General features: G+C 53.7%; 7 protein-coding genes, 2 non-coding genes and 10 pseudogenes across 19 annotated transcripts; 6 read left to right on the top strand and 13 right to left on the bottom strand.

Annotated features, from left to right (window-relative positions):
* Positions 1–9,140: 9,140 nt before the first annotated feature.
* LOC144274164 (acetylcholinesterase pseudogene) lies at positions 9,141–9,915 on the bottom strand (annotated as a pseudogene).
* A 12,837-nt stretch (positions 9,916–22,752) lies between these two features.
* Positions 22,753–24,253, bottom strand: LOC144274163 (acetylcholinesterase pseudogene; annotated as a pseudogene).
* A 3,057-nt stretch (positions 24,254–27,310) lies between these two features.
* On the bottom strand, positions 27,311–31,383 carry LOC144274162 (acetylcholinesterase pseudogene; annotated as a pseudogene).
* Positions 31,384–37,694: 6,311 nt separating this feature from the next.
* LOC144274161 (acetylcholinesterase pseudogene) lies at positions 37,695–41,767 on the bottom strand (annotated as a pseudogene).
* A 6,317-nt stretch (positions 41,768–48,084) lies between these two features.
* On the bottom strand, positions 48,085–52,157 carry LOC144274160 (acetylcholinesterase pseudogene; annotated as a pseudogene).
* A 6,308-nt stretch (positions 52,158–58,465) lies between these two features.
* Positions 58,466–62,538, bottom strand: LOC144274159 (acetylcholinesterase pseudogene; annotated as a pseudogene).
* Positions 62,539–68,855: 6,317 nt separating this feature from the next.
* On the bottom strand, positions 68,856–74,176 carry LOC144274158 (acetylcholinesterase pseudogene; annotated as a pseudogene).
* A 1,714-nt stretch (positions 74,177–75,890) lies between these two features.
* On the top strand, positions 75,891–81,683 carry LOC144274157 (acetylcholinesterase pseudogene; annotated as a pseudogene).
* A 5,149-nt stretch (positions 81,684–86,832) lies between these two features.
* LOC144274622 (uncharacterized) lies at positions 86,833–95,098 on the bottom strand. The gene is made up of 2 exons (XM_077833606.1): positions 95,018–95,098; positions 86,833–87,241 (listed from the first exon to the last, which is right to left on the bottom strand). Exon 2 carries the CDS (start codon positions 87,212–87,214, stop codon positions 86,849–86,851), a length of 366 nt encoding a protein of 121 aa, XP_077689732.1. The 5' UTR covers positions 87,215–87,241; positions 95,018–95,098; the 3' UTR covers positions 86,833–86,848.
* Positions 95,099–103,448: 8,350 nt separating this feature from the next.
* On the bottom strand, positions 103,449–112,242 carry LOC144274581 (uncharacterized). Its single transcript, XM_077833480.1, has 4 exons — positions 112,143–112,242; positions 111,089–111,207; positions 108,169–108,285; positions 103,449–107,508 (listed from the first exon to the last, which is right to left on the bottom strand). The coding sequence occupies exons 2-4, from the start codon at positions 111,183–111,185 to the stop codon at positions 105,434–105,436; spliced, it is 2,289 nt and encodes a 762-aa protein (XP_077689606.1). The 5' UTR covers positions 111,186–111,207; positions 112,143–112,242; the 3' UTR covers positions 103,449–105,433.
* Positions 112,243–119,408: 7,166 nt separating this feature from the next.
* On the top strand, positions 119,409–254,705 carry LOC144274155 (uncharacterized). Its single transcript, XM_077832799.1, has 6 exons — positions 119,409–119,442; positions 119,885–120,925; positions 121,022–121,542; positions 121,627–122,399; positions 136,730–137,700; positions 253,861–254,705. The coding sequence occupies exons 1-6, from the start codon at positions 119,409–119,411 to the stop codon at positions 254,703–254,705; spliced, it is 4,185 nt and encodes a 1,394-aa protein (XP_077688925.1).
* LOC144274892 (uncharacterized) lies at positions 148,374–152,286 on the bottom strand. The gene is made up of 3 exons (XM_077833982.1): positions 152,220–152,286; positions 150,936–151,052; positions 148,374–150,664 (listed from the first exon to the last, which is right to left on the bottom strand). Exons 1-3 carry the CDS (start codon positions 152,281–152,283, stop codon positions 148,374–148,376), a joined length of 2,472 nt encoding a protein of 823 aa, XP_077690108.1. The 5' UTR covers positions 152,284–152,286.
* On the bottom strand, positions 165,815–165,902 carry TRNAY-GUA (transfer RNA tyrosine (anticodon GUA)). The gene is given in 2 exon segments: positions 165,815–165,850; positions 165,866–165,902. It is a non-coding gene; the product is annotated as a tRNA-Tyr (tRNA).
* On the top strand, positions 167,195–167,282 carry TRNAY-GUA (transfer RNA tyrosine (anticodon GUA)). Its single transcript is given in 2 exon segments — positions 167,195–167,231; positions 167,247–167,282. It is a non-coding gene; the product is annotated as a tRNA-Tyr (tRNA).
* PPP1R11 (protein phosphatase 1 regulatory inhibitor subunit 11) lies at positions 180,563–185,497 on the bottom strand. The gene is made up of 3 exons (XM_077833602.1): positions 185,122–185,497; positions 182,692–182,800; positions 180,563–181,671 (listed from the first exon to the last, which is right to left on the bottom strand). The coding sequence occupies exons 1-3, from the start codon at positions 185,212–185,214 to the stop codon at positions 181,457–181,459; spliced, it is 417 nt and encodes a 138-aa protein (XP_077689728.1). The 5' UTR covers positions 185,215–185,497; the 3' UTR covers positions 180,563–181,456.
* POLR1H (RNA polymerase I subunit H) lies at positions 187,615–191,030 on the bottom strand. Of its 2 annotated transcripts, none has more exons than XM_077833603.1 (5): positions 190,934–191,030; positions 190,380–190,515; positions 190,003–190,103; positions 189,693–189,802; positions 187,615–188,199 (listed from the first exon to the last, which is right to left on the bottom strand). In XM_077833603.1, exons 2-5 carry the CDS (start codon positions 190,507–190,509, stop codon positions 188,175–188,177), a joined length of 366 nt encoding a protein of 121 aa, XP_077689729.1. In that variant the 5' UTR covers positions 190,510–190,515; positions 190,934–191,030; the 3' UTR covers positions 187,615–188,174. The 2 variants fall into 2 exon arrangements, with proteins under 2 accessions (XP_077689729.1, XP_077689731.1); XM_077833605.1 differs by having other exon boundaries at positions 190,380–190,511; positions 190,934–190,985.
* LOC144274891 (putative olfactory receptor 2B3) lies at positions 210,659–212,332 on the top strand (annotated as a pseudogene).
* On the top strand, positions 216,098–239,561 carry MGAT1 (alpha-1,3-mannosyl-glycoprotein 2-beta-N-acetylglucosaminyltransferase). 9 transcript variants are annotated; one of them, XM_077833536.1, is made up of 4 exons: positions 216,098–216,142; positions 218,546–219,182; positions 227,987–228,229; positions 235,421–239,561. In XM_077833536.1, the coding sequence occupies exon 4, from the start codon at positions 235,495–235,497 to the stop codon at positions 236,854–236,856; it is 1,362 nt and encodes a 453-aa protein (XP_077689662.1). In that variant the 5' UTR covers positions 216,098–216,142; positions 218,546–219,182; positions 227,987–228,229; positions 235,421–235,494; the 3' UTR covers positions 236,857–239,561. The 9 variants fall into 9 exon arrangements, with proteins under 9 accessions (XP_077689662.1, XP_077689660.1, XP_077689659.1 ...); XM_077833534.1 differs by lacking the exon at positions 216,098–216,142 and adding an exon at positions 216,986–217,048 and having other exon boundaries at positions 227,987–228,099; XM_077833533.1 differs by lacking the exon at positions 216,098–216,142 and adding an exon at positions 216,986–217,048.
* A 10,767-nt stretch (positions 254,706–265,472) lies between the features above and the next one.
* On the top strand, positions 265,473–277,277 carry LOC144274628 (uncharacterized; annotated as a pseudogene). The gene is made up of 3 exons (XR_013347903.1): positions 265,473–265,868; positions 267,487–268,925; positions 275,677–277,277. The product of XR_013347903.1 is annotated as an uncharacterized LOC144274628 (transcript).
* The last annotated feature ends 3,184 nt before the right edge of the window (positions 277,278–280,461 follow it).

Here is a 280,461-nt window from a genome sequence, read left to right as displayed (position 1 = left end):
ATTATGCCAAAAAATGTAGCCTAGATATCTGTTGTGGCAGCAGAGGAAGGGAATTGCTGACGCGTGGGATTGAGGGGCATCGACAGTGTTGTGGGAGTGGGGGAACCCAGGGCTGGGATAGCAGGGGGCTGGGGTTCAGGACTGAAGGGCATTGGATGAGCTGCAGGGTGTGGGGGGAGCTGAGAGATGGGTTAGCAGGAGGCTGTGGGTTGTGACTGAGGGCCATCGGCAGAGCTGTGGGGGGCACGGGATCCCAGAGCTGGGATACCAGGGGGCTATGGATCAGCTTTGAGAGGTATCAGCAGAGCTGTGGGTGGATGCCTAGGGGTGGGATACAGAGGGCTGGGGGTTGGGATTGAGGAGCAGTAGCATGGCTGTGGGGAGTGGGGGTGGGGGTTACGAATGAGTTGGTGTCAGCAAAGTTTTTTCCTGGGGCTAATTTAATGTATCCCCCATCCTGTTTGTTCTCCTGTTGATCCAAAAAGGCACTGTCCCTTTCCCTGAGTGATCCCCCGCTGGGAAATTCCTGCCTGGACGTTTCCCAGGCCTCAGAACCAGATCTGCTGCCTCCGGGGCAGCGGGGAACCTGTCGTCTCTCTGTGCTGGGGAATCATCTTTCCATGGCCCAGCATCTGCCAGTAACCTGGAGAAGCCCAGCATGGCCCGGACTCTGCTCCTCACAGCTGCTGCTCTGCTGTGCCTCATGCTGGGGGGGCGGGGGGGGGTAGGTCTGGGGGAGGATGGCACAGCTCATTTGGTGCAGAGACTCAGGGACAGCTTTGGCTGGCTTGGCCCCTAGGGACAGCAGTAAGGATGAGCTGGTGCCGCAAGTACCCCACAGAGTGAGCTGGCTACAGGGGGCTGTGCTCAGATGGACACCCCCCTCTCTCCCGTCCCACATCTCTCTATCTCCCCCCACCCCGTCCGTTTCTCGGACTCCCTCTTGGTGTCCGTTTGCACCCAGCAGTGATAGAGCTCAGCATGGCGATGCTGCAGCCACAAGGTTTTCTGCAACATCCCCTGATGCCTCAGCAGATGCCTCAACACTGACACGGTAACGCTATATGGACGTAGACCTAACTCTCATACTGACACCATGACCCTATGCCCATAGTGCTAACCCTGACATCTTAACCCTATCCCCATAACCCTAACCCCCTCTATTCGACATTGGTGAGGCCTCATCTGGAGTACTGTGTCCAGTTTTGGGCCCCACACGGCAAGAAGGATGTGGAAAAATTGGAAAACGTCCAGCGGAGGGCAACAAAAATGATTAGGGGACTGGAACACATGAGTTATGAGGAGAGGCTGAGGGAACTGGGATTGTTTAGTCTACGGAAGAGAAGAATGAGGGGGGATTTGATAGCTGCTTTCAACTACCTGAAAAGTGGTTCCAAAGGGGATGGATCTAGACTATTCTCAGTGGTAGCGGATGACAGGACAAGGAGTAATGGTCTCAAGTTGCAGTGGGGGAGGTTTAGGTTGGATATTAGGAAAAACTTTTTCACTAGGAGGGTGGTGAAACACTGGAATGCGTTACCTAGGGAGGTGGTGGAATCTCCTTCCTTAGAAGTTTTGAAGGTCAGGCTTGACAAAGCCCTGGCTGGGATGATTTAATTGGGGATCGGTCCTGCTTTGAGCAGGGGGTTGGGCTAGATGACCTCCTGAGGTCCCTTCCAACCCTGATATTCTATGATTCTATGATTCTACCTTAACCCTATGCCTATAGCCCTAACCCTAACACTGACATTTTAATCCTATGCCCATAACCCTAATATCTTAACCCTATTCCCAGCACCCTAACCTGCACAGTGACACCCCAACCCTAACACTCATTTCTTAACCCCACACCATAGCCAAATCCCTCACACTGTTACCTTAACTGTGTGCCCATAGCCCTAACCCTAACCCTGACACCTCAAACCTAACCCACACCATTGCTAATGCCCAAATGCTATCCCTTAATCCTGTCTCCCAACCCTTATTCTACCCCCTAATTCAAACCCTATTATGCTCCTTGTATCCCATAGCCCTATAATCCTGTCACCTCGCCCAGCCCCCCCAGCCCTCTCGCTCTCTCCCCTTTACACTCTACCCCATCCCCACTAATGCTAACCAAGAACCCCACCATTTACCCCCACACCCAGCCCTACCCTATAAGCCTGTTGCATCTTCTACAATCCTAACAGTCACCCCGTAACTCTGAACTGAACAGTTCCAACTATGCCCCATGATCCTGCCACTTAACCCTAACCCTCAGCTGGAACCGGAACCCATAAATCCCAGTTCCCAGCCCTAACACCCTACTTATAATTCTGCTCCCCAAATCTGACCCTAACTCATAAACCTTTAACATTAAGACTAACCTTAGCCACCCTGCCCCTCAGCTCTCCTCAAGCCCTTCCCAGCTTTCGCCAGCTTCAAACTCCCAAAATTTAGGTTTGAACCAGCCCCAATCCCAACTCCGCTGCCTTCCTTGCCTAACCAGGATGTAAACCCATCATGACAAGGCCCATCAGCTGAGTCCCACTTGCCCTGTCTGAGCTGGAGAAATAATAATAAAAGTAGCAGAAAATGATGAGAGAAATAGTGGTTTGATGCTTCTTCAGCTGACATCTGACAGAACTGAGCTGTGGGGCATGCTGGAAGTCAGGATCTGGGCGGCTTGCCCTTCTAAGAGAGTCTGAGCCTCTTTCCATGCCCTCTGTGCCTGATCCTGTATATGAGGTATCAAGGTTCCCTCCCCACTCTGAACTCTAGGGTACAGGTGTGAGGACCCGCATGAAAGACCCCCTCAGCTTATTTCTACCAGTTTAGGGTAAAACTTCCCCAAGGCACAAACTCTTTGTGCTTGGAGGGTACACGGCCACCACCAAGTGATTTAACAAAGAATTAGGGAAAGGACCACTTGAAGTTCCTATTCCCCCAAAATATCCCCCCAAACCTTACACCCCCTTTCCCGGGGAGGCTTGAGAATAAACAAGATGAGCAAAGACCAGCCTTGGGTTTTTAGAACCCTAAAAACCCAATCAGATTCTTAAAAAACAGAACTTTATTAGAAGAACAAAACAAAGATAAAAGAACAACTCTGTAAGATTAGAATGGAAGATAATCTCACAGGCAGTCAGATTCAAAACATAGAGAAACCCTCTAGGCAGAACCTTAAATTACAGAAAGAAGAAAACAAACAAACCAACAAACAAACCCCCCAGGAATACACAATCCCTCCAGCACAGCGAATTTCACAAGCCAAAAACAAAAGAAAATTGAATGCATTTTCTAGCCAGATTACTTACTAACTCTATAGGAGTTGGATTGCTTGCTTTCTTGATCTGTCCCTGGCAAAGGCATCACACAGATAGACAAAGCCTTCTTCCCCCCCCCCCACCCACTTAGCCTTCTCCTCCGCACTCTGCCAGCTCACTGGGAAAGTACCTGTGTCTGTGGCTTGTATCATATAATGGCCCACAAGTGTCATCAATAAACTACCCATTTACTGAGACTCCCTGGTGTGTACGGTTCTTTCTCACTGTCCACTGAGCACCAGCAAGGGGAGGGTTTGGTTCTAGTGGGTGAGAGCATGGAGGATGGGAGTCAGAACTCCTCGGTTCTCTCCCAAGAACTGGGAGGGGAGTGGGATCTAGTGGTTAGAGCAGAGGAGGGCTGGGAGTTAGGACTCCTGGGTGTTATCTCCAGCTTGGAGATGAGAGTAGGGTTTAGTGGAGTAGACAAATGTGAGCTGGAAGCCAAGATGCCTGGGTTCTATCCCAGTTCCATGAGGCAATTGGGGTCTAGTTGGTTAGACCAGGGGAGGCTGGAAGTCAGAACTCCTGGGTTCCATATCTGGCTCTGGGTGCACAGTGTGATCTCTGGGCTTTGTCATTTGCCTCTTCAAACCCTTATGTAATCTGTGTCCCTCATTATCTCACCACTTAACTCCCAACCCCACCCACAACTCTCTCTCTCTCTCTCTCTCTCTCTCTCTCTCTCACACACACACACACACACACTGTCCCCCCTGCTCAGGAGCTTCTAATCAACCCACACACCAGGGCTCTGTCTCCAGACTGAATATACTTTAATGCACTGGGGTGGAGGAGATACAGAGGGAGGGTCAGTTAATGGATTCCCAGCAGGTTTATGAGCAGGATTCTCGTTAATGAATCGGCAGGCGCTAATAGGAACTGGATGCTCTTGTCTGCATGGAGGGTTCCTCCCATCAGGGGATTGTAAGTGCTCAGCTCTTCATCCCCAGCCGCCCAGGCTGGGCACAACTTGGGTCTGCTCCTGCAGGACACAGAGCGAGTGGGGTTAACAGCAGTGGGGATGAGCTCAGACTATGCAGGGTTAGGTCTACTTGCAAATGGGAGGGGAGACCTGCAGGGGAAACCAGGCGCTGCGTGGGCTCGGTATCGGACACTCGCCCCCTACAGTCAGTGCTATTCCCCATGCACTAGGGGGCGCTTTGCTGCAGATAGTGGCATGGGGGGTTCAGCAGGGGGCAGTCCCTGCACGGTCAGGGCTGTCTCCTAGTGCTACATTGTTGCAGTAGGGGATGCTCTGCTGCTGGAGTTCCCATGTTTCCCAGCATCTGTGAACCCCGGGGTCCAGTGTGCAAGGTTCTGTTCTGCCTCACCTAAGAGGGACCCTGGCATTCAGGATTCCCAGCAGCCACTGGATTCTCATTCAGTCCCTGTTGTACACAATTACACTATGGCTGTGCCCCTCCCGAGACTCAGCTGCATGTCATTCTTTCACTGCCTCCTTTCTCTTCTGTACCATTACCGGCCACCTGCCCCCATCGCCCAGTGTCCTTGGATCCATCCCCATCCACCCTGCTAGGAATCCATGTGTCTGAGCTCATTCCTGCTTCATTGGAATGGAGGGTATATGGGGGAACCTTGGAGAGGAAACGTGGTTGTCACCTTCCTACCCAGCCAAGCAATAGAAGAAGGGGTAGAACCTGTGTCTTCCCTACAGTAGATGAGTTCTGGAGTTCCCAGGGGATGCGATTTCTACCCCAGGCAGGAGAATGGGGCCTCTTTAGGAGGCCAGAAGATCCCATGGAAATAAGAATGTGAGCTGGGATCTTTCTCTTCTAGAGGGGAGCCATCTCCAATCCAGTCCCACGTTTGGGGAACTGGGGGACTCAGAGGGGTGGGGAGACATGGGACCTTTCCCCTCTAGGGCTGCCATCCTCCCATCCTACTGATGCTCATCTGGGACTCTTGGTTTCTCTGACAGCTGTGATGCCAAGAATTCACAGTGCAAGGTGGGAGATGCCTTCTCAACTTGGGGTGGCTTAAAGCTGATGCGCTCAAAGTTCTGCTTTGTGAGGTCATAGTGGGGCCACTGCTTCGCACTACCTTTCCCCACCATGGGTTTCCTTTGTGGAAAATGAACATGCTCCACTGAGGTTAGTATCAGGGATTGGCAGGGACAGGAACAGGGAGGATACCAGCTGGCATCCCAGATGCAGGGGTGATGATGAGCCAACTTGAAACGTTTGGCCCCTTTCCAAAATGGCTGCCATCTTGTGTTGTTTCAAATTAGAGTAAAGCCATAGGATGTTCTCAGTTAAGATGGCTGCTGCCACCCGGTCTTTACATATGGGGTGATGCTACAGGTTTCCCTGTATAAACATGGCCACTGTCTTCCAATTATCTCTATGAGATTGAAGCCACAGGCAGCCCTGAGTTATAATGGCTGCCATTGGCCTAGAGCCCCTTGTAAAGTGAGACTTTCCCTAGGGAAGATGGCCACTGTTTTCCATTGTTTGCAATGGTACTGAAGCCAGGCAGATGGGCATCCTTTGTGCTCACAGACACAGGAAAGGGCAGCGTGGGGGACAGAGCAACATGCAGCGGGTGGGGGGGGTGGATGGGGAAGGACAGGGAATGACACTGGGATGTCAGGGAACATAGGAAGATCTGAATTGGGAAGGGAGTCTGAAGCCACCATTTGCCCTCATTTAAGATGGCCTCTCTCACTTGTCCTTTCAACTAGGATGATGTGACATGCTGCCCTAATAAAAACGGTCACCTTCTTCCACTGACCCAATATGGCAATTCTTATGTTCTTATGTACTTCCCCTCTCGGAAGTCTGGAATCTGAGTGTAGGAAAGAAACTTTTCATGACAGGAGGGAAGTAACCCATCATTAATTTGGGAAAACGCCCCAAAAAGAGTTCATAAACATTAGGCATGAGCAAAAGACCCACTCCCGAGTAAGTTGGGCAGTTCCTTTTCCCTCAGGTTCTTAAGTCCAGCAACCAAATGTCCCTTTGACATGCCCGTCCCATTCTCTGCACCCCACTCACAGTTGTTGTCCTTGGTTAGTGCAGGCCCAGAGTTCAGAGGTGCATCTGCAGAGTTCACTTCTCCCCCGGGTGGAGTGGCGGGGAAGAAGGTACCTTGCTCGCTCCACTGTCTGGGCACTTGTTCACTGCTCCTCTCTGCTGGCCACCCTGCCAGCCCACTTGCCATGACGTTTTCAGGTCCCACCACTTAACACAGGTCTCAGTGATTTTAGCTGTCAGTGCACGAGCTTACTAATACATACTGGGCAGTCTCTTGCATCAGAGACACTGTCCCAAAGCAGATCTAATACTTAGAGCTGGTTATCAGTGATTTTAGCTTTGTGGTGTGTAATAAGACTCTCAATCAACTTGGTTATCACACACTAAAGAGAAAAAGGATTAAAGAATGTCCAGGGTACTTAAGCAAAGCCCACACCACCAGGCACAAGTGCTTATCCCCACCTTTTCATAACTCACGGAGCTTTGGCACCCATGTCCCCTGCCTAGCGAGTGCCGTTTAGTTGAGGGTGAGTCCCTCAATCAGGGTACAAGCAGTTCTGCTGCCCTTGATTCACACAACAAAGATAACAACCCTTTATTATCCCTGTCCCAATAACAAAGAGTCTGGGGATCCAACACCAGCCAAAAGTGATCATTTGGGCAAAGAAATGCCATCATGCTGAGCCCCTAGGCAGGGGGCTTGTGCCCATGCAAACGAGATCAGCACCTGAAATCCTCTTCTCCAGCTCATCACTCGATGTCAGGGAAGAGCTCATCCAGACCTTGCTTACACTTGTTTATTTTTTCTGCAAGGGAGCATGCCAGTCTACGTATGCCCGGATGAACGCTTAAAAGTTAAGTTGCCACAGTTATCTCAGTCAGAGATGTGAAAAAACCATACCCAGACTGCCAAAGCTGTGCTGACTTAGCCCCTGGAGCAGCTGTAGTTATGTTGTTGGAAAGCTGCTTTTGTCGATGTGGCTCCTGGTTTTTGGGCAGGTGATTTCCTCCACCGCTGGAGCAACCCCTTTGGCTGCTGCAGGCTGTATTGACATGATGGGTGCTATAGTGATGCCTGTATAGTATTTGTCGCATGGACAAATGCACTTGCATGAGAGGAAAGTGATCAGGAACAGCCAGCATGGATTCACCAAGGGAAGGTCATGCCTGACTAATCTAATCGCCTTTTATGATGAGATTACTGGTTCTGTGGATGAAGGGAAAGCAGTGGATGTATTGTTTCTTGACTTTAGCAAAGCTTTTGACACGGTCTCCCACAGTATTCTTGTCAGCAAGTTAAGGAAGTATGGGCTGGATGACTATAAGGTGGGTAGAAAGCTGGCTAGATTGTCGGGCTCAACGGGTAGTGATCAATGGCTCCATGTCTAGTTGGCAGCCAGTATCAAGTGGAGTGCCCCAAGGGTCGGTCCTGGGGCCGGTTTTGTTCAATATCTTCATAAATGATCTGGAGGATGGTGTGGATTGCACTCTCAGCAAATTTGCGGATGATACTAAACTGGGAGGAGTGGTAGATACGCTGGAGGGGAGGGATAGGATACAGAAGGACCTAGACAAATTGGAGGATTGGGCCAAAAGAAATCTGATGAGGTTCAACAAGGATAAGTGCAGGGTCCTGCACTTAGGATGGAAGAATCCAATGCACCGCTACAGACTAGGGACCGAATGGCTAGGCAGCAGTTCTGCGGAAAAGGACCTAGGGGTGACAGTGGACGAGAAGCTGGATATGAGTCAGCAGTGTGCCCTTGTTGCCAAGAAGGCCAATGGCATTTTGGGATGTATAAGTAGGGGCATAGCGAGCAGATCGAGGGATGTGATCGTTCCCCTCTATTCGACATTGGTGAGGCCTCATCTGGAGTACTGTGTCCAGTTTTGGGCCCCACACTACAAGAAGGATGTGGATAAATTGGAGAGAGTCCAGCGAAGGGCAACAAAAATGATTAGGGGTCTAGAACACATGACTTATGAGGAGAGGCTGAGGGAGCTGGGATTGTTTAGCCTGCAGAAGAGAAGAATGAGGGGGGATTTGATAGCTGCTTTCAACTACCTGAAAGGGGGTTCCAAAGAGGATGGCTCTAGACTGTTCTCAATGGTAGCAGATGACAGAACGAGGAGTAATGGTCTCAAGTTGCAGTGGGGGAGGTTTAGGTTGGATATTAGGAAAAACTTTTTCACTAAGAGGGTGGTGAAACACTGGAATGCGTTACGTAGGGAGGTGGTAGAATCTCCTTCCTTAGAGGTTTTTAAGGTCAGGCTTGACAAAGCCCTGGCTGGGATGATTTAACTGGGAATTGGTCCTGCTTCGAGCAGGGGGTTGGACTAGATGACCTTCTGGGGTCCCTTCCAACCCTGATATTCTATGATTCTATGATTCTATGACAGCCCCGGAGTTTGTGTGGCAGGGCTGGGAAAGGGCAGGCAGAGCTTTGAGATCACTGGCTACTGGCTAAAAGCCTTGTTTCCTTGAATGAGGATGGGTGTGTTCGTGGGATCACCGACATCCTGATGCGGGAAGAAGGGAATTATCCCTAACTTGTAACTAGGGGGCTCAGATTTTACCTTCTTCAAGTAAGATGAGCTCTAGGTCAGGGGCTTCACCCAAATAGATTACGTATTTTTCAGAGGGATCCCTTCTTCAACATGGCATTGACCCGGGTCTTCCTGGAAGATGTGGACACCTGGCCATAAAGATACAGCTGCGCTCAGGGTCTGGCTCATGGGGGCAAGGGGATTCTGGGGGATTCCCTCACCTGCTTCTGGTGAACGCCGCAACATAATGCAGCACCTTCTCTTCTGGTGCCTCTGGCACTATCAGCCTCACCACCTACAGCAGCTCCTCCCAGCCGATGGAGCTGGCATTCTCCAGGTTGAAGCTGGGGGTAGCAAAAATTAGTATGTAGGAGCCTTCGTCTGAGGAGGAACCAAATCCGATTGTCATAGGCTGGTCGTGCCTGGCCTGCAGGAGTCTTGGTGGTGCATCAGGGAGAAAATCCCCATCTGGTGGTGGCATAAAGGGCAGCCCCAGCTACTTCCTGTGGTTCAAAATGGAGAACTCGTGTTTGGGGAACTCTCCGGGTTCCTTTCCCCTGCAGGCAGCCCACCAGGGCCGTGTTGTTACCATCGGAGCAGCCCAGCAGCTGGCCCAGCCTCTGGCCTCTCGCCTTGGCCTCCTCAAGCAAAATCCAAGCCCATGGTGCATTCGGGGCTCCGCTCTGCAGTGCGGCCCTGGTGAAGAGGGGCCGGCTCCCTGGGGAAAGAAGGTGGAAGCTGACTGACGCAGCCCCAGCATCCTGGCCAAAGAGTATGAAATGGGCCGGGTCCCCACCGAAGGCAGCCGCGTTGTCCCGCAGCCAGCGCATTGCCAGTCGCTGGTCCCACAAGCCGGCGTTCCCCGGGGCGGCTGGGGGCAGAGACAGGAAGCCCAGCGCCCCCAGCCGGTAGTTCATGGAGGCAACAATCACTTTCCCAGTGGCAGCTAAGAAGCGCCCATCATAGATGTCGAGTGAGGCATGAACATTATTAACGGCTCTGGGCCTGTTTGTTCCTCCTGGGGGTGGGTGGGTCTGAAATTGCCCTGAGGTCCCTGGGTTGCTTCTCATAGTCACTCGCCAATAGGGGTTTTGTTTTTTCTAGTTGCCATCATCGGTCACAAGTTGGTCACAACTGAGCTAAGTTGGGTAAGTCAGAGCGGGACTCTGAGTGCATATTAGGCGAAAAGGTTTAGCCCAGATTTGTGGTGTGGCAGCTGGAGAGGGGGAGCTGTGCTGCGTGAGACTGAGGGACACTAACAGCTGCAGGAATGGGGGAGCCCAGGGCTGGGACAGCAGGGTCTGCGGGTTGGGGTTGAGGGGCACCGATAGAGCTGTGTGGGGAGCCCAGAACCGGGATAGCAGAGGGCTGGAGGGCAGGACTCAGGACTGACAGGCATTGGATGAGCCATGAGGTCTGGGGGAGCTGAGGGAGGGGTTAGCAGGAGTCTGTGGGTTGGGATTGAGGGTCATTGGCAGAGCTTTGGGGGGTGGGTTCTCAGAGCTGGGATACCAGGGGGCTGTGGATCTGCATTGAGGGGTATCAGCAGAGCTGTGGGGGATGCCTAGGGGGTGGGATAGCAGAGGGCTGGGGGTTGGGATTGAGGAGCATCAGCGGAGCTGTGGGAAGCCAAGGGCTGTGAGGGGATAGCTGGGGGCTATGAATCAGGAGTAAATAGGTGTCAGCAAAGAGTTTTCCTGGGGCTAATTTAATGTATCCTGCATCCTGTTTATTCTCCTTTTGATCCAAAAAGGGACAGTTCCTTTTCCTGTATAGTTCCCCCTCTGGGAAATTCCTGCACTGGCGGTTCCCATGCCTTAGAACCAGATCTGCTCTCTCTCAGGAATCAGGAATACTGTCGGGGTATCATCTCTCCCCGGCCCCAGCGTCTGCCAGTGACCTGGAGTAGCCCAGCATGGCCTGGGCTTTGCTCCTCACAGCCACTGCCCTGCTGTTCCTTGTGCTGGGGGGTAAGTCTGGGGGAGGGGTGGCTTGGCTCGGCCTGTGCAGAGACTCGGGGACAGCTTTGGCTGGCTTGGCTCCTAGGGCCAGCTGGGGGATTCTTCTGCAGCGTGTACCCCCAGGGATAAGCTCACTGCAGATAGGGCTCTGTGTGCAGATAGGCAAGCACCTCTCTCCATTCTCCATCTCTCTATTTTCTCCCATTCTGTCCATCTCTCTGACGCTCTCTCTGTGCCCATTTGTACCCCCACTACGGGGGGCCTGCAGTGCCGGGAGTGCACCATTGCGATCCCCCAGGTTGGTTGCATGCTGAATGGGGACACCTGCACCCCTGAGCCAGGCCAGTTCTGCAGTGTCATCACAGTCATCCAGCGTGAGTCTGAGACACCCCATCCTATCACCCAATGGGCCTTCATTTACACACGACCCCCCATGGTCATCAGCCGGGAGAGAATCCAGGACCTTCAGTGCTGCAGCAGAGAGCTGTCACATGGACTGAAGAGAGAGCTCTGTTCGCTGGCAGCAATAGTAGGGCTGTTGTCTGATGGGGGACAGTCTCTTGGGGGGATGTGTGTGTGAGTGTGCAATGCACATTCCAGCCACTAGAGGATATATGGGTGTATGTGTGTGTGCAATGCCCATTCCAGTCTCTAGCCGGGGAATTACACTGAACTCATGCATCAATTCCCCCCTCCACCCCTGCAGTATCACAGTGTTTAGCTTGGAGGGTGGGGGGTTGCCTCTATCCCTGGGTCTCAGAATGGCAAGTGCCCTAAATAGCTCACCCAGAGCACTTTGGACCACTTTGTAGATGGAGGTTGAGGGATAGGTTAGGACTAGGGTGATACGCTGGTGAGCTGGTGATACGGGAAGTGGCCGGTTCCGGGCTGGGCCAGCTAGGAAATGCCCTTAATGCCTAGGACCGAGTTTGTCCTTGCCACTTCCCCTGCCAGCTGCATGCCCTACAGCATGTTTCAGGGAGTGATGGAGCGCAACATGGCGATGCAGAGCCACGGCTCCGACACCATCTACAGCCACACCTGCTGCAGCCAGAAGGATTTCCGCAGAAACATGCCTTCTCCGTACAGGAGCCCCGATGCCTTGGCAGATATCCCAACACTGACACCGTAACCATATGCCCATCGCCCTAACTCGAATGTCTTACCCTTATGCACATAATCCTAACCCTAACAGTGACACTTTAATCCTATACCCAGAGCCCTAACCCTAACCCCTTCCACCTATGCCCATAGCCCTAACTTTAACAGTAAAGGAGGACTTGTGGCACCTTAGAGACTAACCAATTTATTTGAGCATGAGCTTTCGTGAGCTACAGCTCACTTCATCGGATGCATACTGTGGAAAGTACAGAAGATCTTTTTATATACACAAAGAATGAAAAAATGGGTGTTTACCACTACAAAAGGTTTTCTCTCCCCCCACCCCACTTTCCTGCTATTACCAGCAGGAGAGTGGGGTGGGGGAAGAGAAAACCTTTCGAAGTGGTAAACACCCATTTTTTCGTGGTTTGTCTGTATAAAAAGATCTTCTGTACTTTCCACAGTATGCATCCGATGGAGCGAGCTGTAGCTTACGAAAGCTCATGCTCAAATAAATTGGTTAGTCTCTAAGGTGCCACAAGTCCTCCTTTTCTTTTTGCGAATACAGACTAACACGGCTGCTACTCTGAAACCTTAACAGTGAAACCCAAACCCTAACGCTCATTTCTTAACCGCATACCAATAGCCCTAATGCTAACACTCTTGCCTTAACCCCATATCCATAGCCCTAACCCTAACACTGACACCCCAAACCTAACCCGCCCAATTGCTAGTGCCCAAAGCCAATCCCTTAATCCTGCCGACCAACCCTTATTCTGCACCAGGGGTCTCAAACACGCGGCCCGCGGGGTTATTTTCTGCGGCCCGCCAACTCCCCTGGCGTTTACCTACAGAGGCTCCGGCCTGGCCCAGCCCGCACTGGGGGCAGGGCAGGCTCCCTGCCTGCCTGCCCTGCCCCCTTGCCGCTCTGGAAAGCGGCCGGGACCTGGGGGGGGAGGAGGAGGATGGGAGGGGGACAGGACATAGGGGTCTGTGTGTTGCCCTGGATGCGCCTCCAGGTACCTCCCCCGAAGCTCCCATTGGCTGCGGTTCCCCCTTCCCAGCCAATGGGAGCTGCGGGGGGTGGTGCCTGGAGGCGCGGCCAGGGCAACACACAGACCCCTATGTCCCCCCGGCCCTCCCACCAGGTTCTGGCTGCTTCCCAGAGCGGCGCAGGGGCAGGGCAGGCAGGTGGGGAGCCTGCCCTGCTCCCGGTGCATGGGCTGGAGCCTGCCCCCAGAACCCCTCCTGCAGCCGAACCCCCTGCCACACCCCACACCCGTCCTGCACCCCGACCACCTGCCCTGAGTCCCCTGCTGCACCCCGCACTCGGACCCCCTGCCCTGAGCCCCTTGCCGTACCCCACACCCCTCCTGCACCCCAACTCCCTGCCCTGAGCCCCCTGCTGCACCCTGCACTCCTCCTGCACACCCTGGGGGCAGGGAGGGGGTGAAGTTGGGATGGGGATTTCAGGAAAGGGGTTGGAATGGGGGCAGGGAAGGGGTGGGAAGAGGTGGGGCAGGGGCAGGGCCTCATGGAAGGGGTGGAGTGGGGTCAGGGCCGGGTCAGCGGGGCAGGGTGGGGTCAGTGATGCGGCCCTTGGGCCAATGAACTAGTCCTCATGTGGCCCTCGTGGTCCTTTGAGTTTGAGACCCCTGTTCTACACCCTAATTGTAACCCTATTATGCTTCTCTTATCCCACAACCCTACCACCCTGCCACCTAACCCAGCCTCCCAGCCCTCTCATCCTGTCCCCACCTCTGCAGTCTACCCCATCCCCACTAATGCTAACCAAGAACCCCACCATTCAACCCCACGCCCTGTCCTACTTTACAAGCCTGTTGCCTCTCCTGTAACCTTATCTGCATCACCCTAACCCTGAACGTAACAGTTCCAGCCACCCCACCACTTAACCCTAACATCCAACTGGAATCGGATCCGCCAAGCTCCAAAAACCGACCCTAACACCCTAATTATAACTCTGGTCCCAACATTTGACCACCTGACTCTAACTCTTAAACTTTTAACCCTTAAATCTACCCCGAGACACCCCGCCTGCCAGTTCTTCTCAACCCCCTCTCAACTAAAGCTGGCTTTAGACCCCAAATTTTAGGTCGGAGCCAGCTCCAATCCCACCCTACTTCCTTCCTTGCCTATCCACACTGTAAACCCATCCCAGCACAGCCCATCTGATTCACCCCACTTGCCCTTTCAAAGCCAGAGAAATAATAATAAAGGCAGCAGTGAATGATGAGAGAAATGGTGGTTTGATGCTGCTTCAACTGAGATCCGAGGAGATCTGAGAGAACTGAGCCATAGGGCATTCTAGAAGTGGGGATCTGGAGGGCTTGCCCTTCTAAGGTGGTCTGAGCCTCTTTCCCTGCTCTCTTTGCCTCTGACAGTCTGTCCCCTATCCCACTAGGGGGTGTCTGAGCCCCTCTCCCTGCCCCCCAAAGGGGAACCATCTGCCTCAGGAGGATGGGGAAAGGGACATGGGGTCTTTGCCCGCGGGGGAGTGGGGACTCTGGTTCCGGAGTTGATCATTCCCACAATGAGTTGTGGAGGCTCAGCCCTCAGGTGGGCAGGTGCCCCTGTGCCAAACCCCACAAGCCCCTGAGCAGGGAGGCTAAGGGCTGAGCAAGAACCTGTCTCTGTGGCTTGTATTATATAATGGCCCACAAGTGTTATAAATAAACCACTGATTTGCTGAGAGTTGCTGGTGTGTATGGCTCTTCCTCACTATCCACTGATTACCAGCAAGGAGGGGAAGGGGTTCAGTGGGTTAGATCATGAAGGCTGGGAGAGAGGACTTCTGGGTTCTATCCAAAGAAATGGGAGGGGAGTGGTTAGAGCAGAGGGGGTGCTGGGAGTTAGGACTCCGGGGTATTATCTACTCCTGGAGGAATTCTGTGTTACTGCACATGCGCAGAATTCATGTGCCACGCAGAATCCACCCCCATCCCCGCAACAGAAAATGCCTTCTGCTGCAGTTGTGCATTTTGCCCACTAGGATCCGCTGTGGTGCCAGAACAGAAAGCATCCACTCATTGGCCAGCCCCAGGTGGGGAGAGGGAAGAGAAGAGGCTTCCTTCCTCACAATGCCCTGCCAGTGGGGCCAGGTCAGGAGGCATGGTATATGTGGGGACAGACAGCGAGGGGCACATGGAACTTCTTGGGGGGGGGCACAGACAGGGGTTCATAACAGCTGGAAGGGGGGACAAACTGGAGCGGGGGCTGAATTGGAGTAGGGGTGCAAGGCCACAAGGGGATGCGGGGAGGGTGTTGAAGGATACATTGGGATGGGGAGGGTGTGCAGGGCCACATGGAGGAAGGAGGTGGCTGAGAGGGGGCACAGGGCCTCATGGGGACAGGGGGGAGGGTGTACAGGGAAACATGGGGGAGGGGATGGCTGAATGGGGGCACAGGGCCAAATGGGAACAGGGGGAGAGGGTGTAGGAACACATGGGTGGAGGACAGTGGCTGAATGGAGATAGAAGGACACGTGGGGATGGGGGGATGGGGTGCAGGGACATATGGGGACAGGGGCAGATGTGCCTGACTACATGAGAGAGCCAAGGGGTCAGCCAGGCTCTGCATGGGGGAGGCTCCCCAACTCCCTAACAATCCCTCCCTGCCCCCCAAAACACTTGTCCAATATTTCTCCCACCCACTCCCAACAATCCTTTACAAGTCCTTTACAGGCTCCTTTCCAGCAATTACTTCACTCTCCCTTAGCTCTTCTGTTACCCCTGACTCCCCCAAGCCTTTCAACTGCTTCTGGGGGTGGGCGGGAAATTTGTTTCTGCGTTGTAGTTTAAATGAATTATTACTCAAAGTTCTGCATTAATATGCTTAGTAAGGAAATGATTTGTCAAAAAACATTTCCTGAATCTTTTTTGTTGTCGGTATTGTTACAGACATACTTGCTGACAGGTATTTTGAGATAAATTACCAAAATAATTGAAACACGTCTGATTATATTGTGTTACTTTGACAAATAAAATATGCAGAATTTTGCAGAATTTTAAAATAATGTGCACAGAATTTTTAATTTTTTGGCACAGAACTCCCCAAAGAGTAATTATCTTCAGCTTGGGGACGAGAGTGGGATTTGGTGGATTAGACAAGTGTGAGCTGGAAGCCAAGATGCCTGGGTTCTATTTCAGCTCTGGGAGGGGATCGGGGTCTAGTTGGTTAGACCAGCGGAGGCTGGGAGTCAGGACTCTTGGGATTCATTTCTAGCTCTGAATGCACAGTGTGATCTCTGGGCTTTGTCATTTGCCTTGTGAAAACCTAGAGTATCATTTAACCTCCTCACCCTCTCCACCAATGTAATCTGTGGAGCTCATTATTTCAACATTTAACCCCAAAACACACACACACAAACACACACATACACAAACACACTCACTCTCTCTCCCCTGCTCAGGATTAGCTAATCAACATCACACACCAGGGTTTTGTCTCTAGACTGAATATCTTTAATGCACTGTATATGGAAGAGTTGCAGAAGGAGGGTCAATCCATGGATTCCAAGGGAGTTTATTAGCAGGAGCCTCGTTAATGAATCAACAGATACTAACAGGCACTGGATGCTCTTGTCTGCAGGGAGGGTTCCGCCTGTCAGGGGATTGTAAGTGCTCAGCTCTTCATTCACAGCCCCCTGAACCGGACATGTCTTCTTGGGTCTGCTCCTGCAGGACACAGAGCGAGTGGGGTTAACAGCAGTGGGGATGAGCTCAGACTATGCAGGGTTTGGTCTAGTTGCAGATGGGAGGGGAGACCTGTAGGGGAAACCAGGTGCTGCACGGGCTCAGTATGGGATACTCACCCCTTGCAGTCGGTGCAAATCCCTGTGCACTAGCGGGCGCTTTGCTGCAAAGAGCAGCATGGGGGGATCATCAGAGGGCTGTCCCCGCACAGACAGTGCTCCCCCACTGCTATATTTTAGCAGTAGGGGATGCTGTGCTGGTGGAGGTCCTGTGTTTCCCAGCATCTGTGATCCCCACTGTCCAATGTGCAACATTCTGCTCTACCTCCCATAAGGGCCCCTCCACCTCTGGCATAAAAGATTCCTAGCCTCTTTTGCATTCTCCTTCACTTCCTGTGCTGCACAGTTACACAATGGCCATGCCCCTCCCCAGAGCCAGCTGGGTGTTATTTTTTCACTGCCTCTTTTCTCTTCAGTGCCATTATGGGCCACCTGCCCCTAGCCCCCTCTGTCCTTGGATCCATTCCTCCATCCTCACCCACCCCTGTTAGGCATCACCCTGTCTTAGCTCATGCCTCCTCCACTGGAAAGGGGTGTGTATGGAGTTTGGCTGGTACAGGAAACACGGGTGTTATTGTCCTGCTCAGAGGGGTTGAGCAAGTGAAGATGGGGCCGAACCTGGGGCTGCCCCACAGTAGATGGATTCTGGAGTTCCCAGGGGACAAGAGATCTACCCCAGGCAGGAAAAAGGGGCATCTCTAGCAGGCCAGAAGATCCCATGGAAATGTGAATATGATTCAGAGTCTTTCTCCTCTAGGACTGGCTGGGTCAGAGGGGTGGGGAGACATGAGGACTTTCCCCTCTAGGGCCGCTGTCCTTTCAGCCCTCTGATACTCACCCGTAGGGCTCGGCTTCTATGTGAGCAGTGTTGCCAAGAACGTGCAGCGGTGCGCAGGGGCTGTCTCCTTGACTTGGGGCGGCTCCAGTCCGATGCGAAAGAAGTTCTGCTTTGTGGGGTTGTAGGGGTGCCATTGCCTCCCACTGACCCCTATCTCTTTGAGGATCCTGCGGGGAAATTCAACACACTCTGCAGAGATTAGTACTAGGCCTGGGCAGGGATGGGAACATGCTCTGACTTGAGTCTGACATCCCAGTTGCAGGGGTCATTAGGAGCCAATTTGGCCACTTTCCAAAATGGCTGCCATCCCTTATTCCCAATAAGAGTGAAGCCAGAGGCTGCCCTGAGTTAAGATGGCTGCTGCCTTGTACTTTCTTTATATGGGGTGACTCTACAGGTTGCCCATTATAAAGCTGAGTAATGTCCCCATTGATCTTGATGACATGGAAGTCACAGGCTGCCCTGATTTATGATGGCTGCCATTGGGCTACGGCTCTTTGTAAAGTGAGACTGACCCTAGGAAAGATGACCACTGTTCCCCATTGTTTCTAATGGGACTGAAGCCAGGCTTCCCCCAGGGAAGATGGGCATCCTTTGTGCTCATAGACATAGGAAGGGACAGTGTGGGGAGCAGAGTAACATGCGTATGTGTGTGTGTGGGGGGGGAGACAGGGAATTACACTGGGATGTCAGGGAACATAGGGGCATAGATAGGAGAATCTGAACTGGAAGGAAATCTGAAGCCACCATTTGTCCTCACTTAAGATGGCGCCTCTCAGTTGTCCGTCCAACTAGGATGAGGTCACATGCTACCCTAACCAAAAATGGCCACCATCTCCCAATGTGGTCAATGAGATTGAAGCCACAAGCTGTCCTGAGTCAGCTGCCTTTTGCCTACAGCCCTTTCACGTGGCAGCCAGGGTGTCCCTAGGAAAGATGGCCACCACCTGCCATTGTTCTTAAAGGAGCCAATAGCCACAGGCTGCCCTAAGTTTAGAAGGTTTCCCTCTGCTTGAAGGCCTGCAAGTAGCAGGGACGTGGCCTGGAGGAAAGATGGTGGAGGTGGCCTGTGGGAATAGCAGCTCTCTGGCTCCCTCTGGAGGCAAAGTAGGGGAACAGAGGCCAGCTTCCAGGACTAATCTGCATATGCAGCTCCCCCGCTCCCCCTGTGGGGTAGATGGGGAAGTAGAAGGGGCACCATTCTGCTAGTAGGTGTAATTTGCAGATGTCCCAGGCACTCCATGCAGTGCCCAATGCTGCACAGTTGGGGATTTTCCCATGTGTAGACCTCACAATATGTGTCACATTGGCTGTGTTACTGCAGGGATGGGAACAGGGTGGCAGGTGTGAGAACACATGGATAAAGGGTAGACAATGGCCCTTCCTAGATTCATAGATTCCAAGCCCAGAAGGGACCATAGTGATCATCTCATCTGACCTCCTCTATAACACAGGCTGGGAGTTTCCCCAAACAATTCCTAGAGCAAATCTTTTAGAAAAAGATGCAATCTTAATTTAAAAATAATCAGTGATGGAGAATCTACCATGACCCTTAGAAAATTGTTCCAATCATTAATTCCTCTGTATATCTTATTTGAAGTCTGAATTTATCTTGCTTTGACTTCCCACCTTTAGATCATGTCAGACCTTACTCTGCTAGACTGAAAAGCCCATTACTAAATATTTGGTTCCTAGGTAGGTATTTATAGACCCCTTCACCTTCTCTCAGTAAAGCTACATAGATTGAGATCCTGGATTCTGTCACTATAAAACAGGTTTTCTAATCCTTTTGTCATTCTTATGGCTCTTCTCTGGACCCTCTCCAATCTATCAACACCCTATAATTGCCCAGGTGATCTCATTTACCTCTTTTATAAATTGGAATGACATTATCTTTCTTCCCATCTTCTGGAACTTCCCCTGTGCTCCAAAATATTTTGAAAATCAACATTAATGAGCCAGAGAGCTCCTTAGTCAGCTCTTTTAAAACTCTTGGATTCAAATTATCTGGACCTGCTGATTTAAAAATGTCTAATTTTGGTAGCTTCTGTTTAACATCCTCCAGAGATACTAGTGTAATGGAAAGAGTGTTGTCATCCCCATATGATGAGACTATATCATCTGTTTTTTCCCCCAAATACAGAACAGAATTATTTATTGTAGACTTCCACCGTTTCTGCATTACTATTGATAATTCTGCCATTTCCACCTAGTAATGGACTAATCCCATTATCAGGATTCTTTTTGTTCTTACTATCATTTTAAAAAATCCTTATTGTCCTTAACTCCACTGGTCATAGATTTCTCCTTGTGACTCTTTGATTCCCTCCTCAATTTTCTACAATTCATAGATTCATAGATTCATAGATATTTAGGTCAGAAGGGACCATTATGATCATCTAGTCTGACCTCCTGCACAACGCAGGCCACAGAATTTCACCCACCACTCCTACAAAAAAAACCTCACACCTATATCTGTGCTATTGAAGTCCTCAAATTGTAGTTTAAAGACCTCAAGGAGCAGAGAATCCTCCAGCAAGTGACCCGTGCCCCATGCTACAGAGGAAGGCGAAAAACCTCCAGGGCCTCTTCCAATCTGCCCTGGAGGAAAATTCCTTCCCGACCCCAAATATGGCGATCAGCTAAACCCTGAGCATATGGGCAAGATTCATCAGCCAGATACTACAGAAAATTCTTTCCCAGAAAATTCTTTCCCAGGTAACTTGGATCTTACCCCATCTAAAACCCATCACAGGCCATTGGGCCTATTTACCATGATTATTTAATTACCAAAACCATGTTATCCCATCATACCATCTCCTCCATAAACTTATCGAGTTTAATCTTAAAGCAAGATAGATCTTTTGCCCCCACTACTTCCCTCGGAAGGCTATTCCAAAACTTCACTCCTCTGATGGTTAGAAACCTTCGTCTAATTTCTAATCTAAATTTCCTAGTGGCCAGTTTATATCCATTTGTTCTTGTGTCCACATTGGTACTGAGTTTAAATAATTCCTCTCCCTCTCTGGTATTTATCCCTCTGATATATTTATAGAGAGCAATCATATCTCCCCTCAGCCTTCTTTTAGTTAGGCTAAACAAGCCAAGCTCCCTGAGTCTCCTTTCATAAGACAAGTTTTCCATTCCTCGGATCATCCTAGTAGCCCTTCTCTGTACCTGTTCCAGTTTGAATTCATCCTTCTTAAACATGGGAGACCAGAACTGCACACAGTACTCCAGGTGAGGTCTCACCAGTGCCTTATATAACGGTACTAAAACCTCCTTATCCCTACTGGAAATACCTCTCCTGATGCATCCCAAGACGACATTAGCTTTTTTCACAGCCATATCACATTGGCAGCTCATAGTCATCCTATGATCAACCAATACTCCAAGGTCCTTTTCCTCCTCTGTTACTTCTAGTTGATGCGTCCCTAGCTTATAACTAAAATTCTTGTTATTAATCCCTAAATGCATGACCTTACACTTCTCACTATTAAATTTCATCCTATTCCTATTACTCCAGTTTACAAGGTCATCCAGATCCTCCTGTAGGGTATCCCTGTCCTTCTCTAAATTAGCAATACCTCCCAGCTTTGTATCATCTGCAAACTTTAGTAGCACACTCCCACTTTTTGTGCCCAGGTCAGTAATAAAAAGATTAAATAAGATTGGTCCCAAAACCGATCCCTGAGGAACTCCACTGGTAACCTCCCTCCAACTTGACAGTTCACCTTTCAGTAGGACCCGTTGTAGTCTCCCCTTTAACCAATTCCCTATCCACCTTTCAATATTCCTATTGATGCCCATCTTATCCAATTTAACTAATAATTCCCCATGTGGCACCGTATCAAACGCCTTACTAAAATCTAAGTAAATTAGATCCACTGCGTTTCCTTTATCTAAAAAATCTGTTACTTTCTCAAAGAAGGAGATCAGGTTGGTTTGGCACGATCTACCTTTTGTAAAACCATGTTGTATTTTGTCCCATTTACCATTGACTTCAATGTCCTTAACTACCTTCTCCTTCAAAATTTTTTCCAAGACCTTGCATACTACAGATGTCAAACTAACAGGCCTATAATTACTTGGATCACTTTTTTTCCCTTTCTTAAAAATAGGAACTACGTTAGCAATCCTCCAATCATACGGTACAACCCCTGAGTTTACAGATTCATTAAAAATTCTTGCTAATGGGCTTGCAATTTCTTGTGCCAATTCTTTTAATATTCTTGGATGAAGATTATCTGGGCCCCCCGATTTAGTCCCATTAAGCTGTTTGAGTTTCGCTTCTACCTCAGATATGGTGATGTCTACTTCCATATCCTCATTCCCATTTATCATGCTACCATTATCCCTAAGATCCTCTTTAGTCTTATTAAAGACTGAGGCAAAGTATTTGTTTAGATATTGGGCCATGCCTAGATTATCCTTGACCTCCACTCCATCCTCCATCCTCAGTTTTTAGTTGCTAAATTGCTAATGTCTGATTTATATTCATTGCTATCAAATTTTCATTTCTTCCATGTGTGGTATATTGTTATTATTGTTATTTTTTTGTATAGCTGCCTTCCCTTCCCTAATCTAGGAAACAACGGACCCAAGATGCGTGGATAGGACTAGAATGGGGAATGTTGAAGAGATTTTTTTTTTGGAGTTTTGCTTGCTTATTTTCGACATAAGGGAGTGTATCTTTGTATCTATGCCCTGGTGTACGCTTAAAAGTTAAGTTGCCACTCTTAACTCAGTCAGAGATGTGAGAAAACCCACAAATATGACTGCTGCTCCACTGCTGGAAAAACCCTTTTGGCTGGTGCAGGCTGCATCTATTTGATAGTTGGTGTAGCCATGCCCGTATAGTCTCCGTAGCAGAGACATCCCCTGAGTTTGTGTGGCAGGGCTGGGAAAGAGCAGGCAGAGCTTTGAGAGTACTAGCTCCTAGCTAAAAACCTTGTTTCCTTGAACGAGGATGGTTGTGTTCATGGGATCACGGACATCCTGGTGAGGGAAGAAGGGAATTAGCCCTACCCTGGAATCAGGGGGTCAGATTTTACCTCCCTGAAGTAAGTTCAGCTCTCGATCAAGGGCTTCAACCAAACAGATTAGCTATGTTTCAAAGGGACCCCTTCTTTGCCATGGCTCTGAGTCGGGTCTTCCTGTATGTTGCGGACACTTGGCCAAAGAGTTACAGGCTAGCTGTTTTCCCGGGCTGCCTCAGGGGCACAAGAAGATTCCCTTACTTGCTCCCGGCAAACTTCCCGCAGTACTGCATCATCGTTTGGCTCATCGTTGCCTCGGCCTCCGTGTGTGTGTGGTTGGCTTCTCCCACGGACGCCAGGGTCCCGAACAGGTAGGGCAGCTCAGAGCCGTATGGCACCCCCGTCCACTCAGGTGTAGATAAGCCGCTCGTGCGGTGGGTGAAGTAGTAGGCATACACAGGACTTCGGGCCTCTGCCTCTCGCCTAGCCATCTCGGCTACCGGGCACACAAAAGGGTAGTCGCCAGCAATTTGATCCATGGCCCATCGGTATCGTGCCTCGCCCTGCCCCTCCCCTTCCTTGCAGTACCGCTCTGCCACGGCTCGGATGGCCAATTCTGGGGCTTCTGGCACCATCAGCCTCACCACTTGCAGCAGCTCCTCCCAGCCAACATTGCTGGCGTTCTCCAGGTTGAGGTTGGGAGCACCATAGATAAGCATGTAGGAGCCTTCATTGGTGGTGAAACCGGCCACGATGGGCATAGGCTGGTTGTGCCTGGCCTGCAGGAGTCTTGGTGGTGTATCAGGGAGGAAATCCCAGTCTGGTGTCGGCACAAAGGGGAACGCCAGCAGGTCCTTGTGGAGCAACACAGAGAACTGGTGTTTGGGGAACTCCCTTGCTTCCTTCCCCTGCAGGCAGCCCACCAGGGGCCGTGTCTCAGCGCAGCCCAGCAGATGGCCCAGCCTCTGGCCTCTCTCTTGGGCCTCTTTGAGTGAAATCCAAGCCCATGGTGCATTTGGGGCTCTGCTCTGCAGCGCTGCGTGGGTGAAGAGGGGCCGGCTTCCTGGGGAGAGGTGGTGGAAGCTAAGTGACGCAGCCCCAGCGCCCAGGCCGAAAAGGAGGAAGCTGGCTGGGTCTCCACTGAAGGCAGCTGCGTTCTTACACAGCCAGCACATCGCCAGTCGCTGGTCCCACAGGCCGGTGTTCCCCGGGACGGCCGGGGGCAGGGACAGGAAGCCCAGTGCCCCCCAGCTGGTAGTTCATGGAGGCCACGATCATGTTCCCGGTGGCGGCTAACAAGCGCCCGTCATAGACGTCGAGGGAGGCTGCACCTGAGAAGAACCCCCCGCCATGGATCCAGACAATCATGGGGAACATATCATTGGGCCGGGGATGGGGCACCCAGATGTTTAGGAAGAGGCAGTCCTCGGACTGTGGCATTTTGGGTGTCCATGTTTCTGCCTCAGGGTAACCAGTAAGTGGAGACTGCAGGCAGTCATTGCCGAAGCTGGTGGCCTCCAGGATCTGGCCCCAGGGCTGGTGGGGTATTGGCTTCTGAAAGCGCAAGGCTCCCATGGGGGGCTCGGCGTAGGGGATGCCCAGGAAGGCCGTCACTGTGCTGGAGCCGACCTGGAGGAGCTTGCTCCGGATGGGGCCACTGGTGGTGAGCACCACGGTGCCATCGTCATCGGAGCCAGAGCTGGGGCCCAAGAGGGAGAGGAGCAGCAGGTAGGGGAAAGCGAGGAGGAGTCCCAGCATCGCGGCAGCTAGAAGGGAAACCCCCTCCCAGAGGGAGTTATAGGGAATGAGATACGTGGCCTCTCCCCTCTACAGGGTGCTGGGTCCCCTCCAGTCCCAGCCACCTAAATCCAGATAGCAGGAGGATGCTCCCTACATCAGCATGGATCCGCTTTAGCAAATAGAACCCCCTGGTCCTTTCCACCCATGCTCTGGCTCCCTGCTGTATTCCCTGCTCTGCATCAATCCTGATTCCCATTCTGGGAGAGGACTGGGATCTAGTGGTTCAAGTTGGGAGGGAGGCTGGGATTGAGGACTCCTGGGATTTATCCTCAGCTTTGGGAAGGGAGTGGGGTCTAGTGGGCTAGAGTGTTGGGCTCTGGGAGCCAGGGCTCCTGGGTTCTATCCCCAGGTCTGGGAAAGTTGAACTTCAATACATTTTCAAGCGGGATTTTCCTTATTTTGAGTATCTGTACATTTCATTGATTATCAATGGAAATATTTTTCCATCAGATTGTGTGTGCGCAGTGAAAGCGATGTATTATGACGTGTACCGATGTATTGTAATCTTTCCAAGCCTAATATCGCTAAGGAGATTTAGCATAGATATCTGGGGCAGCAAGAGAGCAGGGGAGTTTCTGCTGGGTGGGATTGCGGAGAACTGGCAGAGCTGTGGAGGGGGGAAGCCCACAGCTGGGAAATCAAGGGGCTGTGGCTCAGGACCTGTGGGGAGTGGGGAGAAGTGAGGGCTTGGATGGGGCAGGGGCTGCAGGAGGAGACTGATGGTGATCGGCAGAGCTGGGGGAGAGGGATGGAGCCCAGAGCCGTGATAGCAGGGGGATCAGATTGGGATTGAGGAGCGTCGGTGGAGCTGTGGGGAGAGGGGAAGCCCAGGGCAGTGAGGGAATAGCCAGGGGCTTGTGTGTCAGGAGTGAATAGAGATTAGGTGAATTTTTTCCCTGGGGCTAATTAATGCATCCTCGTCCTGTTCGTTCTTCTGTTGATCCAAACAAGTCACACGTTGGGTAATCAGTTGACTTGTGTGTGCGTGTTCTTTCCGTGCCCCGTGCAGCTCTGTGCAGATCGCCGGTTCAGCAGGCCTCGATAGCCCTACCCAGCATGGCTAAGTGCCGTAGGTGGGATCGTCATTAGTAACCCTGTTGAGGCCACTCGGTGCTTCTGTCCCGGGAGCTGCAATGTCCTTCGAAGATACTGCAGCATGTTCGTTCAGCAGAGCTCGATGTTACTTGGAAACGAAGACCACAGGCTCAGTCCGGTGGCGAAGGCGCTCAGCCAGGTTTATTGTCCACGAAGCCCGGTCCTGGCTCCCTGGGTCAATGTCTACACTGCCACTCACACATGTATTAATACCTACCCCTAACAGCCAACGGGACCTGCAACCCCTGAGCTCCATTGCCCAACCCTAACACCCTAATTATAACCTGGCTCCCCAAATCTGACTACCTGACTCTAACTCTTAAGCCTGTAACCCTTAAACCTACTCCTCGTCATCCCGCCCCTTCGCTCTCCTCACAGCCATAGCTGGCTTCAGACCCCAGATTTTAGGTCTGAGCCAGCCCCAAGCCCAACTCCACTTCCTTCCTTGCCTATCCAGATTGAAAACCCAGCACGGCCCAGTCCAGCCCGCGTGCAAAGTGCCACTCACCCTGTCAGAGCAGGAGAAATAATAATAGATACAGCAGTTAACGATGGGAGAAATGATGGTTCAATGGTTCTTCAACTGAGGTCTGAGTTGAACTAAGAGAACTGAGCCATAGGGCATGCTGGAAGTCAGGATCTGGCGGGCTTGCCCTTCCAGGGGATGGGCGTTTTGCAAGAGTTGTGCCAAGCCCATGTGCTCTAGGGGTTTGTGCCACCAGCCCCGGTTACTGGGACAATGATTAGGTGGTTGAACAGGGGCCTTTCCCCTCCAGGGGAGGCTGGATCTGATGTGGGGAGGGGCAGGGAAGGGGGAACCATCTGGTTCAGGGGATGGGGAAAGGGACATGCGGCCTTTACTCTCTCTCTCGAGGGCTCTGGTTCCAGATTTTGTCATTCCCATCTGTGTGCACTGAGTTGTGGAGGCTCAGCCCAACCCCCAGGTGGGCCAGGGCCCCTGTCCCAAACTCCACCAGCTCCTGAGCAGGGAGGCTGAGGAATGACTGGACCACAGAGTCCCTGCCCCTCAGAGGAGATCTGTGCAGGAAATGGGGTCATGGGGAGTGGGTGCTGTGTGCATTTGGGGCACTCTCCTTGTCCCTATACCCACTTCGCCAACTCCCCATACCCTGCCAGCTGGCTGAGAAAACATCTGTCTCTGTGGCTTGTATTGTATAGTGGCCCACAAATGTCATCAATAAAGCACCAATTTCCTTCGACTCCTTGGTGTGTACAGTTCTTCCTCACAGTCCAGTGAGCACCATCCAGGAGGGGATTGGGGCTAGTGGGTTAGAGCAGAGAGGCCGGGGGTCAGGATTCCTGGGTTCTCTCCCAAGGACTGGGAGGAGAGTGGGATCTAGCGTTTAGAGCAGAGGGGGCTGGGAGTTAGGACTCCTGGGTGTTATCCCTTGTCTGAGGACGAGAGGGGATCTAAGGGTTAGAGAAGTGTGAGCTGGAAGTCAAGACGCCTGGGTTCTATCGCAGACCTTGGAGGGCATTGGGGTCTAGTTGGTTAGACCGAAGAGGCTGGGAGTCAGGACTCCTGCGTTCCATATCTCTGGGTGCAGAGTGTGATCTCTGCACTTTGTCATTTGCCTCTTCAAACACCAGAGCAGCATTTACCCCCGATGTAATCTTTGTTCCCCATTATCTCAACACAACTCCCATCACACCAACACTCTCTCTCTCTCCTACTCAGGAGGAGCTAATCAACCTCACACACCAGGGCTCTGTCTCCAGACTGAATATGCTTTAATGCACTGGGGGTGGAGGAATTGCAGAGGGAGGGTCAATCCATGGATTCCCAGCTGGTTCATTAGCAGGATCCTCGTTAATGAACTGGCAGGCACTAACAGGAACTGGATCCTCCGGTCTGCATGGAGGGTTCCCCCCATAAGGGGATTGTAATTGCTCAGCTCTTCATTCACGGCCCCCCAGGCTGGGCAGGTCTGCTCCTGTGGAACACACAATGAGTGGGGTTAACAGCAGTGGGGAGGAGCTCAGGCTCTGCGGGGGTTTGTCTACTTGTAAACAGGAGAGGAGATCTGCAGAGGAAACCAGGTGCTGCACAGGCTCAGCATGGGATGCTCATCTCTTACGGTCAGTGCTAATCTCCATGCACTAGGGGGTGCTTTTCTGCAAAGAGCGGCTTGTGGGGGAGTCAGGAGGGAGCTGTCCCCCCACATTTAGTGCCCCCCAGTAATATATTCTAGCAGTGGGGAACGCTGTTCTGCTAGAGATCCCGTGTTTCGCAGCATCTGTGACCCCAGGGTCCAACGTGGAAGCTTCTGTTCTGCCTCCCATAAGCGGCCCCCTGGCACAGAGGATTCCCAGTGACTATTGGATTCTCCTTGAATCCCTGTCTTACACAGTTACACAGTGGCTGCATCCCTCCCGAGAGCCAGCTGTATGTCATTCTTTCTTTGCCACCGTTCTCTTCTGTGTCATTACAGGCCACTTACCCTCAGCCCGCAGTGTCCTCAGATCCATCGCTTCATCCCCAGCCACCCTACCGGGAATCCCTCTGTCTGAGCTCATGCCTCCTCCCCTGAAATGGGGGCTACGTGGGGAGCCGATGGAGAGGAAACAAGGTTGTCATCTTCCTACCCAGAGGGGCTGAGGAAGAGAAGATGGGGTAGAACCTGGGGCTGCCCCACAGCAGATGGGATCTGGAGTTCCCAGGATATGCAAGTTCTCCCCCAGACAGGAGAATGGAGCATCTCTAGGAGACCAGAAGATCCCATGGAAAAGGGAATGTGAGCTGGGATCTTTTGCTGCTGGAGGGGAGCCATCTCCAATCCAGCCCAAGGGTTGGGGGCCTGGATGGCTGAGAGGGGTGGGGAGAGATGGGGCCTTTCCCCTCTAGGGCTGCCATCCTCTCATCCTGCTGATGCTCACCTGGGACCTTTGGTTTCTCTGACAGCATTGATGCCAAGAATTCACAGCGTGAGGCGGGTAATGCCCTCTCAGGTTTGGGCGGATTCAGGCTGATGCGCTCAAAGTTCTGCTTTGCGGGGTCATAGGTGGGCCACTGCTTCCCGCTATCCTCTCCCACAATGGGTTGCCTGCATGGAAAATGAACATGCCCCACTTAGGTTAGTATTGTGGCTTGGTGGGGACAGGAACGTGCCCCAGCTGGTGTCTAACATCCCAGATGCAGGGGTGATTAGGAGCCAACTTGAAAAGTTTGGCCTCTTTCCAAAATGGCTGCCATCCCATGTTGTTGCAAATGAGAGTGGAGCCAGAGGCTGCCCTCAGTTAAGATGGGTGCTGCCTCCCAGTCTTTTCATATGGGGTGATGCTACAGGTTGCCCTTTATAAACTTGGCCACTTTATTCCGTTGTTCTCCATGAAATTGAAGCCACAGGCGGCCCTGAGTAATAATGGCTGCCATTGTAAAATGAGACTTCCTCTAGGGAAGATGGCCACTGTTTTCCATTGTTTGCAATGGGTCCGAAGCCAGGCTTCCCTCAGCAAAGATGGACATCCTTTGTGCTCACAGACAGGCAGAGTAGTGTGGGGAGCAGAGCAACATACGGGGTGTGGGGGGACATGGCCAGGGAATGTGGGGGCATAGATAGGAGGATCTGAACTGGAAGGGAGTGTCTAGTTTTGCTCTTACTTAAAATGGCGTCTCTCACTTGTCCTTTCAACGAGGATGCTGCCCTATCAGGGTAAGCTGCCACCACCAAGTTATTTAACAAAGAATTAGGGAAAGGACCACTTGGAGTTCCTATTCCTCCAAAATATCCCCCCAAGCCTTACACCCCCTTTCCTGGGGAGGCTTGAGAATAATATCCTAACCAATTGGTTACAAAGTGATCACAGACCCAAAGCCCTGGGTCTTAGGACAATAGAGAAATCAGTCAGGTTCTTAAAAGAAGGATTTTATTTAAAAAAAAAGAAGGTAAAAATCACCTCTGTAAAATCAGGATGGAAAATAATTTTACAGGGTAACAAAAGATTCAAAAACACAGAGGATTTCCTTCTGGGCCAAACTTTTAGGTTACAAAAAGAAAACCAGGAATACACTTTCCTCTCAGAACAGAGAAAATCACAAGCCAAAACAAAAATAAGCTAATGCATTCCCTTGCTTGTACTTACTGATTCTAATGGAGTTGGATTGCTTGCTTCCAGCCAGGTTACCTGAGCTTCTTAACCCTTTGCAGGGAAAAGGATATTGTGCCTCTGGCCAGGAGGGATTTTATAGTACTGCATACAGGAAGGTTGTTACCCTTCCCTTTATATTTATGACCGGCCCCTTAACCTTCTCTTAGTTAAACTACATAGATTGAGATCCTTGAGTCTATCGCTATAAGGCAAGGTTTCTAATCCCTTAGACATTCTCGTGGCTCTTCTCTGGACCTTTTCCAATTTATCAAGGCCCTATAATTACCCAGGTGATCCCATTTAACCTTCTTCTAAATTGGCATGGCATTAGCTTTCTCCCAGTCTTCTGGATCAGGGGGACAAGAGGATTGTGGGGGATTGCCTTACCCGCTCCAGGCGTACACCGCAAGGTACTGCATCACGCTGCGGCTCAGCGCTACCTCAGCCTCTGTGTGGTTGGATCCTACCACGGATGCCAGGGTCCCGAACACGTAGGGGATCTCAGAGCCGTGTGGCACTCCCATCCATTCAGGTACAGACAAGCCACTGCTGCGGTGGGCGAAGTGGTAGGTGTACACAGGATTTCCAGCCTCTGCCTGTTGCCTTGCCATCTCCAGTACCGGGCACACAACTACATAGTCACCAGCGATTTGTTCCATGGCCCATCGGTACTGTGCCTCTCCCTGCTTCTCCCCTTCCTGGATGTACCACCATGCCATGGCTTGGATGGCCTTGTCTGGCACCCCTGGCACTATTAGCCTCACCACCTGCAGCAGCTCCTCCCAGCCGATGGAGCTGGCGTTCTCCAGGTTAAAGCCGGGGGCAGCAAAGTATAATATGTAGGATCCTTCGTTGGTGACGAAACCAAGCCCGACGGGTATTGGCTGGCCGTGCCTGCCCTGCAGGAGTCTTGGTGGTGTATCAGGGAGGAAATCTCCATCTGGTGTCGGCACAAAGGGGAGCCCCAGCTGCTTCTTGTGGTTCAAGACGGAGAACTGGTGTTTGGGGAACTCCCCGGGTTCCTTCCCCTGCAGGCAGCCCACCAGGGCCGTGTTGTTACCATCGGAGCAGCCCAGCAGCTGGCCCAGCCTCTGGCCTCTCGCCTTGGCCTCTTCAAGTGAAATCCAAGCCCATGGTGCATTCGGGACTCCGCTCTGCAGTGCGGCCCTGGTGAAGAGGGGCCGGCTCCCCGGGGAGAGGAGGTGGAAGCCGACTGATCGAGCCCCAGCATCCTGGCCGAAGAGTAAGAAATGGGCCGGGTCCCCACCGAAGGCGGCCGCGTTGTCCCGCAGCCAGCGCATCGCCAGTCGCTGGTCCCATAGGCCAGCGTTCCCCGGGGCGGCCGGGGGCAGGGACAGGAAGCCCAGCGCCCCCAGCCGGTAGTTCATGGAAGCCACGACCAGGTTCTCAGTGGCAGCTAAGAAGCGCCCATCATAGATGTCGAGTGAGGCTGCCCCTGTGAAGAACCCACCACCGTGGATCCAGGTGACGATGGCGGCTGGCGGAGAGGGACGGGGATGGGGCACCCAGACATTGAGGAAGAGGCAGTCCTCGGACTGTGGCACTTTGAATGTCTGTGTTTCAGTCTGAGGGTAACCAGTAAACAGAGGCTGGTGGCACATATTGCCAAAGCTAGAGGCTTCCAGGATGTGGCTCCAGGGCTGGTGGGGAATTGGCTTCTGGAAACGCAAGGCCCCCACGGGGGGCTTGGCGTAGGGGATGCCCAGGAATGCTGTCACTGTGCTGGAGCCGACCTGGAGGCGCTTGCCCCGGATGGGGCCGCTGGTGGTGAGCACCACGGTGCCATCGTCATCGGAACCAGAGCTGGAGCCAAGCAGGGAGAGGAGGAGCAGGCAGGGGAAAGTGGGGAGGAGTCCCAGCATCGCGGCAGCTGGAAGGGAAACCCCCGCAGAGGGAGTTATAGGGAACTGGATACATGGTCTCTCCCCTCTACGGGGTGCTGGGTCCCATCCAATCCCAGCCACCTAAATCCAGACAGCAGGAGGATGCTCCCTATGTCAGCATGGATCCCCTTTAGCAAATAGAACCCCCTTGTCGGTTCCACCCATGCTCTGGCTCCCTGCTGTGTTCCCTGCTCTGCATCAATCCTGACTCTCATTCTGGGAGGGGAGTGGGATCTAGTGGTTAGAGATGGGAGGGAGGCTGGGATTGCGGACTCCTGGGTTTTATCCTCAGCTTTGGGAAGGGAGTGGGGTCTAGTGGGCTAGAGTGTCGGGCTCTGGGAGCCAGGGCTCCTGGGTTCTATCCCCAGGTCTGGGAAAGGAATGGGGTATGGTGGGTTATACCACTGTGGGACTGGAGTCAAGAGTTCTGGTACAGGCAAACTGGTTGAAACTATAATCAACAACAATATTGTCAGACATATAGATGAACATAATTTGTTGAGGAAGAGTCAGCAAGGTTTTAGTAAAGGGAAATCATGCCTCACTAATCTACTAGAATTCTTTGAGGTGGTCAACAAGCGTGTGGCCCAAGGGGATCCAGCGGATATAGTGTACTTAGATTTTCAGAAAGTCTTTGACAAGGTCCCTCACCAAAGGGTCTTATGCAAAGAAAGCTGCTATGGGATAAGAGCGAACGTGCTGTCATGGATTAGTAACTGGTTAAAAGACAGGAGAGAAAGGATAGGAATAAATGGTCAGTTTTCAGAATGGAGAGAGGTAAATAGTGGTGTCCCCCAGTGGCCTGTTCTGGGACCAGTTCTATTCCACAAATTCATAAATGATCTGGAAAAAGGGGTAAACAGTGAGGTGGCAAAATTTGCAGGTGATACAAAATTACTAAAGATGGCTAAGACCCAGGCAGACTGCGAAGAGCTACAAAAGGATCTCTCAAAATTGGGTGACTGGGCAACAAAATGGCAGATGAAATTTAATGTTGATAAATGCAAAGAGGCGCATATTGGAAAGCATAATCCCAACTATACATATAAAATGATGGGGTCTAAATGGGCTGTTCCCATTCAAGAAAGAGATCTTGGAGTCATTGTGGATAGGTCTCTGAAAACATCCACTCCATGTGCAGCGGCAGTCCAAAAAGAAAGCAGAATGCTGGGAATAATTAAGAAAGGGATAGATAATAGGACAGAAAATATCATGTTGCCTTCATATAAATCCATGGTATGCCCACATCTTGAACACTGTGTGCAGATGCGGTCGTCCCATCTCAAAAAAGAGATACTGGAATTGGAAAAGGTTCAGAGAAGGGCAAGAAAAATGATTTGGGGTATGGAACGGCTTCCGTATGAGGAGAGATGAATAAGACTGGGACTTTTCAGCTTGGAAAAAAGATGGCTAAGGGGAGTTATGATTGAGTCTACATGACTGGTGTAGAGAAAGTAGATAAGGAAGTGTTGTTTACTGCTTCTCATAACACAAGAACTAGGGGTCCCCAAATTAAATTAATAGGCAGCAGGTTTAAAATGAATAAAAGGAAGTATTTCTTCACACAGCGCACAGTCACCCTGTGGAACTCCTTGCCGGAGGATGTTGTGAAGGGCAAGACCATAACAAGGTTCAGAAAAGAACTAGATAAATTCATGGAGGATTGGTCCATCAGTGGCTGTTAGCCAGGATGATCAGGGATGGTGTCCCTAGCCTCTGTTTGCCAGAAGCTGGGAATGGGTGACAGGGGATGGATCACTTGATGATTCCCTGTTCTGTTCCTTCCCTGTGGGGTACCTGGCATTGGCCACTGTGCGAAGACAGGATCCTGGGCTAGATGGACCTTTGGTCTGACTCAGTAGGGCCATTCTTATGTTCTTATGCTCTGGGAAGGCAGTGGGGACCAGTGAGTGAGAGCAGGGGGTGCTGGGAGCCAGGACTCTTTGGGTTCTCTCCCCAGTTCTGAGAATGGGGTCTGTAGAAAGGGTATTAGGTGGGTAACTGCCTAGACTGATCCCAATTCCTGCTGTTCTTCCACTTCATTCACTCCCTGGACCCCTCTGTCCCTATCTCTGAGCCAGTGGGTCCCCGGGTAGCACAGACTCACCTGCCCTTCTCCTTGGCACACTCACAGTCGTGTCTTGTGTCTCAGCAGGAATGGGAGCTGGGTGGATGCCTCAGATGGCAAGATTAAGAGTCAGGGAGCAGCCACGGGGACTTATTTATCCTCAAATCCATGTTCTCATTGGGCTGTGCACACACGGGGGAAGGAGGATTGGGGCCAACTGGGTGGAGCTGCAGGGGAGGAGTCAAGGGCTTTGGGAACAGAGATCCAGTTGGGTTCACTGAGTGAGAGGTCTAGGGCCTGAAGGGCCGTGATCCCTGAATTGCAGCCACCTCTGCGGAGGGGCAGCTGGGTAACAGGAAATGAACTGGGGATCCTGTGTCCAAAGAAAGCACAGTGTTGATTTTTGGGTAGGGGGCAAAATGGAAGAAGTAAAGGAGGTGTTTAGCCAGGGGACCCAGGCGCATTCCCCACCCTGGAAGGATAGTGCCTGGGGATGTTGAGTGACAAGCGGGGCTTATGGCTAATGAGCAGGTGAGCACTTGCTGTAGCCCAGCACCAGTCTGGGGCATTTGAGTCTGCACCGACTCCAAGGGGAGGGTGCCCCCTAGTGAGTCCCCACACCCCTCCCTGCTGCATTGATCCCCCTAATGCCACGCTGGGGTATGGAGGTCAGCACAGACTGTGAGGGGAGAGGACCCCTAGTGAGTGAATGCGTCCCTGTGGTAGGGCACATCCAAATGCCACACGCCTTCTTGTCAACTTGATTGAATTGGCCTCGTTAGTACTGACCCCGCGCTTGCTAAGGCAACTCCCATCTTTTCAGGTGCTGTATATTTATACCTGCCTACTGTATTTTCACTCCATGCATTGATAAAGAGGGTTATAGCCCACGAAAGCTTGTGCCCAAATACATTGGTTAGACTCTAAGATGCCACTAGGACTCCTTGTTGTTTTTGCTGATACACATCTGAAAGCTACCCCTCTGAAACCTGTCTGGGGACAGCACCGCTGCCCAGCTCCCTGTAGCATCTGCAGATTTTCCAAGGTCTCCTTTTCAAATCCTGCCCTTGCTGCAGCCCTCTTAGCTTGGGAGAGCCGCTCCAGGCGAGATCCTGGTTCTGACATCATGTGATTGAGTCAGGATCATTAATGACAGCTCTGGGCATCTTTGTTCCTCCTGGGAGGGTGGGAGTGGGTCTGAAATTGCCCGAAGGTCCTGGGCTGCTTCTTAACCTCATTTGGCAATAGGGGTTTTGTTTCTTCTAGTTGCCACCACTAGTCACAAGTTGGTCACTGTTGACCCAAGTTGGGTGAGTCATGGCAGAATGCTGACTGCATATTACTTTGGCGTGGCAGAAGTCAACGTTTATTTCTTTATAATTTTGATGGATAATATCAAAGTTCGTTTTAAAGGATTTTTTTCAATTTTTATTAATTTCAGCTTTTGGGAAATTCTGGGGGCAGGTCAGACAATTATTTAATGGCAGGTGAGAGCCAATAAGTTAAAGTTTCATGCACTGTAAAACATCAATTGTCAACCCCCCCTCTCAAAAGATATAAAGTAAGTTGAACTTCAATACATTTTCAAGCGGGATTTTCCTTATTTTGGGTATCTGTACATTTCATTGATTATCAATGGAAATATTTTTCCATCAGATTGTGTGTGCGCAGTGAAATCGATGTATTATGACGTGTACCGATGTATTGTAATCTTTCCAAGCCTAATATCGCTAAGGAGATTTAGCATAGATATCTGGGGCAGCAAGAGAGCAGGGGAGTTTCTGCTGGGTGGGATTGCGGAGAACTGGCAGAGCTGTGGAGGGGGGAAGCCCACAGCTGGGAAATCAAGGGGCTGTGGCTCAGGACCTGTGGGGAGTGGGGAGAAGTGAGGGCTTGGATGGGGCAGGGGCTGCAGGAGGAGACTGATGGTGATCGGCAGAGCTGGGGGAGAGGGATGGAGCCCAGAGCCGTGATAGCAGGGGGATCAGATTGGGATTGAGGAGCGTCGGTGGAGCTGTGGGGAGAGGGGAAGCCCAGGGCAGTGAGGGAATAGCCAGGGGCTTGTGTGTCAGGAGTGAATAGAGATTAGGTGAATTTTTTCCCTGGGGCTAATTAATGCATCCTCGTCCTGTTCGTTCTTCTGTTGATCCAAACAAGTCACACGTTGGGTAATCAGTTGACTTGTGTGTGCGTGTTCTTTCCGTGCCCCGTGCAGCTCTGCGCAGATCGCCGGTTCAGCAGGCCTCGATAGCCCTACCCAGCATGGCTAAGTGCCGTAGGTGGGATCGTCATTAGTAACCCTGTTGAGGCCACTCGGTGCTTCTGTCCCGGGAGCTGCAATGTCCTTCGAAGATACTGCAGCATGTTCGTTCAGCAGAGCTCGATGTTACTCGGAAACGAAGACCACAGGCTCAGTCCGGTGGCGAAGGCGCTCAGCCAGGTTTATTGTCCACGAAGCCCGGTCCTGGCTCCCTGGGTCAATGTCTACACTGCCACTCACACATGTATTAATACCTACCCCTAACAGCCAACGGGACCTGCAACCCCTGAGCTCCATTGCCCAACCCTAACACCCTAATTATAACCTGGCTCCCCAAATCTGACTACCTGACTCTAACTCTTAAGCCTGTAACCCTTAAACCTACTCCTCGTCATCCCGCCCCTTCGCTCTCCTCACAGCCATAGCTGGCTTCAGACCCCAGATTTTAGGTCTGAGCCAGCCCCAAGCCCAACCCCACTTCCTTCCTTGCCTATCCAGATTGTAAACCCAGCACGGCCCAGTCCAGCCCGCGTGCAAAGTGCCACTCACCCTGTCAGAGCAGGAGAAATAATAATAGATACAGCAGTTAACGATGGGAGAAATGATGGTTCAATGCTTCTGCAACTGAGGTCTGAGTTGAACTGAGAGAACTGAGCCATAGGGCATGCTGGAAGTCAGGATCTGGCGGGCTTGCCCTTCCAGGGAATGGGCGTTTTGCAAGAGTTGTGCCAAGCCCATGTGCTCTAGGGGTTTGTGCCACCAGCCCCGGTTACTGGGACAATGATTAGGTGGTTGAACAGGGGCCTTTCCCCTCCAGGGGAGGTCGGATCTGATGTGGGGTGGGGCAGGGAAGGGGGAACCATCTGCTTCAGGGGATGGGGAAAGGGACATGCGACCTTTACTCTCTCTCTCGAGGGCTCTGGTTCCAGATTTTGTCATTCCCATCTGTGTGCACTGAGTTGTGGAGGCTCAGCCCAACCCCCAGGTGGGCCAGGGCCCCTGTCCCAAACTCCACCAGCTCCTGAGCAGGGAGGCTGAGGAATGACTGGACCACAGAGTCCCTGCCCCTCAGAGGAGATCTGTGCAGGGAATGGGGTCATGGGGAGTGGGTGCTGTGTGCATTTGGGGCACTCTCCTTGTCCCTATACCCACTTCGCCAACTCCCCATACCCTGCCAGCTGGCTGAGAAAACATCTGTCTCTGTGGCTTGTATTGTATAGTGGCCCACAAATGTCATCAATAAAGCACCAATTTCCTTCGACTCCTTGGTGTGTACAGTTCTTCCTCACAGTCCAGTGAGCACCATCCAGGAGGGGATTGGGGCTAGTGGGTTAGAGAAGAGAGGCCGGGGGTCAGGATTCCTGGGTTCTCTCCCAAGGACTGGGAGGAGAGTGGGATCTAGCGGTTAGAGCAGAGGGGGGCTGGGAGTTAGGACTCCTAGGTGTTATCCCTTGTCTGAGGACGAGAGGGGGTCTAAGGGTTAGAGACATGTGAGCTGGAAGTCAAGACGCCTGGGTTCTATCGCAGACCTTGGAGGGCATTGGGGTCTAGTTGGTTAGACCGGAGAGGCTGGGAGTCAGGACTCCTGCGTTCCATATCTCTGGGTGCAGAGTGTGATCTCTGCACTTTGTCATTTGCCTCTTCAAACACCAGAGCAGCATTTACCCCCGATGTAATCTTTGTTCCCCATTATCTCAACACAACTCCCATCGCACCAACACTCTCTCTCTCTCCTACTCAGGAGGAGCTAATCAACCTCACACACCAGGGCTCTGTCTCCAGACTGAATATGCTTTAATGCACTGGGGGTGGAGGAATTGCAGAGGGAGGGTCAATCCATAAATTCCCAGCTGGTTCATTAGCAGGATCCTCGTTAATGAACTGGCAGGCACTAACAGGAACTGGATCCTCCGGTCTGCATGGAGGGTTCCCCCCATAAGGGGATTGTAATTGCTCAGCTCTTCATTCACGGCCCCCCAGGCTGGGCAGGTCTGCTCCTGTGGAACACACAATGAGTGGGGTTAACAGCAGTGGGGAGGAGCTCAGGCTCTGCGGGGGTTTGTCTACTTGTAAACAGGAGAGGAGATCTGCAGAGGAAACCAGGTGCTGCACAGGCTCAGCATGGGATGCTCATCTCTTATGGTCAATGCTAATCTCCATGCACTAGGGGGTGCTTTTCTGCAAAGAGCGGCTTGTGGGGGAGTCAGGAGGGAGCTGTCCCCCCACATTTAGTGCCCCCCAGTAATATATTCTAGCAGTGGGGAACGCTGTTCTGCTAGAGATCCCGTGTTTCGCAGCATCTGTGACCCCAGGGTCCAACGTGGAAGCTTCTGTTCTGCCTCCCATAAGCGGCCCCCTGGCACAGAGGATTCCCAGTGACTATTGGATTCTCCTTGAATCCCTGTCTTACACAGTTACACAGTGGCTGCATCCCTCCCGAGAGCCAGCTGTATGTCATTCTTTCTTTGCCACCGTTCTCTTCTGTGTCATTACAGGCCACTTACCCTCAGCCCGCAGTGTCCTCAGATCCATCGCTTCATCCCCAGCCACCCTACCGGGAATCCCTCTGTCTGAGCTCATGCCTCCTCCCCTGAAATGGGGGCTACGTGGGGAGCCGATGGAGAGGAAACAAGGTTGTCATCTTCCTACCCAGAGGGGCTGAGGAAGAGAAGATGGGGTAGAACCTGGGGCTGCCCCACAGCAGATGGGATCTGGAGTTCCCAGGATATGCAAGTTCTCCCCCAGACAGGAGAATGGAGCATCTCTAGGAGACCAGAAGATCCCATGGAAAAGGGAATGTGAGCTGGGATCTTTTGCTGCTGGAGGGGAGCCATCTCCAATCCAGCCCAAGGGTTGGGGGCCTGGATGGCTGAGAGGGGTGGGGAGAGATGGGGCCTTTCCCCTCTAGGGCTGCCATCCTCTCATCCTGCTGATGCTCACCTGGGACCTTTGGTTTCTCTGACAGCATTGATGCCAAGAATTCACAGCGTGAGGCGGGTAATGCCCTCTCAGGTTTGGGCGGATTCAGGCTGATGCGCTCAAAGTTCTGCTTTGCGGGGTCATAGGTGGGCCACTGCTTCCCGCTATCCTCTCCCACAATGGGTTGCCTGCATGGAAAATGAACATGCCCCACTTAGGTTAGTATTGTGGCTTGGTGGGGACAGGAACGTGCCCCAGCTGGTGTCTAACATCCCAGATGCAGGGGTGATTAGGAGCCAACTTGAAAAGTTTGGCCTCTTTCCAAAATGGCTGCCATCCCATGTTGTTGCAAATGAGAGTGGAGCCAGAGGCTGCCCTCAGTTAAGATGGGTGCTGCCTCCCAGTCTTTTCATATGGGGTGATGCTACAGGTTGCCCTTTATAAACTTGGCCACTTTATTCCGTTGTTCTCCATGAAATTGAAGCCACAGGCGGCCCTGAGTAATAATGGCTGCCATTGTAAAATGAGACTTCCTCTAGGGAAGATGGCCACTGTTTTCCATTGTTTGCAATGGGTCCGAAGCCAGGCTTCCCTCAGCAAAGATGGACATCCTTTGTGCTCACAGACAGGCAGAGTAGTGTGGGGAGCAGAGCAACATACGGGGTGTGGGGGGACATGGCCAGGGAATGTGGGGGCATAGATAGGAGGATCTGAACTGGAAGGGAGTGTCTAGTTTTGCTCTTACTTAAAATGGCGTCTCTCACTTGTCCTTTCAACGAGGATGCTCCCCTATCAGGGTAAGCTGCCACCACCAAGTTATTTAACAAAGAATTAGGGAAAGGACCACTTGGAGTTCCTATTCCTCCAAAATATCCCCCCAAGCCTTACACCCCCTTTCCTGGGGAGGCTTGAGAATAATATCCTAACCAATTGGTTACAAAGTGATCACAGACCCAAAGCCCTGGGTCTTAGGACAATAGAGAAATCAGTCAGGTTCTTAAAAGAAGGATTTTATTTAAAAAAAAAGAAGGTAAAAATCACCTCTGTAAAATCAGGATGGAAAATAATTTTACAGGGTAACAAAAGATTCAAAAACACAGAGGATTTCCTTCTGGGCCAAACTTTTAGGTTACAAAAAGAAAACCAGGAATACACTTTCCTCTCAGAACAGAGAAAATCACAAGCCAAAACAAAAATAAGCTAATGCATTCCCTTGCTTGTACTTACTGATTCTAATGGAGTTGGATTGCTTGCTTCCAGCCAGGTTACCTGAGCTTCTTAACCCTTTGCAGGGAAAAGGATATTGTGCCTCTGGCCAGGAGGGATTTTATAGTACTGCATACAGGAAGGTTGTTACCCTTCCCTTTATATTTATGACAGGCCCCTTAACCTTCTCTTAGTTAAACTACATAGATTGAGATCCTTGAGTCTATCGCTATAAGGCAAGGTTTCTAATCCCTTAGACATTCTCGTGGCTCTTCTCTGGACCTTTTCCAATTTATCAAGACCCTATAATTACCCAGGTGATCCCATTTAACCTTCTTCTAAATTGGCATGGCATTAGCTTTCTCCCAGTCTTCTGGATCAGGGGGACAAGAGGATTGTGGGGGATTGCCTTACCCGCTCCAGGCGTACACCGCAAGGTACTGCATCACGCTGCGGCTCAGCGCTACCTCAGCCTCTGTGTGGTTGGATCCCACCACGGATGCCAGGGTCCCGAACACGTAGGGGATCTCAGAGCCGTGTGGCACTCCCATCCATTCAGGTACAGACAAGCCACTGCTGCGGTGGGCGAAGTGGTAGGTGTACACAGGATTTCCAGCCTCTGCCTGTTGCCTTGCCATCTCCAGTACCGGGCACACAACTACATAGTCACCAGCGATTTGTTCCATGGCCCATCGGTACTGTGCCTCTCCCTGCTTCTCCCCTTCCTGGATGTACCACCATGCCATGGCTTGGATGGCCTTGTCTGGCACCCCTGGCACTATTAGCCTCACCACCTGCAGCAGCTCCTCCCAGCCGATGGAGCTGGCGTTCTCCAGGTTAAAGCCGGGGGCAGCAAAGTATAATATGTAGGATCCTTCGTTGGTGACGAAACCAAGCCCAACGGGTATTGGCTGGCCGTGCCTGCCCTGCAGGAGTCTTGGTGGTGTATCAGGGAGGAAATCTCCATCTGGTGTCGGCACAAAGGGGAGCCCCAGCTGCTTCTTGTGGTTCAAGACGGAGAACTGGTGTTTGGGGAACTCCCCGGGTTCCTTCCCCTGCAGGCAGCCCACCAGGGCCGTGTTGTTACCATCGGAGCAGCCCAGCAGCTGGCCCAGCCTCTGGCCTCTCGCCTTGGCCTCTTCAAGTGAAATCCAAGCCCATGGTGCGTTCGGGACTCCGCTCTGCAGTGCGGCCCTGGTGAAGAGGGGCCGGCTCCCCGGGGAGAGGAGGTGGAAGCCGACTGATCGAGCCCCAGCATCCTGGCCGAAGAGTAAGAAATGGGCCGGGTCCCCACCGAACGCGGCCGCGTTGTCCCGCAGCCAGCGCATCGCCAGTCGCTGGTCCCATAGGCCGGCGTTCCCCGGGGCGGCCGGGGGCAGGGACAGGAAGCCCAGCGCCCCCAGCCGGTAGTTCATGGAAGCCACGACCAGGTTCTCAGTGGCAGCTAAGAAGCGCCCATCATAGATGTCGAGTGAGGCTGCCCCTGTGAAGAACCCACCACCGTGGATCCAGGTGACGATGGCGGCTGGCGGAGAGGGACGGGGATGGGGCACCCAGACATTGAGGAAGAGGCAGTCCTCGGACTGTGGCACTTTGAATGTCTGTGTTTCAGTCTGAGGGTAACCAGTAAACAGAGGCTGGTGGCACATATTGCCAAAGCTAGAGGCTTCCAGGATGTGGCTCCAGGGCTGGTGGGGAATTGGCTTCTGGAAACGCAAGGCCCCCACGGGGGGCTTGGCGTAGGGGATGCCCAGGAAGGCTGTCACTGTGCTGGAGCCGACCTGGAGGCGCTTGCCCCGGATGGGGCCGCTGGTGGTGAGCACCACGGTGCCATCGTCATCGGAACCAGAGCTGGAGCCAAGCAGGGAGAGGAGGAGCAGGCAGGGGAAAGTGGGGAGGAGTCCCAGCATCGCGGCAGCTGGAAGGGAAACCCCCGCAGAGGGAGTTATAGGGAACTGGATACAAGGTCTCTCCCCTCTACGGGGTGCTGGGTCCCATCCAATCCCAGCCACCTAAATCCAGACAGCAGGAGGATGCTCCCTATGTCAGCATGGATCCCCTTTAGCAAATAGAACCCCCTTGTCGGTTCCACCCATGCTCTGGCTCCCTGCTGTGTTCCCTGCTCTGCATCAATCCTGACTCTCATTCTGGGAGGGGAGTGGGATCTAGTGGTTAGAGATGGGAGGGAGGCTGGGATTGCGGACTCCTGGGTTTTATCCTCAGCTTTGGGAAGGGAGTGGGGTCTAGTGGGCTAGAGTGTCGGGCTCTGGGAGCCAGGGCTCCTGGGTTCTATCCCCAGGTCTGGGAAAGGAATGGGGTATGGTGGGTTATACCACTGTGGGACTGGAGTCAAGAGTTCTGGTACAGGCAAACTGGTTGAAACTATAATCAACAACAATATTGTCAGACATATAGATGAACATAATTTGTTGAGGAAGAGTCAGCAAGGTTTTAGTAAAGGGAAATCATGCCTCACTAATCTACTAGAATTCTTTGAGGTGGTCAACAAGCGTGTGGCCCAAGGGGATCCAGCGGATATAGTGTACTTAGATTTTCAGAAAGTCTTTGACAAGGTCCCTCACCAAAGGGTCTTATGCAAAGAAAGCTGCTATGGGATAAGAGCGAACGTGCTGTCATGGATTAGTAACTGGTTAAAAGACAGGAGAGAAAGGATAGGAATAAATGGTCAGTTTTCAGAATGGAGAGAGGTAAATAGTGGTGTCCCCCAGTGGCCTGTTCTGGGACCAGTTCTATTCCACAAATTCATAAATGATCTGGAAAAAGGGGTAAACAGTGAGGTGGCAAAATTTGCAGGTGATACAAAATTACTAAAGATGGCTAAGACCCAGGCAGACTGCGAAGAGCTACAAAAGGATCTCTCAAAATTGGGTGACTGGGCAACAAAATGGCAGATGAAATTTAATGTTGATAAATGCAAAGAGGCGCATATTGGAAAGCATAATCCCAACTATACATATAAAATGATGGGGTCTAAATGGGCTGTTCCCATTCAAGAAAGAGATCTTGGAGTCATTGTGGATAGGTCTCTGAAAACATCCACTCCATGTGCAGCGGCAGTCCAAAAAGAAAGCAGAATGCTGGGAATAATTAAGAAAGGGATAGATAATAGGACAGAAAATATCATGTTGCCTTCATATAAATCCATGGTATGCCCACATCTTGAACACTGTGTGCAGATGCAGTCGTCCCATCTCAAAAAAGAGATACTGGAATTGGAAAAGGTTCAGAGAAGGGCAAGAAAAATGATTTGGGGTATGGAACGGCTTCCGTATGAGGAGAGATGAATAAGACTGGGACTTTTCAGCTTGGAAAAAAGATGGCTAAGGGGAGATATGATTGAGGTCTATAAAATCATGACTGGTGTAGAGAAAGTAGATAAGGAAGTGTTGTTTACTGCTTCTCATAACACAAGAACTAGGGGTCCCCAAATTAAATTAATAGGCAGCAGGTTTAAAATGAATAAAAGGAAGTATTTCTTCACACAGCGCACAGTCACCCTGTGGAACTCCTTGCCGGAGGATGTTGTGAAGGGCAAGACCATAACAAGGTTCAGAAAAGAACTAGATAAATTCATGGAGGATTGGTCCATCAGTGGCTGTTAGCCAGGATGATCAGGGATGGTGTCCCTAGCCTCTGTTTGCCAGAAGCTGGGAATGGGTGACAGGGGATGGATCACTTGATGATTCCCTGTTCTGTTCCTTCCCTGTGGGGTACCTGGCATTGGCCACTGTGCGAAGACAGGATCCTGGGCTAGATGGACCTTTGGTCTGACTCAGTAGGGCCATTCTTATGTTCTTATGCTCTGGGAAGGCAGTGGGGACCAGTGAGTGAGAGCAGGGGGTGCTGGGAGCCAGGACTCTTTGGGTTCTCTCCCCAGTTCTGAGAATGGGGTCTGTAGAAAGGGTATTAGGTGGGTAACTGCCTAGACTGATCCCAATTCCTGCTGTTCTTCCACTTCATTCACTCCCTGGACCCCTCTGTCCCTATCTCTGAGCCAGTGGGTCCCCGGGTAGCACAGACTCACCTGCCCTTCTCCTTGGCACACTCACAGTCGTGTCTTGTGTCTCAGCAGGAATGGGAGCTGGGTGGATGCCTCAGATGGCAAGATTAAGAGTCAGGGAGCAGCCACGGGGACTTATTTATCCTCAAATCCATGTTCTCATTGGGCTGTGCACACACGGGGGAAGGAGGATTGGGGCCAACTGGGTGGAGCTGCAGGGGAGGAGTCAAGGGCTTTGGGAACAGAGATCCAGTTGGGTTCACTGAGTGAGAGGTCTAGGGCCTGAAGGGCCGTGATCCCTGAATTGCAGCCACCTCTGTGGAGGGGCAGCTGGGTAACAGGAAATGAACTGGGGATCCTGTGTCCAAAGAAAGCACAGTGTTGATTTTTGGGTAGGGGGCAAAATGGAAGAAGTAAAGGAGGTGTTTAGCCAGGGGACCCAGGCGCATTCCCCACCCTGGAAGGATAGTGCCTGGGGATGTTGAGTGACAAGCGGGGCTTATGGCTAATGAGCAGGTGAGCACTTGCTGTAGCCCAGCACCAGTCTGGGGCATTTGAGTCTGCACCGACTCCAAGGGGAGGGTGCCCCCTAGTGAGTCCCCACACCCCTCCCTGCTGCATTGATCCCCCTAATGCCACGCTGGGGTATGGAGGTCAGCACAGACTGTGAGGGGAGAGGACAATAAGTGAGTGAATGCGTCCCTGTGGTAGGGCACATCCAAATGCCACACGCCTTCTTGTCAACTTGATTGAATTGGCCTCGTTAGTACTGACCCCGCGCTTGCTAAGGCAACTCCCATCTTTTCAGGTGCTGTATATTTATACCTGCCTACTGTATTTTCACTCCATGCATTGATAAAGAGGGTTATAGCCCACGAAAGCTTATGCCCAAATACATTGGTTAGACTCTAAGATGCCACTAGGACTCCTTGTTGTTTTTGCTGATACACATCTGAAAGCTACCCCTCTGAAACCTGTCTGGGGACAGCACCGCTGCCCAGCTCCCTGTAGCATCTGCAGATTTTCCAAGGTCTCCTTTTCAAATCCTGCCCTTGCTTCAGCCCTCTTAGCTTGGGAGAGCCGCTCCAGGCGAGATCCTGGTTCTGACATCATGTGATTGAGTCAGGATCATTAATGACAGCTCTGGGCATCTTTGTTCCTCCTGGGAGGGTGGGAGTGGGTCTGAAATTGCCCGAAGGTCCTGGGCTGCTTCTTAACCTCATTTGGCAATAGGGGTTTTGTTTCTTCTAGTTGCCACCACTAGTCACAAGTTGGTCACTGTTGACCCAAGTTGGGTGAGTCATGGCAGAATGCTGACTGCATATTACTTTGGCGTGGCAGAAGTCAACGTTTATTTCTTTATAATTTTCATGGATAATATCAAAGTTCGTTTTAAAGGATTTTTTTCAATTTTTATTAATTTCAGCTTTTGGGAAATTCTGGGGGCAGGTCAGACAATTATTTAATGGCAGGTGAGAGCCAATAAGTTAACGTTTCATGCACTGTAAAACATCAATTGTCAACCCCCCCTCTCAAAAGATATAAAGTAAGTTGAACTTCAATACATTTTCAAGCGGGATTTTCCTTATTTTGGGTATCTGTACATTTCATTGATTATCAATGGAAATATTTTTCCATCAGATTGTGTGTGCGCAGTGAAATCGATGTATTATGACGTGTACCGATGTATTGTAATCTTTCCAAGCCTAATATCGCTAAGGAGATTTAGCATAGATATCTGGGGCAGCAAGAGAGCAGGGGAGTTTCTGCTGGGTGGGATTGCGGAGAACTGGCAGAGCTGTGGAGGGGGGAAGCCCACAGCTGGGAAATCAAGGGGCTGTGGCTCAGGACCTGTGGGGAGTGGGGAGAAGTGAGGGCTTGGATGGGGCAGGGGCTGCAGGAGGAGACTGATGGTGATCGGCAGAGCTGGGGGAGAGGGATGGAGCCCAGAGCCGTGATAGCAGGGGGATCAGATTGGGATTGAGGAGCGTTGGTGGAGCTGTGGGGAGAGGGGAAGCCCAGGGCAGTGAGGGAATAGCCAGGGGCTTGTGTGTCAGGAGTGAATAGAGATTAGGTGAATTTTTTCCCTGGGGCTAATTAATGCATCCTCGTCCTGTTCGTTCTTCTGTTGATCCAAACAAGTCACACGTTGGGTAATCAGTTGACTTGTGTGTGCGTGTTCTTTCCGTGCCCCGTGCAGCTCTGTGCAGATCGCCGGTTCAGCAGGCCTCGATAGCCCTACCCAGCATGGCTAAGTGCCGTAGGAGGGATCGTCATTAGTAACCCTGTTGAGGCCACTCGGTGCTTCTGTCCCGGGAGCTGCAATGTCCTTCGAAGATACTGCAGCATGTTCGTTCAGCAGAGCTCGATGTTACTTGGAAACGAAGACCACAGGCTCAGTCCGGTGGCGAAGGCGCTCAGCCAGGTTTATTGTCCACGAAGCCCGGTCCTGGCTCCCTGGGTCAATGTCTACACTGCCACTCACACATGTATTAATACCTACCCCTAACAGCCAACGGGACCTGCAACCCCTGAGCTCCATTGCCCAACCCTAACACCCTAATTATAACCTGGCTCCCCAAATCTGACTACCTGACTCTAACTCTTAAGCCTGTAACCCTTAAACCTACTCCTCGTCATCCCGCCCCTTCGCTCTCCTCACAGCCATAGCTGGCTTCAGACCCCAGATTTTAGGTCTGAGCCAGCCCCAAGCCCAACCCCACTTCCTTCCTTGCCTATCCAGATTGTAAACCCAGCACGGCCCAGTCCAGCCCGCGTGCAAAGTGCCACTCACCCTGTCAGAGCAGGAGAAATAATAATAGATACAGCAGTTAACGATGGGAGAAATGATGGTTCAATGCTTCTGCAACTGAGGTCTGAGTTGAACTGAGAGAACTGAGCCATAGGGCATGCTGGAAGTCAGGATCTGGCGGGCTTGCCCTTCCAGGGGATGGGCGTTTTGCAAGAGTTGTGCCAAGCCCATATGCTCTAGGGGTTTGTGCCACCAGCCCCGGTTACTGGGACAATGATTAGGTGGTTGAACAGGGGCCTTTCCCCTCCAGGGGAGGCTGGATCTGATGTGGGGAGGGGCAGGGAAGGGGGAACCATCTGGTTCAGGGGATGGGGAAAGGGACATGCGGCCTTTACTCTCTCTCTCGAGGGCTCTGGTTCCAGATTTTGTCATTCCCATCTGTGTGCACTGAGTTGTGGAGGCTCAGCCCAACCCCCAGGTGGGCCAAGGCCCCTGTCCCAAACTCCACCAGCTCCTGAGCAGGGAGGCTGAGGAATGACTGGACCACAGAGTCCCTGTCCCTCAGAGGAGATCTGTGCAGGAAATGGGGTCATGGGGAGTGGGTGCTGTGTGCATTTGGGGCACTCTCCTTGTCCCTATACCCACTTCGCCAACTCCCCATACCCTGCCAGCTGGCTGAGAAAACATCTGTCTCTGTGGCTTGTATTGTATAGTGGCCCACAAATGTCATCAATAAAGCACCAATTTCCTTCGACTCCTTGGTGTGTACAGTTCTTCCTCACAGTCCAGTGAGCACCATCCAGGAGGGGATTGGGGCTAGTGGGTTAGAGCAGAGAGGCCGGGGGTCAGGATTCCTGGGTTCTCTCCCAAGGACTGGGAGGAGAGTGGGATCTAGCGTTTAGAGCAGAGGGGGCTGGGAGTTAGGACTCCTGGGTGTTATCCCTTGTCTGAGGACGAGAGGGGATCTAAGGGTTAGAGAAGTGTGAGCTGGAAGTCAAGACGCCTGGGTTCTATCGCAGACCTTGGAGGGCATTGGGGTCTAGTTGGTTAGACCGGAGAGGCTGGGAGTCAGGACTCCTGCGTTCCATATCTCTGGGTGCAGAGTGTGATCTCTGCACTTTGTCATTTGCCTCTTCAAACACCAGAGCAGCATTTACCCCCGATGTAATCTTTGTTCCCCATTATCTCAACACAACTCCCATCGCACCAACACTCTCTCTCTCTCCTACTCAGGAGGAGCTAATCAACCTCACACACCAGGGCTCTGTCTCCAGACTGAATATGCTTTAATGCACTGGGGGTGGAGGAATTGCAGAGGGAGGGTCAATCCATAAATTCCCAGCTGGTTCATTAGCAGGATCCTCGTTAATGAACTGGCAGGCACTAACAGGAACTGGATCCTCCGGTCTGCATGGAGGGTTCCCCCCATAAGGGGATTGTAATTGCTCAGCTCTTCATTCACGGCCCCCCAGGCTGGGCAGGTCTGCTCCTGTGGAACACACAATGAGTGGGGTTAACAGCAGTGGGGAGGAGCTCAGGCTCTGCGGGGGTTTGTCTACTTGTAAACAGGAGAGGAGATCTGCAGAGGAAACCAGGTGCTGCACAGGCTCAGCATGGGATGCTCATCTCTTATGGTCAATGCTAATCTCCATGCACTAGGGGGTGCTTTTCTGCAAAGAGCGGCTTGTGGGGGAGTCAGGAGGGAGCTGTCCCCCCACATTTAGTGCCCCCCAGTAATATATTCTAGCAGTGGGGAACGCTGTTCTGCTAGAGATCCCGTGTTTCGCAGCATCTGTGACCCCAGGGTCCAACGTGGAAGCTTCTGTTCTGCCTCCCATAAGCGGCCCCCTGGCACAGAGGATTCCCAGTGACTATTGGATTCTCCTTGAATCCCTGTCTTACACAGTTACACAGTGGCTGCATCCCTCCCGAGAGCCAGCTGTATGTCATTCTTTCTTTGCCACCGTTCTCTTCTGTGTCATTACAGGCCACTTACCCTCAGCCCGCAGTGTCCTCAGATCCATCGCTTCATCCCCAGCCACCCTACCGGAAATCCCTCTGTCTGAGCTCATGCCTCCTCCCCTGAAATGGGGGCTACGTGGGGAGCCGATGGAGAGGAAACAAGGTTGTCATCTTCCTACCCAGAGGGGCTGAGGAAGAGAAGATGGGGTAGAACCTGGGGCTGCCCCACAGCAGATGGGATCTGGAGTTCCCAGGATATGCAAGTTCTCCCCCAGACAGGAGAATGGAGCATCTCTAGGAGACCAGAAGATCCCATGGAAAAGGGAATGTGAGCTGGGATCTTTTGCTGCTGGAGGGGAGCCATCTCCAATCCAGCCCAAGGGTTGGGGGCCTGGATGGCTGAGAGGGGTGGGGAGAGATGGGGCCTTTCCCCTCTAGGGCTGCCATCCTCTCATCCTGCTGATGCTCACCTGGGACCTTTGGTTTCTCTGACAGCATTGATGCCAAGAATTCACAGCGTGAGGCGGGTAATGCCCTCTCAGGTTTGGGCGGATTCAGGCTGATGCGCTCAAAGTTCTGCTTTGCGGGGTCATAGGTGGGCCACTGCTTCCCGCTATCCTCTCCCACAATGGGTTGCCTGCATGGAAAATGAACATGCCCCACTTAGGTTAGTATTGTGGCTTGGTGGGGACAGGAACGTGCCCCAGCTGGTGTCTAACATCCCAGATGCAGGGGTGATTAGGAGCCAACTTGAAAAGTTTGGCCTCTTTCCAAAATGGCTGCCATCCCATGTTGTTGCAAATGAGAGTGGAGCCAGAGGCTGCCCTCAGTTAAGATGGGTGCTGCCTCCCAGTCTTTTCATATGGGGTGATGCTACAGGTTGCCCTTTATAAACTTGGCCACTTTATTCCGTTGTTCTCCATGAAATTGAAGCCACAGGCGGCCCTGAGTAATAATGGCTGCCATTGTAAAATGAGACTTCCTCTAGGGAAGATGGCCACTGTTTTCCATTGTTTGTAATGGGTCCGAAGCCAGGCTTCCCTCAGCAAAGATGGACATCCTTTGTGCTCACAGACAGGCAGAGTAGTGTGGGGAGCAGAGCAACATACGGGGTGTGGGGGGACATGGCCAGGGAATGTGGGGGCATAGATAGGAGGATCTGAACTGGAAGGGAGTGTCTAGTTTTGCTCTTACTTAAAATGGCGTCTCTCACTTGTCCTTTCAACGAGGATGCTGCCCTATCAGGGTAAGCTGCCACCACCAAGTTATTTAACAAAGAATTAGGGAAAGGACCACTTGGAGTTCCTATTCCTCCAAAATATCCCCCCAAGCCTTACACCCCCTTTCCTGGGGAGGCTTGAGAATAATATCCTAACCAATTGGTTACAAAGTGATCACAGACCCAAAGCCCTGGGTCTTAGGACAATAGAGAAATCAGTCAGGTTCTTAAAAGAAGGATTTTATTTAAAAAAAAAGAAGGTAAAAATCACCTCTGTAAAATCAGGATGGAAAATAATTTTACAGGGTAACAAAAGATTCAAAAACACAGAGGATTTCCTTCTGGGCCAAACTTTTAGGTTACAAAAAGAAAACCAGGAATACACTTTCCTCTCAGAACAGAGAAAATCACAAGCCAAAACAAAAATAAGCTAATGCATTCCCTTGCTTGTACTTACTGATTCTAATGGAGTTGGATTGCTTGCTTCCAGCCAGGTTACCTGAACTTCTTAACCCTTTGCAGGGAAAAGGATATTGTGCCTCTGGCCAGGAGGGATTTTATAGTACTGCATACAGGAAGGTTGTTACCCTTCCCTTTATATTTATGACAGGCCCCTTAACCTTCTCTTAGTTAAACTACATAGATTGAGATCCTTGAGTCTATCGCTATAAGGCAAGGTTTCTAATCCCTTAGACATTCTCGTGGCTCTTCTCTGGACCTTTTCCAATTTATCAAGACCCTATAATTACCCAGGTGATCCCATTTAACCTTCTTCTAAATTGGCATGGCATTAGCTTTCTCCCAGTCTTCTGGATCAGGGGGACAAGAGGATTGTGGGGGATTGCCTTACCCGCTCCAGGCGTACACCGCAAGGTACTGCATCACGCTGCGGCTCAGCGCTACCTCAGCCTCTGTGTGGTTGGATCCCACCACGGATGCCAGGGTCCCGAACACGTAGGGGATCTCAGAGCCGTGTGGCACTCCCATCCATTCAGGTACAGACAAGCCACTGCTGCGGTGGGCGAAGTGGTAGGTGTACACAGGATTTCCAGCCTCTGCCTGTTGCCTTGCCATCTCCAGTACCGGGCACACAACTACATAGTCACCAGCGATTTGTTCCATGGCCCATCGGTACTGTGCCTCTCCCTGCTTCTCCCCTTCCTGGATGTACCACCATGCCATGGCTTGGATGGCCTTGTCTGGCACCCCTGGCACTATTAGCCTCACCACCTGCAGCAGCTCCTCCCAGCCGATGGAGCTGGCGTTCTCCAGGTTAAAGCCGGGGGCAGCAAAGTATAATATGTAGGATCCTTCGTTGGTGACGAAACCAAGCCCGACGGGTATTGGCTGGCCGTGCCTGCCCTGCAGGAGTCTTGGTGGTGTATCAGGGAGGAAATCTCCATCTGGTGTCGGCACAAAGGGGAGCCCCAGCTGCTTCTTGTGGTTCAAGACGGAGAACTGGTGTTTGGGGAACTCCCCGGGTTCCTTCCCCTGCAGGCAGCCCACCAGGGCCGTGTTGTTACCATCGGAGCAGCCCAGCAGCTGGCCCAGCCTCTGGCCTCTCGCCTTGGCCTCTTCAAGTGAAATCCAAGCCCATGGTGCGTTCGGGACTCCGCTCTGCAGTGCGGCCCTGGTGAAGAGGGGCCGGCTCCCCGGGGAGAGGAGGTGGAAGCCGACTGATCGAGCCCCAGCATCCTGGCCGAAGAGTAAGAAATGGGCCGGGTCCCCACCGAAGGCGGCCGCGTTGTCCCGCAGCCAGCGCATCGCCAGTCGCTGGTCCCATAGGCCGGCGTTCCCCGGGGCGGCCGGGGGCAGGGACAGGAAGCCCAGCGCCCCCAGCCGGTAGTTCATGGAAGCCACGACCAGGTTCTCAGTGGCAGCTAAGAAGCGCCCATCATAGATGTCGAGTGAGGCTGCCCCTGTGAAGAACCCACCACCGTGGATCCAGGTGACGATGGCGGCTGGCGGAGAGGGACGGGGATGGGGCACCCAGACATTGAGGAAGAGGCAGTCCTCGGACTGTGGCACTTTGAATGTCTGTGTTTCAGTCTGAGGGTAACCAGTAAACAGAGGCTGGTGGCACATATTGCCAAAGCTAGAGGCTTCCAGGATGTGGCTCCAGGGCTGGTGGGGAATTGGCTTCTGGAAACGCAAGGCCCCCACGGGGGGCTTGGCGTAGGGGATGCCCAGGAAGGCTGTCACTGTGCTGGAGCCGACCTGGAGGCGCTTGCCCCGGATGGGGCCGCTGGTGGTGAGCACCACGGTGCCATCGTCATCGGAACCAGAGCTGGAGCCCAGCAGGGAGAGGAGGAGCAGGCAGGGGAAAGTGGGGAGGAGTCCCAGCATCGCGGCAGCTGGAAGGGAAACCCCCGCAGAGGGAGTTATAGGGAACTGGATACATGGTCTCTCCCCTCTACGGGGTGCTGGGTCCCATCCAATCCCAGCCACCTAAATCCAGACAGCAGGAGGATGCTCCCTATGTCAGCATGGATCCCCTTTAGCAAATAGAACCCCCTTGTCGGTTCCACCCATGCTCTGGCTCCCTGCTGTGTTCCCTGCTCTGCATCAATCCTGACTCTCATTCTGGGAGGGGAGTGGGATCTAGTGGTTAGAGATGGGAGGGAGGCTGGGATTGCGGACTCCTGGGTTTTATCCTCAGCTTTGGGAAGGGAGTGGGGTCTAGTGGGCTAGAGTGTCGGGCTCTGGGAGCCAGGGCTCCTGGGTTCTATCCCCAGGTCTGGGAAAGGAATGGGGTATGGTGGGTTATACCACTGTGGGACTGGAGTCAAGAGTTCTGGTACAGGCAAACTGGTTGAAACTATAATCAACAACAATATTGTCAGACATATAGATGAACATAATTTGTTGAGGAAGAGTCAGCAAGGTTTTAGTAAAGGGAAATCATGCCTCACTAATCTACTAGAATTCTTTGAGGTGGTCAACAAGCGTGTGGCCCAAGGGGATCCAGCGGATATAGTGTACTTAGATTTTCAGAAAGTCTTTGACAAGGTCCCTCACCAAAGGGTCTTATGCAAAGAAAGCTGCTATGGGATAAGAGCGAACGTGCTGTCATGGATTAGTAACTGGTTAAAAGACAGGAGAGAAAGGATAGGAATAAATGGTCAGTTTTCAGAATGGAGAGAGGTAAATAGTGGTGTCCCCCAGTGGCCTGTTCTGGGACCAGTTCTATTCCACAAATTCATAAATGATCTGGAAAAAGGGGTAAACAGTGAGGTGGCAAAATTTGCAGGTGATACAAAATTACTAAAGATGGCTAAGACCCAGGCAGACTGCGAAGAGCTACAAAAGGATCTCTCAAAATTGGGTGACTGGGCAACAAAATGGCAGATGAAATTTAATGTTGATAAATGCAAAGAGGCGCATGTTGGAAAGCATAATCCCAACTATACATATAAAATGATGGGGTCTAAATGGGCTGTTCCCATTCAAGAAAGAGATCTTGGAGTCATTGTGGATAGGTCTCTGAAAACATCCACTCCATGTGCAGCGGCAGTCCAAAAAGAAAGCAGAATGCTGGGAATAATTAAGAAAGGGATAGATAATAGGACAGAAAATATCATGTTGCCTTCATATAAATCCATGGTATGCCCACATCTTGAACACTGTGTGCAGATGCGGTCGTCCCATCTCAAAAAAGAGATACTGGAATTGGAAAAGGTTCAGAGAAGGGCAAGAAAAATGATTTGGGGTATGGAACGGCTTCCGTATGAGGAGAGATGAATAAGACTGGGACTTTTCAGCTTGGAAAAAAGATGGCTAAGGGGAGATATGATTGAGTCTACATGACTGGTGTAGAGAAAGTAGATAAGGAAGTGTTGTTTACTGCTTCTCATAACACAAGAACTAGGGGTCCCCAAATTAAATTAATAGGCAGCAGGTTTAAAATGAATAAAAGGAAGTATTTCTTCACACAGCGCACAGTCACCCTGTGGAACTCCTTGCCGGAGGATGTTGTGAAGGGCAAGACCGTAACAAGGTTCAGAAAAGAACTAGATAAATTCATGGAGGATTGGTCCATCAGTGGCTGTTAGCCAGGATGATCAGGGATGGTGTCCCTAGCCTCTGTTTGCCAGAAGCTGGGAATGGGTGACAGGGGATGGATCACTTGATGATTCCCTGTTCTGTTCCTTCCCTGTGGGGTACCTGGCATTGGCCACTGTGCGAAGACAGGATCCTGGGCTAGATGGACCTTTGGTCTGACTCAGTAGGGCCATTCTTATGTTCTTATGCTCTGGGAAGGCAGTGGGGACCAGTGAGTGAGAGCAGGGGGTGCTGGGAGCCAGGACTCTTTGGGTTCTCTCCCCAGTTCTGAGAATGGGGTCTGTAGAAAGGGTATTAGGTGGGTAACTGCCTAGACTGATCCCAATTCCTGCTGTTCTTCCACTTCATTCACTCCCTGGACCCCTCTGTCCCTATCTCTGAGCCAGTGGGTCCCCGGGTAGCACAGACTCACCTGCCCTTCTCCTTGGCACACTCACAGTCGTGTCTTGTGTCTCAGCAGGAATGGGAGCTGGGTGGATGCCTCAGATGGCAAGATTAAGAGTCAGGGAGCAGCCACGGGGACTTATTTATCCTCAAATCCATGTTCTCATTGGGCTGTGCACACACGGGGGAAGGAGGATTGGGGCCAACTGGGTGGAGCTGCAGGGGAGGAGTCAAGGGCTTTGGGAACAGAGATCCAGTTGGGTTCACTGAGTGAGAGGTCTAGGGCCTGAAGGGCCGTGATCCCTGAATTGCAGCCACCTCTGCGGAGGGGCAGCTGGGTAACAGGAAATGAACTGGGGATCCTGTGTCGAAAGAAAGCACAGTGTTGATTTTTGGGTAGGGGGCAAAATGGAAGAAGTAAAGGAGGTGTTTAGCCAGGGGACCCAGGCGCATTCCCCACCCTGGAAGGATAGTGCCTGGGGATGTTGAGTGACAAGCGGGGCTTATGGCTAATGAGCAGGTGAGCACTTGCTGTAGCCCAGCACCAGTCTGGGGCATTTGAGTCTGCACCGACTCCAAGGGGAGGGTGCCCCCTAGTGAGTCCCCACACCCCTCCCTGCTGCATTGATCCCCCTAATGCCACGCTGGGGTATGGAGGTCAGCACAGACTGTGAGGGGAGAGGACCCCTAGTGAGTGAATGCGTCCCTGTGGTAGGGCACATCCAAATGCCACACGCCTTCTTGTCAACTTGATTGAATTGGCCTCGTTAGTACTGACCCCGCGCTTGCTAAGGCAACTCCCATCTTTTCAGGTGCTGTATATTTATACCTGCCTACTGTATTTTCACTCCATGCATTGATAAAGAGGGTTATAGCCCACGAAAGCTTGTGCCCAAATACATTGGTTAGACTCTAAGATGCCACTAGGACTCCTTGTTGTTTTTGCTGATACACATCTGAAAGCTACCCCTCTGAAACCTGTCTGGGGACAGCACCGCTGCCCAGCTCCCTGTAGCATCTGCAGATTTTCCAAGGTCTCCTTTTCAAATCCTGCCCTTGCTGCAGCCCTCTTAGCTTGGGAGAGCCGCTCCAGGCGAGATCCTGGTTCTGACATCATGTGATTGAGTCAGGATCATTAATGACAGCTCTGGGCATCTTTGTTCCTCCTGGGAGGGTGGGAGTGGGTCTGAAATTGCCCGAAGGTCCTGGGCTGCTTCTTAACCTCATTTGGCAATAGGGGTTTTGTTTCTTCTAGTTGCCACCACTAGTCACAAGTTGGTCACTGTTGACCCAAGTTGGGTGAGTCATGGCAGAATGCTGACTGCATATTACTTTGGCGTGGCAGAAGTCAACGTTTATTTCTTTATAATTTTGATGGATAATATCAAAGTTCGTTTTAAAGGATTTTTTTCAATTTTTATTAATTTCAGCTTTTGGGAAATTCTGGGGGCAGGTCAGACAATTATTTAATGGCAGGTGAGAGCCAATAAGTTAAAGTTTCATGCACTGTAAAACATCAATTGTCAACCCCCCCTCTCAAAAGATATAAAGTAAGTTGAACTTCAATACATTTTCAAGCGGGATTTTCCTTATTTTGGGTATCTGTACATTTCATTGATTATCAATGGAAATATTTTTCCATCAGATTGTGTGTGCGCAGTGAAATCGATGTATTATGACGTGTACCGATGTATTGTAATCTTTCCAAGCCTAATATCGCTAAGGAGATTTAGCATAGATATCTGGGGCAGCAAGAAAGCAGGGGAGTTTCTGCTGGGTGGGATTGCGGAGAACTGGCAGAGCTGTGGAGGGGGGAAGCCCACAGCTGGGAAATCAAGGGGCTGTGGCTCAGGACCTGTGGGGAGTGGGGAGAAGTGAGGGCTTGGATGGGGCAGGGGCTGCAGGAGGAGACTGATGGTGATCGGCAGAGCTGGGGGAGAGGGATGGAGCCCAGAGCCGTGATAGCAGGGGGATCAGATTGGGATTGAGGAGCGTCGGTGGAGCTGTGGGGAGAGGGGAAGCCCAGGGCAGTGAGGGAATAGCCAGGGGCTTGTGTGTCAGGAGTGAATAGAGATTAGGTGAATTTTTTCCCTGGGGCTAATTAATGCATCCTCGTCCTGTTCGTTCTTCTGTTGATCCAAACAAGTCACACGTTGGGTAATCAGTTGACTTGTGTGTGCGTGTTCTTTCCGTGCCCCGTGCAGCTCTGTGCAGATCGCCGGTTCAGCAGGCCTCGATAGCCCTACCCAGCATGGCTAAGTGCCGTAGGAGGGATCGTCATTAGTAACCCTGTTGAGGCCACTCGGTGCTTCTGTCCCGGGAGCTGCAATGTCCTTCGAAGATACTGCAGCATGTTCGTTCAGCAGAGCTCGATGTTACTCGGAAACGAAGACCACAGGCTCAGTCCGGTGGCGAAGGTGCTCAGCCAGGTTTATTGTCCACGAAGCCCGGTCCTGGCTCCCTGGGTCAATGTCTACACTGCCACTCACACATGTATTAATACCTACCCCTAACAGCCAACGGGACCTGCAACCCCTGAGCTCCATTGCCCAACCCTAACACCCTAATTATAACCTGGCTCCCCAAATCTGACTACCTGACTCTAACTCTTAAGCCTGTAACCCTTAAACCTACTCCTCGTCATCCCGCCCCTTCGCTCTCCTCACAGCCATAGCTGGCTTCAGACCCCAGATTTTAGGTCTGAGCCAGCCCCAAGCCCAACCCCACTTCCTTCCTTGCCTATCCAGATTGTAAACCCAGCACGGCCCAGTCCAGCCCGCGTGCAAAGTGCCACTCACCCTGTCAGAGCAGGAGAAATAATAGATACAGCAGTTAACGATGGGAGAAATGATGGTTCAATGCTTCTGCAACTGAGGTCTGAGTTGAACTGAGAGAACTGAGCCATAGGGCATGCTGGAAGTCAGGATCTGGCGGGCTTGCCCTTCCAGGGGATGGGCGTTTTGCAAGAGTTGTGCCAAGCCCATGTGCTCTAGGGGTTTGTGCCACCAGCCCCGGTTACTGGGACAATGATTAGGTGGTTGAACAGGGGCCTTTCCCCTCTAGGGGAGGTTGGATCTGATGTGGGGAGGGGCAGGGAAGGGGGAACCAGCTGGTTCAGGGGATGGGGAAAGTGACATGGGGCCTTTACTCTCTCTCTCGAGGGCTCTGGTTCCAGATTTTGTCATTCCCATCTGTGTGCACTGAGTTGTGGAGGCTCAGCCCAACCCCCAGGTGGGCCAGGGCCCCTGTCCCAAACTCCACCAGCTCCTGAGCAGGGAGGCTGAGGAATGACTGGACCACAGAGTCCCTGCCCCTCAGAGGAGATCTGGGCAGGGAATGGGGTCATGGGGAGTGGGTGCTGTGTGCATTTGGGGCACTCTCCTTGTCCCTATACCCACTTCGCCAACTCCCCATACCCTGCCAGCTGGCTGAGAAAACATCTGTCTCTGTGGCTTGTATTGTATAGTGGCCCACAAATGTCATCAATAAAGCACCAATTTCCTTCGACTCCTTGGTGTGTACAGTTCTTCCTCACAGTCCAGTGAGCACCATCCAGGAGGGGATTGGGGCTAGTGGGTTAGAGCAGAGAGGCCGGGGGTCAGGATTCCTGGGTTCTCTCCCAAGGACTGGGAGGAGAGTGGGATCTAGCGGTTAGAGCAGAGGGGGGCTGGGAGTTAGGACTCCTAGGTGTTATCCCTTGTCTGAGGACGAGAGGGGGTCTAAGGGTTAGAGACATGTGAGCTGGAAGTCAAGACGCCTGGGTTCTATCGCAGACCTTGGAGGGCATTGGGGTCTAGTTGGTTAGACCGGAGAGGCTGGGAGTCAGGACTCCTGCGTTCCATATCTCTGGGTGCAGAGTGTGATCTCTGCACTTTGTCATTTGCCTCTTCAAACACCAGAGCAGCATTTACCCCCGATGTAATCTTTGTTCCCCATTATCTCAACACAACTCCCATCACACCAACACTCTCTCTCTCTCCTACTCAGGAGGAGCTAATCAACCTCACACACCAGGGCTCTGTCTCCAGACTGAATATGCTTTAATGCACTGGGGGTGGAGGAATTGCAGAGGGAGGGTCAATCCATAAATTCCCAGCTGGTTCATTAGCAGGATCCTCGTTAATGAACTGGCAGGCACTAACAGGAACTGGATCCTCCGGTCTGCATGGAGGGTTCCCCCCATAAGGGGATTGTAATTGCTCAGCTCTTCATTCACGGCCCCCCAGGCTGGGCAGGTCTGCTCCTGTGGAACACACAATGAGTGGGGTTAACAGCAGTGGGGAGGAGCTCAGGCTCTGCGGGGGTTTGTCTACTTGTAAACAGGAGAGGAGATCTGCAGAGGAAACCAGGTGCTGCACAGGCTCAGCATGGGATGCTCATCTCTTACGGTCAATGCTAATCTCCATGCACTAGGGGGTGCTTTTCTGCAAAGAGCGGCTTGTGGGGGAGTCAGGAGGGAGCTGTCCCCCCACATTTAGTGCCCCCCAGTAATATATTCTAGCAGTGGGGAACGCTGTTCTGCTAGAGATCCCGTGTTTCGCAGCATCTGTGACCCCAGGGTCCAACGTGGAAGCTTCTGTTCTGCCTCCCATAAGCGGCCCCCTGGCACAGAGGATTCCCAGTGACTATTGGATTCTCCTTGAATCCCTGTCTTACACAGTTACACAGTGGCTGCATCCCTCCCGAGAGCCAGCTGTATGTCATTCTTTCTTTGCCACCGTTCTCTTCTGTGTCATTACAGGCCACTTACCCTCAGCCCGCAGTGTCCTCAGATCCATCGCTTCATCCCCAGCCACCCTACCGGGAATCCCTCTGTCTGAGCTCATGCCTCCTCCCCTGAAATGGGGGCTACGTGGGGAGCCGATGGAGAGGAAACAAGGTTGTCATCTTCCTACCCAGAGGGGCTGAGGAAGAGAAGATGGGGTAGAACCTGGGGCTGCCCCACAGCAGATGGGATCTGGACTTCCCAGGATATGCAAGTTCTCCCCCAGACAGGAGAATGGAGCATCTCTAGGAGACCAGAAGATCCCATGGAAAAGGGAATGTGAGCTGGGATCTTTTGCTGCTGGAGGGGAGCCATCTCCAATCCAGCCCAAGGGTTGGGGGCCTGGATGGCTGAGAGGGGTGGGGAGAGATGGGGCCTTTCCCCTCTAGGGCTGCCATCCTCTCATCCTGCTGATGCTCACCTGGGACCTTTGGTTTCTCTGACAGCATTGATGCCAAGAATTCACAGCGTGAGGCGGGTAATGCCCTCTCAGGTTTGGGCGGATTCAGGCTGATGCGCTCAAAGTTCTGCTTTGCGGGGTCATAGGTGGGCCACTGCTTCCCGCTATCCTCTCCCACAATGGGTTGCCTGCATGGAAAATGAACATGCCCCACTTAGGTTAGTATTGTGGCTTGGTGGGGACAGGAACGTGCCCCAGCTGGTGTCTAACATCCCAGATGCAGGGGTGATTAGGAGCCAACTTGAAAAGTTTGGCCTCTTTCCAAAATGGCTGCCATCCCATGTTGTTGCAAATGAGAGTGGAGCCAGAGGCTGCCCTCAGTTAAGATGGGTGCTGCCTCCCAGTCTTTTCATATGGGGTGATGCTACAGGTTGCCCTTTATAAACTTGGCCACTTTATTCCGTTGTTCTCCATGAAATTGAAGCCACAGGCGGCCCTGAGTAATAATGGCTGCCATTGTAAAATGAGACTTCCTCTAGGGAAGATGGCCACTGTTTTCCATTGTTTGCAATGGGTCCGAAGCCAGGCTTCCCTCAGCAAAGATGGACATCCTTTGTGCTCACAGACAGGCAGAGTAGTGTGGGGAGCAGAGCAACATACGGGGTGTGGGGGGACATGGCCAGGGAATGTGGGGGCATAGATAGGAGGATCTGAACTGGAAGGGAGTGTCTAGTTTTGCTCTTACTTAAAATGGCGTCTCTCACTTGTCCTTTCAACGAGGATGCTGCCCTATCAGGGTAAGCTGCCACCACCAAGTTATTTAACAAAGAATTAGGGAAAGGACCACTTGGAGTTCCTATTCCTCCAAAATATCCCCCCAAGCCTTACACCCCCTTTCCTGGGGAGGCTTGAGAATAATATCCTAACCAATTGGTTACAAAGTGATCACAGACCCAAAGCCCTGGGTCTTAGGACAATAGAGAAATCAGTCAGGTTCTTAAAAGAAGGATTTTATTTAAAAAAAAAGAAGGTAAAAATCACCTCTGTAAAATCAGGATGGAAAATAATTTTACAGGGTAACAAAAGATTCAAAAACACAGAGGATTTCCTTCTGGGCCAAACTTTTAGGTTACAAAAAGAAAACCAGGAATACACTTTCCTCTCAGAACAGAGAAAATCACAAGCCAAAACAAAAATAAGCTAATGCATTCCCTTGCTTGTACTTACTGATTCTAATGGAGTTGGATTGCTTGCTTCCAGCCAGGTTACCTGAGCTTCTTAACCCTTTGCAGGGAAAAGGATATTGTGCCTCTGGCCAGGAGGGATTTTATAGTACTGCATACAGGAAGGTTGTTACCCTTCCCTTTATATTTATGACAGGCCCCTTAACCTTCTCTTAGTTAAACTACATAGATTGAGATCCTTGAGTCTATCGCTATAAGGCAAGGTTTCTAATCCCTTAGACATTCTCGTGGCTCTTCTCTGGACCTTTTCCAATTTATCAAGGCCCTATAATTACCCAGGTGATCCCATTTAACCTTCTTCTAAATTGGCATGGCATTAGCTTTCTCCCAGTCTTCTGGATCAGGGGGACAAGAGGATTGTGGGGGATTGCCTTACCCGCTCCAGGCGTACACCGCAAGGTACTGCATCACGCTGCGGCTCAGCGCTACCTCAGCCTCTGTGTGGTTGGATCCTACCACGGATGCCAGGGTCCCGAACACGTAGGGGATCTCAGAGCCGTGTGGCACTCCCATCCATTCAGGTACAGACAAGCCACTGCTGCGGTGGGCGAAGTGGTAGGTGTACACAGGATTTCCAGCCTCTGCCTGTTGCCTTGCCATCTCCAGTACCGGGCACACAACTACATAGTCACCAGCGATTTGTTCCATGGCCCATCGGTACTGTGCCTCTCCCTGCTTCTCCCCTTCCTGGATGTACCACCGTGCCATGGCTTGGATGGCCTTGTCTGGCACCCCTGGCACTATTAGCCTCACCACCTGCAGCAGCTCCTCCCAGCCGATGGAGCTGGTGTTCTCCAGGTTAAAGCCGGGGGCAGCAAAGTATAATATGTAGGATCCTTCGTTGGTGACGAAACCAAGCCCGACGGGTATTGGCTGGCCGTGCCTGCCCTGCAGGAGTCTTGGTGGTGTATCAGGGAGGAAATCTCCATCTGGTGTCGGCACAAAGGGGAGCCCCAGCTGCTTCTTGTGGTTCAAGACGGAGAACTGGTGTTTGGGGAACTCCCCGGGTTCCTTCCCCTGCAGGCAGCCCACCAGGGCCGTGTTGTTACCATCGGAGCAGCCCAGCAGCTGGCCCAGCCTCTGGCCTCTCGCCTTGGCCTCTTCAAGTGAAATCCAAGCCCATGGTGCGTTCGGGACTCCGCTCTGCAGTGCGGCCCTGGTGAAGAGGGGCCGGCTCCCCGGGGAGAGGAGGTGGAAGCCGACTGATCGAGCCCCAGCATCCTGGCCGAAGAGTAAGAAATGGGCCGGGTCCCCACCCAAGGCGGCCGCGTTGTCCCGCAGCCAGCGCATCGCCAGTCGCTGGTCCCATAGGCCGGCGTTCCCCGGGGCGGCCGGGGGCAGGGACAGGAAGCCCAGCGCCCCCAGCCGGTAGTTCATGGAAGCCACGACCAGGTTCTCAGTGGCAGCTAAGAAGCGCCCATCATAGATGTCGAGTGAGGCTGCCCCTGTGAAGAACCCACCACCGTGGATCCAGGTGACGATGGCGGCTGGCGGAGAGGGACGGGGATGGGGCACCCAGACATTGAGGAAGAGGCAGTCCTCGGACTGTGGCACTTTGAATGTCTGTGTTTCAGTCTGAGGGTAACCAGTAAACAGAGGCTGGTGGCACATATTGCCAAAGCTAGAGGCTTCCAGGATGTGGCTCCAGGGCTGGTGGGGAATTGGCTTCTGGAAACGCAAGGCCCCCACGGGGGGCTTGGCGTAGGGGATGCCCAGGAAGGCCGTCACTGTGCTGGAGCCGACCTGGAGGCGCTTGCCCCGGATGGGGCCGCTGGTGGTGAGCACCACGGTGCCATCGTCATCGGAACCAGAGCTGGAGCCAAGCAGGGAGAGGAGGAGCAGGCAGGGGAAAGTGGGGAGGAGTCCCAGCATCGCGGCAGCTGGAAGGGAAACCCCCGCAGAGGGAGTTATAGGGAACTGGATACAAGGTCTCTCCCCTCTACGGGGTGCTGGGTCCCATCCAATCCCAGCCACCTAAATCCAGACAGCAGGAGGATGCTCCCTATGTCAGCATGGATCCCCTTTAGCAAATAGAACCCCCTTGTCGGTTCCACCCATGCTCTGGCTCCCTGCTGTGTTCCCTGCTCTGCATCAATCCTGACTCTCATTCTGGGAGGGGAGTGGGATCTAGTGGTTAGAGATGGGAGGGAGGCTGGGATTGCGGACTCCTGGGTTTTATCCTCAGCTTTGGGAAGGGAGTGGGGTCTAGTGGGCTAGAGTGTCGGGCTCTGGGAGCCAGGGCTCCTGGGTTCTATCCCCAGGTCTGGGAAAGGAATGGGGTATGGTGGGTTATACCACTGTGGGACTGGAGTCAAGAGTTCTGGTACAGGCAAACTGGTTGAAACTATAATCAACAACAATATTGTCAGACATATAGATGAACATAATTTGTTGAGGAAGAGTCAGCAAGGTTTTAGTAAAGGGAAATCATGCCTCACTAATCTACTAGAATTCTTTGAGGTGGTCAACAAGCGTGTGGCCCAAGGGGATCCAGCGGATATAGTGTACTTAGATTTTCAGAAAGTCTTTGACAAGGTCCCTCACCAAAGGGTCTTATGCAAAGAAAGCTGCTATGGGATAAGAGCGAACGTGCTGTCATGGATTAGTAACTGGTTAAAAGACAGGAGAGAAAGGATAGGAATAAATGGTCAGTTTTCAGAATGGAGAGAGGTAAATAGTGGTGTCCCCCAGTGGCCTGTTCTGGGACCAGTTCTATTCCACAAATTCATAAATGATCTGGAAAAAGGGGTAAACAGTGAGGTGGCAAAATTTGCAGGTGATACAAAATTACTAAAGATGGCTAAGACCCAGGCAGACTGCGAAGAGCTACAAAAGGATCTCTCAAAATTGGGTGACTGGGCAACAAAATGGCAGATGAAATTTAATGTTGATAAATGCAAAGAGGCGCATATTGGAAAGCATAATCCCAACTATACATATAAAATGATGGGGTCTAAATGGGCTGTTCCCATTCAAGAAAGAGATCTTGGAGTCATTGTGGATAGGTCTCTGAAAACATCCACTCCATGTGCAGCGGCAGTCCAAAAAGAAAGCAGAATGCTGGGAATAATTAAGAAAGGGATAGATAATAGGACAGAAAATATCATGTTGCCTTCATATAAATCCATGGTATGCCCACATCTTGAACACTGTGTGCAGATGCAGTCGTCCCATCTCAAAAAAGAGATACTGGAATTGGAAAAGGTTCAGAGAAGGGCAAGAAAAATGATTTGGGGTATGGAACGGCTTCCGTATGAGGAGAGATGAATAAGACTGGGACTTTTCAGCTTGGAAAAAAGATGGCTAAGGGGAGATATGATTGAGGTCTATAAAATCATGACTGGTGTAGAGAAAGTAGATAAGGAAGTGTTGTTTACTGCTTCTCATAACACAAGAACTAGGGGTCCCCAAATTAAATTAATAGGCAGCAGGTTTAAAATGAATAAAAGGAAGTATTTCTTCACACAGCGCACAGTCACCCTGTGGAACTCCTTGCCGGAGGATGTTGTGAAGGGCAAGACCATAACAAGGTTCAGAAAAGAACTAGATAAATTCATGGAGGATTGGTCCATCAGTGGCTGTTAGCCAGGATGATCAGGGATGGTGTCCCTAGCCTCTGTTTGCCAGAAGCTGGGAATGGGTGACAGGGGATGGATCACTTGATGATTCCCTGTTCTGTTCCTTCCCTGTGGGGTACCTGGCATTGGCCACTGTGCGAAGACAGGATCCTGGGCTAGATGGACCTTTGGTCTGACTCAGTAGGGCCATTCTTATGTTCTTATGCTCTGGGAAGGCAGTGGGGACCAGTGAGTGAGAGCAGGGGGTGCTGGGAGCCAGGACTCTTTGGGTTCTCTCCCCAGTTCTGAGAATGGGGTCTGTAGAAAGGGTATTAGGTGGGTAACTGCCTAGACTGATCCCAATTCCTGCTGTTCTTCCACTTCATTCACTCCCTGGACCCCTCTGTCCCTATCTCTGAGCCAGTGGGTCCCCGGGTAGCACAGACTCACCTGCCCTTCTCCTTGGCACACTCACAGTCGTGTCTTGTGTCTCAGCAGGAATGGGAGCTGGGTGGATGCCTCAGATGGCAAGATTAAGAGTCAGGGAGCAGCCACGGGGACTTATTTATCCTCAAATCCATGTTCTCATTGGGCTGTGCACACACGGGGGAAGGAGGATTGGGGCCAACTGGGTGGAGCTGCAGGGGAGGAGTCAAGGGCTTTGGGAACAGAGATCCAGTTGGGTTCACTGAGTGAGAGGTCTAGGGCCTGAAGGGCCGTGATCCCTGAATTGCAGCCACCTCTGCGGAGGGGCAGCTGGGTAACAGGAAATGAACTGGGGATCCTGTGTCCAAAGAAAGCACAGTGTTGATTTTTGGGTAGGGGGCAAAATGGAAGAAGTAAAGGAGGTGTTTAGCCAGGGGACCCAGGCGCATTCCCCACCCTGGAAGGATAGTGCCTGGGGATGTTGAGTGACAAGCGGGGCTTATGGCTAATGAGCAGGTGAGCACTTGCTGTAGCCCAGCACCAGTCTGGGGCATTTGAGTCTGCACCGACTCCAAGGGGAGGGTGCCCCCTAGTGAGTCCCCACACCCCTCCCTGCTGCATTGATCCCCCTAATGCCACGCTGGGGTATGGAGGTCAGCACAGACTGTGAGGGGAGAGGACCCCTAGTGAGTGAATGCGTCCCTGTGGTAGGGCACATCCAAATGCCACACGCCTTCTTGTCAACTTGATTGAATTGGCCTCGTTAGTACTGACCCCGCGCTTGCTAAGGCAACTCCCATCTTTTCAGGTGCTGTATATTTATACCTGCCTACTGTATTTTCACTCCATGCATTGATAAAGAGGGTTATAGCCCACGAAAGCTTGTGCCCAAATACATTGGTTAGACTCTAAGATGCCACTAGGACTCCTTGTTGTTTTTGCTGATACACATCTGAAAGCTACCCCTCTGAAACCTGTCTGGGGACAGCACCGCTGCCCAGCTCCCTGTAGCATCTGCAGATTTTCCAAGGTCTCCTTTTCAAATCCTGCCCTTGCTTCAGCCCTCTTAGCTTGGGAGAGCCGCTCCAGGCGAGATCCTGGTTCTGACATCATGTGATTGAGTCAGGATCATTAATGACAGCTCTGGGCATCTTTGTTCCTCCTGGGAGGGTGGGAGTGGGTCTGAAATTGCCCGAAGGTCCTGGGCTGCTTCTTAACCTCATTTGGCAATAGGGGTTTTGTTTCTTCTAGTTGCCACCACTAGTCACAAGTTGGTCACTGTTGACCCAAGTTGGGTGAGTCATGGCAGAATGCTGACTGCATATTACTTTGGCGTGGCAGAAGTCAACGTTTATTTCTTTATAATTTTGATGGATAATATCAAAGTTCGTTTTAAAGGATTTTTTTCAATTTTTATTAATTTCAGCTTTTGGGAAATTCTGGGGGCAGGTCAGACAATTATTTAATGGCAGGTGAGAGCCAATAAGTTAAAGTTTCATGCACTGTAAAACATCAATTGTCAACCCCCCCTCTCAAAAGATATAAAGTAAGTTGAACTTCAATACATTTTCAAGCGGGATTTTCCTTATTTTGGGTATCTGTACATTTCATTGATTATCAATGGAAATATTTTTCCATCAGATTGTGTGTGCGCAGTGAAATCGATGTATTATGACGTGTACCGATGTATTGTAATCTTTCCAAGCCTAATATCGCTAAGGAGATTTAGCATAGATATCTGGGGCAGCAAGAAAGCAGGGGAGTTTCTGCTGGGTGGGATTGCGGAGAACTGGCAGAGCTGTGGAGGGGGGAAGCCCACAGCTGGGAAATCAAGGGGCTGTGGCTCAGGACCTGTGGGGAGTGGGGAGAAGTGAGGGCTTGGATGGGGCAGGGGCTGCAGGAGGAGACTGATGGTGATCGGCAGAGCTGGGGGAGAGGGATGGAGCCCAGAGCCGTGATAGCAGGGGGATCAGATTGGGATTGAGGAGCGTCGGTGGAGCTGTGGGGAGAGGGGAAGCCCAGGGCAGTGAGGGAAGAGCCAGGGGCTTGTGTGTCAGGAGTGAATAGAGATTAGGTGAATTTTTTCCCTGGGGCTAATTAATGCATCCTCGTCCTGTTCGTTCTTCTGTTGATCCAAACAAGTCACACGTTGGGTAATCAGTTGACTTGTGTGTGCGTGTTCTTTCCGTGCCCCGTGCAGCTCTGCGCAGATCACCGGTTCAGCAGGCCTCGATAGCCCTACCCAGCATGGCTAAGTGCCGTAGGAGGGATCGTCATTAGTAACCCTGTTGAGGCCACTCGGTGCTTCTGTCCCGGGAGCTGCAATGTCCTTCGAAGATACTGCAGCATGTTCGTTCAGCAGAGCTCGATGTTACTCGGAAACGAAGACCACAGGCTCAGTCCGGTGGCGAAGGCGCTCAGCCAGGTTTATTGTCCACGAAGCCCGGTCCTGGCTCCCTGGGTCAATGTCTACACTGCCACTCACACATGTATTAATACCTACCCCTAACAGCCAACGGGACCTGCAACCCCTGAGCTCCATTGCCCAACCCTAACACCCTAATTATAACCTGGCTCCCCAAATCTGACTACCTGACTCTAACTCTTAAGCCTGTAACCCTTAAACCTACTCCTCGTCATCCCGCCCCTTCGCTCTCCTCACAGCCATAGCTGGCTTCAGACCCCAGATTTTAGGTCTGAGCCAGCCCCATGCCCAACCCCACTTCCTTCCTTGCCTATCCAGATTGTAAACCCAGCACGGCCCAGTCCAGCCCGCGTGCAAAGTGCCACTCACCCTGTCAGAGCAGGAGAAATAATAATAGATACAGCAGTTAACGATGGGAGAAATGATGGTTCAATGCTTCTGCAACTGAGGTCTGAGTTGAACTGAGAGAACTGAGCCATAGGGCATGCTGGAAGTCAGGATCTGGCGGGCTTGCCCTTCCAGGGGATGGGCGTTTTGCAAGAGTTGTGCCAAGCCCATGTGCTCTAGGGGTTTGTGCCACCAGCCCCGGTTACTGGGACAATGATTAGGTGGTTGAACAGGGGCCTTTCTCCTCTAGGGGAGGCTGGATCTGATGTGGGGAGGGGCAGGGAAGGGAGAACCAGCTGGTTCAGGGGATGGGGAAAGGGACATGCGGCCTTTACTCTCTCTCTCGAGGGCTCTGGTTCCAGATTTTGTCATTCCCATCTGTGTGCACTGAGTTGTGGAGGCTCAGCCCAACCCCCAGGTGGGCCAGGGCCCCTGTCCCAAACTCCACCAGCTCCTGAGCAGGGAGGCTGAGGAATGACTGGACCACAGAGTCCCTGCCCCTCAGAGGAGATCTGTGCAGGGAATGGGGTCATGGGGAGTGGGTGCTGTGTGCATTTGGGGCACTCTCCTTGTCCCTATACCCACTTCGCCAACTCCCCATACCCTGCCAGCTGGCTGAGAAAACATCTGTCTCTGTGGCTTGTATTGTATAGTGGCCCACAAACGTCATCAATAAACCACCAATTTCCTTCGACTCCCTGGTGTGTACAGTTCTTCCTCACAGTCCAGTGAGCACCATCCAGGAGGGGATTGGGGCTAGTGGGTTAGAGCAGAGAGGCCGGGGGTCAGGATTCCTGGGTTCTCTCCCAAGGACTGGGAGGAGAGTGGGATCTAGCGGTTAGAGCAGAGGGGCCTGGGAGTTAGGACTCCTGGGTGTTATCCCTTGTCTGAGGACTAGAGGGGATCTAAGGGTTAGAGAAGTGTGAGCTGGAAGTCAAGACGCCTGGGTTCTATCGCAGACCTTGGAGGGCATTGGGGTCTAGTTGGTTAGACCGGAGAGGCTGGGAGTCAGGACTCCTGCGTTCCATATCTCTGGGTGCAGAGTGTGATCTCTGCACTTTGTCATTTGCCTCTTCAAACACCAGAGCAGCATTTACCCCCGATGTAATCTTTGTTCCCCATTATCTCAACACAACTCCCATCACACCAACACTCTCTCTCTCTCCTACTCAGGAGGAGCTAATCAACCTCACACACCAGGGCTCTGTCTCCAGACTGAATATGCTTTAATGCACTGGGGGTGGAGGAATTGCAGAGGGAGGGTCAATCCATGGATTCCCAGCTGGTTCATTAGCAGGATCCTCGTTAATGAATTGGCAGGCACTAACAGGAACTGGATCCTCTGGTCTGCATGGAGGGTTCCCCCCATAAGGGGATTGTAATTGCTCAGCTCTTCATTCACGGCCCCCCAGGCTGGGCAGGTCTGCTCCTGTGGAACACACAATGAGTGGGGTTAACAGCAGTGGGGAGGAGCTCAGGCTCTGCGGGGGTTTGTCTACTTGTAAACAGGAGAGAAGATCTGCAGAGGAAACCAGGTGCTGCACAGGCTCAGCATGGGATGCTCATCTCTTACGGTCAGTGCTAATCTCTGTGCACTAGGGGGTGCTTTTCTGCAAAGAGTGTCTTGGGGGGGAGTCAGGAGGGAGCTGTCCCCCCACATTTAGTGCCCCCCAGTAATATATTCTAGCAGTAGGGGACGCTGTTCTGCTAGAGATCCCGTGTTTCGCAGCATCTGTGACCCCAGGGTCCAACGTGGAAGCTTCTGTTCTGCCTCCCATAAGCGGCCCCCTGGCACACGGGATTCCCAGTGGCTATTGGATTCTCCTTGAATCCCTGTCTTACACTGTCATAAATATAAAGGGAAGGGTAAACCCCTTTAAAATCCCTCCTGGCCAGAGGAAAACTCCTCTCACCTGTAAAGGGTTAAGAAGCTAAACTTAACCTCGCTGGCACCTGACCAAAATGACCAATGAGGAGACAAGATATTTTCAAAAGCTGAGAGGAGGGAGAGAAACAAAGGGTCTGTGGCTGTCTGTATGCTGCCTTTGCCAGGGATAGTCCAGGAATGGAGTCTTAGAACTTTTAGTAAGTAATTTAGCTAGGTACGTGTTAGATTATGATTTCTTTAAATGGCTGAGAAAAGAATTGTGCTGAATAGAATAACTATTTCTGTCTGTGTATCTTTTTTGTAACTTAAGTTTTTGCCTAGAGGGATTCTCTATGTTTTGAATCTAATTACCCTGTAAGGTATCTACTATCCTGATTTTACAGAGGGGATTTCTTTACTTTTATTTACTCCTATTTCTATTAAAAGTCTTCTTGTAAGAAAATTGAATGCTTTTTCATTGTTCTCAGATCCAAGGGTTTGGGTCTGTGGTCACCTATGCAAATTGGTGAGGCTTTTTACCAAACCTTTTCCAGGAAGTGGGGTGCAAGGTTTTGGGAAGTATTTGGGGGGAAAGACGTTTCCAAACAGCTGCTGCCCCAGTAACCAGTATTTGTTTGGTGGTGGTAGCGGCCAATCAAAGAACAAAGGGTGGAATATTTTGTACCTTGGGGAACTTTTTGACCTAAGCTGGTAAAGATAAGCTTAGGAGGTTTTCATGCAGGTCCCCACATCTATACCTAGCGTTCAGAGTGGGGGGGGGAACCTTGACATACACAGTGGCTGCATCCCTCCCGAGAGCCGGCTGTATGTCATTCTTTCTTTGCCACCGTTCTCTTCTGTGTCATTACAGACCACTTACCCTCAGTGTTCTCGGATCCGTCTCTTCATCCCCGGCCACCCTACCGGGAATCCCTCTGTCGGAGCTCATGCCTCCTCCCCTGAAATGGGGGCTACGTGGGGAGCCGATGGAGAGGAAACAAGGTTGTCATCTTCCTACCCAGAGGAGCTGAGCAAGAGAAGATGGGGTAGAACCTGGGGCTGCCCCACAGCAGATGGGATCTGGAGTTCCCAGGATATGCAAGTTCTCCCCCAGACAGGAGAATGGAGCATCTCTAGGAGACCAGAAGATCCCATGGAAAAGGGAATGTGAGCTGGGATCTTTTGCTTCTGGAGGGGAACCATCTCCAATCCAGCCCAAGTGTTGGGGGCCTTGATGGCTGAGAGGGGTGGGGAGAGACGGGGCCTTTCCCCTCTAGGGCTGCCATCCTCTCATCCCACTGATGCTCACCTGGGACCTTTGGTTTCTCTGACAGCATTGATGCCAAGAATTCACAGCGTGAGGCGGGTAATGCCTTCTCAGCTTTGGGCGGCTTCAGGCTGATGCGCTCAAAGTTCTCCTTTGCGGGGTCGTAGGTGGGCCACTGCTTCCCGCTGCCCTCTCCCACCATGGGTTTCCTGCATGGAAAATGAACATGCCTCACTGAGGTTAGCACTGTGGCTTGGTGGGGAAAGGAACGTGCCCCAGCTGGTGTCTAACATCCCAGATGCAGGGGTGATTAGGAGCCAACTTGAAAAGTTTGGCCTCTTTCCAAAATGGCTGCCATCCCATATTGTTGCAAATGAGAGGGATGCCAGAGGCTGCCCTCAGTTAAGATGGGTGCTGCCTCCCAGTCTTTTCATATGGGGTGATGCTACAGGTTGCCCTTTATAAACATGGGCACTTTATTCCGTTGTTCTCCATGAAATTGAAGCAACAGGCGGCCCTGAGTAATAATGGCTACCATTGGCCTACGACCCTTTGTAAAATGAGACTTCCTCTAGGGAAGATGGCCACTGTTTTCCATTGTTTGCAATGGGTCCGAAGCCAGGCTCCCTCAGCCAAGATGGGCATCCTTTGTGCTCACAGACCGATCAGGGCAGTGTGGGGAGCAGAGCAACATGCGGGGTGTGGCGGGGGGGAGCATGGCCAGGGAATGTGGGGGCATAGATAGGAGGATCTGAACTGGAAGGGAGCGTCTAGTGTTGCTCTTACTTAAGATGGCGTCTCTCACTTGTCCTTTCAACTAGGATGCTGCCCTTACAAATCTCACTGTGATCAGGGAGATTGAAGCCACAAGCTGTCCTGAGTCAGCTGCCATTTGCCTACAGCCCTTGCACATGGCAGCCAGGTTGTCCCTAGGAAAGGTGGCCTCCAGAGATACTAGTGGAATGGAGGGTGTTGTCATCCCCATACAATGAGACTCTATCATCTGGTTTCCCCGCAAATACAGAACAGAATTATTTATTGAACGCTTTTGCCTTTTCTGCATTTCTATCAATAATTCTGCCATGTCCACCTTCTAAAGGACCAATCCTATTGTAAGGATTCTTTTTATTCCTAATATATTCAGAGAACTCCTTATTGTCCTAAATTCTGCTGGACATAGATTTCTCTGTGTGTCTCTTTGCTTCCTTTATCAATTTTCTATAATTCCTAATGTCTGATTTATATTCATTACTGTCAATTTGTGCTTTCTTCCATGTGTGATATATTATGTTTTTGTTTTTTACAGCTGCCTTCCCTTCCCTAATCTGGGAAGAAATTGGCCCAAGCTGGGTGGCTATAACCAGAACGGGGAATGTTGAAGAGGTTTCTTTTGGGGTTTTGCTTGTTTATTTTTCATGCAAGGGAGCATGTCTTTTTTTTTTTTATCTATGCTCTAATGTGTGCTTAACAGTTACATCACCACAGTTTCCTCAGGCAGAGATGTGAAAAAAACGCATCCCTGACTGACACAGCTGTGCTGACCTCACCCCTAGGGGAGCTGTAGTTTTGATGATGGAAAGATGCCTTTGTCAATGTAGCTGCTGTTTTCTGGGAGGGTGATTCTTCCCAACTACTGGAGCAACTGCGTTTGCTGCCGCAGGTTGCATCGACAGGATGAGCTGACGTAGCCATGCCCGTAAAGTGTTCGTAGCATTAACATCCCCTGCATTTGTGCGGCAGGGCTGGGAAAGGGCAGGCAGAGCTTTGAGGTCATTCGCTACTCGCTGAAAACCTTGTTTCCTTGAATGAGGATGGGTGTGTTCGTAGGACCAGAGACATCCTGATGCGGGAAGAAGAGAATTATCCCTAACCTATAACTAGAGGGCTCAGATTTTACCTCCCTGAAGTAATTTCAGCTCTAGATCAGGGCTTCACCCAAATAGGTTAACTGTTTTTCAAAGAGACCCTTTCTTTGCCATGGCATTGAGCTGGGTCTTTCCAGATGTTGCGGACACCTGGCCAAAGAGTTACAGCGGCTCTCATGGTCTGGCTCAGGGGGACAAGAGGAATGTGAGGGATTTCCTTACCCGGCGCTGTCAAACACCTCAGCATACTGCATCACCTTGTGGCTCAGCGCTACCTCAGCCTCCGTGTGGTTGGCTCCTACCACGGACGCCGGGGTTCTGAACAGGTAGGGCAGCTCAGAGCCGGGTGGCACCCCCGTCCACTCAGATATAGTCAAGCCGCTAGTGCGGTGGGCGAAGTGGTAGGTGTAGACAGGACTGCCGGCCTCTGCCTCTCGCCTAGCCACCTCTGCTACTGGGCACACAAAGAGGTAGTCACCAAAGATTTGATCCATGGCCCATCGGTACTGCCCTTCCCCCTGCTCCTCACCCTCCTGGCTGTATCTCTGTGCCATGGCCTGGACGGCCTCTTCTGGTGCCCCGGGCGCTATTAGCCTCACAACATACAGCAGTTCCTCCCAGCCGATGTTGCTGGAATTCTCCAAGCTGAATCTCGGGGCAGCAAATAGCAGTATGTCGGAGCCTTCACTGGTGGTGAAACCGGCCACGATGGGCATCAGCTGGCTGTGCTCAGCCTGCAAGAGTCTTGGTGGTGTATCAGGGAGGAAATCCCGGTCTGGTGTTGGCACAAAGGGCAATCCCAGCTGCTTCTTGCGGCTCAAGACGGAGAACTCGTGTTTGGGGAATTCCCCTGCTTTCTTCCCCTGCAGGCAGCCCACCAGGGCCATGCTGTTACTGTTGGAGCAGCCCAGTTGCCGGCCCAGCCTCTGGCCTCTCTCCTTGGCCTCCTCAAGTGAAATCTAAGCCCATGGTGTGTTTGGGGTGCCACTCATCAGCACGGTGCTGGTGAAAAGGGGCCAGCTCCCTGGGTAGAGGAGGTGGAAGCTGACCGACGCAGCCCCAGCATCCTGTTCAGCGAATATGAAATGGGCTGGGTCCCTGCCAAAGGCGTCTGCATTGTCCCTCAGCCAGTGCGTTGCCAAGTGCTGGTCCCACAGGCCGGCATTCTCCGTGGTGTCCGGGGGCAGGGACAGGAAGCCCAGAGCCCCCAGCTGGTAGTTCATGGAGGTCACAATCACTTTTGTGTGGCAGCTAAGAAGCTCCCATTATCGAGGTCTAGTGAGGCTGTACCTGAGAAGAACCCCCCGCCATGGATCCAAACAATGACAGGGACCGGTGTGTGGGGCCGGGGATGGGATACCCAGATGTTGAGGAAGAGGCAGTCTTCGGACTGCAGTGTTTTGGGTGTGAACGTTTCAGCCTCAGGGTAACCAGTAAGTGGAGGCTGGAGGCAGGCATTGCCGAAGCTGGTGGCCTCCAGGACGTGGCTCCAGGGTAGGTGGGGAAGCAGCTTCTGGAAGCGCAAGGCGCCCACAGGGGGCTCAGCGTAGGGGATGCCCAGGAAGACTGTCACTCTTCTGGAGCTGACCGGGAGGTGCTTGCCCCGGATAGGGCCGGTGGTGGTGAGCACCACGGTGCCATAGTCATCGGAGCCAGAGCTGGGGCCCGGTAGGGAAAGGAGGAGCAGCAGAGGATCATAGGAAGGAGTCCAAGCATCACAGCAGTTGGAAGGAAACACTGCCCCGTCTCTGCGAGGGAGTTATTGGGAAAGGTATGGGGCCTTTCCCCCTAGGGGGTGCTGGTTCCCATCCAGAGCCAGCTACATAAATATAGACTTGAACAGAGGGGTAAAGGGAGTGGAGGAAGTGGAATAGCAGCTAGAATTGGGATCACTCTTGGTAATTACTCACTTGATACCCTCTCTACAGATCCCATTCTCAGAGCTGGGCGTAGAACCCAGGAGTCCCGGTCCCCATCCCCACCACTCTAACCCACTAGACCCCCACTCCCCTTCCAGAGTTGGGGATTGAACCGAAGAGTCCTGGTCCCTGGCCCACCCTGCTGTAACCCACTAGATCCCACTCCTCTTCCAGAGCTGGGAATAGAACCCAAGAGTCCTTGTCCCCAGCCCCCCTGCTCTAACCCACTAGATCCCTCTCCTGTCCCAGAGCCAGGGACAGCAAGGGAAGGGAGCATCTGATCTGCCTTCTCTGCCTTTGGTTGTTTCCTCCTGGCTGTGCAGTGAATTCTCACTACTGAGCCCATTGCCTGCCTGCCTCCTCCTGGCACCCAACAGGCCCGAACCAGCAAGGATCCCCGAGAGAGCATCTGCCCAAGGAGAGCTCGGGGTCACAGCTGCTGGGCTCAGGGATACAATTCTGGCAGGCGCTGTGAAAGGCAACTTCAGGCAGGACACCTGGGTTCTATTCCCAGCTCTGGGAGGGGAGTGGGGTCAATTGGTGAGAGCAGTGGGGGCTGGGAGACAGGATTTCCGGGTTCTATCCCCAGCTCCGGGAGGGGAGTGGGGTCTAGTCAAGTAGAGCAGGGGTGGGAGCTGGGTTCTATCCCCAATTGTGGGAGCGGACGTTGTGGTCACCCCACAACCTCTTCCACTCCGTTCCCCAAGAACTCAGTTCCACTCCAGTCTGGTCGCTCTGGTCCCTGTATTTGGCACACAGCAAAGCTACGCTCAGTTGATCAGACTCAAGCGTAGGGGGCGGGCGTAGGGCCTACCCCACACCCAAAGCTACGCAGCAAACCTCTTCCTTTGTAGACATTTACACATTACTCGGCATTGGCGACACATTGCATCCCGTATTTTGGGACTGGCTCCGTCACTTTGCAGGAACAAATCCCTCTGTAGCATGCACTGTCCATGCACTGTCATTGGACGACTTACTGTTTCCCTCATCTTACGTTCCAGGCTTCTCTTGTCCATTTTTATCATGCCCATCGTAAATGGCTCCCTGGGGGTTCCCCCTTATTTCAGCTCAGACAGACTTTCTGCTTCCAGCCTGCTGATTTATTTACCTCCCTAATCCTGTCTCCCAAGAGATGAGGCCTCACCCATGTCCAATTATTGATGTCAAGCCAGGTCTACAGGAGAATGGGGTCTAGTGGTTAGAGCAAGGGGCTGGGAGGCAGGACTCTTGGGTTTTATCCCCAACTCTGGGTGGGGAGTGAGGCCTAATGGGTTAGAGCAGGAGGCCTGGGAGTCAGGGATGACACAGATCTGGGACTGGGAGAACGGGGTGACTGTCCAGATGCTGTATTTTCGAAAGGGGATCAAGGCTGATATGGGGAGCTCCCACAGCTGTCTGGATTTGGGTGGCTGGGACTGGATGGGAGCCAGCGCCCCCTAGAGGGGAAAGACCCCAGATCTCATTCCCTATAACTTCCTCTGGGGGGGGTTTCCCTTCCAGCTGCCGCGATGCTGGGACTCCTCCCTGCGCGCCCCTGCCTGCTCCTCCTCTCCCTGGCGGGCCCCAGCTCTTGGCTCCGATGACAACGGCACTGTGGTGCTCACCACCAGTGGCCCCATCCGGGGCAAGCGCCTCCCGGCCGGCTCCAGCACAGTGATGGCCTTACTGGGCATCCCCTAGGCCGAGCCCCCCATGAGGGCCTTGTGCTTCCAGAAGCCAAAACCCCACCAGCCCTGGAGCCACGTCTTGGAGGCCACCAGCTTTGGCGACGCCTGCCTCCAGCCTCCACTTACTGGTTACCCTGGTGCCTATATTTGCAAATCCAAGATACCGCAGTCCGAGGACTGCCTCTTCCTCAACATTTGGGTGCCCCATCCCCAGCCCTGTGAGCCAGCCCCCGTCCTCGTCTGGATCCATGGCATGGCTTTTGTCTCTGGTGTAGCCTCCCTCGACGTCTGCGATGGGCGCTTCTTAGCCGCCACCAAGAACGTGATCGTGGCCTCCATGAACTACCGGCTGGGGGCGCTGGGCTTCCTGTCTCTGCCCCCAGCCACCCCAGGGAACGCCGGCCTGTGGGATGAGCGCCTGGCGCTGCGGTGGCTGCGGGACAACGCGGCCGCCTTCGGCGGGGACCCAGCTCGTTTGATGCTCGTTGGCCAGTGCGCTGGCAGTTCCTCAGTGGGCTTCCACCTACTCTCCCCGAGGAGCCAGCCCCTCTTCATCCGCGCTGTGCCACAGAGCGGAGCCCCGTCAGCACCATGGATTTGGAGTTCCCTGGAGGAGGCCAAGGAGAGAGGCCAGAGGCTGGGCCAGCTGCTGGGCTGCACCGATAGAGATGAGACCGGCCTGGTAGGCTGCCTGCAGGGGAAGGCAGCAGGGGAGTTCCCCAAACACGAGTTCGCCATCTTGCGCCGCAGGAAGCAGCTGGGGTTTCCCTTTGTGCCGACAGGAGGTGGGGATTTTCTTCCTGATACACCATCAAGACTCCTGCAGGCTAAGCAGAGCCAGCCTATGCCCATCCTGACCGGCATCAATGCCAGCGAAGGCTCCTGCATAGTAATCTATGCTGGCTCCAGATTCAATGTGGAGAACGCCAGCTCCATCAGCTGGGACGAGCTGCTGCAGGTGGTGAGGATGATAGTTCCAGAGGCACCAGAAGAGGCCGTCCGGGCCGTGGCACTGCGGTACAGCCAGGAGGAAAAGGGGTAGGGTGAAGCACGGTACCGATGGGCCATGGATCAAATCCTTGGTGACTACTTCATTGTGTGTCCAGTAGCCGAGATGGCTGGGCGAGAGGTGGAGACCGGCAGTCCCGTGTATGCCTACTACTTCACCAACCACAGCAGTGGTTTGTTCACACCTGGGTGGATGGGGGTACCGCAAGGCTCTGAATTGCCCTACCTGTTCAGGACCCTGGCATCTGTGGGAGGAGCCAGCCACACGCCCATGGAGGCCGAGGTGGGGCTGAGCTGCAGGGTGATGCAGTACTTCGCGGTGTACCCCTGGAGTGGGTAAGGGAATCCCCCAGAATCCTCTTGTGCCCCTGATCCAGACCGTGAGAGCAGCTCTAACTCTTTGGCCAGGTGTCCACAATATGCAGGAATATTCTCAATGCCATGGCAAAGAAGGGGTCCCTTTGAAAAATAGATAATCTCTTTGGTTGAAGCCCCTGACCTAGAGCTGAACTTACTTCAGGGAGGTAATATCTGAGCCCCTTGATTCCAGGTTAGCGATAATTCCCTTCTTCCCACATCAGGATGTCGCTGGTCCTATGAATACGCCCATCCTCATTCAAGGAAACAAGGTTTTCAGCGAGTAGTGAATGACCTCAAAGCTCTGCCTGCCCTTTCCCAGCCCTGCTGCACAAACGCAGGGGATGTTTATGCTACAAACACTATACGGGCATGGCTACGTCAGCTCATCATGTTGATACAACCTGCAGCAGCAAACGGGGTTGCTCCAGCTGGGGAGGAACATCAGCTGCCCAACAAATTGGGACCGACATTGACAAAAGCATCTTTCCATCAACATAACTACAGCTCCCCTAGGGGCTAGGTCAGCACAGCTGTGGCAGTCAGGTGTGTGGGTTTTTTCACATCTCTGACTGAGACAATAGTGGCAACATAACTGTAAGCAGTGTCAGGATGAGCTCCACCCTGACATCTGGTGGTGAGGTGTGGCAAGTTGTGGAAAAGAACTTCAGGGGCCAATCTCATTTGCATAGGCACACCCACCCCATCTAGAATGAGGCCATAGCTGCCCAAATGGTCACTTTGGCTGCTGTGGGATCCCCAGTGTCTCTGTTATTGGGGCAGGAAGAATAAATTGTTATTACCCTGATTATGGGAACTGTGCTTGGAACTGTACGTGGCCTTTTGTTATGATGGAGGGATTCACCATCAACTAAGTAGCACTCGCTAGGCAAGGGTCATGGGTTCCAAAACTGTGTGAATGGAGAGAGGCTGGGGACAAGTATTAATACTTGGTGGTATGGGCTCCTTGGCGAGGGACTTACATGGTAATTGCACTTCCTCCTCTCTCCACTGTGGAATATCAGAGCTAATTTTGATTTCATTAGAAGTCTAGTTATAGGCTGCTGAGCTCACTTTGGGCTGACAGTGCACCAGCACTGGGGCTCCCCTACTACAAGCTGAATTCACCTAAGAGCTGAAATCACTGAGTGTTGTGTTAAGTAGTGGGGGCACCTGAAGATATATTGTGGAGCAGTTTGCGGGACGGCTGGAGTGCCTTGAGGACTGGCTGGTGAAGCAGGTGAAGCAGTTTGACGCGGAGCAGTTGTGGATGGCAGGAGCCGCTTGTGAGCCGTGGAGCTGAGCGAAGGAGTTTGTGGGGCAGCTGGTGGAGCGGAGCACCGCTATGGAGTTATGGGGTGGTCAGCTTCAGATCATGTAAGGTGTGTCTTACCCCCGTCTCATTTCCACCCAGGTTGGGAGGTAAAGCTCCGCAGATAAACTTTCGAACTCTGGGGCTGCCCTGACCAGGGACAGAGACTTTTGGGGCATTGGACTTTTGGGACTTTGGGTGATTTGGGGTTGCTGGACTCAAGAACCAAAGGGAAAGGGCATGCCCCAATTTGCTTAGGGTGGGTTTTTTTTTGCTCATGGGTTGTGTTATGAATCCTGTTGGTGGTGTTTCCCCAACATAATGCCACATTGTTTCTCTCTGTTATTAAAAGGCTTTTGCTACACTCAGACTATGTGCTTGCGAGAGGGGAAGTATTGCCTCTTGGAGGCGCCCAGCGGGGGTGGTATATATTTGTCCCAGGTCACTGGGTGGGGGCTTGAGCCGGTTTGCATTGTGTTATTGGAATGGATCCCCTAGATACTGAACCTGGCCCTTGTTGCTGCCAACTCTGATGGGCAGAAGGGTTACATAACTTTTAAGCATACACCGGGGGATAGATAAGAAGACATACTCCCTTGCACTAAAAATAAGCAAGCAAAACCTCAACAAAATGTCTTCAACGTCCCCCATTCTAGTCCTAACCATCCAGCTTGGGACCATTGATTCTCAGATTAGGGAAGTGAAAGCAGTTGGGAAAATTAAAAAAATAATATCCAATACATAGAAAAAAGGGACGGTTGATAGTAATGAATATAAATCAGACATTAGGAATTGTAGACATCTGATAAAGGAAGCAAAGAGACACATGGAGAAATTTATGGTCAGCAGAGTTGGGGACAATAAGGAGTTGTTTGAATATATTAGGAATAAAAAGAATCCTGATAATGGGATTGGTCCATTTATTATTAGGTGGAAACGGCAGAATTATCAATAGTAATGCAGAAAAGGTAGACGTGTTCAATAAATAATTCTGTTCTGTATTTGGGGAAAAAAACAGATGATATAGTCTCATTGCATGGGGATGATAACACTCTTTCTATTCCACTAAAGTCTTGGGAGGATGTTAAACAGAGGCTATTAAACTTAGACATTTCTAAATCAGCAGGGCCAGATAATTTACACCCAAGTGTTTTAAAAGAGCTGGCTGAGGAGCTTGCTGGCCTGTCTATGTTGATTTTTAGTACATCTTGGAGCAGCGGGAAAGTTCCACAAGACTGGACGATAGTAAATGTTGTACCAATTTATAAAAAGGGTAAATGGAATGAACTGGGTAAGCATAGGGCTGTAGTAAAATGGCAGCCAACTCAGGGCAGCTTGTGGCAACAATTTCATTGAGCGCAGTGGGAGATGGTAGCCATTTTTAGTTAGGGCAGCATGTGACATCATCCTGTTTGGAAGGACAAGTGAGAGGGGCCATCTTAAGTGAGGGCAAATGGTGGCTTCAGACTGCCTTCCAGTTTAGACCCTCCTATCTGCACTCCCATGATCACTAACACTGCAGTGTCCTCTCTGTCGCCCTCATCCATATTGTTCAGACTGCCACAGTGCTTCTTCCTATGTCTGTCAGCCCATGTTCCCTGAGGGAAGCCTGGCTTCAGTCCCATTGGAAACAGTGGCCATCTTTCCTAGAGGCAGTCTCCCTTTAGAAAGGGCTGTAGGCCAATGGCAGCCATCATGACTCATGTCAGCCTGTGGCTTCAATGTCATCAAGATCAATGGGAGATAGCCACCATCTTTATTAAGGGCAACCTGTAGTGTCACCCCATATAAGGAGAACAAGTGGAAGCAGCCATCTTAACTGAGAGCAGCCTCTGGCTTCACTCTCATTGGGAACAATAGGGAATGGCAGCCATTTTGGAAAGGGGCCAAACTTTGCAAATTGGCTCCTAATGACCCCTGCCTCCAGGAGACAGACTCTGGCCAGAGCCCGTTCCTGTCTCTGTTAAGCCCGGGTACTAACTCTGTGTGCTCTGTTGAATTTCTCCCTAGGATCCCCTTCAAGAGAGAGCAGTGGCCCCTCTATGACCCCATAAAACAGAACTTCTTCCGCATTGGACTAGAGTCATTTGAGGTTGAGAAGATGCCCCTCACCCAATGCTGCAGCATCTTGGCATCACTACTTGTAAAGAAGCTGAGCCCCACAGGTGAGCATCAGTGGGGTGAGAGACAGCAACCCCAGAGGGGAAAGGCCCCATGCCCCCCTCCCTCTGAGCCAGGCAAATCCCCCCACCCCTGGGGTTGGATTGGAGCTGGCACCCCATAGAGGGTGCCACTAGTACCCTGGAATACATTCCCATTTCCAGGGGATCTTCTGGGCTCCTCGAGATGGTCCATTCTCCTGCCTGGGGTAGTTCTCGCATCCCCTGGGAACTCCAGAACCCATCTGCTGTGGAAAGCCACAGGTTCTGACCCATCTTCACTTGCTCGACTCCTCCAGGAGGGCAATGACACCCATGTTTCCTGTATCAGCCCAACCCAATGTGCCCCCATTCCAGCAGAGGGGGCTTGAGCTCAGAGAGGGATTCCCAGCAGGGTAAGTGGGAGTGAAGGGATGGATCCAATGACAATGGGGGCTCTGGGCAGGTGGCCCGTAATGGCATGGAAGAGAAAAGAGGCAATGACAGAAAGAAACACAGCTGGCTCTGGGGAGGGGCGCGGCCGCTGTGTAACTGTGTAGCACAGGGAGCGAAGAAGAATCCAATAGTTACTAGGAATCTTGTGTGCCAGGGGGCCTCTTCTGGGAGGCAGAAGAGAACCTTGCACGTTGGACACCGGGGTTCACAGATGCTGGGAGACACGGGAACTCCACCAGCACAGCATCCCCTACTGCTAGAATATAGCACTGGGGGGGAGCCCTGACCGTGCCGGGACAGCCCCCTGCTGAGCCCCCCATGCCGCTCTTTGCAGCAAAGCGCCCCCTAGTGCACGGGGATTAGCACTGACTGCTGGGGGTGAGCGTCCCACACCGAGCCCACGCAGCGCCTGGTTTCCCCTGCAGGTCTCCCCTCCCGTTTGCAAATAGACCAAACCCTGCATAGTCTGAGCTCATCCCCACTGCTGTTAACCCCACTCGCTGTGTGTCTCACAGGAGCAGAGCCAGGACGTGCCCAGCCCGGGGGGCTGTGAATGAAGAGCTGAGCACTTACAATCCCCTGATGGGGGGAACCCTCCCTGCAGACAAGAGCATCCAGTTCCTGTTAGCGCCTGCCGATTCATTAACGAGGATCCTGCTAATAAACCCCCTGGGAATCCATGGATTGACCCTCCCTCTGCAACTCCTCCACCCCGAGTGCATTAAAGCATATTCAGGGGATGGATCACTTGATGATTCCCTGTTCTGTTCATTCCCTCTGGGGCACCTGGCGTTGGCCACTGTAGGAAGACAGGACACTGGGCTGGATGGTCCTTTGGTCTGACCCAGTGTGGCCGTTCTTATGTTCTTATGTTTAGTCTGGAGACAGAACCCTGGTGTGTGCGGTTGATTAGCTGCCCCTGAACAGGGGGGACAGCGTGCGTGTGTGTGTGTGTGTGTGTGTGTGTGTATGATAGAAGAGCTGTGTTTGTGTGTGTGTGTGTGTGTAAGGGTTCTGGATTGGAGTGCTTTATATATATATGCAGGGATGGCAGTTGTGAAGGTGTGGGCTCTATCCCTGGGACCTGAGTCAGAGATCCCCATCCTCCCCCACCCCAATCCTGGGAGTTAACACGCTTCTGTGCAATGCAGATGCTGTTAACCTGTGGTACTCCTTGCTGCAAGATATTGCCCTTAAGGCTCATGCTCCTGCCCCCTCACACACACTGTGGCTGATTCATACTTGCCACCCACCTCCCCTCTGCCACTAATTCTCTCCGCCCCCCCGCCACTCCCAGGTGAGCCACCAGTCCCACCCTGTGCCCTTGGTCGGCCTCGCCCGCCCCCAGCTGTTCCTGGCTTTGCTGAGGGTAGCACTGGTGGATGGGATGTACTGAGACTGAGGGAGGGAATTTGGAATGTTCTTGCCCCTGGCAAGGGGATGGGAGAGATCTTGGGTGCTATCCCCTCCAGGGCACCACTGACCCCAGTAGCACCAGGGGCCGCTGTGCTGCAGGGACTCAGTAGGGGGCGCTCTCCCCTTGCAGTCAGTGCTGACCCCAATGGCACCAGGGGGCACTGTGCTGCAGGGAGCCCTACAAAAACATCAGCAAGAAGCAATGGGCAGATTCAAGCGGTCCAAGGGCCTTTATTCACACAAAGAGGCTAGTGGCCTGATAGGTGGACTGATCCCCTCCCCTCTTAGGGCTGGGAGACCTGAACCTCCTTCTTGTGGGGGTCGTACCACACCAGCAGGATCAACTGGGCATTTCCGACCCTGAACTCCACCCAGCACCCGTCGCTCTGCAAGACGAGCCTGCTGTCCTGACCCAGCCACATCCAGACAGGCTGGCGGCTCTTCAGCAGCTCCATGGCCCGGCTGAAGCAGGCAGCCAGCCCCTCCGTCATCAGCCCCTTCTCCTCCAGCTCATTCTTCTTCCTCAGCACTTCGGTCTGGCTCAGGTCTTCACTGCAGTGAACCACGTCTTCCATGGGGTGCTCTACCCGGGGGCTGCGGGGTCTCGGGTGGGGGCCGTGTGCCCTCTGCTGAGTTCAGTTCTGAAGGAGGTCGGTGATCAATTTGCTCCCAGGTTTTGGGGCCAGATCAGCTGTTCAATCTCCTCCCCCTAGATGACAAGGTGGGAAATACATGGGTTTTGGCTCCCCCTGGTCAGATCCATGGGCCCATCCAGCCCAGCATCCTGGCCCCATGCCACCCTAGATCAACGGGCCCATCAATCTGGTATCACCCCTCCTCCCTGGATCAGACCCATAGGCCCATCTAGCCCCGTATTCCCCCACCTCCTTTTTGCCCCAGATCAGAACCAGGGGCACATCCACCCCCACCCTCTCACACCACCCTGATATCCTCCCCCATCACCATCCTGGGTCAGACCCATAGGCCCATCTAGCCTGGTATCCCGCCTCCCTAGATCAGACCAGTGCACCCATCTAGCAACCTACGGAGAGCCAAGCTCCTAACAGATCCGATGCCCACTAGCCAGAGGCTGATGCTAGAAATCCAGGGCCAATTTGCCACCTTGTGTACATTGCAGCCTCCCTCTGCAGCCTGGGGGGGCCGGGGGGGGCACTCACAGGTTTAAACCTGTGTCAGTGGTGGATTCTCTGCCACTTGAAGCCTGTCAGTCATGATTTGAGGATGCCAGGAACTGAGCCAAAGGTTCAGGTCTATCACAGGAGTGGGTTGGCGAGGTTCTGTGGCCTGCGACGGGCAGGAGGTCAGACTAGAGGATCAGGACCCGGGCTGTGGCCCCGCCCATGCTCCACGCTTGGGCCTGCGTCCTGGAGGTTGGGCCAGTGCTCAGGCCGGCTGGTAGCCCGGGAGTCAGAGCGGCTGGGGCCTCAGGTGGAAGGGGCAGGGCCAGGGCCTGGCCTCCCCAAAATGGGGGTTCACATGCCCCCCGTGCCTTCTGACCTTAAAGTCTATGAGTCCAAGGTCAGTGGATCCGGGGCAAGTGACTCCTGTGGGGGATCTGTCCCGTCGCCTTTACACGGTAGGTGATGGAGAAATTGAGAAGAGTCGGGCAGGGGGCAGCTGAAGAGGTGCAACGTCAGATGATGTGTCCCATTTCCCCCACAACTCTAATCCCTCTGTGACGCTCAGCTGGGATCCTCGCCCATGGATGCCAGCTCCTTCCCCCATACCCTAGGGACACCAGCTTATCTGCCTCCTCTGCCCTACACACACAGCTCCCAGCTATTGACCTTCAGCTCCCAAGGACTTTGGCCCTGGCCCAGACGCAAGCAGGATGGAGCAACCTCCCCCCCCCCCCAGGTCTTTGTCTCTTTCCCCTGAAACTGTCAACTGAGCAGGAGAAACTGCTTCTCAAACACACACACACACACAGAGTGGATAAACAGGATTGTTCCCATGCTCCAGAAGGGGAAACTGAGGCACAGAGCAGGGAGAAGTACCCTGTGCCCCTCCCAGAGCTGGGGCTAGAACCCAGGAGTCCTAGCTCTCAACCCCCACTGCTCTAACCCACTCGCCTCCCAGAGCTGGAGACAGAACCCAGGAGTCCTGTCTCCCAGTCCCTTCCTGCTCTAACCACTTGACACCACTCCCTCCCAGAGCTGGGCACAGAACCCAGGAGTCCTGTCTCCCAGTCCCCTCCCGCTCTAACCACTTGACCCCATTCCCTCCCAGAGCTGGGCACAGAAGCCAGGAGTCCTGGCTCCCAGCCCTCACTAGTCCAACCCAGGAGAGAATATTTACTCCTTCTCATTATTTACTCCATCTCCTAACACAAAAACTAGGGGTCACCCAATTAAATTAATAGGCAGCAGGCTTAAAACAAACACAAGAAAGTATTTCTTCACACAGTCAACCTGTGGAACTCCTTGCCAGGGGATGTTGTGAAGGACAAGACTATAACAGGGTTCAAAAAAGAACTAGATACATTCATGGAGGATGGGTCCATCAATGGCTACTAGCCAGGATGGGTAGGGATGGTGGCCCTAGCCTCTGTTTGCCAGAAGCTGGGAATGGGTGACAGGGGATGGATCACTTGATGATCATCTGTTCTGTTCATTCTCTCTGGGGCACCTGGCACTGGCCACTGTGGGAAGACAGGATCCTGGGCTAGATGGACTCTTGGTCTCACCCAGTATGGCCGTTGTTATGTTCTTAATTCTCAAGTCTCCTGAGCTGTGTTCAGAGCACTGGGGACTGGTGCATGGAGCAGAGATTAAAGGCCCCAATGGATGTTTTTCCTCCTTGTTTTTTTCCCGTATAAATAGGAGAAGGAGGGTCATATCTCAGCTCCATGGTGCTGGGGGAACGCTTGCTAGAGGACGCTCATGCAGCCTGGGACCTTTCTCAGCTATTCATTGCAGGAGGGTGGAAAGGGGTTTGAACCGTTAACAAAAGAAATTTTCCAGATGGAAAATGAGGTTAATACGCCTCCCCAACCCTGTCTGTATTTAGACTGTCTCTCGCTGTGTGTCTGGGCAGCGCCCAGCACTACGGGGCCCTGATCTCAGCTGGGGCACGGTCTGTCTCTTGCTGTGTGTCTGTGCAGCGCCCGGCTCAACAGGGCCCTGATCTCAGCTGCGGCCTCTGAGTGTTGCAAAAGCAGCTGTTTAACGGGCTCTGTAACGAAGCCAGACAGGTACATTTTAGAACATTGCTTGTGGCAGTTTCTCCCAGAGACACCTATGTGCTTTAATTAACTAGTAATCTCCGCTCCCCCAAGCTCTTTCCTCACCTGGGACCTCTGGTTTTCAATGTCTGGGATGGTTTCCCCTCCCTCCAGGATTGCTGTTGCACAAATTTCAGAGGCACCTATCGGCGGCAACCGATATCAGCACGAGACGATCCCTGCCCTGAAAACCCTACAGTCTAAATGGACACAGCAAGGTTCATTCTCCCCATTTTACAGACACGTACTGACTTGGGCAAGGTCACCCCAGTGGTGGATTACGGCATGGGCCCACGGGGCCCCAGCCAATTTGGGGCCCCGGGAAAAATCTCTCCCCCACCCGCTGTGGCCCCGTGGCCGGAGGAGCTCTCACTCCCCACTGTGGTTCCAGGGAACAGAGCTTCTCTGGTGTGCGAGCTGCCCAGGGGGGAGCGGAAAGGAGCGAGCAGAAGGCAGGGCTATGGGGGAAGAGGCAGAATGGGGTGTGGCCATGGGCGGGGCCACAGGTGGAAGGAGCAGAATAGGGTGGGCTGAGGGCGAGACCGCAGGTAGAAGGGGCGAGGCTGTGGGCGGGGCTGCAAGCAGAAGGAGCGGAATGGGGGCGTGGCCGCAGGAGGAAGGGGCAGGGCCCCACTTGCTCCGTCCCAGGGCCCCAGGAGACCTTAATCTGCCTTTAATGGGGTCACGTAGAGAGTCTACGGCAGAGCCAGGGTTTGAGGAGCCACACTTCCGGCCTCCCTTCTGCCTCAGAGCCGCCCCCCGAGTGCGTCTGTGGAGCCTGATTCTTCACCCTGGGAGGGGAAGGGAGCGGATCTGAAATGCTCGGCGGAACAAGGAGAAAGGAGCGAGATCTGGGTGGCAGGGTGTTTTATTTTGTCATGGCGCTAGGAGGCGCAGGACAGAAGCCCCAGCGCGGGGCTCCCATGCGGTGTTCCCTCACGGTGCCGGTGTGGGGGTCGTACCAGACCAGCAGCGTCTGCTTGATCTGGCCGGCGCGGAGCTCCAGCCACTTCCCGTCACTCTGCAGGACGAGCCGGATGTTGGTCCAGGGCTCCACGGGCCGCTTCTGCACCGCTTCCATGGCCCGGCTGAAGCAGGCGGCCAGCCCCTCCGTCATGGGCCCCAGCCTCTCTGCCCCGTTCTTCAGCCGCAGCAGCTCCAGCGCGTTCAGGCCGTGGGTGCACACCCCGGCCAATGTGCCGCCCCCCTCTGGGAGAGCTTCCTCACTCTGCATGAGTGGGTGTGGCGTGGGCAGCGCCTCCTGCAGGGGGAGAGGGTGAAGCGCAGGAGCTGAGGACACGCGGAGGGTCCGATCCTCACCCAGCATGGGATCGGCCTCTGTGATTGCACACAGCGCCCCCCGGCTGGTGCTCCTCAGCTCTGCCCTTGCAAAGGATTCCCCCTCCAGGGGGCAGAGGTGAGGTTTGTCTCCAGGGCCTGTCTGGTCCCAAATCCCTCCCCGGTGTCCCGTGAAGGGTGGCTCCACTCCCGGCAGCATCTGGGGCTGTTCTCTGCGGGGAATCAGGCCCACGTGTTGTTCTCCAGTTCACGAACCAGAGAGAGAAAGAGAGACGCAGAAACAGAGAATGTACCAGAGACCCCGTCCCCTATGCCCCACTGACCCCAAGAATCCTGGCTCCCAGGCCCCCCTGCTCTAACCACTAGGCCCCACTCCCCTCCCAGAGCTGGGGATAGAACCCAAGAGTCCTGGCGCCCAGCCCCCCTGCTCTAACCACTAGGCCCCACTCCCCTCCCAGAGCTGGGGATAGAACCCAGGAGTCCTGGCTCCCAGACCCTCCCCCTGCTCTGACCCCAATTCTAGGGACACTCATCTGCAGCACTCAGGTGACCTGAGGTTGGCTAATGCATGTGGTTGCCAGCTCCTTCCCCAGGGCTTGGGGAGAGCCCCCACCGGTCACCTTATCCCAGCCCCCAAAGGGCCAGGATACCAGTGTATGTGGCTCAGTTCTATCCAGCCCATACCCCTCTTCCCACTGCGGTCCGGCTGGCTGCCTCTGGGCCCTGGAGCAGTGCAGGGCGGGGGAGATGGTTACAAGGATTCTGTGACCGTCTTCTTTAAGGGAAGGGAAAGGCGCAGCTCTCTCTGTAAGCAGAAGTTGGGTCTGGGGCTGTGGGGAGAGGCCAGGCCTGCAAGGTCACTCCTCTAATGGAAGGGTTTGTCTCAGTGGTTGGCCTACGAGGCTGAGCGTCCAGATTCCAGGATTCTGTCCCTGTTTCTGTGAGAAGAGTGGGGTGTAGTGGGTTAGAGCAGGGGGGCTGGGAGCCAGGGCTCCTAGTTTCTCTTCCCAGGTCTGGGCGGGGAGTGAGATCCAGCGGGTTAAAGCAGGGGGGGTAAAGATCCAGCACACCTGGGTTCTAGCCCCAGCTTGGGGAGGTGAGTGGGGTTCAGTGGGTTAGAGCAAAGGGAATTAAATTCCATATGCTACTGAGACTTTCTTTCATTCTCGCGTGTTTCCTCTCACATTCATTTCTCTTCCCAACACACACTCCTCTCTTCCAATCTCTCCCCTTCCTTACTGCCCCTTTTCCCCTTAGGATAGGAACTAGACCCGAGTCCTGCATGGCCTCCCGTCCTGAGCGGTGATGCAGAAAGCTGAGGCTGATGGGACGACAGAGAAACAATGGGATCCCCCTTTTCGGGCTGCTCAAGCAACCAGGCCTGCATGAGACATTTCAAACATCGCCTGAAGCTCGGGAAGGAAGACCACACCTCAGGCTCTGCGGAACTGTCTGATAGGGGGACAGCTGCTCCAGGCAGGAGACGGGGCTTTCTCAGGTGGCTGGTCCCAGACTGTGGATCAAACTCCCCCAGGAAGGAAGAGCCACCCCAAGCCTACCTCCCCTTCTGCTCCAGGGGCCAGGTATATGTCTTTGACCCACCTTCTCTGACACACATATATAGCAACATGTGTATTTAAAGGGGGCACGCTTCCCTCACAGTCAGTGGTGACCCCAATGCCCCAGGGCACTGCTAGGGGGTGCTGTGCTGCAGGGAATGGGGTGGGATATGCAGTAGAGGACACTTGCCCCTCAAGGTCAGTGCTAACCCCAATTTCCCAGAACAGTGCTAGGGGGCACTGAACTGCAGGTAGCTGGGGATTCAGTAGGAGGCACTCTCCCCTCACAGTCAGTGCTGACCTCAAAACCCTAGAACAGTGCTAGGGGATGGTGGCCTGCAGGAGGCAGGGGCCCTCTCCCCTTGCGACAGACTACACCTGTATTCACCCCTTGCACACTGTTATAATAATCTTTGTACAAAGTACACCTTGTGAGGTATCATTTGTAAACTCATAATTTGCTGGACATTATTGTCCTGATAAAATATGTGTGGCAACAGCGTATGTGAAGTTATAAGATGTTGGTGTATGGTCTTGTTAACACATTTTTCCAAACCACAGCCCTGCCCAAACAGAAGTTGGGAAAAAGGTCTGTCCTAAACAAAGGAACGTATGCTCTGCTTCATTTGCATTTAAGCAGCAATCAGAGGCATCAAGCAGGAAGGGTAGAAAAGGAACCGCAAGCAGGTGAGGAAGAACAGCAGGAAACATCCTTTCTTGCACTCTCTTTGTCTCCTGCATCTCAGCTGGAAATGTTTTCTAACAGAGGGGCTGACACTATGAAAATGAGGGACAAATACCCCTTCTCTTTCCTTTCTCTCTGTCCATGGATTCACTGCACCACGCGGAACAAAGGAAGCAGCTGTTGAACTGGGGCTGGGGTCCTGACCTAAGAAGTTTGGCCAGTAAGACTATTGAGAGCATGTGATGAGCTTCAAATTTAACAAAGTTTGTTAAGTTAGGCATTTAGTTGAGTTTTATCTATATTTTTCTTGTAACCATTTCTCACTTTTATGCCTCATGACTTCTACTCCCTGAAAATCTCTCTCTTTGTAATTAATAAACTTGTATTGTTTTATCTAATCCAGTGTGTTTAAATTGAAGTGTCTGGGAAACTCCATTTGGGATGGCAAGTTGTGTGCATATTATTTCTATTAAAGAAAAACTGACTTTGTATTATCCAGGAGAGGGCTGGGCAGTACAGGACATACATTTCGGGGGAAAGGGGGACGGAATCTAAGACTGGGAGTGTGTTGGGGTCATCCTGCAGTACAACCCAGGTTGGTGAGAGCCAGAGTGTAACCCAAGTGTGGCTGGCAGGCTGCAGTTACACACACAGAAGCCAATTCCAGTTTGGAGGTGTCATGGGCATTTATTTAGGGGCAGCAAGGAGAGGGACCAAGGCCCGGGGACCATCCAGCACGATTGCTTCCCAGCCTAGGACGGGGAGGAGACTTGAACCTCCTTTTTGTGCTGGTCGTACCACAGCAACAGGTGTTGGCTGGCGTCTCCTGTCCTGAACTCCAGCCAGCGTCCATCTCCTTGGATGATGATCCTGGCATTCTCCCAGAGCCAGTACTGCCTGGGGTCCTGCTGGGCCACCAGATCTATAGCCTGGCTGAAGCAGGCAGCCAAACCCTCCGTCATCAGCCCCTTCTCCTCCAGCTCATTCTTTTTCCTGAGGACGTCTATTGGGGTCACTTTCTTGCCGCATTCAACAGTGAATTCCATGCTGAGGCCAAAGGTTCCTTCCCTGACCTCCTGGTTGAAGGCTGCCAAGAACTGAAATAAATCGATGCATTGTGGATTAAGGGAGTGGCGGGTGGGGGTGGAGTCCCACTGTGCTGCAGTATCTCAGCTTTCATGCAAAAGAAAAAAGTTTGTTTCTAGCCCTCACAGCAGTGAAGAAAACATCCCAAACGTGGAGTTGGTGTAACCAAAGCAGTGATGCCTGAGTCTGCAGGCAGCCTGGGCCAGTCGCTCTGAGAGGCTGCCGCCTTCACCATGGTGGAACGTTGACTCTGAACCCTAATGACTACCTTTCAAACACATTGGTGATCAAAGCATGTAAGAACAGAAAGGAACTAGCATGATCTGACGATCCACACGTCCCTCTGCAAGAAGCAGTTTGTACTGGTGTTGTGAGTGGATGGGGTTTTGGTTGTGGGTGGAGCCTGGGAAATACCACTACCCATTTGGGGGGAGAAGGGTGTGAAGGGACAGCATGTTGATAAGGAATCCCATTATCCTCCAATTTCTTGTATTCTCTATACCTGCAGCACTGCCTACAGACCCCACCCAAGAGGGAGGGCTTATTTGACTAAGCACTGTACATGCATATAGTGCAGTGGTTCTCAAACTTTTGTACTGGTGACCTCTTTCGCATAGCAAGCCCCTGAGTGCAACCCCCCCTTACACATTAAAAACACTTTAAAATATATTTAACACCATTATAAATGCTGGAGGCAAAGCGGGGTTTGGGGCGGAGGCTGACAGCTCGCGACCCCCTGAGGGGTCCCGACCCCCAGTTTGAGAACCCCTGTTATAGTGTATATCTCTCACTATTAGAACCTAATCTAGTCCCAGAGCTGGAGCTAGAACCCAGGAGTCCTGACTCCCAGTCCCCCTTGCTTTAACCAGTAGACCTCACTCCCCTCCCAGAGCCAGGAAGGCGGGAGGAGGGCAGACAGGAGATGGGAGCGTGGAAATTCTCACATTTGGGGGTGAAGGAGGAAAGGTAATTTTCTCAGGGGAGTTGGGAGGGGGCTGGAGAGATGTGGGGTTGTGCGGGGGGGGACAGGGTACAAGCCCCATGACCAACCAGCTCCTTCGCCGCCGGGAAACCTGGCGTCTGTTGCTCTGTCCGCTTAGCCTGTGATTTGCTGCCAGCGACGCAGCACCTGTGCCAGGCCGGGGCAGGCCCTGAACACGTGGGACGTGCAGCCAGATGCGACTGAGTAACCGGGCAGGGCGTGGAGCCAGGCGATAAGGGTAAAACTGATCTGGGCGGGAGCCAGAACGTTTCCAAGGGCCAGGCCCTGACTCTGGACTGAGTGCCCCCAGGAACAAAAGGCCAGCCCAGCCCCCTGTTTTCCGCTCCGTGTGCCAGCTGCATTCGTTGACCTGCCTTCTCTAGCAATATGTGGATTAGTGGGAAGGGGGGGCACGCTCCTGGAGCTCCATTCCTCCCCCGCCCCCAGCTTCCTCTATTTCCCTGCTGCTCACCCAGATCTTCCCCCTGTGTCACCCTTATTCCCCCCTCCCCGACTTCCAGCTCCCCCCCATTCTCAGCTCAATGCTAGGGGCTCACTGTGTCCCATCCCCCCTCGGTCCCCATGCCACAGGCTCCATCTGCCCCCATCCCTCCTCACTCCCCGTGCTATGGGCTCGCTGCCCCCATACTCCCCTCGCTTCCCATGCCATGGGCTCTGTCTGCCCCCATCTGCCCTCGCTCCCCATGCCATGGGCTCTGTGTGCCCTGCCATCGCCCCTCCCCCCAATGCCCAGGGATCTGTCTGCCCTGCGTTCTTCATACCAGAGTCCCCCACTTTCCCTCCACCAGGGATGCTGTGTACTGCACCCCCCCATCCCATAGCAGGGTACCCCATTATCCCCTGCATGCCAGAGGCTGAGTGAACTCCTGCTTTGCTGCCACACCCATTATTTGTCCGGGAGATAAATCATTCAAGGTGCCAACAGGTTCATCTCCACTGGGAGGCTGGACAGGGGTATTTTTAAGCTGGAAAGCATCGGCTGGTCGCTCTGGCACAGGTGCTTGATGTTGGGCTGTGCTAATCCCGGGCGGGGCAGAATTCGATGTTTTATTTTTAAATTTTTGAATTTCGATAGGGAAAAAAATCGGTTTTTATTTTTTAACCTGTTCGTCCCAATTATGATTGATTTTAATTTAAGTTCTTACAGGTGACAGTGGCCAGGACGAGCGCCCCTCCCCCCCCCCAAATGCCGGGGGAGGCCACCCCTCTGCTGAGTTTCCCCCCTCCTCACAGGCCTGGCTGGGGGGGCGGGGTGTGTGACACTCTGTACCTCAAAGCAGCACCCTGGAACCCCCATATTCACTCCTGTCATATAATTATGTCCTATTTCATACAAAGTGTGTCACGTAAGATAGTGATTCTCAACCAGGGGCTCTTCCAAGGATTACGTCAACTCCTCTGGATATTTGCCACATTTTACAAGAGGCTAATTAAAAAGCCCTAGTGAAGTCAGTGCAAACTAAAATTGCAGACAGACCATGACTTGTTCATACTGCTCCATATGCTACACACTGAAAGGGAAGTACGATATTTATCTCCAAATTGCTTTATTTTATAATTCTATGAGAAAGGCAGCAATTTTCCAGTGCGAGCGGCTGTGACAGGTCTGTATTGTTATGTCTGATTCTGTAAGGACGTCGTTTTTAAGTGAGGTGAAACTTGGGGGTAGGCAAGACAGATCAGACTCCTGGAAGGAGGACAGTCGTCTGGAAAGGTTGAGGTGCTGTAGGAAATGAGCAATCCTGTAAGCGATTGGCTTTGCCTCGCCAGCCTCAAGGGGAAGGAATAGCGAAGGCTCATGAATGTCTCCTCACGGGTCACTTGGGAGAAGAGGCCCAGGACCGAATGGCTAATTCAACATCTGTGCACTCAGGCACCCAGCCTGGGACTCAGGTTTTGAGAGGGACCTGTGTAACTGACCACCCAGAGGGCACAGCTGACTTCTTGGGGACAGAGATTGGGGTGACAGAGGGTACCCCAATCCAGGTCCCACCTTTTCAGGACGCGGGTCCTGATAGGCGTTTGGAAAGGAACCGTGTCTCTTTAAATCAAGGAGAAAAAATGTGGTCAAAGGCTGTATTGTCGTGTTCAGAAATAGTATGGAAATCAGTGGTTTTCAAACTTTTTGTATTAGTGATCCCTTTCACACAGCAAGCCTCTGACCCCCTCCTTATAAATTAAAAAAGGGGGGGGGGCAATTTAATTTAATGGGGGCTCGGTGCTGTCAGCCCCACAGAGCTGACAGCTCATGACCCCTATGTAACCACCTTGTGACCGCTGAAGGGTCACGACCCCCAGTTTGAGAACCCCTGATAAATAGACCTGACCTGACATTATCATGTTTATACAGAAGAAAAAGTCCGGCTATATAGCCAAACTGTATAGCAACGTCACCAGATTCTTTAATCGTGCATTATCGTCATACCTACAGTAAGTGCTGTGACTGCAGACAAAGCTAGCCATCCTATGAACCAGTATAATGTAACTTAAACAGCTGCTGTTTTCTTGGAAAGGCTAGCATACCTCAAGATTTTCCCTCTTCTTCCACTGTTAATTCTGAGAATAACTATTTTATGTAACATTTTCTTTTCGATTGCCCCCAAATTTCCAATTCTCCCACACGTCAGGAAAAAAATGGACCCCCTTCTATTTTTTCCCAGACGTTTACAGGTTTTTTTCTCCTAGACCTTCACATCTCTAATCTCAGCTTTCATTCAGAACAAAAAGAAAGTGTCTAGCCCTAATGATTGCGAAGAAACCCTCCCAAATGTGTCCTCTGTGTATGTCTGCCTGAGTTTGCCCAGAGCCTGAGCCCATTGATCTGAGAGGGAGAGATGCTTTCTCAGGTGCAACTGATGCAGTGACTTCTGCCTGAGTCTGCCGAGAGTCTGAGCCGAATGCTCCGACAGCAGGAAGCTGCCCCTTGTATCTCTATAGGGCATTAAGTACCTGGGGCCGGGGTGCTGTGAGGAAGAGCACAGCTGACCCAACCCCCTACCCAAGCAGGAACACCCTAACTGCTGCATTCAGTACTGTGGGAGAAGGGCTCCTGTCACCCCTGTGGTGTAGAAGGGGGGCCTTGTACCACTGCCTCTTGGGAAGGTTGGGAGAGGTAGTGGGGCAGGTTCTGCCTCTCAGTCTCACTCCAACTGGGTGCAGGGCCAGTGGGAAGGATGCTGGGCATGTCCCTGGGGCTGGAGCGGGGAGGGTCCTGCAGTGGGGGAACAGAGAAAGAAGGGGGGCACAGGAAGGGGAGACAAGGACAGAGGGGGCAGGATCCAGACCAGGGGAGGAAGTGGGAAATCCCCACATCTTGGGGAGGAGGAAAGGTATTTTTCTTAGTGCGAGTAGAAGACAGGAGAGAAGCAGGATGGTGGGGGTAGGGGGTACGAATCCCAGATCTACCTGTTCTGGTGCTGCTCCTGGGTCCCTGATGTGCAGCTTAGCAGCAAGCAGAGAAGAAGCTGGCTTTCCCCTCTGCTTAGCTTTCGATTTCCTTTCCTCCCTGTGACGCACTGTCCAAATGGGAAAGGGAGGGGCAGAGATTCTGCCAGGATTTAGAAGCATGACAAACCAATTAGCCAGGTTTCAGAGTAGCAGCCGTGTTAGTCTGTATTTGCAAAAAGAAAAGGAGGACTTGTGGCATCTTAGAGACTAACCAATTTATTTGAGCATAAGCTTTCGTGAGCTACAGCTCACTTCATCGGATGCATACTGTGGAAAGTACAGAACATCTTTTTATACACACAAACCATGAAAAAATGGGTGTTTACCACTACAAAAGGTTTTCTCTCCCCCCACCCCATTCTCCTGCTGGTAATAGCTTATCTAAAGTGATCACTCTCCTTACAGTGTGTATGATAATCAAGGTGGGCCATTTCCAGCACAAATCCAGGGTTTCACAAGAACGTCTTGGGGTGGGGGGGGGTAGGAAAAAACAAGGGAAAATAGGTTACCTTGCATAATGACTTAGCCACTCCCAGTCTCTATTCAAGCCTAAGTTAATTGTATCCAATTTGCAAATGAATTCCAATTCAACAGTCTCTCGCTGGAGTCTGGATTTGAAGTTTTTCTGTTGTAATATCGCAACTTTCATGTCTGTAATCGCGTAACCAGAGAGATTGAAGTGTTCTCTGACTGGTTTATGAATGTTATAATTCTTGACATCTGATTTGTGTCCATTTATTCTTTTACGTAGAGACTGTCCAGTTTGACCAATGTACATGGCAGAGGGGCATTGCTGGCACATGATGGCATATATCACATTGGTGGAGGTGCAGGTGAACGAGCCTCTGATAGTGTGGCTGATGTTATTAGGCCCTGTGATGATGTCCCCTGAATAGATATGTGGGCACAGTTGGCAACGGGCTTTGTTGCAAGGATAAGTTCCTGGGTTAGTGGTTCTGTTGTGTGGTATGTGGTTGCTGGTGAGTATTTGCTTCAGGTTGGGGGGCTGTCTGTAGGCAAGGACTGGCCTGTCTCCCAAGATTTGTGAGAGTGTTGGGTCATCCTTCAGGATAGGTTGTAGATCCTTAATAATGCGTTGGAGGGGTTTTAGTTGGGGGCTGAAGGTGACGGCTAGTGGCGTTCTGTTATTTTCTTTGTTGGGCCTGTCCTGTAGTAGGTGACTTCTGGGAACTCTTCTGGCTCTGTCTCTTCTGGATCTGTTTCTTCACTTCAGCAGGTGGGTATTGTAGTTGTAAGAATGCTTGATAGAGATCTTGTAGGTGTTTGTCTCTGTCTGAGGGGTTGGAGCAAATGCGGTTGTATTGCAGAGCTTGGCTGTAGACAATGGATCGTGTGGTGTGGTCAGGGTGAAAGCTGGAGGCATGTAGGTAGGAATAGCGGTCAGTAGGTTTCCGGTACAGGGTGGTGTTTATGTGACCATCGTTTATTAGCACTGTAATGTCCAGGAAGTGGATCTCTTGTGTGGACTGGACCAGGCTGAGGTTGATGGTGGGATGGAAATTGTTGAAATCATGGTGGAATTCCTCAAGGGCTTCTTTTCCATGGGTCCAGATGATGAAGATGTCATCAATATAGCGCAAGTAGAGTGGGGGTATTAGGGGACGAGAGCTGAGGAAGCGCTGTTCTAAGTCAGCCATAAAAATGTTGGCATACTGTGGGGCCATGCGGGTACCCATAGCAGTGTTGCTGATTTGAAGGCATTTACATTGTCCCCAAATGTAAAATAGTTATGGGTAAGGACAAAGTCACAAAGTTCAGCCATCAGGTTAGCCGTGACATTATCAGGGATAGTGTTCTTGACGGCTTGTAGTTAGCCAGGGTGAGCCAGACCCCCTTAGGAGACTCACCTCCTCTTCTAAAGGGACTCCTGGGTTCTCTCCCCAGCTCTGGGAGGGGAGTGGTGTGGGCCTCGTGTTTAGAAGCAGGAGGGGGCTGGGATTCAGGACTCTTGGGTTCTATCCACAGCTCTGGGGAGGGAGTGGGGTCTAGTGGTTAGAGTGGAGGGGAGCTAGGACACCTGGGTTCATATCCCCAGCTCTGGGGAGTGGGGTCTAGTGGTTAGAGTGTAGGGAAGCCAGGACTCTTGGGTTCTATTCCTATTTCTGGGAGGATGTTTATCCCGCACTGGGGGGTTGTGTTGGGCATGGGGACCAGATCTGAATGGGCGGGGGGGGGGGGTGAGTGTGACTCAGTGGCTGGGTTGACACTGGGTTTGTGGGGTGTGTGACCCCAGTTGTTAATGGGGTAGCTGCATCTCCCACCAGCACTGCCCAGCCCCCCGGGGTTAATGGACTCAGCAGGGTGGTTGAGAGCAGACCCGGTCCCAGAGCCCCAATTCCCTTCTGACCCCTAGAGGGGATCCCTGCAGGTGCAAGGCTGAAGTCTATGTGTGTATGAGTGTGTATGTCTAGGGTCAGTCCCCAGTGCGGGTGCAGCAGCTGGGCAAGTTCCTCTTGCCCACACAGTGCCCACTGCTGGTACACCTCAGCCTCGCACCTGCAGTTACCCCCCTGCCTCCAGCCTGACCTCCCCTTACCGTGAGAGTGGGGCCCGCAACTGGCTCTTAAAAAAGTCATAGTCTCTAGCGAAATGTGGTGGGAGCCAAATCTTAATAACTGTCTCTGCATCTCTGTTTGGGATGTGACACACACACTGTTTCTGTCTCATGGGGCTCTTCTCCGCATGTCTTAGCGGAAGGCACAATTAAAGACAAACAAACAAACAACTACTTTATTATTAAAGAAATGAAAAATATATGAAACAAACCCAAACAGTAAACAGTCCCAATCTCTGCTCTCCGGTTCTCTCTGGGGAGCGTTTTCAACAGATTGTGTGACATGGGGACACTGAGAAAAAAAAAGAATCCAAATTCACTTTTAAAATGGATTAGTAGAACCTCATTAAATCCCTGTGTGGACGCTCTTATTAAGAATTAGAGCCCTGGTCTACACTAGGACTTTAGGTCGAATTTAGCAGCATTAAATCGATGTAAACCTGCACCCGTCCACATGATGAAGCCCTTTATTTAGACTTAAAGGGCTCTTAAAATCGATTTCCTTACTCCACCCCTGACAAGTGGATTAGCACTTAAATCAGCCTTGCCGGCTTGAATTTGGGGTACTTGGGACACAATTTGATGGTATTGGCCTCCGGGAGCTATCCCAGAGTGCTCCATTATGACCGCTCTGGACAGCACTCTCAACTCAGATGCACTGGCCAGGTAGACAGGAAAAGAACCGCGAACTTTTGAATCTCATTTCCTGTTTGGCCAATGTGGCAAGCTGCAGGTGACCATGCAGAGCTCATCAGCAGAGGCGACCATGATGGAGTCCCAGAATCGCAAAAGAGCTCCAGCATGGACCGAACGGGAGGTACGGGATCTGATCGCTGTATGGGGAGAGAAATCCGTGCTATCAGAACTCTATTCCAGTTTTCAAAATGCCAAAACCTTTGTCAAAATCTCCCAGGGCATGAAGGACAGAGGCCATAACAGGGACCCGAAACAGTGCCGCGTGAAACTGAAGGAGCTGAGGCAAGCCTACCAGAAAACCAGAGAGGCGAACGGCCGCTCCGGGTCAGAGCCCCAAACATGCCGCTTCTATGATGAGCTGCAAGCCATTTTCGGGGTTTCAGCCACCACTACCCCAGCTGTGTTGTTTGACTCCTTCAATGGAGATGGAGGCAATACGGAAGCAGGTTTTGGGGACGAATAAGATGATGATGATGATGATAAGGTTGTAGATAGCTCACAGCAAGCAAGCGGAGAAACCGGTTTTCCCGACAGCCAGGAACTGTTTCTCACCCTGGACCTGGAGCCAGTACCCCCCGAACCCACCCAAGGCTGCCTCCTGGACCCAGCAGGCGGAGAAGGGACCTCCGGTGAGTGTACCTTTTAAAATACTATACATGGTTTAAAAGCAAGCATGTGAAAGGATTACTTTGCCCTGGCATTCGCGGCTCTCCTGGATGTACTCCCAAAGCCTTTGCAAAAGGTTTCTGGGGAGGGCAGCCTTATTGCGTCCTCCATGGTAGGACACTTTACCACTCCAGGCCAGTAACATGTACTCGGGAATCATTGTGCAACAAAGCATTGCAGTGTATGTTTGCTGGCGTTCAAACAACATCCGTTCTTTATCTCTTTGTGTTATCCTCAGGAGAGTGAGATATAATTCATGGTCACCTGGTTGAAATAGGGTGCTTTTCTTCAGGGGACACTCAGAGGAGCCCGTTCCTGCTGGGCTGTTTGCCTGTGGCTGAACTGAAATGTTCCCCGCTGTTAGCCACGGGGAGGGGGGAGGGTTGAGGGGGTAGCCACGTGGTGGGGGGAGGCAAAATGTGACCTTGTAACGAAAGCACATGTGCTATGTATGTAATGTTAACAGCAAGGTTTACCCTGAAAGAGTGTAGCCACTGTTTTATAAAATGTGTCTTTTTAAATACCGCTGTCCCTTTTTTTTCTCCACCAGCTGCATGTGTTTCAATGATCACAGGATCTTCTCCTTCCCAGAGGCTAGTGAAGCTTAGAAAGAAAAAAAAACGCACTTGAAATGAAATGTTCTCTGAGCTCATGCTGTCCTCCCACACTGACAGAGCACAGACGAATGCGTGGAGGCAAATAATGTCAGAGTGCAGGAAAGCACAAAATGACCGGGAGGAGGGGTGGTGGGCTGAAGAGAGTAAGTGGCGGGCTGAAGACAGGGCTGAAGCTCAAATGTGGCGGCAGCGTGATGAGAGGAGGCAGGATTCAATGCTGAGGCTGCTGGAGGACCAAACCAGTATGCTCCAGTGTATGGTTGAGCTGCAGCAAAGGCAGCTGGAGCACAGACTGCCACTGCAGCCCCTGTGTAACCAACCGCCCTCCTCCCCAAGTTCCATAGCCTCCACACCCAGACGCCCAAGAACGCGGTGGGGGGGCCACCAGCCAACCAGCCACTCCACCACAGAGGTTTGCCTCAAAAAAAGAAGTCTGGCATTCAATAAATTTTAAAGTTGTAAACTTTTAAAGTGCTGTGTGGCATTTTCCTTCCCTCCTCCACCACCCCTCCTGGGCTACCTTGGTAGTCATCCCCCTATTTGTGTGATGAATGAATAAAGAATGCATGAATGTGAAGCAACAATGATTTTATTGCCTCTGCAAGCGGTGACCGAAGGGAGGAGGGTAGGGTGGTTAGCTTACAGGGAAGTAGAGTGAACCAAGGGGCGGGGGGTTTCATCAAGGAAAAACAAACAGAACTTTCACACCGTAGCCTGGCCAGTCATGAAACTGGTTTTCAAAGCTTCTCTGATGCGTACCGCGCCCTCCTGTGCTCTTCTAACTGCCCTGGTGTCTGGCTGCGCGTAACCAGCAGCCAGGCGATTTGCCTCAACCTCCCACCCCGCCATAAACGTCTCCCCCTTACTCTCACAGATATTGTGGAGCACACAGCAAGCAGTAATAACAGTGGGAATATTGGTTTCGCTGAGGTCTAAGCGAGTCAGTAAACTGCACCAGCGCGCCTTTAAACGTCCAAATGCACATTCTACCACCATTCTGCACTTGCTCAGCCTGTAGTTGAACAGCTCCTGACTACTGTCCAGGCTGCCTGTGTACGGCTTCATGAGCCATGGCATTAAGGGGTAGGCTGGGTCCCCAAGGATACATATAGGCATTTCAACATCCCCAACAGTTATTCTCTGGTCTGGGAATAAAGTCCCTTCCTGCAGCTTTTGAAACAGACCAGAGTTCCTGAAGATGCGAGCATCATGTACCTTTCCCGGCCATCCCACACTGATGTTGGTGAAACGTCCCTTGTGATCCACCAGTGCTTGCAGCACTATTGAAAAGTACCCCTTGCGGTTTATGTACTCGCCGGCTTGGTGCTCCGGTGCCAAGATAGGGATATGGGTTCCGTCTATGGCCTCACCACAGTTAGGGAATCCCATTGCAGCAAAGCCATCCACTATGACCTGCACATTTCCCAGGGTCACTACTCTTGATATCAGCAGATCTTTGATTGCGTAGGCTACTTGCATCACAGCAGCCCCAACAGTAGATTTGCCCACTCCAAATTGATTCTCAACTGACCGGTAGCTGTCTGGTGTTGCAAGCTTCCACAGGGCTATTGCCACTCGCTTCTCAACTGTGAGGGCTGCTCTCATCTTGGTATTCATGCGCCTCAGGGCAGGGGAAAGCAAGTCACAAAGTTCCATGAAAGTGCCCTTACGCATCCGAAAGTTTCGCAGCCACTGGGAATCGTCCCAGACCTGCAACACTATGCGGTCCCACCAGTCTGTGCTTGTTTCCCGAGCCCAGAATCGGCATTCCACAGCGTGAACCTGCCCCATTAGCACCATGATGCATGCATTGGCAGGGCCCATGCTTTCAGAGAAATCTGTGTCCATGTCCTGATCACTCACGTGACCGTGCTGACGTCGCCTCCTCGCCCGGTATCGCTCTGCCAGGTTCTGGTGCTGCATATGCTGCTGGATAATGCGTGTGGTGTTTAATGTGCTCCTAATTGCCAAAGTGAGCTGAGCGGCCTCCATGCTTGCCTTGGTATGGCGTCCGCACAGAAAAAAAGCACGGAACGATTGTCTGCCGTTGCTCTGATGGAGAGAGGGGCGACTGACGACATGGCTTACAGGGTTGGCTTCAGGGAGCTAAAATCAACAAAGGGGGTGGCTTTACATCAAGGAGTATTTCAGGCAGGACTTCACGGAGGGTTCCAATAAGAAATGGTGCACCTAAGTTATTGTTCTTATTGGAACAAGGAGGTTAGCCTGGCCTCTGATTGATACATGGCTAGATTTACCTCGCTGCACCTTCTCTGTGAGTGACTGCAGTGTGACCTAGAGGAATGAGTCCCCTAGACAGGGGAGGGGGGGAAGCAAATGAGTACAAAACAAATCTGGTCTATTTCTTGTTTTGATCCACTCCATCTATCTTTTACATCTTTGGATGGCAGCAGACGGTGCAGAAGGACTGCATGCCATCCACATCTCTTGCCTGCCCGGCAGAAGATGGTACAATATGACTGCTAGCCATCCTCATCTCTTGCCTGCCCGGCAGAAGATGATACAGTACAACTGCTAGCAATCCGTATCGCCTGCCTGCTCACCATAAGACGGTTCAATAGAACTGACTGCAGGACTAAAGAGAATGACCTGGTCAAGTCACTCCAAATTTAGTCCCTGCGCCCATGTCTGCCCAGGCGCTCCCGGCCAGGAGCACCTCGGACATGACGAGGACGGCTACCAGTCGTATTGCACCGTCTGCTGCCAGAAGGCAATGGGTTGCTGCTACTGTGTAGCAATGCCGTACCGCGTCTGCCAGCACCCAGGAGACATACGGTGACGGTGAGCTGAGCGGCTCCAGGCTTGCCGTGGTATGGCGTCTGCACAGGTAACTCAGGAAAAAAGGCACGAAACGATTGTCTGCTGCTGCTTTCACAGAGGGAGGGAGGGAACGGGGGCCTGACGATATGTACCCAGAACCACCCGCGACAATGTTTTAGCCCCATCAGGCATTGGGATCTCAACCCAGAATTCCAATGGGCAGCGGAGACTGCGGGAACTGTGGGATAGCTACCCACAGTGCAACGCTCCGGAAGTCGACGCTAGCCTCGGTACTGTGGAAGCGCTCCGCCGAGTTAATGCACTTAGAGCATTTTCTGTGGGGGGACACACACTCGAATATATAAAACCGATTTCTAAAAAACCGACTTCTATAAATTCGACCTAATTTCGTAGTGTAGACATACCCAAAGTGACCTCTATCAGAAGCGAATTAAGCTAAACTGAATTAACTGAAATGAAATGAAGGTGAGAGACAAGTAAAAGATACATGATCTCTCTAACATCCTAGGACAGATACGGCTACAACAACACTGCAAATGATTAAACAAATGTCTCATTCCACCCCTTTATTTTATACCATGATCCACTTGCCTGCTGCATTATTTCCCATGTATTTGTTGTTAACCTTTTCCTGAAGACTTAAGAGGGAAAAAAACCCCAACAACCTAATTCTGGAAAAAATCCCACACTTTTAAATACTGTTTGCCCTGCACTGTCGAACCTGAGAAGACAACAATTACAGGGGGAGTTTTTAAAAACCAATGTAGCAAATGGAGAAATATTATTTTAATGACGAATTGATAGCACAATGGTTCATTTTCTCTGACATTCCCCTTCCCCCTGAGGCCCAGCCCCCACGACACCCCTTCTCCCTGAGCTCGTGCCCCCACACCGCCCCTTCCCATGAGGCCCCACCTCCATGCTGCCCCTTCTGTGCCTGACCCCCGCCCTGGCCTTGCATCACCCCTTCCCCCTGAGGCCCTGCTCCCGCCCTGCCTCTTCCCCCCCAAACCCCGCCCCCTGGTCACTCTTCTCTGCCCCTCCCCGGGCCAATAAAAAGTGGGAGGGCCATGGCCCCCTGACCCGCCCTGTGCTTGTGCCCCTGGAACCCAGGTGTCCTGCTACCAGGGCTCTAGCTGGAGCATGCTGCCCCCTAGGGCGGGGTACCTGTCTTGCCCGGGTCTCCTGATTTACAGACCTGCTAGGCTGCACTGTTTTCTAATAGGCAACAATTCAAATGCCCAGAGAAAGTGGAGTTCAGTAATCCAGTTGCTAGTGGGACTGGATAGGACAGCAGGTGGCCTCATCAGCAGGGGGCAAGTCATAGCAGCCTCCAGGTCTCAAAACCCAGTTGAGGCTTTTATGCCCCCCTGGGCAGGTTTGTGAGGGTGAATGGGACACAGACAGTCTCTGTCATCCCCACCCAGGACAGGTGACCAGCTGCGCTAAGTGACGGGACCCGGCCTGGATTCAGGACCCACGAAGGGGCGTCATCTCCCCCAGCTTCCTTCTCAGTTCTGCTCAGGGTCATCCCCTAAGAATTACGGGGTTACTTCTCCTGGGATGGCCTCCCAGCCCTTCCCAGCTCCAGCCGGCCCCCGAGAGATTTCCTGCCTCTCGCCCCTGCATTGAGTTAACAGTTCTCAGTCACCAGGTCCCCAAGAACAAACCTGGTGGTGTCCCTATGTAATCCACTGGGTGAGCGTTCATTCCCAGTCCCCCTCTGTGCCAATCCACAAGGTATGAGTTGTGACAGAACCAGACTCAAAGCTTTAAATCAAGCTGTAGCAGACTACTCATGCTTTTAACTCTGGCTGTCCCTGGTTCAATCCCAGCATTTCGACCAGCTCCCGCCTCCCTCCTCCTGACTGCATCAGGAACCACTAAAGGGATCAAGATCTAGCTTCCTTCCCCCCCATTTCAGCCTCTTGTCTCCCAGACTCGACTACCAACGTCGGTTCTGGTGAAAATCCTGGATCCTGCTTTGAAATGTTTCCTGACACAGCAGCTCGAAGAATCGTTGAGCTAATGGGGAACGGTATAAAATGTAGTATTCTGGCTAACAGGGAATGGTGTAAACGTGACACTCCGGCTAATGGGGAATGATATAAATGTGACACTGACTAAAGGGGAATGGAATAAATGTGACACTCTGGCTAATGGTATAAACCTGGCATTCCGGCTAATGGGGAGTGGTATAAATGGGATGCTCGGGCTAATGGGGGACGACATAAATGTGGCACCCAGCCCCGCTTGCTCCTGGGACTTAGCGCCCTTAGCCTGTGAACGCTTGCCGGAAACCATCCCGAAATGGGCCCTTATCCTGCAGCAGTGAGTCCCATGGGTCCGTTCTGCCTCCCATTTCCAGGCGTTCTCCTTTTCGACCTTTGCAGCCTGGCCTCCTCTCCTCCGGAGTGTCTGAGTGCTGGGTGCTGCCCACTGAGAAGCGGTACCTCCGCCTTTCCCCAACTTCTGTCCAATGCCTCCTCTGAAACCACCTATGGGTCATGGATTGTTCTGTGCGACAAGTTTCTCTCTCAAGCCTTTATTTCATCCACGGACGAGCGGGAGGCAGCCCTGACGCCTGCCCAGTGGAGGGGAGATAGAGACCGGGGAGAGGGCATGCGTGAGGGTGGACGTCAGGGGTCGATGTGGTTTAGGGAAAGTGACGGCACCTCCCCTCCCTCTGCTGCTTCCCATCCAACTTGGGTGAGAGGAGGAGATTCCTCTTCATGGCGTGCCGGCCATTAGGGGCTCACTGATCAGCGGCTGGGTGCAGCCGAACACACGTGACGGACGAACATTAGCCCCAGTTAGTGCGTGGATTGGAATTCTTGGCCCTGAGAGGATTCCCCGATGCCTAATACAAATCAAACTCAAAGGGGTTCCAGGTGGACTCCTTGTTATCTCGTCCCTAGCAGACACCTTCCCTCTTAGTTGCACCTTTGGCAGGAAGGTTCCTGGGGTTGGTTTCCCTGTTGTCTCATTAGGGTCCCTTCCTGGTGGTCGCGTTCCCCCTTACTCAGCCCCTTGGGAGGAGGGTTTCTCTCCGGGGTGGTTCCTCTGATGCCGGTAGAGATGGGAGCTGCGCCCGAAGCATTTCCCGCAGTCGGTGCACTGGAAAGGCTTTTCGCCGGTGTGGACACGCCGGTGCCGCTCCCAGTGGGAACTCCAGGCGAAGCCCTTCCCGCAGTCGGCGCAGCGGAAGGGTTTCCCCCCAGCGGCGTGGAGCCGCCGGTGCCTGGCCAGCGCCGGTGCCTGGCTGAAGCTTTTCCCACAGTCCCCGCACCGGTAAGGTTTCTCCGCCGCGTGGGAAGGCCGGTGCTGGTCGAGGTCCGTGACGCAGCTGAAACTTTTCCCGCAGTCGCCGGAGCCGTGGGATGCGTCCTCTCTGCCAGCCCGGTGCTTGGCCAGCACCGAGCTGTGCCCAGAGCTCTTCTGCTGGCCTGCGTGCACCCGTTTGTGTTTCACCAGGTGGGCGCTCTGGCTGAAGGCCTCCCCGCACTCCCCGCAGGTGTGGGACCGCTCGCCGGTGTGGACCCGCCGGTGCCGGGCCAGGTGCGAGCTCCAGGCAAAGGCTTTCCCGCAGTCTCCGCACCGGAAGGGTCTGTTGCCCCAGCGATGCTTGGTCAGCGCGGCGCTCTGTGGGCACTGGTGGGGCGGACCCGCTGCGTGGAGGAGGCGCCGGTGTCTGTCCAGCTGGGAGCCGCGAGGGAAGTTTTTCCCGCAGTCGGGGCAGGGACGGGGGGAGTTGTCCCCCGCGGGGCTCGTCTGGGCTGAGCTCTCCCCACTCTCGGGCTGCCTTTCGGTGTGGCTTTTCTGGTGCCTCACCAGCGCCGCGCTCCGAGCAAAACTTTTCCCACAGTCGCCGCACTGATGGGGTCTCTCTGCCGCTGGGCGTTTCGCAGCCAGGCGGCGTCTCTCCCCGCCGGCGTGGCACCCCCGGTGTTTGGCCAGTGCCGAGCTGTCCCCAAAGCTCTTCCCGCAGTCCGGGCACCCGTAGGGCCTCTCGCCTGTGTGCACCCGTTTGTGTTTCACCAGGTGGGCGCTCTGGCTGAAGGCCTCCCCGCACTCCCCGCAGGTGTGGGGCCGCTCGCCGGTGTGGACCCGCCGGTGCCGCTCCAGGTGGGAGCTCCAGGCAAAGCCTTTCCCGCAGTCCCCGCACCGGAAGGGTTTGTCTCCCCGGTGGCTCCGGCGGTGCCGGGCCAGAGCGGCGCTGCGGGGGAAGCTCTCCCCGCACTCGGGGCAGCGGTGGGGCTGCCGGGGGGCTGCGTGGGCCCGCTGGTGCTTGTGGAAGAAGGCGCTGCTGTTGAAGGCCTTGCCGCAGTCCGGGCACTCCAGGGGCTTCCCGCCGGCGTGGGCCCGCTGGTGCCGGTAGAGGTGGGAGCTGCGCCCAAAACATTTCCCGCAGTCGGCGCACTGGAAGGGCCGCTCGCCGGTGTGCAGCCGCCGGTGCCGGGCGTAGTGTGAGCCCCAGTCGAAGCCCTTCCCGCAGTCGGCGCACTGGAAGGGCTTGATCCCGGTGTGGAGGCGCAGGTGAGTGGCCAGGTGGGAGCCCACCCGGAAGCGCTCCCCGCACTCCGAGCAGCGGTAACGCTTCCCGCCGGGGGCCTGGGGACGGCGGCGCGGGCCGGGCTCCTGCCCCGCGTGGGACCGCTGGTGCGTAAGGAGGGCGGAGCTCTCGATGAAGCTCTCCCCACACTCCGGGCACGGGTAGGAGCCCTGCCCCGCGTGGGATCTCTGGTGGGTAAGGAGGGCGGAGCTCTCCGTAAAGCTCTCCCCGCACTCCGGGCACAGAGAGGGCTCCTCTCCTGCAGGAAGTTGCCTGCTACCGTCTACACTGAGCCTGGCTTCGGGGCTCTCCCCCAATCGGCCTCTCCGCGGGGCTGCCCCATCCCGGACTTTCTTGAAGCCTCCGTTGCATGGAGCTTCTCTGCCCTGTCTCTTCCCCGGCGGCTTTCCTTGCTGGCCTCCGGACCTGCCGGCCTTGCCCCCTTTGGCATTGCGGGCCACCTTCCCCCCGCTGCTTCCCGATGATGCCGTCTCAGGGCCTCCTGTCTGTGGAGCCTCCCCTTCGGTCTCGCTTGCTGTCCCTGGGGTAAGGAGAGAGTCCAGATGTAAGCCAAGCCATGTGCCGGGGGGGCATTGCAGGGACTCCCCACCCCCTCTCCTCACTCCTCCCTTCCCCCCATACTCCCTGTTCCCACTGCGCCAAGGGCTCCGTGTGCACCCCCAATCTTGCTGTGCCCCCTTTTCTAGAGGCTGTGAATGCCCCTCTTCTTTCTGTCTGGGAGAGAAGTCATTCTGGGGGCCAGCGGGAGGACGGGCAGAGAGGAAACCAGGCAGTAGTTATGTTAGAAAGCGCTCACGGCACCATCAACCTGCGGCTTGATCAACAGACAACTGCAGAGGTGCTGGAATCTTGGCTGGGCTCCTCAGCTGGCAGGGGCTCCGTGTGTCTCGTCTCCCCCCCCACCCCCCATTTTCGGTTGTCTGATTTTCCCCAAAGTGGATCGGGTTCTGACCGCTCGTGCCGAGAACATGCCCCGAAACTTTGGAATCGAGCGGACGTAGCATCCCAAAGTCGTGGCAGACACTGTCGTGTTGAGTGGAAGGGCCCCCCAAAAAGCTTGGCCGTCAAGCCAAGGTGCTGAGCCGGAAGTGGGAGAGCTCTCAGGGGGGCTTCCTTGGGAAAGCCAGCTCCCGACTTTGCTCCCAGATGGTTTCTGAGCTGGTCGAACGGGTTTCCTCACCTGGGCTGGCGTCTCTCGGGAGGTCTCTTCCCCCAGAGCCCTGGAGATCCGGGGGGACCCACGGCTCTTCCCCTTGCTCCAGCCGGGAGATCACGTCCGGTTTAGGGATGGGATATTCTGCGCACGGGTACGGGGATAAAAGAGGGGAGAGATTAGGGTTTGTCAAGCCATTCGCCTGACAGCCTCCTTAATACTCTGCATCAGCCGCCACCTCCCACCCAGCGTGGGCTTTCCCAGTCCCACCGCACCCCACCTCCCGGCCTGTCTCTCCTGCCTTCTCACCAGCTGGGCCTGGTGCAGTGTGTGAGCTTGTCTCCCCCTATTGGCTGGCCCCGGTACTGCTACTGGGTTGATCCCTCGGGATTTCCTGAGGCAAGCTGTGTTCCTTAGACGCATGAGCGGGGCACCTATGGCCCCTGCTACATGCAGCTGCCCCACCCGTCAAGCATCCTTGGCCCATATGCAGCACCCCGGGGTCAGCCAGCGTTAAGGAGAGGGGAATCCTGAGCTCCGGGCTTTAAGGACACAAGTTGTCCAGTTAATATGAAGGGATGAATTGTCCTGGGTACTCAGGAGGCACAGGGCAAATCACCTGCTGGTGGCCGCATTTGAAGATGGCAGAGTTCAAGACGCTCAGCAGTTCTGCTATATAGCACCTGTTACTATTATGTGTGTTACAGGGCTCCGTTGGGCCAGGTGCTACACAGATACATGAGAGACAGGCCCTGCCCCAGCTGAGATCAGGGCCCCGTTGTGCCGGGCGCTGCCCAGACACACAGGGAGAGACAGTCCCTGCCCCAGCTGAGATCAGGGCCCCATTGTGCCATATGCTGCACAGACACAAACTGAGAGTCAGTTCCTTCCCACAAGAGTTTACAAACTAAACAGACAAGCAAGGTTCATTATACCTGTTTTACAGATGGGGAAACTAAGGCCCAGAGAGATGCAGTGACTTGGCCATGGTCACACAGGAAGGCTGTGGCAGAGGAGGTGTTAGTACCATTATACAAGGCACTGGTGAGACCTCACCTGGAGTACTGTGTGCAATTCTGGTCTCCCATGTTTAAGAAGGATGAATTCAAACTGGAACAGGTACAGAGAAGGGCTACTAGGATGATCCGAGGAATGGAAAATTTGTCTTATGAAAGGAGACTCAAGGAGCTTGGCTTGTTTAGCCCAACCAAAAGAAGGTTGAGGGGAGATATGATTGCTCTCTATAAATATATCAGAGGGATAAATAAAATAAAATCAGAGAGGGAGAGGAATTATTTAAGCTCAGTACCAATGTGGACACAAGAACAAATGGATATAAACTGGCCATCGGGAAGTTTATACTTGAAATTAGACGAAGGTTTCTAACCGTCAGAGGAGTGAAGTTTTGGAATAGCCTTCCAAGGGAAGCAGTGGGGGCAAAAGACCTATCTGGCTTCAAGATTAAACTCGATAAGTTTATGGAGGAGATGGTATGATAGGATAACATGATTTTGCCAATTAATTGATCTTTAAATATTCATGGTAAATAGGCCCAATGGCTTGTGATGGGCTGTTAGATGGGGTAGGATCTGAGTTACTACAGAGAATTCTTTCCTGGGTATCTGGCTGGTGAATCTTGCCCATATGCTCAGGGTTCAGCTGATCGCCATATTTGGGGTCGAGAACGAATTTTCCTCCAGGGCAGATTGGAAGAGGCCCTTGGGGTTTTTCGCCTTCCTCTGTAGCATGGGGCATGGGTCACTTGCTGGAGGATTCTCTGCACCTTGAAGTCTTTAAACCATGATTTGAGGACTTCAATAGCTCAGACATAGGTGAGAGGTTTATTGCAGGAGTGGGTGGGTGAGATTCTGTGGCCTGCATTGTGCAGGAGGTCAGACTAGATGATCATAATGCTCCCTTCTGACCTTAATATCTATGAATCTATGAACCCAGCACTCTTAAATCCCAGCCCAAAACCCTACCAACCAATTCATCCCCTTTCTCTAATCCGTGAGCTCTATTTGCAGTTCTGTGCAAGCCGGCGAGTCGGGCAGCCTTGGTAATCGAACCTGCTTCTCCTTAAACAAAACCGAACCACAACCTCGGAAATGAAATGAAAACAAAAATCGTCGTGAATCCAGCCCTACAGCTGAGCCATGATGCGCTCACAAGCCAGACCGGGGCAGAGACGCGGTTTTGCTTTTTTCGGGTCAAAGCCTTATGGAACCTCCATGGCCTCGGTGCTTGAGCGCCCGCTTGAAGCCAGCCCTTAACTCTGCCCCTTCGTGCCCACCAATGAAGCTACAATCTTGAATGAACTGAGCTGGTAGAAACGTTTTCATTGGAAAATGGGGTTCTGTCAAAACTGACATTTCCCCCACTGGGAAAATGTCGATTTCAATGGAATTTTTCCAAAGTGTTTCGTGTCCTACGAGGTAGGGCTGGCTTCTGATCTGTTACGCCCGAGGTGACACAAAATCAAATATTATTACTAATTCATCCTTGCAGTATTCACCCAACATAAGCACGGCCAAACCGGGTCAGAGCAATGGTCCATCTAGCCCAATAGCCTATCTCGGACGGTGGCCAGTACCAGAGCTGCAGGGGGACAAGACAAAACTCCTATCGATTTCAAAGGTGCTTTGTGAGGACTGTGGGACTCCGGTCACTAAGGCAGAGCTGTTCTTTGCATCCCAGGGAGCACAGAGGTCCATGAGAAGCAAAGAGTAACTTAGAGCAGCCTTGGAGCTGCTCTTACTCATGCTGACCAGCACCGTGCACAGCCCCAGCGTATGAGACAACTTCATAGAATCATAGAATATCAGGGTTGGAAGGGACCTCAGGAGGTCATCTAGTCTAAGCCCCTGCTCAAAGCAGGACCAATCCGCAACTAAAGCATCCCAGCCAGGGCAGACCATCCCATAACCGAAGGCAGACAGTTCCTTACTGAGGGACATCAGGGTCTCATAGCTCTCCTGCATGACATCTCTGTACAGGGCCCTCTGCCGAGGATCTAGGAAGAGCCACTTCTCCATCGGGAACATGCAGCTGACTCCTTTAAAGCAGCTGAAAGAACAAGAGAGCCCCACTCAGCACCTGCTGCTCCTGGGGCGATCCCAGCTTCCCCCAAAACCCCATATGCCGTTCCCAGGAGTGCTGATTGGTTAGACTCCCCCTCCTGAACAGAACTGGGTGCTTTGGGGAGCTGCTCCCCCATCCCACAGATGGGGACATTTCCGCCTCCTCTGGCTTTTGTCTCTTCCAAACAATACGGCCTCAGATGAGCCGAGTCCCAGAAAGTTTGTCCCCCAAAGAGTGAGAGGATCCAGAGCGAATTGTGGCCGTTATTCGGCAGCCTGCCAGGATGGAGCAAGGCGACTGGGGTGGGGCCTGAGTCCATATCACCCCCTGAATCCCCACCACCCCCCACTCTCTCCCTGCAGACAGATGGATTGGGCCAGGCTGGGTCACTTTATCCCAGCGTAGCCCCGGCCCTTCCCAGCAGTACTGAACCCACCCAGTGACAGAGTCTCGGGACCAAACGCCAGCAAAGAGCCAAGTCAAAGGGGCCGCTTTGGGGGATCCCCGCCCGACACTGTCCCCCAGGACTCAGGCAAGACAGGACCTGGCTTTTCCTCTCCCAGCTCCTCACCTGGGTCCCAGGAAAGTCAGCTCTGCCCAGGGATGGATTTGGCCAAGGCTGGGAACTGGGAACCTCCTTCCCCACTTATTGCTCCGGCTGCCCCTCCCAATCCCCCCCCCACCCCCCATTTTTCTGTCTCCTTTCCCCTCTGCCTAGGAGACTGTCCTGTTCCCGGGGGCGATCGCTCTCCCCGCGCCGGATCAGCGGCTGAGAGCCTGGGGGCGGCGGGGGGCCGAGGGGGCGGCAGCTCTGGGACTCGCAGGATCCCCGGGGAGCAGAGCTGGGGCGAGCAGGGGCCCTGGGTGCAGAGACACTGTCCTGCCCGGCCCCGGCCCTTTCCCCCGGGTCCCCCCATCACCTGCAGGCTCCGGCCCCGGGGGCTGGTGCGGGCAGAGCCCGGGGCTGGTGGCAGCCGCCGCAGACGGTCCCCACCCGGGCTGGGCGCAGCGGGGGCCTGGCTCGGCGCTACGGAAGCAGCAGCCGCTAACCCGGGAAGTTCAGCCCCCGGATCTGCTGATCACAGGAAACGCCCGGCCGGGGGAGCGGGAGAGGGCTGCCGCCTCCCGTCCCTGAGCCAGAGCCAGCCCCAGAGCCCACTCGGGGGGGCAGCTCCGGGGACCCCCCCTTCCCAAGCTCCCAGAGGTGCTGGACTTGGGGGGGGGGGCCCCCTGGCTTGAAGCGGTTCCCATCATATGCAGGGTTTGCGGTTTGGGTCAATGGCTCTCCGCCCCCGCTCCCCCCCCCCCACTGTACAAATTGTTGCGGCCCCCCTGTAGGACTGAAAGTCTCTATCCAGGGGAAATGGGGCCCGGCTGGGGCCAACCCTCGGCCCAGCAACCCCATGTGGAGGAGAGACACCTGCCCCCCCCCCCGACACGCACCCCATGCTCTGTCACAAGTTGCTACCCTGCCTCCAGCTGCTTGACCCCCACCCGCACCTCAATTTCCACCCCCTGGCCACCCGCCTCCTCCACTTTGCCCCTTTCTAACCCCTGTCAAAAGCAGTCAGAAGAATCTGGTGCCAAGTAAGGGCAGGGTGAGGGCAGCGGGCGGCTTCAGCACATGTTACTGAGCATGCTCAGTACGCACCCTAAGTAGCAAATGATGTCAGGTAGCAATTTGGGACAGTACACCCCCGGGAGCTAATTCTCCTTTCGACCTAGCGCTGGCCAGGCTGGGGCTTAGGTCGGTTTAACGGCATCACTCAAAGTAGTGGATTTTTCACACCCCTGAGTTATACCGACCAATTTCCTAGCTTAGACCAGCCCGCTGTCTACACTCCACACTAAGCCCGGGCTCTGACCCAGGGTTGAGTCCAAGCCCCCTTTTCTGTCCACACACAAATCAGTCTGACTCGGCTCAGGAAGCACTCTGGACCCAAGTCCTAGGACCTCGCTGTGGGGGCGGGTGAGAGCCCAAGTCCCGCTATGACTCGGGTCCAAGGCCTGTCATTTTGCAGTGTGGACGTGGCTCAAGCCGCAAATCTGAGTCAGAAGGCCTACGTCTTGGGGAGAGCCAGGTCTGGCAATCGTAAGGCCAGGTTTACAATGCAGCGTGGACGCTGCAAGCCCAGGTGCTGCCTGTCCACAAGCAAGTCCACAAACACCAAGACTACAAGCCCGGGCTTAATTTGCCATGCAGACGTAACCCGGCCTAGCACTGTCAACCCCGGGGGCTAGGTCGGGCGAACTGTGTTGCTAGGGAGGTGGCTTTTTCACACCCTTGAGCAAAGTATCTGGGTTGACCAGACCTGAAGCTCATGACCTGCAAAGGGTTACACTGAGCCTGAGTATGGGCAGACAGAGGAGCCTACAGGACGTACAGAGTTTTAACTAAAAAGAAAAGGAGGACTTGGGGCACCTTAGAGACTAACCAATTTATTTGAGCATGAGCTTTCGTGAGCTCATGAAAGCTTACACTCAAATAAATTGGTTAGTCTCTAAGGTGCCACAAGTCCTCCTTTTCTTTTTGCGAATACAGACTAACACGGCTGCTACTCTGAAACCAGAGTTTTAACTGCAGCTGCAAGAGCGTTTCAAGTGTAGACAAGCCCTAGGCGTCCCCCAAATCTGTGTGCCTACCCAGATTGTCCTGCAATTTGCTGTGCCTTACGGGAGCCCAGGAGAGGGTTGGTGACTCAAATGTCAGGTCATTTGAGCATGAGATTACTGAGATACTGCCCCCCCCAACCAAAACAAACCCACTTTTCTTCGAGGTCACAGGTTCTACCAACACACCTGTGCATACCTGGCTTCAGAACTGCTAGTGACTAAATGGGACGGGAAAGGGAGGGTGAGCTGGAAATGGGGCAGACGGGGCAATATGCTGTGGGGGGGAAAGGGGAGGAGAAAGACGCAGCACAGCACTCCTCACTCACATGCTTCGTGATCAGTGACGGGAGCAGCGGAAATGCCCTAAAAGTGGGGGGCCTCATGAGTCCGAACCGTGGCCCCATGCGCTGCACCGCCCCCCCTGAGGCCCCACCCCCGCACTGCCTCTTCTCCCTGGTCCCCCACCCTCACATGGCCCATTCCTCCCCCAGGCTCTGCCTTTACACCACCCGTTCTGCCCCAGACCCTGTCCCTGCACTGTCTCTTCCCCCAAGGCACCCTCCCCTCCCCACTCGCCCTTATGGACAGTAAAAAGTGGGAGGGCCACGGCCCTTAGCCCCCCCTGTTCTGGTGCCCTGATTAGTGATCCAAATGTGGGATCATTTGGGCAAGAGATTGAGGTAGGCTTGGAAGGATTAGTTAGAGGCTCACCTGTAAACATCCATCAACGTGGATTTCACCGCCCAGGAACAAACCCATGAACCAATCTCCCCATGGATAACAACTGAAAGGTACCGCAAGGCAAAGTAAGAAACATGCCTCTTGGCAGCTTAGTCGAATTTGATTTAGGGCCATTTATTTGGCATATTACAACATGGGATGGTGATGGCTGGTGTTTTAATGGTACTAAAACTTGGACTTTTTGAATCTTTGTGTCATTCCACAATGAATCCCCCCCCCCCATTGTCTGACCCTCTGGAACCATGAAAATTTAAAGAGAGAAAACTGCTTAAAAATAAACATGGGCATTATCCATTCAAATTATAAACCAGTAAAAACCCAGTTCTACCAAGCCTGGATTGAGAAATTTAGTGCACTCCCGCGCTGAGCAACTAGAATAATTGCTCAGAACAACACCCAGATCTGTCTATTGGTTCACTGATCCCCCAGACAAGTCTAGCCCCGCATGTCCCCAGCTATCCATTGCCAGGCATATATACCTGTGCGAATTATAATTCTGCCTGATCATTACCTATCTCCCTGTGCTCCCGCTGTCTCTCTGGCCCTCTCATCTAGGCCACAGGTTCTCACACTTCATTGCACCGTGACCCCCCTTCTGAGCACAAAAATTACTACACGACCCCAGGAGGGGGGATCGAAGCCGGAGCCCACCCGAGCCCTGCCCGCTGCCCTGGGGCCAAAGCTGAAGCCCAAAAGCTTGTGCCCTGGCCAATGGGGCTCAGGCTTCGGCTTCGGCCCTAGGCCCCAGCAAGTCTAACACCAGCCTTGGCAACCCCATTTAAAGGGTTTAATGTTTGCGAGCTCCTGATCTAGGCCCAAGTGTCCCACCTTGGTTTAGCTGTGATGCTCTGCTTAGTTCCCCAGCCCTGAGGCAGGGCTCTGTCTCTCCCCCCAACAGAAGCTGATCCAGTCAAAGATATCACCTCCCCCACCTTGGCTACCATCGAGCCAGGGCATTTCTAGGGCCCGCACAAGGGGGAAGTCCTGGGGTGGTGGGGTGTGCTTTCCCCACAGACAGACCCGCTTGTGGGCTGCAATCTTGGGGCGAGGTTTCTGCAGCTGTCCCCACTAGATGGCTCTGGTATATTGCTCAGGGCTGGGAGCCTGCTGCCTCCCTCTCTCTGTCTCTTTCTCCCTGGGTTTCCTGTGAGCAGCAGATCTGGGGCTGAACTTCCCGGCTGAGAAGGGAGCCGCTGGGTGCTGCCGCTTCGGTAGCCACCCCGGGGGGAAGCCGGAGAAACCCCTCCTCAAAGCCCCCTCTGTGCCCAGCCCGGGGTGGGGACTCTGTGCGGTGGCTGGAACCAGCCCCTGCGGCAGCCCGCTGAGCCTCCAGGGGATGGAGAGGAGAGAGAGACCAGCAGGAGCAAGAAGTGGGGAGGGAGGATCCCAGCTCTCAGCCCTGCCCAGATCCATCGCTGCAGCGTCCCTGGGCAGACTGACCCTCCTGGGATCAAGGTAAGGAGCAGAGAGAGGAGAAGCCAGTTGCTGCCCCTGCTGAGTGAGGGGAGGGATAGCTCAGTGGTTTGAGCATTGGCCTGCTAAACCCAGCGTTGTGAGCTCAATCCTTGAGGGGGCCATTTAGGGATCTGGGGCAAACGTTGGGGACTGGTCCTGCTTTGAGCAGGGGGGTTGGACTAGATGAGGTCCCTTCCAACCCTGATATTCTATGATTACCACCTTTGAAATCTCCCCCCCCCCGCAAAAAAAAAAAAAAAATCCAGCATGCAGCCCCCAACCACGAGGCAACTCCGCAACCCCCACCCCCCTTCAACTGTCACTTGATTCATGCCTAGGGCCCTACCAAATTCACGGTCCATTTTGGTCAATTTCACGGTCCTAGGATTTTAAAAAATCGTAAATTTAGTGATTTCAGCTATTTCAATCTGAAATTTCACGGTGCCGTAATTGTTGGGGTCCTGACCCAAAAAGGAGCTGTGGGGGGGGGGTCGCAAGGTTATTGTAGCGGGGGGGGGGGGTTGCGGTGCTGCTACCCATACTTCTGTGCTGCCTCCAGAGCCGGGCAGCTGGAGACGGCGGCTGCTGGCCGGGAACTCCCCTCTGACGGCCACCAGCAGCAGAGCGGCTGGCAGGTACGGGATTGCCCCCCTTACTTCTGCCCTGCTTCTGGCAGGGCGCAGCCTTCAGAGCTGGGCGGCCGGCCAATGGCTGCTGCTTCCTGGCCACCCAGCTCCGAAGGCAGCAATGCAAAAGTAAGGGTGGCAATATCGTGACCCCCCCCTCCCCAAAATAACCTTGCGACCGCTGTGCAACTCCCTTGTGGGTTAGGACCCCCAATTTGAGAAATGCTGGTTCTGCCGTGAAATCTGGTCTTTTGTGTGCTTTTACCCTACACGATACAGATTTCACGGAGGGAGACCAGATTTCACGGTCCGTGACGCATTTTTCATGGCCGTGAATTTGGTAGGGCCCTACCCGTACCCTTTCTCTCACACCTGTGCACTGCGCTTGCATATGGATGGGCAGACAGCTGCTGTATTTTCCACGGTTTTGATCTGTTATTGCTTAAACTGCGGGAAATACAGATGGGAACGTTGCAGCACCTTTAGCTGGACACAGAAACTTTCAACAGTGGATAGCCCAGTGTATTGTGAGAATAAAATGAAAATCTTTAGACCCATGTACAGAAACCAAAAACCTGGCAGATTGACTTATTTTTCTGACAACTAGCAAATCCATAAAAAAAACTGGCCAGGCCAGTCAAATATGAGCCACGTGGTAACTCTATGGCTATGGAAGAGCTCTCTCTCCCGTCGGCACAGAGTGTCTTCACCGGACTAGCCCTCTGAGAACTTTTGACAGCTTTCTACAGCCGCAATTGGACTTGCTCTGCCCTGTGCTGGCTGGCTGATTGCTGCAATCCTCCCATTCCCTTCCTGCCTGGTCTACACTTAAAAATTGTCACTCCCTCAGCACTGTAGTGAGGTTGACCTAACTCCTGGTGCGGACGCGGCTAGGTCGACGGAATGATTGATCCCCCGACCTAGCTACCTCCCCTCGGAGAGGTGGAGGGACGACAGCGATGGGGAAAAAAACAAAACAAAAAAACGTTCCAGAGATGTAGGAAGTGTCAGCTTAGCTGCAATGCCATAGCTGGATGCAGTGTAGCCATACTAGGGATGTAAATAGTGGTTTAAAAAGTTAACCAGTTAAACTATTAAAATTATATCATTTAACCGGTTAACCGTTAACCAAAGTAGCTCCGGGGGGCCTAGCACGGGGGTGGGGGAGGCTGGGGGCTCGCTCCGACCCAGCCGGGGCTGGGGTCCCGCCGACGCGACCAGGGCTGGGGTCCGGCCAGTGCAGCTGATGGTGTGGTCCCTCTGGCTGGCCAGCCCGACGCAGCTGGGGCTGCTCCAGCCATTGTGGCCGGGGCTGGGATCCCTCCCGCCGGCCCGGCATGGAGCGGCCAGGGTTAACGGTTAAGGTTTGTTAACCAGTAAGCCTAACGCTTACCAGTTAACCGGTTAACCTTTTACATCCCTAAGCAATGCACACAGTCTCTTCATCTCAGCATCGCTCCATGCCTCTCTATTCCTCACCACCTCCCCTACCCTTTCCTTTCCATTTAGCTGATCCCCGCCTAACTGACCCCTCCTCTACAAAAAACAACAACCCACCATGGTACTAGCATGCCGTTTGCCACGACCACGTTGTTCGCTCCGCTTGTGTGTTGTACCCCTTCCACACACTGTGTCTGTCTGAGTCGTTTTAGACAGGAAGGTCTGTGGGGTAGGGAGTAGCGTTTGGTTCTGTCGTTGGACAGCACCTAACAAAGGGGGGCCCCGGTCCATGCCTGGAGTCCCCAGGTGCTATGCTAATACAAATAATAAATGTTGATAATAATAATAATTAATAATAACAGGTGAATTTATTTTGGAGCATTTGAGGCTAAACCTCTTAGCCTTTGTTCTGAGCAGGGGCCGTGGAGGTGGGGAGCATTACGTTTTGCCATTTGAAGAGTGCTGTCAGAGTTTGACCAATTCCAGCGCCTTTGGGGATGGAAATTTTATATTTGACAGAGAGAGAATTCCTAGGTCAGGCGCTTTCCTCTCTGTCGTCTGGTGAAAATCGATTTGGATGCAGATTTGTTATGAGAGTGGAGTGAATGTCTCTTGTGCGGGAACACGGATTATTTCCGCCCTTGATAAGGTTTGTTTCCTCACGGAGGAGCTGAGCCCGGTAACGCGCACACCCATTTGTTTGGGACTGTGCGAATGGTCCCATTAACGTTGTTAAATTTAAGGAGAGAGTTTGAAAATCTCTCAGTCCTGGTGGGGGAGCGGCATTGTGCTGAAATAAAAAGACACAGGCTGGGATCTTTCAATTCAGGAGCCTAAATTTAGGCTCCTGAATCCATATTCAGGCCCCTGGGTAAGTGGCCTATTATCAAAAGTTCTGGGCACTCAGAACTGAACCCCAGCGACACCCGCTCGGGATTTGAAAAAACCAGGATTCTTATTCAGGATACAGCTCGAGGAGGCGAACTTTAGGATGGTATTTGAGGCAATCACGTCTCGTACGTTACGTCCAAACGGCACAGTCTAGAATTTCTGTCTGCAGGGAGCTTGCGAAAGGGAAATGGGTGTGAAATGGACTCAAACCGCTGCTGAAACTTCCCCATTTGCGCTTCTCGCCTGACAGGCTGCAGAAGAACGTCCGTGTTTCACTCCAGGTTGTCCGGTCCTCCTTGGGGACAGGAAAAGGGAATGGCTGCAGCAAAAGCAGTGACCTTCGAGGAGGTGGCTGTGTATTTCACCGCAGAGGAGTGGGCTCTGCTGGACCCCACTCAGAGAGCCCTCTACAGGGACGTCATGCAGGAGAATTATGAGAATGTGACCTGGCTGGGTAAGTCACCATGAGCATTTTCCACCTACTCGGGTTGCAGGTCCTCGCTGGCCAACGTAGGGCTGGGATCTTCCCAGTATTGTCTGTGTAACGAGGAAACAGGGAATCTGTAACCAGCCCTGATCGCTCCGGTTCTCTCTTCCCCGGGCAGGATTCCCCATCCCTAAACCTGACCGGATCTCCCGCATGGAGCGAGGGGAACAGCTGTGGGTGCACCAAGCAGCTATTCCCTCCCTTCCTCTATCCTCTGTGCCATGGTATCGATGCTGAAGCTCGTTAGTTGCCAGCTGTGGGGAGGAGTTTGGGGAAGATTCCCCTGCTGACTGTTCAGCTGATCCAAAAGCTTCTGCCGGTGTGACAAACCCTTGCCGATCCCCTTTCCCCGGGGCCCCTCCCCAGCACAGGGTGTGACTCATGCTGGGTTCTCTCCTTCCCCCAGCAGGTGATGGGACGGCCAGTGAGACCGAGGAGGAGAATCCCCAGCAGGGAGGTCCTGAGTCGGCAGACCCACACGGGACATTCTCGGGAAGGTCCCAGGGGAACATTTGCCAGGGAGGAGCTAGCGTGAGTCAGGGCAGGTCGGAGGAGCAGCGGGGAAACCTGCCCGGGGAGAGAGAGGGTAAATCCTCTCCTGAAGAGGGATGTTTCAAGAAACTCAAATTGCTGCTGGACCTTAAGGGGAAGCACAACAGGGGGACGGGAAATGCAGGCGCTGAACATGGGCAGGGCTCAGGAGAGATGCTTTGTCCGGGAACCCACCCAGAAGACACATCCCACAGATGTGGGGGAAGCCCCCAGCAGAGCTCGGCGCCTCCACAACATCCGAGTGGGACCCCCCATCAATGTCTCCACTGTGGGAAAAGCTTCCGCTGGAGATCACATCTTCTGAGACATCAGACGGTGCACAAGGATGGGAAAAGCTCCAACCCCAGCGCAGCCCGCACCATCCAGCAGAGAATCCTCTCGGGGCAGAAACCCTGCCAGTGCCCCGACTGTGGGAGAAGCTTTGATCGGAGGTCGACCCTCATTGCACATCAGAGGCTCCATACGGGAGAGAGACCCTACAAATGCCCTGATTGCGGGAAAGGCTTCGCTGACAGCTCCAACCTTATGAGGCATCGGAGACTCCACTCGGGCAAGTGCCCCTATAAATGCCTCGCTTGCGGGAAAGCCTTCCGTGTCAGGTCCAAGCTCCTGGAGCACCAGGCCACGCATTTCCCAGGGGAGCCTTTTGCATGCCCCAAGTGTAGGAAATGTTTCCCCAGCAAGGCCCTCCTCCTCCGGCACCAGAGATCCCACATGGCGGAGTGGCCCTACAAGTGCCCCGACTGTGGGAAAGGCTTCGTGCAGCGGTCGCATCTGGTGCGGCACCAGGGGATCCACACTGGGATCAAGCCCTGCGTCTGTGCTGACTGCGGGAAGAGCTTCGTCAAGACCTGGAACCTGACCAAACACCAGTGCTGCCACTTGGGGCAGAGACTCCGTCAAAGTGCTGAGGGTAGGGAAAGTGTCCGTCTGTGCTCAAACCTGCCTCACGAGGAGGGACCCGATGGTATGGCCCTGCCGGAGCGTCACACAGCAGAGAGACCCTACCGCTGCCTCGACTGCGGCAGGACGTTCAGCCGGAGCACGGACCTGCTGGCCCACCGGAGCACCCACACAGGTGAGCAGCCCTACAAGTGCCCGGACTGCGGGAAGGGCTTCCGCGTACGCTTCAACCTGATGGTGCACCGGAGAGTCCACACGGGCGAGCGACCCTATGCGTGCCCGGACTGCGGGAAGGGCTTCAGCCAGAGCTCCAGCCTCACGGCTCACCGGAGAGTCCACACGGGCGAGCGACCCTACCTGTGTCCCGACTGTGGGAAGGGCTTCAGCCGGAGCTCCCACCTCAAATTGCACCGGAGAGTCCACACGGGTGAGCGACCCTACCCGTGTCCCGATTGCGGGAAGGGCTTCAGAACCAAAACGGCCCTGAGCACTCACCACCGGAGCCACACGGGCGAGAGACCCTACAAATGCACCGAGTGCGGGAAGAGCTTCAGCCAGAAGGCGCATCTGGTGCAGCATGAGAAGACCCACCTGCGAGGCAGACCCTACAAATACGCCGAGTGTGGGAAAAGCTTCAGCCAGAACGCCCACCTGGCCAAGAACAGCCGGACCCACTGCACGGAACGGCCCTGCATCTGCACATATTGTGGGAAGGACTTCGGCGACACTTTAACCCTGATCCAACACCAGCGCACCCACACAGGGGAGCGTCCCTACCAGTGCACCGAGTGTGGGAAAGGCTTCAGATGGCGGGCACACCTGGTGCAGCACCAGAGGACACACTCCGGGGAAAAGCCCTATGTTTGTGCCGACTGTGGGAGAAGATTCACGGAGAGCTCCACCTTGATCAAGCACCGGCGGATCCACACCGGGGAGAGACCCTACAAATGCAAGGAGTGTGGGAAAAGCTTCCGCCAGCACTCCAACCTGGCCCAGCATGCCTGGGTCCACTCAGGAGAGAAACCCGGCCAAGACCACGGGGGCAGCTGCACGGACCTCACGGCCCTGCCAGAGCGCCGCATGGCAGAGAGACCCTACCGCTGCCTCGACTGCAGCAGGACGTTTAGCCGGAGCACAGACCTGCTGGCCCACCGGAGTAACCACACAGGTGAGCAGCCCTACAAGTGCCCGGACTGTGGGAAGGGCTTCAGCGTACGTTTCAACCTGATGGTGCACCGGAGAGTCCACACGGGTGAGCGACCCTATGCGTGCCCCGACTGCGGGAAGGGCTTCAGCCAGAGCTCCAGCCTCACGGCTCACCGGAGAGTCCACACGGGCGAGCGACCCTACCCGTGTCCTGACTGCGGGAAGGGCTTCAGCCGGAGCTCCCACCTCAAATCGCACCAGAGAGTCCACACAGGCGAGCGACCCTACCCGTGTCCCGACTGCGGGAAGGGCTTCAGCCGGAGGTCCAATCTCACCGCTCACCAGAGAATCCACACTAGGCCAGCTGATTAAGGACTGGGCAATACCTTGGATACAGGCGACGACCTATGAAATCCCGGACAAACCTTACTGAATTTCTGTTTAACACCTCTGGGGTTTATGCAAATAGAGTTACAAATGCAAATGTTTCTGTGCTAAAGTGGGATTGTTTGGAACTCCATTATCAAGAAGACAGGATTAATACAACTGCTGGGACATATGCTGCACTTGGAAGGAACTTTTTGCAATGGGTGTAAAGCAGATTTTCAGGAAATCCCTGTGGGTGAGGGAAGTGCATGCCTCCCTTTGGAAGGTAAGCCCTGGGGAGAGAAACCAGTTGTCTGCTAATTACCCGCACCTGGAAACTCCAGCTGGGCGACCCCTGGACTGTATAAAGGGTGAACTAAATGTGGCAGAAGCGGGCTTGTTGTGAGCCGAAGCTATGATGAACTTGAAGCCCCTGAGACCCCTTGGGTGGGGCTCTGAAGGACTTCTCCTACCAGACCCATATGACAGTGGGGGGTCAAATCTGTGGAGCTTATTTGCACGCGTGCAGAGCTCTGTGATTGGTTTGACTGTTTCCTCTGCAGTGGAATAAAATAGGCTTACACAGGAAGTGCGGTGTGGTACCTTTTATAGCTGGGCAATTCCATTGCATAGGATCCCGGAGGGGGAAACCAAGCAGGCCCCCCAGCCTGGGTGGAGCCTCTGTCTGCCCCTTCTGCCCCACCCCCCTGGCCTGGAGGAGCCCCTCCCCCACCATGTGGCCAGAGAAGCCCTGGGCCAGCGGTAGCCCTGAGCCCCCCTCCCGCGCCCAGAAGAGCCCCCCCCCAGCTGCGCCACACGTCCCCAGACCCCAAGCTGCCCCATGGGAAAAGCTCTCGTCTCTTCTCTTCTGGATGAAGAACCTGAGCTTCCGATAGGTGCCATGTAGGTTCCCGGGGCGGCCGAGGAGGCGGACTGTGTTCCTCCGCTTCCCGGGTTCATCAGTAATCTCTCTGGAGCCCAGGGCCATTGCTGATGAACCCAGCAAGCTGAACAGCACATTCCTCCACCGCCCCGGAACCTGCATGGGGCCTAATAATAAGCAAAAACGTCCCCTGCCGAACCCCGTAACTGGCGTTCGGCAGCAGCCTCCCCGGTGGATTAAACCCACCGCACATGTCCGGCAGTCTGACTTTTCTGGGAATTACACAGGGAAGTGTTTGGCCTGGGAACACGGGCTCCGGCTTTTGGGTTTGCCGGCAGGTGCTTCTCTCTGCCCCTCCCACCCCATGCAAGCGGTGAGCGGGGCCTGTGGGGGAAGAGGCTGAGTGGGGCAGGGCCGTGGGGCAAAGGAGCGGAGCAGGGGCTGGGGCCTCAGGGGAAGGGGCTGAAGAGGGGCAGGGCGCCAGGGCCCACAAAAGACTAATCCGGCCCTGCTTGAGTCTTGGAGCACCCACAGAATCGGCACCTATGTCTGGGAACATCCCAGTCAGAAGGGAGAGAGACACGGACCCAAGACAGGGACCGGCGGGGGTGGGGAGGGGGCAGAAGGTTGAATGTGGGGGCCCTTGCCGAACTGCTAAGGGGCAAGACAGGTGCAGTTGCCCCGAGCTGTGACAGCTGGCTCTTCGACTGCTGTCCCTTTGGGGGTTGGGGGCTCTTTGTTTTGTGTCTGTACAGCGCCTAGCACAGTGGGGTGCTACTCCATGAGACAGGCTCCTCGGTGCTCTAATTAGCTCCCCTGGGAGGTGGTGGGCGGCGGCAGGGATCAGGGAGGGGATGGATAACCAAGCGGGGAAGATGGGGCGTCACAGTGAGGGCTAAGCCGCAGGGTCTGGTGGTCAGAGCGTTGGGTTGGGCCCAGGACAGCTGGGCTCCGTTCCTGTTCGGCTGCTGACCTCCATGATGGCCGGGGGGGCCCTTAATTGGCTGAGCACAGCACGGTCTAAGGTTCGACTGGCTGGCATTTGTCTGCCTATGGGAATGGCAGGAAGGGGGTGGGGAACCTCCAGAGACCCGGGATAGGGGGTGCATACAGATTTCCTGGCACGGGGGGAATGAGGGTACACGGAGCATGAGGAGGAGGGGAGCTCATGGGGAGCTTGGAGCTATGCAAGAGGCCTGCAGCGGGTGCTTTTCGCTTGGCCGAGAGGAGCAACAAAACATGCAACCAAATGGATCCCTAGTGCTGTCTCTACGCTGCAATGGAAGCCCTGGTGCAGACTCAGGTTTGAGCCCCAACCCTTCTGTCTACACACAAATCTCTCAGGCTCGGACCTAGGGTACTAGGGCCCTGCAGGGTGGGAAGGGCCGAGCCCAGCCAGGATCCAGGGTTCGAGACTCCGATCCCAGAGGCCCTGTTTCAGCCAGGCCCATTGGGGTGACCCCTCTTCCTTTAGGGCACAGGACTCCAGGAGTGTGAGGACCCCAATGACCCATCGCCCCCCGCCCCCAACTCGCAGCCCACAGCCTGGCTCAGCCCGGCCCATTTCAGGCAGAACCAAGCCCATGGGGCCACCCCAGCCATCAGCCTTTCTAAGGGGATGGAAAAGCACGGATCCACTGGGGGGAGGAGACACTGCAATCCCGCTACTCAAGGAAATCCCGGGATCAGGGTTTAGCGGGAAATCCCGGGATCAGGGTTTAGCGGGAGCCGTGGTTACAGGGTGTCATCGTGTTAACCCCTTCTCTACTGGCAGCCGCCCTCCCAGGAAGAGTGGTTTCTGCAGGGTCAGGGGCGCTGATCCCAGCTGATCCCAGCTACGCCCCTGCTTACGGTGGCTGTATCAGTCACTGGAACCCCCAGAGCGGTCGTTAGCAGCCAGCCCCTGAATTTTCTCCCTGGAGGGGAGAAAATTTTCTTAATTGTGCTTGGTCTCCTGCCATCCCTCACAAGTGGGGAAAAGTTCCCAGCCATGATCTACAAAGCCACCGGCTCGCCCTGACTCACGCCTCTCCTCTGCCGTGGTGGAGATAGGTGACTGCAGCCTGGCAGCTGTGAGCTCTGCTCCCAGTTGGCTGAGGACCATGTGCATCCTGTTAGATTTCTCACCCGCCCCATCCGACCTGCTGGTTTGCCTCATCCAGCTGTTACCCCTGGTCTTTTGAACTGCAACCTCTTTGTCAGCTCCTAAGGACCTCAAGATACAGATTGTGGTGCATCAAGGACTGTGCTGGGAGGGCAAGCTATCACTTCAGATGTGGTGGAGGTTTCTGGTCCTGCAAGCAGGCTAGGGGCTCTAGGGAAGCAAGCAGTCAGAGTCAGTCCGGAGAAAGCCAGCTTAGCGCAAGGGTAAGTTGTTCCTCTCTGTCTCAGAGAGCAGCCTGCTTTGTCTCTCTCTGTTTTCGGTTTGTGGTGTGTGAGCGTACTGAATTCTACAAAATGTAGTTGTGTTATAGGGCAACCTTCCACTGAGAGGATTTATGCTTTTATTGAAGGTCTCGCCGTGTATGCCTAGAACATAACGCAGAGAAATGCCTACATCCCATTGAAATCAAGAGGGGAGACCATGGTGTATCATGGGAGAGGCAGGCTGACCAGGGAGACGAGCCTAGAGAGGAGAATGGGAGCATACGTGAACCACAACTCCACGACACCGAGGCACCGCGGCAAATATTTCCGTTGTTGGCCAAAATGTTTTAGCGTTAGAAATTTCCCTGAAAAGTTAAAATTTTCCATGGAGGGAAAAATAACCCAAAAGAAAACCCCATTTTCCAACCTGCTCTTCTGAAGACTGATTGACGTGGAGTCTCCAGTGCACCATAAGGTCGGATCTCTGCTTGAAGCTGCTGCCTCAGTGGGGGCATGAATTGCATCACTTGCCAGCATGGACTCTCCCATGCATTGCAAGGTTGAAACGTAGGCCAAAGCCTTTCCCGCAGCATGAGCACCTGTAGGGCTGCTCGCCCGTGTGGCCACGCTGGTGGGCGAGCAGGTTAGAGCGTCTGCTGAAGGTCCTGCCGCAGTCGAGGCAGTGGTACGGTCTCTCTGCCACCCGGTGTTTTGACAGGGCTGTACCTTTGCTGCGGGGCCTCTCCTCTGGGGCCGGAGAGCGCTGGGCCAGGTCGGAGCGCCGGACGAAGCTTTTCCCGCCCTCGTGGCGTTTGTCGGGCCTCTCTCCCATGTGGCCCCGCCAGTGTTTGATTAGGGCCGAGGCGTTGAATCTTTTCCCAGAGCTGGTGCAGACACAGGGCTTTTCCCCGCAATGGGCCCTCCCGGGCTGCCCCAGGGGTGCCCGCCGGCCGAAGCTTTTCCTGCAGTTGGGTCGCTCCCCCTCATGGGCCCTCTGGTGCATGGTGAGCTTGGCTCTCTGGTTGAAGCCCATTCCACAGTCAGGACACAAAAAGGGGCGCTTGCCTGTGTGGACCCTCCGGTGCATCGTGAGGCTGAATCCTTTCCTGCAGTCTGGGCACGCGTAGGGACTCTCTCCGGGGTGGAATTGCTGGTGCTTTGTCTGGGCCGAGTTCTCGGCAAAGCGTTTCCTGGATTCTGGACACTGGAAAGGGTTTCTCTGCAGGTCGGGGTATTTGTAGGGCCTCTCTCCTGTGTGGAGCCTCTGATGTGCCATGAGGGTTGAGCTCCAAACAAAATTTCTCCCGCAGTCGGGGCACTGGCAAGGTTTCTGCCTCGAGAGTATTCTCTGCTGGATGGCGAGGGCTATGCTCTGATGTTGTGGAAGCACTGAGTTTTGCTGGGGGCTTTCCCCACATCTACGGGATGCCTCTTCCAGGTGGGTTTCCAAATGGAGCATCTCTTGTGAGCCCTGCCCACGTTCAGTGCCTGCTTTTCCCGTCCCTCTGTTGTGCTTCCCCTTAAGGTCCAGGAGCTCTTTGAGTTTCTTGAAACATCCCTCTTCATGAGAGGATTTATCCTCTCTCTCCCCGGGCAGGTTTCCCCGCTGCTCCTCCGACCTGCCCTGACTCACGCTAGCTCCTCCCTGGCAAATGTTCCCCTGGGACCTTCCCGAGAATGTCCCGTGTGGGTCTGCCAACTCAGGGCCTCCCTGCTGGGGATTCTCCTCCTCGGTCTCACTGGCCGTCCTATCACCTGCTGGGGGAAGGAGAGAACCCAGCATGAGTCATGCCCTGTGCTAGGGAGGGAGGAAAGGGCCCCGGGGAAAGGGGATCGGCAAGGGTTTGTCACACCGGCAGAAGCTTTTGGATCAGCTGAAGAGTCAGCAGCGGAATCTTCCCCAAACTCCTCCCCACAGCTGGCAACTAACGAGCTTCAGCATCGATACCATGGCACAGAGGATAGAGGAAGGGAGGGAATAGCTGCTTGGTGCACCCACAGCTGTTCCCCTCGCTCCATGCGGGAGATCCGGTCAGGTTTAGGGATGGGGAATCCTGCCCAGGGGAAGAGAGAACCGGAGCGGTCAGGGCTGGTTACAGATTCCCTGTTTCCTCGTTACACAGACGATACTGGTGGAAAATAGTAGGTGGAAAATGCTCATGGTGACTTACCCAGCCAGGTCACATTCTCATAATTCTCCTGCATGACGTCCCTGTAGAGGGCTCTCTGAGTGGGGTCCAGCAGAGCCCACTCCTCCGCGGTGAAATACACAGCCACCTCCTCGAAGGTCACTGCTTTTGCTGCAGCCATTCCCTTTTCCTACCCTCAAGGAGGACCGGACAACCTGGAGTGAAACACGGACGTTCTTCTGCAGCCTGTCAGGCGAGAAGCACAAATGGGGAAGTTTCAGGAGTGGCTTGAGTCCATTTCACACCCATTTCCCTTTCGCATGCTCCCTGCAGACAGAAATTCTAGACTGTGCCGTTCGGACGTAACGTACGAGACGTGATTGCCTCAAATACCATCCTATAGTTCGCCTCCTCGAGCTGTATCCTGAATAAGAATCCTGGTTTTTACAAGTCCCGAGCGGGCATCGCTGGGGTTCAGTTCTGAGTGCCCAGAACTTCTGATAATAGGCCAGTTACCCAGGGGCCTGAATATGGATTCAGGAGCTTAAATTTAGGCTCCTGAATTTAAAGATCCCGGCCTGTGTCTTTTTATTTCAGCACAACGCCGCTCCCACACCAGGACTGAGAGATTTTCAAACTCTCTCCTTAAATTTAACAACATTAATGGGACTGTTCGCACAGTCCCAAACAAATGGGTGTGCGAGTTACCGGGCTCAGCTCCTCCGTGACGAAACAAACCTTATCAAGGGCGGAAATAATCCGTGTTCCCGCACAAGAGACATTCACTCCACTCTCATAACAAATCTGCATCCAAACCGATTTTCACCAGACAACAGAGAGGAATGCGCCTGACCTAGGAATTCTCTCTCCGTCAAATGTAAAATTTCCATCCCCAAAGGCGCTGGAATTGGTCAAACTCTGACAACACTCTTCAAATGGCAAAACGTAATGCTCCCCACCTCCACGGCCCCTGCTCAGAACAAAGGCTAAGAGGTTTAGCCTGCATGTGGGACCCTTGACGTGCTTAGAATCAATCTGTAGGTGAGTGTTCACAGAACTGACCCTTAAGTGAGGAAACAATTCTGATCAAAGGGGGAAAGAAGCTCAGTGTGTCTGCACATTAATCTTTTATTCACCTCTGACGACAAAGCTGTAGCAGAACCGGTGTTTATGAGCCTACAGTGAGAAGCGTGTCTGACTTGGAAATTCTCACCCTGCCATAAAAATTCTCACCATAAAATTCGTTGTCCAAAGGTAACGGAAGTGTTGAAAAACTGACACAGGTTGTAACTTGCGCCGCCCCTCTGGCCGCTTCTCAGGAAAAGGCTCAGAGGTTTTATCCTCAAACTTTGCCAAACTAAATTCACCCCCTGGGCAGAGACCTTCAGCCCAAAAGATGAACCCTAGGCAGTGCCAGCCTGGATCAGAGCTGAGGCCCAGCTAGTAGCATTGAGCGTGGTGTAAGCCTGTGGCTCTCAACCTTTCCAGACTACTGTACCCCTTCCAGAGTCTGATTTGTCTTACATACCCCAAGTTTCACCTCACTGGAAAATGACTTGCTTACAAAATCAGACACAACAATACAAAAGGGTCACAACATGCTAGTACTCTAAAATTGCTGACTTTCTAATTTCTACCATATAATTATAAAATGAATCGACTGGACTATAAATATTGTCCTTACATTTCAGTGTATCGTCTATAGAGCAGTATGAACAGGTACATTGTCTGTCTGAAATTTTAGTTTGCACTGACTTCGCTAGTGCTTTTTATGCAGCCTGTTGTAAAACTAGGCCAATATCTAGAGGAGCTGACATCCTCCCTGAAAGATCTCGGAGTACCCCTAGGCGGGGCACGTACCCCTGGTTGAGACCCACTGTTGTAAGTAACTGGACAACTGGCTTCACAATTTCAACCCAACCCTACCTGTCTGTTCCCCTGTGTGCTCCAGCTAGAGCAGGTTCCAAGGAGTAGCTTTGGAGGAATTCCTTTCCCTGCAGCCCAGCCCCTGACTGATAAGAGCCAGAACCGATTTGTCCTCTCTCTGCTCAGACACCTCGTCCCCAGGAAAGCCAGTAGGGCCAGGGATGACGCAGGGAGCAGATCTGGGCGGGTCGGGCAGCTGGGAACCACCCTCTCCACTTATTGCTCCTGCTGCCCGGTCAGATCTCTCTCCCTTTCCCCTCTGGCCGGGAGATTTGGTCCCTGGCCCATGCCCTTGGGGTGTTTGCTCTCCCGTAGCTGAGACCCAGAGTGGGTCAGGGAGGGCAGCAGCCCTGGGACTTGCAGAGGGGGGAGCAGAGATGGGGCTGTTGGTGCAGAGTCACTTTCCTGCCCGGCCCCAGCCCTTTCCCCCAGGTCTCCCCATCACCTGCAGGAGCTGTTTCAGGGCTGCCCCAGGAGGCCAGTTCCCTACTCTCAGCTAGGCCTAGTGCCTGCTTCAATCTCTCTCCGGCTGCTCCCCAGCTGTACCGGCTCTGTCCAACCCAGGAAATTTAGTCATCTCTTGATCAGGTCACAGCAGAAAACTCGTGGCCAAGGGAGAGAGTCAGGAATTAGCCCAGCCTTGCTTTGAGCTGTAACCCAGAGCCCTCTAGTGGGGGCAGAAAGGAAAACCCTCTTCCCTCGCTCCTCCTAGGGGTGCCCAGATGTCCTGGCTTTATAGGGAAAGTCCCAATATTTGGGGCTTTGTCTTATACAGGCACCTATTACCCCACCCCCGTCCCCATTTTTCACACTTGCTATCTGCTCGCCCTATCCCCTCCCCGGGACAGACCACGGCCCAAAAGGGTTCCCTTCCATGAGCGTTAACAGCTCTGTGCCCCCCACCCCGTGACTTCCTTTCAACACAGATGGGGTCCCAGCCCCTGCCCCGGAGCCATCCCTGCAGGTGCAAACTCTCAGATTGCTGCCACTCCTGACTCCGGGGGGGGCCCATGTGGTGCAGGCTCCATCACCCACCTGTTCCATTCGCAAACCATCTCCTGGGTTAGTGTGTTCACACTGTTAACACCCACTGAGCCACCGCCTTACCCTCCTGCAAAACCCTCCCTGAGCCTCTTATGTGCCCTGGGACCTGCAAAACGCTTGCCAGCAATGAGGCTGCAGGTGTGCGGAGACCACAGCCTATCACGCTGAGCAGTGGCGTTCCCTTGGGCTCCCTGGTCGGTCTGTCACGGATACGGATACAGAGATCAAGAGTAGCCAGTGCTATGATGGTTCTGGCTTAGAAAACGGGACACCCCACGGGGTTGGCCCAAGGGTCCCCTCCCCCCTGTGTGCAGTGCTGGTCTGAGCCCCCCCGTCAACCCCTGCAGGTGGGGGTGGCCCGGGGCCCCCTCTCCTGACGTGCAGGGCCAGCCTGAGACCCCCTGCTGCCCGCCTGCACGCGGGGCCATCCCGTCCCAAGCCACTCTCCTGAGCCCGCCCTGCCACATGGGGCTGGTGTTGCTGCTCTCCCCCCACCCCACCCTGTTCCTCCACACCCCGCTAGGGGTTGTGCCCCATTTGGGGGGGCCAAACTATGCATTTGTCCAGTTTGCTCTTTCCAACTGATGGCAAATGCCCAGTTTTGCCCCCCAAAACGTGTCAAAATGGCTGGGACAGGGCCTCTAACTATTAAGAGACCAAGATGACCGGCCACAGAAGAGTGATTTAGGAGCATGGTATTATTATTACCTCGCATCTGCTCCTGCAAGTTTCTGAGCCCTTCCTTTGACACATCTGGGACCAGCCACTAGCAGAGACCGAACTAGAAGGACCTCAAGGCTGAGCCAGTCTGGCGATGCCTGGGCTCCTCTTAGGAAAAGCATCACCTGTTGGCTCATAAGAATGTGCCTTGTCATTCAGAGGTGGCTTCAATACAGTCCCTATTTCCACAGCATTAGGGTTTCTGTCTGCAGCTCCAAAGCTGTCCCCACCAGAGGGCTCTGGCTGTGCTAAGGGGAGGCAGCTCCCTCTCTCCTTGTCTCTCTTTCTCCTCGGTTCAGCACAAGTTTCCTGGCTGACACGGATGCAGCTGCGACTGAGCAGCTCCTGCCCCCTCAGTGGGGTGTGGACCAGGGGGAGACCTTCATCCAAGCCCCTCTGTGCCCAGCCCGGGTGGGAACCTTCTCCGGTGGCTGGAACCAGCCCCCAGGCTCTGCCGACACCAGCTCTTGAGCTGGAGCCTGCAGGTGATGGGGAGACCTGGGGGAAAGGGCTGGGGCCAGGCAGGAAAGCGACTCCTCATCTCACTCCCCCACCCCTGTATCTCTGCTCTCCATGTCTCTGCCAGTCCCAGATCTGCGGCCATCACCGACACACATTCCCAGTCCCGCAAGCAAAGAGCCATGGGAATGGGTCAGCCAGTGCTTAATTTGCACCAGGGTGAGCCCTAGCACCTCGAGCCTGGCAGTTCAGACCCCCGGCACCTCTGGGACTGGCAGTTCAGACCCCCGGCACCTCTGGGACTGGCAGTTCAGAGCCCCAGCACGGCATCTCTGGGCTTGGCAGTTCAGAGCCCCGGCACCTCTGGGCTTGCCACGTCAGTTATGCATGTAAAAAAACTGCTTGAGTCCTGACACCTGTTTCATTACAAATTAGCCTCCCAGGCAAGGGGGAGGAGAGACCAGAGCAGGAGCCATAAATGGGGAGAGGTTCCCAACTCCTAGATCCATTCTCTTGTGTCTTTCTCTAAATCCTTATTGATCAGTGATGACGAATCCATCACTCTATAATTATTTTCCATAGATCCTAGTCTGCTAATTTATCTGTGTACCACCCCTCTAGAGCAATGGATCTCAACCTATTTACCACTGTGGGCTGTATATGCAGCTCTCTGTGTGTTACGTTAAGTGGGCCGCATCCACACAATATATATACTACCTGTATGGCCCGGAGGATGTCACAACTGATTGGCTGTCAGCAGCCCACGGGTTGAGACCCACTGCTCTCCAGCGATTATCTCCTTGGTGTCTAAGCACTGTACATCAGGTGACCAGCTAGCAAGTGTGAAAAACTGGAACAGGGGCGTGCGGGGAATAGGTGCCAATATAGGAGAAAACCCCCAAATATCAGGATTGTCCCTATAAAATCAGGACTGCTGGTTACCCTACCTGCACAAATGCATAAAGCATCAATGAGAAAATTTGACCTTTTTCTCTCTCCTCCTAATGCCCCGTGGCAAGGGAGGTGGTAAGCCACCGTTTGAATTACTTGTGCTACGGTCAGTTAGGGCTCCGTCGTGGGAGGCACCACATAAACTCCAGCCCTACACCTGTGAAGACTCTGGCCCCAGCACCTGTTAACTCAGGCGAGGTGTGCTTGTTGAAATCAACGGACATCTGCTGCGTTTATTTACGTGAGTCTTCACAGGATCAGGGCCAGAGTTTGTACAGTGCCTAGCGTACGGGCCCCTCCGATGTAGCGTGGCGCAAATTGTGGCCCCAGTGAGTTTGCAATCGGAGAGGACGACAGGCAGGAGACAGATGAACGGAGGCCGTGGAGCAGGCTGAGTCACAGGTACAGTTGTGTCACACGTGGCTAGATGGTTTTGTCAAAGAGCTGATTTTTCAAAGTGCTCTAAAATCCGCACGGGTGCTCAGGTTGTCTTGAAAATCGCTGTGCATCATGAGGGCTGAGGGTAGAGTTAGCAGTGTGAATCTGGGGACAATTGATCCAGCGGTTCCAGAGATTAGGGGGAGCAGAGAGAGGAGGAGAATTAGGACACGAGGAAGGGTGGCCCAGTGGTTAAAGCACCAGTTTGGGGCTCAGGAGTTCCCTGTTCCGTCATAGGCTGCATGTGACCTTGGGAATTAGATGCCTAAATTCCTTTACAAATCTTGCCCACCTCCCAGGGGTGTAGCAATGGGAAATACACAGGGCCTAAATTCTCCGAGTATTTCCCAGAGCCCCAGGGCTTCTGCTCCACGGAAGGTGCTGGGGAGGGGGGTCGAGCCTTTAGTCCCATGGGAGGTGCTGGGACTCCCACTGATTTGAAAATAAGTACCAGAGCTCTGTTCCGGTCAGCTCCAGCTGAATGTAAGCCCTGGCAATGCATTAAAGTTTGTGAGGTGCTTATATACAAGGGCAATGGGACCCTATTAAGAGCTAAGAGTCACTCCAAATGCTGGGGGAAGAAAGGAAGTTGCAGAGAAGCTGAATTGAATCACCCTAACTTTTGTGCAGCCCCTGATTTCTCCAAACATTTCCTCGGATGCGGGGATCAACTCTGTGTTGACACTGACAGAAAAGAAGGGGGGATAGATACATGGCCAGGTGGCGACTTGTACTAGGTATGCACCTGCCTTGGAACATCATCTTGTCATTGCAGGTGTTGCCCTTTGAGGGTCCTTGACAAGAAAACTCTTGGTCCAGTGCATGATCTGACTTGGTCTGGAGAGACCCCTCAGCAGGGAGTACCCTGCTCCAAGCTCCCCCTGAGCTTGTCTTAGGGCACTGTTAGAACATGATCTTGGACTTCTCTGTAGTCAGTGCGGACAGGGACAAGATGTGATCAGTATCAGGTCAGCAGGCTGTGGTTAAGGGTTTGTCTATGTGAGGAATTTGACCAGAATAAATACCCCAGAATAGCTTTCTGTGTGGAGAGGCTTATCCTGGGAGAATTATCTGGTACACTTCTTCCAGTGTAGACTAGGCCTGCGTATAAGACAAGAGACAAACAGATGAATACAATGAGACAAAAGTGGCCAGCACGATCGGTGGTGTTCTCAGCACACCAGCAGCCTAAACCGTGTTAAGTTTGTATCTTGGGAAGGGACCATAAGGGATAGCCTTTACAACCGTGTGAATAACGTTGTGCTAATTAGCAATCAATTAACTAACTCTAATATAGACAAGTCTTTACACAGGCTGGGCCTGTGTAGTACTTGGGGCCTGATTCTGATCTCAACTGCACTGATGTAAATTGGGGATATGTCATTACATCATTGTAGCTAAACAGGCATAACCCTGTAGCGTAGACACAGCCTGCAACAATGGAAGGGAGTTTTCCATCAGTGTAGGAACCCCCCCTCCCACCATTACGTCACCAGAAGCATTCTTCCATTGACAGCTGTGTCTACACAGGGCGTTAGGTTGGCATAGGGTTTTTTTCCACACCCCTGACCGACAAAGCTACACCAAACTAACTCTTAAGTGTAGTCCAAGCCATGGAGTGGTTCCATTGAAGTTGGTGTGAACAGAGAGCAAAGGCAGAAGCAAATCATGGCATTCAAGTGTCGGGGGTGGGCGGCAATTCCTTTTAACAACCTGAGGCACTGAGGGTATGTCTCCACTGCAAAAAAGAGTTGTGTTCTTAATTTGGATTCACTCACAAAAATTCAATTAAAACCCAACAACCTCTCTCTGTCTGTGACACTTTTGGGTTAACTGGGTAGCTATATGGTGCTATACACTCCCAGAACACAAAAGGGAAACCAGTTTTCAAGCATGGCCCTAGTCAAACATAGCTTGTTTGCCGTTCCTATGGGTAACGGCAACGGAGAACATCCTGTTCCTAAAGCCTGGGGTGCAACTTGAACTGCTAACCCCAGTCAAAGGCCGAGTTGCTGCAGTTGCACTGTTTTAACCCCAGTTACGAACACATCTCTTTTTTTTAACTCTGAGGACGTACCCAGGGAGAGCAGTAGGCCAGGCTTCTAGGGACCTCTTGTCGGTCTGGGCAGGGGGTTAGAAACGGCCAAGAGATTTAATCCTTGTGCTGGGCTGAATCACTAACTCCCAACCGTGTGTGGCAATCCCTGAATCCCTTACTTGGACCACTGTACATCAGCCCCCGCATGCGGCGCTTTGCCAAAGGGCATCTCCATGGGCATTTCCCATCTGCTTCATGTTACATGTTCCCTCTGACAAACATAGGGGCAAGGCTTAAAATCCTGGCACCTTCTGTGTAATGGACCCCAGGAATCTGTAACCAACCCTGATCTCACCTGTTCTCTCTCCCTGGAGCAGGATTCCCCATCCTTAAACCTGACCTGATCTGCATGGAACCAGGGGAAGAGCTGTGGGCACTGGATCTCCAGGGGAGGCACCAGCCCAGGTGAAGAACCAGTTAAACCAGCTCAGAGACCATCTGGGAGAGAAGGCCAGCGCTGGGATTCACATTGAGCCCTTGTGAGCTTTTCCAGATCTGCCCTTCTCAGGTAGCTCATCATAGAACTGGAAGGGACCTCGAGAGGTCATCTAGTCCAGTCCCCTGCACTCATGGCAGGACTAAGTATTATCTAGACCATCCCTGACAGGTTTTGCAAACACCTGTCCTCGCTTCAGGGCAAATGTTGTACCCTTTCTGCCTGAAAGCAGCTACCAACCCTCGCTCTGCCTATTGAGATGGGAAGGGAAGGGAAGCAGGATGGGTCCCCTCTAGTGAAGGACTGGGAGGTGGTTTTGTCCAAGTTCCCCAATACATTATCTCAGTATAACAGATTCTAAAGCCAGAAGGGATCATCTAACCTGACCTGCATAGCACGGGGCAGAGAATTCCACACAGGAATTGTTTTTTTCCCCCCCTTTTCCTCCCCCAGTTGGCGGGGAATGTCTTATATGTGGATTCTCTCCGTAAACCAGGGATGGCAACAAGTGTGAACGAGGAGGCAAATCTGCTGTGGGGAAGCCCTGAGTCAGCAGAAGCTGAGAAAGCAGAGGGGCACATTTGCCTGAGAGAAGCCAGCGAGAGTCAGGGTGGGTGGGAGAAAGAGGAGGAAGGAAATCTTCCAGGGGGGAGAGAGGATAAATCTTTTCCCCCAGGAGAAGATGTAAGGCAACTCTGGGTGCAGCAGAGAGAAGGGGAAGGTAATGGGTCTAGGGAAGGCTTCATCGAAAGTGCCCAACCTGATGTCCAGTGGAGCGCCTGCAAGGGAGAGAAATGCCACCGGTGCCCTGACTGTGGGAAAACCTTCAACCGGAGCTCAACCCTTAGGGCCCACCTGAGGATCCACACGGGGGAGCGCCCCTATATATGCCCTGACTGCGGGAGAGGCTTCACGCAGCTGGCTCACTTGACCCAGCACCGGGGGACACACTCGGGAGAGGAACCCTATCGCTGCGCTGACTGCGGGAAGGGCTTTAGGGTCAGTTCCCGCCTGGTGGCACATCAGAGGAGCCACACAGGCGAGCGCCCCTACAAATGCCCTGAATGCGGGAAGAGCTTCCGGGTCAGCTCAGTCCTGGTGGTACATCAGCGGATCCACTCTGGAGAGAGACCCTATAAATGCACCGATTGCGGGAAGAGCTTTAACGTCAGCTCCAACCTCATTAAACATCAGAGGATCCACACGGGGCAGAAGCCCTACAAATGCACTGAGTGCGAGAGGAGCTTCAATGAGAGCTCAGCCCTGATTGCCCACCAGCGGCTGCACAAAGGGGAGCGGCCCTACAAATGCCCTGACTGCGGGAAGAGCTTCAATGTCAGCTCCAACCTCCTGGAGCATCAGGGCACCCACAGGGGCCAGAAACCCTACAAATGCCCTGAGTGTGGGAAAGGATTTGCCCGCAGTGCCCACCTCTCTCAGCACAGCCGGACTCACACAGGCGAGCGACCCTACAAATGTGCCGAGTGTGGGAAAGGATTCGCAGTGAGGTCCCATCTGGCCCAGCACTGCCGGGTCCACACTGGGGAGAGACCCTACAAGTGTGCTGACTGCGGGAAGGGCTTCACGGCCCGTTCGTCCCTGACCACCCATCGCCGGACTCATACAGGAGAGCGACCCTATAAATGCCCCGAGTGTGGAAAAAGCTTCAATCAGAACTCGCACCTGGCTCAGCACTGGAGAACCCACTCGGGAGAGAAGCCCTATCACTGCCCTGACTGCGAGAGAAGCTTTGGGGACAGCTCTGCTCTCATTAAGCATCAGAGGATCCACCTGCAAGAGAAACCTTGTTAATGCCACCCCCCAGCTACTGGTAAAGCTTTGCTTGGAGCTCAGCACTTATGACTGGAACGGGGCAGGTAAGGGCTTTTTCAGTGAGGTGGCAATTCAAAAAAACCAAACAAACAAACCATGTTGAGTGCCCCCAAAACACAATGTTTCAAAAATGGGGGGGGGGGGAATAGAAAAGTTTAAAATAAAAATCATCTTGAGTTGAACTCTTTTGTGCTACATGAAATCTTTCATCAGGATTCAGAACAGCTTTAACATCCTTTTTAAAATTAAATGGAAGGAAAGGTCAAAACCAAAAATAATTCTGATTTGAAGATGTTCATTTTTTTGGGGGGTGGGGGGGGCCACGGGGGAATCAGCTGGAACAATTCAATGAAACAGAAAAAATTGCAAAACATTTTGAAGTTAGTGGATCTGCATTCTTCACAGAGAAAAGAAGTTTCCAACAAAAAATGTTGCCCAGGTCAGCTCATGACACTTCAGAGACTCCATGTGGGGATAACCCTGACTGATGGGAGTGATATCGGTGACATTCAGCTCCTCCCACTGGGTGGGTCCCAATGTAGCAGCAGCCCATCTCTAGCTGATCCGTGACTCTGGTCGGCCGCTGAGACCTTGCTGCAGCCCTGCAGGCTAAGCATAGGACGGAGAAGAGAAAATACCCACAACCTTGGTTGTTCCCTCTTCTGGGACTCAAGATCCCTCCCCTCCCCAGGGGAGATTCATTCCCTGGGCTGCCCCCTTTGGTATCAGAGGTGGGTAGGAAATTAGGTCCAATTCCATCCCCAGCACTGCTTCCCCACTGCAGAAGTTGGATGCTTAATCAGTGCTCCAGGTCTCAACCGCCTTCAAGCAACCTTAAAACTGAAGGTGCCCTAGACTCCCTCCCTTAGCAAGAGCAATTTCCTGGGGTGAGGGACTCACCTGCTTTACTAATCCCACCCACCATCACCACCAGCTAGCCCTAATTTCTCCCCATCCCAGGTCTTCTCAGGGTATGTCTACACAGTTGCAAAACACCCAGCTCAGGCTCATAGGACTGTTTCATTGCTGTGTAGCCTTCTGGGCTCAGGCTAGGACCTGAGCTCTGGAACCCTCCCATTCATCAAGGTCCTAGAGCCCAGGCTCCATCCTGAGCCCAGAAGTCTACACAGCAATAAAATAGCCCCGCAGTCTGAACCAGCCAGCATAGGCCAGCCACAGATGTTAAGCTGCTGTGTAGACATACCCACAGAAATCTGGCCCTCTAGTTTGATGTCACCTTGCTGCACTGGGTGGGGATGGTGAGGGGTGGGGCTGGATAATACAGAGTAGCATGATTAATTTGTGACTGGCCTCAGCAGTAAAAGTATCGAACTTGGTTTTCCACCTGTCCAGAGTCCTTTGCTGGGGGAGAGGACAAGTGAAATGAAGTGGAAGGCACTCTACTACATTTATGATACAAGAACCTGAACAGAATTTAAAGCCAGAATTTGACAGAGATTAAAGATTGGAATGGTTCAGTGTAGGGCTTTTCTGCAGCTGGAGTTATTCTAGAATAGCTATGCTTGAATTCCTTCATGTGTGGACACACTGAATCTGGAATAAGCACGCCTTTTTCTGGTTTAGTTTAATCCACTTTCGAGGGGGATTTGAATTAGCTTAATCCATTTTGGAAGTAGATTAAACTAAACCAGAAAAACATACTCTTCTTCTGGAATAAGTGTCCACACACAGCAATTTGGGAACAGCTATTGTGAATTTTAAAATTCACTCCTTACCTTATGCCAGAGTAGCTTTCACATGTAGACAAAACCTTAGAGGAAAAGAATAAGAGGGGACATGATAAAAAGCTATAGCAATATGACTAAAATGGAGAAGGGAAAGAGCAGGTGAGCAAGGGGACACTGAGGGCAGGTATGCTTTTAAAACATTGCACACATGCAGCTGTGCTGCTGTAGTTCAGAGAAGCTGCTCCCATGCCAACAGGAGAAGGCTCCTGTTGGCGTAGTTAATCCATCTCCCCAAGAAGTGGTAGCCATGTCAATGCCAGAAGCTCTCCCATCGACATAGCGCTGTCTATACACAGGGTTAGATCAATATAACTATGTTACTCAACAGTATGGATTTTTCATACCCCTAAGCAATGTGGTTATACTGATATAGGTCTGTAGCATAGACTAGATGTCAGGCTGGTCTACATGAACCAGTTAATTCACAGTAAGAGAGAGTGTGTGTACATACCCCACATTAACCTGCTAGGAACTCTTCATGTAGACCATGCTGATATGCGTTAAGTTTGTTGATGTGTTTTCAACTAGTCCTCTTTGAAACAGGACTAATCAAAGCACATTAACTACTAATGCACATCAGCTGGGTCCACATGGACATAGTCCATGGCAGGCTAGCATGGGGTAGATTCACACCCCACCTTACTGTGAACTAAATATTAGTGCCTTCACTAAAATTAAAATGTAGGAAATCCAAAACGGATCAAAGGAAATACTTTTAATCATGTGTGAAAGACTGTGGAATTCATTGCCACACGAAGTAATTCAGGCCAAAACTTAACAAGAGTCGCATCTCATTATAGATTAAGGGTCAGCATACCCTGCCTGTGAATTACAGCTAAGAACTTTCATTGCAGTGTCCCTATTCCCATATTACAGAAAGGGAAAGTGACTTATCCAAGGTTATGCAGCAAATCACTGGAAGACCTGGCTCTGTCAGTCCTGAATCATATCTACTGGATAATGATGTTTTCATGAAGGTTCTTAACTCTTCCCTGGCTACACAGACAAAATTATGCACCAGGGCTCACTGACTTAATGGGCTTAAACTACAGAACTTGCTGAAAATTTCAATTTTCAGCAGTTGTTTAGCTGGACTTTTTTCCTTAGGGCTTGTCTGGACAGGAAGTTACACCAATTTAACTACATCAGTGTAACTGCCAGTGTGGACACTTATTCTGGTATAAAAAAAGTGTCCACACAGGGATTTATACCAATTTAGCTACACTGGTTTAAATTCACACCTTAGCCTATAATGTCATAGCTTCCCAAACAAGGAAATCTTAAATGTCATGTACCCCAGCTGATGCCATGACTACTTCTGTCCAAACTCTCCCCAGTCAATGGCAGTGGGGTTACCTCCTGTTGGTAGGAATTGCAGAACAGGGGCTGTTGCACCCCAAGAATCTACTTTGCTTGCTAGGAAGCGCGAGAGAGAAATCAAATGACTCAATTTTTTTCCATCAGCTGAACATTTACTAAGGTGCAGTGAACGTGATCATGGTCCAATTTAGTTATGCAAACATAAAACACAGATCACTTTCTGTCCAAAAGCATCAGAACAAGAGAAAGGGAATAAATACATTCAGATAAATAGAAAAGTGCAGACTTTTCTGCCAGGCAAGAACCACCAGCCTCCGCTCCTCTTCAGAGCCACCCATCCCAAACTTTCTCTTAGAGAAACCAGAGACTGGGGCTTGCGTCTAAAACAAGCCTTTTTTTAAACATGTATTCTTAAGACAGTAGGGCAGATCCTCACCTAGTATAGGCTACCAGAGCTACATTAAGCCATGAAAATTTACACCAGCTGATCTGTGCCTCTAGATCTCATTAAATGTGGTTTACTAATAAAGCAATCAATTTATCCTCATACATTTTATTGTTTTAAATTCATCAGCTACTTCTATCGCTGGCCTAATATCAATGGACTAGCATGTTTTATAAATTCCCAAAAATCAGTTACTGACCAAGGAATTTCAACTAGTATTTGATCTGCTATAAACAATTCAGGTTACCAGAAGCAGAGCAGGTATTAGTGGAAATACAGACTAAAACATGTAGTAGCAGTGAAAGTCTGTTACACTGGTATGTGCCAAGGCTGCTTGAACTGACTTACGGTCAGACAAAAAATTATCCAGCCTTCCAATCCAGAATAGTTGAATATTCCACCCCCATGAGCATTTCAGGTGCATCTACATTCCACGCCTGAATGCTAAAAAAACTGAACAGAGCCCCCGATCAAACAGAGATTAACGGCCACTGCTTTATTTCTAGGTATCCATCTGTAGGGATCTTTAAGCGAATGTGAAAGTGGTCAACAGAGCTGGAACGTGCACAAATCCCTCGTGTTGTTTGTTATCGATAGGAGACTAAAAGCTTCCTTTATTATAAATACAACCACAATCTGCAAAAGTTCATGAGAACATAAATAGATTTGTTCCTTTAATGCAGCCCACTGTTTGTTCATTGTGCATCAGGATATTTAGACCGAGGCAGGATTCCAAGAGACCAGATCAGTTGATGTCTATGTGAGAGGAAGAATAATCTACCCAGTGAGGGAATGGTTTTGCTTTGGGGACAACAAGCTTTGTTAGGGAACCCATCAATATCTTGGCAACTAGGGAAAAGGAGAAGCAACTGACTCCGAAGCTCTACAACGTAGAGGCTTCTAAGTCTACCAATGCAGAGAATGGAGATTTCAGCATTTTCAAAACCTGCACACATCTTAAAAAAGAACCGATTAATTTGTTAAGGTAAGTGCTTTTGCAAAATCACTTTGTATCTTAGCTGCCTCACTCCCATAAGAACTGGTTAACAACTTCTCTAGATCCTTCACAAAAACTCATCCCTAACACACAGATTGAAGAGTCAATAAAGAACTATTATAGCCCAGATCAACGGCCATGGGGGCTGTAGTGAAATGTGGAACAGGGCAGTTAGTTTTGTACCTGACCCGAGGCAAGTCATGAGCACCTTCAAGTCCAGTTGTCTTCACCCAATTCATTTAGCTCCTGGGTGAATCTAGTGATCAGCCCCATCTCTTGCTCTATGTTACGGATCCTCTGCTCCACAGCGCCCAGGCTTTGCACCAGCTCAGCCATCAGCGACCTCATTGCCTCCTGGTTTTTCACAATAGTTTCTAAACAAAAGGAAGAACACCCATATCTAATAGAACACAAGTTTCCCCTTTGCCAAAGAAAATCTAGTAGAATATGTTACTGTTCAATGAAAAACACACACCCCTTGTAGAGCTCATTGGAAAATAGGCTCCACCCTCCCTGAAATTTTTGACAAAAGGTCAAGAACCAAACTACTTTGATTTAGAAATGCTGGCAGTGCCTCATGAGAGTTGTACCTCAGTTTTCTCATATCCCCATTCTCCTCTACGAGTCAAGCTACTTTTCCCAGGATGCACCACAGCACAGGACTCCCATGATGGAAGACTAGTGCATCGTGGGAAAAAGAAGTTTGGCCAGAGATCCGGACCCACACGGACCATAATCTTCTCAGCTTGACAAGGACTTCTTACCAGTCCTTTTTGCCCCACCACCAATCTTATCTTCTACTTAATTTGAAAGCACCTAGAGGCAGGAATCGTCTTTTTGCTGTTTGTATAGCAACTAGCAAAGGAGGGTCATAATCAGCGCCTCTAGTCTAGGGACTCCTGGACTACAGACAGAGTGAGTGTTCTCACTTTGCTTTCAGCAGACAGGAGTAGCTGCACTCCCTCGCCCTCCTTCCATTAATCCGAACCCCTTTAAACAGCATAAATTCAGTTTTTTGCACAGCTCACCTAGTGCCAACATGCCCATCTCTTGGTTCACGTCTTGCTGGATGGTAGAGGGAGCCTCCAACACAAACACCTCCTCCCACTGCTGGGGTGCAGGAGTGGTTGCTGGGATAAGTTCCTCTTGGGGCTTGCTTTTATCATCTTCCTGCTTAGCAGATCTGCAGGCTGCAAGGAAACCCAAGCTGAGAAACTCATTAGAGAATCCACAGCAGTCAAAACAAGGCTCCTACAGCAGCCAAAACTATTTTTTTTCAGGGAGCAACCATTACAGAGCAAATCATATACTGAAGAGTATTGTACCTTTGAGTACCCTGGACTCTCACTGACCAGATGCTGAGCTGCTAATTCCTCCTAGTTCTCCTGGGCTGAAACAAACTTAGAATACAGAATTTTTTGTGTGTGGAAACAAAATCTGTTTAGGAAGACTCCCTCAAGGCCCATTTTAATCAAAAGTGCAACTTACATCACTATATGCTTCTATTACAAACAAACAGAAATGTGTGCAAAGCAAAAATGGGAGACAGGAATAAGGTAATAAACTGCTGCACACCAACCATAGTAATCCACAGAGCAGGAACAGCTCTTGTTCCAGAATCTCCACCCCACAGCTCAGAACCAACAGTCCCAGATTGTCTACCTCAGTGGTTCTCAGATTGTGGGTCAGGACCCCATTTTAATGGGGTCACCAGAGCTGATTTAGGCTTGCTGGGGCACAGGGTCGAAGCCCAGTCCCCACCACTAGGGTTACCAATTTTGGTTGGATATATTCCTGGAGATGTCATCACATGACAATCTCTAATTAAAGATTTATCTTTAATTCCGGGAGACTCCAGGCTACTCCTGGTGGGTTGGCAACCCTATCCACTGCCCAGGGCCAAAGCAGAAGCCGCACTAGGCCGCGGGGCTCAGCTTATAGGCACCCTGGGGCTGAACCTCTGGGACTTTGTCCCCTCCCACACGGCAGCAGAGCTTGGGTGGGCTCAGGCTTCAGTCCCCTCTCCTGGGGGTCACATAGAAATTTTTGTTGTCAGAAGGGGGTTGTGGCGCAGGGAAGTTTGAGAATCCCCAGTCTACTTTCAATATGTTTTTATTTAGTACCTGAAAAATACTGTCATGAAACCCCACCTAGGCAGTAAATCCCTAGGAGCAGAAAGATCAGGATGTTTCTTTACAAAACAATGTTAAAGAACAGAAAAGTCAACCCACTTCTATCCTCCCCCCCCCCCAAAAAAAAGAGTAAAAGAAAAAACACACAGAATTAAGATATAGGTGTTTGGTGAAGGACTGATCCTAACTGCAAAAAAGTGAACCAAAGATAAATAAAACAAACTAAACCCAAGATGACAATCTATTCAGAATTATACTGACGAGCTGCATAAAGAGAAACAACACTTACCAAACCACGTTTTCTTTAAAACTCCCCTAGCAATCTAGAGAGCCCTACCCTACTAAACTGCCTCTATTGTGTACTTCACTGTACCCTAATCCCCAGAAAAAAACCCCAAATTTTCCCCAACCCCCTTTAAGTACCTGGGCCCCGCTCTGCGCCCCCACTCCTCAGCGGTTTCAGCCTGAGCTCACCCAGCCTAGCCAATACGGACGAGCTCGCCCCAATCTTCTCCGGCTGCAGCACCTGGCCGCCTTCGGGCTCCGCCACTGCAGCTACTGCCGCCGGTCTTTCCTCCTGCAACGCGGCTCGCAGCTCGACTCCCGCCGCCACCGCGCTGCGGGCAATAGCCGCCAGCCGCTCCCCTACCGCGGCCAAGCGACCCCGCCGCTCCCCGCTCATCCTCACTACTGCACTCGCTCCCCCGCCCACCAGGGCTTTATGTAAAGCAGAGCCGGACGCCACCGAATCAACCTGCTCTCTGCCAGACCTCACCGGAGCAGTTTTCACACAGGTCCGCTCCAACTAACATTCGAAACACCTCCCCCCCCCCCCCGTTAATAGCCTCGTCTAGTCCAGCTTCATCAGTTCTGTTCTCATCCACCTGTTTCCGCCCCAGCCTTGCGGTTTTAGCCCAATATAAGTAGTTTCCTTTTCAGGCAGCTCATCTGCTCACAAACTTCTCTTGCTCTGCTCCCAGAACAAACAAACAAACCTGGGCCCGTTCAGTTTCCCCTTGCCAACCAGCAAACCTACAGGAAATTCAGGTAATCTTATTTGCTGAGTTGCTTCATCTTTATTGAGAGCATTGGTAGGAAAGGAGCGTGAGGTACCCAAAATTAATACCCTAAATTATTCTACCAAATATGCTCTAGGAATTATTCTGGGAGAATACTCTGGCCTGTGGTATAAAAGGAGGTTAGATTAGATTATCCCAATGGTCCCTTCTGGCCAGAGAAACTATGAATCGTATTTATTTGTAGGGGAATACACACAGGTATAGATTTACACATCTCACATCTATACTTGATGTCGTAGGTTGATACCCTATGATGGCATTTTATTCTCATCAAGAATCAAAAATCTGAGTTAACATCAAGTTAAAGTTGCTCCTTCCTGTTTAAAAAAAAACCTCGGCAGCCAATTTAAACCGTAGAGATTTAAAACAATGGCATGGAAGGATGAAAAGAAGAGCAGCTAAATAGTGAAATATCCACATGGCTCAGAGAGTCACTCAAATCAAATATTGCGTATTGCACATTGAAACTAACAAGCCACCTTAACCCTGACTTCGGCAGGAGAAAAATTAACTTTGATCTTAGTAAATTAACTTGGATCTTTCCAAAGAGGAGAAAAGCAAAACAACCTTAACTCTGGCCTCAGAATGTCCAAGAGGAGGAAAAAAAATAGAACCTTAACTCAAACGAGTTAAGGATTTGTTTTTCCATATGAAACTTTTCTCATTCTCTAATTGAAATCAAATTAATACTATCATTGATTATTTATATTATTACAGTGCCTGTGAACCTCAGTCACGGACCACGACCCCGCTGTGCCTGGCGCTGTACAAAATAGAGACCAGATAGTCTCTGTCTCAAGGAGTTTACAATCTAAGTATAAAGTCTTGACTTTTTGGGAGACTCCTGCACCCCATCTAAGGCCCATTGTGACTCAAGTTTTTTCAGAACAGAGGACTCCGGACTCTGGGAATGTTGGAAACGTAAGTGCTACTTTATTACAGCTAGTGAAAAGCAAGAAATAAAATTAAAGAACCCTTCTGCCCAAGCCGAATGCACTGATCCCGATCCAGGCAGGCTGCATTTACAGGGGAAAGATATCAGAGTCCATGGCTGATCCTAGGTCCTGTCACCCCAAACAGTAAAGAGCATTACTAAGTTATAAGGAATGACAAGCAAACAGACAGACAAATGAATCCAGTTCTAAAAGCAAATGTCCCAGCCCCAGGAAATCCCAGGATCTGGCTTTAGTGAGAGGTAAGGAATCAGTTGTTACAGTTACAGGATATTGTAATGTTAACTCCTTCTCTGCTGGCAGCCGCTCTCTCAGACAGGGGACAGGTTCCAGCAGAGTCTCTGTCTTCAATCCCAGTTCTAGCCCCTTGCTGCGAGTGTACCTGTGGGGGTGAGTGTGACAGACAGGGTCTCTGTTGTCCCCACCTGGACAACAGCTGGGCTGTCAGGCCTTTCTGCAGCTTCAGTGGAGGGGATTGGCCTGCATTCTGATGCGGCCTGGACTATTATCTCTTCTGGCTCCCTTCTCAGGTCAGATTTGCCCTCTTGAGGAACTGGGGGAGACACCCCCCTTTAGTCCTTCTGCAGCATCATTTGTAGACACAGAGATCGGCACCTGCCGCCCCAGATATTTCTGGCTTCTCACCCGTGCAACGAGTGCTCAGACACTGACTTCCAAAGAGCAAACCTGGACTTGTCCCAAATCCAGCCTCCCTACCTCTCCTCCTTTCACTCCTGACTGTATCTCATGTTGGTAATGGGATCGGAGTCTCACTTGCTTCCCCCGTGGGGGTCTCTGCCTCACATGCTCAATTGTCAGTGTTGGTGCTGGCGAAAATCCTGGAGCCTCCTGTGAAACGTTCCCTGAATCAGAAATGTGAATGATCACTCGCCTAACGGTACAAATGTGACAGTGTGGGGGGTTATTGGGGAACAGTATAAATGTACCACTCAGGATTTTGGGGAATCATATAAAAGAGGCACTCAGGTTGGGGGGGGAGGGTGGGGCTGGTTGATGGGGAATGGTACAAATGTGACGCTCAGCTGAGTGTGGAGATGAGATTCTTCCTTCCCACAATGCTCAGTCAGAGGCAGGCTCTCCTTGGCCCTGCTAGCACCCCAGTCGCCTGCACCCCTCATCAACCATCCCCCCCAGTTCCCCAAATACAAGTCCGCACCTCTGCCAGCCCCCCCCAATAAGTTGACCACCTTTCTAATGGCTGGTAACTGGACCCCTGAAGCCCCACCCCTTGCTCGGCTTCTTCCCCAAGGTCCTGCCCCCTTCTCTGCCTCTTCCCCCAAGGCCGCTCCCCTTTCTCCGTCTCTTCCCCCAAGGCCCTGCCCACTTCTTCACCTCTTTCCTTGATGTCCCACACCCCTGCTCCGCCTCTTCCCCCCACCATTAAAAAAAACGGCCATCAGGGCCTGTCAAATGGCACCCAGACGCACAAGCCAAAAGCCAGACTGTCTGGGTGAAAACCAGACTGGTGGCAACCCTACCCCCCAAACGCACAATGCAGCCCCCTCCCAGCACCTCGTCCTCACCTCCTCCTTTGTGCTCCAGGTGCTTAATTCACCCCCCCTCCCCTGCAAATTCTCACCCCCCACGCCTCCCCGCTACTCAAGTGACCTCCTCCCCTCTGGCTCTGGTTCCCATCCCCCTCAGGCATGGGATCCGGGGGTTAGCCTGGTGCTCTCTGGGGTGACACATCCTCAGGCCAGGGGTGGCCATGGGACAGGGAGTGGGTGGGTGCGTGCGTGGCGGGAGACCACCTCTCGTTGGTCAGGCTGTCTCCCTGCCCTGTGGGGTGGCTGGGTTAGCGCCCAACAGCTGCCAGGAGCACCCACTGTCTGTCCCCTTCCTGGGGGCCTGCCAGTCTAGAGAGGAGGGCCTGCTGTCCGTCCCCCGTTTTGGGAAGGGGGCGGGGAGCCACTGGCCCCGGTAAACAGCTCCGGAGAAGGACGGGAGGCTGGTTAGGAAGTGGGCGGCAGCTGGGGCCAGGCCTCCTGGGGCAGGGCGGAAGCCCAGCCTGAGCTGCCATCCCCCAGCCGCCATGGGGTGGGAGCCACGTCCGGGGCAGGGAAGGCTTTCATGCCCCACCCCCGCAGCCCCCCGGCAGCGTGGGGGAAGGGCACGGATGCTGCTGTGGCGTCCTCCGCCCAGGCCGGGGGCTGGCTGCTCCTTCTCTCCCCTTCCCCCCACCAGGTTGGCAGGAGGGAGAGGGCAGCCTCGGCACCGGCGGCGGCGGCCGGGCCTCTCTGTGGTTTGGTGGGGACAGCGGGGGCGGAGCCTTTCTCCGCCTCAGCCACGCCCCCTCCCTTAAAGGGCCGGTGTTGGGCGGCGGCGGCGTGGGCGCGCTGGTGACGGTTGCGGTGGGAGCTGCGGCTGAAGGCCTTGCCGCAGTCGGGGCACTTGTACGGCTTCTCGCCGGTGTGGACGCGCTGGTGCCGCTCCAGGTGGGAGATGAAGCCGAAGCTCTTGCCGCAGACACCGCAGGGGTAGGGCTTTTCGCCCCGGTGGGCCCGCTGGTGGGCCAGCAGCTGGGCCCCCGCCGCGAACCGCTTCCCGCAGTCCTTGCAGCGGTGGGGCCGGCCGCCGGAGTGGACCCTCTGGTGCTGGGCCAGGGTGGAGCTGACGGCGAAGGCCTTGCCGCACTCCTCGCATTTGTAGGGCCGCTCGCCGGTGTGGACCCGCCGGTGCCGCTCCAGGTGGGAGCTGACGCTGAAGCCCTTCCCGCAGTCCCCGCACTCGTAGGGCCGCTCGCCGGTGTGGACCCGCCGGTGCCGCTCCAGGTGGGAGCTCCAGGCGAAGCCCTTCCCGCAGTCCCCGCACTGGAAGGGCTTCCCGGCGGCGTGGGACTTCTGGTGCTTGGCCAGCGCCGCCGGCTCGCCATAGCCTTTCCCACACTCAGGGCAGCGGTGCGGCTTGTCGCCGGCGTGGACGCGGCGGTGCCGGTCGAGGTGGGAGCTGACGCTGAAAGCCTTCCCGCAGTCCCCGCAGCGGTACGGCCGCTCCCCGGTGTGGATGCGCCGGTGCTTGATGAGGGCCGAGCACCAGCCAAAGCGTTTGCCACACTCGCCGCACTGGAAGGGCCGCTCGCCGGTGTGAATCCGCTGGTGCTTCACCAGCGAGGAGCTCTGTCCGAAGCCCTTCCCGCACTCGGGGCACTTGTGGGGCTTATTTGCGCAGCCCAAAGGCGCCGGGGGGGGCTCCGGCACGGGGACCGGCGGCGGCACGCGCCGGCGCCCGCAGTCGGCGCACTTGGTGGGATCCCTCCCGCTGCCGGCGGGCGCGGCCTGGAGCTGGGCCACGGTGGCAGCACCGAGGTGGTAGCTCTTCCCGCAGTCGGCGCATTTCCGCGGCTTCTCCCCGGTGTGGACGCGCCGGTGCCGGTAGAGGTGGGAGCTGCGGCTGAAGCTCTTCCCGCAGTCGTCGCACTGGAAGGGCCGCTCCCCGGTGTGGACACGCCGGTGCCGCTCCAGGTGGGAGGTGAAGCTGAAGGCTTTGCCGCACTCGGGGCACTGGAAAGGCTTCTCCCCCCGGTGCTTCCGCTGGTGGGCCAGGAGGGCAGCGCCCAGCCCGAAAGCTTTGCCGCAGTCCTGGCACCGGTGAGGCTTGTCGGCGGCGTGGACCCGGCGGTGCTGGGTCAGGGTGGAGCTGACGGTGAAGCGCTTGCCGCACTCCTCGCATTTGTAGGGCCGCTCGCCGGTGTGGACCCGCCGGTGCCGCTCCAGGTGGGAGCTGACGCTGAAGCCCTTCCCGCAGTCCTCGCACTCGTAGGGCCGCTCCCCGGTGTGGACCCGCCGGTGCCGCTCCAGGTGGGAGCTCCAGTTGAAGCCCTTCCCGCAGTCCCCGCACTGGAAGGGCTTCCCGGCGGCGTGGGACTTCTGGTGCCTGGCCAGCGCCGCCGGCTCGCTGAAGCTCTTCTCGCACTCGGGGCACTTGTGGGGCTTGTCTGTGGCATGGAGGCGCTGGTGCCGGATCAGGTTGGACCGCTGGCTGAAGGTCTTCCCGCACTCGGCGCAGCGAAATGCCTTGTCCACCCCCGCGGGTGCCGGCAGCTGCTTGGGGACTACCGTCTGGCCTGCAGGTTTGTCCTGATTCTTCCCCTCCAAGTTCTGGAGCTTCCCATCCGGCCCCGGGCTGGGATTCTCCACCTCCTCTTTGTCCGGGGATGTCCCCTGCGCCTCTGTTTTCCCAGGAGATCCTGGTGGCGGCTCCTCCTCTTCCTCTTCCTCCTCCTCTTCGCTCGCTGACCCTTCGCCTACAGGGAAAGAGAATCCAGATGTGAGTCACGAGGGAGGAGGATCTCCCCACTGCAGAACCTAGAGAAACTGAGTGAGATCAGGGCCCCGTGGTGCCGGACGCTGCACAGACACGCAGCGAGAGACAGTCCCTGCCCCAGCTGAGATCAGGGCCCCGTTGTGCCCGGTGTCGCACAGACACACAGCGAGAGACTGTCCCTGCCCCCAAAAGCTCACAGTCTAAATATTTCACTCGTATGTGGTTTTCTCCTTGGCTTTACTCCTGTTCACCTGGGCTGCTACTTCTCGGGATCTCCCCGTCCTCAGAGGCCTGGAGATCTGGGACCCATGGCTCTTCCCCTCGTTCCATCCAGGAGAGCAGGTCAGGTTTAGAAATCGGAAATCCCGCTGGCAGGAGGAGAGAAGAGGACAGATTAAGTTTTGATGGGATACTAATCAGGCTGGCTTGATTGTTTTACAGCAGTACATAGAGGCTCTAACTGAGATCAGGGCCTCATTGTGCTGGGCGCTGCACAGACAAACAGCGGGAGACAGTCCCTGCCCCAGCTGGGATCAGGGCCCCATCGTGCCAGGCACTGCACAGAGACACAGTGAGAGACATGGATTGACTCCAGCACATGGTCCATGATTAGAAGGGGATTGGACCATCTCCACGACATGCATTTGACACCTTGACCTAGGTAGACGGATCAGAAAGATGCAAAGGGAAAATGATACAAATCCAGTATCTTTTCCCTAACTCCCTTTCAAAGCCCAAGGCAGCAGATGATCATTGTGGGCCCAAATCCTGTGGGATCTGGACACAGGAATCCGTCAGGATTTTTTGGAAATTCCAGGCTGAATTATTTAGCTGGGCGAATGCCTTCCCCATGGAAGCCCCTCAGCCAACAGATCAAGTACAAAATCCCGTTGGCTTGAAGAAGCAAGAGCCACTCGTCATTCTATTACTGGGACAACCAGAACCTGACATCCCTTAAAGGGCAGAGGGCGGCTGGGTGAATACAGATATTTTGGTTCACCGGCTGTTCCAAAGAAATTGAGGGGGGAAAACATCGTCTCGGGTCGAACCAAAAATTATTTACTTTTTTTTTTTTAAATTTTGGGGAAACCAAAACGGTAAAAACCCCATTCATTTGGGGTCGAACGCAACATTTCCTTTTGACCAAATGCCAACCCTTGGGTTTGGATTTTGACCGTTCTGGAACGATTTTGCTGGCTCATTTGTTCACTTAAGGAAAAGGAGACGTTTGAAACAAAATGTCCTCTCGAAGCGGAAAATTGAACAGTTTCGTTTGGGAAAAAGTCAAAACGCTTCAATTTTCCAGAATTTTTTTTATTTTTTTTCGGCCGCAACAGGCACCAGTTCGCACAACGCTTCGGGGTCGCTGTCGCTGTAGTTTTCCTCCACAAAAAAGTTAATCTGAGACATTTAATCCAGCTCTGCTCAGGGCTTTCAGGCCTCCTTGAGAGGTGGCTCAAATTGGGGCCCCCACCCTCCTAAGTCACTAACGACTTTTGCAAATCTCTCGTCGCCTCTGACTTGCAGGGACTTACCTGACACCAGCTCCCTGCGGTGGGATTCGGCCATCGCGGTGATCCGCGGCATGCTGATGGCCATCTCTTCTGCTAACAAGAAACGGATGAGACGGCGATTAGACGCACCGCAGGCCAGGGTGGTCTTGCCTGGGACAACCACCAGCCCAGCTCCCCCTCCCTTAGCAAAAGCAGCGCAAGGCGAAAGAAGATAGATCAACAGTGCAGGGTCTGCTGCATGACCACTGACTTTCCATGGACTTCAGATCTCTCTTACGTGGCTCCTTATTGCCACAGCATCTGAGCTCCTTTCAGTCTCTAGTTAGGCTTTGGGAGAATTCAATTTTTATTTTGGTACCATTTTGATGGAGAACACCCAGGTTTATTTTTAAGCATTTTTAAAAACTATCACCAATTTCAGTGCCCACGGTTGTGGGAAATTATGGGGGGCGACCCCCGATAATAATTCTCTAATGACAGTAGACATTGCGATTCAGAAAGTTAAAGTTTTATAATGGTTAACACACAAATGGTCAACCTCACATCAGATCTTGCTCTAGGAATTATTTCGGGGAGTTCTCTGGCTTGTATTAGACAAGAAGTCAGACGAAATGTTTATAGTGGTCTCGTCTGGCCTAGGAATCTACCAAGTAAATTGCCTTAAATCAAACTCTACTAAGTTCTCCAGCAGCATTTTCCTTGCTTTGTCCAGCCGCGAATTTTGATGATGATCACTGGAAATCCTCTGTTTGCCAGACGCTGGGAATGGGTGACAGGGGATGGATCATTTGATGATGACCTGTTCTGTTCATTCCCTCTGGGGCACCTGGCATTGGCCACTGGGGGAAGACAGGACACTGGGCTAGATGGACCTTCGCAGATCAGGACACTGGGCTAGATGACCCAGTAGGGCCGTTCTTATGTTCTTATGAAATAGATTTTCCTTGCTTTGTGCATTTGCGATGAAATTGATGTTTTCCGACATAGACAGGATTTGACTGCTGTCGGTGAATAACATATTGTCCTCTATATCGGTAGGGCCCTGCCAAATTCATGGCCCATTTGCGTAAATTTCACGGCCATAACATTTTAAAAATCTTGCACGTCACGGTTTCAGATATTTAAATCTTAAATTTCACGGTGCTGTAACCAAACATGACTAGGTAGTTAAAAACGGCAAAATAGAAACACGCAAAGCCCTTCAGGCTCAGCGTTTCTCAAACTGGGGGTCCCGACCCAAAAGGCGGTCGCAAATCTATTGTAGGGGGGTCACGGTATTGCCACCCTTCCTTCTGTGCTGCTGTCAGAGCTGGGGGGCCGGAGAGCAGCAGCTGTTGGCTGGGTGCTCAGCTCTGAAGGCAGCGTTGCAGTCAGCAGCAGCACAGAAGGAAGGGTGGCAATACCGTGACCCCCCCCCACAATAGCCTTTTGGGTGGGGACCCCCAGTTTGAGAAACGTTGTGTACTTTTGTATACTTTTACCCAACAGCATAGAGTAAAAGCGCACAGAAGTCCAGATTTCATGGTCCGTGACATATTTTTCATGGCTGTGAATCTGGTGGGCCCTAAATATAGGGCAGAGCTGTTATCCCCGTGTTACAGACCAGAACCTGAGGTCCAGAAACACTAAGGGTGTGTCTACACTGCAAGCAGCAGTCCGCGGCAGTGAGTCCCAGAGCCCATGCTGACAGACTTCACTCCGGCGCTGAAAATAGCCATGTAGACGTTCAGGTCGGAGCTTCGGCTCTGAAGCTTAGGGACGGGGGCGGGCTGTCGTTGGCCATGTAGATGTTCCCTAAGTGACTTCCCAAGATCACGCACACACAGTCCATGGCAGAGCAGGGAATCAAAGGCTGGTTTCCCCCACCCAACGCAAAGACCCTCACCACTGCACCAGGCTTGCTCAAACAGCAAGAGCTCACGGCATATCCACATCACACTGTCAATCTGGATCCTGGCTTCTGAACATGGTGTTTCCAAGTCGGCGCTTGAGTGTCTGCACTGCATTGTAAATCTGGGCTTAGAATTGCTAGCCCCGGGTCTCAGAGCCGGGGCAACACGTCCACACTGCGCTCAGGTCTGCGGCTTGAGCTGTGTCCACACTGCAAAACGACAGGGCTTGGACTCGGGCCACCCTTCTAAGTAGGGTCCTCGGTCCTGCGTGCTCACCGACCTGAGTCAGAATGATTTGTGTGCAGACAGAAGAGGGGCTTGGGCTGAAACCAGAGTCAGAGCCCGGGCTTAATGCGCAGTGTAGATGCACCCTAAAAGAACTCTGCAGGGGAAAGATCTCTGGCTTGGATTCTCCAGGTGCAGAGACAAGGGGAAATCTGTAAGGAGGCAGGGCTGGGGAAAACTGAGCGGATACTTGCTAGCCAGAGGTGCAAACCTGCTAGCCACTGTGAAGCACAAGTACCTACAGCCCTTCTGCCCCCACTGAAGTCTCTGGGGAGGTTAGCAACTTGGCTGTTTCTAAATGTCCCTCAGGGAGAAGAGGGGTGTGTGGTGTGGAAAACGGTCTCTCTCTCTCTGTCTCTCATGGGATCTCTAGGGGCTGATCTTCTCCCTGCAGAAATCCAAGGCGCTCACGTTTCTTCAGGCCTATTAGACAAACCACTAAGCGAGGGAGAGTGAATCCTTACCCAGAGATATCAGCGTCTCATAATTCTCCTGCATGGCGTCCCTGCGGAGGGCTCTCCGCCAGCCCGCTGCACCCTGCAGAGAGGCGCCGACTCCTCATGGAAAGCTACCAGCTCCTGGGGGAAAAAAGAAGCACCCCTCACTCAATACCAGCTGCTCCCTGGAAAATCCCACCAGCTCAGGGTGGCAGGCTGGCTGCTTTGCTCTGGAATCTGGTGGCGGTTCCTGAAATCAGCAATTCCCCTGTTTTGGGGGGGACTAGGGCTCCGTCCCAACTCGAGCTGGGTGGGCACCAGAATTTCCGTTTCAAGGGAAATCCTGGGATTTTGAAATTTGGCTTTCATTCCGCAAGGAGAAAAATGTCCACATGTCCTGTTTAAAAAAAAAACAAAACAAAAATCGCCTTCTGTCGGGGCAACCAAAATGTCTTATTTCAATAAAACTGAAATGTTTCATTTTGATTTGGGCTTTTTTAAGTGGTATGTTCTATTGTTCTTTATAATAGAACAGAAAACCAAATAAACGTGGGAAAAAACCAGTCGTTCCGAAATGAAATTTCTGCAGAAACCAACAAGTTCCCGCAGAATGTTTTGATGTTGAAGAAATGGCATTTTCCAGTGGGAAAATGTTCTCTTGGAAATTTTTTTGGAACTACTCTGTTCCCATCCTCCCATTCTGGGATGTCTAACCCAGGAGAACAGGAGGTGGGGTTTCTGTCTCCCTCTAGTGGCTGCACCGTGCAACAGCCAGTGCCTCAGTGTACCCAAGGCTAACACCACTTAAGTTTTTTGTCTCCATCTAGTGGCTGCACGGTGCAACAGCCAATGCCTCTGTTCCCAAGGCTAATACCATGTGTGTTTTTGTCTCCCTCTAGTGACTGCACTGTGCAACAGCCAATGCCTCAAACAGTATATATTGCAGGCTAACAACAGGTGATTTTGCCCCATCCCCCTAACTGGCTTCACCCTGCCGGCCACAGATTATGAGCTACGGAAGCTGGGTCTTTAGGTTTATGCCGTCAGATCCAGCTGTCCAGACTTCAATCTTTGTAATACTATATGCGCATTTCTATACAGTGTGGAAGGATGACCGACATAAGCCGGTGGTTGGGACGGGATCTAACCCCGAATCCTTCAGGACTTGCACTAACCCCTGGCTAAGAGGGTTAGGGAGGCACCTGTGTCCACCATTGTCTGGTAGGCCAGTGGTTCTCAGCCGGTGGTCCGCAGATCCCTGGGGCTCCACAGACTATGTCTAAGGGGTCCGCGAAAGGTTGTCGTTACCATAGGCCACTGGTTCTCAACCTGTGCTCTGCAGACCCCCAGGGGTCTGCAGACTACGCCTAAGATTTCCAAAGGGATCCACACCTGCATCTGAAACTTTTTAGGGGGTCCGCAAATGAGGAAAAGGGTCGAGCACCCAGTGCGCTAGGTGGTTTTCTGGAGCGGCTGATGGCACCATAAAGGCCCCTGCTCCGGTTCAGCCTGGCAATTCCTTGTCTGTTCCTTGCTGGACGTTTTTAAGACCCCAACGCCGGGTCTCTTTCTTCCAGCGCAGACCCGGCCCCTCCCAGCAGGACGAAACCCACCGGGGACCCCGTGCCAAGGAACAGTGTCTCCGAGGCAAACGCTAGAAAAGGGCCGAATCAAAGGGGCGGTTCTGGGGGATTTTCCCTGGCACTGTCCCCCACAAAGCAGCGCATCCTCCCCCCCCCCCCCCGACAATCCCCTAGATTGGGCTGGGGGCAGGAACTGGCTTTTCCTCTCTCAGCTCTTCAGCTTGTCCCCAGGAAAGTCAGTCTGTCCAGGGTGATGCCAATGGACCGGGGCAGATTTGTGGGGGGGGGCTGGGAGTATCTTGCCCCCCTTCTGACTCCGCCCCCCCCTTTTTTTTTCCTGCCTCCCCCCGGCTTTTCTGTCTCCTTCCCCCTCTGCCTGGGAGACTTGGCCTCTGATTCCCGGGCGGGTTTGCTGCCCCCAGCCCCAGCGCTTCCCCCCCGCCCGCCCCCAGGTCTCCCCATCACCTGCAGGCTCCGGCTCAGGGGCTGGTGCGGGCAGAGCCCGGAGAAAGCCCCCCCACCCCCGGGCTGGGCGCGGAGGGGGCTTGGAGGCAGGGCTCCCCCCACCCCGGCCAGCAGCGGCTCAACCCCCGGCTGGCTCCCGGAACTGCAGCTGCATCCGTCTCGCCCAGGAAACTCAACCCCCGGAGGTAGCAGCGAGTGCAAGGAAGAAACGCAGCAGCTCGTGCAATAACCAGGGCCCTCTAGTGGGGACAGCCAAGGGGGGGGGGGACACCCCCTTTCCCCCCCATCCCCAGGCTCCCCAACCCCGGGGACAGAGCCGCGAGCCAGGCAGGAGCCCAGTCCCTGGAGGAGCTTTCCCCACAGGACATGATCCTTGGGGAACCACGAGCCTTTCGTTCCCGGCGGCCCCAGGGCCATCCTGCAAGGGTTGGGCCCCCCCTACACCCCAGCCTCCCCCCGGGGCCACGGCCCCGTCGGTCGGGGTCCCCTTCGAGGTGGAGAGCGATCAGGGGGAACAGGGCAGCCGCTCCCCCTGGGGTCCCGGCCTGAAGGGCGAGCCGAGGGCTGCGCCGGGCCGGCCAATCTTGGGGGGCTGTGAGCAGGTTTCAGGGGGGCCGCCAAGCAGGGCCGGCATTAGACTCGCTGGGGCCCAGGGCAGGAAGCCGAAACCCCACCGCCTGGGGCCAGTGCCGGGTTCACAATGGCGCCACGGAGCCGGGCCCATGCTCAGACGAGGCCCCGGCCTGCTCTGCTTGCACTGTGCCCCGAGAACCCGACAACCCGCTGGCTCCCCGCCTGCCCCCCGCTTGCTCCTCTCGGCCGGCCCGCCAAGGGCTCCGCTCCCTGGCCCCACACGCCGGCTCCTCTCTGCCCCCTGGCCGGACCCCAGTGCACCTCCGGCTCCGGGCAGTCTCTGCTTCCCACCACTTGTGGAGCCCCCTGCCCCCCCGTCTCCCCAATGCTGAGCCACCTGGGACTGGTGCAGAAGCCTGGCCAGCCTCGGGCAGTTTGGGGGGGAGCAGTGAGGGGGGCTTGGCTGGGCCCCTCCAGGCAAGTGGGTCCTGAGGGAGCCCGGCTGGGGCAAGCCCTGGCCTGGCTGTTCTCACCACTCCCGAGGGGCCGCAGCGATTCCCGGCCCGGGAACCAGACTAGCCCTGGCCACGCTGCCGGCTGAGGCCGACAGACACAGTCGCCCCCCAGCAGGGCTGGTGAGTGCGGCCGGGAGGCAGGGGGTGGGGACGTGGGGCTTGGGGGTGACTGGGGGGGGGTGCTGGGCTGTGAGGGGGCGGGGAAGATCTGTGTGTGTCAGGGCACTAGGGAGTGGGGGTTCTGTGTGGGGTGCTGGGCAGTTGCGGTGAGGCCCGTGTGGGCAGGGGGGCGCTGGGCAGGGGTGGTGGTGTGCAGGGTGCTGTGCATTTGTGGGAGGGTGTGAGGGGGGGTGCTGGGCATATTGGGTCGGGGGGGGCCTCTGGCCATAGGGAGTCTGGGGTGGGGTGTTGCAGGGGGGGGGACACAGCATGGGCCCACCTCCAAGGGCAAGGGGCACACTGGCAGCACAGGGCCGGGCAGGCCACTCTGCATCTGGCAACTGCCAGTTTGCCCTCGCGCTGGGCGGGGCTGGGCGGAGCGGGGACGCCCCCGCCATGCCATGCCCCATTGCTCCCAGCTGGCCCCTCGTTCCAGGGACCAACCTCTCTGCACCAGCTCCATTGCCCCCAGGGGTGCCCATATTTGGCGCCGGGCCCACAAAAGGTGAATCTGGCCCTGCCACAGGGCTGAAGCCTGGGGCCCTGAGCCCCGCCACCCGGGCCGAAGCCGAAGCCGAGGGGTACAGGTTGAGAACCCCTGCGTTGGAAAGCTGTAAAAACACCCAGGTTTTTTTTAACCTTTCCTTCTAGGTCAGGTTTTCTAAACCTCTGATCCTGTTTGTTGCTCTCGTCTGGATCCTCTCCAATTTCCCCACATCTTTCTTAAAGCACGGTGCCCAGAACTGGACACCGGATTCTAGCTGAGGCCTCCCCAATGCGGAGCAGAGCGGGACAACGACCTCCCGTGTCTTACGTACGACAGTCCTGTTAATACACCCCAGAACGATATTAGCCTTCCTCACAGCTGCCGTCACACTGTTGGCTCATATGCAATGTGCGATCCACTAGAAATCCCAGGCCCTTGTCAGCCGTCCGGCTGCCTAGCCAGTTAGTCCTCATTTTGTAGCAGTGCATTTGATTTTTCCTTCCTAAGCATTTTGCCCTTGTCTTTATTGAATTTCATCTTGCTGATTTCAGGCCAATTCTCTCATTTGTCAAGGTCCTGTGTTTTAAAACAGGTTTAAAACAAACAAAAGGAAGTATTTCTTCACACAATGCACAGTCAATCTGTGGAACTCTTTGCCAGAGGACGTTGTGAAGGCCAAGACTATAACAGGGTTAGAAAAAGAACTAGATAAGGTTATGGAGGATAGGTCCGTTGATGGCCTCTGTTTGCCATAAACTGGGAATGGACGACAGGGGAAGGATCACTTGATGAGTCCCTGTTCTGTTCATTCCCTCTGAAGCAGGAAGACAGGACACTGGGCTAGATGGACCTTTGGTCTGACCCAGTGTGGCCGTTCTTATGTTAATATAATATAATTTAATTTAATTTAATTAATAATATAAATGAACAGAATGTTTTTATTGGCCTGAAATAATTTTTCCATTTGACAGGAAATGTTGAAATTTTTTTGGTTGTTTTCATTTCAGAACAGCAACAAATTTCAAACTCACGGCATTTCCCCTGAAACGGTAAATTGGATTCCCACCCAGCTTTATTCATCAGCCAGCCCCTGCTATTGCATTATGCACTGCAGCCACTAGGGGGTGCCGCTTTCACATGTAGTCACCAGTGAATCACAGAGATGAAGGAATTTGGGAAGAAATTGGGATGGAAATCTCCCCCTCCCCTCCCCCCAGCCACCACCCAAGTTGGGCTCTGGGTTTGGGTCAGTTCTGATGATCTCTGATCAGCGTATGAGAGATTCCTTTTCTAAGAAATCCCACAGCGTGCTTGAACCTACGATCATTAGCAATGCGGCACCGACCTCTGCCACTCCAGCGAAAGGCTGGGCTCCATTAGGTGGTAGTAGTAGTAGGCTGTTATCCTGTATGTGTAGCCATCACTAGCGGAGAGGGATGCAGCATAAGTGTGTTTTTGACAATGTCTTACACTGGAAATTCTGTCTGGTGAACCCACCCACCCCCATTTCTCCCTCCTCTACCTACAGAATCGTTCGGAAGTATGTCAGAAAACTTGTCCTGGCATTGAACCATTACTCCGACAGGAATGGTGAGGCCTGGTACCTGGTGAATAACGTCCGGGCAAGGGTCAGCGAAGTGGAGAGGAACCCGGACGTTCTGGCCTATCCTGTGCTACTCTCCAAGCGAGGGAAATCATCCGCGGAGCTGTTCTACGAGGCTCTGAGAGGTGCGAGGCCTTCGTCCCATTATACAACACAGTGCTGCCCCATTCTCCGGGTCTCTGACGTACCCCCTTTTCCTGCTATCTGAGCACCCCGGGAGGTCGGGCATGCCATTATCCAGAAGTGAAACACAGAGAGGCTTAAGTGACTTGCCCAAGGTCATCTGTGGTGGAGCAGGAATTGAACCCACATTCCCCAAATGTAACTTTAAACGGAATGATCATCGTGCAGGGGTGTTTCCAATGGGGTTCTGCTGGGGTTGGTTCTTGGGCCTGCTCTAATGACTTTTATCAATGAGCTGGAAGAAAACATAAAATCATCATGGATCAGGATTACAAATGACACAAACATTGGGGGTGTGGTAAATAATGAAGTGGACCGGTCACTGATACGGAGCGATTTGGTAGACTGGGCCCAAGCAAACAATGTATATTTTAATACAGCAAAATGTAAACATCTAGAAACAGGGGTGCAGGCCGTACTTACAGGATGGGGGACTTGAACCTGGGAAGCAGGTCGTGGTGGATAACCCATTGAACACAAGCTCCTGGTGCGACACAATGGCCAAAAGGGGTAATGCGAACCTAGGCTGCGTAAACAAAGAAATCTTAGTAGGGTTATCACTCCAGCTCTGGGAGGGGAGTGGGATCTACTGGTTGGAGCAGGGGGCAGGGCTGGGAGCCAGGACTCCTCGGATCTATATCTAGCTCTGGGCGGGGAGTGGAGTCTAGTGGGTTAGAGCGGGGGTGGGGTAGGAGGCAGGACTCCTGGGTCATATTCCCAAAGCTGTCATTCAATTAACATCTCAGTTTCCCCATCCTGAGCCCTTTCCTCCCTGGTAAGGCTGCACCGTGCTAATTGGCTTAATGAGCATTTGTAAAACTATGGGCGATCCCGAGACTGAAAGGTTCCATAGCAGCGCAAGGTGTTATTATTAATCAGCATAATTGCTTCCTGAACCGCATGAGCGTCTGGGGTGTGGGACACCTGGCAGCCCGGGACGCGAAGCCAGGATGAACGTGCAATCCCGAGCACGCAGGGCCGTCCTGGTCTGTCGGGCCCATCTTTCCAGTTCCTTTATGGAAGATGGCGCTGGGCAGGGAAGCGGGGGCTGAAGAGAATAAAAAACACCAGATGCTCAAGTGGGAACGAGTCCAGATGGCCCCAGGCCTGTTATTGTTAGAAGGAGGCTTGGGGTAATTTATGTACCTTCTGTGTTTAGGGTCCAGTGCGAGGATAGTCCGTTATTTTTTGTCAAGGTCCAAATGTTTTGGTCAAGGTCCAGGCAAGAGCCAGGCTCCAGAGAAAATAATACAAAAAATAACAATAAAAATGGTAGTAAGACGAAATAAAAACATTTTGCCGCCCGTTCTAAAGCATCTGACAGGTCTGGATTTGGCCCACGGTCCTCCTACTGGTCTAGTGATATGTGTGTTACGGTAGCACTTGGACTGGGCTATGCGTGGGGAGTGGGGTCTAGTGGTTGGGGGGCTGGGAGTCAGGACTCGGGATTCTATCCTCAGGGCACTCCACGGACCCTGACCAAGATCGGGGTTGCCGCTGGGCTGGGCATTGCATGGACCCCGACCGAGATGTGGGCCCCCGTTGGGCTCAGCACTGCCCAGACCCCGACTGAGATCGGGGCCCCCGTTGGGCTCAGCACTGCCCGGACCCCGACTGAGATCGGGGCCCCTGTTGGGCCAGGCACTGCACTGACCCCAACCGAGATTGGGGTCCCCATTGGGCGAAGTGATACACAGACCCCGTCCGAGATTGGTGTCCCCATTGGGCTAAGTGCTACACAGACCCCGTCCGAGATTGGGGTCCCCATTGGGCTAAGTGCTACACAGACCCCGTCTGAGATTGGGGTCCCCATTGGGCTAAGTGCTGCACAGACCTTGGCTGAAATCAGCAGCCCCCAAACCTTTTGTTTTCATCACACACAAAACCAAACAAATTATCCCTCCCCCCAAAAAACCAACAACAACAACAACAAAACGCACAACTTTTCAGCCAAAACAAATATTTCGTTTTCTATTGCCGGAAAGCTGAACAACGGTTGCCATTTGGGTTTGCAATTTTGACATTTCGATGAAATCCAGCATTTCCCTCCTGTGTGTCAAACTGCCCCCCCTTTCTCCCCACCCCCATTTTCAACCTGCTCTTCAGCAGCCATGACCCTGCTCTCAGGTATGACCTGGCATTGCTCATGCGACTCCCGTCCTGATGGCAAACGGGCAAGCCAGGGGAAGGCTGTGCACCCCTTCTGGAGCGGGGAGCTAGCCAGAGGGCCTTGGTCTCAGGGCGGGGTCTGATTTGTCACTGTATTACGTCACTGAGATGGGATCAGTCTTGGGGTAGCTCCGTGATGCAAACTGGGCGTGCAGCTGCAGATGGCGGGGGGCAGGGGGAGGGTGAGCAGGCCAGATAGCAAATGTGACAAATCGGGACACTTTGGGGAGGGGGGTATAGGTGTGTATATAAGACAAAGCCCCTAATATTGGGATGGTCCTAATAATATCGGGATGCCAGGTCACGGGGAGGCGGGGGGAATCTCCCCAGAGCAGGGCAAAGAGGGGTGGGGACCTGTCCTAGGCAGGGGCCCCCTCTACACTGGTTGGCCTGGGCTGGTCACGTCTGAAAGCCGCTCTGCGTGTTTTTCCTGGCCCTGCCCCACCGGTCGGTCGGGAGGAAGAATTCAAGGAACGCGTGGGGAGCTGGCATGGACCAGACGCCCCCGCGGCCTTCGTCACGCTCCGGGACTGATTACGAAATCGGCCCTGGCAGCGTCTAGCGTGTTACAACGTCCCCCCTGGATGCCTGGCGCTGGACGCTGCTAACGAGGAACGACGGGGTTGGGTCGAGGGGGGCGGCTTTCCCCTCTAGGGGGCGCTGGCTCTGTTCTGGCCCCAGAGCCGGGCACCTGGCTGGCTGGGGGGGGCGGGAGAGGGGATGGGGGCCTCTCCCTTCTAGGGGGCACTGGCACAAATGTGTGTGTGTTGCTGTCTCACACGCTCACGTTGACACAATCACTGCGGGGGTCTCTCTGTGTGTGTGTCGTGGTCGCTGTGTGGGTCATTGTGTCTGTGGCAGCATGTGTGAGTGAGAATGGCTGTGCATTACGCTGTGTGTGTGCACCGCTGCCCGAGTGTGTGTGGCTAGCGTGCTCTGTCTCTCCGGGGAAACGTGTGTGTGTGTGTGTGTGTGTGCATCGGCCTGGCTGCGTATTGCCATCTCTGGGCCAACGTGTGTTGCTGTTTGTGTGTGTGTGTGAGTGTGTGTATTGCTCTGCGTGTGTGTCAATGTGTGTGTGTCAGTGTGTGCATTGCTCTGCGTGTGTGTCAATGTGTGTGTGTCAGTGTGTGTATTGCTCTGTGTGTGTGTCAGTGTGTGTGTGTGTCAGTGTGTGCATTGCTCTGTGTGTGTCAGTGCGTGTGTGTGTCAGTGCGTGCATTGCTCTGCGTGTGTGTCAATGCGTGTGTGTGTCAGTGTGTGCATTGCTCTGCGTGTGTGTCAATGTGTGTGTGAGTGTGTGTATTGCTCTGTGTGTGTGTCAGTGTGTGTGTGTGTCAGTGTGTGCATTGCTCTGTGTGTGTCAGTGCGTGTGTGTGTCAGTGCGTGCATTGCTCTGCGTGTGTGTCAATGCGTGTGTGTGTCAGTGTGTGCATTGCTCTGCGTGTGTGTCAATGCGTGTGTGTGTCAGTGCGTGCATTGCTCTGCGTGTGTGTCAATGCGTGTGTGTGTCAGTGTGTGCATTGCTCTGCGTGTGTGTCAATGCGTGTGTGTGTCAGTGTGTGCATTGCTCTGCGTGTGTGTCAATGCGTGTGTGTGTCAGTGCGTGCATTGCTCTGTGTGTGTGTCTGTGTGTGTGTGTGTCAGTGCATGTGTGTGAGTGTGTGCATTGCTCTGCGTGTGTGTCAATGCGTGTGTGTGTCAGTGTGTGCATTGCTCTGCGTGTGTGTCAATGCGTGTGTGTGTCAGTGTGTGCATTGCTCTGCGTGTGTGTCAATGCGTGTGTGTGTCAGTGCGTGCATTGCTCTGTGTGTGTGTCTGTGTGTGTGTGTGTCAGTGCATGTGTGTGAGTGTGTGCATTGCTCTGCGTGTGTGTCAGTGCGTGTGTGTGTCAGTGTGTGCATTGCTCTGCGTGTGTGTCAATGCGTGTGTGTGTCAGTGCATGCATTGCTCTGCGTGTGTGTCAGTGCGTGTGTGTGTCAGTGTGTGCCTTGCTCTGTGTGTGTCAGTTTGTGCGTTGCTCTTTCTGTGTATGGCAGCGTGCTTTGCTCTCTGTGTGTGTTTGTCGGTGTACACGTCGCTGTGTGTGCGTGTCAGTGTGTGTCAGTGTGTGCGTTGCTGCGTGTGTGTGTCAGTGTGTGCACATGTCAGTGTGCGCGTTGCTCTGTGCGTGCGTCAGTGTGTGTGTTCCTGTGTGCGCATTGCTCTGTGTGTGTGTCAGTAGGTGCATTGTTCGGTGTGTGTCAGTGTGTATGTGTTAATGTGTGTGTTGCTGTGTGTGTGTCAGTGTGTGCATTGCATTGCTCTGTGCGTGCGTCAGTGTGTGTGTTCCTGTGTGCGCATTGCTCTGTGTGTGTGTCAGTAGGTGCATTGTTCGGTGTGTGTCAGTGTGTATGTGTTAATGTGTGTGTTGCTGTGTGTGTGTCAGTGTGTGCATTGCATTGCTCTGTGTGTGTGTCAGTGTGTGTGTCAGTGTGCGCGTTGCTCTGTGCGTGCGTCAGTGCGTGTGTTAATGCGTGTGTTGCTGTGTGTGTGTCAGTGTGTGCACATGTCAGTGTGTGTGGTGCTCTGTGTGTGTCAGTGTGTGTGTTCCTGTCTGTGTGTCAGCGTGTGCGTTGCTCGGTGTGTGTGTCTGTGTGTGCACAGCTGTATGTGTGTGTGCGTCGCTCTGTTTGTTTTTCAGTGTGTGTGTCAGTGTGTCACTGTGTGTCGCTCCTTGTGTGTGTCAGTGTGTGCGTTGCTCTGTGTGTCGGTGTGTGCATTCCTCAGCATGTGTCGGTGTGTGCGTTGCTCAGTGTGCATGTGTGTAAGTTGCCCTGTGCGGGTCCGTGTGTGCGTTGCTGTGTGTGTGTCAATCTGGGTATTGCTCTGTGTCGGTGTGTGCACTGCTGTGTGTGTAAATTGCCCTGTGCGGGTCCGTGTGTGCGTTGCTGTGTGTGTGTCAATCTGGGTATTGCTCTGTATGCGCGTAGCTCTGTGTCGGTGTGTGCACTGCTGTGTGTGTAAATTGCCCTGTGCGGGTCCGTGTTGCTTCTTGTGCTTTTCCATGGGTGCATTGCTCAGCACGCGCGTTGCTCGCGCGTGTGTGAATATTGCCAGCTCCGCGTGCCGCTGTCTCGGCGTGTGTCTAGCTGCCCCTATTGCTCCGCGTGTGCTCGCCTCCAGCCCCCCCCTCACCACGCCCCCCCCGCCCCGCCCCGCCCTCCCCTTCTCCCTGCAGCAGCTTCAGCCCCCAAATCCCCTCCGGCAAAACAGGACCCCGCTCTCCTTCGAGCCGGAATCGAACCAGCGACCTAAGGATGACTCTGTTCACACGCTACAGTCCTCCGCTCTACCAGCTGAGCTATCGAAGGGAGGTGCTTGGGGCGGTGAATGGCACCTCTTAGTATGCACGCCTGGCAGGGCTGGCCAGGAGAGGGTGTGTCTGGGTCCAAGGTCTGCGGGTGTAAGAGAGCCCCAGCCCTTCACTCCCACCGGCCTAGCAAACCGAGGCTCAGAAGGAGCTCCTGGGTGTGCGAGTCACCGTCTGTGTCTCTCACCCGGTCTGCCCCCTTCCCTCTCTTTCTCTATGTCCTCTGTCCTTCCATCTCTAGGGTGACCAGAGAGCAAGTGTGAAAAATCAGGGCACTTTTTTCAGTGTGGGTGTGTGGGGGCGGGGTATAGTTGCAAATATAACACAAAGCCCCTGATATAGGGGGACATCTGGGCACCCTGCTCTCCTCTTTCACCATCTTCCGCCCATTGAGGGGACCGGACACTGTGCTTTGTAACCTGGCCCCGCTGTGTGGCCCGCGGTGCATCCGCCCGGAGGTGGAGTTGCCGGAATTGGCTGCGGTGAGCCCCGTGTGTTCCTCCGTTCAGTTCATCCTTTCGGGGTGTGCGGTTTCCGTCGCAGACCCCCTCAATCGTTTCGAATAAAGGGGCGGGGAGCCCTTTGGGAATCTTAGACATAGCCCACAGGCGGCCGATTACCCACCACAGTAGCACGGTCATGACAACCATTCACAGAGCCCTTAGACATCACCGGGGTCCACGGACGACAGGGTTGCAAATGGATCGTTTCTAAAGCGTGCTGCTGGGAGTGTGTTCGACGGGATTCGATGGGGAAGGAAGGTGTTTGTTTGCCACATCTCTCTCTGGGAAAGATGTTCTTTTTACACAGTCATGGGACGTCTGGAAGGGACCTCGAGGGGTCATCTAGTCCGGTCCCCTGCGCTCAAGGCAGGACTAAGTATTATCTAGACCATCCATGAGAGGGGTTTGTCTAACCTGCTCTTAAAACCTCCAATGATGGAGATTCCACAACCTCCCTGGGCAATTTATTCCAGTGCTTAAACACCCTGACAGTTAGGGCGTTTTTCCTAATGTCCAACCTAAACCACCCTTGCTGCAATTTAAGCCCATTGCTTCTTGTCCTAGCCTCAGAGGTTAAGAACAATTTTTCGCCCTCCTTCTTGTAACAACCTTTTATGTACTTGATCATTTGCTTTCTGCCTCTGTGTCTCGCAAGGGATGGAGGGAAGGAAGAGAGACAGATGAGGAGGAAGAGGAGCAGGATCGGAACCAAAAGCCAGGCAAAGAAGTTAGTGCCTAGGTGGACAGGCAGACACCATGAAGAAGAGCAACAGAAAAAACTATGCCTATTCCTTCGATAGCTCAGCTGGTAGAGCGGAGGACTGTAGAGTGTGAACAGAGTCATCCTTAGGTCGCTGGTTCGATTCCGGCTCGAAGGAAGGAACTTTTTTTTCCTGCGTGTTTTGAATACGATATCATCTCAGAGCGTTGGGATCGGGGGAGGGCAATAGCCCCTCTGTCAGAGGGTGGGTGTGTTTCTCTTCCCACATCTCCCTGCTTTCTGGACGCCCTCCAAGTCACTCCCTCAACTTCAGCTGCTCGCTATAGATGGGAAGATCTTTGTCATCTCTGCAGCGCCCAGCGCAACGGGGCCCTGATCTCAGCCGGGGCAGGGACTGTCTCTCCCTGTGTGTCTGGGCAGCGCCTGGCACAACAGGGCCCTGATCTCAGCCGGGGCAGGGACTGTCTCTCCCTGTGTGTCTGGGCAGCGCCCGGCACAACGGGGCCCTGATCTCAGCCGGGGCAGGGACTGTCTCTCCCTGTGTGTCTGGGCAGCGCCTGGCCCAATGGGGCCCTGATCTCAGCCGGGGCAGGGACGGTCTCTCCCTGTGTGTCTGGGCAGCACCCGGCACAATGGGGCCCTGATCTCAGCCGGGGCAGGGACTGTCTCTTGCCGTGTGTCTGGGCAGCGCCTGGCCCAATGGGGCCCTGATCTCAGCCGGGGCAGGGACTGTCTCTTGCCGTGTGTCTGGGCAGCACCCGGCACAACGGGGCCCTGATCTCAGCCGGGGCCCCAACAGTGCTTTCATAAATCACATATTCATCACCATATTGAAATAGCAGCTGGCCTTAATAGGAACAAAATTAGGGTAATTACGTAGCTCTCTGTGCCTGTGCCTCTTTAAAATTTGTCTCCCAAGACTGGCTTATGAAGAACAGACAATGGTTGTAGCAAGGGGGCAAGGCCTGGATGTCAGGACTCCTGGGTTCTGTCCCCAGCTCTGGCACGGGTGTGGGGGTCTCGTTACTAGAGCTGGTGGGGGCTGGGAGTCAGGACTCCTGGGTTCTATCCTCAGTTCTAGCAGGGGCAAGCTGGTCTAGTGGTTAGAGAACATGATGGGCATCAGGATCCTTGGGTTCTACTTCCCCTCCTCACTGTTTAACAAGCAGCTAGACATCTGTGACTCAGTTTCTCCTTTGGTACAGTGGGGCAAACACTCCCCTCCCTCTTGAGGAATGTAATTAACAAGCATCTGCCCAGAGCAGAGATGAGGTGCCTTTCATGAGCTCCACCTTGCTGTCAAGCTTTGATCTGTCTCTTCCTCTCCAGGGTTGGCTGGAGCTTGCTGGATTCTCCCCAGCTCTTTGCCCGGCTTGGCATTTCCTGGCCTGAAGGCTTGGCCCTTTCACTAGTTACAGTGGTGGCCTCCGGGCTCTTTGCCCTGCCTGTGCCCCAGACAGCCATTGTACATTTGGGCTGGCCCTAGCCTGTCCCCAAGATCAGTGCAGCATCTACCCACTACGTGGGGCAGCATCATGATAAGCCTCTTTTCATTGAGGAAACTGAGGCATCGGAACTTGCCTAAAGTCACACAGCGAGTTAGCAGCACAGCCAAAGATAGAACCCAGGAATCCTGACTCTCAACCCCCTGCCAGTTCTATCCCACTAGCATGCAAGCCCTTCTTAGTGCTGGGGACAGAACCCAGGAGTCCTGGCTCCCAGTTGCCTGCCGGCGGGGGGCTCATGACTAGAGCTGGTGGGGGGCTGGGTGTCAGGACTCCTGGGTTCTATCCCCAGTTCTAGCAGGGGCAAGCTGGTCTAGTGGTTAGAGCATGGTGGCAAATGGGAGTCAGGACCCTTGGGTTCTACTTCCCCTTCTCACTGTTTACCAAGCATCTAGGCACCTGTGACTCAGTTTCTCATCTATCCCATTAGATTGCACTCCCTTCTCAGGGCTGGGCACAGAACCCGGGAGTCCTAACTCCCAGCCTCCCCTGCTCGAACCCACTAGACCCCACTCCACTCCCCTCCGCTCCCCAAGCTGGGGATTGAACCAAGAATCCTGGCTTCCAGCCTCCTCCCCTCCCCCCAAGACCAAAACACCTTTGCAGAACCAGTCAAGCCCACATGCTCCCGGTGGCACATTCCTGCCAGGGAGAGAAGCTGGCGGAGTGGAAGAACCAGCCGGTTACGCAAGGGGATGTTTACCTGGAGCCTCTCCATCCCCGGGGGGAGGCTCCTCCCTCTCCGCCCGCACCCCGCATAAAGGGGAAGGATTCGCCCGAGCGAAGGGAAAGGAGCCATGGAAGGCCGGGGACCGGTGGCAGAGTTGCAACGCTCCATCATCTGCCCTATCTGCAGGGGTCCCTTCAAGGACCCAGTGCTGCTGGACTGTGACCACAGCTACTGCCGAGCCTGCATCACGGGCCAGTGGGAACGGGAGAGGGCGGGGGTGCTGTCCTGCCCCCAGTGCCAGCAGGTCTTCGAGCGACGCAGCCTGCGTACCCACGTCAAACTGGCCGTGGAGGTCAAGATCGCCCAGAACCTCAAAGCCAAGATGGCCCAGGAGGCCCTGGCGCCCAAGCGCCGCCGGCAGCGCGGCGGCTGGATCCCGGTGTCGGTCCTGCCAGAGGGGCAGGTAGGTGGCTGGTTAACCCGCGGGACGCCTTGCCGCAGGATTCTAATCTGTGCCCGGGAGGATGGCCTGGGAGACAAAGCACTGGGCTGGGCCACAGGACCCCTGGGCTTTTTTTCTGGCTCTGCCAGTGGCCTTGGGCATGCCCCTCTCCCGAGCCTCAGTTTCCCCAGCTCTAAAATGGAGCTAATGATCCTGACCTCCTTTGCGAAGTGCTTTGAGCTCTGAAGATGAAAAGCACACGTGCAAGGGGTTATTAGGATTATAATATAGGGTCCAGCACAGCTCTCATTGCTGGGGAGCAGAGCACCTAACCTAACTCAACGCACCGACACATCTGTCACCGGCTGTTCATTCTCCCAGCCACCGCCCCGCCCCCCAACAGGGGAGACGTTTGTGCAGGGGAGTGTCTTGTTTTGGTAGGGCTGCTGTGTTGTTTTCTTTAATAATACAGGCATGGAAAGACTGGGGGACCCTGGGATGGTGGGTAAGGGGGGTCCACAGAGACTGCTATGGAGGGTGGGGGGAGAATGGGAGACTCTGGCAAGGGGGAAGGGGGGGCACGCAGAACTCCTGGTGTGGGCGGGGGGAGGCTGGGGGGAGACGTGACTCTTTGATTCCAAGGTCAGAAGGGGTCATTGTGATCAGCTGGTTTGAGCTTCTGTAGAGCACAGGCCAGAGAACTGCCCCCCAATAATTCCTAGAGCGGCTCCTGGTCTGAGGGGCAGGGAGAGGAGAATGGAGGGCACACAACATCCTTGCCATGGGGTGGGGGAGAAGAGGGTGCCAAGAACTCCTGTTTTCGGGGGGGGGAGGATTGGAAGCATCTGGTATGGGGACACACAGAGCTCCAACCATGTGGGGGAGAATTGGGGGCATAAAAGTCCTTGTCATGGGGGTGGGAAATGAGGGAACAGGTGCCCCCAGAGCCACCAGTACGCGGGGGGAGGGGGGGGCAGGCAACTGGGAACCTTGCTGTGGGGAGAGGGAGCGTAGAGCTCCCCTCCATGGTGGTTGCTGATATGGAAGAAGAGGAGGCACCCAGAGACCCTGAGAGGGGAAAGACAGAGGTTTTGGGGGCAGGTGGGGGGAAAGCTAGGAGCCCCTGCCCGGGGGCTGATCCGCGTGCAACGGGCCAATGCTGGGGATTGAACCAAGAACCTTCAGGGCTAAAGGTAGGAGCTGTTACAGCTGGGTCCCCTGTGAGGGCTGTAACAGTTACCGCCCCGCCCCGCCCCGCCCCACCCCCCTGGCTCGGGAAGCAAGGGGGCTCCGTCCCACTCTGAGCAGTGGGGCTGGCTTGGCTCCAGCTCGTGTCCGTCCTCCAGTTCCACCCGTCCCCGCCCCTGTGCTGTGGTTCTGCCTGGAGGTCTCACCCATCCCCCCGCATCGCGCCGGGCGCTGCACAAAGCAAATAGAGGCTCCCAGTTTCCCCAGGGGCTGGTCTTGCGCTGTGAGGTGCACTGGGGGGTTGGGGGAGGTTTCGACAGCTTCCTCGGAGGCACCCACTGCAGGGCCGCTAACGGATGCTGAATGGGCCCTGTTGGTCTGATGTGGATGGCAGGGAGGAGGGATACCGGGCTAGATGGGCCCCATATGATAGGCCGATTCCCATGCAGGGTGTCCATTATGTGGCGGGCAGGCTGGGAAGGTTACGGGTCTGTTATTTCAGTGCTCCCTACACACAGGACCCCTTTCACTGCCTCCCAGAGTAGCCCAGCAGCCACCCCGGTCCCTGGGGAAATGGAAATATAGCCAGGGGGGCCTGACCCATCCAAGATCCTGACTGCCCAGCCCGACCCCCTTCATTTCTAACCCACTCACCCAGCTGCTCTCAACCAGCGGTATGCGTACCCCTCGGGGTATGCCGAGGTCTTCCAGGGGGTACATCAGCTCCTCTAGATATAAACCTAGTTTGACAACAGGCTGCATAAAAAACACTAGCGAAGTCAGGACAAACGGAAGTGTCATACAGACAGTGACTGGTTTATCCTGCTCTATAGACGATACACTGAAACGTTTCTATTCCCATTGATTTCTTACGGTAAAAATGAGAGCGTCAGCACTCACATTTTTACGTCTGATTTTGTGACCACGTCGTTTTGAAGTGAGGGGAGACTTGGGGGTACGCCAGACAAATCAGCCTCCTGAAAGGGGGACAGTCGCCTGGAAAGGTTGAGAGCCACTGGGCTAGTCAACAAGTCTCTAGCTGTGGTTTCCATTTGGGTACTGGGGCTCCCCCCCCGGCCATCCAGCCTTAGAGGTGATGGGACAGCGCCACACCACTAGACCTCACTGCCCACCCAGGGCTGAGGCTAGAACCCAGGAGTCCTGGCTCCCGGCCCCACTCATGCCAACCCGCTCACCCCTGCTCCTCTCCCAGAGCTGGGGATAGAACCCAGGAGTCCTGGCTCCCGGCCCCACTCATGCCAACCCGCTCACCCCTGCTCCTCTCCCAGAGCTGGGGATAGAACCCAGGAGTCCTGGCTCCCGGCCCCACTCATGCCAACCCGCTCACCCCTGCTCCTCTCCCAGAGCTGGGGATAGAACCCAGGAGTCCTGGCTCCCGGCCCCACTCATGCCAACCCCCTCACCCCTGCTCCTCTCCCAGAGCTGGGGATAGAACCCAGGAGTCCTGGCTCCCGGCCCCACTCATGCCAACCCGCTCACCCCTGCTCCTCTCCCAGAGCTGGGGATAGAACCCAGGAGTCCTGGCTCCCAGCCCTCCCCCGCTGTAAGCACGTGATTGCACATGCAGCTGGGCTCGGTGCCCACGTGCTGTTCACCTGGCAGTGGCAGCGGGCCAGGCCAAGGCGCTGACTGTAAACACACGCCACGCCATGGGGCCCTGTCCTCGTGAATTAATCAGCAGCCCCCAGGGCATGTGGGAATCCTGTCCTCAGCCACCGCGACCCGCCTGCGCAACTGTCCCGGCTACTCCCACCGCATCCTTCCCCGGCTCATCACAGACCTCACGCACGAGCCGTTCCAGCCCCACTCAGCCTCCTGGAATTTACGAGCCGGCCACGTCAATATCTCCTCCTGGCACCAGCCAACCTGGGCACGCCAGCCTCAACCACGTGCCGTGGGCGGCTTGGGCCGGGCCCAGCAAGCCCAGCCCCTCTTCCCTGGCCAAGCTTTCCCCTCGCCCCCTTCCCCTGCGGGCCCATTTCCCCTCTGCCGTCTTCCTGGCCCTGTTCCAGGGCATGGAGCCTGATTGGACCCAGCCCCACACACTGTTACCGCCTGGGTCTATGGCGTCCAGATAGCAAGTGTGAAAAATAAGGACGGGGGTAGGGGCTAATGGGTGCCTGTAGAAGATAAAGCCCCCATGGGCCACACGTGAACCTCCCCTTTGGGGAGGCTAGCCCCCCAGCCCCTCCTCTTTCACCCAAGGCCCCACCCCTACCCCGCCGCTTCTGGCCCCCTGGCCTATTATACCTGCCGTCCATGAAACCCCAGTCCCTAGCATGGAGGTGGGATGACACCATGGCTTGTTCTTGATGGCCTCCTGGGCAGACACCACTGCGACCTGCATAGCTTGAAGCTGGCCTCCAAGCCCTCCTGGCATCTTTGAGGGTGGCCCGCTCGCTGCTTGGCTTCATCTGCAGGTCTCAGGGGCTGAGTCCCATGGGTGGATTTGGTTTTTGTGTATAAGGCCCTGGGTGGAGGAGGGAAGCTATGGTCTCTCCACCCCTCCACTTGCTCTATGGGCAAAAAGGGGGGCTCTGGGTAGGCCCTGAGCTACCACACAACCTCCCTTAGCCTGGGTGTTGCTTATATGCCTGAACACTGCCTCCAGGTGGGTGGAACTGGAGCTGTGTTGCATACTCCCTGTACAGCTGGGAGTGAAGAGGGGATTCTTCTGCAGCTGAGGATCTGAGCTGTAAAATATCTAGGCAGCCTCCTTTGGGCTCAGCTCTTCCTCAGCCCTCAGCCCCATCCCATTGGCTTTTCCCCTGGGTGCCTTTCCTAGGGGGACTAGAGCTGGTATCCTAGGATCCACCAATATGCCCCAACTGGCAGCCCCAGAAAGAGGAATTAATGGGGCATGGCCCTTGCTTGGCTCTAGCCTTTGGTTGGGGAGCCAGAATTCCTGGGTTCTATCCTCAGCTGTGGGAGGGGACTGCGGTCTAGTAGGTTATAGCAGAGGAGCTGGGAGTCAGGAGTCTTGGGGTCTATCCCCAGCTGTGGGAGGGGAGTGGGGTCTAGTGGTTAGAGTGTGTGTGTGGGGGGAAGGGGGGATTCTCTTCCTTCACTTCCCCTTTCTGTGCCTCAGTTTCTCCAGAGTGGTTATGAGACTTCATCACTGAGCTGGTTCAGAGTCGAGATCCATCTGGGGGTTGTGCTAGGTGCTTTCTCTGTGGGCGCCCAGGCCGTGCCCCCTCTGGGTCAATACAGAGACCTCCGGTCTCCAGGGGCTGCTGGTCTGGGGCTCTGAGGTCCTGCGGATTCACAGGGTGTGTGCGTGTGCAGCATCCTTGGGGGACGTGGCGTCCCAGCAGCAGAAATGGAGAATAGACAGGAGGGGACAAGCCAGCCCTAGCCCTGGTGGAGTTGTCCTGCCTCAGGTTCGTCCCCCGAGTGGATGAGGTCCTGGAGAATAAACCGTAGGAAACATTCTTGGCTAACAGGCCGAGATCCAATGGCAGAGCTGGGCGAATAATGGAGTTTGCAATTCATGAGCAAATTCAAACAGTCCACCAAAAAATGGTTTCAGGGCAAGTGGAAACCGAAAGTTTTTTAAATGTTCGGTGAAGCAAAAAGTGTGTCTGAGGGGAGGGGACGGAAATTCATTTTGAGCAAACCATTTTGTTTTCATCTTGACCTTTTTAAACCTTGGTTTGGAATTTTTTTTAAAAAAAGAAAAAGAAAGGAACGGATTAAATGAAACGTCGTTTCCAACCCAAACGCTGAAACGTGGAGTTTATGGCTTTTTGGTGTGGATTTGTTTCTTTTTTTGAATTTGGTTTTTGAAATTCTGAAGTGAACAATTCAGCTAAATTGGCACCCCTTTTAGCCCTTTTGAAAAGTTAAAAAATCATGTGTTTCGGGTGGTGTGGAAACCAAAAGTTTTTGAAATGTTCGGTGAAGCGAAAAGTGTGGGGGGGATCATTCTGAGGAAAGCAAAACATTATGTTTCAATTATGACCCTTTTAAAACTATTCTTGAATTTTATTAAAAATAAAAGGAAAGAAACGTAAGAAGTGAAAAGTTATTTCCTACCAAAAAATTGACACTTTTTTTTTAAATTTGTTTCTCCCCCTCTCCCCCCAAAATAAACAGTCCAGCTAAACTGACACAATTGAGGGGGGGGAATTGCTTGTTTTTCTTTGGACACAAACAATTCAGCGAAATTGACGTGAATTTTGACTTTAGTTTCCAAAATGAAGAATTTGGCGAAACACTTGCAAATCCACAACGCGTTAGTTTTGCCAAATCTGCATTTTTTCCCCCCCAAAAAGTTTCTACCGAAAAATATCCCCCAGCTCTGTCCAACAGCTCCTGTCCCATGGCCGATGGCCCACGCTACCCTGAGTCTAATGACGTCTCTCTCTGTCTTCTCTCCACCAGGGTGTCGGGAAAATCTGCAGATAGTGAGTGCCCCTTTCTTCTCCTGCATGGTGTAAGTTGGCGGGCACAGGGCCTGGCATGGATGGCACTTTCACCGGCCACCATTCACCTGCCCCCAAGGCCCCGATCTATGATTTCCCCCCAGGTGTGAGCGTGACAGGGAGGAATGGCCACAATCCAAGCACACCCTCCATGCGGGGACCTCCGGCCCTAGAAAATAGGGCAGGGAGCTTAATAGGGGAGGCAGTGCCAACAGCTGATGGTCCCAGGGCCAGTGATGGAGTGTGGTGAGAGCGGCACAAGCAATGTCTGTGCCACGGGGAGTGGACAGAAGCCCAGTAGGGGGCGCTTTCCCCTCCCACTCAGCGCAGACCCCAATTCCGCAGTGCGACACTAGGGGGCGCCCTGACACCGTTCGGCCAGAAAGCCGCTCGGGGTTATTAAAGCTGCTTTCCCCTCAAAGCTGGGCCACTGATACTGGATTCCAGCCGATTTAATTCCACCGCCAGGAATTCTCCCAGCTGTTGCCGTGACATACAAGATCCTTCTGCGCTCCCTGGCCTCAATTGCCGCGCCGCGCTTAACCAGCGGCAGCGCCCCCGCCCCAGAAGTAGCTGCATCTCAACTGTAAGGAAGCGATCCCGCTGTGGATTGTCACGGGGCAGCTACCTCCCACCCCAGAGATGGCTGCATCTCCGTGCTGGTGAGTGACCCCAAGGAAGCATTTCTGTGCGGCTGTTCCCACCCATCCACCCAGGGGTGGCTGCACAATCAGCGCTGGGGGCACAATCCCTGGGCAGCGTTGCTGTGGGGCTGTTCCCCAGCTGCCCCACCCCAGAGGTGGCTGCATCTCAGCACTGGGCAAGCGTCCCTAGCATAACAAGCCTATAGGTCCCTTTGGGGTGATTATCGTCCATACTCTCCCTCTCTCTCTGCAGCTGACGTGACGCCGGACCCTCCCCAAACCGTCCACTCTGACCTGAGCCTCTCGGACAATATCAGGACCGTCCACCTGGGCCTTGGAGAGCAGCCCTGGCTCCCGGACCACCCCTGAGAGATTCAACTTGCTCCTGGGCCATGCCAGGCAGCTAGGGTGTCTCCTCCAGCCACATGTAGCAGAGCTAGGCCCATACAGTGGCTCCCTGCGGATAGGCCTCAGTCCCGCGCCTGCAGGGGTCCCCCCTCTGGGGGACTGGGACAAGCTGAATGTTGGTGGATCAGCCCTGGGGACAGATGCAGAAGAAATGGGACCCACTGGCCCATCTTACGGAGCACAGCTGGGAGGAACAGTCTGGGGTAACGATCGGAGCCGGCGCCCCATACAGGGGAAAGGCCCCATGTCCCATTCCCCACCAACCCCCCGAGCCAGCTGCTCTCCCTGTCCTGGGCCAGATCAGATCCTGGGCCAGGATTAGAGGGGAAAGGTTCCATGTCCCACTCCCTGCCCCCCTGAGCCAGCCAGCCCCGGTCCAGATCTGAGCCAGTGTCCCATATCGGGGAAAGGCCCTGTATCCTAGTCCCCGAACCAGCCAGTCCCCTCTGCCGCAGCTTGGGGCTAGATGAGGTCGGCCCGTATCCCCGTCCCCTACTGAGTATTTTCATGCCGTCTGCTCTCTCGTCTCACCAGAGTTTTCCCTGCTGCTCTCTGCCACAGCTGTGTTGTATTCTTGTGTGGCTGCCCCTGGAGTTTGTTTTGCTAACTTTGTATTTAGTCCAGTGCAGGCCTCTATTGTGATGAATTATTATTAATTATTATTATTATTGAGCACAAGGGGAAAAAATAAAGTCTTCCGGGAAACATGAGCCAGCCAGTCCTTCGCTCTTAGGTTTTCTTTTGAAGACCGTGGCGTGCCCCCGAAACCCCTCTATGCCAGCGGGCAAGAGAATTTCCCACGCCTGGCATGTGCCACCTGGCTCACCCAAGACTGTCATGGGAGGCGTTAAATGAAAACGCGAGCCACGCTGGTCATGAATAGCGGCGTGACGTATTGGCACAGATACTCGCCGAGGCGTTTCGGATGGCTGCCGACAATCTGTCCTGACCGTCGGTGGCAAAGCAGAGCTCACAAGCTCAATGCCGGCAAAATCACCTGTCTGCGGTCAGCCCACACAACGAGCGCTCCCCTTACATACAAAGGCCACAGGGAGAGGTGGCACTGGAGAATGGACGGGGAAGGGGGGATTCTGACTAGGGGCCGACATTGAACTTTGGGGGATATTAGGGGATGCCACCCCTTTACCATGCACCTAGGAAATAACGGAGCAGTGTGATTCGTCATGAAAAAACAGAATCATCCTGAAATTTGGGCAAAAGCCCTTCGGGGCAAGGGAAACGCGGTTGGTTGGTTAAGTCTGGTCGCTAGACAGCATGGTTATGATTTTGTTGAATATGTAGCCGGGCAGATCCATTCGCTGTACTCGCTGGCTCTTGGATCTCGCTAAACCGGCTGTTTTCACTATCAACACCCCTCGGTGCCGCGGTACGGAGTTGCGTGCTGGAGTCCAATCAGACAAGCTGGTGCCTGTGCTGTCCCCAGACGGAGACAGCGGGGCTGGGATTGCTGCAAGCGGTCAGCAGCTGCACGGGAACATGGCAACGAGCATGGCCCCTAATTCTCATCGGTTTCAGTGGGAGAGAGGGGCCCCAAACCCCTGAAGCTCTGGGCCTAAGTATTTACAGCTAGGGGTGAGTCACTAACAAGAGAGCCAACTGAGGCTGAGAGAGAGGAAATGACTAACAGTAAATGGAACCCAGGCATCCTGGCTCCCAGCCCCCCTGCTCTAACCCACTAGACCCCACTCCCCTCCCAGAGCCAGGAATAGAACCCAGGCATCCTGGCTCCCAGCTCCGCCCGCTCTCACGTACTAGACCCCATTCCCCTTCCCGAGCCGGGGAGAGAACCCAGGAGTCCTGAGTCTCTCGGACCTCCCCAACCGCTTGGCAAATCAAACTCTCGGGGAATTCCTCCATAAAAGGCAACTCTTTGCTGCATACACAGAATCCCGTCCCTGGGGGCCGGCTCATGCCAGGATAATGACAGCTTCCCTCTTCCAGGCTGTTTTTCCTGGGAGTTCCCATCAGCCTGGCTGCGGGCAGATGGTCAGCCCCACCTGGCTTGTTCCTGTTACCCCAGGCTTGGGCCTGTATCAGCAGGAGCTGAGGTGAGAGGGGCTGGGACGAAGCCAGGTCTGGGGCAGGGCTCCAGCTCCTTCCAGCTAGCGTTGGGATTCCCCTCCGCATCCCGGGTGCGGAACAACGATCCGGGAGCCTCTGCTGCTCCGGGAGGAAAGCGGCCGCTCATTCGCGCTCCCCCCAACGCCCAAGCCGCTGACCCAGCTCCAAGAAGCTGGTATACGGGGCAGGCACTAGAGGGCGACAAAGCTGACGTGGAGGAGAGCTACCCCTGCCCCAGTGCATTGTGCGATCCTGCCTCTGTTATCCCCTTCTGCCCCAAGGCTGGACACAACGGCTCTCCGGGTCGGTGGGCACCTGGGAGCGCCCGACGGCTCCAGCCCTGGCCCAGACACTGCGTACCAGTGTCTTCCTCTTTGCGCCTTTCCACTTCCCAAGCAAGGAGTCAGATCCTGGGAGCACGGCGTCCCCAGGTGGGGCCCGCCAGCCCTCATTCAGCTGCCCACCAGCCACACAGAGGCGACTGCCAAGGGGACGGAGTGGGGGCACCCAGGCCCGCGCTGCCCTGGTCTTTCTGGGATCGCCAGTGGGTTGGGTGCAGCCATCCCTGTGTGCTGGCTGAGATTTCAGCAGCAGACTCTGGTATGAAAGAGAACCCAGGAGTCCTGACACCCAGCCCGCTCTGCTCTAATCTACTAGATCACATTCCCTTCCTGGAGCTGAGGATAGAACCCAGGAGTCCTGCCTCCCAGCCCCCCCACCCAGCCACTGAAGAAAGCTGACCAAACACTCCTGTTCAACGCTGCCCCAAACCCCCCACTCTGCCTGGAGGGGGCGCTGTTCTGCTTCAGGCTGTAGTTATTTAATGAAGCAAAACCACGGCTCTTAGCGCCTGTGACAAAAGTCCCACATCAGGGCCTCGGCCCACTATCAGCTTGGGCCATGGCATCTGTCTCTCCTTGCTGTTGCAGAGAGGCAGCGTGAGCCAGTTTCCTTTGAGGGCAGGGTGTCAATTCCTCTTGTGTACTGCTGCCTGGCTGTCACCCAGCTGCCATCTCCTACCCCAGAGTGGGCTGCATTTCCACACTGGCCAGCGACCCCTGCACAGTGTTGCTGCTACAGTGCGGCTGTGCTCCACTCCAGAGGTGGCTGCATTTCCGCTGCAGATGTATGATCTGCTGGAGGCCTTTGGATTGAGAATAGAGGCATATTAGCAGTGACATTCCACCTTTGGGGGACACAGTGTCTAACTGTCAGAGCTAGCAGAAAGTTCAGGTAGAGGCAGCCCCAACACCAGCTGATCAGGGAAAGACGAGATGCAGAGATGGGAGGGTTAAGTGAGGCATTTACAAGCACAAAAAGGGCTAAATGAAAACATGCTGCTCTTACTCCGAGACCCACTCCCCTCCCAGAACTGGGTAAAGAACCCAGGAGTGCTAGATCCCAACCTCTATGCTCTAACCACAAGACCTCACTCCCGGCTCTGGGAGATTACACCCAGAGTCACTGCACACATGACAGCAGCATCTAAGGAAAGGAAATACCACCACATATGACACACCGTGGAACTGCGTAACTCATTGCTGCAGGACTGTTTCACTGGGACGGATATTTATTGAAGGTAAACCACAGAGCGTGGGTATGTGGAAATCAAGCGTCAAGTTCATGCCCATTATGAGGTACACAGAAAGCTTTCGAGGTGAGGGGTTTATTTGGCGGGGGACAGGTGATAATTTTTCTTATTAATTTAGAAAATAACAGGATGTCCACATCTTGTCTTCCCGGTTTTGCTGGAGGTTACCTCGAAGGAACCAGGAGGCAGCTCAGGAGAGGTCATAAGGGAAAGGGATTCAGAAACAGGGACTCTTTCACGATGACCGTTTTTCTCTCAGCTGTTTAGGGGGTGTTTGAGATAAATGCGAAGAAAGAGCGTTCACTTGAACACAAATCAATGTAGCGCGTTTGTCTTCCGGGGAATCTGCATTGCTGTAAACACCCCAGTTCTTTAGTCACCTAGAGAGATTTCCAGGACAGACGACACCTAGATTTCTAGTGTTAAAAAAATCAAGCAGGAAAAAAAAACACCTTTTCCAGGTAAAATCCGACAAGCCTCCTTTATACATCAGGAAGAAGCATGGAAGGAAACAAGGCCACAGCCAAAGATTGTTTGTCCTCTTACCAGGACACTGTAAACGTTTTATGATCAACACCATTTGCAGCTATGAAGGGAAAATAAGGGTGATTAAAGCTTCTATTTCAGGGCCTTGGCAGAGCTGTGTCTGTGATGGGGGGGGAATACCAGTAGGTGAGGATTGAGGGGCACTGGCAGAGCTGTGGGGAGGGAAGAGAAACCGAGGGCTGGGCTAGCAGGGGGCTGTGGGTCAGGAGGGAGGGGCACCGGTAGGGCTGGGGGAGGGAGGGGCGGGGCTGACAGGGGGCTGCAGGTCAGGAGTGAGGGGCACCAGCAGGGCTGGGGGAGGGAGGGGCGGGGCTGCGGGTCAGGAGTGAGGGGCACCAGCAGGGTTGGGGGAAGGAGGGGCGAGGCTGTGGGTCAGGAGTGAGGGGCACCAGCAGGGCTGGAGGAGGGAAGGACAGGGCTAACAGGGGGCTGTGGGTCAGGAGCGATGGACACCGGCAGAGCTGGGGGGGGAGCCCATGGCTGGGGGCTGTGGGTCAGGAGTGATGGGCACCGGCAGAGCTGGGGGGGGAGCCCAGGGCTGGGCTGGCCGGGGGCAGCGCGTCAGGAGCAGGGGGCACCGGCAGAGCTGCGCCCGCCCCCCCCAGCAGAAAGCAGCAGGCCGTGGCCGCTCGTGGTCACCGACACAGACGTTTAATGGAGAAGCACAGAGACGCAGCCGGCCCGTGGCTCGGTACATTCCACGCCGGGGCACTGGGCGGGACGGCCGACGACAGCAGCTCGCAGGCCAGCAGGCTCACGGACAGACGGACAGGCCCGCGTCCCCCGGTCAGTCCGGCGGGGTGGAGGGGCTCAGTGCTGCATGGCTGCAGCGTGGTCCTGGCCCGGCGCCTCGGCCTTGCGGGGGCTGCCCTTGACCCCCCCAGAGCCGCCGCCCCCCCGGCCCCCGTGCTCCCCCTTCCTGTGGCCCCGGATGCAGTGGGCGTTGCCGCAGCCCTCGTCCTCCTCGTCCTCGCTCTCTGTGGAGCTCTCGCCGAAGGCCCGCGGCTTCTCGTAGATGCAGCAGCCTGGGCGGGGCAGGGAGGTTACATGGGGGGTGGGTGCGATGGGGGGAGGGGAGGTTAGAAGGGGATGTGGGGAGGGCCATGGGGGGGGTTAGAAGGGGATGTGGGGGGGACCATGGGGGAAGGGGAGGTTACAAGGGGATGTGAGGGGGCATGGGGATTAGAAGGGGAGGGCCATGGGGAGAGGGGAGGTTAGAGGGGGATGTGGGGGGACACAGGGGAGGAACAAGGGGGTGGGGGAGGGGAGAGCGAGGGGCATGATGCCGGGGCGGGCGGGGGGGGGAGGTGGAGAGAGACAGAGGGAGTCAGAAGCCCCCCAGCTGGTCAGCCTGCACCCAGCCCCGTGGCCCGGCCTGGGGGGCGGGGTGGGGGCCAGCCCAGGCTGTCAGTGTCTCCACCATTTGCCTGGGGCTCTCAGAGCGGAGGCCGAGAGACCTGGGGGTCCTTTACTGACCTCTCCCGTGCCTGAGCCGTGCCACCCCCCCCTCCCCCCCCGTTAAGTCCCAGGTGGCCATGTCCCTCTGCAAAACAGCTGAGCCCAGCAAGTCACAGGCTCCATTCCGCGGGGAGGGGACGTTGTCACCCCGTTAGCAGGAGCCGCTGACGGTGTAATTCTGGCCTTTGGGGGATTCGAGAGGATCAGTCGGAATGGGGCCTTTCTCTTCCCATCGGGCCCCAGGGTGGGGACTGGCTGGCTCAGGATGGGGAAGGGGGGTGAGGAGAGGGCACGGAGCACTTTCCCCATCGGAGCGTGGGCTCCGATCCAGCCCCAGGGCTGGGGACTGGCTGGCTCAGAGAGTGGGATCCATCAGCAATGCTGAGGCGAAGAGTTTGGCGTTGAGCATGTGGAAGCAGGAAGCGGAGGGATGGAGAACCCAGGAGTCCCGACTCCCAGCCTCCCCCGCTCTAACCACTAGGCCCCACTACGCTCTCCATTCTGAATGATGTGGCGAACGGCTCTGTACCTGGATGGGGGCGGGGGGGGGGGAAAGGAGTCTCGGAAGGGGAGAGCCGACTACTCACATTTAGACGACCTACGGCCCAAGTGCTCGTTGTCCACAGTGTCGCTCGACCATTCCACCTTCTTATCTGGCTTTCGCTTCCTCAGCTTGATGGTCAGGCTGCGGTTCTCCTGCGGGCCGTGGGGTGGGGGGGTGGAGCGAGAGTGGGGGATCAGACCACGGCCGGTCACGGATGACCCATGGAGAAAGACCTCGGATGGCTTGGCTGGATAAGTACGGCGAGACCTGGGACAGCCGGGGGCGCTATGCTCCAGAGAACGGGGTGGGGAGCTCAGTAAGGGGGCGCTCTCCCCTGGCAGGCGGAGCTGGCCCCAGTGCGGCACTAGGGGGCGCTGTGCTGCAGGGAGCGGGACAGGGGCACAGTAGGGGGCGCTCTTCTATGACACTCAGGCAAACCCTCTCACAATGCCTCCGGCTGCTGCCCGGCTCCACAGCGTGTCCCTTCCACCACCGCCTTGGGGGCACCGTGGCTCCCACGCCCTGCTGTTTCCATGGCTACCGTGCCCTGTTCCAGCTGTGGCGGTCACCAGGGTTACCATGTTCCGTGGCTGCCAGGACAGACATGTTCCCTGTGTCCCTCGTCACAGTCATCGCTGTGACGGCCACCACGAGCGTCACCATGGGTACCACGCCCCATTCCTACTAGGATGGTTGCCCCACTCCCACTTCCTGCAGTCGCCATAACGATGGCCGTGTCACCCTGGGTACCACGCCCTCTTGTCGCTGGGATGGTTGCCGTGGCAACCGCCAACCCCCCTTTCACAGCAACCGTTGCTGTGACTCCCACACCCTGCAGTTACCGTGGCTTCCCTGGCATCATGGTCGCTGTGACAACCAATACCGTGGCGCCCACGATGGGTACAGAGCTCACAGAAGGGCCCAGCGGGGGCACATGCGGGTGGGGACAGGGGGCCAGTTTGGGGGCCTCTGAATGAATTTTTTAACTAATGCTCCCCACTGCTAGTTAACACCTGGCATCTAAAAGAGAGAACCAGGGGGCTGCTTAATCAAAACCGGATTTGATTTTAATGGTGAAAATCCAAGCCACACGAAAATGCGTCGTTCCCCTCAAAACCTCATTTTCCCTCCATGGTCCCCCCACCCTGTGATCCCACAGACTTGCAAAGTCTCCAAGCCCAAATGCCCATGATTTTATATTAAGTCTCCCCACGTTCTTGTGATTTAATATTTAACCCCCCAAAATAAAATATAAAAAAACCCACATCCCTCTGATTCGATCTTTTAAAAAACCGTCAAATTAAAACACCCAATTTCCCATGATTTTAACCTCCAAAATAAACCCCCATATCCGTGTGATTTTATATGAAATCCCCAAAACTAAAAAAAAAAAAAAAGCCACTCATCCCCATGATTTTATACTAAGCACCCCCAAATGTAAATAAAACGCACACAGCCTGGTGATTGTGTGTTAACCCCCCCAAATTTATAGAACCCCTAAATCCCCATGATTTTCTATTAGCCCCACAAATGTTTAATCTCTCAAATTACTGTGATTTTACAATCACCCCACTCCCCAAAATTAAAACAAATGGACAGGCAACCCCCACTTTTCAAGCCTTCAGGATTTTACTTTATTATTATTAAAAAAAAAAAAATTCCTGTGGTTTTTGTGTTATTCCCCCCCTTTACAAAACCTTCAGTTTTTTATGTTAAGCTTTCCAAAAATATTTATAAAACCCCCAAATACTTGGGATTATTTATTAAATCCTCCCCAAAATTTACAACCCCCCAAATCCCTGAGATTTCATAACCCTAAAATTACCAAAAAAAAACCAAAAACCCAAACAAACCCCAAATCCGGGGATTTTACATTTTTTAAAAACACAAATTTACAAAAGCCTCAAATCCCTGAGATTTTATATTTACCCTTCCCCCATGTTATAAACCCTTCCAAACTCCAGTATTTTATATTGCCCCCCATCAAATCTCTGGGGTTTTATATTAACCGGCCCCCAAATATATACAAACACCCCAATCCCTGGGATTTTACATCCCCCACCCCAATTTTTTTTTATAAACCTGCCCCAAACTCCTGGGATTTTATATTAACTTCTGCAAAATTTGCAACCCCAAATCCTGGGATCTTTCATTAACCAGCCCCCCCCGCCCCCCCTCCCAAAAACCTGGGATCTTTCATTAACCAGCCCCCCCGCCCCCCTCCCTAAATCCTGGGGTCTTTCATTAACCAGCCCCCCCCCGCCCCCCTCCCTAAATCCTGGGGTCTTTCATTAACCAGCCCCCCCCCGCCCCCCTCCCTAAATCCTGGGGTCTTTCATTAACCAGCCCCCCCCGCCCCCCCAATCCTGGGATCTTTCATTGACTGCCCGCCCCCCAATTATTGTAGCCCCCCCAAATCCGGGGATTTTATATTGACCCCCGCCCCCCGGGCCCCGATCCCGGCCCCGCTCACCGGCTCGACGGTCACGGTCTCGGTGACGGTGGTGCTAGCGGCCCCCCCACCGGCCGCCGCTGTCGCCGTCGCCGTCGCCGTCGCCTCCGCCATGGCGCTGCCCGGCCCCCGCCCGCCGCGGCCCCGGTTGCCGGGGGGAAGAGTCTGCGCCGCGCACCGCCCCTGCCTCGCTCCCGCCGGCTGCTGCTGCGGCTGCCCCCGGCTCTCCCAGCAGCCCGCGGCGAGCGACCGCCGGGCTCCCACCCCCAGCCGCGCGCCACTTCCGGCCAGCGGCCCGCTACTTCCCGCTTCCGGGTGCGAGTTCCCGGAACACTGTCCCCCGCCCCGCTCCTCTGGCTCTGGAAGGGAATTCTCCACGCCGCGCTTCCGCCGTACGGGGGCGCGGCGCGCATGCGCGGCCAGAAAAAGGGGGCGGGAGAGAATTCTAGCCTGAGTCATGTCCAAGGCAGGGAGGGGCTGGTGTGAGGTCCCCTGGGGCGGCAGCCTGAGCTGTCACGTGATGGGTCAGTGGTGGGGGGGGGGTGTCAGTAGGACTATGGGGGGGCACATGCGCGGGGTATGGGGAAAGAGGATGCAGCGGGGGGCTCAGTGGGATTATGGGGGATACGTGGGGGCACAGGGGAAGGGGGATGCAGCGGGGGGCTCAGTGGGACTATGGGGGACACGTGGGGGCAGAGGGGAATGCAGTGGGGGGCTCAGTGGGTCTGTGCAGTATAGGGGAAGGGAAGCACCCTGCGGGGGTCAGTGGCACTATAGGGGCACATGTGGGTGGCATAGGGGAAGTGGGGGGCTCAGTGGAACCATTGGGAGCACATGGGGGGGGAAGAGGGATACTGGGGGGGTCAGTGAGACTGTGGGCCCAATGGAGGGACCAGGGCTGAGTGGGGGGGACATATGCGGAAAGGGGGGGCTCAGTGGGGGGGGAAAGACTGAGATGGGCACAGGAGGAAGGGGGATGCAGTTGGGGGGCAGGTACTGAGTGGGGAGGCCATGGCGGATCAAAAAGGGAAGAGGGACTCAATGGGGCCAGGCCTCTGTGAGGGGGCACTTGGGGAAAGGGGGGCTTAGTGAGGGGGCACCAAGCTTGGGGGGGGGGCAAGAGGATACAGCTGGGGGGGAGGAACCGAGTGGGGCAGCCATGGGGGAAGCTAGGGGGAAAAGAGAGACAGTGGAGAGAGCGAAAAGGATGGGGCTCTATAGGAGTTGTGAGAGGACAGTGACTGAGGGGCATGGGGGAAGTGTAAATACAGCTGGGGGCAGGGCTTGAGAGGCCATGGGGGGGCTCAGTGGGGCAGCCATAGGGAAAGGAGGAATTCATGAGGGGGCAGTATGAGAGATACAGTAGGGGGAACACAGACGGATCATAGAGAGAGCGGGACTGTGAGGGGAGGACTGAGTGGTGGACATAAGGGGAGGGGCATACAGTTGGGGGTCTTGCGGGAGGAAAAGGGGGAAGTGGGCAGGCTCAGAGGGGGCGATACAGGAGGCAGGGCTAAGTAGGACTATGTGGGGAAGGGAGGCTCTGGGGCAGTCACGGGGAGGGAAAAGGGGGGGGTCTGATGCAGTGGAAGACCATGGGCTGAGAGGCGCGATCATGTGGGGAAAGGCTGGGGAGGGGGCAGAAGGAGGAGAGATTCAGGAGAGGGGCACATGGGAGGAGAGGGGTGCACTTAGCAGCTGTGAGGTGGAACAAGGCCTGTGTGGGGCAAAAGGGGGGGCTGAGGAGGGAGAAGAGGATATTTGGGGGGATGGGGGGTTTCAGTGGGAACAGGGAGATGGAAAATGGGGAGCTGTGGGAGGGGGAGTTAAGTGAAGAGGGGATACGGGAGGGGAAGGCCATGGGGGGCTGAGGGGAAAAGTGGGGGCAAGGGGTGTGGAGGGGAAAGCGGGGAGCCATGTGAGGGAGTGTGAATGGGGCAGGGCTGGGGGGGAATCCCTGAGGATCTCTGATGTGGAGCAGCGTGGGGGGAACGGGTGCCCACAGCCAGCACATGGGCGGGAGAGGCAGCTGTTGCCCACCACTGTCTCCAGCCCTTTCTAGACAGTCCTGAATGGAGGGGGTGGCGGGAGGAAGGACTGAGTGGGGGGCCAGTCCTGAAGGGCCAGGCTCTGCCAGCCTCAGCACCAGAGACAGTAGCAGGGACAGGGGGCGGCATTGGGGGAAGCAGGAAGGTGCAGTCAATGTTTTAACAGGGAACTCAGGACACCTGGGTTCAATTCACGCCTCTGCCCCTGACTCTATGTGGGACCTTAGGCAAGTCCTTTTACTTTTCTGTGCCCCCCCCACCCCAATTGGCTGCTATTTGGGGCAGGGACTGTCTCTCCCTGTGAGTCTGGGCAGCACCCGGCACAACGGGGCCCTGATCTCAGCTGGGGCAGGGACTGTCTCTCCCTGTGTGTCTGGGCAGCGCCCGGCACAACGGGGCCCCTATATCTGTGATTCTAGACCGAAGAGGAGAGTGACACACGCAGGGTTCATGTACAAAATAGGGTTTTATTTACTTCTCCTAGGAGGAGGGGGTTGTTGCCTTGGCTGGAAATATGCACCCAGGACTCCCCAGCTGGTCTGTCCTCCAGAGCCCATGATCCTGAAAGAGGGGAGAAAACCCCCCTTGTCGTCCCCCCCAAAGCACAATACACCAACAGGCTCTCCCCGGAGAACGCAGCAGCTGGGGTCCGGCATCGGAACTGCCAGAGCAGCCTTAAATAGTCTTGAGTTCTCCATAAATGGATCTACATCCCCTGGGGCTCATGACTTGGGGTTCCTCTAGGGGGTGTGGAAGGGGGATGGGGTATCCCCAATGGTTACACCCTTGGGAGTCACCTCCACAGGGCCGGGGTTGTGTTCATGCCCCTCCTTTGCTTCATTGTGCTGCAGACACCAGTGCAGTGAACGCTGAGTGGTGGTGGCTGTCAGCCCATAGGTCGACCCGGGCCTGAGCCAAGAAAAGGATCTTGTTAGGAGGTGAGGCAAGTTGTTCTGGGTAAAGGAGGGGTGGGTGTTACACCTAGTCTTCTCTTGTCCATGGCCCCCTGCCCCCGTGCTGCTCCATTCATGAGTCTTCCTTCTCCTGGAACCTGTGCACAACAAAAGCCAAGCATCAATCCTTTGCAGAAGCTTTTACTTTTTTATTTCTTTTTTGATCTGTGGAACTGCCTGCTGCAGGATGCTGCTAAAGTCACAGGGAGACCACACACCTGCTGTGGGAAAGCTTTCCTCCCCTCCAGTATCCCTAATCCCTCTGGGGATGGAGATCCCCCATAAGCTGCTCTTTGGGCATGACCGGTGGTTCCATTTAAGAGAAGATAGAGGATGCCAGCCCCATCCCGACCCACTTTATTCCTTTTCTCCACTTTGGTTGATGAGTTACGTCACACGAAAGGCAGGGCATGTGGCTAATAAGGGCCACTCCAGGAAGGAAGCCAGGAGAGACTCAAAGGTGGGCAGCAGAAATACACGAACTGCCCCACGCTGGAAAATTAGATCTACTCAGCTACATCGCCCAGAGATGTGAAAAATATCCCCCGAGCAGCATGGTTAAGCCGACCTAAGTCCCAGCGTAGACAGCGCTTCAGCGATGGACGAATTCTTCACTTCAACTAGCTACCGCCTCTCGGGGAGGTGGATTCCCTGTGCCGATGGGAGAACCCCTCCCGCAGCGTAGGCGTTTCAAGTGTAGACAAGTCCAAAGACTCCCCCAAGCTCCCAGGGGTGGAAAGGCTGCAGGGAGCAGCAGCCAGCTAGGAAGGTTGGAGCGTGAAGGGCGTGTCTGCCAGAGGGAAGCCTTAGCTGGGACAGGGAGAAGAACCCTGCACAGAGGTGGGATTCAGCTAGGCAGGGCTGTGTGGGGGAGTTCTTGCATTTCCCTCTGCACTTCTTGACCACACAAGAAGCCTCCATCCAAGTTCTTCGGCCACTTTGTTTTTTAATCAGTAAATCTCGGTTGCCCCGTACGCACCCAGTCCGACGTCAGCCAACGCACAGATGTTAGGTGAGCGTGCACTGCATTATACGAAGGCCTGGCTTAGCGTGAGTGAACAGCACTCTGGGAAAAATCTAAGCTACATCCCACAATACCCTGCAGTAACACCACCTAGCGTTCAGCATCAGCAGATAGGAAAAATCAAGATACACGCCTAGTGTGCAAGCCAGGGAGGCCCCTTCACGGACCGGTACCTGGAATGCCAGTATCCACAACAAAGATAAGGAAAGGTACAGAACAAAAGGAACTGGGACAAACGGGTGGGTTGGATTTTAGTGAAGAGTTTTGTAACGTATAAAATCATCCCATAAATATGACTAGCTGAAATGCTTGGGAGCACATTGTGTACACCTTGTACAACAAGAAACCACAGTTAACTATTATTTTTCTGGCTGTTCCCTTTGGTTTTCTGGGGGGGTTGGGCTAACCGTGAGGTCTCATTTTAAGGGAACAACCTGGATCAGTTTAGCTGACGAGGAAATACAGCTGAGATCTAGGTCACCTGGGGACGGGTCTCTTCCCCTGTGGGCAATAACTTTCCCGTCTTTCCCCTCTCACGTGGGCAGTAGGGAAGGGACGGCACCTTACTTGCACTGGCCACAGGTGTAGAAGACAGTCTGTCCTTCGTCCGCTGATCTCATCTGCCGGGTGTGATAGACCATGCCCTCGTGACCACACTGGGGGCACTTCCTATCGATCTGAAAGGATCACCAAGGCAGAGTCAAATCCATGGAATGAAGATTCCCTCCCACTCCCACAAAAAACTCCTCCACTGGGATAAAAGGGAAATACGTCAAGGCCAGGTGATAATGTACCAGTGGGACTTCCTGCTGCAGGATGTTAGGAGACTCTTGACGTGTCTTTTCCTTCCCGCCCACCCACAGAAATCCCCACTCACCATGGGTCCCTTGACCTCCTGCCCGTCGTCCATGATCATCAGAGCCACAGAGCCCGGCCGGTTGAACTCGACACACGACTGGACCACCTTCCCTTCGAAATCTGTGCAGGGAGAGGAAGAGCGTTATCGAGGGATGTGAGCATCAGACAGAGGAACTAATGCACTTCAGAGACTTGTCTCTCAGAGGGCCAGCACTGGACCCCACTCCTCTCCCAGAGCTGGGGACAGAGCCCAGGAGTCCTGACTTCCAGCCTGCCCTGCTCTAACCCACTGCCCCCCACTCCCGTCCTTTCCCCGAGGGATTTCACTAGTGGACAGAGGGGAATCCAGCCCCCCTAGATAAATGCCAGTGTGGGGTGTGATGCTGCCGCCCTCACCTCGTACGTCAATGGAGAAGGAGCAGCGCACGCACGTCACCTTGTCCTGGAAGCCTGGCAGGGGCAGGATGGTCCCACACTCCGGGCAGAAGTCCAGGTCCGACTGGAAGCAGGAGGTGCCCAGCTCCATGGCTGCCTGCGAGAAAAGCCACCGGACTAGCTGGGTGGCCAGCGGCACCCTGACCAGCGCTGCTCTGAGCTACCACAGGCCTCAGCCAGGCCCCCAAGCCCCTCCGGCACCCGGACGGGTGGGGGGCGTGTTTACTTCCATCAATTTACAACCCCCAGGACCCATAACTCCTACCCCCGCCCCCCGGTGCCCCGGTGCCTCCCATAACCACACCCGCAACCCTCCTCCCACCCAGCCCCTCTCACCTCACCCCAACCCTGCCCCCCCACCCCATCCGTGCCCCCTCAGCCCTCCAGGGGACTCCTCAATAAATCTTCCACCCCTGATTATTCCCCCCCCCCCGCCCAGCATCCCCCACCCCCGGTGCCTCCTTCAAAAGGGCTGATTCCTGTCCCTTAATCACGTCTCCTTGTGCCCCCCTCACCCCACAGCTGCGCGGCTCCCCCTCCGCCCCGGCCCCCCACGTGTGCGAGCGTTCGGAGCAGACAACTGCGGCCCGGCCGGGGATAGAGCGTCTTCTAGTCCTCCAGAGGAGTAGAGGGGAAGCGGGAGGCAGAGTGTCGCCAGCCCAGCCCCTGCCCCGCCCCCGGTGCCCCTCACTCCCGACCCGCAGCCCCCCACCAGCCCCCCCCCGCTCTCCCGGTGCCCCTCACTCCCGACCCGCAGCCCCCCGCCAGCCCAGCCCATCCCCCCCGCTCTCCCGGTGCCCCTCACTCCCGACCTGCAGCCCCCGCGAGCCCATCCCCCCCCCGCTGTCCCGGTGCCCCTCACTCCCGACCCGCAGCCCCCGCGAGCCCATCCCCCCCCCCGCTGTCCCGGTGCCCCTCACTCCCGACCCGCAGCCCCCCGCCAGCCCATCCCCCCCCGTTCTCCCGGTGCCCCTCACTCCCGACCCGCAGCCCCCCGCCAGCCCATCCCCCCCCCGTTCTCCCGGTGCCCCTCACTCCCGACCCGCAGCCCCCCGCCAGCCCCCCCCCCCGCTCTCCCGGTGCCCCTCACTCCCGACCCGCAGCCCCCCGCCAGCCCAGCCCATCCCCCCCCGCTCTCCCGGTGCCCCTCACTCCCGACCCGCAACCCCCCGCCAGCCCATCCCCCCCCCCGCTCTCCCGGTGCCCCTCACTCCCGACCCGCAGCCCCCCGCCAGCCCAGCCCCCCCCCGCTCTCCCGGTGCCCCTCACTCCCGACCCGCAGCCCCCCGCCAGCCTAGCCCCCCCCCCGCTCTCCCGGTGCCCCTCACTCCCGACCCGCAGTCCCCCGCCAGCCCAGCCCCCCCCCCGCTCTCCCGGTGCCCCTCACTCCCGACCCGCAGCCCCCCGCCAGCCTAGCCCCCCCCCGCTCTCCCGGTGCCCCTCACTCCCGACCCGCAGCCCCCTGCCAGCCTAGCCCCCCCCCCCCGCTCTCCCGGTGCCCCTCACTCCCGACCCGCAGCCCCCTGCCAGCCCATCCCCCTCCCCCGCTCTCCCGGTGCCCCTCACTCCCGACCCTCAGCCCCCTGCCAGCCGAGCCGGTGGCTCCCAGGTTTCCTAGCGCCTCTCAGTGCGGACCCAGGCACCAGCTGCTATTTCCAGCCCTGGCTGCTAGCCCGGCTCAAGCCGAGGTTGAAGCCGCTGCAGTTAATCCAGCACGAGAAGAGGTGCGAGGCTCCATGTCCCGTTCTCCGGCCCCTCATCTGGGGCCAGCCCAGAAAGCAAAGCCCTGGAGGGGAAAAGTAGAACCCAGGAGTCCTGACTCCCAGCCCCTCCCGTTCGCCTCCCCTAATCTGCTCTGGCTTCCCAGAGCTGGGATAGAACCCAGGAGTCCTGACTCCCAGCCCCCCCTGCTCTAACCACTAGACACCACTCTGCTCCCAGAGCGAGGAATAGAACCCAGGAGTCCTGACTCCTTGCCTTCTTCCTCGGACAACTGGACTGCGTTACCTCTTAGGTGGAGGAATCTGCTGCTGAAAATCTTGAGCCCCTACACTGCCAGGCGGGGAGCGATGATCAGTATAAGACATGTTTACAGGGCCCATATATTAGGAATCCCCAGGCTGGATCAGCCCAGGGGGCCACCTAGCCCAATAGCTTGTCTCTGGGCAGTGGCCAGCGCCGGTTGGTTCAGGGAAAGGGGCGAGACGCCCTCTGATATTCTTTACACTGTGCTTCATCGCGATTGGATCAGCAGCATCCCTCGTCCCAAAGAGCTATGGCCCTGATCCTGCAGAGACTTAAACATGCGCTTAACTTTAGGCACATGAGTTTGATGGGGGACAGTTGAGCCGCGTGTTAAGTCTCTGCAGGATCCGGGCCTCAACCAACTGGGTGAGAACAGTAGGGTTGGTGGTTCGGTGGCAGAATTCTTTTCGCCCAGATGCTAGGGTGATGGGCATCCATCTAAAGCCCTAAGCTAGGTTAGAGCCTTGGGACCGTGGAGCGGGAGGGTTTGTGGTCACTAAGAAGGAAAGGGAGGTGGATTTCATAGAGAGAGGCTGCTTCCGGCTTGAGCCCTCATTGCTTGCAAAGGGTTTCCGGGGACTGTGTTCCTATTGAAAGATTGATTGATGATCTGTTAATTAACCTGCACCATTAGCCAGCGCTTGCTGCTACTTATATCAGAATAGCTGGGGTGACCAGATGTCCTGTTTTTATACGGACAGTCCCGTTTTTTGGGACTTTTTCTTATATAGGAGCCTATTACCCCCCACCCCTTCTCCCGTGTTTTCACAGTTGCTATCTGGTCACCCTATGAATAGCTCATTAATGGAGCTAATAGATTCCTAATGGTGAACCGATCTTTTGTTCAATCGCTGTCAGGCCAACATATCTATAGCAGCCCTGATTCTCTGGGACTGTTCCTGCATTTGGGAGCAGGTTAAGGGAGCAAAACCGCCTTTGTGATCCCTCGATTCCCGGGGGCCTGAGTCCTCCTGTGCCTTTTCTCTACAGCAGCTGCTGGGATAAGGATTTTCCCCAGGTGGCTACGAATGGAGGGGAGCCGGGGCCTGGGCTGGAGGTGGGAGCGGGTGCAGAGCAGGGGTAGCAGGGGGTGGCCAGGGTGAAGCTGCAGCGCTGCTGATATTGTGACCATCGCTGGATCTCAACTTGCCCCGAGCTCCGTGGTGACTGGCTACGGGGGTCACAAGCTGCCTCCCCGCTGTCTGTGAGCCTCGATCGTAGTGGGGACCCATATCTAGGGCCTCTAGGTTAGGAGCTCCCAGGTTCTGGCCTGTTGAGCTGACCCTTCCATGGGGCCGAGGTGCGTCCGTTTGTGGTTACATCGTTGCAGGATTGGGGCAGAGGATCTGATGCGATAGGAGAATGAGATGCACTGGAGCGTCGGGAGACAGGCTGAGGGCTGTTCCTGGGGGAGCTGGGTTTTTCATAGGCCTGCTGGGAAGCAGGGAATGGCTGCAGCGCATTGGCCATGCCGTCCCGGCACCCAGCCCCATCTGTCTCGCTGCTTGCCCACAGCCCATCCCTGGGCTGGGGTGGGGGATGAGTGCTGGGTAGAGTGGAGTCCAACTGGGGCATGTGCCTCAGTTTCCCATCTGTCAAATCGTAGAATCATAGGACTGGAAGGGACCTCGAGAGGTCATCTAGTCCATTCCCCTGCACTCATGGCAGGACTAATTATCAAGACCATCCCTGACCAGTGTTTGTCTAACCCGCTCTTAAAAATATCCAGTGATGGAGATTCCACAACCTCCCTGGGCAATTTATTCCACTGCTTAACCACCCTGACAGTTAGGACGTTTTTCCTAATGTCCAGCCTAAACCTCCCTTGCTGCAATTTAAGCCCATTGCTTCTTGTCCTGTCCTCAGAAGTTTAGAAGAACAATTCTTCTCCCTCCTCCTCGTAACAAACTTTTATGTACTTGAAAACTGTTTTCATTTCCCCTCTCTGTCTGTTCTTTTCCAGACTAAACAAACCCAGTTTTTTTCAATCTTCCCTCACAGGTCATGTTTTCCAGACCTTTCATCATTTCATCAATGACCTGGTGCACAGGGGTGTGGGGTACTAGAATAACTGGACAATGACCTGGTGCACAGGGGTGTGGGGTACTGGAGTAACTGGACAATGACCTGGGCACAGGAGTGTATGAGGTACTGGAATAACAGGACAGTGACCTGGTTCAGAAAGGTTTGGGGCACTTGAGTAACTGGACAATGATCTGGTGCAGAAGGGCATGGGGTAATGGAGTAACTGTAGAATGGCCTGGTGCGGAAGGGTGTGGGGTAGTGGAATAACTGAGATTGACCTGGTGCAAAAGGGTATTGGGGTCAGAAGAAACTGGATAATGAGCTGGTGCAGAAGGGTATGGGGGCTCTGGAGTAACTGCACAATAACCTGCTGCAGAAGGGTGTGGGACACTTGTCCGGCTGGCCAATGGTTGATGCTGAGAGATTCAGCCCCTGCCTGTGACACAGGAAAGTTTGGACATGGCTCAGTGCCAATTGTCCCTTTTAGACTCAGTGCCCCGAGACATCACATTCCAGGGCTCCTCATTAGGCTTCGGGATGTGTTGCGCTGGGCCTCGTTAGTGTCTCGTCTCCTGCTTCCAGCTGGAGGATCCAGGCATTGGGGCTCTGGTTGCTATTAACTCAAGGGTACTGTTTGTGATGCAGCCTCTGATGAGCCCCCTGGTGGGGCCATTAAAAAGTTTCCTGTTCTAGATTCAGAAGGGAATCTAAGTGTGTCCAAACGGAGCCAAACATGAGTGAACCCCATGTGCAGCAGGAGAGTCTTTGTGTTGATTTCAGTGGAATAAGGGGACCCAGAGACTCACAGGTGTTAGCATGACCCTGCCAGTTGTACAACTCTAAGCAGTCAAACATGGTTTGAGGACGGAGACCTCAGCCGGCTCAATCCCATGGGCAAAGCACTGGAAAATTCATGCCAAGGTTGGAAATGTATTGAGTCAGACACACCAGAGGGAAAAGAATTTCAACTCAAGACATAGGTCAGTTTGAATCTGCCATTGGCTGGTGAGGCGAAATTAACGTAACCCAAACTTTTCCCTGGGCCTTTTTCAGAGAGGCTATTGATTAAATTCTCTTCTTTTGTCAAATAAACCTTGGTAGGGTGGAAGAAAGGGTTTGAGTTCAGCTGATGGCTGTGACTGGGGATTCCCTTTCCTGCCTTTAACAAAACAGACAGACACAGGAGAAGAAGAGAGACCATAGTGGTACAGGGGCAGACCAGCTTTTTTTCATCTCAGGTGGCTGGTCAATCTGAGGCAGATGTGACTCCCATGGGAGTTGGGCGCCTAAATATCTTTCGGATCTGACCCAAAGTGTCAAACATCTAAGAGTACATCTGAGTTTCAGAGCTCAGGTCTACACACTTGGGCTCGGACTAAAAATACCTGTGGAAACGTGTGGCCTCGGGTTCTGAGACTGGCTGCGGTGGGTTTCTACTTGGCATGTAGACATACCCTCATATCTGTCCAGATCCTAATGCTGGGACCTATCTCTCTGCTCAGTCCCTCCTATTCCACTGGGCTGATCTAGTCCCTTACCTAGCCATCTGGCCTAGCTAGCTGCATTGCAGGCAATGCAGAGAGCCCCGTGAATGAAATCTAGATGGGGACACATTTATTAACTTCGGCACTCAGGGTTCGAGGATGGCAGGGCAAAGTCAGTGGTGCCTTTTCAGCCTGGCAGCATTAGAGCATAAAGGGAAGTTTTATCACAGGCCACAATGGGCGGAGAGTCAGGAAATCCAGCATCCCATTGGCCTGGTGACCCCGAGACCTGGACGCGGCTCCTCAAAGACGTTACGGCTCTTAACTTCCATCGAAATCAATGGATGCCACCCCTCATGCGCTATATCATAATCTCCGTTTGCTGGCTGAGCTTCACCTGATGGCATTTCTCTGTCCCTGTCCTTTCTGAACACGGCTCCCAGTCGACCCCTAGACATTCGGGGATGTTCTGGGCATCGCTGGGCTGAAGCCAATTCGTTTAGGGGAAATTTGGAAAATCAGAAGGGGGGAAACGGGGGAGTCACGGAGTCCCTGTCGTCTGCTTAGCATAGCCACAGCTTCAAGCACCTCTCCGGTTGTCTGGAGATCAAAGAACAGGTTTGTGACACCCGCTAATGCTTCCCAGCTTGGCCATGCGGAGCCCCTGAATTAATTGTCTCCCAGAGAGAAAGAACAGAAATAATAACGGTGGTGGAAGTGGGGCACACAGAGCCATGGGGAGGGGGGAATGGCAGGCAGTGCAGAACAGGGGTGTGCAGAGCCCCAGGGTTACGGAGAGAATGGGGGAACCTGAAACATAGGCGCTGACTTCTGCTCCCGCCAGTGGCTGCTCGACCCGCCTCTTCCCCTGACTCCACCCCTGCACCGCCCCAATTCCAACCCCTTCCCCAAAGTGCCCGCCCCAACTCCGCCCCCTTCTGCCCCTATTCCGACTCCTTCCCCAAATCCTCGCCCCGGCCCTGCCTCTTCCCCGCCTCCTCCCCTGAGTGTGCCATGTTCCCGCTCCTCCCCCTCCCTCCAAGCACACTGCCAAACAGCTGTTTGGCGGTGGCAAGGCGGGAAGCACTGGGAGGTAGGCGGAGGATTGGGGACATGGCGCGCTCAGGGGAAGAGGTGGGTTGCGGAGCTTGGCTGCCGGTGGGTGCAGAGCACCCACTAATTTTTCCCCATGGGTGCTCCAGCCCTGGAGCACCCATGGAGTCGGCGCCTATGACCTGAAATGTAGGGAGGGGGTAACAGGGGAGACAGAGCCCCTGGTGTGAGTTGCAGGGAGTCGCTGAAACAGAGGGAGAGGGGTACACACAGGGAACTTGTGGGAGGGAATAGAGGGAGCCCCTGGTGGGAGCAGGAACCTCAGCCCGCACAAGCCATGATGTGTGAATGTCTAGGACAGATGGGGAGACTGAGGTGCAGAGTGGTTAAGTGACTTGCCCAAGGTCAGACAGCAACTCTGTGGCAGGGCCAGGTTTAGCATCCAGGACGAATATGCTGCTCTAACTCATTAGACCCCACTCCCACCCCCTAAAGCTGGGATAGAACCCAGAAGTCCTGGCTCCCCGCCCCATTGACTAGCTGTCTCTGCAGGGAGGCTAAAGGATCTAGCAGCAGGACAGCTCTTCTATAGGTCAGTTGGTCCTGTGTGTTTAGTGCTGCAGGACAGGGGTTCTATTCCTGGCTCCCCAGAAGCGTGTATAGCTGGGATTGCATTTCCTGACTGATCAGTGGGGATTCCAGTGCAGCTTTGCCACTGCCATCCACTCCCTGGTTTGTGGGAAAATCACGGGACAAGTGTCCGACTCGTTGCCTGGCAGGTTCTCCGCTCAGGGAGGCAGCTCCTCCTTATCCAAGCGTCCAACCCATTGCGCTGAATCCTCAGTGCAGATCAGAGAAGACACCCCAGCCCGTTGTCTGAGCCTCAATCTCTTCTCTTGGAAGCACCAGGTCCTTCGTGAGGTCCCTCTGCTCCTCCTCCGAGCTGACCAGCCAGTACTCAAAGACCTCCATGGCTGGCTTGCAGATCTCCTGCACTTCCTGCACCTGGTGGAAGGTAAGCTGGTGCCTCCAGGCCTGCGAGACCTTGCTGGCATCCCTCCACACTGGGAGGACCTCGGGGTTCAGAGGCCCGGACCAGTGGGTGATGTTTGGCACCCAGGCCTTGAGCTGGGGGGAGGAGGCCAAGCTGGCGTAGCGGTACCGCTCGGCCACCTGGCCCAGCAGATCCCAGACCAGGTCTTCATAGCGAGTCAGGAGGTAGCATCCACACAGGGCAGGAGGTGGGTGGTACAAGGCGGCCACGTACATGCTGGCTTGGCTGTGGCAGACTTTGCGCATGGCCAGCCGGGCGTTGGGCGTCGCGTTGTGGGACAGCTGGTGAGCAAGTTGTCCGGGTGCAGCGAGATGAGCTGGTGGGAGGTGTAGATGGTCTGGGGGTCCCGCACCAGGTGGGTGATGCTGAGGTTGAGGGCTGGGTCGGCCAAGGACGGGTAGAGCGCTTCCAGCTGGAAGAACCTGATGACCTTCAGCGCCACGTGGCTGTAGGTGATGCAGGCCTCTGCCACCTTCCCGAAGGGGCTGGCATCGCAGTGGACCTGGCATTCCGCCGGCCTCACAATGTCCCCACGCCGGAAGGCCTCGCAGGTGGGTGGGGAGCAGAGGGCCTGACTCGTGGGCCACATGAAGATCTGGGCCTGGCGGGCCTGCAAAGTCCTGCAGCGCGGCCATCTCACACCGGAAGAGGGCACAGAGCAGGTCCCAGACGGGCCCCTGCAGCATCTCCAGGCTGCCTCCGGGCAGGCGGTGCCAGACATGCTTGGCCGGCTCCATCGGGTGGAAGACGTTGGGGTGCTGGCTGAAGAGCTGGCCAGCGAAGGGGGAGCCCTGGTGCCGGCTGGAGAGGAGGAGCACGTGGGTCCTGCCGGGAGGGGGTGGTGACTCTGGCGAACATCCTGCCCAGGTGGAGGAACCTACCGCAGACAGAACGAGGTTTAGCGGGGGCATGTCCTCTCATCCCTCTCCTCCCCCAGAAGCCTCTTGGGCAAAGCTCTATGCTGTCATGTAATGGACACCACCTTGGCCAACGCACAGGGGATTGACTGGGGAACCTCCGTACATAAGAACGGCCATACTGGGTCACACCAAAGGTCCATCTAGCCCAGTATCCTGTCTTCCATGCCAGGTGCCCCAGTGAGAATGAAAGGAACAAGGAATTATCAAGTGATCCATCCCCTGTCGCTCATTCCCAGCATCTGGCAAACAGAGGCTAGGGACACCATTCCTGCCCGTCCTGGCTAATAGCCATTGATGGACCTATCCTCCATGAACTTATTTAGTTCTTTTTTTAAACACTGTTATAGTCTTGGCCTTCACAACATCCCCTGGCAAGGAGTTCCACAGGTTGACTGTGCGTTGTGTGAAGAAATACTTCTTCTTCGCATGCTTGTTCATGTAAATTCCGATCAGATGTATGTGCTTGTGCGCATGGCAGCCGGAAGATTTTTCCCCTAGCAGTGTCTATTAAGTCAGTCCGGGCGCCCCCTGGAGTGGCACCATCATGGTGCTTAATATAGGGCCCTACCCACCGACCACCCCCTCAGTTCCTTCTTACCGCCAGTGACAGTTAGCTGGAACTTCCCCTTTGGCAGTCTGTATATAGTTCTCATTAGTTTTGAGTAGTCCTTGTGGCACCTTAGAGCCTAACCAATTTATTTGGGCATAAGCTTTCGTGGGCTAGAATCCACTTCATCAGATGCAGTTAGCGTTAAGTAGGTTAGTAGGTACTTTACTTAGTTCTTAAGTTTCCTTTGGAGGAGTTTCTCCTCCTGCGGTATCCCAGCGCTGGGGCATGCCGTGGTCTCCTGTCTTCAAAGCCTGTGAGGTCTGTGGCAAGTGCCTGCCCAGAAGCGATCCTCACGCTTCGTGTTTGAAGTCTTTGGGGAAGAGCCATCAAAGGGGTCGCTGTAGGATCTGCAGGGGGTTTCATCCCAGGACACTGAACGATAGAGATCAGCTCCTGAAGACCCTACTAATGGAAGTGGCATTCCAGCCCCAGTCTGACCCTGGGTCAGCGGACCTGGCGCTGAGTACCTCCTCCTCGGTACGCAGTGCCCCGGCACTGTCGGCATGGGGATCAGTGCCGAGTAAAGGCAAGGTCTCTCAGCACCATCATGGCTCCACTCGTGGCTCACCGGCTGCAGGTAGGCACCGGTCTCAGTCGCCGATGCCGCAGAAGAAGAGGAGGCCAGAGAAGGGTCGTTTCCCCCCGGCTAGACCCAAGGAGCCAGCCGTTGTGAGACTCGAGTTGGGCACGCTACTTCGGCCCCACTGCCAGAGATGGTCGTGTCAACTCCTGCCCCCAAGGAAGGGCGGTCAAGTCTGGACCCTTCTTGCTCACCGAGGCTGAGCCAGCACCTACACCTCTCATCGACCCTGGAGGCATTTGAGGCAGCATGGGACCCGCTCCAGCTCACGGCACTGTTCTCCCTGCCTAGACGGGAGAGGTCGCTTGCACAAGTCGCTCCCCGGGCACCGCCAAGAGGAAAGCCTGCAATGATGGCCTGGCAGTCTCCATCCCCGGAGCACCGCTCCCCAGCATCAGAACAGGGTCAGCAACCTCATCGGTCCCTGAGCCCTCGGTGTGGACCCTCGGCACCTCCCAGTACAGGTCCTCCTCAAGATATGGAGTCTTCAGTGATATTGATAGCTCCAGCCTGGTCCCGCCAACAGTGGTACACATCTCTCCTGGAAATGTCCGTGGAAGCCCCAGTTACCTTGCCGCTCCTTCCGGGCTTAATAACTCAGGATCACAGCCGTCTCCAGCACCCGAGCCTTGAGTTGTTGCACCTCACGGCGTGGAAGCTCCATGGCTGAACCCCACAGAGCTCTCCTGCTTGGACCTGTTTAGATAAGCCCTCCTTGGCAGTAGGAAACCCTCCACCAGAGCGACCTACCTGGCCAAGTGGAAGAGATTCTCAATCTGGTTGGTGCAGCATCACTCATCCCCGACGCTCACCTCTATACCACTTATACTGGACTGACTTCTCCATCTCAAGCAGCAGGGGCTGTCCATGTCGTCAATAAGGGTTAACTTGGCCACCATCTCTGCCTTCTATCCAGGCTCAGAGGGCCGGTCGGTGTTTGCCAACCCTATGGTCAGCCGTTTCCTGAAGGGTCTCGACAAGCTATATCTGCACATCCAGCAACCAACCCTGACCTGGGACTGCAATCTGATCCTTTCCAAATTGATGGGTCTGCCCTTTGAACCACTGGCGACGTGTTCCCCGCTCTACCTGTCATACAAGGTGGCATTTCTGGTAGCGATAACCTCAGCCAGGAGGGTGTCAGAGCTCAAAGCCCTGACATCAGTGCCCCGGTACACCGTGTTCTATAAAGGACAAGGTTCAGCTCAGGCCCCACCCGTCTTTCCTCCCGAAGGTTGTCTCCCATTTTCACATCAACCAGGACATCTTCCTCCCACTGTTCTATCCTAAGCCGCACTCGAGCGGCGGAGAGCAGAGGTTGCACTCATTGGATGTCCACAGAGCGCTAGCCTTCTACATTGAGAGAACAAAGCCGTTCCGAAAGTCCATTCAACTGTTTGTGGCCGTGGCAGACAGGATGAAGGGTCTTTCAATCTCCCAACTAATTTCCTCATGGATCACATCCTGCATCCATGAATGCTATCACCTGGCAGAGGTGCTCGCCTCTCCACTCGCAGAGTACTCCACTAGGGCACAAACTTCTTCAGCAGCATTCCTGGTGCAAGTCCCAACTCAGGAAATCTGCAGAGCAGCGACATGGTCCTCCATGCACACTTTCACTATGCTCTACACAATTACCCAGCAGGCCAGAGACGATGCTGCCTTTGGACAAGCAGTTCTCCAGTCAGTGGACAGCTCCCACCCTGCCTCCATAACGTAGGCTTGTGAGTCCCCTGATTGGAATGGACATGAACAATCACTTGAAGAAGAAAAAATGGTTACTCACCTTCTCTTAAGTCTTGTTCTCCAATACCCACCCACCTATCCCTCTGTCGGAGTAGCCAGCAAGAAGGAACTGAGGCGGTTCAGTAGGGCCCTATATTGAGCGCCAGGAAGGCACCACTCCAGGGGGCGCCCACACCGACCCGACGGATATTGCTAGGAGGAAAAACTTCCGGCTGCCATGCACACACGCACACACACCTGATTGGAATGGACAAGAACAAGAGTTACGAGAAGGTGAATAACGTTTTTTTCCTTTTGTTTGTTTTAAACCTGCTGCCTATTAATTTCATTGGGTGACCCCTAGTTCTTGTGTTATGAGAAGGAGGTAACAACACTTCCTTATTTACTTTCTCCACACGTGTCATGATTTTATAGACCTCTATCACATCCCCCTTTAGTCATCTCATTTCCAAGCTGAAAAGTCCCAGTTTTACTAATCTCTCCTCATACGGAAGCTGTTCCAGACCCCTAATCATTTTTGTTGCCCGTTTCTGAACCTTTTCCGATTCCAATATATCTTTTTTGAGATGGGGCGACACATCTGCACACAGTATTCAAGATGTGGACGTACCATGGATTTATATAGAGGCAACATGATATTTTCTGTCTTATTATCTATCCCTTTCCTAATGATTCCCAATATTCAGTTTGCTTTTTTGACTGCTATTGCACACTGAATGGATGTTTTCAGAGAACTCTCCACAATGACTCCAAGATCTCTTTCTTGAGTGGTAAAAGAGGGGGTGAACAGACTTCATCATTTTATATGTATAGGTGGGATTATGTTTTCCAGTGTGCATTACTTTGCATTTATCAACAGTGAATTTCATCTGCCATTTTGTTGCTCAGTCACCCAGTTTTGTGAGATTCATGAGTCTGTGTTTGAAAACTCCAGCTGCTCCCCAGCTTGCTGTGACTTTGCAGAAACACTTGCCAGAGATCCAGTGCATTTATGAACCGACTGCCATCCAATGTGCTGATGAGGGCTTTGTTATTATGACTGTTTCTTTCTTTTTCTTGCTAAAAACAAGAACAGTTTCAAAGAACAGTTGAGTTGTGCAGCCATCTGACAACCATCACTGACTTTGTCTTTCTAGCCATGGTCTGTCTCTCTTTAGATTTCTCCCCCTCTCCTCCCTTCCAAATTTTATATGTGTGGATGGGATAATTTATTTGTATGGATGCAAAATAAAAGTTTTAAATGTGGCATTGTGAAGAGAAGGGACTGAATGAGGATTTCAGATACATACAGTGCTTGGAATCACACCGACGGGTGTGATAGATAGAGAGATAAAGGGACTCCACCCAAAGCACTATCTGGCAGCAGGTCCCAGCGTGACAAGCACTCTTACCTCAGTTTCCCTTCTCAGGTAACATACGGACTCTATACCAGGCTCTGTTGATGAAATCATACCCCTCCTGGGGACCCATCTGTGATGGGTTTACCCACAGGGTGCCACCTGGAAATGGGGTACCACTGAGCCCTCTGACCCACTAGCCTGGGCTCCCTCTCAGACTGTGCTGCTATGACAAGTTTGAAAACCCTCCAAGCTTGCACTTTCACCAGCGTTCACACGGGTGGGGACACACCCAGCTGCCATTATAGGTAGACTCTCTAACCACCAGCCTCCCACCTAAGACCCCAGAGCAGTACCATCCTGCCTGGTCAAATCTGGCCAGTACATGGGTTTAATACCTGGTCTGCTTCTCTCTCAATGTGAAGAGGTCCATACACACTTGTGGTAACCAGGCCAAGATTTTCCCCAGACACCTTAGTCAAACACACACTGGTTTGGATTAAAACATAAAATAAGTTTATTAATGACAAAAGATAGATTTTAAGTGATTCTAAGTGATGGTAAACAGATCAAAGCAGATTACCTAGTAAATAAACAAAACCGCAAACTGAGCTTAACACACTAGATAGGTAGGATATGAATTAGCAAATTCTCCCCCTGAGTGATAAAAAGACTGGCACATTCTTAAGGCACAAGCTGCCTTGGCTTTGCAGCTTGGGTTTCCCAGGTTTTCATACACAGGCTAGAAATCCCTTTAGCTTGAGATCATCACTTCCCACAGTCCAGTCTTTGTTCCTCAGGTGTTTCCAGGCGTGTTGTTGTAGGGGGAGTGAGGTCCCCTCATGATGTCATTTCCCCCTTTTATTTCTTCTTCCCACTTGCTGGAAAGCTCTTTTGCTGTGACCTGGGACAAACAGTTCCTGTTGTGTAGTGCTAGCTCGGAGAGGTTTCTGTTGTCCACAGTTCCTGGGGTCATCCTCGTGCTTGTGTGCGTTTCCTCAATAAGCCATTCACATTGTTTGGCCTTTTGACTGTTGTACCTGAAAGGCTTCTTGTGGGTGTTTTCAACCTCACGTCAGGTTTCAGTAACACACACATCGCCAAACTTCATCACTTCACACGCAACGACAGCACACATCATCCAACAAGATATTACTGTCTAGCAGATCAGGACTTTTAGAATGACACCTCACAAGGCATCCTTTGTACAAAGCACATCCTAAATACATGACAGTGGTGAATATGCGGGTGCCAGGGTGTCACACCATTTATTACAAATCATAATGTAAATAGTCTGTACAAACTACCCCAACCATGGTCTATATCACCCCTACTTTTCCACAGCCTCTCTTCTGGGCGTTTCACGCCCTTGGCCCTCGCTCTGTTCCCTGGGTTCCAGCTCTCAGGCCCTGGAGATGTCAGTGGGGGATCTCCTCTGCTGCTCACCTGGCACCCGCTGTATCCAGCCCTTGGGGAGGTCAGCCGACAAACGCCTCTGGCTGATCTCCTCCTTTTAGCCTTTAAGTCTCTATCTCACTGGGTCTCTCTTCTCTCATATCCTCCGTGATCCTCTCCACCCCTCATGAGCTGCCCTGAACTCTTAATTGGCCAAACTGAGAGCACCGGCCCAGGGGAGCAGGGTCTGCTTCATTGCTGGGGCCAGCTACCCTGTGACAGACCTGCAGGCAGACAGACAGATTTCCCTGCCATTGGCACGTGCCCTTCCTAAGCCACAAAATATACTTCAGCTTATTTGATCTGCATCCTCTTATTAAGGATTAGCTGGCTGCATGGTATTTGGGTAAGATCTGAGACTCATATTGACCTGGGGATAAGTGTCTGGGCCTTTGGGATTGGTGAGCTTCCCATACGGTAAATCAGGTTTTCAGTAACCTCTCACTCTATTAGACCTGTTTGTCTAGATGGGAGCCAAGGGCTGAAATTTCTTAAGGGGACTAAGCTGGCTTCTTGTTAGCCAGTGTGGTACTACGGAAGCTCTTTTGTTACTGGCTAATTATAGAATAAACCAACATTTTTTGGCAAGGGTCTGCCCTATTTCTTGCAGTCTGCCCTGAGCATGGCATCCTCAGTGTGGCCCATCCAGCCATCCGGTCACAGTCAGCAAGGTAAAATAGCTACTGCATAGACAGGTATGGCACTTCGGAATCCTGCAGATAACACCGGGAGCTCCTCGCTCTGTTTGTGTGTCGTTCTTCTCAGGAGCCAAGGCAATGGGTTTCTCCCAGCCACCTGGAAAAAGAGGCGGGAAAGAACTGTACCCACCCTCTACTGTGAAGCATCGCAAGCCAATTACAGCAGTAACGAGGCGTCAAAGTGCGTAAGAACTTCAGATGAGATCCGCAATTTCCGTCCGATGCAAACTCAGTCTTTAGTCCATTTCCATTTTGGGGTTGTTTTTTTTTTGCTTGTAATGGTTTATGTAAAGATGTCGATACTGTTGCCAAATTAGGCAGAAATTTACCATAGTCATTGAGCAGTCTTAAGAATATAAGAACGGCCCTACTGGGTCAGACCAAAGGTCTGTCTAGCCCAGTGTCCTGTCTTCTGACAGTGGCCAATGCCAGGTGCCCCAGAGGGAATGAACAGAACAGGTAATCATCAAGTGATCCATCCCCTGTTGCCCATTCCTCTGCAATGTATGAGGCCATTGGCCCTTCTAGCCCTGTAGGTCCACTCCCTCCACCCTCCACCCAAATTCACAGGCTCACAAACCCCTCCCCACAATAATAGATCAGATTTCCTCTCCACTCCCTGTCAGAGAGCACCTGATGAAGGAATATGCAAATATTCTGCTCTCCCTTGCACACATGGGGAAACTGAGGCTCAGCGGGCAGACAAGGCTTGCCCAAAGTCAGTGCTGGAAGTAGGAATGGAACCGAGGGGCCCAGTCCAGTGGGCAAACCACTACACCATGCTGCCTTGCAGAAGGAAATGCTTATTGGACTAGCCAATGTGAACTAGGTGCACTTGCATGGGCCCCCCTGCAACTCCATGCACCAGGTCGCAACATCACTCACTCAGATTTGGCCCGTCCAACCACCCCACATCACCTCTGTCAGAATGGAGGGTTTGGCGCGGGATCGTGCGAGTGAGGGCAGGGTGGTGGGAGGGAGCGGAGTGGAGTTGGGTGGCCAGGGTCGGGAGAAGCTGCCTTCATTTGGGATGGGAGCAGACTGCCGAGCCAGGGGGTGTGCCAGTGAGTGGCCAGGAGGGGCCCGGTGGTGGGGATGAGGTGCTGAGGGTGAGTTTTGGGGTGAGTTAGGGAGGTGCGGGGGAAGGGTTGTGGGTGAGTGGGGAATGCTGGGAGGAGGGGTGAGTTGGGAGAAATGGGGATATTGGGGGGAAGGGGTGGGGGGCTGGGATTTTGCAGACTGCGCCCAGGGGGACTGAGGTGTTGGGGGCTGCAGTGAGCTGGGTGTATATCAGGGCTGCTGGGATATGTGTGGGGTAGGAGGGGTATGTCGGGGGGGTGGGATGGGAGGGATATCCAGGGGTCTGTGTGGAGTGGGGGCCTTTTGCTGTCTAGTTTATAGAAGGTGGGGGGACCCCCAAATTCCGCGGTGCACAGAGCCCTCAAAATCTTTAATCCAGGCCTGCCTGGACTCCACCCCAAACAGCCCTTAGCTGAGTTTCAGCCTATTCTCACTTTCCCCAGGCTCTCCACACACATTCTTCTCCCACTTGGTGGCAGGGGGCTGGTAGCTTTCGCACACCCCTAAATGGTCCTCCAGGTTCCCATACATGTTAGCAAAGGGAATTCTGGATGCCTGGGGGTGCCTTGACCCCACCCACCCATTTCTGTGCCTGATATTAAGTCACCGAGTATTGCTCGGAATCGATAGCTGAAGAGAATCCAGGAGTCCTGCCTCCCAGCTCCCTGCTCTAACCCACACCCCTCCCAGAGGTGGGAAGAGAACCCAGGCGTCCTGGGGGTCGAAGCTGTAACTTCCAGACGTCGCTGCCGTGCACTAACCCCAGCGTCCTGCTCTCAGCGCTGACTCGCTCTGAGAACTGTCTCAGCTCAACTCACCCCATGGGAAGGGACAATCCCTGCTCCATGGCTCAGCGCACCGCAGGGTTTGGGCCGGGGTCACAATGCCAGCGATGGGTCTGAGGGCTGGGAGATGAGACCTGGGGTCTAGGGGAGCCCTCGGTATAGATGGGGCTGTGACTAGAGCAGGGGTTGTGGCCCCAATCCTGGTGCAGTGCTCAGGGGCTGGGGTTACTCCTCCCCAGGCGACTCTCCCCTAGACGGCATTGCTGGAGGAGTCTCCTGGCCAATTTGGTGCACGGAGTCCCTGGGGCATTGCAAACCTCACCAGCCAAGTCCCAGCCCTTTGGGAGGCTTCAGGGAGTCACAGCCCCCGCCCTCTTCCTGGCTCCAACGTCCATAAGGGCCCTACCTGCTCCCTCTCCTCCACCCATGGCCATATGCAGTCAGCGACAGCAATCGTGAGCTACACAAGGAGGAGCCTCCCACAATCACAGAGACACAGGGCCCTTCTCAGCTGTGCTTTGGAGCTGGGGCAGCTCGGGCATAGTGTGAGACTGTGCGCATGAGCCCAGAGAGAGACCCCAGGGCTGGGGTAGGTCAGGGAGCAGGGACACAGGCTGGGGATCCTACCTCCTTCCAGCCATCCACTGTACTTCTCCAGCTCAATCCAGCTCTCTGGGTGTCTCTCCCCAACTCGCTATCCTTCTGCCAGTCTGTCTCTCTTTCTCTCCCTCTCTATCCTTCTATCCATCTACCTCTCCTCCATCCATCTCTCTGCAGATCTCTCTGCTCTTCTATCTGTCTCTGTATTGCTCCTTTTATCCATCCTTCTCTCTGCCTTTCGTTCTGTCCTAACAATTCACCTCTCGCTCCCTCTCTCTCTCTCTCCTCCATCCTCTCCTCTCTTGGACTCTCCCTCTCTTTTCCCGTCCGTGCTCGTCTGGCATCCATCAGTCCATCCACACTCTCTCTCCTTTCCTTTCCTTCTATCCATCTCTCTCTCTCCTCCCCATCTCTGGGATTTCTTTCATTCCTTCACTGTGGTCTCCGGGCTTCTAGGAGACCCTGCCAGCTGAGAGAGGCTCAGGATATCTCTCCCAGCCTGGGGCAACCTGCCCACTGGTACTTCACTCACACACCAAGCAGACTTGGTTCCATGGATCGGGGGGGAGCTACTCTGTGACCATGCAACACTGGCTCTGAGCATCCAGTTTGCCACATTCCCCTCCTTTTGAGACCCACCCCAGGGCCCCAGGAATGTGTGTGTGTGTGTGGGGGGGGGGCAACACTTGCAGCCTCTGGGCTTCCAGAGCCAGATGCAGATGGTGCTGCCCCACGGCAGGGGACAAACTTAGCTGCTCTCCCTGACCCCAGAGCATCCTTTGACATTCAGCTCCACAGCTCGGGGCGGCCTCATCCCAGGGACTGGGGGGCTCAGCACAGGGGAGCAGGGACTCCAGACTCTGTCCTGGCATCGGAGCATCTGAGCCGCCTGGAGCTGCCTGTGCAAGAGGCACCTGGGCAGAGCAGAGCCGGAGGTGAATGGAGGTGAGTCCGGGTTTTTCTCCACCTCTAGTTCATGCTTATTCCTGGGGAGGGTCCAAGAGCTGGGGAGCATGTGGGATGGTTAGATTTGTTAGCTCTGTGCAATGGGTCTGATAAAACTTCCCTGCGTCCCAGGGGTGATGTGAGGATAAACCCATAAGAGATTGTTAGGTGCTCAGATACTGTGGTTCTGCAGAGCAGACAAGTGCCATTGATTGGTAGATTTGGTTAGGGTTGAAATCTTATCCAGGGCCCCCAACCCACAAACATGCAGGGATAACTTTGCACAGGTGAGTCGTTAATCACCTGGGTGAGTGTCTGAAGGACGGGGTTTGTAAAATGCCATGTAAACCTGTTGTCCCGTGAGGGGCCCTGATCCTGCAAAGATCTATGCACGTGCTTAACTTAAGCCCACAGGCAACCCCACTGTAAGTGGTTTGGGTAAAGGAGATTAGGGCAAGTAGAAAGCATGGGCCACATTTACAAAGGGATTTAGATGCCCTCAGATGCAGATGGGGGCTAGGTGCCTAACTCCTATTGGCACCAATGGGAGTTAGAAAATCTTTTCAGAAAATCCCACTTGGTGCCTATCTGCATATTTAGCCCTATATGAGCCCATAATCCCCCTGAAAATCAGTGGGATTTGGGTGCATCATTCCTTAAAGCTGCTTTGTAAACCCCAGCTCTAACTGCTCATAGGATCAGGGTCTACAACATTATTAGTGGTATTGGGGTTATTTGATTCTCACCCTCAGTGTTTAGATTGTGGCCCAGTCCGTTGCACAGAGAAGTACATAAACATAATAGATTCAAGTTAAAGTGGCAGTAGAATCCTAGACTCCTAGACATGTAGGTCTAGAGGGTACCTCCAGAGGTCATCTGGGCCATACCCCCACACTGAGGCAGGAATAAGATTACCTAACCATACTTGACCAGTATTTGCCCAACCTCTTCTTAAAAACCTCCCAGGACAGTATGGCACTCCGGGGTGCAATCCAGACTAATGAGAGGTTGGGTCACCCCTGCCCTGCTACCTTGGCTGCCTCACAATATTTTGTTGTTGTAGCTTCCAATGTGGGTTGCTCACAAGCAGCCTGCCAGCATGCGGGTCACACCCTGAGTGTCCGTGTATAGCCACAGCCATGGTCCAGCAACTCTGACCCCAGCAGCCTGTCCGCAAACACCAGCCACACTCTGGCTTCCTGCAGCCATGGTTACCACTTGCAGGGTGACTGCAACAAACTCCCAGTTCCAAATTCCCGCCCAAGACCTGGGTTCTGCACTGCCCGGTCCCCTCCTGGACAGTTCAGATATTGTAGGTCCGTTGCCTCTCTAAGGAGATCAATATCCAACAGTTTGCTACTTTAAATGGAGTTACCCACACAATTCAGTTTCCATGCAGTTTGTATGATGGAATAAAACATGTTTATTTAACTACAAAGAGTTAGGTTTCAAGTGAGTAAAAGCATAAAACATTCAACTAAGAAATGGTTACAGGAGAAGTAAAGGTAAAACACTTCCTAGTACTAAAATTAACAAACTAGACTTGGCTCAAGGTGAAATCCCTTCCACATGTTCCCAGTAACATTGCTGAGCCAATTCTCAGACCAGGATCTGCTCCCAAAGTCCAAACGCTGTTTCTTTTGTCTTCTTAGGGGAAAGAGAGAGAGATGGATAGGGAGTGATACCTTGGGGTGTTTCTACCCCTCACTTTTATAGTCCAGTCACCCTTTGATATGTGTTTTATTGAGGGTTCTGCCTAGATAAAGTTCATTCCTGCTGCAAGTACAGAGACAAGGAGTCTAATGGTGAAGGAGATGCCATGCTGTTGTTTGCTTCAATGCAGATGGGTTTGTTACTGCCCCCCTTCCTTGCCAAAGACTAGCCACTTGGTAAGTGATTGCCCATCAACTTTGATGACACCTGGCTAGACTCCTTTGTGTTTAAGAAACTGATTTACCCAGACTTGTCTAGTAAATGCATTTCCGACCTAATGGACATGGAGAACAGTTCATCACCATCCTCTTTACAACCTCTTTACAACAATTGATCACCATCCTCTTTACGACAAATTTTCACATATTTGAAGACTGTTACCAGGTCCCCCTTCAACTTTCTCTTCTCTATTCTAAACATGCCCCATTCTTTGACCCATAAGAGGGGCAGTTAGCAGTGCAAATTTGGGATCATAGTTAGGAGCCCCAGTCGCAACCAGGATCTATACAAATACGGAATAAAAGGAACAAAACAAAACAGCCTCTGTCCCAAGACCTTATAATCTAAGCATCTATTTATCTATCACATCCTATTGCTCCCACCAACTGCAACAGATCCAGTTTTCTAGGTCACTTTAATTCCCTGATATATGGATCCTCCTTTGTCACTAAGTGCCACAGAACCACTTTTCTGCGACAAAGCCATTCCCTGGCAGAAGGATCCTACCTGCCCCCCAACTGGCCCAGATTTTCTTTGACAAAGTCACAAATGGGCATGGTTCATTCAGAGCAAATGGGGCTACCCTTGAATGTGTAAATGGGGCTCCTTTCATCCTTATCTTTGTCCCTTCTCCCTGCAGGAGGAAAGAGGGAATGGGAGCTCCCAGTGGGAGTTCATCCTTTTGGGGGTCTCTGACCAACCACGCCTGGAGATGCTGCTTTTCATGGTCTTTCTGGTCTTGTACATCCTGAACTTGCTGGGGAACCTGGCCATCATTGTGGTCTTGTGGCTGGAACCCATTCTCCATACCCCTATGTATTTCTTCCTCAGCAACCTCTCTTTCCTGGACCTTTGCTACACCACTAACACCATTCCTCAGATGATGGTGAACTTCCGCTGCACCCACAAGTCCATCTCCTGGGCTGGCTGTGTGGCCCAGCTCTACGTCTTCCTCTCGCTGGGCTGCACCGAGTGCCTTCTGCTGGCCGTCATGGCCTACGACCGCTACGTCGCCATCTGCCAGCCGCTGCGCTACACAATTATCATGAGCTGCCGACTCTGCCTGCAAATGGCGGCCACCATCTGGTTGAGCGGCTTCGGCAACTCCTTGCTGCAGGTCATCCTGACCATGCGGCTGCCCCGGTGTGGGCAGAACCGGGTGGACCACTTCTTCTGAGAGTTGCTGGCCCTGTTCAAGCTGGCCTGTGTCGACACCTCTGCCAACGAGGCCGAGGCTTTTGCTGTCAGTGTGATCTTCCTGCTGTTGCCGCTGGGCCTCATCATGGTCTCCTACGACTACATTGTCGCTGCCGTGCTGAGGATTTGCTTGGCCCAGGGCAGGCTCAAGGCCTTCAACACCTGCACCTCCCACCCAGTTGTGGTGTCGCTCTTCTACGGCATGGCCATTTTCATGTATCTACAGCCTCCGTCCAGCTACTCCCAGGACATGGGCAAGATGGTCTCCCTCTTCTAGGGCATCATCGCCCCCATGCTGAACTCGCTGATCTACACGCTGAGGAACAAGGATGTGCACAGGGCTCTAAGGAGGGTGCTGGGGAGGCTATTCTGGATTAAGAGGACATGAGCCAGAGAAATGAGTTGGGACTGGCTGGCTTGGTTCTCTATGGGGCAGCAGCTCCGATCCAGCCTCAGGTCAGGGGACCAGGCAATGGGCTATGGAGCCTTTCCAATCTAGGAGGTCTGCATTTCAATCTCTCTGTTCATGTCCACACTGGGATTGGGAAACCAGAGGTCACTCACCATGAGCCCCAGAAGGCAGAAGAGCACGTCAAGGCCTGGTGGACGGTGTTGGGCACCTCACTATGTCCTTCCTTGGCTCCATCCATGAACAAAGCTGGCCCTGCATGGAGGAGATGGAGTGATGTGGGCATCTGAGAGTCATCTCTCTGCACCAGATCCAGGCAGTACAGACCACACCCCTGCCCCCCCAATATAAAATACCTCAGATTATCTCTTATTGGATATTGATCTAAAAAAACCCACCAATGTTCCCCCTTTTCTATTTAATTCTCTGATATGGATAGTTTAGGGGCTTCTTCCCCCTTCTCAGGTTAAACCACAGCTACTTTGGCATTGGGAGGGAAACAGCTGGCGCCGATCATTGCTCCAAATTGTGGATGGGGTTAATGAAGGTGTTAAACTCATTAGAATCAACTTTCCCCTCAGATTTTGCCTCTTTTCTCTCTAATTACCAGATAGTGATCTAAAATCTCCTCAGACTTTCTCTTTATTGAATATCAATAGAAATTTCCCTCCATTTTGGGACTCCTCAAGTCAGGCACCATTCCCGCTAGTTTATGAAATATTGATTTAAAATCCCCCCGGATCTGGCCATTTTTCTCTTTAATTGCTGAATATAGGGAAAGAAACTCTCTCACTTTGGGGTCTTTTTCCCCCCTCCCATTTTAAATTGCAGCAACATCTGCTTTTGGAGGGAACCAGCTGGCTTGAGTTCTCGTCCCACATGGTGGATGAAGAAAAAGAGGATGTTAACCCCACTCTGATCAACTTTCTCCTCAGATTTGACCCCTTTACTCATTCATTCTCAGAGATCTCGCACCTTCTCAAATGTTGTCCCTTTTCTCTCAGCCGTTGGATGTTCATATGAAATGGCTGCAGATTTGGGGTTCTCCCCTCCATTTTATGCTGCAAGAAATTCTCCTAGTCTTGGGAAGAAGTGATTAGGCCAAATCATTACCCTATGGGGTGAATGAGTGGGGGGAGGAGGTTAAACTTCCCAATGAACAATTTTCCCCCCCTTTTCTCTTGTGTAAATCAAAACCAGTGTGTTTGCTGATTCAAGTGACTTGCGCAATTCTTAGCATGCATCAAGGCTAGAAACCTTCACGCCTCCAGCTGGTAATTGACCTGACAGAGGCTGTCTATCACAGTTACCCATATGAGCACCATCTCTGAGCTGTCCATCTTCAGCTTCCGCCCACTCTCAATTGCCATGAAATCTTCATATTCTGGGTCCAACCTCCCCTCCTGTCTCTCCTGCTAAAGCGGAAAACCCATAGGGACTCTGGAGTTGTACTGTGGGCAGCAATGCGTCTTGGGAAAGGGGGCATAGATATTAAAGAGCTGCTTCCTTTCCAGGAAGACAGAGACCAGGGAATCGATGAGATTAAGGCCTGGTCTATCATGGAGGATAGGTCCATTGCTCACTATTAGCCAAGATGGCCAGGGATGCAACCCCAACCATGCTTTGAGTGTCCCTAGCCTCTGACTGCCAGAAGCTGAGAATGGACAACAGGGAATGGATCACTTGATGATTGCCCTGTTCTGTTCATTCCCTCTGGAGCACCTGACATTGGCCACTGATAGAAGACAAAATACTGGGCTAGATGGACCATTGGTCTCACCCAGTATGGGCGTTGTTATGTTCTTATATACTAAAAATTAGATTGACCTAGCTACATTGCTCAGGGATGTGAAAATGTTTTTGCCCTGAGCACCGTAGTTAGCTCAACCTAACCCCGGTGTAGACACAGCTAGGTCGAAGGAAGAATTCTTCTGTCAACCTAGCTACTGCCTCTCAGAGAGGTGAATTAATGACATCAATGGAAAAACCCCTTCCATCGATGTAGGAAGAGTCTACAGATACCAGCTCTGTGTCAGGGATGGCCACTAACAGAGCTGTCCTTAGGATTTATGGGGCCCTACATAGTATTATTAAACTGGTGCCCCTATGCCTGACTGGGAACAGACACCACCCCTGCCCGTGGACCCCCAGAAGGAAACCCCCCCCCCATTGCTGACACACACCGAGCTTCGTAGTTAGTAGATGCTGCGGCAGCCTGGGCTCACAGCCCTGAGGGGTGGGATGAGGCAGGAAAGGATACCAAACCGCCCGGCCCCAGTCACAGTTATGCACAGAGACCCCTGTACCCCCTCCCTCCCAGTGGTGCCTCAAATTTTCAGGTGTCCTAAGCAGCCGCGTATACCATGTATGGCTAAGGACAGCCCTGGCCACTAATCTCTGAGGCTTGCGGAGCAGGATCTTAGAGCATGGGAATTTGTGACTCTTTCTTTTTGCGATGACTTTTAATATTTGCCTGAATAATCTTCTTTAAACAGCAGCTCCGGAGAGAATAAAGTCCCTGCCCAAAAAAGAGCTTAGCAAAGGATATTTGGCTGATGTGTAACCTTGTACTATTTGTTAAAGGACTTGAGGATCATTTGGGTTGAAAGGGGCTGTACACCATTCTCAGCGGCTCCATTCAAGATGTAGCTGGGAGGCAGCAATGTCCAGTGGTTAGAGAGGGGCTGCTCAAGAAGGGAACGGAGAAGAAGGGAATTTGAAGCCAGTGGGAGTCTGGACTCCTGGCTTCTGTTCTGAGCTCTGGGAAGGGAATGGAGTCTAGTGAGTCAGAGCAGAGGGGAGAATGGGAGTCAGGGTTGATCCCTGGCTCTAGGCAAAAAAAAAAAAAATTGTTTGTATGTAATTAATTATAAAGCAATGAATGATAATAAAATAATGACTGTAATAAAACAATGATGACCATAAAATAAAAACATACATGGGCAGGCAGACTGAGTAAGACAGCGACATGAGGCGCTTGTGGAGCCTCTAGGGGGCAGCTGGGGAGATTGTCAATATCGCTTCAGTTTAACAGGTGTATAAGGAGACTTGGCAGCATTCAAGTTTTATTTTTTCCATGTTTCGATGTTTATTTTTAAGCATTTTTTAATTTGATCCATTTAAATTGTTGCAGTTGCGGGAATTAAGCAGGATCAGCCACAAGGGGGTCAGACAATAATTAACGAGTTAATAGGCGTTGAGATTCAAAAAAGTTAAAGCTTTATTGGTGTTAAAACACATCATCCCCATCACATGTCTAAATATACAATGGAAATATCCGTAACATCAAACTGGAATAAATTCTCAAGCAGCCTTTTCCTTGGGTTGCCCAGCTGTTAATGTTGATTATTACTGATATGGAAATGTTTTTTGTGGGGCTGTGTGTGTGCATGGTGAAATCGACATTTTTACTGATCAAAACCGAATCCTTCCAAGCCCAGTGTATAACTGGGAGGTGGGGGGAGGTTGATTTGGCTCCCCACTGATGATTCAGGCCAGGGGCTGAATTACACTCCAGTCGAGACAGGAGCATCTGCATCTGCGGCCGATCCAGGGGTTTGGGAATAATGGGGGCGGGGCTAAGGGGATTGGAAGCAGGGGGAGGAGCCAGCGGGGAGGAGCTAGAAGCATGGGGCGGGGCCAGGAAGCAGGGGGAGAGGTCAAGAGGGCGCGGCCAAGGCGGGGTAGAGGGAGAGACGGCCAGGAGGCAGGGGCGGGGCCAGGAAGTAGGTTCGGGGCCATGGGAGCTGGGAAGGAGACATGGTGAGGAACCATTATCCAGTCCCTAAGGTTCGCACTGAGGTTATATGGTACATTCCAACACTCACCCCACGCCCCCGCCAGGGCCTAGTTTGGTTTCTCCCTCCCGATCCCACTGCCCAACAGAAAAGGTTCTCTTCACCTCCCCTCCCTCGGGCTGTACCACTGCCCCCAGTATAGGGGAATCGGAAGGGAAGAAACCAACTCTCAGCGCTTCCCCCTCCCGGACACACCAACATGATAGGCACGGCGGGGGAAGGGTTGTAACCGCGCTGCAAGAGGGGAGGTGGAATCCTTCCCCTCCTCCTGTAGGAGTATTCACCCCCCCGTGTGGGATTGGACTGTTCCAGACCCCTCTCTCGGTGGGGAGTTGGGCGCGTTCTAACGTGGGGGGAGACATTGATAGTTACGTCAAATCCCTCTGAAAAAGGGGTGTGTGTGTGTGTGGGGGGGTGAATCCCATAGAGAGAAAGGGGGTCGTTACAGGATGGAGCCTCAGCCTGGGGGTAATTTTAACCACAATGGAAGCAGAGTTCTCGTTCCCCCCTGCTTGCGATCCGAATGGTTTGCTCCGCAGGAAACCCAGATCCTGCTGCGCCGCAGGGTCGAGCTCGTGGGGGTGGGCGGAGGGGGCGGAGTTCCGCCTGTGGGCGTGTCGAGGTTCCAGCGGGCCGCAATGAGCCGTTAGAAAGGGGGATGGGGGGTTTCTCACTGGGGGCGTGGCCCGAGGAAAATTCGAAAGGGGGCCTGACTCCCGGCCGCGCGGGGGGAGGGAGGGTGAAGGAACGGGGCGTGGTCAGCCTAAAACGTGGGGCGGGGCTAGGCTGGGGCGACGCGGGGCGGGCCGAGCGGTTGCTATGGGTTCGCTTCCGGCGCTGGCAGGCGGAAGTGGCTGGAACCTGGTGGCTGATGCTGCTGTTGCTGAGGCGGCTCTGGGTCAGTGGGGAAGGGGCGGGGGGGGGAGGCAGGAGCAGCCTCTCGTCCCCCCATATCTCCAGGCGGGGAGGAGTAAGGAGCTGCTCCCCATATCCTCGGGGGGGGGGGAAGGAGCTGCCCCCCATATCTCCAGGCGGGAAGGAGTAAGAAGCTGCCCCCCATATCCTCAGGAGGGGGGGAGGGGTTGCCCCCCATATCTCCAGGCGGGAAGGAGCAAGAAGCTGCCCCCCATATCCTCAGGAGGGGAGGGAGCTGCCCCCCATATCTCCAGGCGGGGAGGAGTAAGGAGCTGCCCCCCATATCCTCGGGGGGGGGGGGAAGGAGCTGCCCCCCATATCTCCAGGCGGGAAGGAGTAAGAAGCTGCCCCCCATATCCTCAGGAGGGGGGGAGGGGTTGCCCCCCATATCTCCAGGCGGGAAGGAGCAAGAAGCTGCCCCCCATATCCTCAGGAGGGGAGGGAGCTGCCCCCCATATCTCCAGGCGGGGAGGAGTAAGGAGCTGCCCCATATCTCTTCAGGTGTGGGGGGGAGGAGCTGCCCCTCCCCCCCCCCCCATCCTGGGCAGAGGGCGCAGAGCTGGAAAGGAGTCTAGGAGCTGCGGAGAGGGGTAATCTGAGGAGATTGTCCGAGGAGGGAAAAGAGAGGCCGCTGTGCCTCTGTCCCCCAGGTGCAGGTGGACCGGGGAACTCAAGGATGAATAAATATACTACTATGTGGAGGGAAGAGAGAGGTTTCCAATGGGCGAAGGCACCATCGGGCTGGAGCTCTGTATTAGGGTGACTGTCCCATGGGATTGGAGGGGTTGTTGGGGTGAACGTCCTTTGGGAGCAGAGTAAGGCAAAAGATTCTGCAGGGTGGACAGGGCAGAGTGAATGTACCATGGGGCATGGACAGGAGGTGAGACCAGATGGAAATCCCACAGGAGCAGTGGGCAAGCGGCATATTGGGTGGATGGGAGGAGAGGGGGGGCATTGGTTAGATATAGTACAGGAGGGTAGGTGGAGACAGCATACCATGGGAGCAGTGTGTGGGGGACCTTTGGGGAGGAGCATATTGGGCAAGCATATCACAAGAGTGGAAGTGAAGATATTGTGAAGACATGATTGGAGCATAGTTGGGGAGGCATTCTTGGGTGGATATACCACAAGAGAGGAAATGGAGCTATCCATAGGAGCAGAGTGTGCGTGGGATAATAGGTGGCTATATTCCAGGAGAGGAGGAGGTTGATTGACTGTAATAGGGTTGTAGGGCCCTGGCTGTGTGATAGATGCTGTTAACATTGGGATTACAGAGCAGGAAACTAACCTTGTCCTTAGAAGCAGGTTTCTGTGTGAGGGGGCAGAACTAGGGAAGTAGGGCTCAGTGGTACTCATCCTCTGTTACCCATCCTGAGGAGTGGGGGAATAAAGTCAGTATGGAGACTGATCCTGTTGGCATTAATACTAAAGAGCGGGGGTGGAAGCCAGTGTCTAATACAGCTGTGTGTCTGTTACACAGAGCCAAGGGGGAATTGAAAGGAGACGAGGATGGCACGCCTTACCCACCTCCCGGATATGAGACTGGCTGGGATCTGGCGGGACTTTAGGAGATGGGATGCCGGGGCTTTGGTTTGTCCCTGAAACTGGTGGTGCGCCAACTTGTTCCTGGGGAGTGAGAGCTCACCAGGAGACACGGATGAGCAGAGAGCTGCCGGACGATAACAGCAATGAGGCGACGCGACCTGTGGGCTATCTGCAGCAGCGCTGATCGGGAGCGGTGAAAACCAGACTCTTGTGTATGCTGCCGCCCTCCTCCCCAGAGACCCGAGGGGCTGTAATGGCTTGATTTCCTAGGAGTCTTGAAGGACACTTGAGGAGAGACGGGGAGTTATCTCAAGGATTGGAGAGACCAGTACAGAACTTGCCCGCTCCTTTCAGTGGGGGAAGCTTGGCGTGTGTTTATTAGTTTTGAACCGGGATAGGGGGAGCTGCGTGGCCCATTCAGGAGGTGGAGAGGCTCTTTCCTGCTGTTCCTCCTGCACTGAGTCCTCGAGTGAGGTCCTGAAAGGGGGAGGGGGGAGCCCAGAGACCCCCCTCCCCCGGGAGAGAACCAGCGGCCAGGAGTCCACCAGCAACACTGAGCCGACACCAATCAGGTGAGATTTATTTATGACGTGCCTGTCAAAATTGGTGGAGAAGCTAGGCTTTCCTGCTGTTCTTTCTATTGTCCTCTTGTTTCTGTTGCCCACTGGAAGATGATTTCCTTCTGCCTTGAGTCCATCCTACAGATGAAGTGCCGGGGAAAAGAGAATGCATGTTGCAGGTAAAGAAACAAAATTGGATGGTTAACCGGTGGAACTCATTGGCGCAGGATTTTGAGGTAGTTCAGTATGAGGCCTATAGCTTGGCAAGCTAAAAGGCTGGGACTTCTGTGAATACATATAGTGTCTCTGGGCTAGGGCTACAACGGTGATGGTCCTTGCTGGGGTTCAAGGTATAAGATGATCAATAGCTGGGGTTACCAACAAACTTCCTTCCTGCCCTGGGATCACGTTGTCTGTGTGTTGCCTTTGGAGCATCTGGTGCTGGCTGGCATGTGACAGTGGAACAGATGCTTCTGTTCCCTTAGTGATGGTCCCATTGAGGTGATAGAGGGGGGTTGGATGCTGGGAAGTGACTTGCCCAAGTTCAGAAGGCCCCATATCCCATTCCCTGAGCCTTCCAATCCTCTTCGACCTGGGATCTCTTAGAAGTAAAAAATCCCTGTAATCCCATTCTGTGAGCCAGCCACTCAGCGACATAGGGCTGGATTGAATTTGACCCTGCTGGAGTGTTTGTAATGTGTGGTGGTTGTGGGCTCCAGAGCTCTGGTACTAGTCCTGCTTACCATCCTTTTGGTGTTCTCTGTTCTGAGACAATGATCTTTGGCAGACAGGCTGGGGGCTGATGGGTGTTTTACAGCTGATAGGACACTGTGGTATACACATTCCTATCTCTTCCCAATACCAGAAAAAAGCCAAGACGTGTTTTTTTGTTTGTTCTGGAATGCAAACTTGAATGCAACCCATCTTCAGCGAGAGAGTGACAGGACTTTTCTGTGCAGTGCTCGATAGCCAGCACCTAGATATTGCCTTTGCTCTTGGGCTCATCTCTATCCTGTGCTCAATCCCTGCCCCGCGTCCCCCCTCTATCTGGCTCTGGGACCCCAAGCTTTAACAGGGCCCGAAGGTGCTCAGAGCAACTGAAAATGAAGTTGCTGTGCCCTGATACCGTGTGTTTTGGACTGGGGGACCTGTTTTTATTTACATCAACACATTTCTTCAGTGTTGACACTGACATGAGCAGTAGTGTTCCCAGCATGTTAGTAAGGGTTTGTCCACACTGCAGTCATAGGGCTTGAGCCATTGAGCAAGCCTTGATCTAAGGTAGTTCAGGTCCCGGAGTGATCTAGCTGCAGCAGCATGAGCTAACCTCACAAGTGATTACCCAGGTTCCAGATAGGCTTGTATAGTCAGTGTTGCCGATGCTTTACAGCTCTGGAACCTGAGTGTAGCTAAACTGAAGTGAGCCCAAGTACGTCTACGTGCGCTGCAATCGCACCCTGCGATTGCAGTGTAGACATACCAAGGCAGCTACCTAAGGTGTCTTGCAAAAGGAGGTGGACAGATCAGACAGCATAAAGTTAACCTGTGAAGGAAAAACAAGTTGGTTGAATTTCATTTTAAAGAAGGGGCAGGTCTAGACTGTTTGTAATTCAGGTGATTCTTTTGTGCCTCCCTGAAAATCCAACCTTTCCACAGTTTCAACCAATTATAGGATTCTTTTCTACTTCCTGTATTTTTGTTCTGAGTTTGTACAGCCCCTAGCACGCTGGGGTCCTGATCCATGACTGAGGCTCCTAGATACTATGGTAATAGAAATTACTACTACTAACAATTATTGTTTGTGGTGTTGTGAGCTGTTAAACAGCTGCCATGCCACACCCCAGAGGTGGCTGCAGTTCAGCACTGGGTGAAATGTTTTGTGTATCAGTTACAGTGCTTTGGGTTCTCTTGCTGCTGAGCCTGATGTAGCTGCTGAGCCAGCTCTGTCCTTTAGGATGATGGGTCCTACATAAACACAAGTTGGTTTATTTCTAGTAGGGTAGTGCCTGGAGGGCCCATCGTTCTGGGTTCTGCACATACACAGAGCTTGAGCACTCAGGAGGCTTATTGGGGAAACTGAGGCTTGGCAAGATGCAGGGCCTTGCCCAAGCTCCGAGAGTCAGTGGCAGAACTGAGAATTGAACTCAGGTCTCTGGAGTCCCAGCCCACAGGCTTAACCACACAGGCGCTTTTACGATGTTCAGTCTAATGGACTCGATAGTTCTCGACTGGGATATTTCTTGTGCTCTCTGAACACTTTGGCAGCTAGATACAAAACACACTTAGCATATCACGACCACAGCAAGGGCAATTAGCTTAAATTATTATCTCAAAAGGCTGGAGTGAGTTCATGTCCCTCCATCTGTTATTTAAAAGGGAGACGCTTTCAGCCGAGGTTGGATAATAAATGGAGGCAGTGAGATGGGGGGGTTGGGGGGGAGGCTCTCCCAGATGATGGGAACTGTAGAGGGGAAGGTTCTTGTGTCCTCAGTGGGGCAATTGTGGGAAAGGGCAAGGAGGGGATGGATGCTAGCAGAAGGGAGTAAAGAGACTAGATCTGCTGGTACTCTCCTCCCCGCCCCCACTGGTGGTCTAGCTCTGGCTCCCTCACACACACAGCTCTACTGAGGCCTCTCAATCCTGACTCTCAGCCACCCCACTATTCCAGCGCTGGGCTATCCTCTCCAGTACTACAAATCCATGGTGGTGCTGTACTCGAGGGGATGAATCTGAACTGGATCTTGACATGGATGGGGACGCAGAGCAGGGTTGATGTGAGCTACACGGCCAGTCTGCAGTTCCTGGTCGTATGTGCAGTTCTAGTGGAAACTCGTTTTTTGTGGTAGAGCTGGGGGGAGGGCAGCCAACGGCTGGGATAGCAGGGAGCTGCAATCAGGATTGAGGGGTATCAGTAGAGTTGTGTGTGGGAGAGCCCAAGGCTGGGATTCTCCAGAATTGGAGATGTTCTCAGCCCCCAACCCAGTGATGGTGCTGCTCTCTAAACTAGAGATGGCTGCATTTCAGAGGTGGCGTGGGTGAGAGAAGCTAGTGTGTTAGAGCAGTGGGGACTGGGAGTCAGGACTCCTGGGTTCTGGGAGGGGAGTGGGGTCTAGTGGCTAGTGTGAGGGGCAGGAGTCAGGGTTTGGCATATGTTCCTAAACCTGTCAGTCTCCCTATGTGACCTTGGCCAAGTCACTGAATCTCTGTGCCTCAGTTTCCCCCTCCATACTATGCATGGTAGTGCAACGTGCCTGCCTTGGTAAAGTGCTTTGAGATCAAGGGATGAAAAGTGTGATAGGTGCTTATTATGTCTGATAGTACTGTGTAATCAGACAGAGCAATCATCACTAAGGGCCAGATAGCAGCTGCCCTTCCCCGTCTCCTGAGATTGGGGGGGCTGAGCTGATGGCAAACTCACCCGCATCTCTTCTCTTGTCTGTAACTGGTTAGTGACATAATCAGCTCTGGAAGTGGCTTTTGTCTGCATGCCATGTGGCTGATCCTTGGTTAGCAGCCCTTGCAGGAATCTTGGCATAGGCTGGCACCTGTCTATCTTGGGTGTGTAGACCAGTTCACACCCCGATGCTACTGGTATAACCAGGTAGGCTGGTTCTCCTTCCTCTGCACTCTGTAGCACATCCAAGAATGCATCACTCCATGCGGGGCTGAAGCACCGTGGGATAGCTGACTAGATTTTTCCAGAATGCACCAGTACAGAGCCAGACAATTCCCTGCCAAACCCAGATGTGTGCCTGGTTAGGTTGTAATATGGTCTTCTGTGGCAAGGTCCCAAGGGTGCGTGAGGGGGATTCCAGCCTCTCACATACACTGGTCAGAAGATAGGATCTACCAGCCTCTTGGGAGATGCTTTTGCCGCTGGATCCCTTCTCTCCCCACTGTCCTGGGCTGAGGGTGTATCTCTGTCTCTGGGCTCCTCAGGAAGAAAGACAGCGGGTGGTGTGGAAGGCGCTTAGTTATCAGGTTCCCCTGGGCAGCCACGGAAGAGATTTCTCTCCCTGGATTGCGCTGGCCTCTCTGAGCGTTGCCCCTGCCAATGTGCCAGAGCCCAGTGCTCTTTTAGAGGCAGATGAGGGTGTTCAGTCTCCATAAGCCATTTGCCCCTGACCACCTCTCCCCATTTCGTATACGACGGACCCCTGTCTGCTCTGAATTTGATTGAGACCCACCAATTCACTTCACGCAGGGTAGACTGGATGAAAATGACTACCGCTACTCTGACCGCTAAACTCCCCTCCCAGAGCTGGCAGCAGATCCCAGGGGTGCTGATCCCCTAACCGGCCTCTCCTATGCTGGAAGTGGGGGGCTGAGAGTGGGGGATCAGCATGGCTGCTCTGTAGCGAGATTGGAACCGTCGCGGCCTAGGGGGAGGACCTCTGAGCCAGCCAGTCCTACCCTGCCTTGGTTTGGGATTGTATCACAGCTAGTGCCCCCTAGTGGAGAAGGGTCCCATGTCCCAGGCCCCACCTGCTTGAGTCAGCCGTTCCCCCTGCCTTGGGGCTGGATCAGAGCCAACATCTCCCCTGTCCATCCATCCCTGCCTCCCTGAGCCAACCCTGGGGCCAGGATTGGAGCTGGGACCTCAGAGGGGCAATGCCCTGTATCCCGTTCCCTGAGTTAGCCAATCCCCACGATTTTTCCCCTTCTCTCTGTGAGTATTGGCTGTCAGTTTGGCAATAGGCGGGACCCAGCTGGAACCGATCAGGGCCATCTGCATGCTTGAAGTGTGTGTGAGTGGAGTTGTTTTCACTGCCCTCCACCAGGATTAGCCCTACCCTGGTGTAAGATCAGAGGTTGGGCTCCCGATTGTGTTTGTTTTGCCCAGAAGATTATTCTCATTAGGGACTGACCTAGATTCGGACGAGTGTAACAGAGAGGAGAGGCTGGCAGAAGTTCAGGCCTCCACCTGCCATGTGTGCAGGGCTGGGGCGCAGTGACATCCCATCCCTCCTGTGGGGACCCTGTGTCTGTCACTGTCAACCACTGGGGCGTTACTACCTTATGCCAGCTGTTGAGGCTTCCCCTTAACTTAATTGGAGATGCTGCGCTGGGCAACTCCTGCCCAGCTTTTGGTCATCTGTGTTCTTGAGTGTCACCACCCCCCTTCCTCCAGGAGTACTTAATGATTTTATCAGATGGGGAAACGGAGGCACAGATTTGAGAAGTAACCGGTCCAGGATTCCAGTGGATGAATGGCAGAGCCACAAATACAGCCTGGGCGGCCTGACTCCCAGCCCTCTGCTCTAACCACTAGACCCAACTCCCTTTCCAGAACTGGGACTAGAACTGGGTCCTGCTCTGACCGCTAAACTCCCCTCCCAGAGCTGGCAGCAGATCCCAGGGGTGCTGATCCCCTAACCGGCCTCTCCTATGCTAGAAGTGGGGGGCTGAGGGTGGGGGATCAGCATGGAAGTGGGCTGGATGGGTTGCTAAGTTATTGTGGGGGCTGGGGGAGATGCAGGAGCAACTGGCCTTGGTTTTAACCCTTAGTGACCTGACCCCATGCACTTAGCACCCTGAATGTTATTGCTGACCCTTGCAATGTCTTTCCCTTCCCCGCCCCGTCCCTTTGGGTTGCTGACTTGATTGGCGCACAGGAGACGCCTTCCCCTTATCCTGGGACCTGCTGTGCTGGCTGGTTTCCTGTTTGCCTTCTGTGCGCCCCCTGCACTCCTCCCCCCTTCACAGAGAACCCCCTCCCACCCTCTACTGCTCTGTGATGGCTGCCAGCTGTTTCCCATTAGAGAGCAGGCAGCAGAGGAAGGGAGGACAGGCTGTTCCTCACGTCTCCCTGTGTTTGCGTCTGGCTCTGATCTACCTTTGTAAGTGAACTAGATCAGTAGACAGCAGGGCTCTGAGCCCTCCCCGCAGTGGGCTAGCTCCCCATGCACAAACCACCATCCCAATGGGGTTTGCCCTATAGGTGCCCCCCACTGGAGGTGGATAAGGGCGGTCAGGAAGGCCAAGGGATAGAGGCTGCCGAGGCTGCCAGCAAGCTACGGGTGGGGGTCGAACCAGTCCTGTGTATCTAAGGGTCCGTGTTCACTGCAGAGGTAATTCAGGGGGTCAATAACCGGATGTGAGCAGCCCCACAACAAAGCCCTATCCGGGTTACTGCTCTGATTCCTTCCCCATGAATTGTGGGAGTGCTTGTCCGCTCTTCTGGGCGCACAGGGGAATTGTGGGAAAGCATTGGAGGACTATCAGCACTCGAATGGTTTAGCCTGTGTCCTCACTGCAAAGTCAGCAGGCTGAGTGGAAATGGATCCTAAGCACTAACCCACACCCCCAGCCGGGCCCCGTTAGCACCACCAAGTTCAGCTGAGAAGGTTTTGGGAGGGGGGATGGGGCAGCTCCTGGGTAGGAGCCTGGGCTAATTGCAGTGAAGAAAGACCCTGAAAGCGTGAACCTCTACTGCCCGAGCATGGAAGCAACAGCAGCGTCCTAAACCTCTATGTGGGCCGGCCAGAAGAGGGGGTAGAGAGCCCGGCTCTGCCTGCCAAGGTTACCCCAACCCGGGAGCTTGTGGCTGTGAGCGGAACCCGGTTCCAGGGAGGAATTGGGCTGAGAACCTCCAGCTCGTTTCACGCATCCCTCTCTTCACGGGTGCATGCTGGGAAGCGAAGAGCTGTGGCATAAACCCTGCGAGAGCTCCAGTGGAGGAGAGAGATGGCGACCCACATGGCGGGTGTGGGGGTGACTGTACCGCTTCATCCGTGTCTTGAGCCAGTCCTGATGCCGATGCTTAGGGCAGAGTGGAATCCGGCTTGCTTTTTCATCCGCTGTGTTGGCGGGATCAGGCCTGCTGATCCAAACGGTAAGGGCTTGTGTCTCTCCCCAGTTTCCCTTTTTCACCCTGCTCCCGTAGCATTCAAATGCCCCACACCAGACCATAGCAACCACACAGCAAGATGGCACAGGGATTGCTCCCTCTGCACTGAAACGCAGCCACCTCTGGACTAGGTGTAGCATAGGGGTTCAACCCCCTTAGGCGGTCATGAGGTTATTACTGGGGGATTGCGAGCTGTCAACTTCCATCCCAACCCCCGCTTTGCCTTGAGCTTTATAATGGTGTTAAATATATAAAAAAGTGTTTTTAATTCATAAGGGGGGTCACGCTCAGAGGCTTGCTATGTGAAAGGGGTCACCAGTACAAAAGTTTGAGAATCACTGGCGTAGCAGGTGCTGCTGTGTAGCCACCCGTGAGCAAGCCAAGAGGACAGGAAGTGAAATCCCCAGATGAACCAGCGAGGGGAGCTTTCGAGAGGCAGCCAGAGTTGAGATTCAGCTGGGGCGCTGGAGGAAACCGCTTAATTGTTGGGTGCTGTTGGCGAACGATCACAAGTGATCAGGGCCTGTTTGCACCGCCTCATGTGAAAAGAGAGAGCCCCCTCGCTGCACCACACTGGGTTACTGCGGATGGCGCTGACCAAGAGGGGAGGGGCAGTCCCTACTGAGACACCCCCCCCACCACCACCACCTCTCTAGGTGCCCTCTGCAGCCCCTAGATCTCCCTGGAGATCTCCCGTCCAAATGCTGACCTGGCCTGGTCCTGTTTGCTTGAAATCTCCACTCTGAGGTGGAACAGCTATAAAAAATGGGGCAGATACACCTCCAATTTCCTACAGGGAGCATGTGTGTGTGAGATCAAGAAGGGTGTTGATGCAGATCTCTTCCCTCTATCTATCCCCCCCACTTTTGTGACTGTAACTGTCTCCCCTTGGCTTTTTCCCTTGTGCTGTGATGGGAGGGCATCCGTCTTGGCCTGGGAAAGCCTGGGGTTGTGGGCACTGCACAAATGGCTGCTGAGATCCCTGGTTGGTGTCTGAACCCTGCACTGTAATTCCTCCAGACTCCTGGGGTGGGTGAGGTGAGGACACAGCAGCTTGAATTCCTGGCTGCTTTCAAAGGCTGGGGCGGGGGCAGGGAATATTCTGTTTAATTTCTTGTAAGGCCCATTTCCTGACACCCCCCCCCCACCACCACCACCACCACCTTGAGCCAGCCATTTGCCCTCCAAGCTGGGGCTGGCTCCCACAAAAGGGGAAAGGTCCCCTTCCGCAACCCCCATTGAGCCAGTCCTTCGCCCTGGACTTGGTTCAGAGCTGGTGCCCCCTAGAGGAGAAAGACCCCATTTCCCCCCCTGTCCCCCAACCTGGGGTCAGATTTGATTGGCTCCGTTTACCTCCTGAACCCCCCTCCATCTCTGTTTCCAAGGGAGCAGCTGCCGAGGGAACAGTTAATGGTTAACTCTCCTCTATAAGCAAACGTGGCATTAGAGATTAACTCAATGGGGCTGTCTGGTGTTCAGGCTAATCAGCTGCAGGAAAGGGCCGGCTCCCAAAGCTTCATCAACAAAGTTTGATCCTTGGCCTGTGACCCACTCTCCAATTTCTCACCCTGTCCCCGCTAGGCTCTGGGCCAGATTCTGCTTTGTTACCCTGCTGTGTAAATGTGGAGTTCCCCTGCTGCTCTCTAGTCAGGCTGGGGTCACTGAGAGCAGGATCCGGCCTGGACTCCATTGATGGAAGTGGGGTCGCTCCTGATTTACCCAGGGGCAACAACAGAGATCAGGATCCGGCCCCCTTCACCTCTCTCTTCCTGTCCCCGCTCCACAAAGATCCTGTAAGCCTTTGATTCTCCTGTTCACCTTTCTCCCAGGTCTGGGTGTGTGAGGGTTAAACTCTCCTTCCCTTTCAGACTTGGGGGGGGAGGGGGTGTGAAGGGAGGCTGACTTCCTGATGGAGAGGGCCGCCCCATAGCAACCTCTGACCCTGCTTTCCTTCCTCCTCTCCTAGCCTACATGGGAGGGCCACGTTTCCTGGTACTGCTGAGGGGAGTGAAACCAGCTGAGCCAGCGAGGACTGTGCCGAAACTGCCGTGCGTTAAAACTTCAACAGGACACGGCTCGGTATGTTGCTGTCCCCTCTGCTCTGTACCATTGCCCAGAGCGGATCTGTCTGCTGTTTCTCCCCCCATCCCGCCCCCCACTGCAGCTGGAAATCAGATATCAGCAGAGAGAGAGAGAAGTGATTAGAGAGGTGAGTTCATAATGCTGGACTTGGGTCGCTTGCCTTGTTGAACAGCGACTGGTACAGAGAGAGGCAAGAGGTGGGGGTTAGCTAGGGGACAGAGCCAGAGTCTATAACAAGTGGGGTCCTCGAGCTGGACATGTGCACAGACAGAGGGGAGACTGTCTCCTGAGCTGCAGCCTTGAAGCCAGATCTGACATTCAGCTGAGGACAGAGAGGGGGTGAGTGTGAAATGGACACAGCATCTGGAATCCAGAAACCCACCTGCCTTGTTATCCAGAGAGACAAGGGGTGTGGGAGAAAGCAGAACCCCTGTCCGAGAGCTTGCGGTGATGGCAAGATACCGGCTACTCTGGAAGGAGGGGAACTTTTTATGGCTAAAACTTTTGCCCTTTCCAGGGAAGGGGAACAAAGAAACTTTTTAGAGGGATCTAAAGCACTCATGATCTTCTATAAGCTGTACGTAATCTGTGATCAGGTGGGTGAGACCACGGCTGCTTCTGTGTGATTGTGATCATGTCTAGGGTGGTACTTATTGACTATATTACAATGTTCCCTAGAGCCCCAGCTGAGATCAGGGCCCCATTGTGCCAGGCACTGCCCACACACGCAGAGACAGTCCCTGCCCTGGGGACTTTTCAGTCTAAATAAAGAAGGTGGGAGGGTGTGGGACAGAATTATTATATCTCCAATATGCTTTCCAGGAAGAAGGAATATTTAGTGTTAGTTTTCCCTCCTGTCTTCTTGGCCGGTGTTTCCTTCCCATCCCAGGAGGGTTGGACAGTGTGAGGAAAATGTTTCTAGTCTCTGGAAAGCAGCCCAGCAAGGCAGCTGTGTCTGGAGGCCCCGGTGACAATATGGTGGATCCGTGGTTTTGTGTTATTTTGTGGCGCGCTGTTCAAACAGCGTTCCTGAGTCTGCCTGGTTCTGTACGACACCCACCACGGTAGCTGTTCTGAGTCCCAAGGCTGCAGCACATACGGGCAGTGTTATATTCTTGAGTCGGTTGCTGCCGGGTTAGATGTGGCTGTTTTGTACTGAGTGGCTGGGGAAGCTAAAGCAGTGGGGAGGTATTATCTGAATCCACTAGTGTTTGAGGGGTGTCAATCCCTGGGTGAAATTTGTGTTATGCGGGAAGTCAGATGAGATGATCGGAATGGACCCTTCTGGTTGAGGAAGAAGAGGGGTCCTTATCAGGGTTAATGCTGGAGGAAGCAGCGCCAATGCAAAATCCCCCAAAAGGCCAGGGTCTCTGTAGTTCCTCTGGCTTTTCCCCAGCTCATCAGGTTTCTGATCTCGCTTGGGGGCTGGTTTCCAGGGGAGTTGGTTTCTGGGTGGGGCTGGTTTCTGATCTAGTTTGAAGCTCTGTTCTTGCTGCTTAAAATTTGTTACAAGCTGGGTGGGCAAACTCTGTCCTTATCCCAGCATGGATGTGGGGGTTGCTCTGTCTTGTGGGGAAGTTCCTTGTCAGTAGCCTGGCCTAGTATGGGGTGGGAGGTTGAACCCCGTAGATCTGGAGGATTTGAGGAATCTGGGGTGTCGGACAAGGGGGAATGCTCCAGAAGGGAGCCAGGCAACCACAGGATCGTCCCAGGAGTTGTCAAGAAACCGGCCTGGGTGCAGTTCCCAGCTCTGCCACAAGCTCCCCATGTGACCGTGGACAAGTCACCGTGCCTCGGTTTTCCTATCTGTAAAATGAGGAGATAATCCTTCCTTTGTTCCTTGGGGCAGGGACCGTCTTGCTCTGTACGCACAGCCCCTAGTACAAGCGAGCCCCGAGCTCTGTGGGCATCTCCACGCCCTGCCACAACACACCGGTTATTAATAAGTATTGTCTAAGAGCCCAGGCCCCTGTTGTGCTCTACAGGCACTGTACAGACAGAACAGAAGGGCAGCCCCTGCCTCAAACAGCCGACAGTCTAAGGGTAAGAAGAGACACCCGCTGGATCCAGACAGCAGGAGATCATGACCGCCAGCTGTCTCAGAGGCCTCATGGCAAAGCCCGGCCCCTGCAAGGTTGCCTGTTTTGCCTTAACCACCCACTCCCTTTCCTGTACTTGATTTGCATAAACTGCAAAGGGGGAATATGTGTTGTTTTGACCCAGGGCTAGTTAGTCAATGTGGCTTTCATTTCAACAAGTCCTTCCCATCAGGGCGTGAGAAGGCAGTCTGGGCTGGCAGCCCGCCCTTGAGGATGCATTACCCCCTTAACCCTTTGAGTGCTGGGTGGGGAGGAGATGATGCCAGAGACACACCCATCCCTGTGCTGAGACCCCCTCCTTGTTTTCCTCCATCCACCCTGGCTCCAGGTTATGTCTGCTGACCCAGTGCTTGCTCTTGCCCACCGTGAGCAGGGTCCGGGTCCTGGAAGGGTAAGGGGTTGGAAGTTGGTAACAGGAGGGGAAGGTTTCTGGGATTATGAGATGAATGGGGAGGGAATTTAGGGAGGGCTTTTGGCATTAGTGAAGACGGGGAATAGCAGGATTGGCTGCTGCTCTCTGGCTTTACTCCCTCCAGCCTGGGGGACACCCAGATGTGGCTTTTGTTGAACAATGGAGGCAGCTGGAGGGGAAGTGAGAGAATCCACAAGAAAACCAATGAGATTTTCCTGTCCTGGGGCTGCCCCTCTCAAACACCTTGGCTTCCGCTGACGCTGAGAACTGAGACTCCAACCTTCCAGGATTGCCACATATCCCCTGGTGCTTTCCTCCGGAGTCGGGGCCTAAATCCCAGAGGCCTGGCCAAATCCCCACTGGGGGGAGGTGTTCCTTGATTCTGAAACTGTGCCCCCTTGCAGCCCACCACTCTGCTGTTTTCCCTTCCCCTAATGTCCTAAGCTAGAGAATGGTGTCCTGTTGCGGCTGTGTTCCTCCCCAGGGGCAGCTGCATTTCAGTGGGCAACTGATCTGATTCCTCTCTGTGGCTTGTAAAAGCTGGCGTGCTCTGAGATGGCTGGCAGGGCTCTTCACACAAGAGGCCTGCACTGAAAGAGAGGGCGGGAGCTGGACTGTGGGGCAGAGGAGGAGGAGAAAGAGACAGCCAACCCAGCCCATCTGCATATCAGCGGTCTTTTCAACCTATTGCCTCTGGTCTATGGCACCTCTTGATAAGTGCTTTGAAACTGGCTTCCCTAGCCAGGTAAGCATTTGATTGTGGTGAGCTGGGTGAGAGGTCACAAGAAGTAGAGGAGATTGGACCTACCGGGCAGGGGATCTGCTGCTGCTGGGTGGCTGGAGAGGACTTCTCTGAGCTCCGGTTACCTCTCCCTTTGCCCTGGTGGAGAGCGGACCCTGTGTTGACCACGAGCTACCTACGTCCCAGCTCTCAAATGTAAACCGAGTGGTAGGTGGCTGCAGTAGATGGGACTGGCTACAGACAGGCAGGATCTCTGGCTGCGCCGGTGTTGGCATGGGGGGGTGGCAGAATGGGATGGGCTCAGTCTCGTGCGGAGCTGCCAATGGGATGTCTCCTGTGGCCAGAGAAGTGGTTAAAAGGTTAAGCCAAGCAGGGCCTTGGCCGCGAGGCCCATCGCTGCCTCTTGAGGTTGTGAAATCACTGTGGGAGTGACCCAGAAGTCAGGCCGGGTACCCACAATGCACAGCTCTTCCTTCCCCTGGCTCTGCTCCTAACCCAATCCCCGAGCTGTTCTGTTGAGGTTTTTCCACTTGTTGCCAAATTCCTGACGTGACTTTTTAGCTCTTTAACAAATGAGCCTCAGCCCCGCAAAGCAATTAACCAGGACTGGGGTTGGGTGACAAGGCCTGGGGCCAGCCTTGCATAGCAGGCTCCTTTGCCCCACAGCCTAACCAGAGGGGGCACTGTGCTGCTGCAGTGGGGGAGCTGCCCTGGTTTTTTCCTTAGCAACCCAGGGGGAAGAGGTGGGGCTCTGAGATGCCCACCCTAACCGAGCTCTGTGTCCCCTCTCGCTCTGGCTTTAGAGGGGCCATTCCTCCTCAGCCTGGCCATAGAGGGTGCTGTGTTGCCTCTGGAGTGGGGTGGGGAGCTATTCTGCCTAACCTGGAACATGATCCATCCCCTTAGCCAGGCCATAGGGAGTGCTGTGCTGTCCACTCTCCTTGGGGCCGAGTACCTCCCTCATGCTGGCACTAGGGGGCGCTGTGCCTAACCTGGGATGCACTCCATCACCCTCTGGGCCCGCACTAGGGGGCGCTGTGCTGCTGTCCCTAGCCTGGCCCATGCTCCCTGTCTCCACAGCTTGTCACTGTGGGCCGCTTGGCCTGGATAATCCAGTCCCCTCCACCTGTGGAGAGGCTGAGTGCGTAGTTGGGCTGTTTAACCCCGTGGCTGGCACATTAACAACCGAATGGCCCAATGTACAAGGACTTAGTCCCCCTTCTGCTTCTGCCTCTTGCATTCCCTGGGGGTGGAGTTTAGCCCTCCGTTCCCCACTGCTAGCTAGGAGCCAGAATAGCACCCCGCTCGCTCTTTCCCGCACCTGTGCTGGGCTAATGGGAGGAGAAGTTTCGGGCTGTCCCAAAACTCATCAGCTCTGTTTGTGAGACACACTGGGAGCAGTAGCATGCAGAGTAAGGGGAGGCTGGTTTTCTCGCCCTTCCGTGGATCTGCTTTCCCCACTTCCTTTACTGCCCTGCAACTCCCTGGACTTAACCGTCCAGGGAAGGAGCCCAAGCTGCTGGGCTGTCTGAAAGATCCCGGAGGGTTTAGAAAGAGCCTTTTCTCTGCGCTGTCAGCAGCTCCCAAACCCGCCGGCTCAATCCTCTGTGCCCTGGCAAGCCAGGTGGAAAAAATGCAACTTGCTGCTCCAGCTTGCGTCTCTGAGTCCAGACGTTGCTTTAGAACAACGGTTAGCTTGTCTGAGAGGGACGCAGGGACATCCGATGTGCTGGAGCGGGCCTCTAGTGTGGGATCGCGCTGCCCATCAGACCAGTAGGCCCTCTTGCCCCCACTGAAATCATCAGTGGGGCCCATCTATCCTAGTGTCTTCTCCACGCACCCCGTCCTGTGATAGATCAGACCCCAGGGCTGGAGATGCTTCAAACCAGGACTGGGTGGAGCCTGGGATTTTCTGTTCTTCAACCTCTGCGTCATGGTTTCTTCCCCTCCCTCCCCCCTGAAATGTACCCAGCTGACCTCACCCCATGCCTCAGCCCCCAATCCGTTACACCACTGGGATTCTGTGGGGCTCAGCATGGACACCAGCCGGCCTGGTCCACCCCTCCCCAAGGTGTGTGCTCCAGTGAATCCAAATGATGGACAGGCTTAAGCAGCAGTGGTGTGAATCTCTGTCAGAGTCCTGTCGAGCAGAGACAGATGGACACCCCGGTTCTTCCTCCCCAGCCCCCAGGGGCCCTCCTTCCAACTGGCCCCAGATCACAGCGGCCTGACTTTCCGGGCTCCCAACTGCCATCCCAAGTCAATATTGATCAGTAAGCTCGGCTGGTCAAACAAGCCTCGTGTGTCTTGCCTTTGCGCCCCAGGCTAGGAGCCAAGCGGTGCAGGGTTGGGCTGGGGCGCTTGTTTGGGTGGGAGATCTCTGACGAAATCCCCCCCCCCCCCCGGGGGGATGTGGCTCAACAGATGGTGCTGGTCCCTCTGCGTCGGTGCTGACCCCAATGTGGCACTGGGGGGTCACTGGGCTGCAAGGAGCTGGGTGGAGGTGCAAGTCAGTGCTGGCCCCAGTGCAGTGCTGGGGCGCTGTCCCCTCGCAGTCAGCGCTGGCCCCAGAGTTAATTCCAGATGCAAAATTTAACGGGGATAATGTGTTTTCCTCCCGGCTCTTGTTCTGAGCAGCCGGCTTCGCCTTCACTTCCTGTCCCAAACTGTTGCTGGGCAGCTGTGAAATGACTGCCCCACCCCAGAGGTGGCTGCATTTCAGTGCTGGGGTGAACAGTCCATGGGTGGCGCTGCTGCACGTCTGCGAAACAACTGCCCCGCCCCACCCCAGGGGAGAGGGCTGGCTGCGTACCCAAACAATAGTGTAGCCACATGCTGCCAAAATGGCCCTGAAGCAGGGAGTTGAGATGGGGACTCGATGGTCACCGTCCCTGGCGTCCTCCCCACTTGGGTTTGCACCAGCCTGGGGGGTGTGAACATGGCTGAGCCCTGCCTGCGATTACACACACGCCTGCCGCCGCGTTAAATATAGGGCTGGGCTCTCACTGAGGGGGATTAATGAGGCTCCTGATGCAGCCACTAAGCAAGGGTGGGATTACGGGCTTAAACCGGCGCTGTGCACAGTTACCGCCCATGGGACCAGCGGGGTCTGAGCTGAGGTTCGTGCAGCAGCTCTTGGGGGAGGGAGGGGCCTGTCAGGGCATCTCTGCACGCCAGCCACTGGGCGGGGAGGAGAGGGGAGCTGCGATCCAGTGTCTATCCAGTGTTAGGCTTCATCAGCCAGTATACTCAGCTTCCTCTCCCAATGGACCCTCCTCCTCAGGCACGGGGGAGGATTACCCTTTCTGCTCACACCTGGGGTTCCCAGTCCCTCCCCTCCATGCGACTCCCCCACTCCACCCAATCTGGGAGGGGGCATTTCTGCTGCTTGGCCTAAGGCCCCCCATCCCTGCCCTGTAGGAGAACCAATTCCTGGAGTCAGGACATGCAGGGAGGGAGTTGGCCTCTGCCCCTCCAGACAGCCGAGCCGATCATGAGTTAGCTCAGCTAAAGGATAACCAAGGGGCAGGGAAGATCTTTGGTGCAGGTGGTTGAAGGGGCTGATGCCGAAGGAGGGAAGAGAGGGGCCCAAGGGTATCCCTGGGAGGAATGGGGTGACATGAAGAATGGGGCAATATAGAGTAGTCAGTGAAAGAGTCCCGAGGGGAGGAAGTATCCAGATGGGGAATCGTTTCCCCGAGGGGTGGGCTGGGGGCCCCTTTGCTGGGGACTCGTAAAACCAGGAATGGACGGAGCCCTGGAGAACAGGCTGTAGGGGCTGGGCCCTGATGGGGCGTCTCCATGTCACTAGGGGCTGGGCCCTGATGGGGCGTCTCAGTGTCACTGGGAAGAGGCTGTAGAGGACGCTCCCCAAGTGGCTTTGAACCTGATGGGCAGCTGCTGGAGCTGCTCCTCTGTCCTTACTGGCTGGAGGCCTGGAGGATTGTCTAGAGGGAGTAATCCAGCCCTGGGTCCCAGGTGGGGCTTGACTAGCAGTAATGGTGACCCATTGCTAAGATTCCCTTGTACTTCACTGACTCCCTGTCCCCCTTTCTGCCCCCGCAGGTCCATGGCTGTGGAGTGACGCCTGAGGGATCGAGAGCGCATGCGAGCTGGGGGGGGGCCTCTGCCTGTGAAGGATGCTGAAGAAGAGCAGCCTGGTCCTCTGGGGCGTGGTGCTGTTTGTGGCCTGGAACGCCCTGCTCCTTTTCTTCCTGTGGACCCGGCCCCCGGCCTTCGACGACCATAGCCACTTGACCGAGGAGGTCATCCGGCTGGCCCAGGACGCTGAGCTGGAGCTGGAGCACCAGAAGGACCTGCTGCGGCAGATCCACCGGTACAGCGCCCTCTGGAGCAAGAAGAGGAAGAAGGTGGAGGAGGCGGGTCGGCTCCCGCCGCCCGCTGCCGCCTCCAACGCTGGGGCTTTGCCCGCCACGGAGGCCGTCCCGCACCGGCCCCGGGCCTCCCCGGCCGCGGTCCTGCCTGTGGTGGTGATCGCCTGTGACCGCAGCACGGTGCGCCGGTGCCTCGACAAGCTGCTGCACTACCGGCCGTCCCGGGAGCGCTTCCCCATCATTGTGAGCCAGGACTGCGGGCACGAGGAGACGGCGCGGGTCATCGCATCCTATGGCGAGGCGGTGATGCACATCAAGCAGCCGGACCTGAGCGACATCTCAGTGCCCACGGACCACCGCAAGTTCCAGGGCTACTACAAGATCGCCCGGCACTACCGCTGGGCCCTGAGCCAGGTTTTCCGCACCTTCCAGTACCAGGCGGCCATTGTGGTAGAGGACGACCTGGAAGTGGCTCCAGATTTCTTCGAGTACTTCCAGGCGGCCTTCCCGCTCCTGTTGGCCGACCCCAGCCTCTGGTGCGTCTCGGCCTGGAATGATAACGGCAAGGAGCAGATGGTGGAGGCTGGCCGGCCGGAGCTGCTCTACCGTACGGACTTCTTCCCCGGCCTGGGTTGGCTGCTGCTGTCAGAGCTGTGGGACGAGCTGGAGCCCAAGTGGCCCAGGGCCTTCTGGGACGACTGGATGAGGCAGCCGGAGCAGCGGCGCAGCCGTTCCTGCATTAGGCCCGAGGTCTCCCGCACCATGACCTTCGGCCGCAAGGGCGTGAGCCATGGGCAGTTCTTCGACCAATACCTGAAGTTCATCAAGCTCAACGACCGCTTCGTGCCTTTCACCCAGCTGGACCTCTCCTACCTCAAGAAGGAGGAGTACGAGCGCTCATTCCTGCCCAAGGTCTACGGCGCCCCTGAGCTGCGGGTGGAGGAGCTGCAGGGCAACCAGCGCCGGGAACTGGGCACCGTCCGCGTGCAATACAGCAGCCGCGACTCCTTCAAGGCCTTTGCCAAGGCCCTGGGTGTTATGGATGATCTCAAGTCAGGGGTGCCCCGCGCCGGCTACCGCGGCATCGTCAGCTTTCTCTACCGTGGCCGGCGGGTCTACCTGGCGCCCCCTTCTGACTGGACGGGCTATGACCCCAGTTGGAGTTAGCACTGTCTCTCCCCGGACATTGACCCTTGAGCATGTTGGACCCATAAAGATCATGGAGCGGGTGGGTGGGGTGTGTGTGTGTGTGTGGGACTCAGACCTTGTATTTTTGTTTTCTGAGTGGCATTCGAGTGCATTCGGGGGAGGGGCGGTGTGTGTGTTTGTGCACTTAATACTGGGGTTGAGGGGCTGGATTATTGTGACGCCCCGATGTGGGGGGGGCAGGGGACTGGGATGGGGCATGCTGAGGCTTTCCTCACTGCCCTTCCCCTCCATCCCCCCCAGTGCCTATCCCCTTTCTGACATTGTGATCTCCTCTCTACCGCGTCCCTGAAGGTTTCTCCATGGTAGGTGAGTGGGGTCAGAGCCAATGCTGAACCGAACTGACCGATCAGTGGCTACTTTCCCAGCCTCTGTGAGCTGCGGGGGAAGAATGGAGAGAGGACAGTGACCACGTCAGCCTGGGAGGAACTAATGGAGATGCCAGGACCTGCTTAGGACCTTTGGCAGTTCCCACCTCACCATCCTTAGTTGGGGGCAGAGTGGGAGGGGGCAGGGGTCACCTCTGGCTATAGCTGGGAGGGAGCGTTGGAGATGACGTGGTGCCCTTGAAGGTCCTCAAGAGCCCATCATTCGCTGTAGGGGAGCTGGCCAGGGGCAGGGATCTTTATGTCCATGATGACCTCTTTGGTGTCTCCATGGGACCATCTCTAGCAGGGCTCGAGCATCAGAACTTTCTCGCCCTTTGACCTGCTCAGTGGTCTCCGAGCAGCCCTCTGGGTCTGGGAGGTGTGAGGAGTTGTCCTGGCTTCCCTCTATCCAGCAACGTAACGTCCCCACAACGTTCCTCTGCTTGCAGTGGGCGTTCCACCACGGTGGTCCCTTCCCTTTGTCCTTCATCGCTGCTTTTCTACACTGTGCGCCGAAGAAGTTTGTTACGGAGCCGGGGCTCTGCAATCCGGTTTGTGTTACTCTCCCTGGTGAGGAAGGGAGAGACCCGAGCTTGCGGCCTGCCTTAATCCTCAGTGGGGGCCTCCATCTTTTCCTGGGTTGAAGTTTGGTTCAAAGTTGGCTCAGTCCCTGCCGGATGGTGGCTGATTCCCCTGCTGCCATGGTCATGGTGGTCATGATTCCCTTGCTACATAGTTGGTGTAGCAATGGGGAGAGACATGAGATATCACCATGAAGGAAAACCACAGGGGTGGTGGGATACAAGAGAAGGGGCTCTCTGACAATGAGCCCTGCCTTATCTGTGGGGGTAGACCCCCCTCTCCAGTCTCCTAAGAGGTGCTGCTGAGCTGTTCAAGAGCCAGTTTGGGGAGGGAGAGTTACAGTTCAGACCTTATTTGGCCAAAATGTAGACCACACCAAAGGGTAACTTTTCCCCCACTGTATTATTTTGCTGTATTGTTCTGTTTTTGTTTTAAATCCCCTTATCTTCCCCCGTCTGGGAGGTGAGCCAGGGGAGGAGAGAAACCAAACCGCCCATTGGCATTCTACATCACCCATGAAATTGCTTGGTGCCCTAGGGCAAGTTTGGCAAAGGATGGGTGGGTGCAGAAGCTTCCCTGCGATCCAAACCCTGTTGGTGAGGTCAGGCAGAGAGGAGCTCCCATGTCAACAGCCAAGAAGGAGATGGTTGTTCCAAGAGTGTATTAAAGGGTCTGAAAATGTCCTGTCTCCAAAGTGCCCCTTCCCTCCCAGCTCTGGTAAGCCATATCCAGAGTGCTGGAGGCTTTCTCAGAGTAAGGGTGCTTCAGTGTGTGTGTGTGTGTGTGTAACTTTCCTCCCCTCCTTGGGCCAGGATGGGGGGAATCTATCGGAAGGAAGAATCTCTGGGAGAGGGAGGTCCATTTGTAGGCAGGAACTTCAGTGGGATCCAGGCAGCTCTTCAGGGAGCCATCCAGGTTGGGTTGGATCCCTGCCATTCTCCTGGGCAGGAACTGGGAGCTGGGCAGGCTCTTCCATCACACCCTGCCTGCGGCAAAAGTCCAACCCTGTTCTGTTTGCTCTGGGCTGTCCTCACCACACGTGGCTCCAAGGTAGGGCTTTCTGCCCCATGCTGCCAAGAGGCCTTTAGACTCTGGTTGACTTCAAGGTGAGGAAGTCGATCCAGCGAAACGAAGCCCGACTACGTTGTGGCTGATGGAGCTCTCCTTGTGAGCCCTCCCTGTTCCTGGCCGAAGCAATGTGAGGTTCTGGTGGAGGGAGTTTTTCCTCTGTGGGTTTGCAAGAGAGGAGTAGATATGACCACCTGGGGTGCTCTTACCCTCTTGGAGAGGATCCCATACTCTGTCCCCTACCCCCAAACACTGAGGGTGCCTGGGAAGCCAGCTGCTCTGTTCAGCCTCAGATGGAGCGGGGTCTGCACTGAGGGGAGTTGGGATTGAAGCCCACCCTTTGTTCAAGGAGGTTGATTGAAACCAGTTTCCTTTCCCCTAGTGGTTGCTCCCTCTACCAGGGGGGTTGGGATTAGTCCACTATTACCCTCTCTGCCTGCTGCCCCCTTCCCAGGGGAGGGGGGTGGTGAGAGGTAGAACCACATGCCTGGACCAGTCTTGAAGCCATTCTCAGTGGAAGGGGAGGAGGGGAGGAAGGAATTTTGAGCAGGGGGGCTGTGGGGAGGGAGGGAGAGATGCTGTTTTTATGTCCAAACGTCATTCTGCGAAAGCGAACTTTAAGGTGCAGAAACTATTTTCCAGAATAAAATAAAAGCCAGACCTTTTTCGGCTCGACACGTCATTGCTCTCCACCCCCCTCACCTTGGATTGATCCTAGGGCGGCATTTACTTGGACCTAGTTTTGAATGGCCCAAGCACCAGCCCTTCTCTGGAAAGGACTGTCCCGTAGCACCTGCCTCTCCCTACTGGTGGCATGTTCTGAACACCCTCAACTCCAGCCACCCTCACTTCAGAGCCTTGGGGTGAGACTGGCTCCCTCTCCAACCCGCATCAGCTGGGGGAAGAGTAGCAGAGCCGTTAGCCTGCTGGTGTTTAAATGCAAAGATCAGGCATGGGGAGACCCGTTGAGGGAGAGGCTGAAATGAATCTGGTCCTAACAGGGACCAATGGCTCATTGGTACTAAGTAGTTTGTCGTGGGCTATTTGTTACCTGCGGTTGATAAGTTGCCCCATGTGCAGCCATGACGGAGTCGTGGGGTGGGTTCTCTGGCTCCCGTAATTACGCCAACATGCCAGAAGAAGGGAAGGATAATCAGTGGAGCCCAAACCCCTCATGCTTTGCAAGGGGTCCAGTTGTGAAGTGAGATAGAGACCAAGACCTGTCATGTCTGAAGCAAGCCCCTTATTCAGGGGAGCATGCGATGCTCCTCTAATACAAAGGAGATCCAGGCCCTCTCTGGTGAGCTCCTGTCCTAAATGGCTTCTATTCTAAGCAGCCAATGGGTATGAGGGTAAACAGAGGCATGGTGGGGATAGGGGAGGAGAGTGACATGCCTATGGTCACACACAGCAGGTCAATGGCAGACCAGAAGCCAGCGCTGCTTTACCCACAGAACGTAGCTGCCTCTGATTGCTCCTGCTCCCTCTGGGGTCCTTCGTAAAGGACCCACATTGCCAAGGTTATCACAGGGTTGATTCTACCAGAGATGTATCTGGAGTAGCCCCTCAATAATCAGGCGTCCGGGGTGAGCTCGCAGCCTTGGTGCTGGGCTGGGACAGGGTTCCATCCCAGTGGTTCTGCTGCATGGCCAAGACCAGGTTGGCCGGTCCTGTCTCCCTAGACAGGAGAAGAGGGCCGCGCTGTCCTCTGGCCCTGCAGCTGGGTCTGGAGGGGAGGTGCAGAAAGTCCAAGGTCATGGCCACCCCATTGAGAGCCGGGAGGGGAGGGAAATAGCTGTACAGAAGTATTGAATCACGTCAATGGTAACCGTTTGGAATGGTCCCATCTCCAGTCCATGGTGGGCTTGTCTTCACTGCAGAGTTAACTCACGCCTTGCTCCTAACTCAAGTCCCAACCACATGAGCACAAGGGAGCTTTCGTCTCCATCTGGCTGGCCTGGAAGAAGGTGCCGGCAACAGCAACAGAGCCCAGCTCTTCAGCTGCTAACGTGACCATGCCGTGCCGCTCAGTGGATCGCTCTGCCGAGCCTAGCTCAGGAGCAGCTGCATTGCGAACTTGAGAGGTGTTAACACTGCTGGTAAGACCTAGCCAGAGACCATCAGCCCTCCAGACTTCTAACCTATCCATGGCAATTCTTGTCACAGGTAGGTAGGCAGGTGTCCAAGCCTCTTTCTCAGTGCAACTCCAGGCCAACCGTCACAAGCAATGTTTCAGTAGAGCCCCTTCCCTGTGTGTGAACATCTACGGAGGAACATCTGGAGATCTCTGAAGGGGAACATCTGGAGATCTCTGAAGGGGAGGGTCCCACCCAGGATAGTCCCATCCTTACCACCAATTCCTCCATGGGGAGGTAGGGCTGAATTCCTCCTTGCCTTGGCTTTTCAGAGCAGCGGCTGGGACCCGCTGTTCCTCAGTGGTAAAGACAAGTTGGGCTTGTCTCGCAGTGGAGAGGTAGAGAAGGGAAGGATGTAAATGACCTTCAAAGAGCGGGTGAAGCAAGTCCTGGCTCAGTGAGTGGCATCTCTTCAGTTCTTACCTGGGGGCTGACGAAACATTCCTCAACTTGGGCGTGGGGGGCGGGAAACAGCGAAAGTGAAGTGAAGCAGCCAATGTGGCAGAATAAGGAGTGGAAATAGCCCCCAGCAGGGCTGCTTCCCAGCCCCCTGCTGTAACCCACTAGGCCCCACTCCCCTCCCAGAGCTGGGGTTAGAACCCAGGAGTCCTGACCCGCAGTCTCCCCTGCTCTAACCACTAGACTTCCCTCCCCTCCCAGAGCTGGAATCCAGGAGTCCTGACTCCCAGAGCCTTCTGGCTCTAACCCACTAGACACCACTCCCAGAGGTGTGGCTAGAACCCAGGAGTCCTGGTTCCCAGTCCCCCCTAGAATCATCCCCTTATGAGGAGACAGGTTTCATCCCAGTCTCCAGGGGGGGAAATGTTTGCATCAGCCCCTTGTTATAATACGGGCAGCATGACAAGCTTCTAGCAAATCCGACAGTCATTCTTTACTGACTGTTCCCTGAAATGGGGCAACTGAGAGGAGGCCAGGCAATGCATGGCCAACAGGAACACCCTATTGAGAGAGAGGAGTGTTGTGCTGAGTAGTGCCTGGGAACCTCTCTCCTGGCTCGGGACTCTGCCGTGCTAGGTGCAAACACAAAGCAAAGGAATGCTCCCTGATCCAGGAATGGATTCCCCTTCCCGCCCTCGGCCCCTCCCGCATGGAATCCTTGAAGGGCTTACAACAAATTGTATTGATGCCATTTATCTCGTAAATTAGGCCACCGGTCCCAGATGTAACCCTTGCCCCCTCCCTGTATCCCTGATGTTAGGACTATTTGTTTTACAGTAGTACATGGAGGCTCTGAGATCAGGGCCCCATTGTGCCAGGTGCTGCCCAGACACACAGGGAGAGACAGTCCCTGCCCCAGCTGAGATCAGGGCCCTGTTGTGCTGGGCGCTGCAAACACAGGAAGAGGCAGTCCCTGCCCCCAAACCAGGCAAGCCAGCCAAAGGAAGCTTGGTTGTTGTCCCATGTTTGCTGACGAGGGACCTGATGTACAGAAAGATGGGGTGATTTGCACAAGGAGCCAGAAGTTGAATCCAGCTCTCCTGAGCCCCTGTCTAGGGCCTGGCCCCCTCATTTCTTCCCCCTTCTCCTGCTGGTTCCAGGGCCAATGCCCCAGGGGCACGGGAATGCCATGGGACTTGGCAAGTCTGGCCTTGTGCTCCCCTCTCCTATGGCTCCGCAGGGCAGGAGCTGCCCAGGGCCGTGGGCAACAGGCACAAGGAGGGGTGGGAGCAGGGCCCTGGGAGATCTTTAACCCTCATACTTCAGGGGCACAGCCTGAGCTGGGAGCTGGGGTTTCACACCGAGAATAGAGGGGAGAATCTTGTACCCTCGGAGCATTAGAGGCAGAGGCCAGCCCTGGGGGAAGGATCGATCCTGCCTGTGACACAAGAGGTAGTCGCTGTGGGTGGAAGGAAACAGAGGTGTCATTGCTGGAGGGGAGCAGGGGTGACACCGCAATGGGGGAGCCCCTAACCCCAATGCGGTGCATCCCCACCTAGCCTCTGGCACCATCAGCCCCCTGGTGACAGGTGTCTCCAGATCTGCTTCCTGCCCCAGTGGCTATACTCTCCCATGTCCTTTCAAGAACCAGAGAATCAGCTATATACAGGCCATGCAAAGTCAGTCCGTATACGGCATAGTAGCCCCCAAGTCATGCAAGGTCAGTCCGTATACGGTATAGTAGCCCCCAAGTCATGCAAAGTCAGTCCATATACAGTATAGTAGCCCCCAAGTCATGCAAAGTCAGTCCATATACGGTATAGTAGCCCCCAAGTCATGCAAAGTCAGTCCATATACGGTATAGTAGCCCCCAAGTCATGCAAAGTCAGTCCATATAAAGTAGGGCCGTGAATTAATACCAGTTAACTCAAGCAATTAATTTGTTTTGCGTTAGCGGGATTAAAAAATGAATTACAATTAATCAGTTTTAATCACACTGTTAAACAATAATACCAGTGGAAATGTATTATAAATATTTTTGGGTGTTTTTTCTACATTTTCAAACATATTGATTTCAATTGCAACACAGACTACAAAGTGCATAGTGCTCACTTTATATGATTACAAATATTTGCACTGTAGAAAAGATAAACAACAGCAATGGTATGTTTCGATTCACCTCGTGCAACCACTGTAATGCGAGCTCTTTACGGTGAAAGTGCAACTTACAAATGTAGAATTACTTTTCACATAATTGCACTCAAAACCAAAACCATGTAAAACTTTAGAGCCTACAAGTCCACTCAGTCCTACTTCTTATTCAGCCAATCGCGAAGACAAACAAGTGTGTTTATATTTACGGGCGATCATGCTGCCCGCTTCTTGTTTACAATGTCACCTGAAAGTGAGAGCAGGTGTTCGCATGGAACTTTTGTAGCTGGCATTGCAAGGTATTTACATGCCAGATGCACTAAACATTCGTATGCCCTTTCATGCTTCGACTTGTAGATGGCTTATCTTATTTTCCAGTGAAAATATTCGTAATAAAATATAATCATGTAAAGTGAGCACTATGCACTTTGTAGTCTGCATTGTAATTGAAATCAATATATTTGAAAAGGTCGGAAAAACATCCAAAAAATATTTAGAACACATTTCCATTGGTACTCTGCGATTGTTTAACAGGGCGATTAAACCTGCGATGAATTTTTTAAATCTCGCGATTAAACGTGATTATTTTTTTGATCGCTTGACAGCCCTAATATAAAGCATAGCAGCCCTCTGCCACTGAGTCAGTCCATATGGAACCTCCAGCTTCCCAGTCCTTAGGTTCTGCTGCCACCTTGTGGCCATTCCCTGTCATTCTAGGACCCCAAGTCCCCATTTGTCTTTTCTCTTCCATTCTTCCCCCCCACCCATCACAACAGTTTGAAACATAGGCAGCAGGTGAACACCCCCGCCCCCCCTTCAGGGAGGCTTGCCCACCAGCCCCAGCCCTTCCACCTTCCCTGGGCGAGGAGCTGGGGTGCCCGAGATTAGCCCCTGGCCCGTTTCCCTGCCCCACGGGGCGTGCTGCCCAGGGCAAGTGGAGGGTCCGGGGCTCCCCACAGGCTTCCTGGGCTGCTCTTACTACAGCCCAGCTCTCTGGTTTGGTTTATATGCGGGACCTGGAGGGGGGAAGAGGAGGAGCAGGAGCAGGACCTTGTGGTGAGCGGGGGGTGGGGGTGGGGGGCTAAGGCCCACCTCAGCCCAGCCCACGGGGAACTGGCTGGCACCATACCTGAGCCTTGAGCAGGTGCAGAGCAGAGCTGCAGGGAATCGGGGACAAATGCTGCCCCGGAGTCATTCAACCCCGGACTGGGACTTGAACTCTGCATTTCAGGACTGTCCTTCACCCAATTCGGGGCGGACGGTCGCGCTAATGGCAGGTTCCTTATCTTAGGGGTGAGGGACGGGTAAGTGGAGTCTCCGTCTGAGCGGCCCAGGGGAGGCGTATGCCTGTGCGCTGCAGGACGACTTTTCAATGGTCACGCACAGGTTGGCAGAGGAGCAGAGTGGGGTTGCCACCTCGGGCTACAAAAACCTAGGACACGCCGGCCCCCAGCCCAGGCCCAGGCCCTCCCCTCCCCACAGCCACCAGCACTCAAGCTCCAGGCCCCTCCTACTATTGCTCCGAGCCCCAGGCCACCTTGGGCCACCTGCCCCCTCATAAAGGTGGGGGGCCCGGGGCAGTCCGGCCCCATACTGCCCCGGCCTTCTGGCTACTGCTCTCACCCACATGGGCAGCCTTAGATTTTTATGGGTAAACACTGAATCACCGCATGCACAGCCCGAGGAGAAAATATTTCCTTGCTAATCATAGAAATTTACGGATCGGCAAAGTAAGAAAAATTCTGCGTGAGAACCTCTGAATTTGCTTTAAGGCCACTGACTATGTCGGCTTTGCCGTGGGCGGTTGCAGATTATCCAATGGGGCCTGTGCCCAGGGGCCCCGGCCAATTGAGGCGGGGAGGCAGAAAAATGGACACCCCAGAAGAAATCCGCGGCAGAAGCTGTGGGGCGGATGGGGGAAGCACCCTGATCTGGGGCCCCGGCAGAAGCATCGGGAGGCCAGGGTGGGCAAAGCCCCAGTGCCCCCAGGGTTGGCCCCGGGACTGGAGGAGCTCTGGCTCCGTGCTGCGGACTCAGGGCTGGGGGAGCTCTCACTCCCCGCTGTGGCCCCCAGGCCCTGGTCGGGGGGACAGCGCTTCTCTGGTCTTGGGGCCTCAGTGGGGTGGGGGCAGAAAGGAGCCAATAGGTTGCGGGACTGCGGGGGGGGGGGGGAGGAACGGGGGCAGGGCCAGAGGCAGAAGGGGTGGGGAGGGGCCCCCCACTTGGTCTGGCCCAGGGCCCCTGGAGGGGAGGGATAGCTCAGTGATTTGAGCATTGGCCTGCTAAACCCAGAGTTGTGAGTTCAATCCTTGAGGGGGCCATTTAGGGATCTGGGGCAAAAACTGGGGATTGACCCTTCCAACCCTGAGAGTCTATGACACCTTAATCCGCCTCTGCCCACAGCAGGAAATACCCCTGGAGACCGCAGGTGAGCACGGCTTGTTATTAATGATGATATTGGGCGGAGGGGTGGGGAAGGGGTGCTAAGAAAACAGGCCTTTCTTTATTTTTGAAATACAATGTTTGCAGCCCTGCCTCTGGTTTGTTCTTTCCCAGCTGCCACCAGAGGGCCCTGGCTGTGGGGATGGGAGGGCACCGCTTTCTGTCTCTCTCCCTTTCATACTATTGAGCTTCCTGGGTCAGACCCATGCGCCCGGTGGCTGCCTCCTCCATTGTGATCTGCACCCAGCAGCTGCTGCTGCGTGGGGAGAGCCCTTCAGCCAGGCCCACGACCCCCCCCCCCCCAATCCCGTGCCCAGCCCAGCTGGGGACTTTCTCCTGTGCCTGGAACCAGCCCCTGAGCCGGAGCCTGCAGGTGATGGGGAGACCTGGGGAACAGGGCCGGGGCCAGGCAGGAAAGTGACTCTGCCCCGGGGGCTGGAACTAGGGGGACTCCCCCCCCGCCCCCGGGCTTGGCAGGGTTCCCATCATATCCAGGGTTTACAGTTGGGTTTCCAGCCCCCCCACGGTACAGATTGTTCCTGCACCCCTGGGACCCGCTGCCCTTGGGGACCATGTCCCTCTTGGATGCTGCGCTTTTCTAGCATTGGGCTCAGAGACTCTATTCCTGGGGGGGGGGACCTTAGTCCCGGTGGGAGGGGCCGGATTGGCGCTGGACTAAAGTGACCCCCTGTTTTCCCAGCCTGGCAGAGCCAGGGGTAGCCAATTCTCTAGATATTTTTGGTCAAGGTCCAGATTTCTTGGTCAGGGCATCATTAAGGTCCAGAGCCCCATTTAAGGTCTCCTGGGGACCCTGGGCCAGAACACTGGGGGGGCGGGGGGGGGACCCTGGGCCAGAGCATTGCAGGGCGGTGCCAGCACTGTGGCCCCGCCCCCCTTCCACCTGCAGCCCCGCCCTCAACCCCACCCTGTTCCGCCCCCCTTCCCCGTGGTCCCGCCCCCCATTCGCTCTTCCCCCCCCCACCCCGCTGTGGCCCTGAGACCGGAGAAGTTCTTCCAGCCCTGGAGCCGTAGCGGGGGGAGGTTTTCGGGGGGGCCCCCAAATTGGCTGGGGCCACCGGGCACGGGTCCCGTTGGCCCGTGCGGTAATCCACCCCTGGCAGTCACAATAAGAAGTGGATAAAAAGATTTCACGGGCTGTTCAGAAGCGCCTGGTGGTCCCGATTTGGCCCACAGTCCACCGATTGGCTACCCCTGGTCTAAAGCAGTGGTTTTCAAACTTTTTTTCTGGCGACCCAGTTGAAGAAAATTGTTGGTGCCCATGATCCAACGCAGCTGGGGATGAGGGGTTTGGGGTGTGAGAGGGGCTCAGGGCTGGGACAGAGGGTTGGGGTGCGGGAGGGGGTTAAGGCTCTGGGCTGGAGGTGCAGGTTCTATGGTGGGTCTGGGGATGAGGGGTTTGGGGTGCAGGAGGGGACTCTTGGTTTGGGGGCGGCTCAGGGCTGGGGAAGGGGGTTGGGGTGTGGGAGGGGGTCAGGGGTCTGGGCTGGGGGTGCAGGCTCTGGGGTAGGGCTGGGGATGAGGGGTTTGGGGTGTAGGAAGGGACTCTGGGTTTGGGGGTGGCTCAGGTCTGGGGCAGGGAGTTGGGGTGCAGGCTTGCCTCGGGTGGCTCCCGGTCAGCGGTGCAGCAGGGGTGCTAAGGCAGGCTTCCTGCCTGTCTTGGCACCAGAGGCCGCGTCCTGCCCCGGAAGCGGCCAGCAGCAGCCCTGCCTCCTAGGTGGAGGTGCACAAGCACCGCCCCCTCAGCTCCCATTGGCTGGGAACTGGCCAGTGGGAGTGCAGAGCCCCGTGCTTGGGACAGGGGGCAGCACGCGGAGCCCCGTGGCCCCTCCGCCTAGGAGCTGGACTGCTGCTGGCCACTTCCGAGGCACAGCGTGGTGTCAGAACAGGCAGGAAGCCTGCCTTAGCACCCCCGCACCCCTGCCTTAGCTGGGCAGCGCCGCTGACGGGACTTTTAATGGCCTGGTTGGTGGTACTGACCAGAGCCGCTGCCACCCAGTGCCTTACATGTCGTGACCCACTACTGCTCTAAAGCATCTGTCTGCGGGGAAACAGCCTTGAGGGGAGGGGGAGGGGGGAATTGGGGTGTGAAATGGACTCAAGCCACTTCTGAAATAAACCCCGTTTCGCTCCGGATTGTCATCCCCCTGGGGGACAGGGAAGGGAAATGGCTGTGGTGGAGCCAGCTCAGGTAGGGGATTTTCAGGGAGCTGCGGTGGAATACGAAGGGGGCACCCCGCAGTGAGGCCCAGGGGAAAGGCTCCGTCCCCTCACCCCCAGCTGCTGGGAAGGGGGCGGGGGTTGGGGATTCCTGTCCCTGGACTCTGCTGAGGGGCTCCACTTCCTGTGGCAGCCTCTGGCTAGTAGGTGTGTGATAACCGGGAAGGCCCCTACCCTCCTCCACCGGCTGGGGGGGACAAGGAGCTCTCCCCTTCTCCCCACCCTGAAGCCTCCTGGCTGCTCTGAGCAGGGTGGGGTGGGATTCTGCTACCCTGTGACACCCTCCCCCATAAGCTTCTGTTTTATCGGCTCTCCTCCCCCATGACTAGTGGGATTGTGGCTGGGGCAGCAGGTGCTGAGTGGGGGTCTCTTGTTGTTTCAGATGCCGGTGACCTTCGAGGAGGTGGCTGTGTATTTCACCCAGGGGCAGGGGGCTCTGCTGGACCCCGCTCAGAGAGCCCTCTACAGGGACGTCATGCAGGAGAACTACGAGACGGTGACCTCGCCGGGTAAGGGATTCCTGTCCCCTCGGTTATTAGAAGCTGCGGCGGGTGGGTCTGTGTTGTGCCCAGTTCACCTTCTTCTCAGGTTCTTCCCTGGTCCATTAAATTTCAGGGGAATGGATCCCATAATCCCAGATTGAAGGAGAGAGATTTTCATCCTCACAGCCCCATCAGCCATCTGCTTTTCCCCAGGGGTTCAGTGACCATGTTCCCGTCCGTTCAGATCCCATGGACCCCCAGCGCATCACAGGGTCGTGTTAAAATCAGTGTTCTTTGTGACAAAGGCTCTACCCATGGCACACCCTGATCTCATCTGATTTCACTCCCCTCGCTGACTTGACTTTCTCACTGTCGCCACAGAAGGTGGAGCTGTTCAGAGACTCGACCTCAGAATCCTTCAGCTCTTTGGTGCCAAAATTCGACAGTGGGTGCTGGCTCTGCAGAAGCTTCAAGCCATGTGTCTCTGGCTACTCAGGGTCCAGGCCAAGGTGAAACTTGGCAACAGGGGCCAGGAATCCTTAATTTCCTAGATGCATAGCTTATAAGGTCAGACGGGACCTCTGTGATCAACTTGTCTGATATCCAGCTACACACAGGCCATAGGGGGGGTGAGAGATTCTGCCTAAAACTGCGGGGGGCCACAAGGCCCTGCCTCCTTCGTGGCCCCACCCCTCCCCTTCCTCTTTCCCCCAAAGCCACGCCCCCTGGCCAAGTCGGAATCTAGCCCCGCCCCGTGTCCCTGCCTCCCTGGACTGCCTGCCCAGTGGAGGGTCCGTGACTCCGAGCAGCTGCTCGCATGGCTCTTACCCTGACTCGGCTCCAGCTTCTGGCTGGGGGCTGGGGCCTCGGGGGCCAAAGAGCCACAGCCGGGCCATGGTAGGAGCCGCCTGGGCAGCTGTGAAGAGCCGCGGACCCACCATCTGCCCTGGCACTGGTCCTGGGGGCGGGGGCAGGGACACGGGCTGAGGGTTGCTCTCAGGGCCCCCCTGCCGTGGGCAGGTGGAGGATCTGCACCTCCGCACAGCTGCCCGGGCTCCCCGGGCCGCTCTTACCTGGGCCGGGCTCCAGCTTCTGTCCTGGCTGGGGGGGCGGGACCTCAGGTGGAAGAGGAGGGGCAGGGGCTGGGCCCTTGGCAAAGAGTGGATGGGCCATGGCCCCTTCCCCCTACCCCCACCCCGTTCTGATGCCCCTGGGCCATAGGACTTTCCTGAATCAATTACTGTTTGAATTACAATAGAGCTTTCAGAACAACAACCTGGCTTGATTTTTAAATGTCCAGTTATGGAGAACCCGAACCACCCTTGGTAAATTGTTGCAGTGGTTAATTCCCTTCACCGTTAAAATATTGTGCCGGTTTTCTAGTCGGCATTTATTTAGCTTCAACTTCCAGCCGTTAGATTTTTTTTAATATCTTTGTCAGTCACATTAAAGAGCACTCGCCTACCGCATTTCTATTCCCCACATACGCACTTCTAGACCATGATCAAGTCGCCCCTTAAGCTTCTCTGTGTGAAGCTAAATTGAATGGCTTCCCTGATTGTTCCACCATAAGGCATGTTTTCAAATCCTTTGATCGTTGTATGGCTCTTCTCTGAACACACTCCATATTATCTGTATTCTTCTTGGACACCAGAACTGGACACAATATTCTAGCCAAGGTCGCATTGCAGTAAATTCAGAGATAAAATAATAACCTCTGTTCCTACTCAAGATTCCCCTGTTTATGCTTCCAAGCATTGCATTAGCCACTGCATTGCTCTGGGAACTCATGTTTAGCTGATTATCCACCATGACACCCAAATCTATGTCAGAATTATTGCCTCCTTGTATCGAGTCCCCCAGCCTGGAAGTATGGCCAATGTTCTTTGTTCCTAGATGTATACATTTACATTTAGCTGTGTTGAAACACGTATTGTTTGCTTTGCGCCCAGTTCACCAAGTGGTCCCGATCGCTCTGTATCGGTGATCTGTTGTCTTCACTGTTTACCACTCCCCCAGTTTTTGTGTCATCGGCAAACTTTATTAGTGATGATTTTATGTTTTCTTCCAGGTCGTTAATTAAAATGTTAAATAGCGGAGGGCTGAGAACTGACTGGAAACACACTCACTTGATGGCGATTCCCTGTTTAAAATTACATTTTGAGACCTATCAGTTAGCCAGCTTTTAATTCATTCATGTGTGCCATGTTAATTTTTTATTGTTCTAGTTTGTTAATCAAAATGTCATATGGTAGCAAGTCATACACCTTACAGAAGTCTAAGCATAATTACATCAACAGTAGTATCTTTTCAACTTTCCAGGATTGTCCTGGAGTCTCCAGGAATTAAAGATTATATTAAAGAAACCTCCAGGAATACGTCCAACCAAAACTGGCAACCCTATTTTCAACCAAACATGTAATCTCGTCAAAGAAAGATATCAAGTTTGTTGGACAGGATCTATTTTCCATAAATGCATGTTAATTGGCATTAATTATGTTACCCTCCTTTGATTCTTTATTAATCAAGTACTGTATCAGCCGCTCCATTATGTTGCCCAGGATTGATGTCAAACTGACAGGCCTATGATTACCTGAGTCATCCCATTTACCCTTTTTAAATGTTGGCACAACATTAGTTTTCTTCCAATCTTCTGGAAATTCCTTGATTTTCCAAGACTTATTGAAAATCAGCCTTAACGATCCAGTGAGCTCCTCAGCCAGTTCTTTTAAAACTCTTGGATGCAAATTATCTGGTCCTGCTGATTTAAAAAACTTTAGTAGCTGATGTTTAACATCCTCCTGAGATAGTCATGGAATGGAAAGAGTATCTTTATATAAAAGGACTACATCATCTGTATTCCCCCCAAGTATGGAACAGAAATGTTTATTGAACACTTCTGCCTCATATGCATTATTATAGAAAATTCTACCATTTCCCTCTTGCAGTACCATTGTTAGGATTCTTTTTGTTCCTAATGGACTTTAAAAACTTCTTATTGTTCTTCATAGAACCATAGATTTCTTCTTGTGTCCCTTTGCTTTCCTTACCAATTTTCTACCATGCCTAGCGTCTGATTTATATTAAATACTATAAACTTCTCCTTTTGTCATTTTTATATATCTATATATTTATATTTTTATAGCTGCATTCACATCCTCTCTAAACCAGATCATTTTTTTAACCAATACATCCTTCTTCTTGGATTGTGGGGTCATAGCTTTTTGAGCATCAAGTTCTTAAACAATTCCCAATTGTCATTCACATTTTTCTGCTTCAGTTCTTTCTCCCAGCTGATTTGGCTCATAATTGTCTTCAGCTGTGTGAAACTGGACCAAGTATATAAATGTGATCAGGTCGTGATCCCTGGTACCTAAGGTACCATTGATTTTTAGTTCTGTGGTTAGGTCCTGTTTGAGCCAGGTAATTGCCATCTATAATGCTTAGAGATTCCAAGGATGTTTTAGCATTGGCGGCATGAGACCTCCAGCGTTTGTCACTCAAACTGAAGTCCCCCATGATCACACAGCTTTTTTTCCCTACGCTTTACAGATAGGTTCTTAAGGACCCAGTCATCCTGTTCCTTAGTGAAATTTGATGGTCTGTAGCAGATACCAAGTAATACCCCATCTTGTGCTTTATCTGTTAGGACATTGATCCATAACCATTCAAGATCATTTTCTTCCAAGTCATCAATGATGCCACTGGCTCCCCACTTTTGCCCACTCCGTCCTTCCTAGATAGGTTATAATGATTTATTTTAACCTTCCAGTCATGGAAATCATCCCACCAGGGATCTGTAATGTCAGTGAGATCAGATTTACGCTCAGAAATATGTCCTTCCAATTCCTCTTGTTTCTTACCCAGGTTCCTACCATTGACGTATGGGCAATTCAAGAATTTCTTAGCTTCGTGTCCTTTGCGTCCTTGATTAATTTTGTTTCCACCATTTTGATTTTGTGCTGAGTGCTCTGGTTGTTCCTCTTTTTACGCTACCCTTTTGTTAGTTTAACGCCCTCCTAATTACCATAGCCAACCAGTCCCTGAGAAGGTTGGTCCTTCTTCTACTGAGGTAGAGGCCTTCAAAACTATACAGCCCCCTCTTCACATAAAAGGTGGATCAGTGTCCCAAAACCCCCAAACTCTCCACCTTATGCCATTTATCTAGCCAGTGATTCACTTCCAGAATTTATTGCCTTCTGTCTTCCTTTTCCCATGGGCCAAGAAGGATGTCAGAGAAGATTGCTAAACTAAAACAAAAAACAAAAAACTAAAGCAAACAAATCAAAATTCCCTCAAAGAAGAGCTGTTTCTCTTCTTGGTTCAATCTTCTTGATGTTTTACGTTTCCTTCCCATTTGTGGAGATTGGTTTTATCGCTGGCTGCTTCCCACTCATAATGGATCATGGACCACCAGGTGCCTATGGGGAGGCAAGGGGACTTTCCTTAATCCTGTCACCCTAATCCCAAGGGTTTAGGTGTGCCTCCCACCGCCTTTTCATTGCTTTTTGTAAGTCTTTCTTCTGATCGGTTTTGGTTCAAGCAGCGGCTGGGGAGGGGGGATGTCCTTCGTGAGTCAGACAGGCTGGATACTGAGCCCTGGTTCCCCAAGAACACATTGCTGGCAGGTAACATATGAGGCAGAATAACCCAGTTGTAATGGCTCACGTTGCACCAGGGACCCACTTCAGAGAAGTTGAAACGACAGATGGGTTAGAAATTTTACCTGTCTCAATTTCCCCAGCAGTTATCCTGCTGTGTTTCCTCTCTTAGCAGTTCCCCTTTTGCCGGGCCCCGGGAACGACTTGTGTCTGGATTCTCTCTCTGTCCCAGCAGCTGGTAAAATGGGCAGTGAGAACGGGGAGGAGAATCAACGGCAGGAAGGCCTTGGACAAGCGGAACTGCACAGAGTGTTATCAGTGACATCAGAAAGGAACTTTCCCCAGAGTCACACACAGGACTCTGGAAATCAATGCGGGTCAGAGAGGCAGCTGGGAAACCAGCCAGGGGAGAACGTGGCTCAAGCCATTCACCGTGTGGGAGGATGCAACGATCTGAAAGAAACCACAGTCCAGCCGAGAATCCACGCCAGAGAGAGAGATAATACGTGTGCGGAGTGCGGGAAAACCTTTCATTGGCGCTCCTATCTTATTAGACATCAGAGAACCCATACAGGGGAGAAATCCTATAAATGCCTCGATTGTGGGAAAAGCTTCAGTCAGAGCTCACTTCTCATTAGACATCAGCGAACCCACACGGGAGAAAGACCCTATAAGTGCCTCGAATGTGGGAAAAGTTTCAGTGACAACTCGCACCTCATCGCCCATCACAGAATCCACACGGGCGAAAGGCCCTACAAATGCCTTGAGTGCGGGAAAAGTTTCATACAGAGCTCCGTTCTTGTTGCCCATCAGAGAATCCACACAGGGGAAAGACCCTATAAATGTCCCGACTGTGGGGAAAGCTTCAGTCGGACCTCAGAGCTGATTGTGCATCACAGAATCCACACGGGCGAGGAACCCTACAAATGCCTGGACTGTGGAAAGACTTTCAATCGGAACTCCAACTTTGTGGTACATCAGAGACTGCACACGGGGGAGAGGCCCTGTAAATGCCTGCACTGTGGGAAAAGCTTCAGGCAGAGCTCCAACCTGATTGCACATCAGAGAATCCACACGGGAGAGAAACCCTACAACTGCCTAGAATGTGGGAAAAGCTTCATTCAGAGCTCACAGCTCATTACCCATCAGAGACTGCACAGGGGGGAGAAACCCTACAAATGCTCGGACTGTGGGAAAGGTTTCAACCTGAGCTCCAGCCTCATTAGACATCAGGGAATCCACACGGGAGAGAAACCCTATTACTGCCTTCACTGCGGGAAAAGCTTCAGCCAGAGCTCCCAACTCATTGTGCACCAGAGAATCCACGCAGGAGCCAAACCCTGAGTGGGGCAGAAGCGTCAGCCTGGGTCAGTTTGCGCCAGGCATCAGCAAATGCACCCAGCGAAGAGACCTCTTAAAGGTTGTTACTTTGGGAAAAGCTCCAAGCAGAGCTAACTCCATGTTGGACATCAGACACTCCACCCAGGAGAGAAATTTGGGGATCACGGGAGAAGGGCTGCGGTTAGAGAGGTGCTGCCCCATATCGTTACCCCTCTGAGAAGCACTGATTTCCATAGCATCCCACTGTAGGATGCTTAAAAAAGCCGAAAGCCCTAGGAATCGCCCCTCAAAGCCAGTCCCATTGGCCTCTGACACTTCTGCTCGACTCGGGATTAGGTATAGCTAGCACATTTCTCCTGACGCGGACCGAACCGCCAACGCATTTCCTCATCTAGACCGACCCGGAGCTTCTCATTCACAGTGGTCCTCACCGTTAGCAGAGTGATTGTCAGAGTTGCTGAGTTCTTCCTTTGGGGACCAGCGCTGGGTTTACAACGGCACCAACCTGCTTGCTCTTCTCCACCCCCTCCCCCTGTGTGAATGGTGGGTGGGGCCTCAGAGCACAGAGGCCAAGTTGGGGCGGGGCCTGAGGGCAGAGGGACCGAGCGGGAATGGGGCCTTGGGGCAGAGCTTTGGCAGGGCTTGTGGGGGAAGAGGCCAGGTGGGCCGGGGCCTCGGGGATGGAAGAGGTCAGGTGGGGGTGGGACCTCAGGGCAGAGCGGGGGCAGGGCCATGGTCTGGGCGCCGGGGCCCAAAAGAGATGAATCTGACCCTATGGGCGACAGATTGTCTCATTCCCAGTTCTTCTCACCGTGCTGTAGGTTGTGCCGAAGAAGCTGCCGGCTCTGGTTGTTTATAGAATGGAAGAGGCGATTCTCAAAGAGTTGGAGCAGGGGAGAGAAAAACGTGGTGGTGAAGCCTCCATGTGACTTGGGGTCAAGGGGGTGAGCTACAGCAATTCCCCTCCTTCGCCCGTCACCCTGGTGGTCTCCCCTCATGACAGCAGTATCTGTCCAAGCCATGGAGAGTTTATCTCCCCCGTTCTACCCTTCTGCCTCTCAACGTGTCACATGACTCAGTGATCTCCGCTCCCACGCTTAGGAATTGCTCTTTGAGACTCTGTGATCCTATGTCAAACTCACCAGCGTTGGAGCTGAACTTGTCACGATACCAGTGTATCCCAAATCCAGTGTGATCCTTCTGAGTTTAAACCCCACTTCATTGATAAAGCAGCTTCTGGGCATTTTCTTGCCAAGCTCAGCTTGTTTGCAGATAGGAAGGTTGGGTTTTTATAAGGTTTTGAATAATGCAAAGTAATGCACATTGGAAAACATAATCCCAACTATACACATAAAATGATGGGGTCTAAGCTGTTACCACTCAAGAAAGAGATCTTGGAGTCATTGTGGAGAGTTCTCTGAAAACATCCACTCAGTGTGCAGCAGCAGCCCAAAAAGCGAACAGAATGTTGGGAATCATTAGGAAAGGGATAGATAATAAGACAGAAAATATCATGTTGCCTCTATATAAATCCATGGTACGTCCACATCTTGAACACTGTCTGCAGATGTGGTCACCTCATCTCAAAAAAGAGATACTGGAATTGGAAAAGGTTCAGAAAAGGGCAACAAAAATTATTAGAGGTATGGAACGGCTTCCGTATGAGGAGAGGTTAATAAGACTGGGGCATTTCAGCTTGGAAAAGAGACGACTAAGGGGGGATATGTTTGAGATCTATAAAATCATGACTGGGATGGAGAAAGTAAATAAGGAAGTGTTATTTACTCCTTCTCATACCACAAGAACTAGGGGTCACCCAATCAAATTAATAGGCAGCAGGTTTAAAACAAACAAAAGGAAATATTTCTTCTCACAGCGCACAGTCAACCTGTGGAACTCCTTGCCAGAGGATGTTGTGAAGGCCAAGACTATAACAGGGTTCAAGAAAGAACTAGATAAGTTCACAGAGGATAGGTCCATCAATGGCTATTAGCCAGGATGGACAGGGATGGTGTCCCTAGCCTCCGTTTGCCAGAAGCTGGGAATGGGTGAGAGGGGATGGATCACTAGATGATTCCCTGTTCTGTTCATTCCCTCTGGGGCACCTGGCACTGGCCGCTGTTGGAAGACAGGATCCTGGGCTAGATGGAACTTTGGTCTGATCCAGTATGGCCATTGTTATGTTCTTATTTTGTTTTTCATTATGAGGATGCAAAACTTTTGTAAATAATAGGTCTAAATAAGAAGGGGGCTCCGGGGGAAGTGGGTATAGGCAGTTTAGTGGAGAACATGGGTACATCCGCTTTCCTCTGCGTCAGATTGAACATGCTCATCATTGTGTGTGAACCAGAAATTGTTTTATAGCCCACCCTCAAAGTGTCAGGTTTTGTTTATATACTTGAAGGCTGTTTGGTCACACGCGTCTCTCTTCGTTTAGCCTGAGGGGACGTAATGTCGATGCACTGGGGACTGCACGAGAAGCGATCGATTGCTTGAATAGCCCTTTCTTTTATTCTGTTTCCACACCCTTTTGTCGTGAATTTTTAGTGTGGTTTGAGGAATGGTCATTATAAATAACCATGGGCATGAATGCTGGTGGGGGCAGAGTAGGAGTCGCAGCCTGAGAGGCAGAGACTGAAATGGGGAAGGATGTTGCTGCCTGACCCGGGCAGTGATGTGAAATACTGTCTGGAACGGGAGAGTGTGGGAGCTGGAATATACAGAGCTAGGGAGCCCAAGAGCCAAGGCTGTTCTACAAGCAATGTCCTATGAGTGTTGGATGAGGACAGCTCTGATTTCTATGTATGATGCCCCAAGGGAAGTGATGCAGAGGGTGGGCGGGGGGATCCCCAGATTCCTGGGAGGAAGAGGCAGAGAAGCCAACAGGCCTGAAACCAGGCTGACCCCTATTACCGAAGCAGAGGGCAACGGAGCTGGTCACAGGTCACCCTCTCCCCATCTACCGCAGCACCCTACATGGGGGCAACGGAGACTCTCGGCCACGCTGGCCCCACACACACCAGGCGTGTCCTGGGTAAATAAAAGCCTCAGCTGGGATTGGAGATGCTGCTACTTCTGTACATTCGCCTTGTTCTCTAGCTCAGATTGAGTTGTGCTCGCTGGGTCTCTTGAAGCGCGTGTGGCTATGACGGGATCCCAGAGTCTCTCACACATTCGCACCCATGTTCTACCAGCTGCAAAATGTTGCTCTGTTTTGGTGCGTGCAGGGGCCAGGGGCAGCAATTTGCCGGGCTGGGGCTGAAATGCACCGTGCCGGGCTGGGCATCAGGCAGGTTGTCTTTTATTTCTTGCTTTGGAACAATAAAGTAGAATTCAGTTTCTCAGACTCTAGAGTCCTTTGTTTGAATAATGATTGAAAAAATGGACAGGAATGGACTGGAGGCTGGCGGGGGAGCCTTTTTGACCTGTTGTTTCCCCAAAAAGAAATTGGGATACAAAGAAAAGTACAATAAAAGTTTTGTTATCTGGCATGTTAGGGAAATGGGGGGAGCTGGTAAGTCAAAAATTCTGGTTAACTAAGAGGAAGGGAGTTTGGGTGCGGGGGGGGGGGCTCAGGGCTGTGAGTTGGGGTGCAGGAGGGAATGTGGAGCACAGACTCTGGGAGGAAGTTTTGGTGTGGGAGGGGGCTCAGGATAGGGGGTTGGGGCCCAGGAGAGGGTGCTGGGCGCGGGCTCTGGGAGGGAGTTTGGGTGCCGGAGGGGGCTCGGGGCAGGGGGTTGGGGCACGGGAAGGGTTATGGGGTGCCGGATCCGGGTGGTGCTCACCTCGGGCGACTCCCTGCAAGCGGCAACATGTCTCTGCTGCTCTTAGGCAGAGGCGCGGCTAGGTGGCTCTGCGCACTGCATCCATCTGCAGGCACCACCCCCGCAGTTCTCATTGGCCGCGGTTCCCGGCCAGTGGGAGCTGCGGAGCCAGCACTTGGGGCAGGGGCAGTGCACAGAGCCTCCATGGCTGTTCCTCCACCTAGAAGCAGCAGGGAAATGTCGCCGCTTCCAGGGAACCATACGGAGTCAGGTGGGGAGCCTGCCGGCCCACGCCAACTGGACGATAAACTGGACTTTCAATGAAGATCAGAAATGTCGGTTTATAGAGCTCTCCGGTTGGTAGAGTGCCGGATAATGCCGCTTTTACTGTATTTTTGTAAGCTGGAAAAAGTGTTCTACAGAGTTAACCCCCAAGGCTATTGTATGGAAAACCCGGCAGGAAGGTATTTGTTCTTTTTTAGTCTCGTTCCAGTGTAGATTAGGCCTGAGAGTTTCCGTGTGACACAAACATGGAATGCACACACAGTACTGACCGTAGTGTAAAGCGTTGCAAACCATATTTGAAATATTCACGAATAAGGCTACGAGTTGGTCACGGTGATTTTAGGTGACTGTAACTTCAGCCCCGGGTGGCAGGACTTGGCCTCCAGCTGTCAGACCCGCACTGCGGGGAGCAGACTTCTGTGATTTATCTGTGACCTTCCCGTGATTTTTACTAAAAATACCCGTGACAAAATCTTAGCCTTACTCATGAATACATTTGAAAGCAAATCTACCATTGTTCCTTATACCGACTTCCCCCCACCACACCCCGCCCCGTCACACATATTGCACAGGTTTTCAACACAACATTTGCATGTCTCTACTTTGGCACAAACATGTCAGCACATTGCCCTCTGATCTTATTTCAGACACGTTTTCTCCGGCCTTTTCCTCCCGGGTAAAACCAAAGTGCCTTGTCCTCTGCTGTGTTTTTACTTTAGAATAGCTCCTGCACCTTAGTTACCCTGCGGTTAACAAAAAAACAAAACAAACCAACAAAAATCACCGTTCTTAGCAGGGTGGGAAAGACCCGGAGCTGGATTCACAAGGGAACTGGGGCATCAACTGGGACTTCGACTCCCTCAGGGAACGGATGGGTAGGATCCCCTGGGGGACTAACATGAAGGGGAAAGGAATCCAGGAGAGCTGGCTGTATTTCAAGGAATCCCTGTTGAGGTTACAGGGACAAACCATCCCGATGTGTCGAAAGAATAGTAAATATGGTAGGCAACCAGCTTGGCTTAACAGTGAAATCCTAGCGGATCTTAAGCATAAAAAAGAAGCTTACAAGAAGTGGAAGGTTGGACATATGACCAGGGAAGAGTATAAAAATATTGCTTGGGCATGTAGGAATGAAATTAGGAGGGCCAAATCGCACCTGGAGCTGCAGCTAGCGAGAGATGTCAAGAGTAACAAGAAGGGTTTCTTCAGGTATGTTGGCAACAAGAAGAAAGCCAAGGAAAGTGTGGGCCCCTTAATGAATGAGGGAGGCAACCTAGTGACAGAGGATGTGGAAAAAGCTAATGTACTCAATGCTTTTTTTGCCTCTGTCTTCACGAACAAGGTCAGCTCCCAGACTGCTGCGCTGGGCATCACAACATGGGGAATAGATGGCCAGCCCTCTGTGGAGAAAGAGGTGGTTAGGGACTATTTAGAAAAGCTGGACATGCACAAGTCCATGGGGCTGGACGAGTTGCATCCGAGAGTGCTAAAGGAACTGGCGGCTGTGATTGCAGAGCCATTGGCCATTATCTTTGAAAACTCGTGGCGAACGGGGGAAGTCCCGGATGACTGGAAAAAGGCTAATGTAGTGCCAGTCTTTAAAAAAGGGAAGAAGGAGGATCCTGGGAACTACAGGCCAGTCAGCCTCACTTCAGTCCCCGGAAAAATCATGGAGCAGGTCCTCAAAGAATCAATCCTGAAGCACTTACATGAGAGGAAAGTGATCAGGAACAGTCAGCATGGATTCACCAAGGGAAGGTCATGCCTGACTAATCTAATTGCCTTCTATGATGAGATTACTGGTTCTGTGGATGAAGGGAAAGCAGTGGATGTATTGTATCTTGACTTTAGCAAAGCTTTTGACACGGTCTCCCACAGTATTCTTGTCAGCAAGTTAAAGAAGTATGGGCTGGATGAATGCACTATAAGGTGGGTAGAAAGTTGGCTAGATTGTCAGGCTCAATGGGTAGTGATCAATGGCTCCATGTCTAGTTGGCAGCCGGTGTCAAGTGGAGTGCTCCAGGGGTCGGTCCTGGGGCCGGTTTTGTTCAATATCTTCATAAATGATCTGGAGGATGGTGTGGATTGCACTCTCAGCAAATTTGTGGATGATACTAAACTGGGAGGAGTGGTAGATACGCTGGAGGGCAGGGATAGGATACAGAGGGACCTAGACAAATTGGAGGATTGGGCCAAAAGAAATCTGATGAGGTTCAATAAGGATAAGTGCAGGGTCCTGCACTTAGGACGGAAGAACCCAATGCACAGCTACAGACTAGGGACCGAATAGCTAGGCAGCAGTTCTGCGGAAAAGGACCTAGGGGTGACAGTGGACGAGAAGCTGGATATGAGTCAGCAGTGTGCCCTTGTTGCCAAGAAGGCCAATGGCATTTTGGGATGTATAAGTAGGGGCATAGCCAACAGATCGAGGGACGTGATCGTTCCCCTCTATTCGACATTGGTGAGGCCTCATCTGGAGTACTGTGTCCAGTTTTGGGCCCCACACTACAAGAAGGATGTGGATAAATTGGAAAGAGTCCAGCGAAGGGCAACAAAAATGATTAGGGGTCTGGAACACATGACTTATGAGGAGAGGCTGAGGGAACTGGGATTGTTTAGTCTGCGGAAGAGAAGAATGAGGGGGGATTTGATAGCTGCTTTCAACTACCTGAGAGGTGGTTCCAGAGAGGATGGTTCTAGACTATTCTCAGTGGTGGAAGAGGACAGGACAAGGAGTAATGGTCTCAAGTTGCAGTGGGGGAGGTTTAGGTTGGATATTAGGAAAAACTTTTTCACTAGGAGGGTGGTGAAACACTGGAATGTGTTGCCTAGGGAGGTGGTGGAATCTCCTTCCTTAGAAGTTTTTAAGGTCAGGCTTGACAAAGCCCTGGCTGGGATGATTTAATTGGGGATGGGTCCTGCTTTTGAGCAGGGGTTGGACTAGATGACCTCCTGAGGTCCCTTCCAACCCTGATATTCTATGATTCTATGATTCTATGATCATGAGGCTCAGGATCACAAAGTCTAGGTTTTAGGCACATAGAAAGTCTCGGGAACACCGCTGTGCCAGAGTTAAGTGCACAGGGGAGAGAGAGGTATCGCAGAATCGCATTCACAAAAGCCAGCATGCCTGGTCGGGAACCGCTTCAGCCAGCCCATGGAAGATGCAGACCAGAGGGGTGTGTGCTAAGATCCACCCTATCACAGAGCTCAGTGCCTAAGTCCCCGTTGCAGATAGGCACCTAGCTCTGCCTGGTGAGCCACGAACAGGAATCTTCTCCTGGAATCAGGGGAGGTATTTGCCTGAACTGCTTCTTGTGAGAATGAGCTAGGCAGGCACCTAACTATACACAAAACAGCTGCAGGAGGAAGTGATGGTGCCCACCTTGTAACTTTTAGCCCAAGGAATAAACTTGCGTTATAAAAAAATTGAACATAAGAACAACCATACTGGCTCAGACCAAAGGTCCATCTAGCCCAGTATCCTGTCTTCCGACAGTGGGCAATGCCAGGTGCCCCAGAGCGAATGAACAGAACAGGGAATCATCAAGTGATCCATCCATTGTCACCCATTCCCAGCTTCTGGCAAACAGAAGCTAGGGACACCCTCCCTGCCTATCCTGGCTCACAGCCATTGATGGACCTCTCCTCCATGAAATGAAACTAAACATGACAAACTAAATTATAATATTGCAATTAAACATTACACTAGATACACTGTAATTTGTGATGGCTGAAGTTGTGAGCAACTATTAAGAGTTTCATTGTTTAGTTGCTATTAAGAATATGTAACAAAGAGCGCGGCGACATCTGTCTGCACAGTGTTACCGAAGGTGAATGATGACGTGCTGAGAGTAATACAAATAATAATTTTAAATAAATAATGAAACTCCATTTGCAGTGGCTTACATGAAAGGGAGTCCAGGAGGGTGGCCAACCCTCCAGGATTTTCCTGGAGTCACTAGGAATTAAAGAGGAATCTTGAGTTAAAGATTACGTCATGTGAAGAAACCTCCAGGAATCCGTCCACCCAAACTTGGCAACCCTACAGTGCAATTCAAGCCCTCAGAGAACGCTAAATAAGACAAATGTGTGACCTGGTTTGAGGCTTTATGCAGACGCAGCTGATGAGTCTTTCAAACACCAAAAATATGTACAACAATAATAGGGTTTTTTGGAGGGAGTAGATGTCAGATATTTCATTGAATCAAGCCTCTTTTAGCAGCTTGGTCCATCATATCCAATACAAAAGAGCTGGCAATGGGATGCACTGGTGCTGTTTTGAAAACATCCCTGGGAAGCGGATGCTGAGATGTCCCAGCCTGGGGGAGGGGAAGAAAAAGCCCCTCTGCCCCCTATTTTTGAAATATTTTTGAAACTGCAGCTGGCTCCTCTTTCATACGGGGCCAGATTTAGGGGCAGGCGAACAGCTAGGGTGCCGAGCTTGCACGGGGCCGGGCACGCAGATTTACAGACCCTAGTGTGCAAATGTATCGGTTTATATGACAGGGAGGAGTCATGTTTGCAAATCGTGCATCGAAGTCGTGAAATGGGCTACAAACGCCATAAAAATAAGGTATTCAAAAGTGTAACCAATGGTGGGGGCGGGTTTTCCCCCCTCTGCCACTGCCTGGAAGTGCCTCTACCCTGACTCCTACCCCATGCCCCTGATTTTGCCCTCTCTCCTTCCCCTGCCTCCAGCTGTTCACTCCACCTGTGCAGTCAGTTTGGGTCTGATGCAGACTCTGCCCATCCCTCCCCCTCCATCTGCCCCCTTTTAGCCCCTGAGACCAGCGGGAAGCTCATGGCCATCCCAAGGCAGGGCAGCAGCTTCCCCAGCTTCAGCAGTATTTACTGGGAATCCTCAGCCAAAGGGGACCAGCCGTCCCCATCTTAGGGGCTTTGTCTTATATAGGCAACTATACGTCCCCCTCCCCCCCCGCAAAAAAAAGGACCACAGCTGATGAACCCTCCCCATCCCAGACCCAGGAGGGACCCAGCCAGATTCCTTCTCTCTGCCCTTTAACTACAAGGACCTGCCCAGGGAATCCCATCCCACAGCCCATGTCAAGAACCAGATCCCCTCCAGCAGGAAGTGAATTGCACTGGCTACAGTTTTCAGAGTAACAGCCGTGTTAGTCTGTATTCGCAAAAAGAAAAGGAGTCCTTGTGGCACCTTAGAGACTAACCAATTTATTTGAGCATGAGCTTTTGTGAGCTACAGCTCACTTCATCAGATGCATACCGTGGAAACTGCAGCAGACTTTATATATACACAGAGAATATGAAACAATACCTCCTCCCACCCCACTGTCCTGCTGGTCGCTTGGTTGCTGGGTGAATTCCTGTTTCCCTGCATTGTCCCTTTGCAAGAGCCCAGAGCCCTGGCGGCTGGGGACCCCGGAGCCCCCCTGGCTGCTGCAGCTGGGAGAGGTGAATATGGAGGAGTAACATTCCTGCTACTCCCACAAGAGACTCTCTCAGTGCAGAGACCCCAGGACATCCCATACTGGGAAGACAGAGGTTCTGTTCCACAAGAGCCGAGGACCTCAGGCCAGAGAGGGCACTGACTGGAGTGAAGGTAAGAACCCCACCCCCCAACAGGGAACCATGTTTCTGGCTTACATCCTGTCTGCTGGGTTACCCCGATCCTGCTGGCTGAAGGTGCTGCAGATTCTGGCTACACCCTTAATCTGTGCAAAATGTGTGTGTGTTGCAACCCCCCAGCCCTCCACAGGGCCTGATCTACACCAGCTGGGGATCTGGCTTCAAAAATAACCCAACGTATTAACACCCAGGGCTGATCTGAGCCATTATTTGCACTAACTGGCTTTGGGTTACTGCAGGGTCAGCAAATGCCAGGCAAGGCGGACCACAACCGACCCACAAGAGGTGCCGGGGCTCTGAACTGCCCAGCCCAGAGGTGCCAGGGCTCTGAACTGCCCAGCCCAGAGGTGCCGGGGCTCTGAACTGCCAGGCCCAGCAGTGCCGGGGCTATGAACTGCCAAGCCCAGCGGTCCTGGGGCTCTGAATTGCCAGGCCCAGCAATGCTGGGGCTCTGAACTGCCAGGCCCAGAGTTGCTGGGGCTCTAAATTGCCAGGCCCAGAGGTGCTGGGGCTATGAAAAGCCAGGCCCAGATGTGCTGGGGCTCTGAACTGCCCGGCCCAGAGGTGCCATGGCTCTGAACTGCCCGGCCCAGAGTTCCTGGGGCTATGAAAAGCCAGGCCCAGAGGTGCCAGGGCTATGAATAGCCCAGCCCAGAGTTGCTGGGGCTCTAAACTGCCAGGCCCAGCAGTGCTGGGGCTCTGAACTGTCAGGCTCAGAGGTGCTGGGGTTATGAAAAGCCAGGCCCAGAGGTGCCGGGGCTCTGAACTGCCCGGGCCAGAGTTCCTGGGGCTCTGAATTGCCCCGCCTAGAGGTGCCAGGGCTCAGGCCCGGCAGTCCCTGGCCCAAATGAAGCCCTGCTTAGGATTCAGTAGCCAGAGTCACTGCAAGGGCCGGTGGGGAGGGACTCAGAGGGTCTACTTGTCTTTCCTGGGGAGGGCAAAGGGGGAAGCCGGGGAAATCTGGTGCTTTCGCCTTGCCACCAGAGGGCTCTGGGTTTGGCTCGGGGGGGGGAGGAGGCTGGTGTCTGTCTCTCTCTGCTCAGGATATCAGACCCCTAGGATTGAATTTCCTGGGTCAGGTGCTGCTTCCATTGTGAGCCGGGGCCGGCGGGGAGAGACCGGCACTAACCCTCCGCTCCGCCCCGGGCTCGGCCCGCACCAGCCCCCGAGCCGGAGCCCGCAGGTGATGGGGGGATCCGGGGGAAAGGGCCGGGGCCGGGCAGGACAGTGACTCTGCAGAAGCGGCCCCGTCTGTGCTCCCCGCGTGTCTGCGAGTCCCAGAGCTCACCCACCCCCAGGGAGAGGCGCAGGCTCTGACTCCGGTTAGCGCTCACCGGAGTCGATCCGGATCCGATCCGGATCCGATCCAGATCTCTCAGGCGGAGGAAGAAGGGGAAGGAGGCGGAAAAGAAGCGCGCGGGGGGGAATTGGAAGCGGTTCAAAGTTCCCAGCTCTGCCCAGATCCATTCACTGCAGCACCCCAGGCAGAGCGGACTTTCCTGGGAACAAGGTGAGGAGCCCGGAGAGGAAAAGCCAGGTCCTGTCCCGCCTGAGTCCCCGGGGGCTGCCAGGGTGGGATCACTGTTCCCTCTAAGCTGTGGCGTGTGTGCTCGCACACAGATCCTAAACCCCACGTGCACAAAAGTTTGCACAGAAGAATTTTTTTGTGCACACGGCCTCTCAAAAATTAGAGGGAACATTGGGTGGGATCCCCCCAATGCGTCCCCTTTGATTCTGCTCTTTGGTGGGATAAAGCAACCCAGGGGTCGGGGTGTGACATGGACTCAGGCTGCTTTTGCAACCTCCCGAGGCGCCCTGGTGGGCTGCAAAATAACATAAGAATGGCCATAGTGGGTCAGACCCAAGGTCCATCTAGTCCAGTATCCAGTACCCAGCTGTGAGGCCTGTTCTTTCCAACCAGCTGCTGGGAATGGGGAGGGTGTTGGGATTCCTGTCATCATAGAATATCAGGGTTGGAAAAGACCTCAGGAGGTCATTTAATCCAACCCAAAGCAGGGCCAGTCTCCAATTTTTGCCCCAGATCCCTAAATGGCTATCTCAAGGATTGAACTCAAAACCCTGGGTTTAGCAGGCTAATGCTCAAACCACTAAGCTATACCTCCAACCCAGGACCCTGCTCTCTGGCTCTATCTCCCATATTAGACCCTGGCTAGTAGTTGTGTGATAAATGGGAAGGCCCCTGCCCTCCTCCATGTGCTGGGTGGGACAGGGAGCTCTCTCTTTCTCCCCACTCACAGCAGCGTCGGGGTGGGATCCTGCTAGTCTGTCTTCCCTGAGCATCGAGTTTTTATTTTTTTCCCCCTCTCCGCCCTGTGACTGGCGGGATTGTGGCTGAGGCAGCAGGCGGCAAGCTGGGGATTTTTGTTGTGTCAGGGTTTGGTGGCCTTCGAGAAGGTGGCTTTGTGTTTCACTGAGGGGGCAGGGGGCTCTGCTGGATCCCGGTCAGAGAGCCCTCCATAGGGACGTCATTCAGGAGAACTCTGAGACGGTGATCTCGCTGGGTAAGGGATTCCCGTCCCCTCGGTTCTTAGAAGCTGTGGCATCTGTGATTTGGCCATTTTTTCTGCTCAGGTTCTTCCCTAGTCTGTTAGATTTCAGGGGACTGGATCCCAAGATCCCCAGATCCAGGGTGAGAGAGACTTTCATTTCCATGCATCCTCCCCCTGCCCCGCCACGTAAGCAGGAGATGTGTTGATTACTTATACTGTGTGTTTACGCTCGTGCCTTCTGGGTGCTCACCAAGCCTTCATGAAGGACAGTCTCTGCTCCAAGCCGCTCACAACCTAATCTATCTAATGATTAAAACAACCTGCATTTGAGAAGAGAAGCCTATGAGTCAACTGGCTAACCAGGTGCCAGTTGGACCCATGAGAACATTGAGTGCTTAGGGAGTTTACAGACGTTAATGGTCCAGAATCTCTCAAAACCCTGTCTCTGTCAGTTCAGCATCCTTGATTCTCCTGGGCCCAGGGGAAATATCTATCCCAGGTTTCTCAATCTCCCCAAAAAGTTATTGTGTTGGGTTTGCTCTCTTTGCTGTTCCTCCTCTTCCCCAGCACAGGGAATAACTCACCTCCGGGTTCTCTCTTGTCTCTCCATCCTTTCAGGTGATGGGGTGGCGGGTGAGACCAAACCTCAGCGGGAAAGTCTTGACCAAATGGAACTGCAGGGGGCGTTATCGGAAAGATCTGAAGGGAATGTTTGCTGGAGTTCTGTGCAGGGGAAAACCTGGGAGAGTCAGTGCGGGTCAAAGAGGCTGCAGGGAAATGAGCCTGGGGAAAAAGTGGGTGAAGCAATTCATGGTGTGGGAGGAGGCCAGGAGCTCAAGAAACCCCCTGCCCAGCAGAGAATTTCCATGAGAGAGAGAAAAAACACATGCGCCGAATGTGGGAAAAGCTTCCTTAAGAACGCACACCTTGTTGCGCACCGGCGGATCCACACGGGAGAAAAACCCTATTAGTGCCTTGAACGTGGGAAAAGCTTCAATCAGCGCTCACACCTTGTGGTGCATCAGCGAATCCACACCAAAGAGAGACCCTATAAATGCAGCGAGTGCGGGACAAGCTTTGTCCACAGCTCCCACCTTATCGTGCATCAGAGGAACCACAAGGGGGAGAGACCCTATAAATGCCTCGAGTGCGGGAAAAGCTTCACTCAGAGCTCGAGCCTGAATGTGCATCAGAGAACCCACACAGGAGACGAACCTCAAAATGCCTCGACTGTGGGAAAAGCTTCGATTACCGATAGCACCTTGTAGTGCATCAGAGGATCCACACAGGGGAGAAACCCCATAAATGCTTCGTCTGTGGCACCAGTTTCATTCACAAATCAAACCTGAACGTGCACCAGAGAATCCACAAGGGAGAGAGACCTTACGAATGCCTTGACTGTGGGAGAACATTCAAATCCAGCTCAAACCTTAGCAGGCATCAGAAACAACACACAGGAGAGAAATCCTGTACGTGCACTGAGTGTGGGGAGCGGTTTGTTGAGAACTCCGGCCTTATTAAACATCAGAGAACCCACACGGGGGAAAAACCCTATAAATGCTTTGAATGTGGGAAAAGTTTCAACTGGAGCTCAAACCTGTTTGCACATCAGAGAACCCACACCGGCGAGAGACCGTATAAATGCTTGGACTGCGGGAAAAGCTTCAATCAGAGCTCAAACCTCTTTCAACATCAGAGGATCCACACAGGAGACAAACCCTATAAATGCTCCGACTGCGGGAAAAGTTTCATTCAGAGCTCCGTTCTTATTACGCATCGGCGAATCCACATGGGAGAAAGGCCCTACCAGTGCCTTGACTGTTGGAAGACGTTCAGTCAGAGTTTGGAACTGATTTCTCACCGGCGAATTCACACGGGGGAGAGGCCGTATAGCTGCCTTGTCTGTGGGAAAAGCTTCAACTGGAGCTCAGCGCTTACTGCGCATCAGAGGATTCACACCGGAGAAAAACCTTATGAATGCACCGGCTGTGGCAAAAGTTTCAGCTGGAGCTCCACCCTTGCTAGACACCAGAGGCTGCACACTGGAGAGAATCCCTCGAATGTGGAAGAAGCATCAGCTGGGCTCTGACTGTATCCTGCATCAGCAGATCAGCATAGTAAAGAGACCTCTTAAATGCTCTTAGCAGGGAAAATCCTTCAGGTGGCGCGAATGCCATATTGGACATCAGAGACCACACTGGAGGGAAAATTGTATCAGTGCCCAGGTTAGGGCTGGCCATAGTTTAAAAAAATCATTTCCTCATTCCTACACACATCAGGGGCGTTTGGCTCCCAAGGATCTGGCTGCCCATTGCTGGGGTGAGGATACAGCAGCAGCCGAGCAGCAGCTGGTCAGTGACCCTCTGGCTCTGCAAACCCCAGGCAGAGGAGGAGAAGCCCCGATCAGCCCCTCCTCCCTGCTGCAACCCTGTCTGCTGAGCTGATGGGCCACAGGTGGGGGAAGGGAGAGAGAGAAACTCCTCCAGACGCTCCCTCTGTCTGGCTGAAGTTCCCCCCTCTCCCTTCCCCTTCCAGCTGGGATCCCCCTGTCATGGAGATAAGGAGAACGACACTTGGGCCAGGCCCCACTTTCACTCTAGACACCTGTCCCCACCCCCCATCTTCCACCAGCCCCTGGGCTGCGCTCTCCCACTTACCTGGAGCTGTTCCCTGCAGGGCGAGTGTCCCTGGGGGCTGGTAACTCCTCCCCTCCCTGAATCCCCCAGGGTGCTGGGCTCTGGGGGATCAACTGTGGAGGGACGGGTTTTGGGCAGGGAACTAGGGGATCGAATGGTTGGGGCTGAGGGAGATGGATGTGAAAGGGGACTGGGTGCTGGGGTTATTGAATGTTTGGGGATCATGGGATAAGAGGGTGCGGTTAGGGAGGTTCTGTCTCCCATCATTAACTCCTCTTCCCCTTTTCCCTGCTCACATTCACAAATTCAGAGGAACTGATTTTCACTGGGCCTCTGGTGGGGGACTTTGAAAAGCCCTGAATCTAGGAATCCCACCTCAGTCCTAGAAGCATCGACCGCTGAGGGTCTGTCTAGACTAGGAAAAGCGGTCCGGGTTAGCTAGGTCGTTTCCTAGTGGCCCAGACCAAGCCTCCACTTCTTTGCCTAGTCCCGACTCATTCAGAGCCACTCATGTTCCTCGTTTCAGTTTCCAAGTTTCCCCTCTAGGGACAGATTGGCTCCCTCCCAGCGAGTCTCAGCTCTCTCCCACTTCTCCTGAAGAGCAGTGGGGTGGATTTTTTCCTTTGTGGGTTTTGTTTGTAAATATATTTATAACACCTAATGACACAGATTATAAAAGAGTTGGAGCGGGGATGGAAGATAGGTTGTTTCAGCCTCTGTCTTTGGAGAGGGTGAGGAGATGAACTGAAAGGATTCCTGCCCTGTTCCTCAAAGGTGTTATGGCTCCTAATTGAAATCAACCTGCCCCCCATCAGGATCCTGATTCCTCTCACCACAGAAGCCTCTGGTCCAAACTCTGGAGAGTTTATCCTCCTCTTTAAGGCTGTGTCTACACTACAAAGATAAATCGACCTCTGTTAGGTCGACTTACAGCTGCTTCATGAATTACTGCCACGGTGCATGTCCACACTACCCTCTTTGATCACTGGGAGTGTGCTTAAGAGGCTAGACGCTGCTGCTTTCCTGACTGCCACATTGCCACCACGATTGGGAGTGGAGCTAGCTACATAGGTGCTGGAAGTAGGGGGCAGCCGCACCCCCTGGCTTGAAGTGGTTTCCATCATATCCAGGGTTTGCAGTTTGGTTCAATAGCTTGCAGCCCCTCCACTGTACAAATTGTTCCAGCACCCCCGGCTCGTTAGATCAAAGCGAGGGTTTGTCTACCCCTGCTGCGGTCTCCTTTTCTCTGAGTGTGGTGTAGACCAGTGGTACCCATGGGCGGCGGGTATCGCAGGCCGGGGTAGGCTGAGCCTCTCCAAAGAGCCAGGCCTAGCTCTGTCCACGCTTTGCCCCCAGATCCCTTCCTGCTCTGGCTCCCAGTTTACCTGTGCCGTGGGCTAGCTCTGGAGCTGCACCGCCCAGCACTTTGGAGCTGGGGCCGCGCTGCCTGCCTTCCCAGTGCCCTGGGGCTTGGTGGGGGCTGGGGCCATGCCTGGCGCTCCGGGGCTGGGACCATGCCGCCCGCCTGCCCGGTGCTCTGGGGCTAGGGCTGCGCTGCTTGGTGCTTCAGGGCTGGGGCCGCGCTGCCTGCCCTCCCGGGGCTCCGGGGTTGGGGGTGCTAGCCTGGGGTGGGGGCCGGCAGCTGCGATGGGGGGAATCTGGGCTCCCGCAGGGGGGGAAAGAAGAGGCAGGGCCTCAGGTGGAAGGGGCGGGGCTGGGGGCTAGCCTCGCTGAGGTGGTGGTTCACACACTGCCCGTGTACCCCTAGGGGTACACAGATGTCTCCTGCGGGGGGGTATGTCAACACATCTAGATATTTGCCAAGCGTTACAACAGGCTACATAAAAAGCACTAGCGAAGTCAGTACAAACTAAAATTTCAGACAGACAGTGACTTGTTTATACTGCTCTGTAGACCATACACTGAAATATAAGGACAATATTTATATTTCAGTTGATGTCTTTTGTAATTATAGGGTATAAACGAGAAAGTCAACAATTGATCAGTACTAGTGGCCGTGACATGTCTGTATTTTCATGTCGGATTGTGGAAGCAAGTGGTTCTGAAGTGAGGTGAAACTCGCGAGGCAAAGCAGCCTCCTGAAAGGGGTGTGGTAGTCTGGAAAGGTTGAGAGCCACTGGTGTAGACACGCCAGAGGGCTCTGGTGATTCCAACGGGAGGGGAGCTCTGGCCCCTCTCTCCCTCCTCTGCATGTCGCTGAGCTTCCTGGGTCATCGGCTGCAGCGTGAGCCATGAGCTGAGAGGCAGAGACGCTGCTGCTCCCCAGCGGGGTCTGTGCAGGGAGAGACCTGCATTAACCCCCCTCTGTGCCCAGCCTGGGTGGGGACTTTCTCCGGTGTCTGGAACCAGCCCCAGGCTCTGCCAACACCAGCTCCTGAGCTGGAACCTGCAGGTGACGGGGAGACCTGGGGGAAAGGCCAAACTGGGGGAATCAGGCTGGGAAAACAGCGTGGAGGGACCATAAAGGGATGGGTGTTGTTCTTTGTCTCTCAGGGGTTTGCTTGTCAGGAAGGGAGAGGGTGAGAAAGAAGGCAACAATGGTGCGGGAAGGAGAGAGGGGAGGGCAGAGAGGGTGACCCAAAGGAGAAGGGAGAGTCTGTTATGTTACACAGACAAGGTGGGGGAGGTGATCTCTTTTGTTGGACCGACTTCAGCTGGTGAAAAGGGACACACTTCCGAGCTTATACAGAGCTTGCCTACGAGGAGGGGTTAAAAAGACTGAGAGTGTCCAGTTTAGGAAAGAGACAACTACAGAGGCCTATAAAATCATGCCTGGTGTGGAGACAGTGAATAGAGAAATGTTATTGGCCCCTTCACGTCACAAAAGAACCGTGGTGGGGGACAGGGGTCACCCAATGAACTGAATAGGCAGCAGGTTTCAAACAAACAAAAGGAAGTATTTCTTCACACGATGCGCAGTCAATCTGTGGAACTCCTTGCCAGAGGATGTTGCGAAGGCCAAAACTATAACAGGGTTCAAAAAAGAACTAGATAAGTTCCTGGAGGATAGGTCCATCAATGGCTATTAGCCAGGATGGGCAGGGATGCAACCCCATGCTCTGGGTGTCCAGCTGCTGCTGGGGGGGATGCGCTGCCCTTGGGGCCAGTCCTAAGGGAAACCCCTCAAACTGGCTCCTTTGATGCTGCTCTTTTCTAGTGTCTGGCTCGGAGATGCTGTTCCTGGGAGAGTTTAAAGGTGTCTCGATGGGGTTAGTCATGCTGGGAGGGGCTGGGGCTGCGCTGTCTTAAAATGACCCAGGGTTTTTCCCAGCCTGCCAGAGTCTGAATATATGTCTGCAAGGACAGAGCCTGGGGTGTGTGGAAATCAGGGCGTGAGAATGGAAAAGCCTCTTGAAATCTCCGGGTCGATTGCCCTTCTCGCTCTGCCAGGTGGCGGAATAACAGCCCTGTTTCTGTCCTGGGAAATAGCTACCTCAGAGCCCATGCAGGTAGGGAATTTTCAGGGAGCTGCAGGATGGGTTTCTATTAGAGGGGGAGGGGCAGGAATTACGCAGGGGGAGGACAGGCTGGGCCTGCCCTGCTGGGCTGTGGTTAATCTGGGGCTTGTTTTTTCAGAGGAAGTCCATTGGGCGGGAGGTGGGAATTTGCCCATTTCTGGAACAGGAAACAACCCCCCTGGACAGGGCTGGGAAGGAAAACTTAACAGATCCCTGGGGCTGCAGCCTGAACCTACCAGCCAGAGGCTGCTGTGGAATACGAAGGGGGCACCCAGAGGAGAGGCCCCATCCCCTCACCCCCAGCTGCTGGGAATAGGGGGGTGTTGGGATTCCTGTCCCTGGACCCTGCTCCGGATCTCCATCTCCTCTACCAGCCTCTGGCTAGTGGGTGTATGATAAACAGGAAGGCTCCTGCTCTCCTCCCCTGGGAATAGTGGGAATGTAGCTGGGGCAGCAGGTGCTGAGTGGGGGACTCTTGTGTCAGATGCTGGTGACCTTCAAGGAGGTGGCGGTGTGTTTCGCCTAGGGAGGGGGCCCTGCTGGATCCTGCTCAAGAGAGACCTCTACGGGGACGTCATGCAGGAGAACTATGAGACGGTGACCATGCTGAATAAGGAATTCCTGTGCCCTCGGTTATTTGAAGCTAGGGGAGGGGGGCTGCGATGTGGCCAGTGTGGCTTGTGATCCCTTAGATTTTAAGGCTCCAATGTCCCCAGATCCAGTGTGAGAGAGACTTTACTCTCTTTGCCTTCTTCCATGGGGTTAGGGAGTCAGAAATACAATGGAGAGGATTATCCATTCCCATCCCAACAGCTTTCAAGGGGGCGGAAGCAGCGCATTGACCTGCCTGTATTAATTCTCACTCCCACACACAATCCCTGTCCCCCTCCCTTCCTGGAACTAGCTCCGTGTCTGTGGAGGGCTCTGAAGACTGAGGAAAAGGCGGGGGCTGAACGGCAGAGCCATGTCAGCAAATCCCCTAAAGTGCACAGATCCTGGAAGCCCCCCCTCCAAACATCTGCCTCTCCCACAGGGGCTCAGTGACCATGTTCCCGTCCGTTCAGAGTCTGTGGCCCCCGCAGCCCAGCACAGGGTCAGGTTAAAATCAAGGAATGTTCTTTGTAACAAATCCTCTCCCAATGCTTGACACACCCTGATCATGCCTGATTACACACACACACACCCCGAGCAGGATTCCCCCTTCCCAAGCCTGACCTGATCTCCTACCTGGAACGAGGGGAAGAGCCATGGGTCCTGGATGCTCAGGCCTCCAAGGAAAGGGAGATCCCAAGAAGCGCCCATGCCGGTGAGTTGTCAATGAAATGGATGCAGAAACCATCTGTGAAGTGAAGGGAGAAGCTGGGAATCCCACCAATGTGTTGTGAGTGAATTTTTCCAATTCTGCCTCATCTCACCAGGTCAGGGTTGGATGCAGATCATAGAATCATAGGACTGGAAGGGACCTCAAGATGTCATCTAGTCCAGTCCCCAGCACTCGCGGCAGGACTAAGTATTTAGACCATCCCTGACAGGTGTTTGTCTAACCCGCTCTTAAAAATCTCCAATGATGGAGATTCCACAACCTCCCTAGGCAATTTATTCCAGTGCTTAACCACCCTGACAGTTAGGAAGTTTTTCCTAATGTCCAACCTAAACCTCCCTTGTTCCAATTTAAGCCCATTGCTTCTTGTCCTATCCTCAGAGGTTAACAAGAACAATTTTTCTCCCTCCTCCTTGTAACAACTTTTTCCGTACTTGAAAACTGTTATCATGTCCTCTCTCAGTCTTCTCTTCTCCAGACTAAACAAACCCAGTTTTTTCAATCTTCCCTCATAGGTCATGTTTTCTAGACCTTTCATAATTTTTGTTGCTCTCCTTTGGACTTTCTCCAATTTGTCCACATCTTTCCTGAAGTGTGGCGCCGTGAACTGGATACACTATTTCAGCTGAGGCCATATCAGCCCGGAGTAGAGCGGAAGAATTACTTCCCATGTGTTGCTTACAACTCTCCTGCTAATACATCCCAGCATGATGTTTGCATGTATCTTCATGGTGGTTTTCATTCATGGTTCCCCACCCAATATCACCGACAGCTGGCATGAGCTTGCTATCTTGTATCTGATACGCCACCATCCTCCATAACTGATTATTCCTCCTCGTCTTCCAAGCATGCCTGGAGCCTCTTTGTAGTCTCCATGCCGGAAGGTGAGAAAGAACAACCCACTTGATCATGGAGCATCAGATGTCCACTTTAGAAAAGCAGGAATTACAGAGGTTAATAGAATTTTACCTTTCTCGATCTCCCCAACAGTTACTGTGCTGTATTTCTCCTCTTTGATCTTCCCCTTTCTTTCCTTCCACCATGGCACAGTGAATAACCCGTCTTTGATTCTCTCCCTCTCTCTCTCTCTCTCCAGCAGGTGATGGGAGGATGAGTGAGAACAAGGAGGAGAATTCTCAGCAGGAAGGCTCTGAGGAAGTGGAACTGCACAAAACTTTATCAGGAAGATCCAAAGGGAATTTTTTCCAGAGTCATAAGCAGGGAAAAGCCTGGGGGATTCCACGCAAGTCAGAGAAGCAGCAGGGAAACCAGCCAAGAAAGAAAGTGGGTAAAACCACTAATTGTAAGGGAAGTGGCAAAGACCTCGAGGAAACCACAGCCCACCGGAGAATCCACAGAGAAGGGAGAAAAAACACATGCACTAAGTGTGGGAAAAGCTTCAGTCGTAGCTCAAACCTTGTTTCCCATTGGAGAATTCACACAGGAGAGAGGCCGTATAAATGTATTGAGTGTGGGAAAAGCTTCAATCAGAGCTCTAACCTTGTTTCCCATCAGAGAATTCACACGGGAGAGAGACCCTATAAATGTCTGGACTGTGGGGAAAACTTCAACCAGAGCTCAGACCTTATCACACATCAGAGACTGCACACGGGAGAGAAACCGTATAAATGTATTAAGTGTGGAAAAACCTTCAATCAGAGCTCAAACCTTATTTCACATCAGCGAATTCACACACGAGAGAGGCCCTATAAATGCCTTGAGTGTGCGGAAAGTTTTGACTGGAGCACCCAACTTATTAGACACCAGATAATCCATACAGGAGACAGACCCTATAAATGCTTGGATTGTGGGAAAAGCTTCAGTGATAGCTCAGCCCTTATTACACATCAGCGAACCCACACGGGAGAGAAACCCTATAAATGCCTCGAGTGCGGGAAGAGCTTCAACCAGAGCTCCACTCTGATTAGACACAAGAGGACTCACACGGGAGAAAAGCCCTATAAATGCTCAGACTGCGGAAAAAGTTTCAATCAGAGCTCGAACCTAATTACGCATCAGAGACTCCACTTAGGAGAGAAACCTTGAATGTGGGTGATGCTTCTGTTGGACTTAATCACGTTCGCCAACGGCAAATTCAGACAGGGAAGAGACCTCTTAAATGTCCTTAGCGTGGAAAAGATTTCAGCTGGAGCAAACGCTATACTGGACATCAGCGACTCCAGCAGCAGCTGAACGTAAGCTGTCAGTGGCCCTCTGGTTCTGCCTGGTCTAAGCAAATCCCAGGTAGAGGAGGAGAAGACCTGGGTAGAGGCCCAGCACCTGGCCTCCAGCCTGAGCCTGAAAGTTTACACTGCAATTTTAGAGCCCCGCGAGCCTCGGAAGCCTGAGTCAGCTAACATGGGTCAGCCGCGGTGTCTGATTGCAATGTAGACATACCCTGAGGGTTTGCCAACATAAAGAAAAGAGGCCAGAGTTTGGTCAGGGATAGCTGGCACATTTCCCCCCAACACTGACCAAGCATCCACCACTTTTCTGAGTCTAGGCCAACGCTGACCATCTCATTTATATCTGCAGTGTTGTTGTAGCCGAGTCGGTCCCAGGATATTAGGGAGACAAGGTGGGTGAAGTAATATCTTTTATTGGACCAATTTCTCCATCTCATTTATAGTGTTCTCTGCATTAGCGATTCCTGAGGGAATTCTACGCCATTGTGCAAGGGCAGAATTAATGTCCCCCGCAGATTTTTTTTCCCACCTCAGAATAATTGATTGTGACGGGGAGGCGAAGGGAAGTTACGAGAAGAGTCATGCAATTACACCTTTTGCCCACCATGGGGCTGATGTGGCACTAGGAGAGAGGGCAGCTGGCTCATGGGCTGGAGCAGCCAGCCACTGAGAGGAAGGAGGCAGAGGCTGCCTTCCTTACAGAACCCTATCTGTGGGGCTAGGTGAGGAGACACGGGATATGGGGAGGACAGACAGCGTGGGGCACACAGGACTGCTGGGGGCTTTCAGAGGCTGGGGTTCAGAAGGGCCAGTGGGGGGACAGATCGGGGGCACAGGAGCTAGTGGGGTGACTGAGCCAGAGGCAAATTGGGAGTGGGGGTGCAGGGACACATGGGGACAGGAAAAGATGTGTCTGACTGAATGGGAGAGGCTAGGGATCAGCCAGGGTCTGTATCGGGGAGGCTCCCCAACTCCCTAACAATCCCTCTCCCCCTTCCCTAGAAATCCCTGTTCCATATTTCTCCCACCCACACCCAACAACCCTCCAGGTTCATTCCCAGGCTCCTTTCCAGTGATTATTTCCCTCTCCCTCAGCTCCTCTGTTACCCCTGATTCTCCCCCAGCCTTTGCACTGGTTCTGAGGGGAGTGGGAAATATGTTTCTGTACTGTAGTTTAAATGAATAATTACTCAAATTTCTATATTAATATGCCTAGTAAGAAATCTATTTATCAAAAAACAAAGGGATGGAAGTTTAGCTGGTTTAGAAGAGAACACAGGGAAATCTGTTCTCCTAACTTTGTGTCAACTGCAACATGCTCCAGAATTTCACATTATCTAAGCCTCAAAGTGCATTATAACTCCCTGTGTTCTGTTTTTTCTCTTTCCTGAAGGCTGTTTTGTCACATACTTGGATATTAGTTTTTGTTTGACTGCAGGGGGTGGGGAGCAGGTTTGCATAGTTTTATTGTGGAAATTTATGACACAAATGACTAGTTGGCACAGTATCCCTTCATTATTTTTGCTTTTTCGTCCATCTCTGCCATGAGACTTTAATATTGGTTGAACAGTTCATCCATTAGTTATTAATAACTGATTTTTCAAGTAACTGCTGACACAAACACTGATGGGCACATGTGAAAGTCCCGGAGAGGTGGAGCCTGAAAAGGGGAAAGGAAGTAACTACCTGATCCCAGGGGTGAGGTGAGAGACAGGTAGGAGGGGGAGAGAGCATGGGAGGCGGGGGATACAGAGCTGGGAAACTGCAGGGTTTGCTCGTGAGAGCCAGATGGCCGAGGCTGAGAACTGTGAACTTGCTGCACGGCGGCTAGAAAGAGACAGGAAGTATCTTAGAAGTTTTATGTGATGATGTCACGTTCTCCAAAGGGAATGACAGGGTGACCCCCCGGATTCCTGAATGGATGAGGCTGAGCAGAGCCAAGAAAGAAGCTGGGGACAGCAACAGGCCAGGCCAGCCCTGAATCCAGGCTGGTCCCCATCATTGAGGCCAGCGGGCAGTAAGGAGCCTGACAGTGCTGGTCACCCCTTCCCCAACTACCGTAGTGTCTTGGGTGGGGACGACGGAGACTCTGTCTGCCCCACTCACCAGGGGTGTCCCTAGGGGGGAGAAAAGCTGCTGGGATTGAAGATACCGATGCTTCTGTAAATTCAACCCATTCTCTGACTCCCGTTAAACAGCCCTCTGGATTTCCTGCTCCTGGAGCATTTGTTTCTGGGACTGAAGCTCAGCATCGCTCATGGATTCTCTGCACTTTCCCACCATCTTTAAAAAGCTTCTGTCACCAGCACCCGCAGGAAGCGGGAGCAGCCGTGTGCTGGGATGGGGCACCGTGCTGAGCTGGGGCCCTGGGTGGAAGGTGGGGTTAGCTTTTATGTCTTGCTTTTAAATAATAAAGTAGAATTTACATTCTCAAACTCCCAGAGTCTTTTGCCACGGATAATGAGTGAAAATGGCCTTTAAGGGATACAGAACAGAGGGCACCTGAAGGGCTATTTCCCCAGCCCTGAGCTCCATGGACTGCAGATTAGACAGCTGCCAACTCAGTGAGTTTTCAGAGCCATTTCTAGGTGTGTAAGGAGAATCTCTTGGCTCAGAGGAAATCCCTTCTGGCAGTCATTTCCCAGTCACGAGCGCCAATCAGCCTGTGGTCATGGGGACAAATGATTGGGCGAACGAAGAGGGCTATTTGTACGGCGGAGGCACAAATCCCACCACGTGTCTTGTTCCGACCCCAATGAGTATGTCTCTAGAGGGGGGTGTTGCCCCTTTCCCTCCGTAAGCATCTGCGTTGTTAGCGCTTCCGGGTTTGTGGCACACAAAGGTCCCTTGGCGGACGACCCTGGCTCATGGAGGGCTTGTAGACTAATACCGTGTTTGGAGCACCATTACTTTCTTCTTGGCTGTGGCAGCAGGGTCCAACTAGGTTTCCAAAAACGGCAGCCCCACGGGGTGATGGTTGGGAAAAGGGCCGTGGCTCTGCCCTGCCCCCTCCCACCTACCCCGCTCCACTAGTTGCACCCCGCCGCTCTGACCCACATGTGCTCCCCAAGCATTGTTCCAGTATGTGTCACTGTGCCACTCGGACAGCGCCACCTGCTGGATGCGCCCTCCAGAGCAGTTGAGAGGTGTTGCAGCCGCAATTTATGCCATGCCAGCCCAATGCCCAGCCCTGATGGAGGGTCTCAGAGGGTGGGAATGAAGGAGGGGGCCCGGCCTTTGAGTGTGACAACACGAGGGCTAAAGGAAGCATGGGGGTGGGACAATGGGTAGGGACTCCAAGGCGGGGGGCGTCCCCTCTCCTTTGCTCTGGATCATCACCCTTACTCAGAGGACCTGGCTTGGTAAGTCAGCGGTGAGGAGGGGGGCTGCCCACACCATGGGGTAGTAGCCACCATTGGGGTTGTCAGATGGTAGAGCAGGGGGAAAACCCAAGTGGGTTTGGTCATCAGCAGTGGCAATGTTGGTGCTGACCTGGCGGGGGGGTGGGGCGGTATTTCCCCTTCTTGCCAGGCCAAGGGGCAGCCCCTCGGGACACGGCTCAAGCCTTCCCTGATGAACCTGCCTGGCAGAGATACCTGCTGGGACAACACCAAGGACCTCTTGGGACTCACTTCTTCACTGTCATGGGCTGCGGGTGAAGTTTCCCCTTGGGGAGGCTAGCCTCCTGCCCCACCCTCTACCCTGCCTCTTCCAGACGACGCCCTCCCTCTTCCAGCCAAGGCCACGTCCCCGCTCGCTGCTCTCCGCCCCACCTCTGTAGGGAAGAGGGGATGACAGTTCAGTTGGGGCTACGGAGCGGGGGGCTGAGAGCTCGGCCCTGGCCAGGGTTGAGTTCTCAACCCCGGCCGGGACCATGGTGGAGCTCTCGGCCATGGCCAGACCTCCAAGGCCGGAGCCCATCCCTTGTTCCGCACCTTCCCCCTGCGGCCCCGCCAGTGGCCTCACCCCAT

Source organism: Eretmochelys imbricata, chromosome 14 (assembly GCF_965152235.1).
Source record: "Eretmochelys imbricata isolate rEreImb1 chromosome 14, rEreImb1.hap1, whole genome shotgun sequence".
NCBI classification, from domain to species: Eukaryota; Metazoa; Chordata; order Testudines; family Cheloniidae; genus Eretmochelys; species Eretmochelys imbricata.
The sequence above is the reverse complement of the archived record's forward strand: the minus strand, read 5'-3'. Positions and strand labels throughout refer to the sequence as shown.

Bases quoted from the DNA above. Each gene is read 5' to 3' on its own strand.
- LOC144274622 (XM_077833606.1), bottom strand. From the start codon at position 87,214: ATGCAGAGTGAGGAAGCTCTCCCAGAGGGGGGCGGCACATTGGCCGGG.
- POLR1H (XM_077833603.1), bottom strand. From the start codon at position 190,509: ATGGAGCTGGGCACCTCCTGCTTCCAGTCGGACCTGGACTTCTGCCCG. The intron at 190,104-190,379 runs GTGAGGGCGGCA...CTCCCTGCACAG, and splicing joins CTTCTCCATTGACGTACGAG to ATTTCGAAGGGAAGGTGGTC. The intron at 188,200-189,692 runs GTAAGGTGCCGT...TGTTGTGCACAG, and splicing joins TACACCTGTGGCCAGTGCAA to GTTCCAGGAGAAGGAAGACT.
- LOC144274581 (XM_077833480.1), bottom strand. From the start codon at position 111,185: ATGTTCCCGATGGAGAAGTGGCTCTTCCTAGATCCTCGGCAGAGGGCC. The intron at 108,286-111,088 runs GTAAGGAACTGT...ACCCGTGCGCAG, and splicing joins TGAGACCCTGATGTCCCTCA to AATATCCCATCCCTAAACCG. The intron at 107,509-108,168 runs GTGAGGAAACCC...TCCTTACCCCAG, and splicing joins CCCGAGAGACGCCAGCCCAG to GGACAGCAAGCGAGACCGAA.
- MGAT1 (XM_077833536.1), top strand. From the start codon at position 235,495: ATGCTGAAGAAGAGCAGCCTGGTCCTCTGGGGCGTGGTGCTGTTTGTG.
- LOC144274155 (XM_077832799.1), top strand. From the start codon at position 119,409: ATGCAGGAGAATTATGAGAATGTGACCTGGCTGG. The intron at 121,543-121,626 runs TACGCCGAGTGT...CGGCCCTGCATC, and splicing joins TGCGAGGCAGACCCTACAAA to TGCACATATTGTGGGAAGGA. The intron at 122,400-136,729 runs GTCCAATCTCAC...CTTCAACCGGAG, and splicing joins GGGAAGGGCTTCAGCCGGAG to CTCAACCCTTAGGGCCCACC.
- PPP1R11 (XM_077833602.1), bottom strand. From the start codon at position 185,214: ATGGCGGAGGCGACGGCGACGGCGACGGCGACAGCGGCGGCCGGTGGG. The intron at 182,801-185,121 runs GTGAGCGGGGCC...CACGGCCCGCAG, and splicing joins AGACCGTGACCGTCGAGCCG to GAGAACCGCAGCCTGACCAT. The intron at 181,672-182,691 runs GTGAGTAGTCGG...TGCCCCGCCCAG, and splicing joins GGGCCGTAGGTCGTCTAAAT to GCTGCTGCATCTACGAGAAG.
- LOC144274892 (XM_077833982.1), bottom strand. From the start codon at position 152,283: ATGGCCATCAGCATGCCGCGGATCACCGCGATGGCCGAATCCCACCGC. The intron at 151,053-152,219 runs GTAAGTCCCTGC...TCCTCCTGCCAG, and splicing joins CCGCAGGGAGCTGGTGTCAG to CGGGATTTCCGATTTCTAAA. The intron at 150,665-150,935 runs GTGAACAGGAGT...CTTTCCCTGTAG, and splicing joins CCCGAGAAGTAGCAGCCCAG to GCGAAGGGTCAGCGAGCGAA.